Source organism: Gadus chalcogrammus, chromosome 8 (assembly GCF_026213295.1).
Source record: "Gadus chalcogrammus isolate NIFS_2021 chromosome 8, NIFS_Gcha_1.0, whole genome shotgun sequence".
Lineage (NCBI taxonomy): Eukaryota > Metazoa > Chordata > Actinopteri > Gadiformes > Gadidae > Gadus > Gadus chalcogrammus.
In genome coordinates this window covers 13,796,215-14,059,389 of record NC_079419.1, presented here as the reverse complement: position 1 = coordinate 14,059,389, position 263,175 = coordinate 13,796,215, and the positions used below count along the sequence as shown (strand labels likewise).

Here is a 263,175-nt window from a genome sequence, read left to right as displayed (position 1 = left end):
CAGGAAATAATATTGAGATGAAGTGTTGTGTCAAAATGTCATTGATCGGTTCTCAGGGGGAGTTGAAAGATTGTTTTGTGCTCAGCAGGTTTTTGCACAGCGAGCCTATGTTTCCTGTCACTGTGGGCTGCAGAGCACAGTAGTACAGAGCAGAGTCTGTCACTGCAACAGAGGAGATCTTCAGATCCACTCCAGTCTTCTCTTCAGTCAGTTCAGTGGAAAACCTTTTGTCTGAACCAAGAGACTCAGCTGTCCTGTTGTTACCAAACCCTGAGATGTACAGCAGGAACTGTGGAGGTTCTCCAGGATACTGACGGTACCAGAAGAAATAATCGCTCCCTGTAGCAGTTTTAGAGAGCGTGTAGGACAGAGAAACACTTGTACCGACTAATCTGTTCTCTTTCTGCTTGACAGGAGTGAGGTCCACACTGTAAACACCAGTAAAGATAAGGTTAATATGTAAACATGTTGCCATGGCTATACAAGTTCCCTTTAATCTTTAGAATTTCTGGTGGGCTGTGACTTGAAAAGAGGACTGACATAATTTCAAACACCATGGGAACCCTGGAGCTCACATGCTACCTCTGTATCTCTGTTGTAAAATACTGTTTATTCACTAGACTCCTGGTGTGTGAATTCACCTCTCCAGATGCGCCTCCCCTGAACCACAGTTTAAGGTAATGACAAATGCTCTTCAAGTTCCTTGTCAGGTTTTTGTACAGGGAGTCTGTGGTTTCCTGTCACTGTGGGCTGCACAGCACAGTAGTACAGAGCAGAGTCTGTCACGGCAGCAGCGGAGATCTCCAGATGGAACATTTTTTTATCACTGTCCTTTTTCAAGGTAAATCCAGATAGCTCCATGTAATCTTCGATAAGGAACTGGGGAGGTGAGCTGGGGTACTGCCGATACCAGAAGAAGGATGATGCTGAAGAGTAGTTGCAGGAGAGAGTCACGCCGTCTCCTTGTAGAGCCTGGACTGGACTGTCCTGGATTGAGTGGATGGATTGCTGATAACTGTCACCTGCATATGTTAAGAATGAAAGGTCAGTGACTACGACAGTGTTAAAGATCCTGGAAAGAGCAATGTGAATTAATTCATATGAAGTGCTACATATATTGAGGTCCATGTCTGAATTAGGACGGTGCTTTTAAAGCAGAACTCACCAGTAAACCCAGTGAATAAAACCACTAACATGAAGATCTGCATAGTTAATACTGGAACAAGCAGATGTTGTCAAGCAGCAACAATCAAGAGTTTAAAAGCTGTTGTTGACAGATTGTTTCTGATGTGCTGCCTGTCAAGCTCCACCTCCTGCTTGAGTGGCACCAAGGACTGAATGAGACAGGAGAAGACCTTCTACTATACTGGCTCTGTGGAGACTACGAGGACTCAGGAAGAGGAGCGACAGAAGCTCTGGCTCTCAAAAGTCAAGGAGAATCACTGTGGCGTCACCATCTCTACATGTACATGTATACAATGTTTAGATAAAAAAATAATTGTGTACTCAAAATATGAATGTTATATGTTTAATGAGTTAGACATTTTTTATTGCTGTAATTCCTTACCCAAAGGGTTCGGTAAATTCTCGTTCTCATGGAACTCTATAACTCTATATAAATATTAATAATATTTTTACAATTTAACGTCTACTCCCTCATTGACTGTCTTAAGCTATCAGCCCTGGAAAGATTCCACATAATGGACGTGTTAGATAAAATGTCATATGTGTGTAACATAGGCTTTTCCTAATAGCAGGCTTAAAGCGAAAGGCAAAACTATATGGCATTCAGCTCAAGTAAGGACTTATTCTCTTCATAGTAACAGCTGTTGAAGACACAATCACCAAACATTGATGAAATAGTTAAACACCTACTTGAAAGTACAAACCTGCAGAACAATTTTAAGATGTTCAGAGTATGGGCAAATTATCTAGAGAGGTTCTGATGAGGTAGGGTAGTGAGTAATGTCTGTGTACTAGATTTAGGGGAAGAGGGTGTGTTTTATGCTCAGCAGGTTTTTGTACAGGAAGTCTGTGTTTCCTGTGACTGAGGGCTGTAGAGCACAGTAGTACAGAGCAGAGTCAGACAGCTACAAACAAGTAGAAAGAATATAATCTCTGTTAACATACTGTGTCTTCAACAACAGTTGAAGACACAGTATGTTAACAGAGATTATATTGGAAAAAGTACACATAATGGATGTGTTAGATGAACATGGACCGTAAAAACGCAACAAAATAAGGTGTTAAAAACATTGAATAATTAATTATGATAGTAAAATGTCTGATAATTCAGTCATATATACCGTTTGGAACATGAGCCCTTCCTCTTACCAGATAGAAGTGCAGCACTAATAATCCACAGCCAGGTTTCCATCTCATCTGGTGTTCAGCTCAAGTATGAGACTTATTCTCTTCATGGTACCAGCTTTTAAAGACACAAGGACCAACATGTTGAAGAAATAATAAACACCTATTGATAATACTGACCTCTAGGGGTGGATGTAAGACCTCACCTTCAGAATCAAATTATTAATTTAATAAGACATAAATTTGACACAAATAAAATAAAACTATGGTGAACACTTTAAACAAGAAAATGTAAATGCAAAAATTGCATACAAATGTTGAGATATCGGGTTATGGTGAAAATGTATAATTAATTAGGAGTTCGCTGTTGTGATGAGTTATCGTGTTTAGTCAGTCATGTCTGTGTGCTGGTTTCAGGGGTAGAGGGAATTGTGTTTTATGCTCAGCAGGTTTTTGTACAGGGAGTCTGTGTTTCCTGTCACTGTGGGCCTCAGAGCACAGTAGTACAGAGCAGAGTCAGACAGCTGCAGGTTCTGGATCCTCAGAGGAACTGATGTGCTTTGTATTTGGGCATCAAATCGGTCTTTGTGGAACTCTGCAGCATTATCTCCTTCTCCAATTGTAAATCGTCGTAGCATGAACCTCGGGAAGTCATTGATTTTTTGTTTGTACCAGAACAAACTGGGACTAGTGTCAGTGGTCTCAAATGTACAGCGAAGACTAACTGTGAGTCCTTCAGTGGCAAAAACATCCTCTCCAGTCTGATTGACTCTGTCTTCTCCATTACACTCTGGGGAAGAACAGAAGATGGAGATTATTGAATGAGATCAATGATGAGAGGAGAGTCAACAAGAGTCTTTAAGGAGTTACCAAGCAAGAGAGTGAGAACCCGGATTATCCCACATAATTACCATGTTAGATTAACATGGACCATAAAGAACACAACAGAATAAAAGGTCTAAAACATCCATTAACCAATAATTACAAAGTTATTGATGATTCAGTTATGTACGGGTATGTAGTTTGAAACATGAGGTTTTGATCTAACCAGATAGAAGTGCAGCAATAATAATCCACAGCCAGGTTTCCATCTCAACAGCAGGTCTACAGCAACTGGTGTTCAGCTCAAGTATGAGACTTATTCTCTTCATGCTACCAGCTGTTAAAGACACGATGATTAAACATGTTGATTACATATTTCGACAAAATCTGGTTAATACTGACCTCTACTGGTGGATAAGAGATCTCACCTTCATAATCACTTAAAGGGACACAGTGTAAAAATTACTCCCATCTAGTGGTACAATTGTATATTGCATTCAAACTAATAGTGCTCGCTTGTTCAAAAACTACGCAGGGCATTATGTGCCAAGAAGCTGTGTCATGACATCCAATACTACTTCATCGAGTCATTCGAGTGATGATGAGGTTCGTTATTTCGAACAAATTTCAAACTGCATTGAATCATTAGTGTAAGCTAATGATGTATGAGTAATTATTCCTTGAGCAAGATAGTGAAGTATTTCAGTCTTCATTCACGCTGGCTCAGAGTGAAAACTTGTTTGCATTTCCTGTACCACGTAGTGCTAGGGTTAGTTTTGTCCCTGTCGGCAGTTCATAGACCGGAAGAACATGGAAGCCTCCATGAAGCTTACCCGTCCTATGTAGCTACATATTAATTATTCTTCGCTCAGGAGGATAAGTGAGATTTTTGGCAGAGATAATTTTACACCAATGAGGACTTATTTATGAATTAATACGTTGATTTGAGGTAATAAATGACAGAAAATATTACACAGTGTCCCTTTAAAGGAGACCTATTATGGTGATTTCCCAACAGGTAAACATAGTATATGAGTTCCAGAAAACATTTTGATGCTGTTTGCTGGAAATAGCTTTTAGGAAAAAAAATCGTGCATACCGCTATTCCCCTCTGTTTCAGTCCCTTCAGAATATGCTATGTCTGGCGTCTGTAGCTTTAATGCAAATGAGATGCTGCCCATTGACCAATGAGCTGTCAAAGCGAACCATATCATGGAGGAGAAGTGATTGTTACCGTTTGCAGACTCCCGGAGTTCTATATATAATATAATGTTATATAATATTAATAATAATACAATATATATCTATATTATATAATATATAATATCACGGCCAAAAGCTATGTGCGCCTCGGATGATATTATGAATCATAAAGACTGCGTCTGACATCTCTGGTACTTCCACAACAAGTAAAGACTCGTAGTGGGGGTTATTATCTCGGCCATGGTTGAAAGAATTGGGGGAAAGGAACTTTGGCATTGACTCTCTGAAGTCCAGAATGAACCGCGACATGGAGGAGAAAGGGATTGTACTCCCGGAGCTGAGCTGCTAGCTCCCCCCCCACCGGGGCTGCCGCCAGAGCTTCGGCGGCAGTCCGGCAGCTCCGGGGGGGGGGGGAGCTAGCAGCTCAGCTTCGGCAGCTCCGGTGGGGGAGCTATGCAGCAGTCCGGAAGCTCTGCCGGACACCCTGCCAGGCAGTCACATGGCAAACCGACAAATTAGACATCTATTTTTGTATGGAAACTCCCTGCTTCTGAAACGCGCAAACATCTCCGCCCAAAATCGTATCTATGCTCTGATCGGAGGTGGTGGGGAAGTGCGGTAATATTCAAAAGTGCCCCCTTTCTACGTAGGAGGGTGCGCTGAAACTGACTCGCTCGTTCGGCAACTGTAGGCATAGGTGTTTTGCTATTTCTTCAACATGTTTGGTCCTTTTGTCTTTCAGAAATGCATATCTCACTAAAAAATCATGTATGGACTTATTTTAAGGTTTGTATGCGTGTGGGAGCACCAGAGACCCAAAACATCACCCCAATTCTAAAGATTAAATTCCCTTTAATCTTTAGAATTTCTGGTGGGCCATGACCTACCTGTTAATTGACAAACTACAACTAGAAAGAGGAATGACATAATTTCAAACACCATGGGAACCCTGGAGCTCAAAATGCTACCTCTGTATCTCTGTGGTAACATACTGTTCTCACTAGACCCTGATAAATTCATCTCTCCAGATGTCCCTCCCCTGAACCAGAGTAGTACAGAGAAGAGTCTGCCACCACTGCAACAGAGGAGATCTCAAGATCTCTTTTTGGTTGGTCCTTTTTCAAAGTAAATCCAGTAAATCCGCGCTTTCCTGCGTTACCCAAGCCGTGTTTGCCTGTGTGTAAAGTTATTATCCGTCCACACGAAGCCGATTTCATGGCGAAACCGCAAAGGCTCTTACACGGTTCGGCCGAAGCAGAAGCAGAGCCCCTTATTGGCTTGGAATGTGTACTACAGCGTTTCTACAGATCTACCCGGTTTCGCCTGACTCCGTCTTTACGGAGATACTCCGAAACCGGATAGATCGAAATCGTAACTGTTTCACCCGTGTGGACGGGGCCTAAGTCGGCGTGTTTAAATGCAGAGTCGGGTAAATAGCCGGTGGCTCTGCTACTACTTGTTGAAAGGGCAACAGCGCCACTTAGCGTAGCGGTCGGAGTCAGCCATGCTTCGAGTACTTACGTGTGACGCCACGTTTCCATAGCAACCGATTTTCGGTTCTACACAAACCAAATTAACAAGGGGAAATCCTATGCCACGCAACCCTTTTATAGGTTCGTGTGGCATAGGATTCTTGCCTCGGCACGTTAGCCTATCATAGTGATCGATTTAACTTAAATCGATCACTATGGGCTTTTGGGATGACGGGAATTTTCTGTTTATTTAATTAATTGCATTTCTGTTTCCTTTTTATGGGCTTAAGTTCATTTGTTCATCAGGAGAGATGGAGTCTCCAGCTATCAGTCCTGGAATGGATGTGTTGGACATGGACCATAAAAAACAGAATAAGATGTTAAAAACATTGAATAATTCATTATTATAATAAAATGTCTGATAATTCAGTCATATATACAGTGTGTAACATGAGCTTTTCCTCTTACCAGATAGAAGATCAGCAATAATAAGCAACAGCCTGATTTTCATCTCAACAGCAGGTGTTCAGCAACAGGAGAGGCAATCTGGTGTTCAGCCCAAGTATGAGACTTATTCTCTTCGTTACCAGCTGTTAAAGACACAATGAACAAACCTGTTGATGAAATAGTTCGACGCCTACTTGATAATACTGGCCTCTAGTGGTGGACAAGAGATCTCATCTTCGCTCAGAAGAGTACACAAATTGGTAATAAGAAAATTAGCCTTGCTGATTAAAGCTCCACATATGAACCACACCATCAAAACCCAAATATTCTAAATAATATGGCTGGAGAATGAACTGCAGAATATGTCATATTTTTCAAAAAGGAGAATGGTAAACTTGTATCCTTATGCAGAATAAAAATCTTGAAAAGAGTTTATGTATTTTGTCAGCAATGTCTGTACTGGTCTCAGGGAGGCGGGAAGTGTTTTGTGCTTGAGAGGTTTTTGTACAGGGAGTCTGTGTTTCCTGTCACTGTGGGCCTCAGAGCACAGTAGTACAGAGCAGAGTCTGTCACTGCAGCAGAGGAGATCTTCAGATCCACTCCAGTCTTCTCTTTAGTCAGTTCAGTAGAAAACCTTTTGTCTGAACCAAGAGACTCAGCTGTCCTGTTGATACCAAGCCCTGAGATGGACAGCAGGAACTGTGGAGGTTCTCCAGGATACTGACGGTACCAGAAGAAATTATCATTAATTTCAGCCTTTTGAGAGAGCCTGTAGGACAGAGTAGCAGTCGTATCTTCTAAACTGTTCAGTTCCTTTTTGTCAGGAGGGAGGACCACACTATAAACACCTGTAAAATAGAAGGTTCATCCGTAAACATGTTGCCATGAACTGCTAAACCTGTATTGAGGTCCATATCCGAATTAGGACAGCGCTGCTAAAGCAGAACTCACCAGTAAACCCAGTGAATAAAACCACCAACATGAAGAGCTGCATACCTAATACTGGATCAAGCAGATGTTGTAAAGCAGCAACAATCAAGGGTCTAAAAGCTGTACTTGGACGGATTGTTTCTGATGTGCTGCCTGTCAAGCTCCACCTCCTGCTAGAGTGGCACCAAGGACTGAATGAGACAGGAGAAGACCGTCTACTTTACTGGCTCTGTGGAGACTACGAGGACTCAGGAAGAGGAGCGACAGGAGCTCTGGCTTTAAAAACTCAACGAGAACCGCTGTAGTCACTCCATCTCCTCATGTACATATATACAATGTTTAGATACAAATGAGTAATTTGCGTTCAAAATATGAATGTTACATGTTTATTGAGTTTAGGCATTTTATATTGCTGTAATTCCTTACCGAAAGGGGTGGGACAATTCTCGTTCTCATAGAAACCTAAAAATATTTTTTTATTATTTAACGTTTACTCCGTCATTGACTGTCTTAACATAGTGTGTTCGTGTTCAGTCGTACAGCTGATGGTTATCTTATTTAGATTCCCTACTCATGGGAGTCATGCTACAGTGGATCATTGGCAGGTGCAACCAAATTGTCTCTGATCAACCATGAAGATCCACCATCCATCTGATAAAAAGGTGTGGTGGGATTACCGCTTCCCTCCTCTTGAAGAATATAGAGATCATTGCCTTCAGGTTTATGTAAAGGCTCCTCCACACTTTATATCACTGTGTTCTCCAGAGCACAGTAGTAGAGAGCTGCGTCGGCAAGGGTTAGCTGTGTTATGGTGAGTTCAGTTGATGTTCTGGATGTCGTGGACTGATAACGAGTGTCAGGAATTTGTTCATTATTCTGTGATCTTGCTCCTTTCCAGAGTATAAACTGAGGAGCCTGGTTAGAACGATGTCTGTACCAGTAAAGGTAAACATTCTCAGAACTTGTTTTATAGGAGCATCTGAGTGTTACAGATGCTCTCTCTTTTCCACTGACTTTCGGTTCATCAGGAGAGATGGAGTCCCCAGCTATCAGTCCTGGAATGGATGTGTTAGATTAACATGGACCATAAAAAACAGAATAAGATGTTAAAAACATTGAATAATTCATTATTATAATTAAATGTCTGATAATTCAGTCATATATACAGTGTGTAACATGAGCTTTTCCTCTTACCAGATAGAAGTGCAGCAATAATAATCAACAGCCAGGTTTCCATCTCAACAGCAGGTCTACTGTGACAGGAGAAACTATCTGGTGTTCAGCCCAAGTATGAAGGTGCGGCCACACTGAACGCGTTACGCCCGTGAGATTACGCCCGTAACGCGCCTAACCTGACGCTTGATCAATGTGTGTCACAAAAATGGTTCAACACTCCTAACGCGCCTACGCAGCTAGATGAGCCCGCCCAGCGGAAGGGTCTTGCTTCGCAATAATGACCGGCGACGTTCTATACATTACCCCGCTTATTACAAGGCTACTTGCCAAAACGAAAAAATAACTTCACATGGTGTGTCTTTTTACAATTTATTCGTTACCAGCATTCGTCGTGTTGATTAATAGAGAAATTCGGGTCCGGCCGGGTCAGGTCGGGCTCAGGCTCGGGCAGGGAATCTAAACTCTAGTGCATGACATCCTCGGTGCTCACAGCTGGGTGAGTTTCACCACCTCCTCATCGTTTCAGCACATACTGAAACGATGCCTTGGTCGTCCAATGTTTTTTCTGCTTCTGAGCGTCCTCCGTCTCTCTGCCAGTGACATCGGGTCAAGCTCAACGCTGATTGGCTACCCCGGCTAAGCGTCACGTGTAGGCGTGTCAAAAGTTAAATTTTTTGAACTCTGTGCGTTAGTGCGTTGGGCGCGTTGGTGCGTTGGGCGCGTTATTTAGGTGAGTAAAACACGCCTAACGGGCTGCTATAGCGCGTGTAACGCATCTAAGCGCCTTAACCAATAGTTCCCTATGCAAAAACGCAGATTATCAACGCCTCTAACGCGCGTAACGCGTTCAGTGTGGCCGCACCTTGAGACTTATTCTCTTCATGGTACCAGCTGTTAAAGACACAATGACCAAACATGTTGATGAAATAGTTAAACACCTACTTGATAATACTGACCTCTAGGAGTGGATGTGAGACCTTACCTTCAGAATCGATGAGTTGTTAGTTTAATAAGTCATAAATTATAAATAAATAAAATAAACTATTTTAACGTGAATGTTTCAAACAAGATATTGTAAATAAAAAAAATGCAGACAAATGTTTAGATATCTGGATTATGGTGAACATGGATGATAATTAGGAGTTCATTGTTATGATTAATATCGTGCTAAGTCAGAAATGTCTGTGTACTGGTTTCAGGGGTAGAGGGAAGTGTTTTTTGTGTTCAGCAGGTTTTTGTACAGGGAGTCTGTGTTTCCTGTCACTGTGGGCTTCAGAGCACAGTAGTACAGAGCAGAGTCAGACAGCTGCAGGTTCTGGATGCTCAGAGGAACTGATGTGTTTTGGATTTTGGCATCAAATCTCTCTTTGTGGAACTCTTCAGCATTATCTCCTTCTCCAATTGTAAATCGTCGTAGCATGAGCCTTGGGAAGTCCTTGACTTGTTGTTTGTACCAGAACAAATACACATTTGTGCTCATGGTCACAAATGTACAGTTAAGACTAACTGTGAGTCCTTCAGTAGAAATGACATCCTCTCTGGGCTGGATCACTCTGTCTCCTCCTTTACACTCTGGGGAAGAATAGAAGATGTAGATTAATATATTAATCATTCAAGATCAATGATGAAAGACATTGCACAGGCTTTAAAGACAAGAGTCTTTAAAGAGTTAGCCAGTGAAAGAGTGAGAACTAGGATGAGTCCACAAAATTGATGTGAAAGATTAACATGAACCATAAAGAATACAACTGAATAAAATGTCTATAACATCTTTTGACCAATGATAATAATAATATAATTGATGATTCAGATATATTTGTAGTGTGGAAAATTAGGTTTTCATCTCACCAGATAGAAGTGCAGCCATAATAATCCACAGCCAGGTTTCCATCTCAACAGCAGGAGTACAGCAACGGGAGAAACTATCTGGTGTTCAGCTCAAGTATGAGACTTATCTCTTAGTGATTCCAGCTGTTAACACAATGACCAAACATGTTGATGAAATGGTTAGACACCTACTTGATAATACTGACCTCTAGGGGTGGATAGTGGCTCCCTCAGAATCAATTTAGGGAGAGTAAAAGCTGAAGAACTGATGGTTTTTAATTTAATGAGCCATGCTGATAAAAGCTACAAATATACCCCACAATTTAAACCAAATTATTCAAAATAATATGACAATAGTACTTACTGCAAAAATATTTTCATATTTTTAAATAAAAAATGGTAAACATGTATAATTAAAGGAAATAAATATTGTGATGAGTTCATGTGTTCTATCAGAAATATCTGTGTTCTGGTCTAAGGGAGATGGACGCGTGTTTGTGTTCAGCAGGTTTTTGTACAGGGAGTCTGTGTTTCCTGTCACTGTGGGCCTCAGAGCACAGTAGTACAGAGCAGAGTCTGTCACTGCAGCAGAGGAGATCTGTAGCTCCACAAGTCTCTGTTGTTTGATATGTGTGATGTTCATTCCTGGTATTGGATTAGTTATGATTCCAGAGTATTCCATGATTAGGAACTGTGGTGGTGAGCCGGGGTACTGGCGGTACCAGAGACTACCGACTACAGAGCTGTTGTAGCTGCATGAGAGCACCACAGCAGCACCCTCAACAGCACGTTGGACATCCTTCTGCTGACTGATACTGTCTTCAACACTTGGACCTGAAATAAAAAAGGGGATTCAGTCACTGCAACGAAAATCTAATCTACAATACATTCATGTTTCAGACAAAGATGATTTAATTGCACTAATTAGGAGTAATTTGTTGTTTTGACAAAAATCTTACCACATAAAATGAAACATATCATGAGGCAAAGAGCATGATGGAGTGGAGGCAGTGGAGAGGCAGAGCAGTTCCAGTATAGCAGGGAGCAAACATAAACACATTTTACTCCCCCAAACAGTCCCTTGTGTGGCTGGCTCCTCCCATCATCTCATCTCTCCAAGGCCTCTCCAATACCCAGGCAGACTGTTACCATTAGACCATAGGGGGCATCACAGCAAAAGCTGAGTTTTCGCTTATGGGTAAACTCATTTTGAATTCCTTTACTTTGCTAGCGTTTATGAAGCCACCACCAAAGGATTTCAGCTCACTGATGGGGGTCTTGCTATGTGCATTGTTGAGATTTAATTTATTTAAAGGAGAACCAAACCCCAGCACCACTTGTAGGTTGTTTTCCATTGTAGTGACTCCCTCTTTAGGTGACACATGCTATTACATTTGTAACTTGGTTACCTGGTCCCTTTGGATTAATAACGTGGTGACACGGCTGTTGGGAAATAGTTAAACCATTACTTGATAATACTGACCTCTAGTAAATTATACCAGTTACAATAATCCCAGTAAAGAATAACATATTCATTCATCATTCATCACCTAGTATCATAGCAGCATCGGAGTGTTACACTTCCTCCCATTTTTCCACTGACTTCCTGTTTATCAGGAGAGATGGAGTCCCAAGCTATCAGCCCTGGAAAGATTCCACATAATGGACGTGATAGATAAAATGTCATATGTGTGTAACATGAGCTTCCCACAGCAAGTTTAAAGCAACAGGAGAAACTGTATGGTGTTCAGCTAAAGTAAGGACTTATTCTCTAGATGGTAATATAATAATATAATAATACATTTAATTTAGGAGGCGCCTTTCAAGACATCCAAGGTCACCTTACAGAGCATATAGTCATCATACATTTTTAAAAAAACAAGACATTGTGGAAAAATAAATAAATAATAATAAATAAAACATAAGCATAAGAAATAAAATAAAACAAAAACAGACCAAACAACAACAAAACAGTGATCATTTAGACTGTTCGTGTGCGAGTTTGAACAGATGAGTTTTTGAGTTGTGACTTGAAGGTGTAATGGTGCTGACTGTTTTAATGTGTGGGGGGAGGGATTCCAGAGCCTGGGTGCTGAACAGCTGATGAACCGGGCACCCATTGAAGTGAGGTCGTGATGTGGGGAATACATAGTAGTCCAGCAGAGGTTGAGCGGAGGGAGCGGGAGGGAGTTGTATTCTTGGAGGAGGTCGCAGAGATAACTGGGGGCTAGGTTGTGGAGAGCTTTGTAAGTGGGAGTAGGGTTTTGTATTGGATGCGTTAGTGTACTGGGAGCCAGTGAAGTTGAATGAGGACAGGGGTGATGTGGTCAGATGATTATGTGATGTGGTACCAGCTGTTGAAGACACCAACATCAAACATATTGATGAAATACTTTGACACCTACTTGATATTACTGACCTGCAGAACAATTTTAAGATGTTAGAGTATGGGCAAATTATGAGGTTCTGATGAGTTAGGGTTAGTTAGTAATGTCTGTGCACTGGATTCAGGGGGAGAGGGAAGTGTGTTTTACGCTCGGCAGGTGTTTGTACAGGGAGTCTGTGTTTCCTGTCACTGTGGGCTGCAGAGGACAGTAGTACAGAGCAGAGTCTGTCACTGCAGCAGAGGATATCTTCAGATCCACTCCAGTCTTCTCTTCAGTCAGTTTAGTCGAAAACCTTTTGTCTGAACCAAGAGACTCAGCTGTCCTGATGATACCAAGCCATGAGATGTACAGCAGGAACTCTGGAGGTTCTCCGGAATGCTGATGGTACCAGAATAAATCATCGCCAGGAGTAGCATCTCTAGAGAGCCTGTAAGACAGAGTAACGGTCGTACCTTCTAAACCGTTCTCTTCCTTTTTGACAGGAGTGAGAACCTCACTATAAACACCTGTAAAACAGAAGGTTCATCCGTAAACATGTTGCCATGGAGATACAAATCTCTTTTTAATCTTCGCATTACAGAAATTCAGGTGGCCACAACTTACCTGTTAATTTATACAGCACAGTAGTACAGAGCAGAGTCTGTCACGGCAGCAGCGGAGATCTCGAGATGGAAATTTTTTGTTTTTCACTGTCCTTTTTCAAGGTAAATCCAGATAGCTCCATGTATTCTTTCATAAGGAACTGGGGAGGTGAGCTGGGGTACTGCCGATACCAGAAGAAGTATGTTGCTGACGAGTAGTTGCAGGAGAGAGTCACGCCGTCTCCTTGTAGAGCCTGGACTGGACTGTCCTGGATTGAGTGGATGGTTTGCTGATAACTGTCACCTGCATATGTTAAGAATGAAAGGTCAGTGACTACGACAGTGTTAAAGATCCTGGAAAAAGCAATATGAATTAATTCATATGAACTGCTAAACAAATATTGAGGTCCATATCTGAATTAGGACGGTGCTTCTAAAGCAGTACTCACCAATAAACCCGGTGAATAAAACCACTAACATGAAGAGCTGAATAGCTAATACTGGAACAAGCAGATGTTGTAATGCAGCAACAATCAAGAGTCTAAAAGCTGTTGTGTTGACAGATTGTTTCTGATGTGCTGCCTGTCAAGCTCCACCTCCTGCTAGAGTGGCACCAAGGACTGAATGAGACAGGAGAAGACCTTCTACTTTACTGGCTCTGTGGAGACTACGAGGACTCAGGAAGAGGAGCGGCAGGAGCTCTGACTTTCAAAAGTCAAGGAGAATCACTGTGGCGTCACCATCTCTACATGTACATTAATACAATGTTTAGATAAAAAAATAATTGTGTACTCAAAATATGATGTTATATGTTTAATGAGTTAGACATTTTTTATTGCTGTAATTCCTTAGACCGAATGGGTTGGGGTAAATTCTCGTTCTCATGGAACCTCAAAAAATATTAATAATATATTTTTACTAAATTTAACGTTTCCGGATCCCCATTGACTGTCTTAACATTGTGTGATTTGTGTTCAGTCATATCGAGCGTGATGGTTATTTTAATTGTTTTCCCCTCCTCATGGGAGTCATGCTACAGTGGATCATTAGCAGGTGCAACCACAGTGTCTCTGTATCAGCGATGAAGATCCACCATCCATGTGATAGAAAGGTGTGGTGGGATTACCACTTCCCTCCTCTTTGAAGAATAGAGAGATCATTGCCTTCAGGTTTATGTAAAGGCTCCTCCACACTTTATATCACTGTTTTCTCCAGAGCACAGTAGTAGAGAGCTGTGTCGGCAAGGGTTAGCTGTGTTATGGTGAGTTCAGTTGATGCTCTGGATGTCGTGGACTGATAACGAGTGTCAGGAATATGCTGACTGTCGCTCCCTTTTGCTCCTTTATAGAGTATAAACTGAGGAGCCTGGTTAGAACGTTGTCTGTACCAGTAAAGGTCAAACATTGGAATAGCTTGTTTCATAGGTGCATCTGATTGTGACAGATGCTCCCTCTTTCCCACTGACTTCCTGAGTTAGCAGGAGCGATGGAGTCCCCAGCTATCAGCCCTGGAAAAAGTCAACATAAGCGATTTGTTAGATTAACATGGACCATTAAAAACATAACAGAATAAGATCTTAACAACATTGAATTATCCAATTATTATTACGAAGTGTCTGATAATTCAGTCATATATACAGTGTGTAACATGAGCTTTTCCTCTTACCAGATAGAAGTGCAGCAATAATAATCAACAGCCAGGTTTCCATCTCTACAGCAGGTCTACAGCAACAGGAGAAACCATCTGGTGTTCACCTCAAGTATGAGACTTATTCTCTTCATGGTACCAGCTCTTAAAGATACAATGACCAACCATGTTGATGAAATAGTAAAGCACCTACTTGATAATACTGACCTCTAGGGGTGGATAAGAGAACTCACCTCATGTTCACTTTAAGAAGAGTAACTGTGGAAACCTAGATGGTTTTTAATTGAATGAGCCATGCGATAAAAGCTACAAATATAACACACAATTCAAACCGAATCATTTAAAAGAATAAACAAGTGAACTTACTGAAAAAATATAAAAATAAATACTAAAATTGAAAAATGGTAAACATGTATAGTTAATCAGGAAATAAATATTGAGATGAATCATGTGTTGTGTCAGAAATGTCATTGATCGGGTCTCAGGGGGAGTTGAAAGATTGTTTTGTGCTCAGCAGGTTTTGTACAGGGAGTCTGTGTTTCCTGTCACTGTGGGGCCTCAGAGCACAGTAGTACAGAGCAGGAGTCTGACAGCTGCAGGTTCTGGATCCTCAGAGGAACTGATTTGATTTGGATTTGGGCATCAAATCGGTCTTTGCGGAACTCTGGAGCATTATCTCCTTCTCCAAATGTAGAGCGTCGTAGCATGAACCTGGGGAAGTCATGGGTTTGTTGTTTGTACCAGAGCAACTGGGATTACTGTCAGTGGTCTCAAATGTACAGCGAAGACTAACTGTGAGTCCTTCAGTGGCAATGACATATTCTCCGGTCTGATTGACTCTGTCTTCTCCATTACACTCTGGGGAAGAACAGAAGATGGCGATTAATGAATGAGATCAATGATGAGAGGAGAGTCAACAAGAGTCTTTAAGGAGTTACCAAGCAAGAGATTGAGAACCCAGATTATCCCACATAATGACCAATGATAGATTAACCTGGACCATAGAGAACACAATAGAATACAAGGTCTAAAAAATCCATTAACAAATAATCATAAAGTTATTGATGATTCAGTTATGTACTGGTATGTCCGTTTGAAACTTAAGGTTTTGATCTTACCCGATAGAAGTGAAGCAATAATTATCCACAGCCAGGTTTCCATCTCAACAGCAGGTCTACAGCAACTGGTGTTCAGCTCAAGTATGAGTCTTATTTCTCTTCATGCTACCAGCTGTTAAAGGACACAATGATTAAACATGTTGATTACATAGACAAATTCTGGCTTATATTGACCTCTAGTGGTGGATAAGAGATCTCACCTTCATATTCACTTAAAAGGATACTTCACCGTTGGAGATATGAAGTTATATGAAGTAAATAATTCTATGTATTATAAATGTGCATTTTTTTTTTAACTATATATGAACTATTTACAAAAAAATAATAATACAAAAATAAAATGTGTAGGGTGAGTTTGCTAGAGTCAAAATAGTCACATCTGAGCATCTACTGTCTCCTGGTAGCCATGGTACTGCCCATCTTGTGCTGGGTAATTAGTGCTGATGGCCTGGACAACACATCCTGTCATTGCACAAAGTGCAACGAAATTGGGGTAGAGGCTCTCAAAATAAGTGTGTTTTTTTAAAAAAGATTTTTTAATAAACAAACAAAATGTGAGAAGTGTTATTTAAAAAATATATATATATAGAAGGCTAAGGAATTCAAAAGCAAATATAATTAAAAATGTCAGCCAATTTCAAAGTTCAGATTGGTATGATAATGCAATAATTATAATTCTGCATTATTTAGAGAAATTACAGCTCTGGGGTAGAAACTGTTTTTTTGCCTCTTTGTTTTTGATCTGATTGCCCCGTAGCGACTCCCAGAGGGCAACCGTTCAAACAGGTTTATGGCCTGGGTGGGATGAGTCTCTCAGGATGCTATGAGCTCTCCTGAGGCAGTGTCTATTGTAGACATCCTCAAGAGATAGAAGAGGGACATCCAATTACTTTTGACTACTGTGTGTTCACACCAAACACGAAATTTTTCGCTCCGTTCGCCTTGTCGCTGAAGTTTTGTCGTGCCACACATCATAATCTGTCGCTGTGCAAGTTTTGTCGAATTTGTCGCGCCACAACAAGATAACACCATTGCACAGTGTTTACCTTTTGTGGAAGAGGGAAAAACGCAGTATATTCATAATATTCCAATGACCATGGAAGAGGCAGTGAATGATGTATTGAATAGACAGAGATTTATTAGATAGGGCCTACCTAATAAACCGTTGGAACACACAAGACCGGAAACATAGCAACGCCGGTAAACAACCCCGAGAAGCCCAATCCCTATTAGAGCTCCCCGCGCTACGGCCATCCGGAGGCGCACAGAGCTTTTGGCCGTGATATTATGCATACAAATATTATATTATATATAGAGCTCCGGGAGTCGCAAACGGCAACATTCACTTTCTCCTCCATGCTGCAGTTCACCCCGGACTGCACTGCACTGACTTTAACGGTTGAACGCTGATTGGCTGTTACGTTACACATGTCACTCAGTGGCCACGCTGTTGAACGCTGATTGGCTGTCATCACGCGAAATTCGCCTAAAAGTTCAAATATTTCAACTCGAGCGATTTTTCGCCGCCACAAATCGCTGTGAACGCGCTCGCCTGTGCACGGCGAAAGTGTGGCATGATAAATCAAAACTTGTCGCCGGTTTTCTCTCGTGAAAAATTCGCCCGATACGTGTCTATACGTTCACTTTGTATGGGATCCTGTCGCCCTGTCGCGTTTGGTGTGAACACACAGTTAATGTGTGTTCACACCAAATGCGAAATTTTTCGCACATTCGCGTTGTCGCCGAAGTTTTGTCGCGCCACACATCATATCTGTCGCTTTGCAAGTTTTGTAGAATTTGTCGCGCCACAACAAGCTAACCACCATTGCATGTCTTTACCTTTTGTGGAAGAGGGAGAGACGATCGGAGGACCCAACGCAGTATATCATAATATTGTAATGACCACGGAAGAGGCAGTGAATGAAGTATTGATTAGACAGAGATTTATTAGATAGGCCTACCTAATAAACCGTTGGAACACACAAGACCACCATAGTTACGCCGGTAAACAAACACCGAGAAGCCCAATCCCTATGAGAGCTCCCCGCGCTACGGCCATCCGGAGGCGCACAGAGCTTTTGGGCCTTGATATTATGCATACAAATATTGCATTATATATAGAGCTCCGGGAGTCGCAAACGGCAACATTCACTTTCTCCTCCATGCTGCAGTTCATCCCGGACTGCACTGGCACTGAGTTTGACGGTTGAACGCTGATTGGCTGTTACGTTACACATGTGACTCAGTGGCCACGCTGTTGAACGCTGTTGGCTGTCATCACGTGAAATTCGGTTCACGAATTTCAACTCGAGCGAATTTGTCGCGCCACAAATCCTCGTGGACGCGCTCAGCCTGTGCAGGGCGAAAAGTGTGGCGCGATAAATCGAAACTTGTCGCCGGTTTTCTTTCGCGAAAAATTTGCCAGATACGCGTCTATACGTTCACTTTGTATGGGATCGATGTCGATTTTAAATGCTCTTACACACTTGATTACATTGCTACTTTATTCCGGTCACCAATTTTTACATTGCATGGTCTTGCTGTGCGTGCAATACAATGTAAAGTTGTGTTGTTTGTTTTCGGGGCTGTTTTGCTAAAGAGGCTAATGTAGCTAACAATAAACAACGGCTAGCAAATTTCATGCCACAATCACAAAGACAAACTGGAACGCTATGAATGCTCCGAGACCGGAAGTGATGTCAAACGTGCAACTCGGGAAGGCTGGCATCCGAGGATTCAGGAACACACCATTAGTGTCTATAGGCGAACAGAGCGAACCGGTGCGCTCCGGCTCCTCGTCCTCAGCAAGAGGCAAGGCTTGTTCAGCTGCAGCCGCAGCAGCCTCCCCCTCTATTGTGTAAATTCTTCCTGGCTGTATTCTGGCTCGTACAAACAACACTTGTACCTTCAAAAACTGTTCTCCTTCTGCTTGACAGGAGTGAGGTCCACACTATAAACACCTGTAAAGATAAGGTTAATCTGTAAACGTGTTGCCATGGAGATAAAAGTTCCCTTTAATCTTTAGAATTTCTGGTGGGCTGTGACTTACCTGTTAAATTAAAAACTACAAGTAGAAAGAGGACTGACATCATTTCAAACACCATGGGAGGCCTTGATGCTCAACATGCCACCTCTGTATCCTTGTTGTAACATACTGTTTCTTCACTAGACTCCTGGTGAATTTACCTCTCCAGTTGCCCCTCCCCTGAACCACAGTTGAATTCAATGACAAATGCTCTTCCAGTTCTTTGTCAGGGTTATGTACTGGGAGTCTGCGTTTCCTGTCACTGTGGGCTGCATAGCACAGTACAGAGCAGAGTCTGTACTCTGAAACAATGTTTTCTCACAATCAAATACCCACAATCCAGAAGTTATGGGCTTGTACATGATGTCTGTGTCAAGAAAATATGTGTTTGCTGTACGGTGTTTGCAGATGCATTGATTTAAAAGTACAACTTATTACCGCTGTATCAGCTGTTCTTTCCCAAATATTACCAAGAATGTGTGCTATAGGTAGATTGAGAGAAGCAAAGTGTATGCGCGAGGTGCACAAGCGACATTATGCATGCGCCCTTGAAATTAGCATCTGAACAACGCGCCACTGACTTTAAAACAGGTATTTCCTAGTTTGTGAAGCAAGTCAAGTGGTATTCCGATTAGAAAATCTAATTGGATCAGAAAATACTTCTCCCGTTTGTCGCGGCCCACCTGTGCACGTCCTCTAGTCCCACCAGTGGGGCGAGCCCCACACTTTGAGAATCGCTGGCGTAGCCTAAATACACTGGCACTGGGCGGAGTGTGGGGCTCCTACCACTAGGAGATGCCCCCGCACCACGGCCAAAAATACATTTCAAAGTGGGACCGGCCCACCGGGGAGAACCTCCCAATCTTCCCGATGGCCATCCGCCTCTGGTATATAGTTGATAACCTTGATAAGTCATTCATGTTGCTAACATTAAAATGTAGGGTATTAAAGGAGTAATCGGTAGGGGTAGGGGTAAGACAGTGTATACCGAAACATGTCATCAAGAAGCAGGTAGGGGTTGGACAGTGAATACAGAGACAGGTCATCAAGGGGGCAGGTAGGGGTAAGACAGTGTATACCGAAACATGTCATCAGGAAGCAGGTGTTGGACAGTGAATACAGAGACAGGTCATCAAGGAGCAGGTAGGCAAGGCCGCCTTAATGCACAGGCTTACCTGGGTTGAAGCCCAAGGGCCTACGACGATCAGGGGGCCTATCATGAGCTGCATCATTTTAAACTGGCTCATGATCCCGATCGGCGTAGGCCCAAGACAATGTGATTTTGGGTCCTTGCAGACCCTCCTTCGGTACACCGCAAGGGCCGCACGTGCGCCTCCCAAAAAACATAACCTTCTGTCGAGGCGACGCAGCAGCAACGGCTGTGATTGGCCGCTAACTAAAACCCGACGTGGAACCATAAACGTTCACGACTGTGTCGAAGTGGTCTGCAGGTTCATTGCGTTGCGGGAACGTGGGACCATGAAAAGGAATGGGAGTCATGCTACAGTGGATCATTAACAGGTGCAACCACAGTGTCTCTGATCAGCGATGAAGATCCACCATCCGTCTGATAGAAAGGTGCGGTGGGATTACCACTTCCCTCCTCTTTGAAGAATAGGGAGATCATTGCCTTCAGGTTTATGTAAAGGTTTCCTCCACACTTTCTATCACTGTGTCTCCAAAGAGCACAGTAGTAGAGAGCTGTGTCTGCCAGAGTTAGCTGGGTTATGGTGAGTTCAGTTGATGCTCTGGATGTCGTGGACTCATAACGAGTGTCAGGAATATGTTCATCACTCCATGATCTTGCTCCTTTCCAGAGTATAAACTGAGGAGCCTGGTTTGAATGATGTCTGTACCAGTAAAGGCGAACATAATTATAGCTTGTTTCATAGTTGCATCTGAGTGTTACAGACCCCCCCTCTTTTCCACTGACTTTCTGTACTCCATCAGGAGAGATGGAGTCCCCAGCTATCAGTCCTGGAAAAAGTTCACATAATAGACGTGTTAGATTACCATGGACCATAAAAAGCACAACAGAATTAGATGTTAAAAACATTGAATCATTCATTATTATTATAAAATGTCTGATAATTCAGTCATATATACAGTGTGTAACATGACAAGCTTTTCCTCTTACCAGATAAAAGTGCAGCAATAATAATCCACAGCCAGGTTTCCATCTCAACAGCAGGTCTACGGTAACAGGAGAAACAATCTGGTGTTCAGCTCGCTGTTAAAGATACAATGACCAAACTTGTTGAATAAATAGTTAAACACCTACTTGATAATACTGACATCCAGTGGTGGATATGAGACCACACCATCACCTTCAATGACGCATGCATTTAACACAAATAAAATAAACACATTTTATGTGAATATTTGAAACAAGATTATGCAAAGACTACAACTGCAGACAAATTTTGCTACATCTGTATTATGGTGAAAATGGATCATTAAATAGGAGTTCACTGTTGTGATGAGTTGATGTGTTTTATGCATAATGTTTGTGTACTGATCTCAGGGGGAGAGGGAAGTGTGTTTAGTGCTCAGCAGGTTTTTGTACAGGGAGTCTGTGTTTCCTGTCACTGTGGGCTTCAGAGCACAGTAGTACAGAGCAGAGTCAGACAGCTGCAGGTTCTGGATCCTCAGAGGAACTGATGTGTTTTGGATTTGGGCATCAAATCTTTCTTTGGGGAACTCTTCGGCTTCCTTTCCTCCCAATGTAGAGCGTTGTAGCACAAACCTGGGGAAGTCGTTTCTTTGTTGTTTATACCAGAACAAATATGGGGTATAGTCAGTCTCAAAGGTACATTGTAGACTAACTGTGTGTCCTTCAGTAGCAATGACTTCTTCACTGATCTGGTTCACTCTGTCTTCTCCTTTACACTCTGGGGGAGGACAGAAGATGTTGATTAATGAATGTATCAATCAAGTTCAATGATGAGAGGAGAGTCAACAAGTCTTTAAAGAGAAACCCTGCCAGAGTGTGAGAACCAGGATGAGTCCATATTATGGAAGTGATAGAATAACATGGTTGATAAGAACACAACAGAAAATTATGGCTAAAACATCCAATACCAATTAGATACAATTTTGACGATTCATGCATATTTTTAGTGTGAAGCATGCGGTTTTAATCTTACCAGATAGAAGTGCAGCAATAATAATCCACAGCCAGGTTTCCATCTCAACAGAAGGTCTACAGCAACAGGAGAAACCATCTGGTGTTCAGCTCAAGTGTGAGTCTTATTCTCTTCATGGTACCAGCTCTAAAAGATACAATGACCAAACATGTTGATGAAATAGTAAAACACCTACTTGATGATACTGACGTCTAGGGGTGGATAAGAGAACTCACCTTCATGTTCACTTTAAGAAGAGTAACTGTTGAAACATAGATGGTTTCTAATTGAATGAGCCATGTGGATAAAAGCTAGAAATATAACACACTATTCAAACCAAATCATTAAAAATAATAAAGCAAGTGAACTTACTGAAAAAAATATAAAAAAAAATAATAAAATTGAAAAATGGTAAACATGTATAATTAATCAGACTATAAATATTGCGATGAAATCATGTGTAAAGTCAGAAATGTCATTGATCGAGTCTCAGGGGGTGATGGAAGAGTGTTTTGTGCTCAGCAGGTTTTTGTACAGGGAGTGTGTGTTTCCTGTCACTGTGGGCCTCAGAGCACAGTAGTACAGAGCAGAGTCTGTCACTGCAACAGAGGAGATCTTCAGATCCACTCCAGTCTTCTCTTTAGTCAGTTCAGTAGAAAACCTTTTGTCTGAACCAAGAGACTCAGCTGTCCTGTTGTTACCAAACCCTGAGATGTACAGCAGGAACTGTGGAGGTTCTCCGGGATACTGACGGTACCAGAAGAAATTATCATTAATTTCAGCCTTTTGAGAGAGCCTGTAGGACAGAGAAGCAGTCGTATCTTCTAAACTGTTCAGTTCCTTCTTGTCAGGAGGGAGGACCACACTATAAACACCTGTAAAACAGAAGGTTAATCCGTAAACATGTTGCCATGAACTGCTAAACCTGTATTGAGGTCCATGTCCGAATTAGGACAGCGCTGCTAAAGCAGAACTCACCAGTAAACCCAGTGAATAAAACCACCAACATGAAGAGCTGCATACCTAATAGTGGACCAAGCAGATGTTGTAAAGCAGCAGCAATCAAGGGTGTAAAAGCTGTACTTGGACGGATTGTTTCTGATGTGCTGCCTGTCAAGCTCCACCTCCTGCTAGAGTGGCACCAAGGACTGAATGAGACAGGAGAATACCGTTTACTTTACTGGCTCTGTGGAGACTACGAGGACTCAGGAAGAAGAGCGACAGGAGCTCTGGCTTTAAAAACTCAACGAGAACCGCTGTAGTCACTCCATCTCCTCATGTACATATATACAATTTTTAGATACAAATGAGTAATTTGCGCTCAAAATATGAATGTTACATGTTTGTTGAGTTTAGGCATTTTATATCGCTGTAATTCCTTACCGAAAGGGGTGGGACAATTCTCGTTCTCATAGAAACCTAAAAATATTTTTTTATTATTTAACGTTTACTCCGTCATTGACTGTCTTAACATAGTGTGTTTGTGTTCAGTCATACAGCTGATGGTTGTTTTATTTAGATTACCTACTCATGGGAGTCATGCTACAGTGGATCATTAACAGGTGCAACCACAGTGTCTCTGATCAACCATGAAGATCCACCATCCATCTGATAGAAAGGTGTGGTGGGATTACCGCTTCCCTAGTCTTTGAAGAATATAGAGATCATTGCCTTCAGGTTTATGTAAAGGCTCCTCCACACTTTCTATCACTGTGTCTCCAAAGAGCACAGTAGTAGAGAGCTGTGTCTGCCAGATTTAGCTGGGTTATGGTGAGTTCAGTTGATGCTCTGGATGTCGTGGACTGATAACGAGTGTCAGGAATATGTTCATTATTCTCTGATCTTGCTCCTTTCCAGAGTATAAACTGAGGAGCCTGGTTAGAACGATGTCTGTACCAGTAAAGGTAAACATAATTATAGCTTGTTTCATAGGAGCATCTGAGTGTTACAGATGCTCCCTCTTTTCCACTGACTTTCGGTTCATCAGGAGAGATGGAGTCCCCAGCTATCAGTCCTGGAATGGATGTGTTAGATTAACATGGACCATAAAAATCAGAATAAGATGTTAAAAACATTGAATAATTCATTATTATAATTAAATGTCTGATAATTCAGTCATATATACAGTGTGTAACATGAGCTTTTCCTCTTACCAGATAGAAGTGCAGCAATAATAATCAACAGCCAGGTTTCCATCTCAACAGCAGGTCTACTGTGACAGGAGAAACTATCTGGTGTTCAGCCCAAGTATGAAGGTGCGGCCACACTGAACGCGTTACGCCCGTGAGATTACGCCCGTAACGCGCCTAACCTGACGCTTGATCAATGTGTGTCACAAAAATGGTTCAACACTCCTAACGCGCCTACGCAGCTAGATGAGCCCGCCCAGCAGAAGGGTCTTGCTTCGCGATAATGACCGGCGACGTTCTATACATTACCCCGCTTATTACAAGGCTACTTGCCAAAACGAAAAAATAACTTCACATAGTGTGTCTTTTTACAATTTATTCGTTACCAGCATTCGTCGTGTTGATTAATAGAGAAATTCGGGTCCGGCCGGGTCAGGTCGGGCTCAGGCTCGGGCAGGGAATCTAAACTCTAGTGCATGACATCCTCGGTGCTCACAGCTGGGTGAGTTTCACCACCTCCTCATCGTTTCAGCACATACTGAAACGATGCCTTGGTCGTCCATGTTTTTTCTGCTTCTGAGCGTCCTCCGTCTCTCTGCCAGTGACATCGGGTCAAGCTCAACGCTGATTGGCTACCCCGGCTAAGCATCACGTGTAGGCGCGTCAAAAGTTAAATTTTTTGAACTCTGTGCGTTAGTGCGTTGGGCGCGTTGGTGCGTTGGGCGCGTTATTTAGATGAGTAAAACACGCCTAACGGGCTGCTATAGCGCGTGTAACGCATCTAAGCGCCTTAACCAATAGTTCCCTATGCAAAAACGCAGATTATCAACGCCTCTAACGCGCGTAACGCGTTCAGTGTGGCCGCACCTTGAGACTTATTCTCTTCATGGTACCAGCTGTTAAAGACACAATGACCAAACATGTTGATGAAATAGTTAAACACCTACTTGATAATACTGGCCTCTAGGGGTGGATGTGAGACCTTACCTTCAGAATCGATGAGTTGTTAGTTTAATAAGTCATAAATTATAAATAAATAAAATAAACTATTTTAACGTGAATGTTTCAAACAAGATATTGTAAATAAAAAAAATGCAGACAAATGTTTAGATATCTGGATTATGGTGAACATGGATGAATAATTAGGAGTTCATTGTTATGATTAATATCGTGCTAAGTCAGAAATGTCTGTGTACTGGTTTCAGGGGTAGAGGGAAGTGTTTTTTGTGTTCAGCAGGTTTTTGTACAGGGAGTCTGTGTTTCCTGTCACTGTGGGCTTCAGAGCATAGTAGTACAGAGCAGAGTCAGACAGCTGCAGGTTCTGGATGCTCAGAGGAACTGATGTGTTTTGGATTTTGGCATCAAATCTCTCTTTGTGGAACTCTTCAGCATTATCTCCTTCTCCAATTGTAAATCGTCGTAGCAAGAGCCTTGGGAAGTCCTTGACTTGTTGTTTGTACCAGAACAAATACACATTTGTGCTCATGGTCACAAATGTACAGTTAAGACTAACTGTGAGTCCTTCAGTAGAAATGACATCCTCTCTGGGCTGGATCACTCTGTCTCCTCCTTTACACTCTGGGGAAGAATAGAAGATGTAGATTAATATATTAATCATTCAAGATCAATGATGAAAGACATTGCACAGGCTTTAAAGACAAGAGTCTTTAAAGAGTTAGCCAGTGAAAGAGTGAGAACTAGGATGAGTCCACAAAATTGATGAGAGATTAACATGAACCATAAAGAATACAACTGAATAAAATGTCTATAACATCTTTTGACCAATGATAATAATAATATAATTGATGATTCAGATATATTTGTAGTGTGGAAAATTAGGTTTTCATCTCACCAGATAGAAGTGCAGCCATAATAATCCACAGCCAGGTTTCCATCTCAACAGCAGGAGTACAGCAACGGGAGAAACTATCTGGTGTTCAGCTCAAGGATGAGACTTATCTCTTAGTGATTCCAGCTGTTAAAGACACAATGACCAAACATGTTGATGAAATGGTTAGACACCTACTTGATAATACTGACCTCTAGGGGTGGATAGTGGCTCCCTCAGAATCAATTTAGGGAGAATAAAAGCTGAAGAACTGATGGTTTTTAATTTAATGAGCCATGCTGATAAAAGCTACAAATATACCCCACAATTTAAACCAAATTATTCAAAATAATATGACAATAGTACCTGCTGCAAAAATATTTTCATATTTTTAAATAAAAAATGGTAAACATGTATAATTAAAGGAAATAAATATTGTGATGAGTTCATGTGTTCTGTCAGAAATATCTGTGTTCTGGTCTAAGGGAGATGGACGCGTGTTTGTGTTCAGCAGGTTTTTGTACAGGGAGTCTGTGTTTCCTGTCACTGTGGGCCTCAGAGCACAGTAGTACAGAGCAGAGTCTGTCACCGCAGCAGAGGAGATCTGTAGCTCCACAAGTCTCTGTTGTTTGATATGTGTGATGTTCATTCCTGGTATTGGATTAGTTATGATTCCAGAGTATTCCATGATAAGGAACTGTGGTGGTGAGCCGGGGTACTGGCGGTACCATAAGAGACTACTGACTGCAGAGCTGTTGTAGCTGCATGAGAGCACCACAGCAGCACCCTCAACAGCACGTTGGACATCCTTCTGCTGACTGATACTGTCTTCAACACTTGGACCTGAAATAAAAAATGGGATTCAGTCACTGCAACGAAAATCTAATCTACAATACATTCATGTTTCAGACAAAGATGATTTAATTGCACTAATTAGGAGTAATTTGTTGTTTTGAAAAAAATCTTACCACATAAAATGAAACATATCACGAGTGCAAAGAGCATGATGGAGTGAGGCAGTGGAGAGCAGAGCGAGTTCCAGTAAAGCAGGAGAGAGAAACATAAACACATTTTACTCAACAGTCCTTTTGTGGCTGGCTCCTCCCATCATCTCATCTCTCCAAGGCTCTCCAATACCCAGCAGACCTGTTACCATTCATGACCATCACAGCAAAAGCTGAGTTTCGCTTGATAGGTAAACTCATTTTGATTTTCCTTTACTTTGCTAGCGTTTATGAAGCCATCACCAAAGGATATCAGCTCACTGGATAGGGGTCTTGCTATGTGCATTGTTGAGATTTAATCTATTTAAAGGAGTACCAAACCCCAGCACCACTTGTAGGTTGTTTTCCATTGTAGTGACTCCCTCTTTAGGTGAACACATGCTATTACATTTGTAACTTGGTTACCTGGTCCCCTTTGGATTAATAACGTTGTGACACGGCTGTTGAGGAAATAGTTAAACCATTACTTGATAATACTGATCTCGACTAGTAAATTATGCCAGTTACAATAATCCTAGTAAAGAATAACATATTCATCACCTGTATCATAGCAGCATCGGAGTGTTACAGTTCCTCCCATTTTTCCACTGACTTCCTGTTTATCAGGAGAGATGGAGTCCCAAGATATCAGCCCTGGAAAGTCCCAACAGCAAGTTTAAAGCAACAGGAGAAACTGTATGGTGTTCAGCTCAAGTAGGGCCTTATTCTCTTCATGATACCAGCTGTCGAAGACTCAATGACCAAACACCTACTTGATAAAACTGACATCTATTGTTGGATATGAGACCTCAACATCACCTTCAATGATACATGCATTTAACACAAATAAAATAAACACATTTTACGTGTATATTCAAAACAAGATAATGCAAAGAAAAAACCTGCAGACAAATTTTACTACATCTGCATTGTGTTGATAAGGATCATTATTTAGGAGTTCACTGTTGTGATGAGTTGATGTGTTTTATGCATAATGCTTGTGTACTGATCTCAGGGGGAGAGGGAAGTGTGTTTAGTGCTCAGCAGGTTTTTGTACAGGGAGTCTGTGTTTCCTGTCACTGTGGGCTTCAGAGCACAGTAGTACAGAGCAGAGTCTGACAGCTGCAGGTTCTGGATGCTCAGAGGAACTGATGTGTTCTGGATTTGGGCATTAAATCTTTCTTTGGGGAACTCTTCGGCTTCCTTTCCTCCAAATTTAGAGCGTTGTAGCACAAACCTGGGGAGGTCGTTTCTTTGTTGTTTATACCAGAACAAATATGGGGTCGAGTCAGTCTCAAAGGTACATTGTAGACTGACTGTGTGTCCTTCAGTAGCAATGACTTCTTCACTGATCTGGTTCACACTGTCTTTTCCTTTACACTCTGGGGAAGAACAGAAGATGGTGGTTAATGAATGTATTAATCAAGTTCAATGATGATAGGAGTGTCAACAAGTCTTTAAAGAGAAACCCAGCCGGAGAGTGAGAACAAGGATGAGTCAATATTATGGAGGTGATAGATTAACATGGACGATAAGAACACAACAGAATAAAATGGCTGAAACATCCAACACCAATCAGATACAATTTTGACGATTCATGCATATTCTTAGTGTGAAGCATGCGGTTTTAATCTTACCAGATAGAAGTGCAACAATAATAATCCACAGACAGGTTTCCATCTCAACAGAAAGTCTACAGCAACAGGAGAAACCATCTGGTGTTCACCTCAAGTATGAGACTTATTCTCTTCATGGTACCAGCTCTTAAAGATACAATGACCAAACATGTTGAGGAAATAGTAAAACACCTATATTATACTGCCATAATACTGCCCTCTAGGGGTGGATAAGAGAACTCACCTTCATGTTCACTTTAAGGAGTGTAACTGTTGAAACATAGATGGTTTTTAATTGAATGAGCCATGCGGATAAAAGCTACAAATATAACACACTATTCAAACCAAATCATTAAAAATAATAAAGCAAGTTAACTTACTGAAAATGTTACAAATAATAATAAAATTGAAAAATGGTAAACATGTATAATTAATCAGGAAATAAATATGGCGATGAAGTCATGTGTTATGTCAGAAATGTCATTGATCGGGTCTCAGGGGGAGATGGAAGAGTGTTTTGTGCTCAGCAGGTTTTTGTACAGGGAGTCAGTGTTTCCTGTCACTGTGGGCTGCAGAGCACAGTAGTACAGAGCAGAGTCTGTCACTGCAACAGAGGAGATCTTCAGATCCACTCCAGTCTTCACTCCAGTCTTCTCTTCAGTCAGTTCAATAGAAAACCTTTTGTCTGAACCAAGAGACTCAGCTGTCCTGTTGATACCAAGCCCTGAGATGGACAGCAGGAACTGTGGAGGTTCTCCAGGATACTGACGGTACCAGAAGAAATAATCGCTCCTTGTGGCAGTTTTAGAGAGCGGGTAGGACAGAGTAACACTTGTACCTTCTAAACGGATCTCTCTCTGCTCGACAGGAGTGAGGTCCACACTGTAAACACCTGTAAAGATATGGTTAATCAGAAAACATGTTGCCATGGAGATACAAATTCCCTTTAATCTTTAGAATTTCCGGTAGGACATGACTCACCTGTTAATTTACAAACTACAAGTAGAAAAAGGACTGACATAATTTCAAACACCATTGGAACCCTGGAGCTCAACATGCTACCTCTGTATCCTTGTTGTAACATACTGTTTATTCACTAGACTCCTGGTGTGAATTCACCTCTCTAGATGCCCCTCCCCTTAACCACAGTTTAAGGTAATGACAAATGCTCTTCCAGTTCCTTGTCAGGTTTTTGTACTGGGAGTCTGTGTTTCCTGTCACCGTGGGCTGCAGAGCACAGTAGTACAGAGCAGAGTCTGTCACGGCAGCAGCGGAGATCTCCAGAGCAACCATTTGTCTTTTACTGTCCTTTTTCAAAGTAAATCCAGATAGCTCCATGTATTCTTTGATAAGGAATTGTGGAGGTGAGCTGGGGTACTGCCGATACCAGAAGAGGTTTGTTGCTGAGGAGTATTTACAGGAAAGAGTCACGCTGTCTCCTTGTAGAGCCTGGACACCGTCCTGGGTTGAGTTGATGGTTTGCTGATGACTTTCACCTACAGATATTAGGAACGAAGGGAATGAAGATCCTGGAAATAGCAATATGAGTTCATTCGAATGAACTGCTAAACCTGTATTGAGGTCCATGTCTGAATTAGGACAGTGCTTCTAAATAAGAACTCACCAGTAAACCCAGTGAATAAAACCACTAACATGAAGAGCTGCATAGCTAATACTGGAACAAGCAGATGTTGTAGAGCAGCAACGATCAAGAGTCTAGAAGCTGTTGTTTTGACAGATTGTTTCTGATGTGCTGCCTTTCAAGCTCCACCTCCTGCTAGAGTAGAACCAAGGACTGAATGAGACAGGAGAAGACCTTCTACTTCACTGGCTCTGTGGAGACCATGAGGACTCAGGAAGAGGAGCGACAGGAGCTCTGACTTTCAAAAGTCAAGGAGAATCACTGTGGTGACACCATCTCTACATGTACATGTATACAATGTTTAGATAGAAATAATAAATGTGTGCCCAAAATATAAATGTTGAGCCCAGGCAATTTTTTATTGCTGTAATTCCTTACCCGAAGGGGTGGGTCAATTCTCGTTCTCATAGAACTCTAAAATTATACATATATTTTTTTACAATTTAACGTTTACTCCCTCATTGACTGTCTTGCCATAGTGTGTTTGTGTTCAGTCATACAGCTGATGGTTAATTTATTTAGAGTCTCTACTCATGGGAGTCATGCTAGATGGGATCATTAGTAGGTCAAAAAGTTATAATTCAGTCAGATTCCTGATACAGTGGATCATTAGCAGGTGCAACCACAGTGTCTCTGATAAACCATGAAGATCCATCATCCATCTGATAGAAAGGTGTGGTGGGATCACCACTTCCCTCCTCATTTAAGGATAGGGAGATCATTATCTTCAAGTTAATGTAAAGGCTTCTCCGCACTTTCTGTCACTGTGTCTCCGAAGAGCACAGTAGTAGAGAGCTGTGTCGGCCAGGGTTAGGTGGTGAGTTCAGTTAATGTTCTGGATGTTGTGGACTGAAAACGACGGTCAAGAATATGTTAATCACTCCATGATGTGGCTCCTTTATAGAGCATAAACTGAGGAGCCTGGTTAAAATGATTTCGGTACCAGTAAAGGTGAACATTATTATAGCTTGTTTCATAGGTGCATCTGAGTGTTACATATTCCCCCTCTTTTCCACTGACTTTCTGTTCATCAGGAGAGATGGAGTCCCCAGCTATCAGTCCTGGTAAAAGTACACATAATGGATGTGTTAGATTAACATGGAAAATAAAAAACAGATTAAGATGTTAAAAACATTGAATAATTAATTATGATAGTTAAATGTCTGATAATTCAGTCATATACACAGGGTGTAGCATGAGCTTTTTGCTTTTACCAGATAGAAGTGCAGCATTAATAATCCACAGCCAGGTTTCCATCTGAACAGCAGGTGTACAGCAATAGGAGAGGCTCTCTGGTGTTCAGCTCAAGTATGAGACTTATTCTCTTCAAGGTTCCAGCTGGTAAAGACACAATGACCAAACATGTTGATTACAGATTTCGACACACTCTGGCTAATACTGACCTCTTGTGGTGGATAAGAGATCTCACCTTCATATTAACTTAAGGAAGAAGAAAATAAACTTCACAAATGAACCACCACACTATTAACACCAAATATTCCAATCCAAATAACATGGCTAGAGCATGAACTGCAGAATATGTAAATATTTTTTAATTGGTCTCTGTACTGGTCTCAGGGGAAGAGGGAGCTGTGTTTTGTGATTAACAGGTTTTTGTACAGGGAGTCTGAGATTTCTGTCACTGTGGACCTCAAAGCACAGTAGTACAGAGCAGAGTCTGTCACTGCAACAGAGGAGATCTTCAGATCCACACCAGTCTTCTAAGTGCCAGTCAGTTCAATAGAAAACCTTTTGTCTGAACCAAGAGACTCAGCTGTCTTGTTGATACCAAACCCTGAGATGGACAGCAGGAACTGTGGAGGTTCTCCAGGATACTGACGGTACCAGAAGAAATAATCGCTCCCTGTGGCAATTTTAGAGAGTGTGTAGGACAGGGAAACACTTGTACCTTCTAAAATGTTCTCTTTCTGCTTGACAGGAGTGAAGTTCACACTGTAAACACCTGTAAAGATAAGTTTAATCTGTAAACATGTTGCCATGGAGATACAAATTCCCTTTAATCTTTAGAATTTCTGGTAGGACATAATTCACCTGTTCATTTACAAACTACAAGTAGAAAAAGTACTGACATTTCAAACACCATGGGAACCCTGATGCTCAACATGCTACCTCTGTATCTCTGTCTCTTCACTAGATTCCTGGTGAATTCACCTCTCCAGATGCCCCTCCCCTAAACAGTTGAAAACAATGAAAACTGTGCTTCAAGTTCGTTCTAAGGTTTTTGTACAGGGAGTCTGTGTTTCCTGTCACTGTGGGCCTCACAGCACAGTAGTACAGAGCAGAGTCCGTCACTGCAACAGAGGAGATCTCCAGAGCAAACAATAGCCTATCATCGTACTTTTTTAAAGTAAATCGAGATTTCTCCATGTATTCCTTGATAAGGAACTGTGGAGGGGAGCTGGGGTACTGGAGATACCAGAAGAAGTAGTCTGCTGAGGTGTAGTTGCATGAGAGAGTCACGTTGTCTCCTTGTAGAGCCTGGACTCTGTCCTGGATTGAGTGGATTGTTTGCTGATAACTGTCACCTGCACATATTACGAATGAAAGGTCAGTAATTACCACAGTGTTAAAGACCCTGGAAATAGCAAAACGACATAATTCATATGAACTGCTAAGCATTTTTTGAGGTACATGTCCTAAAAAGGATAGTGCTTCTAAAGCAGAACTCACCAGGAAACCGAGAGAATAAAACCACTAACATGAAGAGCTGCATAGTTGATACTGGAGACCAATCAGATGCTGTAGAGCACCAACAATCAAGAGCCTGAAAGCTGTTATGTTGACAGATTGTTTCTGATGTGCTGCCTGTCAAGCTCCACCTCCTGCTAGAGTGACACCAAGGACTGAATGAGACAGGAGAAGACCTTCTACTTTATCGGCTCTGTGGAGACCATGAGGACCCAGGAAGAGGAGCGGCAGGTGGTCTGGGTTCCAGGGTCAAATGTCCACGAGAACTACTGTGGTGACACCATCTAAACATGTAAAAATGTCAAATGAAGAACATTTTGTGTTATTATAAATGTGATTATATTATGTCAAGTGATTTGATGAATTTAAATTGCTGTTAGTTTTGACCAGAGTTTGGTTGGTACATTGTTCTGGATTGAAATATGTTTTTTATTTGAAGGGGGCATATTATGCAAACAACACTTTTCCTGCGATTTGGGGTCTCTGGTGCTCCCACACGCATACCAATTTTGATTTTTTTAAGTGAGATATGCATTTCTGTAAGTACCCCGCCTACAGCTACCAACCGAGCGAGTCACTTTCGGCGACCCCTTCTACGTAGGAAGGGGGCACATTTGAATATTTCCTCCCACTTCCCCACCCTCCTCCAATCAGAGCATAGGTATGATTTTGTGGACCAGCGGACAAGCAGCTCCGGCAGCGGGGGCTCGGCGGCTGCCCTGCAGCTCAGCTCCGGGAGTACAATCCTTTTCTCCGTCGGAGCTGCCGGACTGCCGCCGAGCTCCCCCCACCGGACTTCGGCCGAAGCTTCGGCGGCTATCTGGCAGCTTCAACGGGGGAAGCTCGGCGGCAGTCCGGCAGCTCAGCTCCCGGAGTACAATCCCTTTCTCCTCCATGACGCGGTTCAATATGGACTTCAGAGAGTCAAGGCCAAAGTTCCTTTCCCCCAATTCTTCTCAACCATGGCCGAGATAATAACCCCCACTACGAGTCTTTTCTTGTTGTGGAAGTACCAGAGACGTCAGACGCAGTCTTTATGATTCATAATATCATCCGAGCTGACATACCTTTTGGCCGTGATATTAGATATAATATTAGATAAATACCTATAGATTATATAATCGTATTATTATATTATAGAGCTCCAGGAGTCCACAAACAGCAACAATCACTTCTCCTCCATTCTGTGGTTAACTCTGACAGCTCATTGGTCAATGGGCAGCAGCTCATTTGCATTAAAGCTACAGACATCAGAAACAGCGCATTCTGAAGGGACTGAAACAGAGGGGCATAGCGGCAGGCACGATTTTTTATTCCTAAAACCTATTTCCAGCAGACAGCTTCAAAAACATGTTTTCAGGAACTCATATACTATCTTTACTTGTTGGGAAAATACCATAATATGTTCCCTTTAACGTTGACTCCCTCAGTGACTGTTTTAATGTAGTGTGTTTTTGTTCAGTGGTACAGCTGATGGATATTTCACTCCGATGCACTATTTATGGGAGCAGTTTGACAGTGTTTCATTCACAAGTAAAACCAAAAATCAAAAATGGTACGTTGAGTAAAGTTGATGTTCTGGATGTTGTGGACTGAAAACAACGGTCTAGATTATTCTTTTCAGAACTCTCTGACCTTGCTCCTTTAATTAGTATAAACGGAGGAGCCTGGCTAGGCTGAAGTCTGTTCCAGAAGATACACATTTTCAGAGCCTGTTTCATAGGTGCATTTGAGTGTTACAGATGCTCCTTCTTTTCCACTGACGTTCTGCTCATCAGGACGGATGGAGTCAGAAGCAATCAACTCCAGAAGCAAAAAGTTCACATAATAGATGTATTAATAGATTACCATGGACCATAAAGAACACAACAGAATAAAACGTCAAAAACATCCAATAACCAATTATCATTAAGTGATGATTCAGTCATGCATGGAGTGTGGACCATGAGCTTTTCCTCTTACCAGATAGAAGTTCAGCAATAATAATCCACACCCAGGTTTCCATCTCAACAGCAGGTCTACAGAAACAGAAGAAATGATCTGGTACAAGCTGGAAAAGACTCAATGACCAAACATTTTGATGAAATAGATAAAGACCTACTTGATAATACTTACCTCTAGGGGTGGATAAGCGATCTCTCCCTTAGAAACAAAGTTAGAAGAGTAACAGTTGAAATATAGATGGTTATTAATTGAATGAGCCATAATGATAAAAGCTTCACAAATGTAAACCAAAATGCTCAAAATAATATGGCTACATATTGCACTGCAGTTATCTCTAAATAGTTGGTAATTGGATATAGTTACCTATTTAATAATTAGAAAATAAATATTGTGATGGGTTTACAAGTTTAGTCAGAAATGTCGGTGCACTGGACTCAGGGGAAGTGTGTTTAGTGCTCAGCAGGTTTTTGTACAGGGAGTCTGTGTTTCCTGTCACTGTGGGCCTCAGAGCACAGTAGTACAGAGCAGAGTCAGACAGCTGCAGGTTCTGGATCCTCAGAGGAACTGATTTGTTTTGGATTTCGGCATCAAATCTTTCTTTGGGGAACTCTTCAGCCTCCTTTCCTCCAAATGTATTGCGTTGTAGCACAAACCTGGGGAAGTCGTTGATTTGTTGTTTGTACCAGAACAAATATGGATTAGTGTCAGTAGTCTCAAATGTACAGTCAAGACTAACTGCGAGTCCTTCAGTGGCAATGAAATCTCCCATGGTCTGGGTCACTCCGTCTTCTCCTTTACACTCTGGGGAAGAACAGAATATGTGTATCAATGAATTAATCAATTGAGATCAATAATGAGAGGAGGACCAAAAAGAGTCTTTAAAGAGTTACCCAGCCAGAGAGTGAGAACCAGGATGATTGTCAGCCAGTGTTCCATGTTCACAGCGGGAGGGGAAGAGAGAGGAAGACCATTTATGCTCTGATGCAGAAGGACATTGACAGCAGTGGCCCCTCCTCTTCATCATTCATGCAAAATAATTCACTGGCACGATTCAATGGATCAAAAAGTTATAATTCAGTCAGATTCCTGCTACAGTGGATCATTAACAGGTGCAACCACAGTGTCTCTGATAAACCACGAAGATCCACCATCCATCTGATAGAAAGGTGAAGTCGGATTACAACTTCCCTCCTCTTTGAAGAATAGGGATATCATGGCCTTCAGGTTTGTGTAAAGGCTCCTCCACATTTTCTATCAATGTGATCTCAAGACATTTTATGAAAAAAAGAAGATAACGATAAAAAAAAAAACATCGGAATAAAATATCTAAAACATCCAATCATCATGATTCAGACATATGGGTGACACATGAGGTATCCATTCTACCAGATAGAAGTGTGGCCATATTAATACACTGCCATGTTTCCATCTCAACAGCAGGTCTACAGCAACAGAAGAAACGATCTGGTGTTCAGCTCAAGTATTAGACTTATTCTTTCCAGGGTACTAGCTGATAAAGACACAATGAACAAACATGTTTAATAAATAGTTCAACAACTACTTGATAATACTGACATCTAGTGGTGGATATGAAAACTCAACTTCACCTTCAATGAGGTACGGATTCGACGCAAATAAAATAAACAATTTGAACGTGAATATTTCAAACAAAGATAATGTAAAGACAAATAATTCACATTTTACACATTTTAGGGTATCTTGTGTTGAAAATTGACCTTTAATTAGGAGTCATTGTTATGATGAGCTTATGTGTTTTGTGTGCAATGTTGGTATACTGATCTCAGGGGGAGATGGAAGAGTGTTCTGTGCTCAGCAGGTTTTTCTACAGGGAGTCTGTGTTTCCTGTCACTGTGGGCTGCAGAGGACAGTAGTACAGAGCAGAGTCTGTCACTGCAACAGAGGAGATCTTCAGATCCACTCCAGTCTTCTCTTCAGTCATTTCAGTGGAAAACCTTTTGTCTGAACCAAGAGACTCAGCTGTCCTGTTGTTACCAAACCCTGAGATGTACAGCAGGAACTGTGGAGGTTCTACAGGATACTGACGGTACCAGAAGAAATAATCGCCCACTGCAGCATTTGTAGAGAGCGTGTAGGACAGAGTAACACTTGTACCTTCTAAACTGTTCTCTTTCTGCTTGACAGGAGTGGGGTCCACACTGTAAACACCTATAAAGATAATGTTAATCTGTAAACATGTTGCCATGGAGACACATGTTCCCTTTAATTTTTTGAGTTTCTGGTGGGCTGTGACTTACCTGTTAATTTACAAACTAGAAGTAGAAAGAGGACTGCCATCATTTCAAACCCCATGGGAGCCCTGAAGCTAAACATTCTACCTCTGTATCCTAGTTGTAACATACTGTTTCTTCACTAGACTCCTGGTGAATTCACCTCTCCAGTTGCCCCTCCCCTGAACCACAGTTGAAAGCAATGACAAATGCTCTTCCAGTTCCTTGTCAGGTTTTTGTACAGGGAGTCTGTGTTTCCTGTCACTGTGGGCTGCACAGCACAGTAGTACAGAGCAGAGTCTGTCACTGCAGCAGAGGAGATCTCGAGAGCAAACACTTTTCTTTCACTGTCCTTTTTCAAGGTAAATCCAGATAGCTCCATGTAATCTTTGATAAGTAACTGGGGAGGTGAGCTGGGGTACTGCCGATACCAGAAGAAGTATGTTGCTGAAGAGTAGTTGCAGGAGAGAGTCACGCCGTCTCCTTGTAGAGCCTGGACTGGACTGTCCTGGATTGAGAGGATTGTTTGCTGATGACTTTCACCTGCAGATAGTAGGAATGTAAAAGTCATTAGCCACCACAATGTTGAAGATCGCTAACACTATGAATTAATTCATATGAACTGCTAAACCTGTATTGCGGTCCATGTCTTAACACGACAGATGTTCTAAAGCAGAACTCACCAGTAAACCCAACAAATAAAACCACTAACATGACGAGCTGCATTGCTGATAGTGGAGCCCAATTAGATGTTGTAGAGCAGCATCAATCAAGAGTCTAAAATAAGTTGTGCTGATAGATTGTTTCTGATGTGCTGCCTGTCAAGCTCCACCTCCTGCTAGAGTTGCGCCAAGGACTGAATCAAAGCTGGAAGAGTAACAGTTGAAACACAGATGGTTATTAATTGAATGAGCCATAATAATAAAAGCTCCACAAATGTACCCCACTTTTTAAACCAAAATATTCAAAATAATACGGCCACAGTTTGCACAGCTGTTATGTCTAAATATTTGGTAATTGGAAAATACTGACCTGTATAATTAATTAGGAAATAAATATTTTGATGGGTTTAGTCAGAAATGTCTTTGCCCTGAACTCAGGGGAAGAGGGAAGTGTGTTTTCTGCTCAGCATGTTTTTGTACAGGGAGTCTGTGTTTCCTGTCACTGTGGGCTTCAGAGCACAGTAGTACAGAGCAGAGTCAGAGAGCTGCAGGTTCTGGATCCTCAGAGGAACTGATTTATTTTGGATTCGGGCATCAAATCTGTCTTTGTGGAACTCTGCAGCATTATCTCCTTCTCCAAATGTAAAGCGTCGTAGCATGAACCTGGGGAGGTCGTTGATTTGTTGTTTGTACCAGAACAAATACGCATTAGGGTCAGTGGTCTTAAATGTACAGTGAAGACTAACTGTGAGTCCTTCAGTAGCTATGACATCCTCTCTGGGCTGGATCACTCCGTCTTCTGATTTACACTCTGGGGAAGAACAGATGATGTGGATTAATGAATCAAATAAATCAAGATCAATGATGAGGCAGAGTCAAAAATAGTATTTAAGGAGTTACCCAGCCAGAGTGAGAACTAGGATGAGTCCACATAATAGATGGGATAAATTAACATGGGCCATAAAAAATACAACACAATAAAATGTCTAAAACATCCAATAACCAATAATAATAATCATTTATGATTCAGTTGTATATACTGTGAAGCATAAGGTTTTCATCTCACCAGATAGAAGTGCGGCAATAATAATCCACAGCCAGGTTTCCATCCCAACAGCAGGTCTACAGCAACAGGGGAAACGATCTGGTGTTCAGCTCAAGTGTCACATTTACTATTTTCATGGTACCAGCTGTTAAAGACCCAATGGCAAAACATCTTGATGAAAAAGTTAAACACCTACTTGATAATACTGACCTCTAGTGGTGGATAAGAGATCACCTTCAGTATAGATTCGTTACGTTAATGATTTATAAACCCAAATATGGTAAACTTTAATATTCCAACTATTATGGAAAGATAATGAACTGCAGAGTGTAACAGATATGTTGTCTTAATTCAATCATGTCTCGGTACAGGTCTCAGGTGAAGAGGGAAGTATGTTTTATGCTTTTTGTACAGGGAGTTTGTGATTCCGGTCACTGTGGTCTGCAGAGCTCAGTAGTACAGAGCAGAGTCATACTGCTGGAGATTCTGTACTGATGTAGCCTTGTCCTACCAGACTCTCGTACATTTCATTTGCACAGAGAGTCTGGCCTCTCTCCATTGACAAACGTTATCTCACTTGAAGGCGGGTGTCTGTTGGAGTTGAAAGCTATTGGATCTGCCCAGGGCCACTCTGGATCTGCCATAACCAATCTCTAACGTTTGACTACAAATTAGCCCACGATCTCAACGTCATTGTTCTCAGCGACTCCCTCTGTTCGCTGATTGGACCCGCAAAATGTGGCCGGAGAAAATCCGCAAATATACCGCAAAGCCAGGCGTAGTACTGAAGGGAAATGAAAATTGAGCGAAGGACGTCGGCAGGCGGAGCCAGGCTAGAACTGATGTTTTGCAATGCATGAACCCTGAGACATACAGCCGGAACTGTGGAGGTTCTCCAGGATACTGATGGTACCAGAAGAAATCATCGCTGCCAGAAGCAGCTCTAGACAGCCTGTAGGACAGAGTACCAGTTGTATCTTCTAAACCAGGGGTTCTCAAAGTTTTGACATCTGAGGGCCAATTTAGGAACCCAAAATTTGATTGAGGGCCGCCAAAGGAAAAAAATTCTGACGGGAAATGCCGTCAGCATCCCACTGGTGAAAAAGAACATTGCACCGTAGACCTCTGGGAGTGAGGTCAAGTGAGGTCTAAATCACGAAACTGAGGTTCATCCTTTCAAAGTAATGTACAGTTGGATTAAAACCAACAAATGTAACAGGATTTTATTGAAAGCTAGAGAGTCGACTTTTCTCTTTATATTTATTTATTTTTGTTTTAATTAATATTGATCTAATAATAAAAATAAAAAAAACTTTTTACTTACATCTGCATGTCATTGCGGACCGCCAGGAATGTTTCTGCGGGCTGCCATTGGCTCGCGGGCCGCACTTTGAGAACCAATGTTCTAAACTGATCTCTTCCTTCTTGACAGGACTGAGGTCCACACTATGATGGTTTAGGATTAACTATGAACATGTGACCATGGAGATACAAGTCTCTAAATTAATCTTCACAGAATTTTGCGTGTGCCACTTACCTAATCATTTATCAACTAAAAAGAAAGATGACATCTCAAACATGGGAACCCTGACGCTTAACAAACTACCTCTCTTTCTCCGTTTCAACATAATGTGTCTTCAGTAGAATCCTGGTAGTTTCCCCTCAGATGTCCCTTTTCTGAACTACAGTTGAAGCCAATGAAAAGTCCTCTGTTTTTATACAGGGAGTCTGTGTTTTCCGTCACTGTGGACCTCAGAGCACAGTAGTACAGAGCAGAGTCTGTCACTGCAACAGAGGAGATCTGTAGCTCCACAAGTCTCTACTGTTTGATATGTGTGATGATCATTCCTGGTATTGGATTAGTTATGTATCCAGAGTATTCCATGATTAGGAACCGTGGTGGTGAGCCGGGGTACTGGCGGTGCCATAAGAGACTACTGACTACAGAGCTAAACCAGCTGCATGAGAGCACCACAGCAGCACCCTCAACAGCACGGTGGACATCCGTCTGTGGACTGATACTGTCTTCAACACTTGGACCTGAAAAAAACCCCGGGAAAAAACACTTAAAATACAACATATCCAGAGAGCAAAGAGCATGATGTGGCGACGCAGTGGAGAGCAGAGCGAGGTCAAGTGGAACGGGCGAGAGAAACATAAATACATTTGACTCAACTGGAGGCGCGTGCTGGCCATATGGGCAGGTGGGGCAGTGAACTACTTGCAAAAGCATGCTTCCAACAAAATTGTTCAGTAAATCATTGCAGTCTTTTTTTAATAATGTGATCGTCACATTTACTCTCTAAACAGTAGTTTCTGTAGGCTTTCTGACTATTTTTGGTCTGTTAACATCAAATTTTGGATGATTCTGGCGATGCTAGTTGAGTTTAACGTGTCATTCAATGTTGGGGCAGGGCAGCTTGGTTTCAATAAGAATTACGAATCCGTGCTAAAAGACGCCTATATGGTCGTAGAGTAGTCTGCCTCATGTTCATATTGTAGAACTGTTATTGTTTTAATTCAAATTATTCACCAGTATCTTTCGTAGTTTCAATATCAGATGCAGACATGGTGAGTGGTGTTGCACCTGTGGTTAACAGTGTTGAATTTTCTTTCAACATTCGCTTGGTATCTCACTATCGGACACGCCCCTCGCGCTGTTCCCAGAAGCAATTTTACTCTACGCCAATCGTGACTGGCCAACAGACGTGACGTCTGCTTGCAGAGGGGGGACTCCCTCCAACAACATAAGTCCCGTCGTCACGTTATCTCTTCAGTCTTTAACCTCTTCGCTCTCCTAGAAGCACCTTTTTGTAGACGGCCTAGCAGACTGTTCTTAGAGCGAGCTAACCCCTCGGTCACCGAACGCTAGCCTACATCGCTACATCTGACCTCTGAGGGGATAAAGCTAGGCTTTCACCATACAGTAGCTGCTAGTACCCAAACTAGCTGCAACCCAATTGTTTTAGCTGGCATGTCACCAAAAAGCGGGTGTTCATAAGCGCAGAGCGGAGAACATGCAGTCAGAGTCTGAACCTACCCTAACCGAGGGCTCGGGGAAGCCTCCGACAAAGTCCTGCGTATACGGGAAGAAGATGTCAGGAGCGGATAGCCATTCCACTTGCATTCGCTGCCTTGGGCTGGAACACACCAAGGCTGCCTTTGTATTCCCGGCTACCTGCGAGCATTGCGCACATTTTTCACATAAAACCCGCAAACACCGACTGAATAAAGAGGCAAAGCTCTTCGCAGAAGATCCCGTAATGGGGGTAACCGACCCACCCTACCGGAACTAGCGGGGGGTTCCCGGGGGCTCGCCGGCCCACCGGGCACCAGCTGGGGATCGGAGGTGGACCTCACCGAAGCCTCCCAGCCACTGGAGTTGAATCAACCAGACGCTATCGAGGCTAGCCTGCTGGTAGGGCCTGACGAAGCCGTGGTCGGTTACTCTGAGTCGGGGGAGGAATCCATTTGCCTCGGCTCTGATGAAGACGAGGAGGATGATCCCTTTTCCGCCCGCACCGCGTAGCCTATGGTGGCAGGCGGCGTGCACACCAGCTCCCTGAACCCGGCCGTCAGCGTGGACCTCCACAAGGCCTGCAAAAGGGCAGCTGCGAGGCTGAACATCGAGTGGCCTGAGCCCCCGCTGGAGAATGCCACATCTTTATGAGGGAAAGGGCCATGGCTCTGATGGTCGCGCAAGAGAGAGCAAGGTGGCTGAACCTGTTAAGTCTCTCTGAAGGAAAAAACCCAACTCCTTGACGTGCCTGTGGACCTGAAGGGTTTGTTTGGCCCAGTGTACGGCATCATGCTGAAACACTAGGAGGAGAAAAAGAGGGAGGGTGAGGCGCTGCGACTGTGTCTCCCCAGAAGAGCGCCTTACCCCACCAAGGCACCCTGCTCCTCCGCCGGCTTACCGCATCCTGAAAAGACTATTAGGTCTGATGGCGTCTGCGCTGGTAGTAGTCCCACTTGGCCGCCTACATATGAGGCCGGTATACGAGGGCAGAACAATAATGGCACGTGGAGTTCACATATGCAGTTTGTTCATATTAACCCCCTGGAACTTCTGGCGGTGTCACTGGCGCTGAAACATTTTCTTCCCTTTCTGAGAGGGCAACACGTTCTAGTCAGGACGGACAACACCACGCATATAAACCGTCGGGGGGGGGGGCTACGCTCCCGTCAAATGCACACGTTGGCACACAGACTGACCATGTGGAGCAACGCTCACCTGTTGTCTCAGAGCAAGTCACGTGCCGAGCGTACGCAACTGGGGAGCAGATTTGATGTCCAGGGGCGACCCTCGCTACAAGGACTGGAAACTCCACAGTGTGGTCGTGAACCAGATATGGGAGAGATACGGTCGGGCGGAGTCGATCTCTTTGCATCGGAGGAGAACACTCCTCAGTGCCCTCTGTTCTGTTCCCTAACCGGTCGGAGCTCCCCGATGGGGCTGGATGCTTTGGCATACGAGTACCCGCGCGTCCTCCTGTACGCTTTTCCCCAATTAGAACTGATCATTCCTACTCTCGCCAGACTGCGAGAGAGGGGTCATGCACTGATAGCCCCCCGTTGGCCGGGGAAATATTGGTTGGCAGAAATAGTCCAGTTGCTGTGCAGCCAGCCTTGGCCTCTGCCTTTACGCAGGGATCTCCTGACGCAAGCGCACGGGGAAATCTTCCATCCTCATCTGGAGCGCATGGCTCTGAGGGCCTGGCCCGTGAAAGGATGAACCTAACGACTTCTGGACTCCCATGGAATGTCATTACGACTATCCAGGGCACCAGGGCTTCCTCTACACGTTACGCATATGACCGGAAATGGCGTACGTTCGAGGAGTGGTGTGTGAAAGCTGGGGAAATAGCTTTCCAGAAGCTATAAGCTTTAAGACGGCTTTGCTGCTTGAGTTGGCCTCGGCTAAACGCGTGCCATCCATCTAAACGAGTGACATCCATGCGCATACACGCCATTCCGGCGTGTATGCGGTTTTTGCGGGGGAACTCAAAAGTTGTATTAAAGCTGAATCCTGCGTTTGTTCCCAAGGTATTTGACTCTGCAATATCATACCGCCTTATTGAGCTGTGAACTTCCATAAACACCGGGCAAGTCTGCAACCCCAATCTCCGAGAAGGAATATACAACCGCTACATCGCCGTTTGTCTGTATGCATCTTTATTTCATTTGCAGCTTTGAATACTTTAGTGAAACATTAGCCACACAACCCAAAATGTATTGTATGCATGTGTATGTAATGCATAAAAACATTTTGTTTTTATGTATTACATAAAAACAAAAGCATGTCCTTGAGTTTGCCATTGACGGGCTTGTGTTTTTTCGATTTTGCAAAGCGATTTGGATATGCGGTTCTTTGGACAAGGCTCTGGGGAAAGTACTGTGTAAAGGTTGTAGTGATATGGAATACGAGTGTTTGACCCGTAATACGGCTGAAATATACTGAAATGTAGTGTTTCGGTGAAACAGCTGCTTCTATATGATGTCAAGATCTATTTCATTTGGATTTCCAATGACATTCCATCATCTCTGTAATGTTATTTCTTCTTCTTCGCTTTCTTCTGTAGTTGTCTTTCATAAGGCATTTAAAGGGAAAAAATGGTTGCATACATGTTACTGCTTCATCATAACCACTTTTTCCTTGCATCATGTCTGCGTGTTTTGCACCTATTGCAATCTTTACGGTTCCAAAAGGGAGGAATTTCTCTCCTGTGCTCCTTCTAATGGATTTTGTCCACACCATTTAGAGGTCTTGGGGTTACATGATTTAGTATAACGTGGGGCTGTGAAGTCCTTTGAGCCTAGCTATGATTAAGTGCTACTAAAATAGACTAAACATGATCAGAGATACTTGCACTAAATGATCTCTGCTCTCCAAGCCTGGTGCCCTGGATCATATTCTTCCAGCTGGTGAGACGCCCAGGCATGGTCCGTTTCTCTAAGGGCTCACTCATTCACTTCACAGTGCACTAATTGGGGTCGTCCAAATGTAGGGCTGTTCAAAATCTGAATGCACAGATCTGGTTCCTATATAATGCAAAACTTCATAACGATAATGCACTGCAAAGCAGTTCCACAGTATTTCCACACTTGCATCGTGATGCACCTGTGATGCATCGCGGTTTTCTCAGTCTGGAATGTAACACGTGTTATCTTGTTATTGCGACCCATAGATATAACCACGCCCGTAGATTTCCGACTTATAATAAGTGTTCCATTAAGTGAGTAAAGCGGAGGATAAGCGAGGACGCAAATATGTATCCTCACTTATAATAAGTGTCACATTAAGTGAGTAAAGCTGGAGATAATAATGCTTCATTCTTGTGAAAGATCAAGCCTGTTAGCTTCGACTCAAATGTTGGACCCTTAACGCGAGTGGTCTGGGGATCGCCTTGTCGAGTTCGGGCATCGATGGTCCAAGTTCTCCTGGAATCGCTACCGAATTCTATAGCAAAAGCGCACGTCTTTGGTAGGCAGTAGGATGCCGAGGCCTGCCCTGCTGTTGTCCAGCTGGGCCTTCTCCTGGCCCTGCGCCATCTCCAGGTCCAGGTACAGCAGCAGCAGACACAGGAACTGCTTGATCTCATTGATGGCGAAGAACCGGCCAGGGCACATGGAGGAGCCCGACCCGAACGGCATGCGGTAGTACTTGAGCCTCTGTCCGTGCTTGAAAAAGTCTGTCTTCTCTCGTCCTCCCTCGATGAAGCGGTCATACTTGTATGTCTGTTGCCATGGAGATGGAGAGAAGGTCAACATGTGGGTTATTTTCAAATGGGAACTTTTGGTTTTGCAGTTTGGAACTGCAGCACGCCACAGTCTTCGAGTTTGCCACTTTCTTGGTATCACTTAAAACTTATAATATATACTTAATCTATTTACAAATACAACTAATCCCATGTTAGACAATTGGCCACAGGTGCTACAACTCCTTCCCTTTTTACAGGCACACATTCCCATGCAAACACAACTACAGTTCCAGTAATAACAGGATCGTGTTTATCAGCCAAGCCCCCAAACACTACGTCGGTGAAAGCTGCACGAAAGCCTAACATCCTCAGTGCACAAATAGAATATGTTAACTTAATAGTTTGCTTAATAGTTTCCAATGTTTGGGTGACGAAGCGGGAATGAGGTCCTACCTCAGGGTCTGTGAAGATCTCGGGGTCCATGTGCATCGTCTGAGGGTAGAGGGCGATGACGTCCCCCTTCCTGACGGGCACCGAGCGCTCCTCGTCCAGCCGCAGAGAGAAGTCCTCCTGGGCCACGCGGATGTTCATGGACGCAGAGGAGAGACGGAGGCTCTCGTTGACGGCGCTGTCTGGAAGAGAGGACGCAGCACATTGTTATGCTAACATATAATTTACATTGATATGCTAATCTGTAATGGATTATTTACATTGCTAAATTGATATCGAATTGATTATTGACATTGGCATGCCAACATCAAATGTATTATTCACATTGCTATGCAAACATCTTATTGATTTTCTGAAGATATTAAAGTTAAGATATTGGGGGTCCTGGGGAGCTCCCAGTGTCCACCAAGACTTTGGTTGTACTTGACAGCTCTCAGTGCAAACCAGCAGAAGAATGTGGATGTGCTCAGCAGTTCCCAGTGTCCACCACTAACAGACTGTACTGGGGGCTCAATATTAAAGGTCCCATGGCATGCTACTTTATGGATGCTTTAATATAGATATCAGTGGGCCCCTAACACAGTATTTGAAGACGTTCCCGAAAATCAGCAGTGGTGCACAATTACAGCCACTACGAGCAAGTCGCACATTGAGATTTCCCTGAACGCGCCGTTTCGGTGACAGTAGCTTTAAAGGGGCCCTATTATTTAATTTTTTACTGTTTATTATTTAATTTGTTTGACCTCATAGAATTGATTTACCACAATGAAGGGTTGTCTAGCGCATTATTTTTCTCCTACTTTTATGAGTATTACAACTCCCATGTGAAACACCCTGTTGCTTAGAATTTTGAGGCATTTAGAATCTTGGTGCTGACGTCAATTCAGGCAATCTGTCACTCTGTCTACTATGACTTCGGTGCTACCTTACCAATTATATATTATAACTCACAGATATATTATAACTCACCAATTATATATTGTAACTCACCATACCAAAATTATATATATATATATATATATATAATTTATATATAATATATAAATAGTATTATGTCCTTCTGTCCATCTACTTCTCTACTCAAACTCTGTTTTGCAATCTGATCCATTCCCCCCGACCCCAGCGTATCCAGGAACGCAACAAAAGTTGATGACGCTCTCCCATAGACTCCCAGCAAAAGTACATGCTTACGTCACCATGTACCGGAAGTAAAAGAAAGCCGCGGAGAGAATCCCAACGAGCCGTTTCTATGCAGCTCGGTAACAGTGATTTGCGGTAGTCATTTACTCCCCCTTGTTGGGATTTTATGGTATTGTAACTTTGCCAACCATTTATGTACCCCAAAACGTATGTAAAGCGCAATAGGAGAAGGAAAAAACGGAAAAGCATAATAGGACCCCTTTAATGCAAATGAGGAAGAAAGAGGCGGGTCAAGGAAGAGGGTGGGGGTGTGGCCCTGAGCAGCTTGCAGCCATTGTACCATGCGCTCAGTTTACAGTGGATGTATCGCAATGGCGAAGCGCACACAACCTTTGGCCGTGTTCTGTAAACATTCTAGAACACTCCGGGTGCTCCGGCGGTTGTCCTGGAGCTCTATATCTAAGTAATATCATATAATACATAGATATATATCATATAATATATATTATCACAGCCAAAAGCTGTGTGCCCCTCCAGACGATATTATGAATCTCAAACGACTGAGTCGGGTTCTCCAACGTCTCTGGTACTTCTACGTCCACATCAATCTGAAGTAGACTGAACCACTACATGGAGGAGAAAGGGATTGTTGCCCGCGATTGTTGACCGCGAATTTCTCCCACCGGAGCCTCGCTGCCGAGGGACCACTTTCTCGACAGCGGGCAGCAGACAGCGCTTAGGCACCACCGCCTCCGGCAGCGGGCAGCGCCAAGAGGGTGGTCCCTCGGCAGCGGGAAGCGGGGCTCAAGGGGGAGACATTCGCGGTCAACAATTCCTTTCACCTCCATTTCGTGGTTCATGTACTTCAGGGAGTCAAAGCCAAAGTTCCTTTCCCCCCCAATTCCTTCTCAACCATGGCTGAGATAAACCCAACTACAGTCGTTGTGGAAATACCAGAGACGTGTTATTCGCCATAACACCAACAGCAGAACGCTTATCTAAATAACAAAGAAGTGTACAACACTTGCGTTACAGTGTGTGCAATCACACACACACAAACACATGCGGTGCTCGCAGGGTCGTAGTAGCCTGGTTCTACCAGACTCTCGTACTTCACTTTCGTTAACTCACTTGAAGGCGGGTGTCTGTTGAAGTTTAAAATGATTGGATCTGCCCAGTGCCACACTGAATCTGCCATAACCAATCGCTAACATTTGGTTGTGACGTATGTCATGCGCCGGGAATCACGCGCAGGTTGTACACAAACCAAACACCTTGCGTGTCTGCACGAAAATGTCCGTCAACGACAGCTGCAGGTTTTGTTAATCGAATTTAATTTATCAGGGAAAAATTGCACATTGTAAATCAATTTTATAGTAAGGCAAACTCAAACTGGCGCACAACTTTATCGTCATTGTTCTCAGACACGCCCTCTGTTCGCTGATTGGGCGCACGCTATGGCGGCGCCAGAAAACCAAATTACATACAGCAGATCCAGACCTAGTACTGAAGGGAAATTCAAATTGAGCGGAAGTACTTAGGCGGGCGGAGCCAGGCTAGGGTCGTAGCTCATTGGCGGGCCAAATTCTCTGGGCTGGCAACGCAGGGAAAGGGGAGGTGGCATCTCCCCTTATGACCACATACAGGGAAAATTCCAAAAGTTTTTTTCAAAGGCGGAGCAGAATGCCTAATGCTTGTTTGACACCCAACAAATGTCTAGCTACTGGGGGAGCATAGGTAGGCTAAGGGAACTCAAATTAGTGTTAGAAAACCTCAGAAAGTGAAATTTTTCATGCCATGGGATCTTTAATCTGAACTCACCCATGAGGAGGAGCTGATCCAGTTGCTCCTTGCTGACAATCACTTCAGGTTGTTGGGGGCCCTGGGCTTCAGGGAGCTTGAGGACTTGGTGAAGCTCATTGCGAACAGCCTGCAGCGCCTCCTGCTGGTTGATCAGGTAGTAGAGAGCCCAGAAGGTGGCCGGGACTGTGTTCCCCACAGAAGCCCACAGAATGGCGAAGTGGTGAGCTGCAGGCCAACACAAACAGGTCAAACACTTGTGTTCCCTATCTCTAGAACCTGCACACAGCACTTTCCCCGGAGCCTTGCCTAAAGGCTCATCCAAAATGCTTTGCATATTTCCAAAAACACATGCCCATTAATGGAAATCTCAAATGCAAAGCCACAACTGCAAACACCACAACACAACTGCAAAAGCCAGAACACAAATGCAAAGACACAACATAACTGCAATGCCACAACCCAAATTAAAACAAGACCACACAAATGCAAAGGCACAACACAAGTGTAAACGCCACAACAAAACTGCAAACGCCACAACACAATGGTAGTGAGAGTGGATGGATGATGACAATGAACCGGCTGACTATTTTTGCCTGCACATGTGGTTGAGGAATGTTCTTCCTCGTTAATACGTTTTATTACAGATTACAATGTAGGCCTATTGACCTTTTTGTGGAATCAACCTGAATTCTGCATATTGTGTAGCAAGAACATCTAATTCTAGTATGATGCCAGTAAGCCTGGCACAAGTGAAGATAACTTTTCAAAGATTACTTTACTTTTATTAGGCTGAGGCTATTCACATTATCTGTAAAGCCCTGGATCTAGACAAGCAGTCGACATACCTGCCTTATCGGTGTCACTGAGCGTGTCGTACTGCTCCAACACCTCCGCCCGCCGGGCAATGAACTGCGAGGTGTTGGACCAGCACATCATCCTCTGGGGCAGGAAGTAGCGGATCAGGGTCTCCCGGACGGCCTTGGTCCGGCCAAGCAGCCAGATGGGGATGCGCCCCACCAGCAGGGGGAACATGTCATCAAACTTGGTGAAGTGATGGCGCAGGGTGGCCATGTCGCTGTGCCGGCGGGCGGGGGCCGGCATGCCGTACAGGGTGAGGAAGGTGGCCTCGAACATGACGCTGTTGCAGAAGTCGTAGAGGCCGCCGGTAGACCAGCCCATCCCGACCACCCCGGCACCTCGCTCCCCCTCCCCACCAAGAAAGTCTTGACGGAGGACCAGGTTCAGGTTGGCCATCATGCACTCCGCCAGCAGCACCAGGTTTTCCCCCTGCAGGAGCCGGAACGACCGCTGGATCTGGTCGCCCATCTCCGGGAAGCGACCGCTGCCCACAGCTGGGTAGCCGAAGGTGGCCGGCGCCACCTGGTCGGCGAATTCGTGGAAGTCCAGCTGTCGGCCGTATTTCATGATGGAGGGGTACATCAGAGGGTTCATAATGAAAGTCATGTATTTACCTGGAGAGAGAAGGAGAACATATTGAGTTGAATTACTTAAGTGATGGACCTGATCTGCCGCTATACTGGAAGAATTGCAGAATTGATTTGAATTAAACCATTTTAAATACCAACCTGCTATATACACAGTGAACACGTCTCCATATTTTTCCTGATTATTTTTAAGAAATGCTTGTGAATCCAGTCTGAAGTCCAAAGCCTTGCCGAGATAGGGAATCCAGCCTTGGATCAGCGGGGGCTCGCCTTCTCTTCTGCCAAAGTACAGGAAAGTACTGTTCAGCTAATAGCACAGGCAGATCACTTTAGGTTAAACTAAATCATAATCAGTAGCCAGGGCACATTTTGTACATAGTGGTGTGGCTTGGTTCGGGGAAAACTGAAATACATTCAATAATTACACCAAGTTATGTCTAGTTATTAATCATTGCCATGAATTGCTGCGCCAGAAGTTTATTTACATTGGCTGCAAGCAGCCATGATAGCTTTCATGAGGGGCATCACTCCAGTGGCCCCATGAACTAAACGCCAAGCTTAATTAAAGTAAAAATCATTTGAAGTTCCAGCTGACTTCAGCTGACTTCCATCAAGTTCAGTATAGTTCAGAGATCAGTAGAGGAGACAACTTTACAGCACTGGCTTTTCAAAAAAGTGCTTCATATTGATATAATATTGCTACACGTCTGTTAATGTTTGATCTCATTGACCCATCAGCCCTAGGGATTTTCAGTCATCCCATCAAGGGACTCACAATCATTGAGAACTGACACTTTATTTCAACATTGAAGTTGACTTTGCAATTCAAGTTTATATATTCAGGTTTAGTTATATTGGTTTCATGAGCCCCAGAGGTTATAATTAGAAGGGCTGGGTATTGCCAGGTACCTCAAAATTCACTTCAATTCGATTCTTTAGGTCTTTATTCGATTCGATATCGATTCAATATTGATCCAATTGCTTCAATATCGATTCAATAATACGTGCAGATAACAAAAACACCTAAATATTATTTGCCGGGCGGAAACAACATTTGTTTCACTATGACTCCTTTCAGCTGCCCACCCCTCCTTCTCCAGCAAAAAATAATAACACAAAACGGCTAATAAAACGCTTGAGGTGGCGTTTTGGAAAGAGAAAACTTTTTAAGTACATGGCATAAAGATAATTATGAACCTTTGATTGATATCCAGTCATTTTTTGTGGAGACACATTCCTGTTCCCCACTTGTATTGGAGTGAACGGAGATATCTACTTCTGGGCCCATTGAATCTAGGGACCCGTCCACAGCCCGCTTGAACAGCTGCAATACCAGGCTTGGCCGGTGAGCACTGGTGGATTGTGGAAGTATGCACTGTTCCTGGGGGCTTGTCCCAAACAAACAGAGCCAGCTCGCCCTTCCCTTGCGTGTTTTGTGCATCCAATAAAAACTATCATGAACACAGCGCAAAACCCCACAACACCCACCCCTTGTCGATGATTGGTTGGAATACTATATATTTGGGTTTTGAGTGGTTGATGGTACCATTTGGTTTTGTGTACGATCTCGGATCATAGGCTGCCTACAGAGACAAGTTTTTTTGACGGCCTGCTTATTGGGCAGGCAGCTAGCGGAAAGTGAGGAAAGATCAGGCGAATGTGATCATTTATGTTTCGGCCTAGAATCGCTAAAACAACCTTTAGGGAAGGGGACCAAGGTTCTGGCGGCATAGTGAGCCGGGAAATAATCCTTCTTCTTTAATTAGTTTTGGCCAGAAATTTGGTCAAAAATACATGAATTAATTTATATTTTCTTCTAACTGTTTCCGGTCTGTTTCTGCCCGAGAGCCTTCTCGACCCAGGGTTCCTAGGTCGTTCCGGATCTCTGCGGGGTCACGTCCTGTTACCTCGACCTCAAGGAGGTGTTCAGCAAGGCTTGAGCCATTTCCCTGCCTTAACACACCGACCCTATGAACCTATGTCCCATGGATCTGCTCCCAGGAATTTCAGCTCCCAAAGGTCGTCTCTATTCAGTGCAGAGAAGGAGGCTATGAAAGATTATAAAGACTTTTCCGGCATCATTCGTCCGTCCAGACTCATGTCAAGCATGTCCACCAAGTTCTGCAGTGGCTACCCGACCACCGGCTTTCCGTAAAGGCTGAGAAGTGTGAATTCCACAACACCACTGTCCCTTTTCTGGGATTTATTGTCTCTGCTGATAACATTCAGATGGACTGGTAATGTTCAAGTACCGGACGGCTGTCCCCCGAACCGGCTGTTTGTTCCGGTTTCTCATGGTGCTTAGGTCATCCACTGGGCCCATACCTCCCTCCTCTCCTGACACCCTGAAATAAGGCGTACTCTGTTTATGTTCAGGTTAAGCAACGCTTCTGGTGGCCGTTCATGGAGAGGGAGGTAGGAGAATATGTTGCCGCCTGTCCTCTGTGCGCCCAGAGCAAGGTATCTCGTCACCCACCTCCTGGTCTCCTGTGTCCACTCCCGTTGCCTCATCTCCCCTGGTCGGATATCTCTTTGGATTTTGTCACAATGTTACAAGCCTCTTTTCCGAGTGATATTTACGGTTACCGGTTTTCCGATTCCTGCCCGTTTACTCCCGACTACGTCTTTACCTTCTCCCCATTGGAGAAAGAATGACTTTTGCATCATGGGTCGTGCTATTGACTCCCATTTCCCTGAGATTAAAGTCAGAACTCTGACTTAAACCTCAGAATTCTGACGTTAAACTCAGAACTCCAAATAAATTCACATGTGGCCATAATTCGCTTCCGTACATCAAATCCTGATGTTGACTGATATATTTCGAGGGAGGGGAAGGGAAGGAATGTTTCAAAATTTGCAATATGCTGGATCTCATCCTTCCTGACGAATCGCACCTATCAGGTCACATGGAATGGCTCCTTGTCCAAACCCTGCACTCTTGACACTGGTATCCCTCAAGGCTCTGTACTGGGACCCCTTCTGTTCTCCCTACATACCAGGGGTCTCATTTATAACCATTGCGTACGCACAAAACGGGGCTGAAATTGGCGTACGTGACTTTCCACGCCAAGGTTGTGATCTATAAAAAAAACTACCTGACGGGAAAATGTGCGCAGCCCTAAGCAAACTCTGACCCATGCGTATGCATGGTTTGGAGGAAAAGGAGAATTGGCAACACAGATGGTGTGGTGGTGAACTGAAGTCAGACAGAAGAATTGTAGAGTGAGAAGAACGATTATGTTTTATCATCGCCCTTCATAAATTTATTTTCAACCCGTATCATGCGTTAAATCTATGCAATCAGAATGATTTAAGTCAACTGCGTTATTTCTCAGTTATAACTCCAGAAACATCTCAGTAGAATAGAAATAAAAAAAAATTCTCTATATTTAATCCCGTCACTCCATACTCTCCACTGACGGCGCGACTGCATGGTATAAAGCATCTGTCCAACATGTGTCAATAGCATAATATTTTCATGCGACACTGTAAACACATAATCAAATATCAATTAAATCCCAAGTGTGGAAAACCAAGCCACACGCCTCATCACAATCGTTGTCCGTTACTCTTGATGCTTTCATGACAAATCAGGCATTAAAAAGGGGTTATGTTCAAGAACATTTTACTTGGGTGATTACAAACTGATTATCCAAGGTGTTCTCTGTCAGTCTTATTACCGTAACCCTATAAATACAGAGGTGAGCGCCGTGGTAATGCTGCACCATATGGCACTTCTGGCGGACCATGCAAATGGCAGGATTCGGAGGGATAGGGTCTTTACGGACCATAACGATTTATTGGTACATAAAAATATGTACCTTTATGTCAGACCACTTCTTTTTTAATTCTGGGACTGTGCGCTCCGTGCTACTGACAGAGTTCACTGCTGCAGCCACTCACTCTGCTTTTTGTTGTGGGCGATCCCAATCCCGTGACCCCCGAACAAAACTACTTTTCGGGCCTCCATCTCACCCACAAGTGTCTCCACTTCAACCTCCGTGCAATTTCGCTTTTTTGCTTTTCTCAGTACTTCTGCCATTGTTTCCGACTAGTCATAATACTTGCATCTGAGTCTGTTTTATATGCAGATCGCGTTCATGAGGTCATTTGCATTGACCATTTATGGTTAAAAAGGGGCGTGTACAGGGCGGAACGTGAAGCTGATTCAGCTGCGCACACTTGTACGCACTCTGTGATTTATAAAGCAAAGATTGCGTACGGTGTGCGTACGCAGGGTTTTATAAATCTGAATATTTTCTGGCGCACGCAAAACTTGGCTTTTGGGCGTACGTACACTTTTAGTAACGATCCCACACACAGTTTTATAAATGAGACCCCAGATCCCTTGGCTCTGTAATCACATCAGAACGTTTTTCATATCACTGCTACGCTGACGACACTCAGCTATTCCTCTCTTTCCCCCTCCTCTGACAAAACCCTGGTTGAGACATCTCAGAATGTCTGGCAGACGTCAGCACTTGGACGACTTCCCATCACCTGAAGCTTAACTTCAACAAGACTGAGATCCTCCTAATGCCAGGGAAAGATTGCCCTCACATGGACCTACTGGTCACTGTCTCAGAAAATTGGAATTCAGTAGATGTGATTTCCTGTATGCTGGTGCATTTTGGGGATGGCCCCTACCTAAAAATGTATTCAGATTCATAGCCTACATCCTAACTTGCAGGGCCTGGACAAGCTTAATACACGGCACATACAGACCTACTTTATGGTCATTCCACCAGTTATTGCTATTTGACCTATGCTTGTTATTCTGATATTGAGGCAGATCATGATCACTGTCCTATAGCGTTCATTTGTTGTGAGTCTCAAGGTCTATTTCAAATGCAGTTTGAAATCTGGGTCAGTTGCTTCATTTCGTTTAGATTAGTGCTGTCAGTTAAACGCGTTAACGCAAACCAATTTTAAAAGCGTTCATTTTTTTATCGCGCGAGTAACGCAATATATATATATATATATATTTTTTTTTTATTCTTTGGCTCACCTAAAAGTCACTCACCTATGGCAAGCCAATTTTACATAAATTCACTAGACTGGATATGGGTTGCAGATATCTGTAATTCAGTTTTGCCTAGTCAAAATTGACACTTCGGATATCCGCAACTACATTCTTCCTATCCACAATTGTCATTTCAGATATCCACTAAGAAATTCCTCCTAGGATAAATGACGTCACTTTTGCCATTCATGTCTATGGGGTTTCTCATTACAGATTTGAATTACGGATAACTACAACTGAATTGTAGATATCTGTAATTCCAGTTTGAGATATCTACAATTTGATTATGACTAGTCACAATTCCAGTTCAAGATATCTTTAATTCACCTCAATTCAAGATATCTACATGTACCTTTTCAGATATCTTAAATTAAGTTTTGACTAGGCGAAATGACGTTGTAGATATCTCTAACTGGAATTATGACAACATGACATTGTAGCACTCTCAAACTGGAGTTAGGGATAGTCATAATTTAATTGTAGATATCTATAATCAAGTAATAGATGTCTAGAAATTAATTTTGATAAGAGATATCTAAAATTTGAGATATCTGCAACTCTATGGTTGCCATTCATGTCTATGGGGTTTCTCATTACAGATATCTACAATTCAATTGCAGATATCCACTATGTGAATTACGGATATCTGCAACTGAATTGTAGATATCTAGATATCTACAACGTCATTTCACCTAGTCAAATCTTAATTTAAGATATCTGAAAAGGGATGTTGATACCTTGAATTGAGTCGCATTAAACTGGAATTACAGATATCTACAAATAAATTCCCTGTACTTATTTTACCCGGCTTTCGATAAAAGCGTCTGCCTAATGGCCTAAAGGTAAATGTTAATTAAAAATTCAGTTAGAATTATTTTCTCACAATTTCTTTATAACCTGGTTGTTTCAATATTGTTTATCCCATGATAACTAGGGGGCTACGTAATCTATTGTTGACAAATGTAATCTTTATGAATTTCAGATATGACAGAAGAACGGGTCAAACCACCGGGATCAATAATGATTGCCAAAATGGGTCAATGGCCCAGCAACAGCATGTTATCGAGTTGATTTAGGAAATCAATTGCAAATATATTTAATTAAATAAATCTTTCTGGGTACAATTAATATGCACCCTGAACTCATTAATATAGCCTATACAATGATAGACATTTACATTTAAAACCACTTTATTGTTCACTCTTTGCTTGCTAACGTGTCTCTCTTTGACTTGGATGTGCAGGAATCTGCAGTAGAACATTTTAAATGATATCATATTCAGACAGGAGACAATAAAACATATGTTTGTTATTTATTTAATATGCCGGTATATATTTTTTTCAATTGGAGTCAACAAAGATGACGCGTCTCTGGCTTTGGTGACAGACTGTCGCTCAAGCCAATCGATTGCCTTGTGGGAAAGACTTTTCGTTGTAGAGATAAATTGAGAGAACGAAATTCAAAACGCGTGAACTATCCCGAAACCACAACATCTGTAATCCACCATAGGAGTCTGGTCTGATTGTTGTTTTAATACTTTATACTGGTTTTCGAGTATCAACTAATAATTTGAAAGATTATTTTTTTTAAAAGATACTAAACACGCCTGAGATCAAACAGATCGGGTACTTCAACATCTCAGCAGTTGTTAAGCCGTTAACCGAAATTATTTAGGTGGCAGGTGAAGTTGTCCCACCACCGGAGAACACTTCCCAAAGGTAACCGTTCCAGCACGTTCCACACTTCCAGCAGATCTCTGCGGAGTTGTATCCCATTATGCGACCGCGCTTACTACTTTCCATGTTTTCTTTCCTTAACACTCACCTTCTCCGCCGTCCTAGCAGCCACGCGAGGGACAGGACGCCAACCAGCACCAGCAGCAGAATACACGACATGACAACTCTATCGGACGTCCGACAAACAATGCTCGAAGAAGTTGTGTGTTAACAGGATACCCGGGGTCAAGAAAAGCCCTCTGAAAGCGATCAACTGGGTTCCTCCCGAGATCGAGTTCTTCAGCAACACGGAAGTGATGTCAACAGATGACCCAACCGAAGACCCCCCACCGTTGTCAGCGTCTGGAATGATTTCGTATACAAGTTGACACCGCAGGGATATGGAAACTTATCATTAGGAATCTGCCTTTTCTTTTTGCCAAACCGGCCTTTTGGGGAACGTAATGTTGAATACTAATGTGACATAAATTGAACATGTCACCAAATATTTGGTTACCAGCAAATTAGTTCAAATGTGACTCAAAATATACAACAAGAACCCTCATCTCGGCAGATATTTAAGAGAAATCCATACACTTAATTATCTATTATTTAAAAAAGTAGGCAACAGGTCAGAAAGAGATCAGATCTAAAATGGGACACACACACACACACACACACACACACACACACACACACACACACACACACACACACACACACACACACACACACACACACACACACACACACACACACACACACACACACACACACACACACACACACACACACCTATATATGGACAAATTAAAAAAATCTGGAAGGTCCAGAAGTTATGTAGTGAAGAAAAGAGCAAAATACATAGGACCACAACCACTTTATCCTCTGATAAGCATTGAACACATGCATCCCGTTATATTTGCCTTGCCTTGAATTGTCAATATTTGCAGAATACTGTCATCTGTGATCAACACAAAAACCATTACAGCGTCACTGCACTCAGTTGGCACATCTCTTTATATATAATTGCACAATAAGGAGATATACCAGAGAGCTTTCGAAAACACAGTCAGATTCCTAAGGCATAGGGAGTCTGTTTGAGTCTTTTCTGGTTTTCGTGATAACAAATATTGATCTGTGTATGAATGATTGACTTCCTATTCCCCAGGGCTTTAGGGTGTATGAGAGGTTTCAAGACACACAAAAAATGTACCATATCAAGTGAGACAGTTACCATAGTTGTTGACCATTCACAACGAGGCTACATTTATTCAGCATTCACATTAGTTAACGCAATAATAAGCATTAACTAACAGTTACTTATTGGTGTGAAAATCATTGATGGGGTTAACCATAACCCAATACCTCCTTTGGTAATGCTATTTAATAATGCTTATTACTGAATTAAATAATCAATAGTTGACCAAAGTTTCATGAAACCTTATTGTAAAGTGTTACACGATCTTCCATATGATCATCAGTTCATCTTCTGACACCCTTTCGTCCCCCAGCAATTGAACCATTAAACTTGATAGACTATCTAACTTCATAATGGGACGTTGGTTTTATCTCATGCATGGTTGGAGTTGAGCCGGATCCTCAACCGACTAACGGCAAATAACCATGTGACCTTTTGCAATGAGACTTTATGATTGGGTGCTTTACTGTTCATTCACCTGCTAGGGTACAGGCTGTCCTGGACCGTATCAACATGATCCTTCAAGTCATTCAGTGTGCCACTAAGTACTTGGTGTAATACAACCCGTTCTGACGGCCAGTACTTCCTCCCTCAGGGTCTTACAGATTGTTTGCCAGTTAGTATTTATGTACTACAGCTTATACACGGCATGTTCAAGGTGATGCACTGCCACCCGATAATGCACGCGCCCACGGCAGACCAAACCCATCAGGGGGACATGTTTGTCACTCAGAATCCAAACACAGCAACCAGGTCCAAATACCACTTAACAAAGGCACAGCAGAGAGCTCCAGCTAACGTTATGTAGCACTGGAAAACCAACTATATCTCTTGGTCAACATATTTATCCATGACACCTTACGTTTTTGAAGCCTCATTCTGAGAAGTGAAATTTCCACATGCATCTCCAAAAAGATTTGGTCCTAAAAAAAGTAATGACAAGGACAATACAGTTTGGTGTGTAACAGAATACTGCTCCAATCTAGTGGGTCTGCTCCTTACAGAGATCCACACTGTTTTTCTGGAACGGCAGCCAGACAAAAACAGGCTTCAATTCATACTGTACATGAGGGATCTTGTCTGTGTGCATGACCAGCAGCATGGAATAATACGGGTGGTAACAAGTCTCCGTGGTAACAGTCAGGCTGGTCCGTCCAGTCTCAGGTTCTGGACCTGGGGCTGGCGAGGCCCCACTGGGTCACCAGTAGAAGGAACGAGACAGGAAGTTGGCAGCGGTGCCTAGCCAGGTAGCGCCATCCTGCCCGTTGCCCACCCGGGTCACTGCCTTGTCGGGCTCCTCGGCCTGGGCCTCCTCCTCGGGCAGATAGTCCGGCAGGTCCACGTTCTGCTCCACCTGTAGAGAGCCGTCCTCCGTGAAGGGGATCAAAATCTGAGCAAAATTTAACAAAGGGCGTAGTTGAGGGAATGCTTCAAGTCGAACATTGAGTTTAATGTCAACCATTAACAACTATAGGACTGTTTTACTAATTAAGAGTCTAGTTGCTGAACAACCTTTTTATTTCCGAAAGCACCGGGGTCGATGTAGGACATGCACATGTTCAAGAGTGGCACAACTGTGGGAGACACCAGTTGCAGAACTAACCTCTTGGCCATTCTCTCCCTTCACCACCTGCTGGGCTGTCAGAACTTCGGTAGAGGCAATGGCCGACGCCAGCGCCTAGAGGACACACCGCACAGATCATTTTTCTTCTAGATTATAGTGGTATACATTTACTCCTACTACTGTATACCAGCATTGTTCAACAAATTATATTGTACTGCTCCACTTGCTTCTTCGCCATGCTCACTGTATACAAGAACTTAACATCAAAGCCATCACACGAATCAGTCATGCAATATCACAGGACATTACTCACCCACTCCCCCGCTACTTTTCAGCTGAAGCCTAATCCCCTCAGCCATCCCATTGCTCAACAAAGCCAAACCCCACAGATAATGTATGCAACAATGTATGTTACATACTATGTTACAGAACTATAGCTTAAAGGTTGGGTATGGGATTTGCGAAATGCCAGCAGATTTTGAAAATACACAACTGAAATGGTCCTACCCCCTCTCCTTCAACGCTGACTCTGACTCCACCCATTCCAAGTACATGGACGCGCAATCATGCACGAGCGAACACAGATGCGCGAGAGCGAGTCATTAGCTAGCTAGCTAGCTCCAGTAGCTACCGCTGGATAGCAACAAACAGAAGCTTGCTCTGGGTCACGAGGTTTGAGTACGTGCACGAAGGGGTCACGCGGGGAGCGGGAGTGCAGTACGACCGTTTGATTGACGTACTTACTGTCCAATGCCACTCGGGGGGGGGGGGGGGGGTTAGCTGGAGTTTTTCGAGCCCTGCCCGTTCCACAGATGATCGACTTGTTTAATTTTCATGTCAGTACTTCTAACTCAATGGCTGTAAGTGGGTTATGATAAGGATTTCAAGTAATTTTGCAAAAATGGCCAAAAAAGAGAATTCCATACCCAACCTTTAAGCTTCTGTGGGGTAAGATTTGGAAGTCCCCTCTTGTGTGTGTCATTTTGTGAACATGGCTGCAAAATAAATTTCCCCTAGTGGGACAAAGAAATTGAAAAAAGCGCTGCCTTCTAATAGGGTATCAAATGATGCATATCCGAATTAGGGATGGGCTGCATGAGATGACCTGAAAGGAAGAGCCTCACCTCCGCCTTGAGGTCGGAGCGGATTCGAACGATGCACCTCTTGACAGCCATCTGAAAGGTGAAACTAATAACCCCGCGGATCTTCAGCAGGGCCTCTTCGCACAGAGTCCTGCGACTCTGTTGAGAGCATGAGGATGCTGTGAGAGGGACACTCTTATGAAAACAAACACGCCAACCTCCTTTATGTTTGCATGCTTTGTGGACATGCGTTGTTGTTTTGACTGTGGGCCCACTTACAGAGTCATCCAGCCCGTCTATATGCAATACCACTGTCTTGGCCCGCTTGTTGGTGGAGCCCAGAAAGAACTGGGCTTTCCTCCTACCAGACGGAGCTCCTTCAGCCCGGTCGGACTCTGGCCCGCTGGATGCCTGGAGCAGCTCGTATACCTCCGAGGCCAGAAGCTTCGTCTCCCCCGGGGTGGTGGATCTGTGACACAACACAACACATGGGATGAGTGCTCAGGTATTCTTGCAGTGACACATGGCACTGACCAGCTGAATACATGATGGGTAGACACGCCAACCGGGTTGGTACAGTCCACTGGGTAGGTTGATAAAGCCATTGTGGTGGGAATTTGCACCACGCCAATTGTTCTGTACAAACTGTTTAAGAATAAAGAGTCATCAAAAATGAAGAGTCATCCAAACAATAATTACATATAACATACAATAATCTGAGGCCTCAGATGTGTGTGTGTGTGTGTGATCGATCGAGGTCTCATGAATGCTGAGAACAGCTCTTCTTCCCAAAAAAACAATAGCATTGGTTAACCAGATGGTAGTAAACAATAGACGACTTCCCCATTATGTCATAAAGGGGAAGACGTAGCGATGCCTCATCAGTTGGAGCTGACCACACCAAGGGGGTCAGGGAAAGGCACACCCAACAAATGGCAGTGAGAGAAACAGAATTTGAAAATATAATTTTCCCATTACAGCCATTGTACATTTGGATGCGCCCACATGTGATGTCACCAGCGGGGGTTTATTTTGACATGGATTGTAATTCTCAAACCCTTACTTCTGTTTGACGTTCTGGAGGCTCAGCATCATGCCCAGCTCACCCTCCATCTTCTCTCTGTTGGCACGACATTCTGCCAAGTACCTCAGCGCCTGGTGGTGACAATGGAGCCAGCAACAGAGGCTGAAAGTTGCACCCAATCATAACAACAGAGGCTGAAAGTGGCATGTATGAACACACATCACTATGAAGTCACACTCACAAGCAGGGCAGAGTAAACGACTTGCGGGTTGGGATGGTCCAAGAACAGGATGAGTCCGGGCAAGCAGCCTTGGTCCTGGACGATTGCTCTCCGGTTCATGGGGTCTGCAGCCAGATCCCGCAGCTGGTTCACGACCAGCAGAGCCTCGGCTTCCCCGCTCATGGCTGCTGCTGCCTCTAAATATAAAACCACCTGGACACCACAGAAGAACACGACTGGGATAAATTCAACAAATTCAGAACAGAAACACACACACACACACACACACACACACACACACACACACACACACACACACACACACACACACACACACACACACACACACACACACACACAATAAGAAAATGTATTTCATTTGAAAAGCCAATGAAGCCCATATTCCTGTATACTTGCATCTGTTTGAAATAAGCCTAACTGAGCTTTTTTATTCCTTATATGCCACGGGTTTAGTTGATATGCATTTGATTGGCTGGAGGACATTCATTCTCAGACTTGACGTGCTGGTGGGTAGACTGCGCCTATATGCGTTTAAACTCATTTACGCTCATTTGGAGCTATAAAACGGACACGCTAACGCCACTGGCAAATGCCAATGACCACAGTGTAGTATTAACATCGGCTGCCAGCAACGTTGGCACTTACCACGAGCGTTTCGGGAGCGGCGACCACAAGGCGAGTGAGGATGGCTAGTTGGGTTATTCAATGAACTGTCACCAAGGATCACATGACAGCACAACGATAACATAACATGATACAATAACAAGTATTCTGTATCATAATCAAACGCATAGACCGCGAATAGACTGACACGTAAAGCTACATAATGAAAGGGTATGCGACTTGATTGTTGTTGGCTATGCTTCCTGGTCGGAGACGAAAAAAAGTGTCAGCTGTTAAAATGCGCGTCTGTGATTGGATATTGAGTGTTCAGCTGACCTCGCCGGCCATCCGTTCAGAATGTTGTAGGATTTAAAGAGCCAACGCCCTAGGAAAAGTTGATGGGCTTTCCGTCTTTTTTCATTGAGTCTGATAATTTGGCTCAGCTCACCGATAAGAGCCGGCTCTTCATATACCGTAGTTGAGCCTAGCTGAGCTATTCGAGACAACTCGTTCCCCGGCAACGACCCGTCACTACACATCCATCAGAAAACATACCTGATTTTTCGTCACTATATCAACCATTCTGAATACTCCAAGTGTATAGCTTCGAAGATAAATTAATGTGGTTAAAGATCACTAATGCATATACTTACATTTAGCATAAACCTTTGCATTGTGTTGAAATGGCTTGGATCACAGTGTAGTTAAGTATTATTTATGCCGCAAAAGAGTCAATTCATTTTATTATTGAAAATGTAATAACTGGCAAATATAGCAAAATATCAATATTTGGCAAGATTTTCACAAAATAGTTTGTCATGGAAGTTCCTTCACACAGGTGACTTGCATCAAAAAGTCTTGGCATTTTCAGAAAATACAAATTTCACTTTACTATGAAAAGCACCTGCGTCCTTCTACAACTTTGTGTTGTCTAAAGAAAACAAAGAAAAACCAACATGAAAGATGTCAAAAAGCCGAACGGTACACATGTGAATGATTTACTAAGACAAAAATCTGTTTGGTCACTTAAGAAATTAGTGCATAGTTTAACATCCACCTATCCATTCCCCAACTGCCTTTTAAACAAAAAACAAAGCATAACTTTTATGACAAAAAATGAAAAGGTCTGTTTGTGGTCTGGCTTCTTAAAAATTGTCAGAAATTGTGTATTGACTATCTACAGTTATGGCTGGTGCATTTGGGTTTCCCATCTGAAGTATGGGGAATTGTCAGCAACAGCATAGTTTAATGGAAGTTTCCACTTGGCAACCTAATCATGCTTGCAAGAACGGACTGACTTCCATGTTTTTACCCATCGTCATTAACTAATTCTCCTTCAATAGAACAGTACCGGTGAAAGCAGCCAGTACAGCAAATTGTGTTCCACAACTCCACTGAAGGAAGATTTGAGTTCACGACATCTTGATGAACGAACAATAGCCCCACCTAAGCAAAATGACTAACTTCTTAAAAGAAAAACTGAATGTAATGCAACAAGTGTTTCTTCCAAGAAATGACGGTTAAATACAAACATTTAGAAGCTAAAAACGTAACACTCTAATGTGACAGATACCGATTTAAAGAGTTGGATTTTTCACATGATGGTGTATCACATGACGTATATTACCATTATTTGGTAAATATTGTTATTTTTCACCCCCCCCAAACATGACAGATGTGCCCTTGAAAAAGGAAAACACAATTAAAAGAATAGTAATTCAAACTCAACAGTCATGTCCATTTTCACAGTGGAACGATCAACCAAAAACCCTTAAAAAAATACAAATAAAGAGGAAATCGTCTCGATCGAATGGCGTTTCTCGTCTACCTTAGCAAAAGAGCAAACATTTTATGCAAGTGGTAATTAATTCGACTGAATGTGCACCGTTTTGCCCCAGAACCAATAGCGAGTTAAGCCATTGGTTAAATTAAGTTAAATTAGCATGTAACAAAATGTCTGCCCGCCCTTGGCCCCATTCCAAACATCCACCGCGGGTCTCCGGAACAATCTTCATGTTCAATGTTTCTTCTTCGTCATTGGCTACATATTTGGGGTTTCCAATATTAAATTATAGCGCTACATAAAATAAATCTGTCTGAGCAATTTTCCCCCCGTTTCTGAACTCTTCAGGATAATGTGGGAACTTATCTTAAATCCTCAAAGTCCACGAAATGACCCAATAAATCCTGTGAAAGCTCCGGTTAGCGAAAGGAAACATTTTGATACCAGAGCTTGAATCACACAACAATAAATAATATGTCAGCAGAAACATCACAATATAGTAATACATCTATGCATTACTGTGGTACGTAGTAATCCATGGATTACCTTAAGTTTGAATACATTGTCGTAGTACTTTGGTAAGGTAGTAAATGATCGATGTAACTGTACTCCGGGAATACGTCCCAATGTAATAAATACGATTAAATGAAATAACAAAGTAGTCATTGGTTAGTTGGTGGCGTCGAAAAGGAAGCAGGATAAAGGCAGATAGAGAGCGAGAGAGATACAGGGAGACAGAGAATAAGAAGAAAGAATAAAAGTGTAAGAAGACGAAGGAGAGCGAGAGAAGGGAGAGACGCATTTCCACAAGCTTTCCTTTCCTGAGGTAAAAGCTTTGCAAGTGGTCTAGGAAGGTTCCTAGGTCTCTAGGAGGTGGTCCGGGTTACTATATCTGTAGGGAGGAGGTCTAGGAAGGGTCCTAGGTCTCTAGGAGGTGGTCTAGGTTACTATATCTGTAGGGAGTGGTCTAGGGAGGCTGGTAGGTCTCTACGGTGGAGGTGGTATGGGTTCCTATATCTCTAGGGAAGTGGTCTAGAGAGGTCTCTAGGGAAGTGGTCTAGAGAGGATCCTAGAAGGTGGTCTAGGTTCCAGGAGGTTCTCTAGGTACCCATGTCGCTAGCAGGGGGTTTAGGGAGGTCTCTAGGGAAGTGGTCACGGAGGTAGTCCAGGAAGGTGCCCATGTCTCTCAGAGGTGGTCTACGTTCCTTTGTCTTGGGAGGGGGTCTAGGAAGGCTGGTAGGACTCTAGGGGGGGGTCTCGGGGTGCTGGCTCGGGTCCGTCCAGCGGTCCAGGTTGGTCTGCAGGTGGGCCAGCATGCGATGGGACAGGCTGGTGCAGGAGAAGCGACACCACTCCCTGAACAGAGGCTCCACCACGTGGCGGATGAAACCTGATGGAGGACAGCACTGAAGCTCAGAGAGTGGAGGCGGTGAGCTGGTGTGTTTATGTAGACATAGAATGTGTGAGTTTAAGGTGTGCGTAAGGGTGTGTGTGTGTGCGTGTGCGTGTGTGCATACCAGCTTGAATGTGTGCCGTACTGTCGGAGAGTCGATCACAGAGGGGGCTGACTGCCATTCCGTGTTTTTTCTCCACGTCGCCTAGGAAACCATTCACAAATACAGCTTCAGACCCAACACACGCCTACTTCAAAACACACACCAATATCCCATCACATTCACACCTACCTTGGTGGAAGAACTCAGCTGTGACTCTGGAGCTCCACTGGGAGCTGAGCCTCCAGACTCGACACGGGTTACAGATGTCTGCACACTTCATGGTAATCTGACACACACACACACACACACACACACACACACACACACACACACACACACACACACACACACACACACACACACACACACACACACACACACACACACACACACACACACACACACACACACACACGTCATCAAGGAGCATGTTAGGATAGGCATGTTGTTCAGGGATTGTCCACTAACAGTGTGTGAGGAGGAGGGGACGGGGAAGACCGAATTAGAGCGAGCGAGCGAACAAGAGAAAGAGAGTGCAAGAGAGAGAGATAGAGAGCGAGAGAGAGACAGAGCTAGAGCCAGAATGAGTGGGTGAGGAGTGAAAGATATACCTGCAGGACCAGGTGACGGTGGCTGGGGTCAGCCATGCTCAGGTCTTCTCGGTCAAGGTGCTCCCTGAAGCGGGCCAGGTAGCGGTTCTGCTGGCTGATGTCTGTGGCCAGGATCAGAGAACCCAGTCGCTCCTCCAAGTTGAGCCTGCATCGACAATGGAATCAAAAATACAAATCTACCCTATGGGACTACCAAATCCATCTAGCAGAACTACAAGTTCACCCACTAGAACAACGAAATATTCTAGAAGGACTACAACATAGATTAGGCCAAACTACAAAAATCAACCCTGAATCGCCTACAATAACGGTCTGGAAGAACTACTATACCCATGGTATTAGCATGAGTGTGACTGACCGGTCAGTGATGGGCAGGTGGTCCAGGAGCCCAGACTCCCTCAGCAGGCTCACAGCACACCTCCAGTGGTGGCTCTCCAGAACAGAGGAGTTCTGCAACATCAAGCCCAAACACACATCTTCATCACACTATTAATTTCCCAGTGCGTGTGTGCGTCTCAGAGTGTTCATGCTTGCGTACGTGCGTGCGAGACTCTTGTTTCTGTATGCCTGTCCTTGTTTGTGTGTATGCATGTGTGTGCGTGCGCAAGCGTGTGCGAGTGCGTGTGCCTCTCTCCACAGGTTCCCTACCTTGTACAGTGCAGCCAGGTGGTGTCCGGTCCGGACCAGGAAGCCCTGGTTGACCCCGGGGTGATCCAGGTCGTGGGTGACCGCCGCAACTAACGCCAGCAGCATATCACAGGAGCTCAGCGTTGTGGCAAGCTGCAAAACAAGGATACACAATGTATTACACCTTACATCATATTCAACGTACAACCCTATCGTTTCTCTCCTGAGTGTGCGGTGGGTGGTCCCGCCGTGAACAAACTGAAACTGAAACTGTCCTTCGGGTCCTCAGATGATAACATCTGCACTAGTCGGTCGGTCAGGCATAAACTTGTCCAAGTGTCCCCTTTAGTCATACTGGGTGGGTGCTTGACCACGTTTGAAGTGACCCGCTAGGACCCAGTGCCGAGGCCGGGTCCAGGGTGGGCTCACCTTGGGCTGCCTCAGGAAGCAGTACATGGCCTGCGTGACGTCAGTCGCGTGGAGAGAGTTGTGGTAGGGATTCCGCTGGTGGTAGTCTGCCTGCACCATGACTACATTACAACAACAACAACAGCGAATTACAGAAGAAGCGCTCATCCAGTGGCGTGTGCGGGCAGACTGGGAGAGCACTAGTGGTTGGGTTTTCCTCATCTGTCATGGTAGGCTCGACAAGTTTACACAGGAGCCTGTTCTAAATTAGCACCCTGTTGTAGTTTAAATGACAGAGTAGACGAGTGGGGTGTGTGCCAAATGCAAGCTTAAACTTTGTGTACTGGAAGTATTATTAGACTTTTAATTGGTTTAAACACAGTGTCCATGAGAGGGATGTCCCACATGTACAGCTGTGTCCCCAACCATCGCATAATCTCAGTTTAATTCCAGATTATACTCACACTTTTTACATTAAAGATGTAAATAGAAGCGAAACTAAATTCAAGGGAATTGCACGGACACATCTACATCGGCCACTGGGCTCCCCAGCAGGGGGCAGCACTAAGACGACCTAGGTACCTAGGAAACTACGCAGTTTGATGGGGTCCAGACGAAAGAGCCGGGTCAGTCCCAGCTGGAGGAAGAGGTGAAAGGTCAATGTCACCAGGCCGTTTCCTGTAAAAGAGAAGCTCCTTAGCATAGACCACTACCACGGATAGGTCCTTCAAGAGAAGCATTAAGTGACGGAAAACTAATAAACACTTGAAATACAAGTGAAACTCAAAATAATAGAATATCGTTCAAAAGTTCATTGATTTCAGTAATTCAACTTAAAGGTGAAACTGATATATTATATAGATTCATTACATACAAAGTGAGATATTTTCAAGACAATATTTGTTATAATTTTGATGACAATTTGAATATTGTCAAAAGGTTCAATATTGTAGGATCAAAGTGTCACACTCTAATCAGCTGTTTAATCCAAAACACACAAGACATTTTAGAGCACTTCATGCTTCCTTCGGCATACAAGCTTTATGGAGATGCTGATTTCATTTTCCAGCAGGACTTGGCCCTATACCCACACTGCCAAAACCTGGTTCAATGACCATGGGATTCACTGTTCTTGATTGACAGGCCAACTCGAATCTATGGGGCTTTGCCAAGAGAAGATGAGACTGAACAATGCAGAAGAGCTGAAGGCCGCTATTGAAGCATCCTGGTCTTCCATAGGACCTCAGCAGGGCCACAGGCTGGTAGCATCCATGCCACGCCGAATTGAGGTAGTAATTCACGCAAAAGGGGCCCAAACCAAGTACTCAGTACATATGCATGATACGAGTACTTTACCATACCATACTTTTTAAAGGGCCAACATCGCTGTATTTAAACTCCTTTATTGATTTCATGTAATATCCTAATTTGGGGTTTTCATAAGCCATATCCATCAAAATTATAACGAATGAAAGGCTTGAAATATCTCACTTTCCATGCAATGAGTCTATATAATATATTAGTTTCACCTTTTAAGTTGAATAACTGAAATAAAATAAACTTTTGCACGATATTTATATATTTTCGAGTTTCAGCCGTATACATCAGTCGAAGCCTCTAAAGTTAATTAGGGAAAACGCTTAATCTACTCTTGTTCATTTCGTAACAGGGTCTTTGTAGGCTGATGCAATCACACAGAGCAACCAGCAGGTGGGGCCAACAGACAGACAGATTAAGAGCTCAATGGTGACGCTTACCATTTGTAGCTCTGTCAAACATGAAGATGTCGAAGTCCCAGCTGTCCACCTTGTCAAGCATGCACTGAAAGAAAGCAGCGGGAGTGAAGCATGAGCAGCCTTGGTAAAACTGCACTGACAACACACACACACACACACACACACACACACACACACACACACACACACACACACACACACACACACACACACACACACACACACACACACACACACACACACACACACACACACACCTTGACCTGGCAGTTGTACACCTGGTCGAGGAGGTGCTGCGGGCCCGAGGGCCGCTGGAGGAGGTGGCGGCTCTTGAGACCCCTCTGGAAGCTGAGCCGTCTGCGGTGGCTCTTGAGGCCCCTGGCACCTGGCCGTACGGGACCCTGGTGACCTGGGCATACAACACCGACACGTGAGGCTGGGGCTACCAGGCTGCTAGCAATCAGCTAACCCTACCGTATTCTTTACCATTTTACACATTGCCATTAACTATTATAATTCAGCAGATACTTTTCCCTAAAGCGACCGACAGTGAATACAGGTACTGGGAAGCCGTACAAACTTTCTCTAATATGCATCCATAAATTGTGGACATTTGGAATGGCCTGCTCTAAAAACCCTTCAAGGCCCGGACACACAAAACCAACGTCCCACCTCGCCTGTGCCTTGGCCAAAAGATGCACTTTAACACAACGCAAAGACTACAGCTAACGAGGGTTAGGGTTATGAGATGAAGTGGAAGAATGAGACGATCATTTTGTGTAAGTAACTTGTAGTAATTTGCTGCTTTGCCCACTTCCATTTCTCTTTTCGTGCATCGATTCACTTAAGGTGAACAGCCAATCCAAGTGCCCACGGTACGCGAGACACCGCAGATACTGAACGACAGCCCGACACTGTCCGTTGGTCAGCCAGGTGTGTCAGGGGCTTCAGTCCAAGTCACCGCACCATTTAAAAGTAGAACTAGAATTAAGTTTGATACCTGGCAACCACATATTAATGCTGAATGCAACAGACAGAATACACAAAGGGAGGTTATAATTCATGTTTGAGTGCATTGGGCTTGAAGACATAAGGGGTTATTTGTTTTTGTTAATAACAGTTGTGCTTGTTAGCTGCTAGCTATCGCATTAAGTTCTGTAGCTAGGCTGTTATTTAGGCTATGTCTGTCCAGTGGTTGCGTTTTATATGTAGACCATGTCAATATTATGTGAAATAAATAATTTCAAGCATTAATCAAGGACCACTCCCATCCTTGGCCAACCAGCAAATAAACGAAAACCACAAAGTACCATTGGGGTAACCATCACATTGGGGTAACCATCGCATGTCTACTCACAGTGAAACCTCTGATAGTCGACCTTGACGTGGGAGTGAGGGGCCCCACGCACTGGTTCCGACGGCCCCGGGCCCCGTTGTTTCACATCACCTGGAAGGGGGAGAGTGGGATGGGTGAGAGGAGAGGATAGCGAGAGTGGCTATGTACTTTATAAAAAAACTTTATTTATGTACATGTTTATCTTCAATGCCAATAAAGTGGTTTTCAACGTAATTATTTACCATATCAGTGTAAGTGTGCAGATGAGTGTGGTGTTGGACAATTGTGGTCAAATGAAGATAGTCCTTTCCTTTGTGGGCTAGCCACTGTAAAAAATCTTAACACAGGAAGGAACAAAACCAGGTGCTTGTGTGTGCTCCCTCTGCGCCTACGGCGGAGGTGAGAGGGGGTGGAGCGGCACTTACCGAGCAGGTGGAGGTAGAGAACCGCCTGATCAGCGCTGTTGTAGGACACCCCTCCTCGCCTCTGAAACAAACAGCAGGTCATTACTGCTAAACCAACCGTCTTCGACCACGGCCTGAGAAACACACAGCCCTAGGTCCCATCAGTTGTTTAACGTAGTCGGCCGAGCAAACACTATAATGTGATGCAACTAGATGCACGTGAGCTCCAAGCAGGTAGGGGTTAGGCTATCTTGCTCAAGGATGCTTCAATGTAGACTGAGGACATTTGGGTTTGAGTGTGTGTGTGCAGGGATTTGTTTAGAAAAGAGAGAACACAATTTGAAGTGTGTCAGACAGACATGGCTGCAACCCCTGCTGTGGTGGCCAACCCAAGGGGCCACAGCCAACAGCTCCCCCGGTGGCAAGCTAGAGGTATTGTCATGACAGACACACTACTGCAATACTTACTGTAATGCAGTACTGCTTACTGTATTACTCTACTGCTGCATAGCAAAAGCAGGAAACAAGGCAATAAAAAAAACAACAGTTAAACAGAAAAAACAAACCGTTTTATTTCAAGACCAGTTTAATAACTGGTCTACACAGCCAGTTTACAAAAAATAATAACTATTTAATAAAATAACCAGGTCAATCATGAAATAAAAAAGAAAACCTTTCAATTACGCAACAAGCAGTGTGAATCAACTGTTAAAATAAATGTGATTTTAATGACAGACCGACCGGTTTCATCAAACACGGGACGCTTCAGGACAAGAGGACAGCAGGACTAACAGTCGTGATGGTGCTATCATGGAATACCGCTGCAGGCTGACCCACATCCCCCCCACTGGGTGGTCGCACACGGGGCCTCCACACGCTCTGTGTATGACTGTCTCGTCAGTCTGTGTGTGTGTCCTCAACAACACAAACAATCCATCTCCAGTTATTAAATCCATGTCTGCATCATCAGATAAATCAGAATGTATTTGAGGAGGAGAGAGGGACGGACGGTGGGGTACAGCACAGAACGCAGTAAGCGCTCTCTCGCTCTCCTTTACTGCAGTGGTGGTCCGTAATGTGATCTGTGGGCGTACAGTATGTAGTTCTGTAAACCGTTCGATGATAGTGCTGGGAAGTCTATGCGATGTTCGGTCCACTCCGAAGTTGTGGCCATTTAATTTGTGCGGAGCAGTGGTGGTATTGAGGGGTAAACATCCTTGCACAGGTTTCTAAGGATTTGCTGTGTTTGCAGCAGTTCTGTGTTACATCAGTTAGCAGCCCAATCATCATGGGTTCAGTCACAACCAGGGCAAGGCGTGTTGGGCACCTGATCATCCCTTGTGTTCCCTGAACCATGGCTGTTTGATTGAAAGGTTTGTGACAGGACAGACAGAAAGTGTTTGGCTAGCAACTGGTTGGATGATACATTTTGGTGTATCAGTGTTTGGATGCTAGTGTTTGGGATTTGACTGTCAAATGCCCCCCAAAGCATGACTTATTCCTGTACGTTTTATCATAAATGGGCAACCAAGTGACGACGACAATAGAAGGATGCTTTTCTAGCATTTCACAAAAAAAACTGATTAAAGGATTCAGACAGTTTTCCGGGACGCCAGGTTAATATTGAAGTTTTTTATGTCAAGATGTGTTCCACTCACCCACTCTCATGGTCTACTCCCGTACCATAATTTGGCAGTTGGTGAGCCATCTGGAATAGAAAGTGCCTAGCCAGGGCAGCTCTTATGCGCTTACTTGTGTTTGACAAAACAAAGACATCTATGGGAGCTCCTCATCACTTGTTTGGATAGAATGGATGCCAAATTTTGAAACACTTGTACAGCTCGAGAAAGGACGAGTTGCAATCAAATCATGGCTTATTTACATCTCATCTCATAGAACTTGTCAACAATCAATGTGGGGTCTTAGTCAACCATCGAGATCCAAGATCGGGCCCATCTAGCTTCCACAGTACACTATTGACCAAACTCAGGCAGAGCCTCCCCACTCATTCAAATACCATGCAAAACATGTTTTCATGCAAATTAGTGGCTCTTCTGGTTTATCTGAACAGCCACGAGGTGGTTGACGATTAGCGTATTGTTTTTCTAGTTTTAGTTCCCCAACAGAGTTCCTTCCTCTTAACATGGACTTTCAAAGCTTTTCATCTGCCAGATCCTAGTACTAAGGGTTTTGGGAAGATCAAGACACACTCTCAAGGGTGTCCACTAGCATGTGTGTGGTCCAGGTAGACATTTATCTGGTGCTTGAGTCCATGGTTCTGCAAAAATTATCTTACTCTTTCAGTCAGTGACATATGTGGTCAACTTCATAAAGGGAACCGGATGTGTAATAAAGCGCTTTACTGTGATAAAGGGTTAGTCGAACTCACTAGCAAGACCGAGAGTGAACACACACCCAATGGAAGTAGCCCAGATATTACAGCGATGTTGCCAGAGGTCCTTATATGTTAAACGAGGCACTTCTCCGTGTATACAGCGAGTGTGCTTTGTGTACACAGTATACACAGTACGACCCCCGGGGACGAACACCGGAAGTCGGTCCTCGTTACAACAACAATTTGCATGTGTGAAGGCAGAGTTCACAGTCGTAATATGAACATGTCATAGTAGGAACCTAAAACCAAAACATTCACAATTTCGTTGTCGCCTCATCATCATCTACGAAAGTCTTGATTATTAGAGGTAGGTGTGTGTGTGTGTGTGTGTGTGTGTGTGTGTGTGTGTGTGTGTGTGTGTGTGTGTGTGTGTGTGTGTGTGTGTGTGTGTGTGTGTGTGTGTGCGCGCGCGCGTCACTCACCTTGCAAAGCTGCCTCGGAGAAGGACCTCCGAACAGAGCAGAGCTGGTGCCGAGGCTGATGGCTCCTCTGCGCCTCAGCACATGCTGGGGAACCGGCCTGTCTAGAGGCAACACCGGCAGCTGGGAACATACTTCCATTGAACAGTCAACGCCGGGTTAAAATCCGATCGAGATGTAACCGATGCACCATGAACTCAGGCAGAAGTTTTCGCAGAGAAAGCGCAGGATTTCGAGTTCGTTCAAGGCGATATTGACACGGATGTTTCTTCGATCATTTTGTGTTTCCCACGGGCCATAGCTTTTACATATTTGGTCCAAAATGTGTGGCAATTATCTTTTAAGATTTCGATAGCATCACAGAGGGAACTCGACCAATTGCTTCCTCATATTGCAGAAAGCCGTCAAACATATAGGCCTGACGTTACCTCTGCTCCAGAAACAGTCGTGACTTTACTAATCACAATGAAATACGGTTGCAATACAATTCAAAATATTCCTAAACGGTTCGGATTTTGGAATCGTAGAAGCCAAAGATAAGAGCATGGACCCAGTCCGTTGACATCTCATCGCTCGGATGAACAGCGGCAAAGCCTGGAACAGAAAAACGTCGCAGTTGTAACATGATTTTCCATTGAGCTTGAACGCACGGTATTAGTTGAACCATTCACCGAAGAAAACAAGGTCGAACTACGATCATAGCGTTCATAACTCAGTCCCTTCCTTATCTCTCACCGACTGTTAGCTGTCTTCCCCAAACATTTCAACGATGGCGCGATGACGGACCTCTCGCTCCTTCAAACTCCAATCATTTTAGACCGAACCGTAAAAGGTTTCCTATGATTGGTTAATCAAGGGTTGTGCATTTAAAACGCCTACATCTATTGGACGAGGGCTTCACTGGGCATCTTCTCCAATGCGTTTTCATGTTTTTTTATTTCAATATTCATCAATTAGCCTATAATTAAACCAAACTCCATACGGTTTTCACAGATTTCGGCCCCAATGCCGGAAATAGATAAAAATAATTATTACAATAACAATAATAAAGTGAACCAATTGCTTCACGTGTCGGAGCTGGAGCTTTCAACCCTGTTGGCTGAATGGGATTAGGGTTATTATTAGTAAGGGCATGATACACTTTCTTAGAGAGACACATTTTGATGCCAATATTCTAAAACCTATTACATATTCATATTAAACGAGCACTTAGCCTGTAACTTGCTCGCTCGAGCCTCCTCTAGGAAGAATGTATCGAAGTCAGACATGTGAATTTGGTGACATCCTCAGGTCGTCAGTTGAAACAGCTTTTTTTAATACCGTTTTAGAGACCCATACTTGCGCCGCTTTCCTAATGTGGATGGTTTAACTCGTTCCATCTAAAAGATAAGTAAGAAAACCTTCTGCTTGCCTCTGGTTCTTTTGGCTAGTGTAAAATATTAGGATTTTGTAAATATTAAAAATTAAGTACCTTGCAATAACTTTTGGCATAAATACTGTATCCTTTACTGGTATTACGACTTTACTATGTCGATTTTATGTATCCAATTGTATCATAAATATAAAAAATATATACAGCCTACATGTCCTTGATTGACAGGTCATGGGCGGGGACTCAGCCCCCATCTCCAACTTGCCCCGCTCCACAGGTTGCTATGGGAATCGCCTGCCCGACCAGCTCGTCTGAAACCCGATCAAGCCTTGCCGATACGAGGCGACCCGCGTGCCCATTGGTTGCCGAGGATACCTGAAGCAGCCTGCCGATGAATCTTTGATGCTGGACAGAGCTTCTCCATTACTCATTACTTCGACTGACCCGTCTGTCTGGACCCACCGAAGGACCAACAAACACTTCTTGGCCCGGAAACGTTCAGGAGCAGCGGCAGGTATGTACCATATTTTTCCATAAAGAGTTGAGTTTGTTATTTATGGTATGTATTGTTACTCCCTCCCCCCCCCACCCTCCTGTGACCTCAAGCAGCAGGTAATGGTGTCAGGATGTCCGAGAGCCGGCAGCGAACACTGTCCACCTCCGGGGAGTCCCTGTACCTCGTCCTTGGTCTGGAGAAGAGCTGTAGCCATGAAGAAATCAAGAAGTCTTACAGGTAGGCCTGTTTAAACCGAGGGTTGAGAGAAGGACTGTCTGCCGGTGTCCCTCTAACACTCCAACATCAGGGGTTATTGTATGAACTGTGTCTGGTGCTAACACCCACAGACATCATGCAAGTACTGTGGTACGGCAGAGGGAGCGAGAAGTAACATAGAGACTGACGGAATGATGGAGGGATGAGAAGAGACAGAAAGAGGCAGAATGGTGGAGGGAGAAAAGGGGACTGAAGTCCAAGTACATTTGATTTGTTTAGTCCTTAATCACTGCTAGGTCTCAAATGGCTTCACAGGAGACCTTTGGCGACCCAACCCTAAGCCATCTAAAGGGCAAAAAAAGGAACCCTGGAACCCTGTTTGGTATCACAAAGAAGCACACACACACACACACACACACACAGTGTTGTTTGGATCTTCAGGAAGCTAGCCCTGCGGTACCACCCGGACAAGAACCCGGACAACCCAGAGGCGGCAGATAAGTTCAAGGAGCTGAACGGAGCCCACTCAGTGCTGTCGGACCTCACCAAGAGGAACATTTACGACAGCTATGGCTCCCTGGGCCTCTACGTCGCCCAGCAATTTGGGGAGGAGAACGTCAACACCTACTTCATGCTCTCCACCTGGTGGGCCAAGGTGTGTGTGCAGCTCCCAGTGTCGATCAGTAGAGCAGTATTTCTTGAACTCCGGGTCGGGAGGTACCTAAAATGGGTCGCGATCCAGAGTTGTGTCCAGCCTGATAATGCACACGCTCTGAGCACATGAGAGTGATTAGTGAACTCTTAGTGTTCTGTGTGTGCGGGGGTTGACACACTGAAATTGCGTTTTTTGGGTCCTGACTCCTCTGTCTCTCCAGGGTCTGTTTGCTGTGTGTGGGGTGCTGACCGGCTTCTACTGCTGCTGCTGTCTGTGCTGCTGCTGTAACTGCTGCTGTGGCAGACTGAAGCCCACGCCGCCCGGGGAGGGGGCGGAGTCAGACGCATACGTCTCCCCAGACGACCTGGAGGAGGAGGTTGGCCATGACAACGGTGAGCAGAACCAGGAAATGGGTTTTCAGAGGGCCGCTTCACCAGGAAGTATTTCCTCCTGTGGTAAACCATACTTCCTGTGGTTGTAGAAGGCGGAGATGCTCCGGTGGTGCAGCAGCCCAGCAGCGGAGCCAGCGAGAAGACTCAGCTGATTGGCGATGGAAACCGCAGGTATGCGGACACCTACACCTGAGGACCCGCCCCGACCCCATGGGAGATTAACCTCTGACCTCTACTCTCAGGCTACCAACAATTTCAACTCCTTTTCCTACAAACAGACTCTCATGATGTATGTGGTGTTTGACTTGTTTTGGGAAACTTCTAGAGAGCAACACAATTGGCACATACGACTCGATTTTGTGTGTGCAGAACCAGGGCAGGAACATTTTGATTGGAGAGGGTGTTACGTTAGAGTTAGAGTGGGCTTTGCGTTTATTTTTTATTATAAATAATTGAAATCCAATTTTTACCAATATCAATGGCTGCAGTTATGAGAATGATATGTCCGGACAAAAGCCCTTGGTCATAGTAAATTAAAGTCTTTATTCTATAGACCCGTGAAACAACCGGATGTTTAACACAAAGAACTGTAAATGTATTCAGTTGTTGTGACGGATGTGATGGAAAAATAAGTATGTTGGTCACATGATTAAATAATAAATAGTCACAACAAAACCAATCATCAATCTATGAATATAAACTTATCACATGCATTATCTTTTGATGGAGAGAATGTCTTCGTTCTAAATGATGTAAGCTTACTAAATTCATCTTCAGTTACTTTCAGATACATATAACATTAGTGATTTGGTTGCATGTTCGGACGTGTGTTTTATTTTAATATGCGTTTTAATGAATGTATCTTATTTTTTTGTATTGCATAAACATAACATTATCTTGCACCATTCCGTCAACTGCAAAATGTCAAGATATAGACATATATTATAAATAAAGGATTATTAAAAAATGAATGATGTGTCAATAAACTGACGCTACTTTTAGTCCAACATGATAGGCCTGCTGCCTAGCTTGCCTGGACCGAGGACACACATACAAACGTGCGCACTCACACACACACACACACACACACACACACACACACACACACACACACACACACACACACACACACACACACACACACACACACACACACACACACACACACACAGGCCTGCTTACACTTTCATATATGGGCATGTAAGCATGGCAACGCTTGACGTGGCCTTTACTAAAAACAGCTCGTGACATTCAATGGGCGAGACGCCGCGTGAAGCAACTTGGAGGACACAGTTTGCGAAACGCCCGACACTTCTAATTGCAACAGTTCTTGGGGGATTTGGCCCCTGAGTTGACCCGAAGAACGCGACAACGGGTCCACTCTTTGAACGGATTTTATTAGCTAATCTCTGGGGATTTGACGTTCCGCTCAACTTTATAACAAGATGGACAGCTTGGAGAAGCAGCTCGTCTGTCCGATATGCCTGGAGATGTTCACAAAGCCGGTGGTGATTTTGCCGTGCCAACACAACTTGTGCCGAAAATGCGCCAACGATATTTTTCAGGTATGTAGGGAGTATCGCCCCAGAACGAGAAGATATTGTGTTGTCAATCTCGTATCCCGATAATGGCCTCTTTATACCAACTTGGTTTGAAGTTGGCCAACCGTACAGGAGCGAAATAGCACATGAAAATGTACAAACACTGACACTTAAGAGATTCTTCAGTAGCGGTTAACGAGTATAATGTAACACAGTCACACCATTATAATGCTATAACGCAGGCCCTGCGATTGGGCCTACAAAGGACCAGTTAATCAGGACCACAATTTAGTTCTATAGCAATCAACTGTTTTGGCATATATGTCAGCATCATTCTGTAGGCAAAGAAAAAACGGTAGCCTTTCTCACCACGACAAAGGAAACTTCTTTAGAAAGGATATTTTTGGTTTCAAAATAAATACCTTCATGGATGTTATAGGCATCCAACCCATACATGTCGACGAGAACCGGTTCTACAGTTTCGTCCGGAGGGCGGTTCCGCTGCCCGTCCTGCAGACACGAAGTGGTTCTGGACCGACATGGAGTCTACGGACTGCAGCGCAACCTTCTGGTGGAGAACATCATCGACATGTACAAACAGGGCTCCACCAGGTGAGGGATTATGGGCTACCAGGTGAGATATGATAGGCTACCAGGTGAGATATGTTTGGCTGCTATGGGAGATGGGCGACCAGTTCAGAGATGATAGGCTACCAGGTGAGATATGATAGGCTACCAGGTGAGATATGTTTGGCTGCTAGGGGAGATGGGCGACCAGTTGAGAGATGATAGGCTACCAGGTGAGATATTATTGGCTGTTAGGTGAGAGATATGCGACCAGTTGAGAGATGATGGGCGACCAGTTGAGAGGTGATGGGCGACCAGGTGCACACCAACGTGTAGACTATCTTACCAGTCCACACAACCTCCAGATGGTAGTTGGTTACCTGAAGACTAGACCAACTTAACAAACACTTCTATCAGATACAACTAGATGTTTACACTGTAAAAGGACGTCAAGATGATTGTTGGTTACCTGTAATGTGGACTGACTCACCAGACAGACACCAGATTAAACTGTACGTGTAGAACAGAATAGGACCTCCAGATGATGGTTGGTTACAGTTAACAATAGTTGAATTTACCAACCCTTTACCATGGCTGATCTTCATTGTTAATTGATCACGTTTCGGGCTAACCCACCAGCTACACCACGAGAGTGGTGCCTCGTAGTGCCCAGGCCTGTTGGTGTTATCTCCGCGGCCTGCTGCATAGCCAGACCCCTATGGGGCTATTTATATCTTTAGGGCAGTGGGGCAGCCAACCGCCAGGGCCTATTTTTATTGTGGGACATGAGGAGTGACTTCACTAGACCATCCATGCTGTCAGCTGCTTCAAAACACACACACACACACACACACACACACACACACACACACACACACACACACACACACACACACACACACACACACACACACACACACACACACACACAAATGTTTCTTTAAACCTGCAGTCTATAACACCATGGTATAGTTCTACTGGTGGACTCTGGGAGCCACCCAGTACAACCACAGTCTTCTACTGGTGGGACACTAGGAGCTGCCTAGTACAACCACAGTCCTCTGGCAGATACTGGGAGGAACCTGGGTCTGCTGGGTCTCTACCTCCTCTCCTCATGTCTCTCCTCTCCTGCAGCCCCAAGGAGGCTCCTCCGGCCCAGCCAGAGCAGCCCTCCTGCGAGGAGCACCCAGAGGAGAAGATAAATATCTACTGTGTGACCTGCGGCACCCCCACCTGCTCCCTCTGTAAGGTGTTTGGCAGCCACAAGGACTGTGAGGTGGCTCCTCTACACAGCATCTTCCAGGAACAAAAGGTCTCGCCCACACCTTTGGCCCCCTCTAGTTAACAGTTATTACTATAGCTTGGTTGTTTATTACACTAGTGTGTGTGTGTGTGTGTGTGTGTGTGTGTGTGTGTGTGTGTGTGTGTGTGTGTGTGTGTGTGTGTGTGTGTGTGTGTGTGTGTGTGTGTGTGTGTGTGTGTGTGTGTGTGTGTGTGTGTGTGTGTGTGTGTGTGTGTGTGTGTGTGTGTGTGCAGGCTGAGCTGACAGACTGTATCTCCATGCTGGTTGGGAACAATGAGAGGATCCAGGCCGTCATCTCTCAACTGGAGGGGACCTGCACAACTGTAGATGTAGGTGTAGACGCACCGACACACACACGCACGCACGCACACACACATACACACAACCACCCACACATAAATACACAGACATACGCGCATGCATTTACATATCAAGCACATGGTATAATGCATGCATGTGAAATAAACAACACCACGTACTTGCAAGCCACAAGGAGGGTATATAAATGCAACAACCCATGCATGCTTTTCACCTAGGCAAACTAAGCCGGTTGTATGACTTATTTGTTAAGGAATTTGAGTCAAAGTAACGATACTGAAAGAGGACTCGGCATAGGCGAGTGAAAAGTCGAATGTGTTTTTAAATACAGTAAAGTTAAAGCAAAAAGCCCCTCGAATGTATCTCTGAGGTAAAAAAACACACAACACTAATGTGGTGTGTGATGTGACGTCACTCCAACGCTGCAGGAGAATGGCCGCAGGCAAAAGTCAAAGGTGTGCGAGACCTTTGACCACCTTTACGCCATCTTGGAGGAGCGGAAGGGAGAGATGAGCATGCAGATTACTTCTGAGCAGGAGGAGAAACTGGACTACATCCGCTCCCTCCAGAGGAAGTACACAGAACATCTGGACAACATGGCCAAGGTCCTGGAGACCGGGATCAACATAATGGACGAGTCTGAGATGGCCATCTTCCTGCAGGTGAGGATGTCTGTCTGCCTGCCTGTCTGTCGGTCTGCCCCTCGATCTATCTGTCTGTCTATCTTTAAATGTATCTTTCTATCTATTCGTCTGCCTCTGTACCTGGCATGTAGTGGCCAGCGTGTCTGTCTGCCTGCTTGCCTTTCTATCTGTCAAAATAATAATCCTTACATACAGCACAGGATCAAAGTACTCCACAGGGATGTAACTCAGGGTCTGTCTTCTCTCCTCAGGCTGCTAAACCACTTTTACAGAAGTAAGTCAATTTAAACCTCTCTAACAGCATGCTGAATTAGTTGATCAGTTTGATTCAGTGAATCAGATTGAGGTTAAATCAGCCTGCAGTGAATCAGTGAAAAGTGAAAATGATTGTTTGCGGCATGAGAACAGAGGCCCACACAGAGGCTGTTTCCCAATGTGAAGGCTGCAGCCTTGCTAGGACGCGTCCTTGCTAGTCGCGTCCTATGGAGATGAGACTAGAGTGCTAGCTCGAGTGCTTCCTAGCGTTTGTAACGTTTGGACTTTGGAACGACTTGCTGGTGTGGAATCGTTCCGCTTCCGTTTTTTAATACTGCATTTGCGCTTGTAAACACATGTGCGCTTATGGATAAAACATGGTAGCAATCAAGCTGCTCGATATTTATTCGACTTTTGTCTGTTATGAATGCGGTCATGTCTCTTTCGCATGGAGCCTCTTTGAGGAAGTCACAAAAGCTTTGTTGCGGTTGATCGAATCGTCTTTATAAAAAAAAAAATCCAATCAATTTTTATAAAACTAAGTGAAATTGTCTGAGAACTTAATTCATGCATCACATTTACAGTATGGTTGATTGCTATTATGCAGGGGAAAAAAGACAAAGAAAGTGATGATAAACCTGTATTTATTTGGATATATTATTTAACTGATCTGATTCATTCATTCATATATACCTACCTACCAGTGCTTTGAACACATAAGTATATTATATAAAATACAATTATATACGTTCATTACAAATTACAAACATTGCAAATGATCGGTGTTGCATTTATTTGACAACATTGGATCCCGCAAGAGCTTCTCACCGATAGTGGCAGTATCCCTTCCACCGGTAAACGATTGTTTGTGCGCCACCCTAAGATGCACAAAAAGCCTCAGTTTGCTGGGCTGACCCTAAAAAAAAGATTAAACACAAACATAAATAGGTATACATAAATAATGTAATCTTGTGAGCGAGTAAATTGACATTGGTGACAGTGGTGTTTAACACCAGCTACGTCCATGCAAAATATAACAACGTATAATTAAGTTGCAAAAACGTTTGAAAAGTGGCACAGGTCTTTAGGCTTGATTATTTGCATTAACATGATGAATCTATAAAAACCAATACTGCACAAAATATTTCTGAAAACTTCACTTACATTTGAACGTGCACTGCTTTCCCTCTGCCATTTTTAATATCCCGTGCAGCGTGTGAACGCAGAGGATTGTGGGTAGCTTTGGCTCGTCTAGGATCCAGCAAGGCATCCGTGAAAAATCTCGGAATGCTCAAAAACAAAGGACGCGAAAATGGCGCGAACCTCAACATTGGAACAGTGATTGTCGGCGTTCTATGAACGTAGCGTCCTTAAAAAGGCGGCCGTTGAGCATGCTTCCTTGACATTGGGAAACAGCTAGAGCAAGGACACTCGAAGGGTCAGGGGTCGTGGCCATATAAGACTGATTAAATATTGACGCGATGACAGCAGTTGAGTGAGTTTGTGATGTCATGAGCGGTAACGAGGTCATGGCGGTGATGAATGTTTACAGGATCGTAGAGGGCACCAACACCTCCCACCTGGACAAGGTGGAGCGCGGCTACGAGAACATGTCTCACTTCACCGCTCACCTGGAGAGAGAGAGGCGGGCCCTGCAGACCATTGACTTCCTCAAACGTGAGGAGACACGCTGTCCAGTCATCTCACACTCACACACATGTCATCACGTTATCTCGGATGTTTCCATGACACTCTTCGTTTCGTATTAATTTACCGAAAAAATTTATACATTTTCCTTCTGTCAGTAGATGAAGGAGAGGATGATGATGAGGCTGATGCAGCGGCGGGGAGGAGAGGACGGACAGCTGGGGGCGGTAGTGAGACCTCCCAGACAGCAGGGGGCGGTAGTGAGACCTCCCAGACAGCAGGGGGCACCACGGCTCCACCACCCTCACTCGCTAAGCAGCCAACACGACCGCCAGCGCACACACCCCCTGCCCCGGTCCCTGGCCCGCTCCCCCCCGCGCCTCGCCTGGAGGCCCCCGACACCAGCCTCCTCCGGGCCCCCAGCCCCAAGAACCCCGGGCCCAACCCCCCTGCCCTGCCCACGCCACTGGGAACGCCCCATGCCATGCCTCTGCCGACAGGGAGTTCTGCTCAGGTGAGAGGAGACACAGCCACCCTGCCAGGCTGCTGGATTCGCGAAATCACGATCACTATCATGCGAGAGTCCGTCTTGCAGGGATAGTTAAGCGCTTGGTGCCGAAACCACTGTGGTTCGGACCAATCATCGTCGAGGTGGAACTACTTGAACTACGTGTAATGTAATCGATGGTGATAAGACAGCCGGTTCATCCAAACCCCCTGCCAGAGATTTATTGATAGTGCCTGCCCTTCTCCATTTTTTTTATGTTGACATCTTTATCAACATACCCGCCAGGGTAGAGATGGACACCAACAGATATCTGTGTGATTTTTTGGGCATATCAACCAGTTCTAACCTCTAGAGTAAAACATTCTCGTGAGTTTTATCTCTTGGGTATGAGTTATGATGACAGTCAAGCCATTGTTAGATGGCCAATATAAGCAGAATGATACATACGTTGTACATTTACACAGATAATTTTTCCAGAAGATCAGAAGGGTAACGCATGTGATGCATACATTTGAATGATTATGGCGTAATGGCTTCATATATGGCATGAATCTGATCTGTGCTCCAATGGGCCGGGCTAAGCGGCCCTAACCGTTGTCCTCCAGTAGGGGGAAGCACATGCACTCAGATGTTTATTATTTTAACATAAAATAATGAACGGATCCTCCGTCCGTCAATATAGTTAGGATAAATAATTATTAATACTTCTAATGGCGAGTAGTAGTGTTTGTGCTTTATTTAAGTACTCTTAGTTAACATTTTAACATAGCATTAGCCGTTGACACACGACTTAACCAATGTCTCTTTTCTCCAGGCTCCTTCTGACGCTGGCGCTCAGAACGCCGACACGGAGGACGGGCCGCGCCACGTCTTCTCCTTCTCGTGGCTCAATCAGAAATAAAACCATTCTTCCCTCCAACTCGGCTCAATGGACACACCGAGACTTATCTCGTGCTTATGTCCGTTGAAATCCAACACTGTAGCCTTCATCACGTCTGTGAATCTATTTCCATAATTGTACAAGGGGAGATAGGTGCGTAATTGAACGCGTCCGTGCGTAAAGATTGCGTAAATGACTGGTAGAATACACTGGCTTTCAATAACCGAGGCGACACGTGAATCAGCAATGAACATTGAGAAATATTTTATTACAAATAAGATATATAGCCTGAGCTTCTTTAACATTTTAGATGGATGCTCCCATAATATTGTCTAACAAAACTTGTTAGCATGTGTTTTAGAAGGAAATATTTATTTCGATGGAACAAAATGACCATAACAAATGCATTATGCGTGATTCAAAGGCAGAATTAAGGCTTTTAAAATAGTTGCAATAGTTAGGAAGCCACCAGGGACAAGATCCTATAACACATTTTTTACAAACCCGACAAATGAAAGGACCAGTTAGTTGTGGTATGCATCAAAACAAAAACAATACAATAATTTAACACGTGTCTTACGAAAAGAAAAAAAATGGGTTGGTTCTTCCAAAGCTCATTTGCCAAATATGTCCATCATTTTGCGGTTATCATTGGCCTGCTGGGCGAGCTGTTCCGCCCGAGCCATCTCCAGAACTTCTCGGAGCAGGTGGAAAGTCAGGTCCAGGGAAATGGGTGGATCGTCGGAGCGCTTTTCTTTCTCCGCGGAATCTTCCTCCTGCTGCCCTTCGGAGCTAGCGACCTTTCGCTGGGTGAGCTGCAGCTGCAGGGCGCGGTTGACTGTTGCGGCTGGGGACGGGCCGTGTGACCACAGGTCCGACCTGACCGGAGAGGGGTCTTGTTTGGAATTGTCCAGCTGGATGGAGTACTGCTCACCGAGCCGGAGGAGGATGGGCAGCGGCAGGTGCTGAAGCCTGTCCGACAGGCGGGATCCGGTCCGGCTCTCTATGGCTCTGCACTCATAAGCGGGCTGGCAAGCTCCCAAAAGAGCCACGGCACAAACCATCATGAGATTCATCTCTGCAGACGGAGACGGAGTTTGGAAGTTACCAACCACGAGAGAAATAGGCCTACACGTTTGAATATGCCTTGTGGATTTGGATTGCCAAAAGTGTATTTTTTATGTTTTATATTTAAAAAATAAATTGCGCAATGCATCAATTAGAGAATGCAACTAATGGTCTGGTATCTTGAAATTGAAGGCTACTGTGCAAAATAAAGATAGCCTATCTGATTATTTAGATAAAAAATACGAATCGATCCATCCATTCATACACAGAAGTTTGGTTACCTAAGGTGAACTGCACACCGCTTCCTTCTAATATTGAGGTGGAGTATTTAATACAACCGGTCGCTTTTGTTTATTTATATAGACTTCGGTTCCGTCTCATCAACAACGAGGGTGCCTACGCAAGTGCTAACGTAGACCTTGCAGGACCTGAATTCAAATGTCCAATGTATGGATTCCTTCTATTATTAGCCAATTTTCAGTGTCAGTTCATGGGCTGTTCTGGTATTGTCCAATATACACATAGAATATCTAATTGAAACTATAATATCCAATTATCGGCCCAGTAATAACGACAATAGTCCTGCACCGAATAAACAATAACTTCTCAGATGGAAAATGGTAGCTGTTATTTAAATATAACATTTGGAAATATATTCAATCTATTCCAAGTGATATGCTTTTTAAACACCATTATCATCCCTATTTTTTTTTAAAGTATTATATTTATATTATCCTTTTTATTTCATACTTTTTTTTCAACTAGTATTTTTTTGGAGGACAGCGAGTTTGTGAAGACAGCGTTTCTAAACATGAGCTGAAACCTCCGAAGAACAGTGACCTTCTAAAGCCAAACCAACACAGAATCCATGACATTTCATCTGGAGAACAAATAACACTCAAATAAACATTTCAACAACACACAAACAGATACACCAACAATGAGGAACTAAAATCAAGAATACAATATGGCTCCTATACGACCGACTGGGAAGCTCTCAGTGTCCACCAGCAGAATATTGGTTGTACTTTGTAGGTCTAGTTTCCACTGGTAGTATACTATGGTTAAACTGGGCAGCTCCGTCCACCAGTAGAAAACTGGTTGAACAGGGCAGCTCCTAGTGTCCAAGAGTATTACACTACGGTCACACTGGGCAACATTCACTGCCCACCAGCAGAAGACTATGTTTGTCCAGGGCAACTCCCAATGACAACCAGTGAAGGACTGTGGTTGTACTGGGCAGCTCCCAGTTTCCAACAATAGTCAACTATGGTAACGCAGAGAGGCTCCCAATCTTTCCAGAACAGAACACCAGTTGAATCAGATAAAAGCTGGCGTCTCAAAAGTAACAAGACAAATAGTTTGGTGCTTGTTGTGCTGGCTGCTCCGTCATCCACGTCTCTCTCTGACCTTTAATCATTGACTGATGATGACAGCATGTCCATACGGCTCTCCCATTGGCTGGTTGCATTCAATTAGAATGGATGTCACACAGGAACTAGTCGTCCTCTGTTTCCCCTAATGAGCAAATAGAATAAACTAAAGACACAGGAATGAGCCAGTTTAAAAAACAATAGCAATTGCAAATATGTATGAGTGTTTACATAATGTTCAATAGTGTGTGTACACAATAATATAGTCATTTGTATATTCCAGTGTATGGTTATTGCTGCATGAGTCACTGGTTATGACTCATGCAGCAAGGACAGACGTTGCTGCCAGACAGGAACTCTATACTGGGAAACTAATAGACTGTAGATGCTTCCTAATTATTCCAAGTTCACTCAGAAAGTTCAAGTGGCAAGGCTCTGTTCTGCCATGGATAGGCCACTCAAATTATCATGGCGAGCTAGACAAGCTATAGGGACAGCTCACTGAGATGCCAATTAGTGGACAATAGTAATCAGCTAGTGGGACATACTGAGATCCAAACCTTTTTCACATTTGGAAAAGTTGTCACAGGGTTGTTTAGCTGATGAGGACCTCAGAATAGAAGGAGTGTAACGATGGAACTCTACGCCGTTGTGTATCCCAAGAGCATTATGGTGACACTGTGGAGATGACGTCATGGAGGGGACATCATGAAGGTGACACCATGTTGGGGACATCATGGAGGTGCTATCGGGAATGTGACATCAAGGAGGTGACATCATGAAGGTGAGCCCATGGAGGTGACTTCATGGAGGTGACTCTACTGAAGTGACATCACAGAAATTATGTCACTTAATTTCCTTGATGTCAGGGATTCACAGGGATTACTTTTTGGATACAGGTCAAGGAGCAGGTAGGGTTTAGGCATCTTGCTCAAGGACGTCAAATAGACTGGGGATCGTTGGGGATCAAACCCAGTACCTTTTGGCTCAGACTGGAACACCCCAGCCACTGCATTTTCATCCACATCAGCAGGAAGTTTGCTCCCCAAAGCGACGGCTGGTGTGTGTTTGTGTGTTGAGGGGTCACCGGAAGGAGAGGGCTAGCCCGGTCTCCAGATGACCATGGCGACAAGATCACCTCTGCATCATCAAGACGACAGCGCAACCTTTACCAGACCCGAAGCCAGTAGCTGCATTCGGAATCCAATGCAAAGGGCAAAGATCAAGTTAGATCTGATTCAGGAGAGAGAGAGAGAGAGAGAGAGAGAGAGAGAGAGAGAGAGAGAGAGAGAGAGAGAGAGAGAGAGAGAGAGAGAGAGAGAGAGAGAGAGAGAGAGAGAGAGAGAGAGAGAGAGAGGAAAACCTTTGGTGGTAAGGTCATTGTCTTAAAAAAAGAAGCTTCAGTCACCCGCAGAATTTGCAATAGCAGTTGACAGTATACAATTCAAACACAGAACCTAACCCATTGCCCCGGTATTTAATCAAAATTATTTTTTCAAAAGTATAAAAAATAATCCGTTCATCTTTATCTTAAACCAATAAATGTAAAAAAACAACAACAAAAGACGCTGTGTGTGAGTGTGTGCGCGTGCGTGCTGAGAGGAGGGTCTTTACTCCTGGCCGTCTAGCGTGAACTCTACCCCACATGTTCCGTGCTGTTGGTGGGAGGAGGGAACCAAAGACGTAGAACCGCAGCGCCGTACCGAAGTTAAAGATCGCCGAAACCGCAGGAAAACATATCCCAATCCTTCGACCCTCGACAGCAATGGCAGGACGTGACAGAATAGCCCACCTCCTTCGACAGCTCGAGAAAGCTGCGTAAGTGAACGTTTTTTGTATTTCAAACAAAAAGTAAAGAATGCAGAGGTTCGCGTTCCGTAGTACTACTTGTAGGCTGAAACTTGCATGTTTACGAAAGTGTAGCTCCAAATTTGACCTTTAAAACGTTCTTATTTTTTCCATAGGTGCAGGTGTCCTGCACATTCCAACACATATCACCAAGGTACGAGAAATAGAGCCTGCTTTCATTCCCAGTATACCTTAAATTTCGTAGTCGTCCGTTGTTCATAGTGGAATATTTATCGATGTGTGTTCTGGGGTTAGGTGCTGGAGCTGCGGCGTGCACGGTCAGAAAAACCGACTATGCATTTGAGGTAAAGGAGATCACACGCGTTCACAGTGCACTCTTGCGTGTCCTACTGGAATTATAATGGTTGGTAAATAAACACCCGAGCACATTCTTACATATTTAATTAATGTTAATGTTTTCTTATTGTCAGATGGCCAGCTCCAACATCAGATATGGAGAAGGGGTCACCCGGGAGATCGGAATGGTAACATGACATCATCACTCATTTACTAATTTCCACACACACGCGCGCGCACACACACACACACACACACACACACACGCACACACACACACACACACACACACACACACACACACACACACACACACACACACACACACACACACACACACACACACACACACACACACACACACACACACACACACACACACACACACAGGAAAATGCAATCTCGCAAACGTGTGTGCTGTAACATTCCCGCCGGTCGTTGTGTAGGACCTTCAGAACATGGGGGCTCGTAACGTGTGTCTGATGACGGATAAGAACCTGTCCGTTCTGCCGCCGGTGAAAGCAGTCCTGGAGTCGATGGCACAGAACGGAGTGAACTACAAGGTGTATGACCAGGTCCGAGTGGAGCCCACGGACACCAGGTAGCGACGTTAACCAGCAGAGGGAGACAACACATCGTTTTACAAATCGTTTCGCTGTGTAAAATCTCTCAATGAATTATGAGGCAGGTTTAACCATCGATAGTTGAAGGGTATCTTATGCTCCAGAGGGAAATGCCAAAGGCAACTAAACCCATTTGTTTACATCGGTCAGGCATTTAAGCAGAACTGACACTAATAAAAACAGCTGCTACCTGTATTAACCATGCTGTTAAAAGATACAGTATTGCCAAAGCTCAGGACTAATCATGTAGTGACGGCTTTAATTACACAAGCACAATTTGTTCCAAGTTAAGAGACAGGACCAATTTGTACACTATCTGCATGATCATAATCATTATCAATTTATGAAATCTAGGTTGCTGGTTAATGTTTGTCTTACTTCCTCAAGCCTTTACGACTGAGAATGCTAAAGGATGACTGTGATTTTTAAATGGATCTCTCTCAGCTTTAAGCAAGCCATCGCCTTCGCCAAGAATGACTCCTTCGACGTCTATGTCGCGGTGGGCGGGGGCTCGGTGATAGACACCTGCAAAGCAGCCAATCTGTACGCCAGCCACCCTGAGGCAGAGTTTCTGGACTTTGTCAACGCTCCCATCGGGAAAGGGAAGCCTGTTACGGGCGTCCTCAAGCCTCTGATTGCAGGTACCAAGAAATGGCAGCTTGCTTCAGCGGCGTCCCCACAGACCTCAGATTAAGGCCAATAGCACAATTAGTTGAGCCACTGGATTAGGTGGCAGACAGGTGCCAAGCTCAGTGTAGAGTGACCACAACGATGAACCCGTTGAGGGACATTGAGGAACGAGTTTGAGTTCTGATTGGCCTTGGTCACTGGTATAAACACACAGCCTTATCATGTTTCTGATAGTATAGTTTGTTTCATAATAGTACTGCGACCACATTATACCACAATTCTTTGAGATGTGCACTCGCCCCCATCCATCGTTCATAACGTCATGTGATGTAACAAATAGTGGCCTCTAATAATCTCGTAATCAATTCTCAGCCATCAGAAATACACTAATTACAATTACAAGTAGGGCATTTAGCAGACGCTTTTAGCCAAAGCGACTTACATCGGTTAATACACATATTGACACACCGACGGCAGAGTCAACCATGCAAGGCAATAGCCAGCTCGTCAGGAGCAGTTAGGGTTAAGTGTCTTGCTTAGGGAAACATCTACACTCAGCTCGGAGGAGCTGGGGATCGAACTAGCAAACTTTCGGTTGTAAGATAACTCCTCTACCTCCTGAGCTAAGCCGACCCCATATTGAGTGAGACAACCATTGAAAAGGAGGGGCTCATAACATAACTTGAGTCAACAAATGAGCTTGATCAACAAATGACCTAAATTGACTAAATGAAAAAAAGTTTAAAAAAAACACAATTTCCCCTTCCTCTCTTTAGTTCCCACAACAGCCGGAACCGGCAGTGAAACCACGGGAGTGGCCATTTTTGATTTTGAAGAACTGAAGGCCAAAACTGGTGAGTTTTAGTGAAACGGTTAAGCTCTGCTCCTAGACCTGTGGTTATGGGTGAATGTGAATATGCTGTCTGCGGTCTGGTGTCCAGGAATAGCCAGCAGGGCCCTCAAGCCAACCCTGGGGATGGTGGACCCGCTCCATACACTGCACATGCCTGAGAGGGTCGCCGCCAACAGTGGCTTTGACGTGCTCTGGTGAGAACACTCTAGCAACAAGCAACTCTTGGTGCTTCCTCCTTCCTTCGAGGTGCCAGAGGTCTTTAGTTCTGATGAAGGTGTGCTGAATGAGGATGACTTGTTGTAGCACTTTCGATAAGGGGCCACGTTGTGGTTTTGTCCACTGGTCAGGTGGACTCTTGACTCTGGAGGGCCTGTCTTTTAGGGTATTTTCGTAGATACTTATCCTACATGTTAGCACTGGCCTTGAAGGTTTTATGGTGTCTGGGGTAAGCCAGCATCAACTGTCACTAACACACCTTCAGGAGAGCAGAGGTCAGCGTCCCAGAGTTAGTAAACCTTCTTTCCTAATCAGATGGTCTGAAGGCTCTCTCTGACTCTAGTGTGAATGCTGAATCAAAACATACCACATACATTTGAGTTGTTATATGTACTAAACTGTGTGTCCCTTGATAAAGACAATGAGACTCTCTTGTAGGTCCTTTATTCACTGATAATAGAAAAATGAAAAAACCTAACCCTAACCCTATCTAGCATATAGGACTGGACAATAACCAACCATAAACTTAACCATCACCTTATGAGGGTAAAGGTAATGGGGGGTGGTCTGTTGTTGTAAACGTTGTTCTTGTCTTAACCCCCCCCCCCCCCCCACTAGCCATTCCCTGGAGTCTTACACCGCCCTGCCCTACAACATGCGAAAGCCCTGTCCCCCAAACCCCATCAACCGCCCCGCCTACCAGGGCAGCAACCCTATCAGCGATGTCTGGTCAAGGCACGCCCTCAACGTGGTGGCCAAATACATGAAACGGTAGGACCAATCAGGAAAACCTAACCATCGGAATACATTATGTGTTTTATACTTACGGAGAAAAGTTTCACACTTTTTTTTGTTAGAAGAATGTTGTTGTTTTTCTTCAACATGACGGAAAATGGCGAAAGATGCATTTTTTCTGAAAATGCTTACAGAATAACGATTTATAACCTATACAGATTCAATATAAGAACTGTCCAATAAAAACCAGCAACTGTATACTGATAATGAAATAGCGTTTTGAGATTGTAGATGGAGTAGCACTCACACTCAGTTGAAAGGCCAGGTCCAGGTCCCAATTCTTTCAGAGCCATCCCACTTCAGGTGCTGTTCTGTTCAGAGTTCTGCTCTGCCCACATATTCAAGGGCTGTTCGAGATCCAGAGGACCTCGAGGCGCGTTCCAGCATGCATCTGGCCAGTGTGTTTGCAGGGATCGGATTTGGAAATGCAGGAGTTCATTTGTGGTGAGTCTAGTGCTGCAGACGACCCTTCCAGCCTTCGCACTACATTGAGTTCAGTGCAGGGCCGCTCAGCTATACTGCTGAGCTGTAACTGGCCAGGTGGTCCGGGTTGGGGAGGGGTATGGCTACACTTGTAGCTCTGCCTCCAACCACCAGTAGCGGGATGTTATGAAGAATAGGGGAGTTCACCACAGACGAAAGGTAGTGAGTTCAAACCCCCTGTGTTCCCATAGGCAGGTTTTCATCCCAAATGTACCTATAAGCATGTCATTACCCCTACCTGCTCAATTCCAACGTATTCACTGCAAACCACTTTGGAACAAATAGTAAGTAATAGCCCCTCCCCCTTCAACTTCTTAGTACTCTGAGTACTTTTATTTCTCAAGGGTTACAGTATTTTACCATCTAAAAGGACTCCATTTATTCTCTTTTACTACTAGTCTAGTGCTGTCTTATACCGTGTTTATCTTATTTGAAGTGGATAAAGTCCCTGAATGGCTCTCTGTTTGCTCTGTTTAGCCATGGGATGTCATATCCGATTGCTGGCAATGTCAAGACCTACAGGGCTAAAGGCTACAATGTGGACCACCCAGTAGTGGTAAGATGTACTTATTACGAAATTGTACTACCAACAGTAAATGTCCTTTATTAAGAACCCTAAGTGTCTCCTTAAATACATACTTATTAAACCCCTTTATCATCTGCTTTATTACAACCTTTTAATGTATCCTTAAAAAGTTGAGTTGAAAGATTTAACTGTGTGTCTTCGTGCTCCTATAGCCCCATGGACTTTCTGTGGTCCTCACATCTCCAGCAGTATTCAACTTCACTGCCCCCATGTGTCCAGAGCGCCACCTAGAGGCTGCTGAGATCCTAGGTAAATGGAAACAACTATAAATTGCGAAATATTATCTAAAGTAGGATTTCACTTCCATCCTGAATTTCATTATGTTCTTATGATCACCACTGTACACCGATCACAGCTGCTCTGGTCATTAGGGTGCAGCATAGGCTTGTGTTTGGGGCAATCGAATCGAAGCCGAAAGGTATCGGGTTTGGACGTATCTGAATAATCCATTGTAAATCACTTTTGAAGTGTCTTAAGTGTGCTAAATTAAAAATAGTAAGTGTGTGTGTGTGTGTGTGTGTGTGTGTGTGTGTGTGTGTGTGTGTGTGTGTGTGTGTGTGTGTGTGTACTAGGTGCGGACATCAGCAGGGTGAAGCGGGAGGATGCCGGCCCACTGTTGGCTGACACACTGCGCCAGTTTCTGTACGACCTGCAGGTGGAGGACGGGCTGAGTGCCGTTGGTTACACCAAGGACGACGTGCCCGACCTGGTCAAGGGAACCATACCTCAGGTACCAAGCAATGCCTGGAGCCTCCAGGATGGTTCATACGGCTGCATACGTATTTAAAATGGGTTTGTCGCTTATTAAAATGAAGAGAGCTCTGGTCATGTTTTCAAACCATCTACCGTCAAGTGTATCAGGTGAACAATGTAACTTGGTTATGCGTATTCCACTTAAATGGCATTGTGAACACATTTGTCAAGGGCTGAGAGTGTGACACCACTTCCTGTCCTGTTCCCACAGGAGCGGGTCACCAAGTTGTCTCCCAGAGAACACACTGAAGAAGACCTGACTCATCTGTTTGAGGCCTCTCTTAAGCTCTACTGAGTCTGGGTCCTAACCCAACTCTTGACGAGACGGATGAACACACGCACTCCACCACCTCCCGATCCAGTCTTTCTAGGCTTTTTGTTTTAATTATTATTGAATTAATTAAATGAAACACTGAAACACACTCAATCTTCTACATTGAGGAAAATGCCTACCTCCTTGTCTTAAATGTTTTTATGTTTATTGAAATAATTGCAAAGGTCCTTTTAACATGTCCTCTTGATTCAGGAATATCTTTGGTTATAAAATAGTATTTGCGATCCATTCTCACTAAGATCCTATCTTGGCCTGGCGTGGGATTGGCTGGGTAAAACTAATAAGCTAAATGCTGGACCAATCAGAATTGTTTTGTGGTGTGGTTTATCTGACTTTTATACAATGCCAAATAAAGCTTGAATAGTCCCCGTTCTCCCCTCACTCGCCACTCTCACTGATCACAGCAGCCATAAGTTGAGCCATCCCCGCCTGTAACGGACCAGCTTGATGTAGACTGACGATTTACTACTTTACTACTCCTTGATATTTAGGAATGGAATCCTGGACCCTACTAGATCATTAACTCATTAATCTCCACAGAATATGAGGATAAGAGTGTGTCCCCATCCAGAGGGTTCAGCCAGACGGATGCCATAACCCTTCCATTGACCTAGTGGCACGTCCATACTCAATAAGTAGGGGTGGCCAAGGACTGGCAAAGAACCAGTGCACAACAAAGAGCATACCTGTACAGAGGATGTAACCATGACGATATTAACTTCATTAATTTATTTGCCTGATTTAGTACGGGTATCTCAGGATTGCCAATCATATGTTGTGCCATCCCAGGCACGCAGCTGGTCAGACTGGGGCATAGCCCATGGGGGGGGGGGGTTGGTTCTGGCTGGTTTTATCGTGAAGGACTGAACGAATTTGCTTGGCACATCTCGTCTTGCATGCCTTACAGAAGTGAAGCTAAGTAGTCTAAACCAGTGTCCAGATTAGGCGGCGGGGCTAAGAATGTCTCTCATCGTGATGCCTTTAAGTGGTTTAACCTATGGGAGCAGAGAGTTGCCCCTCTGAGCAGTGGGACTCCTGGAAGGGACTGGGAGCCAAGAGTAGCGGTAGAGTGATATAGCACACCGGTTTCATGCCAATGCTTGTAATCCAGTCCATCATAGTCATTATGGACGGGACTCTTAATTAATCAGAACTATTCCTTTTGTTAGTTGCCCATGACGTGGGTTATGATTCCCCATAGTCCCACAGACCCCACTACCAGGAATTAAGCCAAAAATATATATTTTATGGGGATTTGAACTAGCAACCTACAGGTCATTAATGTGTTTCTAGAGTTGGTGGATCTCCGCTGTTTGCTTTCTGCTACACGCCTGTTTTTCGGAGTGAGTTTGTAAATAAATAAATGCACGTGCATGGAACCCATCCAGGATTAGCGACAGCTGACTATTTAAAGGAGGCACAGCGGCAGTGTTTGGACCGCAGTCTCAAGAGACCAATGCAGCACTGCAGCATGCAGCAAATATACATGCAGAGTGATGAGCAGTTTGAGGTCTTTACCACAGTGTTCTCTCCCAAAGGTGAGTTAGACCACACACACACAAACACACATCAACGCACACGCATATACCCGCACACAACGGTTGTATCCATCCTGTAGTTTGACCCATTATGATGACTAGAGCCTTCCAAGTCTGGTTTAACATTGACAGTGTTGTTTGTACGGTTCAATCTAAACATATGTAGATCTGAACAAATGTCCACGTTCAAATGCTCATGAGTATGAGCATTTGATCATAGAAATCTGTTTAATTTACATTTGTGGTGTCAAATGTTCTAGTAGTGGTTCTATTCTATTTGTGTGGCACGGCTTAGCAATTTCTTTCCCCCAGTTGGCAGATCAAGGGTGAGACTCCGACCTGCAGATGAAGATAAGGCGAGTTCAGTAGGTATCCGCTTGAAAACAAAAGTATAGTGATGTACAGAGTGCTGAGTAAGACCGCATTTTTGGTTGTGGTGTTTATTCAGAAACAGGCGCTACGTTACGTTTGTTATGTTTCCTTTAAAAGTGAAGAATTTCCATCCATCCAAGATGGATGGAAATTCCTAAAATGGATTGAAATCTGGTTCTGGACACTGAAGTTAAAGCAGCTAATGGTCAAGTCCAGGTCCTAAACCTCAAGAGTGGACTGGACAGTGGGTAGGACAAGATAGTGGGGAGGACAGACTATAGGACGAGGTGGCAAAGTATAACACAGATTTAACCAGCAAGAGAGTCAGGTATTTAACTAGTGAAACCAAGTCTTTAGGTCCAACCTCCACTCTAATAGGAGTCAAGACACAGAGTAAGTAACAGATCTATATAAGGGTAATCCATCTTTAATCCTTCAGTGTACTTCTCACTAGTGTTGTCCTGATTAACTGATTGGCTTCTCTCCTTTATTGAGTCATGCCATAACAACTGATTAATGTTATGCTCTCGCACAATTTAACCTAAATTGCAATTGTTACGTATTTTAAGCACATAAGCTGCCCCCACATAGCCACTAGGAAGCAGGATCGAACACACAAGCTGCATTACCCTCACATAGCCACTAGGAAGCAGGATCGAACACACAAGCTGCAATAACTACTCAAGCCACAGATGGCAGCCCCTTTAGACAGGCGAGGAGGGCGGAGCCAATACGTCACATAGACCACGCCTACTTAACTCAGGCCACGCCTACTTGATACTAACCAGCGCGGGAGTCGGATTTGAGGGCAGAAACATAGGCAGACCCGTTGAGAGCCTCGGGTCTAAGCCCCGGGGCTTGAAGTAGCTCTACGGTATTTTTCTCCACGTGTGTTAGATACAATTACCCCCCTTTTGCTTCATAGTTACCATACCGAAATACTTTAACAAATAAAGTGAGTTAAAAGCGACCCGGATTGAACTACTTTCTTCAAAAACGCGACAATTAATAGAGAAATGGTGCGATAATCTTCTGGTACACAAGTTAAGATAATAACTGACCTATTTGGCAACCAATTAAAGAGTGTCTATTTTACATCTGACTGGACATGCACACAATGTCTGATGTGACTTTAAGGTATAATCTGTAGTGCCTTCTAATCAACATCACACCTGTTGGTAAAATATGTGCCCTTTAATTTGCTATTCAGGTGGTGGTGACCATTCACAATAGGGCCCAAGGTCCAGAAGAACTGGACCTGAGCCAAGGTGATGTCATCCAGGTTTTGGTCAAAGAGGACAAAACGTGGTGGTTTGGACGTCTACCCAACGGAAACGAGGGCTACTTCCCATCAGCCTGTGTCGCCACATGTGGGCCTGTACGTGTCGTTCTGTTTCTGAGTCAACCGGTACAGTACGACCACTAGTTGAGTGTCTCTAGCTTGGAGTAGTGGTTTCTTCACTGCTCTTCTAGCACAGATCAGATGACGAGCTGCCTTTTTCCTGGACATGAAAACGAGGGTGACTCATTACAGATTCAAGGGCTTTTAGATTATCTTGTGAAATGATCGTTCTGTAAATAAATCGAATTGAGGATCTGTAATTATGGTAGATGTCAGTTCTCTTAAAAGTGTTTCGAAGTAGACACTAAAAGTATCTGGTTTCTTGGTTCAGAATAGTGTTCCTGAATGTACAGCCCACTGTTGAATGTTATAGTATAAAAAGCCACATGTCCCCGTTTACATGTTTATGGGGACACATGCCACCTACAGGAGAAGGAGTCGCATATCGGAGTGTTGAGTTACAAGTGGGGCTAACTTAACATGAACTGGTTGAGGTTTGGTTTAAAAACACAAATCACTCACTCAAGGTGTAATGATTGAACTTGTTTCAGCAGGACGGGGAATCAGGGGAAGCCACGCCCACCCTCTTGAGGAGAGCCTCTGTGCCTGTTGTTATGGCAACTCCGGCCTCCTGTAACCCTCCAGGGTAACTACACCTGCCCTTTCAGCATCATCGTTGAATCCACAAGAGCGATAAAATACCATTACAGTCACTGTGGAAGAAGTGATCAGTTTACACTATTTATATGAGGAAGTCCAAGATATTAAAGGGCAATGTGTTTATAGCGAAGGAAGGTTAGAAACTAGGATTCTTTTACTGGGTGTATAGGAAGACAAATATTGACCAAGGTATTCAGAGCATAATCTCTTTCTCTCTGGGTTTTAGTGAGAGCAATGGGCTTGGAACACCGAAGCTGTCCAGGAAGAACAGCATTCGGCGTGCCCTGGCACTTGACAGCCCTTCCAAGAAGGGAGGTGGTGTTCTTCAGGGATCCCCCAGCCTCATCCACCGTGTCCTGGCTAAATCCAGGAGGAAGAGCTGCCCTCACCTCCCACCAGTCTCCGCAAAGCCGGGCTCCATCAACTCAGCTTACCTGCCTGAATAGGATGCCTTCAGAGAAGCAGTTAGACTCAAGCATTAAGACTCTGAAGCCTCAAGCCCATTTGACGTTTCATGAGGACTTGGAATTTTTGTCCAAAATTGACTCGCGTCCTATTTGAAGCGAACGAAAAAATATAGGCACGCTGCATTACATTCGCTTTCCTTTAACAAATATCAGTGTTTCCCCTTTAATTGTGTTTATAACACAATTAAAGTGAGAACCCCTGCCAGGCCAAAAAACAATATGTGTAAAATGTAATACATGTCCTAAATCTCAACGAGTACTAGTGCATTCAATTAGTAGGTCTGCGAAAGTATCCATCAATGTACACATATGGAAAGTCAGTTTTATCTAGGGATGCACCAGTACCCGATGCTGTGCTCATGTACTCGTAAAACCTCTCTGATACAACCACCCGATGCCAATTTACGCAACGTGAAGTAACGTTGAAGAGCCAGTGAACCAAAAACGTTTTTTTTCGTGCACATTTTTCCTATATGATCATCAACATAGTAATCTATGCCATCTTATTACAGGTAGCGAAGTAAGTCCTCAATTTAGTGAAACAAGGTGCACTGGAGGACTCGGTTTGTGTGGACGTGTGGAGCTCTGTTTGAGAGAAAGTTTCGCTTTTTCTGAAACTCATTGTGTACCAAGACAGTATGTTGATAGTCGAGCTCCGTCTGAGCAGTGATTTATTTAATACCAGCGCCCTAGGGTTAGGATTCCCGTACAACTATAATGTTATCGCTAGAGTGTGTAGCGCATTTCATATACAACATCGTTGGATATGGAAAAACGTTATAACGCTTACACACGACGATGATGCAAAAAGAAAAATCATAAAGTTGCCGTTGGGCGTAACCATGGTGATAACACGCCATGCGTGCAACTGTAATGGTATTATTAAGTACTCACGCAGGTATTTGGTATTGGCGAGTACTCAAATGTAAGTGGAATCAGTGCATCCCTAGTTGTATCTGGATTATATACAGTCTGTCAAGTCCGTTGAACCTGTGTAATATACAGTCTATGTGCAATACATCCACACTAGAGCTCTACGAGCCATGCAGTTCTTTACCTGCTTTTAACTGTTGTAGAGCTAGTGGGATACACTTCTAAACACTAGAAGTTCTGAACACTAGAAGTTCCATGTTCCATTGGGAACATTTTGAAACGTTAGACATCTCCTGGGCAGGTATACACTGCTCAACACAGACTCATTCCGGTGATCCAGTCTTGAGTTCAATGTGTCACATATCACTGCAATTCAGAGCGTGAATATCTGTTGAAAATGGAATATCTTTCCAACGAAAAAAACGTTTAATCCCCCAGTCAGTTACCACTAGTAGAATATAATTATGTGGGAAACACTAACATTATCTACAGCTGTATAGGTAGTCGACTCACCTATATTCTAAAGTTAATGTGATGTTACATGGGGATTCTAGTTTGATATTCAACTTTTTTACCCTTTGCAAAACACAAAAGCGCCTTGAAAGGAGGGCTGAATTCCTAAAGATTGGTATGTTTTAAAGACTGGAGATTAGCCAATATGTAACACTCTTAGTTCGCTGAGTATCACAAACCATTTTGATGATATTAAAAATTAACGGTTTTGAAGGTCAAGCTGTGAGGCGCTTTTCCTTCGGATGCTTAAAAGTTAAAAAGCGCATTCAGCGTCAGTATGTGTTAAATTTCAATGTCATTTAAATAAAAGGATGTTTTTTTTTTAAACAGTTTTATTGTGATAAGAAGCACTCTCATGCCTCACAAACAATGGGCGTCATTTTGGATTCAATAACGCAGATACGCACAATAAACTCCTGATCTGATCGTTTCTGTATTCGATTTTCAATAACTGACATTCATTCTGTCACATTCGTCGTTAAGTCCATATCACCTTTATATTGGATTTTTCAATTTCATTACAATGTAATGCCATAACGCGACTAAACGTAATGTGAATGTAACCTTAAACCTTAAACAACACTTGTCGGTGTACATGATTTCTGCCTGAGTAAAGTAAAAAAGATTTACAAAAATGTGAAGGCTTGTATAAAAAAAATTTGAGCAATTATTTTCTTTTATTTATATAAATTTAGATTGATATTGGGACGGCCGTTGCAAAGAATACGAAGGGAGTGGTTATTCGTATCCAAAGAATTAATGTCCTAAACGTTTTCAAGTCACAAATTTGAAGCACTTTTGGTTGATTGTCTTCAGCTGAGAAATGCAGAGTTGTAGATTTGTAAACAACCACTGCATTTAAATGTGGGGCAGAGCATGTTCCATTTACCATACCAGGAATGTACTAGACTAATACATTTGGTAACAATATAATGTTCCAAACTATTCGCATAGCTGGTCAATAGTGTGAAATAGTTTGTAACCATTTGTCCTCAGTAGGCTACTCTGGAGGCAAGATAACCATTTAGTTCAGTTCAAATAAATACAGTAGCATGATAAAATATTTGAATTGTGAGGGTGACATTTGTATTTATATCTCTTTCTAAGAACAAATTGTTTGCGTTGTCAATATTCTGTCAGTGTCGTCTTTTGATTCAGTTTTTTACCTCTGATATTTCAATGTGATATTTGTTTATTGCAAAACCTATTTCATTCATAAAATAGACAAATCCTGCCTCTCATCTGCCTGCAACATAGCTTTTATTTGACTGAACCACCGAGCATAGAGCACTGAGCAATGTGTCACCGTGTTGAGCCAGATTCACATCCATACATATGATCTTTAATGTAATAATATTTATTTAGCATTCAAACATAACCCATAATACACCATACAGTATTGTATAATTTATGTAAATTACGATGAATCATTGACAAGTCATTTATTCCATATGACAAAATATTTGACCATGACATGTACAGTAGCAATATATACTTGAACAGTTAACTTATATTATAATTGTTTTTACGCAAAAAATAAACCCAAACTTTATGGCAACATGTTCAACATTCTATCAAAAATAAGATCTAAAATCCATTTAAAAAGTGTATTCACAAGCAAAGGCTTCATTGAGTAAAAGACTGTTGTTTGTTTTTCATTGTTAATGGTTAAAATCCTGTAAATGATTTGGAATAAAAAAGATCAAGACATTTGTTTCAAATGAGAACTAAATAACTATTAAAATTTGTATATAGTGTATATATATATATATATATATATATATATATATATATATACATAAAATACTGTCACATACATACTGGGATCAAAGCCCTTTAGATGTTTTACTGACTTAAAGGTCTCCCTTTTGATAAGGGTTTTATTCTCCATCTATTCATATGTCCAGAAACCAAGACAGACAGACCAAGGCATCGTCTTCTCCCTTTAGGTCAAACTGTGCTACAAATTACTTTTGCACACCTGACATTCCATAAAAACACTGGAGATGAGGAAATTGGAAGTTAAAAATTCTGTATAGACGTAAAAACACTAAGAAGTGTCCAGGACCTAATCTAACATTGAATTCAGACTCAAAGTAGAAACGATTTTAAAAAACATTTGTCTAAAACCGACTGGAGACAGAACTAAACATGTCTCCAGTCGGAGACTGACATTGTGGCCATGTTGCTAACCCCACTCAATCTACATTACCGAAGATGAATGAATAACTATACCTGCATCATATTGTCCAGAATCCAATAAATGTTTCAGTTATTAACAGTTAAAATGTGCTTCAAAATGTCCTTGCAATCTGAGCTTGTGGGACAGTTCTGTCCCAGCCCCACAGTGTGTATTAGGAGCTACTCCTCACCTGCCACTGAAGCCTATTGTCACTCTAATCGCTCGCTTAGTTAGCCAAATGCTGACTATACCTCCAACAAAACGGAAATACAAAAAGTGTGACCTCTAGGTTCAAATATACTCTTTCTGCTCTACAGAGCATATTTCCTGTGTCTGTGCCCTCTGAAAGAAACCTTGCCAGCATCTTGGTTCAAACCAAACATATAGTGGATTATCATAGTGGATTATGGATTGCGTAATGTGGCACGATGTGAGGACTGCTGACTTTAATCAATACTGTTCAGGAGGTAGAGCTGGATGCAACACAGAAGAAATACAATGGTCTAGAGTCACTGCTGTCGATTTATGGTGGCCGTATGTAAGCTGGAGTCACTGTTGGTCTATGGTGAAGCAGTATTATGGGGTCAGACTTCGTGTGTGTTATGCTCAGTCAAGCTCAACACCACCATCTCTTCTTCACCAGTCGGCCTACAAATGGGTCATTCTCTAAACTTCAGGCACCACGATGGCACTACCTTAGCTTCATGCCCTGGTTATCGTATATTTGAAAAACTAGGAACCTTGTGTAAGGATGGCCAGCTCCCAGAACACTGAAGCCCTTCATATATTCCTACCTCCAACAAGCTGAGTTGAGGTGCCTCTGGGGAATGTAGGGGCTGGGGAAATTGGGCAGTTCCAACCTGCTATGATTGTGCTGATCTTGATTGGATAGGTAGGTGATCTCCAGGGCTTTCATCTTCTGGGGAGCAGCCTAGCTCCTGACATCCCAGCAGAGAGCTGTTCAGGTGGGAACGACTGAGCAGGCTTTCTCCCTGGATCTAGAAGACAGATAGACACAAGGTTTTTATCAGACTGAACCAGCTAGTGAATGGAAGGCTATGTCTAGGCCCAGCTAGAGGTAGTTAGACTAATCTTGGTACAGCATAAAGGAAATCCCAGCAAGATGACACAATATAGGCTATCACGCAGCTACCAGAACGAGAACTACGGCTACCTGAGTGCTTTGGAAATGTTCTTGGGCGCGGAATAGACCAGTTGGGCTGTCTTCACTCCAGGCCTCCAGAACCAAACTCTTCCTTTCGGACCTCCAGCAAGCAGGGATCTGAAACAGTGGGAGATGGCAAAAGTTTTAAAAGGCAGTGGCAAGAAAGTGGTCACTAGGCTGTTGAGAGTGTTTTTACAGCTGCCATCCTAGGGCCCTATGAAATCCGCGATAACGAAAACGCGGACGGAATCACGGAATTGGACAATAAAAACGGAATCAACTGATAATTTTTTTTTATTATTATTTTATTAAGCAGAAAAGTATTAAAAGTAACAAAGTTACAATTTAAAACGGGCCTGTCTTAGTAAAATAACTGATTTCCAGCAGGTTCCTGTTCTTCAGCACATATAACATGCAACAGGGACAAGGCACATCAGACGTCACATTTACAATATGCAGCTGAATGCAGCGGAATTCGCCATTATTTTGGTGGAATTCAGTTTCGAGGGAAAAGGGAAACAATACAGGTGACATTAACGTCACTGAATGTTTAGCAGTCACTCGCACAACAATGTTAAAAAAAAATCCCCGGTCCACCACGCAAACAATAGGTCCCGCTCCTAACAAGAAGCCGAAGAAGAAGTTGAAGCGCCCGTAATTCGGTTCTAACCCCAAATTCAGAGCCGAACAATATCCAAAACACTTCCATCACTCAGGTGTTTTGTAGAATATGTCAACATACTATCGATTGGAAACGCAAAGATACGTGCGATGACCACTTGAAGTCCAAAATCCATATGAAAAACAATGAACGCTGTAGCCAGGGCACGCCCCTTCAAACAACAATTTGAGTTTATAAAAAAAGAGTTTATAAGCACTTTAATATTTATGTCATGTTTTTATTTGAAGCACTAAAAACAGTGCAATGTTGTGATGTTTTAATAAATGTAGTCTTCTATCTGATTAAATTGTATTCGTTCGCACTTATTTGACACTCGTTCTGATGATTTTAAGTGTAAAAACGGAATTAATGAAAATTAAAACGGAAAAAACGGAATTTGGAAAAAAATAAAACGGAATTTGGAAAAAAATAAAACGGATTTCATATGGCCCTACCATCCTAATCAACGAAATGCAAGCATCCCATTGCATATTTCCACTGGTTCTAGATATTTTGTGTGTCACTTTGGTTAGTTACTTCCTGAGGTAGGATATCTTCTGACCTCAGAGTAAAGATGAGACAGGGAGCCTCCGTTGTGCATGAAGACACCAGTCTCAACTAGCAACGGTATGTTGATGTCCTCCACACACTACAGTACGAACACACACACACACACACACACACACACACACACACACACACACACACACACACACACACACACACACACACACACACACACACACACACACACACACACACACACACACACACACACAACCTCACTCTCTTTATAAACTGCAGTGAGTTTAGGATACATCCAATGTCTTGTTGACATTAAAGTCATGCACTAAAAGTGAATGGTGGGAAACATCACAGCTGGTGGGAAAATAGGGTCCCTTTTAGTATAGGGGATAAATACTTTTTTGAGCAATACCTGAGGGCACTCAAGCGCCAGTTGGCCCTCCTGGCTGCTGTGGATGGACTTGAAGGGCGTTGGTGTTTGAGGAGTAGGCAGCAGAAGGTCCTTGATGTCCTTAGGAGTCCTAAAGCATTTCAAAACATAGCAGACTGGTTCACTTACGCAAATTATCTTCATGAATACTGATCACCTCCACATAACCTTGCGTACCCTTTTATTAAGACACTAAACACCAGATAGACACCGGATAGACATTACGCTAAAATAAAAACCCTTTCATAAAATGAGGTCAGAACCATTGCAGATCTCAGCCCAGTAGGGATGGAGATTAAAAAACAATAACGATAGCATTGAATTCATTATAATGTTATTAATGAATTTTCTCATCAAATATTCATATTCTCATTAGAATATATAGCCAACAGGGGACCCAATGCCGCTAGCAAAGTAAATCAAACACACCTGGGCTCCAGGGAACAAGTAGTGAAATAGCACTTGGGGTTGTGTTTGGTGCTGCAGTGGATGGCTAGTTCTCCGTTGGGCTGAGGGCTGCTGGTAACACTGGGATGCTTCTTAGCACTAACTGGCGTGGAGGTCAGTGTTGAATCCTCACCTGGGCCCTTGTTTAGGAACTGGCAGGAGACAAACCATCTCAAATGCCACAGTAGCATACCATAGAACGAATATCCTCCTAGCTTGTCTAACTGAATCTGCTGATTAAAATATAACTAGTATACTCTAAGCTTGTCTATCTTCATCTATTCTTCATCATAGAATTAGTATCCTCTTAGCTCTTCTAACCTAATCTACTGTTGAACACAGAACTAGTATCATATAAGCTCGTCTATCTTCATCAAGTTCAAGTTCAAGTTTATTATAGCCATTTCAACAGTATACAAAATACAGTTGATAGGAATTTGTTTTGGTGTGCTCACATGTATTACACAGCAACATAACAACACAACATTACAAGACAGAAAGCCAAAACGGCACATTAATAACAAGGAGTACAACACACATGAAAAACACACAACGCATGGTTCGCGGGGAATGACAGCAGTAAAGTACAGTACAGTGGTGCAAAAACTGCAAGTGAGGTAGACCATGAAGATCTTAAAGACCTTAAAGTGCTTAGTGCTTGTTCAAGTGGCGTATAGCTTGTAGATAGGTACTATCCCTAAAGCGTGTTGTTTTACTTGTGATGCTTCTGTACCTCCTCCCTGATGTAAGAGTGTGAATAAGTGGTGTGCTGGATGAGAGGGGTCAGAGATGATCTTCCTAGTTTTCCTGGAAATTCTGGTGTCATAGTGCGAGCTTATGGTAGGCAGACTACAGCCAATGATTTTAGAGGCCCTGCGTACTACCCTCTCAAGCTGTCGTTTGTCCTGGCTGGTAGCACTACCATACCAGACCAGGAGGGAGAAGGTGAGCACGCTTTCGATGTCTGCACGATAAAAATGGGTCATGCCAGCCTGACTTACCCCAAACTTCCTCAGCTGACGGAGGAAGTATAACCTCTGATGGGATTTGGAAATAATAAGACTAATGTTGAGTTCCATGATAGGGACTGGTGGATAGTGGTGCCTAAGAAGCGGAAGGAGGAGACCCACTCCACAACATGGCCATTAATGGAGATGGGAAGGAGCTGGCCTGCCTTGAACATATAACTAATATCCTGTTAGCCCATCTAGCTTTATCTTGGTTGAGGACCAAGATGGCCACTTGAAGTGAGAGTCCATGCTGACCTCTGAAGGAGAGAATCCCAGGGTCCTGACAGGGGTGCTGCCATTGGAGCAGGAGTCGTTAGGCTCCTGCTCTGCTTTGAGACACGTTTCTCCATCCTGGAAACCACAAGAATCACAGTTCAAAGGTCCTGTTCACCACAAACCAGGTGTGAGGCTGATGAGGTAGGACAAAAAGTAATTCAATAAACTGGGTGATAATTAAAAAAAAAAACATCATTTTTCTCAACCAAAGCAATAAGTGGAGTCGTTTGTTCTTCTTTTAGGGAGTATACTGTCCATGAAATGTAATACTGTCTCGGTAGCAGAATACACAGACTACATTCTACATCAGCGGCAGCCATCTTTGTTGTTGTTCAAATGCATCTACGGCGCTGCTATCATCGTATTTATCCAGCCTCAAATGATATGGATGGGATTGGTCGGTCTATCTCATACATACCAAAGTCAGACCTCATCTAGAGAGCAAAAATGAGCTTGCAAGATTCGTATGGTTTCATGGCTAGTAAACTGCTATCTATTTATCAATCGGACTACCTTTAGATTTTAGGACCAGTGTCGACTAACTATAAAGAGATGCTTGCATAATGATACAAGTTGAGGTGTGAGGGAGGTGTATGTGGAGGAGAAAGGGCAAAGAGACCGTGAACATTTCGGTGTTGTCAAGGTCCAGAGAGATCAGGTCCACAGTGCCCCTGCTGAGCTCTGTGAAGGAACTGGAGGGTGGAGATGACTGCTGTTCAAGTGTCAGGGGTGATGGGATCATTAGCTGTAGGCTATAGCTGGCCCAGTCCCCCCAGGCCATTGGGTCCTGTGGGGTCAGATTACATTTAGGATATGAACAGGGTCAGTTCAGAAACCAACACAGCATCACTCGCAAAGTACCTGAATGATCTGCATGGACTCCAACAGGCCTGGGCGAGGGTGCAGGGGTGTAGAGCTGCCCGGAGGTTGTTGGGTAATGAGAAGCATACATTGTGGAGGAGGGGGTTGCTCACTGTCAATGACTGGTTCCTCCAGGGTGCTCAGATTAAAGCTGGTCATGGGCTGATCCTTGACCACACTGATGCTATGGTTGCACAACACCTCCCCCTGCTGGTGAGGAGAATGAGCGGATGTGAAAAGATTAGTCTCATATATATAGGGGGTAATTGGAGCACGTTCCCAGGTAAGACTAATGCATTGCTAGTAGTTGGGGTTGACCTTAGTGGAAGTGCTGTAGCAGTGACATTGTCTGTCCCCGAGTCCACTATTGGACTTCAAGGAGCTGTGGGTGGAGATGATGGAGTAGGAGGTGTCAGAGGAAGCAACGGAGGAGGTGTCGGAAGAGTTTTCTGTGAAGGTGAGGGAGAAGGAGCGGTTGAAGGGCAGGAGGTAGCCCTCATTCTCCACTTTCCTCTTCAGGGTGGAGTTCCAGTGGTTCTTAATAGAATTGTCTGTCCTTGAAACAAAACATTTAGTAGTTAATGTCCACGCCCTCCTTTTCTGTGCCCTGTTCACATGCTATTAAAGACCTAGTTGGTACTCTATTCTGTCCCCTAATTTGAGCCTACCTGCCAGGCAGTAGTTTGGAGATATGTGCCCAGCGGTTCCCCATGATTTTGTGGGCCTGGAAAATCATGCGATCCTCTTCCAGGGTCCACAAGCTCTTCTTGACGGCCGGGTTGAGGTGGTTATGCCAGCGCTCTCTGCACTGCTTCCCAATGCGGCTGTGAAGGTGCTTGGCGATGACTGACCAGCGTTTAGGACCATACTTGTGCACCAGCTGGATAACCTGCATGCAGAGAATAGAGGTCAGTAGATTGGTCAGGTGGCTTAACACCCTAACAACCTCTGGGAATTTTGGAGGAAAACGAAAACCAAACCTTTTATCGATGTGGACGTCTTACTTTATGTTGATCCATAACTGTACTTTATTAACTGATTGATCACAGCAACTAGTCACTAACATCACGATGCTCAATTGTTTTTCTACAGTTTCTCTGCTAGACAACATAAGGGTCAACAGGCCAGTCCCTCTTTACCCTCTCGTCTTCTTCCTTAGTCCAGGGGCCTTTCACCAGCTCTGGACTGAGGACATTCTGCCACCGCCGCTGACACTGAAGGTCTGACCTTTGACACTGAGAGGAAGCAGGAAGCGACTGAGTAAGCGTGTTAATCTGCTGTTGCTGTCGTAATGTGTGAGATTGAGCCCGACCCAGTAAGTAGGCGGGAGACTTTCAAAATGATAAAAACTCAATAACCGTTTTCTGTCCACATTAACTGGATGGTCTAGTGTGTGACGTGACCTAACGTAGATCGATTGGCTGGGTGGCGTGAGTGGGAGGGGTTTTGGGATGGTCCATAGTAATATTATGGTAAACAAAGAGAGGTAGATGCTGGCCAGCATTATTGAAGTTGTAGAATATATCAGTAATTGGATGTGATTTTATTGATCACATTTTTTTTTATAAGCATAAGCTAAGAGCTAGTTGAAATGTCACCCATTTCGACTTTAATATCTAACCTGTAACCTAGAGCTCGAACTCTAGAGAATATAGAATATTCTTTATATAGAAAAGTCCTGCATACTGTTGACCACAATGCCATCCTTTCAAATACTTACCTTGAAATGATAAGATATCAAAGACCAGTTGTTGGAGCCATGCTCCTCCACCAGCATCTGCAGCTTTTCATCCTCAAGTCACCAAAGAGGAACAAAAGTCAAGTTAGGCAACTGTTTCCATACCTGGGGGTCGGGTCCCAACTGAAGTTCGTCTGATATGCTTATTGGGTCCTGGGAGATCGCTGACTTATAAGATAAAGAATATGATGATGGAATCGTTATTAAAAGAAGTGAAAGGTCTCCTGTATATACAGAAACAAACTGCCTAATGATTATGAATAAGGATCAATGGATCACAAATTACTTATTGTATATTGTAACGTGATGCACATATGTCCACTGGGACAAAGATTGGGTAAAAAGAGTATGGGTCGCAAAGATATTCCAGACCTAAAAATGGGGTCATGATCAAAAGCGGTTGTGGTTTACCAACAGTAGAACAGATGAAAATCCCAACCATGCATCTGAAATAAAACTCTTACAGCTGTTCACATTACCTCGTCTTTAGACCATTTGGTCCTTGGTAAAATCTTGCTGGAGTTGCTCCCCTCCAAACCATCAGATCTCAAACTAGCAGAACGCTCCCTCACGCTTACAAAAAAAGGTTGACAGTTATCTAGTGGTTAATTACCTTACACACGTACATACGGGTCAATCTTAAACTTTCAATCATTAAGCATATAATGTTAATCACTCGATAATGTTGGTTTATTCTTAATTTCTACTCGTTGTATTTTTATTTAAATTAATAAAGTAGTTTTAGCTAACCTAGTAATTTTAGCTAACCTTAAGTAAATGCCGTCTAAATGCTAACTATTGTGGAATCAAGTCAGAGGCAGACAGATAGGTCAAAGATGATTAAATGAAATAGCCTCTGAAACTTTAATTCGTGTTTCGGCCATCAGATTTAATCAAAATTAATGAATCCCTTATCTTTTATGTTTTCATGCGATTGATTGCTACTGGTAGCGTCTTTCTAAAACGGGCTAGATGTAACGTTACCTACCAAGATCTGCGAGGTTTGCAGGAGTAACTCATCTTCTGCCGAAAGTCTGTTAACTAGCTAGTAACTTTGCTGTTAACTAGCAGGCGTTACTTACTTAGGGAAGGAAAAAATATATATTTCATATACCTACACGTTTATATAATATACCATACAAGAAAACATTTATCTGTAACTTTACCGTAGTAGCGTAACTTCTGTTTGACCAAGCCTACTTATTTATTGCGTTGTTAGCTCCATTAACAGGAACCGACAAATAGTGTTAACTAATAAATACAAAAAAAAAAGTATTTCGCTTATATGAATATCGGTCATTTACCTTAAAAAACGGTGTCGAAACGTAATAACCCATTTTCTGCCATTAACGGCTGTTTAGTCGGTAAAATGTTTGATAACGGTTGATAGGGAACGCTCGAGACAACCGGCCCCTCGAGCTCTATCCAGGGCAAGAGTTGATGTCTCCAGGTTTCCAATGATTGGCCAGCTGTAGTTGGTAACAAAAATATTATTAAATAAAACAATAAAATAAAACATGTGCTTTGCAAAATATTGTCATTAAACAATGTCAACCAAGCTGTGGAACAATTTATTGAATAATATTATATTATTAATAAATAATTAGCTAATTATCTAGAATTGCAAAATTGATTGCTGTTTGAAGATAGAGATGTCGGAAGAAAACCGAATTTCTTGGCAGTCTGGAAAAATCTATTGACGTATCCAACTGGAACAATTTGTTTTTGTGTTCATTAAACAACATGTAAGCTTTTAGGTTCAGGCCTATTTGAAAAGGTATGACTTATCATTGTAGCCTACATATAACCTTCTGTACTCATATTCCCAGCAGGTATACAGACTAGTTACACATTAGTGACCACAATATACCAAGCAGGTGAAGGAAGGCCTTTTATTGTTCGATTAATAATTTATCAGACATGCAAACAGCAATGTTAAAGCATTGGGATATTGGATATTTTAGTAGCAAACAAAAGGAGGAGCTGGAGTGTTTCTGTACATGTCGATATATACTACAATATGGACTCCTATGAGACAGTGAGATACTTAATTACAATGTTGTTTGTCAGCACAGTAGCCCAAGGGGAACAATAATTAGTGTTGGTGGTATAGATTCCTCTTGTCTCCTGATGTATTTGTTTAACAAGTTGGCTCTTAACTGAGGGACACTAAAATAGTTTTGGATAGAATAGTTCTTCCAAAACAAAATCAAGCTTATAAAAGGGAGTAAATGGCCGCCGTCTGTGACAGGTAGGAACAACCTCTCTTCTCGACTGGAGCAGGGGAGACCCGCCACTAATACGCAGCTAAAGGTATCCAGTGGCAAATTCATTTTTAAGGCCATACAATGTATGGTGGTGTTTATTTTGACAATACTGGGTCTTTTTAAGTGCACGGTGAAGGTTAGAATAACTATTTGGCAGCAAAAAAAAGAGAAAATGAAAAACCTGGCTGGACTTCCAACACATTAGTTAAGATTTGACTGAACCTTCCTCCATTCCTTTGTGTTTTCAGCAAACCAAATACTGGACGAATATAGATCTACTGCAGCCACCATCAATGACCAGTCTACACAGACACCGTTGTAAGATGCAGGTGAAAAATATTATTTGTTATAATATAGTTTTATTTTGTTATTTTAAGAAGGTAGCGAGAGTTTATATGTTGAACTGTTGTTTCACAGATATTCAGGCCGAGGTCATTTGATCTCTCATGTAGAGCAGTCCATGCGGAGACATTCTTCCTTCTTCGTGAGGGAAGGAGGGGCAGGGGTTGGTGTTATCGATTTTGAAAGCGCAGTGGAGCGTTTGCATAGGAGGAGGAAAATAAACAATGAAATGCCCAATCAAGGTTTTCCAATTGTAACTTGTAATTTTCATTCTTTGGCCATATCTCATTGTAGGTTGTAGACGAAATTTTACACAACACAAAACTTTAACCAAAGAGCCATTTTATGGCACAAATAATAATAACCATAATTATTATAATAATAATAACTTGGGGAAGTTAAACTCAAACATCCGTGGTTTATAACTACACGGTTGAACAGCCTTAGCATTATCATGTATTGCATTTTTAGCAACATTTAGAATTACATTTGCCAAACCAATCGAATATCAGAGGGAAATATTGGTACTATTGTTAGACTGTAATGGTAATCGGGACGAGGATTGTAGGGCAACCTTTTGATAGAAAGGAAACGAGAGGAAATTAAAGGTCAGGCGATAAAACCCCTGACCCCTGGTGCCTGACGTTGGGCCCCCCCTCTGAAAGCGAGGAGGCTAATGGGCCCTCAAGGACCCCCATGGGGGAGATCCAGTCTGAACTGACGCCAGCTCCAACTCAACCTTATACTTAAAGACTAAAAAAAGATTCCTCTATCTACAGGAATGCAGTCCCCGCTCCGGCCGATCCGGAGCGCGTTGGGCCGGCCTGGGGGGGGTCAGTGCGTGTTTCTGTTCAGCGATAAGATGAGACAGTCTACGGAGAGTTTCGGAACAGGCAACCCGCTCTAGTCATGCAGTAAAGACGAGAGGAAGAACACAACGTGGACCCGGGGGGCTGGCCGGCGAGACCCAGGGCCGGCCAGGCACGGGGGCGTCCCCAGATCAGGAGTGATCCATGGGCTCTGCGTCTTGGTTATCCTGGGAGCCCCCCGACGTCCCTCCGTCCGGTTGGTCGGGCGGCGTGCCGCTCTGGGGCCCCCCGCCCGACACGTCCATCGTCGCCGACGGCTCGGGGTCGCTCCCTGGCCCCGCCGCCCGGGCCCCACCTGTCCGCTCGCCTGGCCCCGCGGCGGGCGTGGCGGCCAGGCTCTGCTGCTCCTTGAGGTGGCGCTCCATGGAGGCCTGGATGGAGGACACCATCTCCTGCAGCTTCCTCCGCTGCTGCTCCATGGCGCCGGGCTCTAGCGGCCCGCCCTCCCGCATGGTGACAAAGCCCGGCGCCATGCGCACCAGCTCCTTGCCCGCGTCCTCGCTGATGTCCGACAGCGCGGGGGGGTCTCGGGACACGCTAGCGCTCAGGTCCACGCCGCTGCTGTGCTGCCGCGTGATTGGCCGCTGCGGCGGGGAGGCGTCCTCCACGCTGCCCAGGGAGTGGCCCTTCCCCTGGAAGGCGGCGACGGTCTGCTCCTTCCTGCGGACCACGCCGCCGCTGCCCAGCCGGAGCAGGCCGTGGGAGGGGCTCCCCTCGCGGCTGCCCCCCCCCCGGGGGGACCCCTCGGACCGCAGCTGCAGAAGGGCCTCCTTGGCCAGGTCCTCCACGTCCGGGCCCACGGCAAAGTGGCCCGCCGCGTCCACGCACAGCTCCAGCCGGTCCTCGGCCGCGTTGTACACAAACGTCTTCCCCGCCAGGTGAGGTAGGGTGCAGTGCTTCCCGTCCATCAGGCCTGGCAACACAGGAGGAACCAGTTCATCCACTACTGCGTCGGATCATTGGCTGATTACAAAATGCATACATATATTATTCTATATTATACACCAGTATATTCTTTAATAGCAGATGCTTTTATCTAAGGTGACTTAGCATATTTTACATTAAGGAGCAGGTAAGGCTTAGTCATCTTGCCCAAAGAGGCCTACATAAATAAATGAAGAATACTATAATGGCTAACGTCCGCTACAGTCCACTGGGTAGGCTGGTAGACTGATCTATCCAGCACACATCTAGGTGGACACGCCCACTTGTGATGTCATAAGGGGCCGATTTCCAAAACAGCTTGTAACTGCTATCACACCACACCTGGTGGCATGTCACTGGACCTTTAAGGTCCATAATAACTAACAATCTTTTCTTAGTAAACTGATACAAAGGCCCCGTATTAGCCAACTGTATTTCTGCAGGATGAACAGGACTCATCTTACCCATATCCTTCCGGACGATGTTATAGAAAACTCCACCATGCTGGAAGAGGTGAGGGAGCTTCCTGGCGTAAGACCACACGTCTTCACCTTGAAACAAACCACATAAAACTGATCACACTCTGTCTCCTATGGTTACTCTAATGTACCGATTGTAATCTTCCATCCTCCTTTCAATAATTGTCATCACAAATAAAATAAAAACATTCAGGAAGCTTGCTTAACCAGATCAAAACATTTGTTAAATAACTAAAATCAAAGTTTGTACTAGAATGGGATTAATATATTTTCATACAGGCCTCCGGTTGGACTTGGTTAGTCATTATGTAAATGCTCAACGGCTGTTGGTAAAAACAAGCTAGCACCTGCATAATTAGACATACATTTACAGATTATTGGAATTTCTCACTCAAAAAACGGGATTCCATAAAAGGAGTACACTAAGATTCTGGAGACGGTTGCACCCTTTCCGTCAGACTCAATGGGTTACCTCACACTGCGTGCTGCTCGCACAGTTTACCTCACCACCCGCCATGTCCCAGTCCGGCAGACACTTCCCCCATCCCGCTAGCGAGGGAAGAACCTCAGAACCTTCCTGCTAGCCCCTCGCTCCCATAGTCACCTGAGAGTTTGACACAAGCTACGGTGACACTATTCAGAAGTTACTTTATCAAGCAGAGAACAGCTAGGCTGTTTATCACCAAAGCTCTCTTCAGTGCCTAGAAAAGCCCAGCGGCAAATGCTTTTGGTGCCGGCTGCCCCAACTAACCAGCCAGTTAAAGAACAGAAGGCACATATACTGGTGTGCTGAACAGATTGTGATTGGTCAGCTGTTGACCCCCTGTCTGACCAATCACCTGCCACTGCAAGCCTTGAACTCTGTGTCCATTCATGCGTCATATTGACTCCCAGTGATAAGGAGAAAGGGGAAAGTTGACCCAGATAACAATGGCAATTTTGATGTGAAGGATACGGTTATTGGTACATGAATAAAGATAAATAATTTCTATACTGATACATTGCATACATAGGTCATAGACATGAAAATGTCGCAGACTCGCAGAGCATTATGTAAAACCGTGTGCTATGGAAAGAAGCCAATTAATTAACTCATATTTTAACGTTAACTCATGTTTCAATGGCTTACTCGCTCATCAGGAGTTCATTGTTGAGTACTGCAATATTGATACCTTTTGTATTTCTGGGTGACTGACTGACACATGTGAGGCTTGACCAGTTGAGAAACCACTGTTCAAGTCTACAAAGAAATACAGCAGGAAAGCTGAAACTAATATTTCACAGACCACATAAAAGGTGTCCATCATCCATACAGAGAAGTCTTACCCATCAGGGTTGCCAGGAGACAGAGGGAGGACATCTCGAGGTCGATGTTGTCCTGGAGCTCCCCGTCGTTCATCCTGCCGCTCGCCGCAGCGTCGCTCTTCACGGCGTGGACGCTGGAATGAGAGCCGGAGAACCGGGAGACGGGGCCCTGCTTCTGCTCAGGGGCCCTCAGTATCTCCACCACCACCCGGTCCCCGTGCTGCAGGGCCACGGCCTGGGTCTCCTCGCCGCTCTTCGGAGGGGTGAGCTCTTTGGGCGGGAAGCCGTGGCGGATGCACTGCTGCGACGTGGGCAGGGAGAACTCCTTGGCGATGCTCCTCTGCAGCTCGTGGAAGGTGGTGTGTGCCTGCAGAGTGAGCATGGCCTGCCGGCCGTCGCTGGTGGTCACGCGGATCTTCTTTTCCTTAATAGAGGCGGGAGAGGAGGTGGCTTTGGTGGGCGTGGCGGGCGCGGAGGACGAGGAGATCGCCGGCGTCGCGGCGGGGGAGGACGGACGCCCGTGGTTCTGCTCTTGCTTCAGCCGGTCGGTCCTCCTCTTCTGATGGCTGGAGGCGTTCTCGCTGATGCTCTGCTGGAGGGCGCGCTCCGCCCGGCTCATGGTCAGCTCCTCCTTGTGTATCGTCTTGGCCTTCTGGCCCGTCAGGATGATCTTGGTCGGGGGCTGGGTGTCCATGGGCTGCTGGCCCTCCGCCACCTCGTCCAGCCTCCGGTCGTGAGCCCCGTCGATGGACACGGGGTTGTACTCGTCGGGGTTCTTCTTGGCCGTGTGGTGCAGGATGGTGTTCACCACTTTCTGCACCAGGAGCTCGCTGCCGAACTCCCCCGGGAAGTGCTTGGTGACCAGCTTCATGGCCACGTCGTAAACGTTACTGTTCAGCGCCACGTCCATCTCGTACTGGAACCAGTGGACGGTCTCTCGGACCACGCAGCCCCCCCACTCCAGGGTGATGGGGAAGGCCTCGGGGAGGCAGTCGTACTCCTTCCCCTCCCAGAAGTGCTTGAAGCCACAGCCACACTTCCCCCCCTGGGAGCGAGTGTTGGTCCGGTCCCCGTCCAGGTACACCACGGAGCCGTCGCCGTGGATGCGGCGCACCGAGGTTCCGTGGCACCAGTTGCAGGTGCCCAGGGAGCTCAGCTTGTAGTCCGGCACCAGGAGGTCCCGCTGCGGCTCGTAGGAGCACACCACGTTGTTGAGCGGGAAGCTGTAGTTCTTGTCGGGTCGGAGCTGCCCGTGGGTGGTTTTGGCCAGGTTGTAGAGCTTCCCTCCGGGGGCCAGCCATTCGCCCGGCACGTGGAGCTCAGAGAGGGCGCCGCAGATCAGGCAGCGGTGGAGACGGTTCTCCTGGACCGATCGCTTCGCCGCTTCCGTCACCTCCTCCGGCTGCACGCCGATGACCCCGGTGCGCCGGTAGATGTACTGGTGCACGTCGGCTACCAAGGAGGGATGGATGCCGTGCTTCTCCATGAAGACCTCCTCCATGGCGTTGACCAGCCTCATCAGGTACTTGTCCTGCAGGCTGCGGTCGCCTCCTATCACACAGCTGCCGTCTGCCTCCAGTTGGATGTAGGTCCGGATCAGGTCCTGGGGGACGCCCCAGGCCTTGGGGAGGAGCCGGGCTGGGAGCTTGGGGAGCACCGTGTCTTTAATGCCCACCAGGGGGAGGTAGTGGTTCCGGCCCGAGCTGCTCCAGGCGATGCAGATCGGCTTGTTGTGCTTCCCGTCCTTGCCCTTGCACTGCTCCTCCGGTACCAGGCCTGGGAGGAATGTGGCGGAGTAGTCCCCCGAGCTCCTCATACCGCTCAGGGAGTCCAGCAGGACGATGGGCCGGTGCAGGACATTGGCCAGGCCGAATATGTGGATGTTCCTCAGGCCCAGAGGAACGCCCTCGGGCGGAATAAACAGAGGGTCGCACTCATTGATGATGTCCTCCCATTCAGCCGCATCGATAAAGTCCTGGAAGAGGGCCTTGTAGCGGTCCAGGTTCTGTTTGAAGTTCTGCTTGAGGTTCTCACGCAGGGCGTGCCAGAACAGTTCCCTGCCCACCAGGGCCCTGGACACGGCGTGGACCAGGCAGTGTCCGTCTCCGTCCACGTGCACAGGGATGAGACATTCTCTGTTACCGTTGGCTTTCTTGACCTCCTCCAATGTGTCATGGAGATATAGTACACTACCTGATCGGTCCTTGCCATAACCAACAGTTGACACATGTTCTGGTTCGATGAGAAAAGCTCTGTCGCCGAGGAGTGAACAGTCAAACATGTCACCTTGACTCATGTCTTTGAGGAGCTTGGCTTTGCCGGTTTGTTTATCCATACCATATCTGGTCAAGACGGGGGAGAGAAGCTTGCAGTGATAATTGGACAGCCCCATTACCTTCACCAACTCCGTGCCTTTCTTCGGGGCCCCAGTCACGCCGAGCAAGGCGTTTCTGAGAAGATTGTGTAGAACCACATCTGGATCGGTTACCTCTTCGACATTTAAGAGGCTCTTCTGCTCGTGGCGCTGGCCACATTCTGTGCATTCAATACTAATCGAACCATAAGCAGGGAAGAATAGCCTCGCCTGGCATTTGGGGTCTGGACAGGTACCAGATAAAATTCGTCTGTCCTTCTTCTTTGAGCTTTGTAGCAGCGACATTTCGGATGATTAAGATAAGCTGTATAACGAGCTTATTAAAGCATGATATTCATCCCACGAAGTACTGTCAAATGCAATCTGAGTCACGTAAAGCTAGTTGTTTGCTAAAACAACACAGGAACAACACGGAAGCGGTTGGTCTTTTCCTCTGTTGACTGTCTGTTGCACAACGTAACCATACGTAATGACGTTGTTCGGTGGTACATGTAGTCCTACTATTGCGATCTATATGGATTAATATCAGTAAGACACATTAAGAAGTAAAATACTTGCAAAATAAATTCTTAAATAATTAGCTTTTTAATTAAAAAGGAAGTATTTATCAATATTGTATTGTATGGTTTTAGAAATAAGGGCCATTTGGTCTTTTTAACTACGACTCCCAGAAGGCAACGCGGTATGACAATGTTTGAGGAAGTTTAGTAGTGACACATTTTTTATTCTCATTATTGACAATTTGCCCTGTATTCTAAATCATAAAAAAATAGCTGTTCTTATTGTAATTGTGTGATCTGTGTAGTTTAGAGAACTGCAAAATGAACAGCCATACCGGTTAATGCATGTTTTCATATTTCAACCAATCCGCTTTAGTTGTTGTGTGACGAAGGAATTCTAAGTTTTTATTGATTGTTTTAATAAGAGCTCGTATTAAAGACGAGCACTTATGAATAGTTACAGCCGGCCTACATTTTAACCGCAAAAGACCAACCGCTAGGCCTACTAATATTGATGGTGCTGCTATCAATAAGATAAGGAAAACGCTCTTCATGTGGATGAAAACGGCTGTATTTATATTCTTATTTAAATCCACTTTACCCAGATTCAATATGCGTAGGCTTACATAGAAATGGAAGCATATATGACACTATTCAATACTTTCAAATCGATTTCGATTGTCAGATCATTATTACGGACTAAGCTATTTGATTAGCAAAATGGGAAAACATACCCCACTACGTTTCAAAACAAAAGGCAAACACATTGATTAGATAACAAAAATAAAATGTCAAAACACATTTGTTGACCAACACATGTGTTAGGCTCTGGGCAATGACGATATGCTCTCTGTCCGCCATGCGGCGCCAGGCCTCTACCGACAGGCAGGCGATCATATTGCCTCTGCTTGGGACACACACACACTCTCTCACACACACACACACACACACACACACACACACACACACACACACACACACACACACACACACACACACACACACACACACACACACACACACACACACACACACACACACACACACACACACACACACACACACACACACATTATAAGATTAGTTTCATTCCATAAGGTTGGTGCATTTGCTGATGATAACACAACTCCACTTTAACAGACAGGTCAGGATAGAACAACAGTTAGCTAAAATAAAAGCACAAAAATATGATAAAAAAATGCTTACTTTACTGTAAATTTAAATGAATAATATTAATTCTAACTGAGTTTGGCCAAATTCCCACATGGAATAATGTTTTCTTCCCCAACTTCAGAAACACAGACTCCTCAAATGAATCTTTGAACACACATATGATATGGGGTAACTATGGTTCTACATTAACAAACATCGTTTCTTACCAGGATTGAATTTATATCGTCTTGCGTTCCTATTATAATATGCATGTGTCCCCCCGTTAAAGGTTGGGTACGGAATTTGCTTTTTTGGCCATTTTTGCAAAATTACTTGAAATCCTTATCATAACCCGCTTACAGCCACTGAGTTAGAAGTACTGACATGAAAATTAAACAAGTCAATCATCTGTGGAACGGGCAGGGCTCGAAAAACTCCAGCCAATCATTTGGATTGCCACCTCGTTGCATTGGACAGTAAGTACGTCAATCAACGGTCGTACTGCACTCCCCCTCCCCCGCGCCCCGCGCGCGACCCCTTCGTGCAGTACTCGTGACCCAGAGCTCGTGACCCAGAGCAAGCTCCTGTTTGTTGTTATCCTGCGGTAGCTACTGGAACTAGTTAATCCACATTTGGACCTAGCAGTAGAAGACAATTTCCATGGCAGACAAGACGCCACCATCCCCACCACCACCACCTCCACCAGCAAAGAGAAGGAAAACTCTTTTTCAGAGAGTAATTGATAATAAAAACGCTGAAAGAGAAAAACTGAAATCAAGAATAATCCTAGGCGCTGCTTTCGAACGTTGGCGGCCACTGAAGGACGAGAAGGGTCTAAAAACCGATGCTTGTGTGGCGGTTGACCTAGTTTCAAAGTTTATACCGTTTATACTCGGTAATACCGGTGTTGAGACGAGTGTATTACTCGTTGTGAAAATGTCCACACCGCAGCAACCCTAGTGAAAACCAGGACTTCCAATACAATTATATGAAACAAACATACATTTTCTAAAAATAGTAATGATTTATGTGACCGTTTAATGTTTATAATATCTGGTGCAACCATAGCCGCGAGAACGTATTCTCAGCAGGGGGTGCTGGAAAAAAACAACTCAGCCTGCACTAGACTCGCAACTCGTCACATTGATAAAAAAGATATATAGCAGCGCAGCTCAATTACACCAGTGCATGCGCGCACAGTTGAAAATCGATCGTTGTGTTCACTTCCTTCACACCATGGTTCACATCCAGCTGCTCACAGAACAAGTTTAGCGCACCACCGCTACCCTCACACTTTTTCATATAACCTTTTTTCAGCACTAGGTCATATGAGCATTAAATAAATGCTGCGTCTCAAAATGCCTTGGACAGCATCGAGGATGACTCGCTTTGCCACGGGCCGAAACAGTTCGGAGCGACCACAGCCAGAGCGAACACAGCGGGGCAGAGGAGTGTCAGGAATAGTCTTTGGTGTACACATCAGTACGGCCTATTTTCACTACTGTTTAGTGGCAATGCAGTGTTTTATTCTATGTCTTTTTATTTTCGTATATTATTTCAATGAATACAATTTATTTATTCATAAAAACAAGATCTGGTCTTCAAATCTTTTTTCCAAACATAGGTCGTCTTACAATGGGGTTTGTGTTTATATTCGGACCAATACGGTACAGCGGGCGCTCACATGACGTTAAGCATTTCCTGGTGCATAATGTGACGCTTCAGAACCTAAAATCCCGTTTCTCCCCGTTGACACGACAACACATAACCGGCGTTTTCAGAAATCTCCACTTTGGCCGGAGTTTTTAGAAATGATCGTTTTCTGTGATAAGACAGGGCCTCGGACAGGGGGTGTTGCAGCAACCCCAGCACCCCTACTTCCCGCGGTACTGGGTGCAACTTACAGCTGAATGTAGTGCCATGTTGTTAAACGAAAACCTACGCTAGCCTGGCTCGCTCTCGCGCATCTCTGTTCGCGCTCGTGCATGATTGCGCGTCCAGGTACTTGGAATGGGTGGAGTCAGAGTCAGCGTTGAAGGAGAGGGGGTAGGACCATTTGAGTTGTGTATTTTCAAAATCTGCTGGCGTTTCGCAAATCGCGTACCCAACCTTTAATATACATTGCCATTGACTGTATTATGCATTATGTGTTTAGTTTGCGTGTGTTTAAACAGATGGACGCACACGCGCACGCCCGTTTTCATTAATTATTTTACACATGCACACACGCGCGCCCGCATTCATTCATTCTTTTTAACACTCACTCGCGGTAAAACAATGTTTTCCCACGATCAAATAGGCCTACTCATCATCCTGAAAGTTATGGGCTTGTACACGATGTCTGTGTCAAGAAAATATGTGTTTGCTGTACGGTGTTTTCAGATGCATTTTATTAAAAGTACAACTTATTACCGCTGTATCGGCTGTTCTTTCCCAAATAATTTACCAAGAATGTGTGGCTAGGTAGATGAGAGAAGCAAAAGTGCATGCGCGAGGTGCAAAAGCAACATTATGCATGCGCCCTTAAAATAGCCATCTGAACAACGCGCCACTGACTTTAAACCAGGTATTTCCTGGTTTGTGGCGCAATTGTTTTCTGAAACTGCAAAGTAGCACCAGGGAACGTTTGCGCCAGAACACGCCTCCTCCTTTCGCCGAACCGCCCCTTGGGGGCAAGATCATTCCATAATTTACAGGAGCGTGGCGGTGGAGGGAAAAGAACGCTCTGCGCCAGTTGCAAACTAGCAACGACTCATGCGTCAGTGTGTAGACAGTCAATTGCGCCGGATGCAAGATAGGGCCCTTAGGGTTAATAAAAAGAATAATTATAACAAAATAATAGAATTATCAAAATTAACTATAACTATAATAAGGTCATATTATTAACTATAATTATCATTATTATTAATAATGTTATTATATTGTTTGAGGCAGCAGAGGAGACGGCAATGCCGCTGTTTTGATTGACAGCTCCTCATCAGTGCTGGTGAACAGGATGTGGTGCTCTGAGATGTTTGTGGTCTGTAGCCGGTGGAGGCAGAGCTGATGGAGGAAACAGATGCAGGTCTGCACTAATACAGAGAACCTGAGCTCATCTGATTTCCCAGAATCATCTCAGACCAACACCTACACAACAGCAACATCTCACACACACAGCCACAACTTCTCTGTCTCTCTCACTCTCTCTCACGCACACACACAGACACACACACACACACACACGCGCACGCACGCACGCACGCACACAGACACACACACACACACACACACACACACACACACACACACACACACACACACACACACACACACACATTACACACAAGCACACTCCAGCAACATCTCCACTGCTGCTGGGGAGGGTTATCAGAATCTGAATAGACTTTATTGCAAGTCCGTTGAACGTGAGCAAGGAATGTGGTGTTGGTGCATCACAATAGTAATAAACATGAACATAAATATCAAATAGAAAGAAAGACAGAAAGTAAAACTCATGTACTATAGGTCAAGAAACATCAATATAAGATAGAAACATTTACCATGAGATCCTTATAAAAGTGCTGTGCGGTGCAATTCGCAAGAAATATATTCCAGAGAACTGTGTTAATGTTACACATTAAGGCCGGCGTTGAGACTTAACCCTATGCTGGTGTGTATAGTGTCTATGAGGTCGGGGGTACGAGTCCTTGTCGGGGGTCCCGTGCCATGTTGAGAAGGCCAGCAGCAGAAGGAAGAAACTGTTCTTGTGGCGTGAGGTTTCGGTGCTGATCGGCCGCAGCCAGAGGGGTGCGACCGGGTCAGGGGCTCAGCCAAAATCTCTCCTGCTCCCCTCCGCCACTCCCCTCCTCTACGGAGCGAGTCCTTGGCAGTGCCACCAGCGCAGCAGAGGGCGATGGAGTAGGTGAGGACGGACCCGATGAATGAGATGCAGACGGGCACCATCCTTGATGTTCAGCTCCCACTTCGAGTCCTTGGAAATGATGGGAACCAGGCAGCGTAGGGACTCCACAGTGTTGCCTCAGGAGTCACACAGGGTGATGGTGAGTGGGGCTGCGTTCTTCCTGGGGTCCACAACCATCCCCACTGTCTTTACAGCATTGTGTCCGAGCTGTTCAGTCCGCACCAGGTCACCAGATGATCAATCTCCACCAGAGATGAGCCCAATGAGGGAGGTGTCCTCGCTGTACTTCAGGAGCTCGACAGACTGTTGCCTAGAGGTGCAGCTGCTGGTCTACAGGGTGAAGATCAGAGGGGAACAATGCAGCCTTGAGGAGAGCCGGTGCTGATGGTCCGGGATTGAGAGACTTGTTTTCCCAGCTTCAAGTGCAGCCTCTTATCAGGTTGGGAGTCTGTGATCCTCCTGCAGGAAGAGGCCCTCTCAGCCCGCCCCCCCCCCCCCCCCCCGTGGAGCTGCTCTATCATCTAGGGGATTGATGAGAACAGCGAGGTTTATGATGCAGGTCGTTCTGAAGGACTTTATTGTAGTTCTAATTCTGGATGGGTTTAATGTAGTTCTGTATATTTGTATTGTAGTTTCGGAGGAGCAGCATATTGTTATTCTGAATTAGTTTATTTTAGTTCTGAGGAGAAACTCATGGACTTTTTTTGTGGTTGTGAAGGAATAATTTGTAGTTTGGGTTTGCTGTGGTTAACTGTAGTTTATTTATGTTATTTATGGTAATTAAAAGAGAATCAAAACACGATAAAGTAAGTGTTTCTTTATTATTAACACATTAGTGTGATTCAGAAAAAGGCTGCTCATCATACTTATGCAACCGACCTGTCACGTATAATGTGTATGATTTATTATGAATCATATTAAATATGTGGATTTAACAAATAAAACTCTTTAAATGATTTATTTTTTCAATTTATGTAAGATAAGACTACATTGATTGCTAACTGGGGACATTTGAGTGTGTATATAACAACTAGTCTACTTTGTTTTTAACTTTTAATATAGTGACCCAATCTCCTCTTGGAGATAATACAAATTCGTAAGTGTTCGTGTCTAAAGTTATCTTTCTGTTTCTCATAATTAGAGTCAATATTTTAAACATTTCCAATAAAACATACTGATTCATCTATTTATATTCCAAACATTTTGGGGAATTGGAAAAAAAGGAAATATTTATCTGAAATGTATGTAAAATACCTATTTAATGATTTCAATCAAAAGTATGGGCATAAATAACATGTATTCTGTCTTTTGTCTAATTGGATTTCTGGAATACTTGCCCATTTTTGATTACTTGCTGCTGTTTTGATTGACAGCCCCTCATCAGTGCTGGGGGACAGGTGGTGCTCTGAGATGCTTGTGGTCTGTAGGTGGTTGAGGTGGAGCTGGAGGTGGAGATGGAGCTGGTGGAGGAAACAGATGCAGATCTGTACTAATACAGAGAACCTTAGCCACCCACACACACACACACACACACACACACACACACACACACACACACACACACACACACACACACACACACACACACACTCACAGACACAAACACACACACACACACACACACAAAACACACACACACACAAACACACACAACCACACACACAACCACACACACACACACACACACACACACACACACACACACACACACAAAACACACACACACACACACACACGCACACACACACACACACACACACACACACACACACACACACACACACACACACACACACACACACACACACACACACACACACACACACACACACACACACACACACACAAGCACCATCTCCATTGCTAGAGGAATGAATAAACGGCAGATATGTGGTTATATTTAACTTCAGCTACAGGTTATACACATTAATCTGAAACATGCCTTTTTGACATTTACTCACATGTTTATCCTAACTCAGCACAGAATAATGTGACACACAGAAGCCAAAAGCTATTGGTTCCACTGAGCTGTCACTCAAAAGCAGTCCGCCCAGTTGACTCCAGGGGGCTGCGTTGAGGACCTATTTGAGGCCACCCTGGTTCACCCTGGTCTCAGTGGCAGCCCCTCTCCTCAGCTTCTCCTACAGACCAGATGCTTCTACTCTCTAGGGCTGCCTGGAGCTCACTGTGTTTAGGTGACATTTTCCCACCAATCACAACTCACCATACATCGGGTTTCGTCCACCCCAGAACACGGATGCTCATCCATGTGCTCTTGTCCCTACAGCGGTGGTTGCCATGGCAGCAGAGCTGACTCAGGACCTGGTGTCGTGGACCAGGAGAGAAGGGGAATCAGAATCAGAATCAGAATTCTTTTAATGGCCAAGTATATTCACACATACAGGAAATTGACTTGGTGTGGTTGGTACATAAGACATGAGACATAACATAACAACAAAAAAACATAAACAAGAACAAAGGACAAATGTTTTTTAAGATAATAATAAATAATTATAAATAATTGGGCATAGGAAGGCGTCTCCTTCAGATGCACAAACACTGAACAGTGTGGCACCTATATCTTCTTGTACCAGAAGAAAGAGAGCGAAACATTCACCCTGATTCTTAGCATTGACAAGAGTAATGGTAACTTTTACAAAGGATACAACCATCCTCAGAAGGAGGATTTCTCATCAGTCCTCAAAGAGAACAGCTGTGAGTTGTCGCTTCAGGAGGTGAAAGCGTCCCATTCTGCCACCTACTACTGTTCCTGTTGGATTAGTGGTGTCACACAGTGAGACGTTCTCCTTCCTCCCCTTACAAAAACTCTGGTGATCACATGACCCGGCAGGTCATGTCTCATTGGCTGTTCAATCTACAGCCAGGCGCTAATTTGAAGTGGACATGAACAGTAAGATCTGGATCAATCCCTGTTAGATCAGAGCCATGGACCTTACTGTCTGTAGTTTAGGCTTCAATCCAAGCCTTGATCTCTCCTTGCTGTGCTGAGTTAATATCATCACTGAACTGGTTGTTGGCAGGATCAAACTAAAGAGAAACAGACAGACATCTGGAGGCTCTAATAGAAGTGGACGACTTTATGCTCACACCTCTAGAGACAAGAATCAAGTAAAATACTGAGCTCTTAGGTAATGGAGCACTCTCTGGATGAATTTACATTGTTGTCTTGCATGAGAAGGAATGAGTCTTCAGTTGTTATTAAAGCCTACGATGACGAGAGAAGAAGACCTTGGAGTAATTTCTACTGAGCACAAGTAGTGACATCAAGTCTCCTGATTTACTCTGCAGCCTCTTACAAAGCCCTCCTCTCAGGACAAGAACATTCATCCCCACGCCTCCCTTGTAGTGGTTCAGTTCATCTATAGTGGATCAATGTTATCAGCAAGTTATTGATCAGCGCTGACAGCATCACAGACAGTGAGCAGAGGTTTAAGATACAGGATATTTCACTGTGGGCGTCTATATCTTTGGTTGCGGCACCACCCTGGTTGTTACCGGTAAGATACCTTCCTCATGGTTTCTATGACTTTGTGTTTCATTTTATGTTTAGGAGAATATGAGTGTCAGAATATTTTCAGTTGGTTGTTTGACCTGTTTGAGTTGTGCTGGAGATGTCAGTGTTTTCTGGAGATTGATGTTGTCTGTAAAGCTAAAAATATCGCTAATGCTATTAATAAACTAGTATAATATGTCAGTGTATTATGTAATAAATGATGAAGGTTTATAAACACATTGTATACAAATCGGCTCTGACAAATATTGTTCCACAAAGAAGATATAATAAAATGTAATAATAATAATAGTGATTGATGTAGCATTTTAAAGCCTGAATTTTTGTATAATTACCCGTTACATGTTTTAAATAATTTAAATATTTTATATTATTATAATAATGATAACTATAGGAACTGTAGGATACATGAAGGGATTGCAATGAATTCATGTTTTTATAATTATTTTAAATCTTCACATATGTTATTGTGGTGCAATATATTTTTATGTATGTTTTTTACGGAAAATGCAGATGGCATGTATATTAGGCTGGATATGTTAATCATATATATTGTATGTATAACATTATATATGTTAATTTGTATTATCATATTGTCAGAGTATTGTTCTATCTAATGTAGTTTTTCTGACTAATTAAAAATCTGGGGGGGGAGCAGCTGGAGCTCAGAGCACCGACATACGCTGCCAGCATCCTGGTTATTGATCAGGGAGAAACCCTCATGAATCCATACATCTGTAGAGTTGAGCATGAGAGCGGTCTGCAGGAGGTGGAGGTCCCAGCAGGTAATGAAGAACTACAACCCCTAAACATCAGCTTGTTGTCTATCACTAACCCCACTGTCTATCACCTGGGACATGTAGTCTATTAATAACCCACAAACGCTGACCCACCTCCAACAGATATAACCTTGACGTCAGAAGGCCCCGGAATGATAGAAACTACCTTGACTTCAGAAGGCCCCGGAAAGACAGAGGTTACCGTAGTGACGGCAGTTACTACGGACACCCGGCGTCCAGGGAGACCCAGAGAAGGTCCTTCAGATGAAACACACCGTAAGATCAGCTGCTCTCACTCTGAACTGCTGTAGGAATCTCAAGTGGCCTCTGGATTATCAGTGTGGTATCTCATCAAGAATACATTAATATATGTATACACCATGGAGTGAAAACCAGTACAAACTATTATAAACCATTACAACCACTTTATAACAGTATGGAGTGTACAAGCCATTATGAACCAGTATAAACCAGTATGGCACGTATAAACCAGTGTAGACCTCTATGGTGCGTGTAAACCCGTAAAAAAATGTTTTTAAAACTGCAAAAACTAGTATAGACAACAATGGTGGGTACATATAACTATAGGCCAGTATAAACCATTACAGTGCATATTAACCAGTATTGCGTCACCAGTATAGACCATTATGATGCATAAGGACCAGTATAAACCAGCATGGTCCTCTATGGTGCATATGGCCCAGTATAAACCAGCATAGGCCTCTATGGTGCATATGGACCAGTATAAACCAGTATGGTCCTCTATGGTGCATATGGACCAGTATAAACCAGTATGGTCCTCTATGGTGCATATGGACCAGTATAAACCAGCATAGGCCTCTATGGTGCACATGGACCAGTATAACCCAGCATAGGCCTCTATGGTGCACATGGACCAGTATAACCCAGCATAGGCCTCTATAGTGCATATGGACCAGTATAAACCAGTATGGGCTGTGTGTTGGTGGGGTCCCAGAGTCCCTCCAGGTGCTGTCCAGAGCCAGGCTGGTGTCTGTGCTCTACACAGTGATGGTGGTGAAGAGTGTGCTCTGCTGCTGTGGCCTGGCTCTCCTGCTCCTCCACACCAACAAGACCAGCAGGACGCCCAGAACCAGCACCACCACAGCCCTGGACTGACGCTGCTGTCCCCCAGAACCAGCACCACCACAGCCCTGGACTGACGCTGCTGTCCCCCAGAACCAGCACCACCACAGCCCTGGACTGACGCTGCTGTCCCCCAGAACCAGCACCACCACAGCCCTGGACTGACGCTGCTGTCCCCCAGAACCAGCACCACCACAGCCCTGGACTGACGCTGCTGTCCCCCAGAACCAGCACCACCACAGCCCTGGACTGACGCTCCTGTCCCCCAGAACCAGCAGACCCACCTTGTACAACCATATGATCATGTCAACATGTCAAAAAAATAATAATTTTGTTCCGATTTTCTTTTCCCTCCACTGGTCGAACCAGAGAGCTGCATTTATTTTGCTTATTGTTCTTACTGCCGATTATGTAAAAACTATTTATAAAAATTAAAAATCTAAATTGTTACATTTGCTGGTTGTCTATTAATGAAGGTGTTGAATTCGTGGTGAATTATTATGTTAAATGAATAAAAGAAAGTTTTCTTACTCTTTGAATCAGTCCGCGATGCGCTCAGGTGGTGTGATTTTAAAATCCCAAAACACGCATGAAACATTTACATATTCATATATCATAAATCATGATCTAACAAATCAGAAAACTGCACTTGGTACACAAAGACCATTACTCTTGTACTGTTTCACCACTCCTCAGTTTATTGAAAAGTTTGAAGGTAGGCTTCAATTAACTAAATAATTACTTTTAATTAACATTGTCGTGCTTGACCAAACATGTGAAACCTGCTGGTTAACAAACCAATCCTGTATGTATGAAAATTATTCTAAAAAAATCAGAAAAAGCTAACGTAGAGTCATGTACAAATAGAAGGGTTGACAAACATGTAGATGAATCAGGATAGCCAATTGTTTTATTTAAATGTCAATATAAGTCGTACTATCAAATACAGCGATGATGAATTTATCTTTTAATGATATCAATCATAATATGTAAAATATATGTATAATAATAAAACATGTTATCATTGCTCATTTTATTCTGAATGCTAAAATATTTCTTAACTTTTAATCAAACTATTTGAACCCCTTAGCCATCTACTTTATCTATGTTTTTGCTCCAGGTTTCTTTTGTCTACTGTGAGTATTGAGTTCAGTACTTCATCAGGAAGGACACATTATATAAACAATGAAAAGTATTACAAACATGAAAGCAATGAAAGTAAACTTAAAAAACGTGAAGAGTAGAACTGATTAACATGATGACATGATGACCTCTTAAGGTTGTACGAGGTGGGTCTGCTGGTGCTGGGGGACAGCAGCGTCAGTCCAGGGCTGTGGTGGTGCTGGTTCTGGGGGACAGCAGCGTCAGTCCAGGGCTGTGGTGGTGCTGGTTCTGGGGGACAGCAGCGTCAGTCCAGGGCTGTGGTGGTGCTGGTTCTGGGGGACAGCAGCGTCAGTCCAGGGCTGTGGTGGTGCTGGTTCTGGGGGACAGCAGCGTCAGTCCAGGGCTGTGGTGGTGCTGGTTCTGGGCGTCCTGCTGGTCTTGTTGGTGTGGAGGAGCAGGAGAGCCAGGCCACAGCAGCAGAGCACACTCTTCACCACCATCACTGTGTAGAGCACAGACGCCAGCCTGGCTCTGGACAGCACCTGGAGGGACTCTGGGACCCCACCAACACACAGCCCATACTGGTTTATACTGGTCCATGTGCACCATAGAGGCCTATGCTGGTTTATGCTGGTCCATATGCAACCCAGTGGTTTATACTGGTCTATACGGACTATAGTGGTCTATACTGGTTTATACAAGTTAATTTTCCCCATAAGGGTCTATACTGTTTTATACTGCTTTATATGCATCACATTGCTTTAAACTGCTTTATACTCCTTCATATGCAACCTGGGGTCTTTACTGGTTAATTTGCACCATTGTGGTCAAGACTGGTTTATATGTACCAAATAGACCACAGTGGTCTACAGTGGTCCATATGAAGGTAATTGAAATTCCAGGTTCCAGGTAGTGGGGTTAGTTTAAGACTACATATCCCAGGTGATATAGTGGGGTTAGTGATAGACAACAAGCTGATTGTTATAGGGTTGTAGTTCTTCATTACCTGCTGGGATCTCCTCCTTCAGATCGCTCTCATGCTCAACACTGCAGATGTATTGATCTGTGAGGGTTTCTCCCTGATCAATAACCAGGATGCTGGCAGCGTATGTCGGTCCTCTGAGCTCCAGCTGCTCCCCCCCCTCCCCCCCCTCCCCCCCCCCTCCGCCCCCCCCTCTCCTCCTCCAGGACACCCGGACCTCCTCAGGGAACATGTCTCTGGCTACACACAGCAGGGAGCGCCGGCCCTTTAAATCAGCTCTCGTCGCTGGGTAGACGCTCACTTTGGGCCGCTCCACTGACCTGTCTGAGTTTAACAGAAGAACCAATCGAGAGACAGAACACAAGTCACATGGTGTCAAAACTGTGGAAATATTAGCAGAATTATTATATTACATATTACAACATATGTTAAGAATTAAATAACTCTGAAAACAATATGAAGGGAGGCAATCACTTCATAATTTGTGTAAAATTATTATATTTTGTAATTGTAATATTATTTTATTTTTATAAGTACTATAATTAAAATTACTAAGATTTTAAACATGATAATTAAAATCATTTAAAGTAGTCAAAGAAACTACATTAGCGATCTAAAAAAATGGAATAATAAATATTTACATATATAACTATGTTATACATATAATATATCTGATTTATGTATCAAGCCCAATACACATACCATGTGCATTTTCCATAATAAACATTATATAGATACAATATCATTAATATTTTTACATTATTATTTCTACTTTGTGAAATAATAATTGTTTTGAAGATTAGTAATGTACATAATAGAATAGAATAGAAACAGATCCTACCTAAAAGGAGGCTTTAATTAATATTGGCAAACTGTTGACATTAATGTTGGCTTTTAATAGCATAATATTACAGTTTTAATATTGGTTTGAAAATTGTCATGTGCTGATTTTTGTCCCCATAATGATAATTCATAATAATATTATACTGATGCATAGTTTATTAATAGCATTAGTGATATTTTAAGCTGTACAGACGGAACATGAATCTTCAGACAACATTGACTTCTCTAGCACAACTCAAAGAGGTCAAAACACAACCAACTGGAAATATTAATGCACTCATATTCTCCCCAACATAAAATGAAACACAAAGACAGAGAAACCATGAAGCAGTGATCTTACCTGTAACAACCAGGGTGGTACCGCGACCAAAGATATCCACAGTGAAATATCCTGTATCATAAACCTCTGCTCACCGCCTGTGATGCCGTCAACGCTGATCAATAACTTGTTGATCACATCGATCACCTACAGATGATCAGCACCACTACAAGGGAAGCGTGGGGATGAATGTTCTTATCCTGAGAGGAGGGCTTTGTAAGAGGCTGCAGAGTAAATCAGCAGAGTTTATATCATTCCTCAGTAGAAATGTCTCCAAGGTCTTCTTCTCTTTTCATCGTTGGCTTTAATAACCACCTCGTTCCGACTCGTTCCTTCTCAAGGAAGACGACGATGTAATAACTTCAAGAGAGTGCTTCACTACCACAGAGCTCAGTATTTAACTAGATTCTTGTTTCTTCAGGTGTGAGCATGAAGTCTTTAATTTCCGTCCGAGCCTCCAGATGTCTGTCTTTTACTCTTTAGTTTGATCCACCTCACCGTAACCAACAACAAGTTCAGTGATGATATTAACTCTGCACAGTATAGGAGAGGCTTGGATTGAAGCCTAGAATACAGACAGTAAGGTCCAGGCTGTGATCTAACTGTGAAACAGAGATTGATTCAGATCTTCTCACTCAAGTCCAGTTTACATTAGCGCCTGAATGTAGATTGAACAGCCAATGAGACATGACCTGCTGGGTCATGTGATCACCAGAGTTTTTGTACGGGCAGGAAGGAGAACGTCTCACTGTGTGACACCACTAATCCAACAGGAACAGTAGTAGGTGGCAGAATGGGACGCTTTCACCTCCTGAAGCAACAACTCCCAGCTGTTCTCTTTGAGGACTGATGAGAAATCATCCTTCTGAGGATGGTTGTATCTTTTATCAAGATCACCATTACTCTTGTCAATGTCGAGAATCAGGGTGAAGGTTTCGCTCTCTTTCTTCTGGTACCAGTAGATATAATTACTACCACACTGTTCAGTGTTTGTACATCTGAAGGAGACGGCTTTCCCTTTGCTCCTGGTCCACGACACCTGGTCCTGAGTCAGCTCTGCTGCCATGGCAACCACCGCTGTAGGGACAAGAGCACATGGATGAGCATCCGTGTTCTGGGGTGGACGAAACCCGATGTGTGGTGAGTTGTGATTGGTGGGAAACTGTCACCTAAACACAGGGAGCTCCAGGCAGCCCTAGAGAGTAGAAGCATCTGGTCTGTAGGAGATGCTGAGGAGAGGGGCTGCCACTGAGACCAGGGTGAACCAGGGTGGCCTCAAATAGGTCCTCAACACCAGCCCACCTCTCCCTGGGCTGGAGTGGGAGGGCTGCTTTTGAGTGACAGCTCAGTGGAACCAATGGCGTGGTGTCTGTGTGTCACATGATTCTGAGCCAGAGGACCAATGGCAGCACAGAGTCAGGATTGACATGTGAGTAAATGGAGAAGAGCCATATTTCAGATGAATGTGTTTGAACCTGTAGCTGAAGTTAAATATAACCACATATCTGCTGTTGAATCATTCCTTCAGCTGCAGTGAAGTTGGTGTGTGCGTGCGTGCGTGTGTGCGATTGTGTCTTTGTTGGGGATCAGATGAGCTCAGGTTCTCTGCATTAGTGCAGACCTGAATCTGTTTCCTCCATCAGCTCCACCTCCACCGGCTACAGACCACAAACATCTCAGAGAACCACATCCTGTTCACCAGCACTGATGAGGAGCTGTCAATCAAAAGAGCAGCATGGTCATATCCTTGACGACCGAGGTATCTGTGGAAATGGAAAGAAGAGCATGCTTGATCACATACTGCAAACTAAAACCATACTGATTATTGTAGAGTTAACATAGTTACTTAATAATCTACTCAGAAGTATTCTAAACACATATATTAGCAACAAGAAAAAGAAAATCCATAAATCAGATTCCAAAAAAGCCAGAATATATGTTATTTATGCCCAAAATATTTACAATATTTAGACATTTTAAATATAGAAATTCTTAAATATGTATCCTACAAAGAAATCAGCTAAATATGGTCTTTTATTCAAATTCATCCAAATAAATAGCATATATATATACTTTAAATGTTTGTATGCTGCCTTCTTGGCCAGGACTCTCTTGAAATTTTTTTTTTTAATCTCAATGAGAATATTCCTGGAAAAATAAATAAATAAAATAAATAAATAAATTAAATAAATATAGATATATCAATTTAAAAAAATTGGAAATAATAATAATAATAATAATAATAAATTCAATTTATATAGCGCCTTTCAAGGTACCCAAGGTCGCTTTACAAGAGGTGTACACAGGGGGGGGGGGCAGGTTAAAGGCCATAGGCCTCTAAGAAATGTGTTAAATGTGTTAATTGACTAGATAGAAATGTATACTTAACAATTAGCTACACACCATGAAATGTATTCCGAATTGGAAACTGTTTTACACTAACATTTTAAAAATATAAGTCTTTATTCAATTACTTTATATTCCAAATTAAACCAAAATAATAGACCAAGAGATCAACAACAAAGCTAAGATTAAGATTCCCCATCCCTCTACTAAGCAAGGTAATACAATTATTTCTACTGCACAATATTTGTTGATCTTTTCAGATGTATTTGCATGCTCCGTGATAGAGTGAGATAGACAGGAAGGTTAGGGAGAGAGAGCGGGGGACATGCAGCAAAGGACCGCTGGTAGGAATGGACCCGGGGTGCTGCGGTGAGGACTGGCCCCTAAATGCTACGCGCTCTAACCGGTGAGCTCCACTGCGCAGTTTTACACATCATTTTCTCTTTTCTCTAATATTTATCTTTTATATTTTCACTTACTGGAACATTGGGAGAATTGAACACATTTCTGCCACTTTCTTTGCAATATTTAGTCCATAAATAGATAAGGGCTGTGATATTTGTTTGTATAAGATCAGGTTTCAGACTCAAAAGGAGACTCAAACTCAGGATGAGAAGGTTAAACCAAAATTATCTTAATCTCTGCAGATTATCAAAAATAATGATCGCCATTAAACAGAAGTTTAATCATTCACTAGGAGACTTAGTAGACTTGCTTAGCTACAGGACAGGACCTTCAGACAAACGGATAACAAACGGAGGGCTTGAATACAAATGAGGACACAATTAACCAATCAACAAATCAACACAGTTGGAAGAAAATCAACGATAAGGATGGGAAGGAAAAGAATAACTGAGGACATCTGGAGGAAGAAACTAAAACTACACAAAGACAAACAACCGTTGAGACTGTGACAGGTTGGTTTCATAATTATCATGGCCAGCCATTTCCTGAATAACCCTGGTGTTAATAATAAAGAAACACTCGTCAATAAGGTGCTCCTTCAGAACTACAATAAAAGGTTTCAGAATAACAATAAACTACTTCTGATTCACAATAAACTCATTCTGAATCACAAAATGGTGCTCCTTCAGAACTACAATAAAAATATTTAATACTACAGTAAACCTACCTGACTCTTTCAGAACTACACAGGGAATCCATCAGTTGATATGGTGCAAGGCTTTTTCTCCATGTTTTCTGCCGATTTGAGCTTTTCAAGCATTGAGGGGGTTTATTAAGAAAGGAAATGTGTTTCTCACCTATGAAGACGTCCAATTTTGGGGGATATCAAATTTCATCGCACCTTGAACTTAAACACCCTGAGCGTACACTAGACTTATAAACATCTAGAAAGTAAGTAGCAGATAACATTCTAGTTCAAAGTTAACTTCACATTAGAGCAAAGTTAAAATCGATTCCCATTGTGTCTTGAAGCATACTTAGTGGAGTTAGTTCATTGTCTTAGTTCATCTAAAGGTTCTGTTCAGAATCGTTGTTACGAAAGATTTAGAAAATACGCTTCTTTAAAATAACATAATTCATCTTATGAATACAACTCCATTGATAGACAACCAGCTAATGTAACATTTGAGATTTTTATTATTTTAAATGCATGTTCATACCTAATAATAATAATAATACATTCAGCTCATATTGCGCTTTTCTAAATACTCAAAGTCGCTGAACAGAGTAAACAGAAAAAAAACAATTAATAATAACGTATATAAGTAAAAAGATAAAATAGGAGGAAAATAGGTATCTAAAAAACTGAAATAGGTATAAAAGACTAAGAATAGTTAAAAGGAGGGAGGGTAGAGAAGAGAAGGAGGTTATGTGTTGAAAGCGATCTTGAAAAGGTGGGTTTTGAGGGCCTGTTTAAATGAAGGGAGTGTGTTAGATGATACATGTGCAACAGTACACACTAAGAAACCAGCAACAGAAAACTGTGAAAAGCTCATGCAGTTTTCTGGTCCGAACACTGGAGGGAAAAGAGCAGAAGAACGTGGAGAGTAGAAATGAATTACAACATTACATGATGACATGATGACATGATGACATGATGACCTCATATGGTTGTACGAGGTGTGTCTGCTGGTTCTGGGGGACAGCAGCGTCAGTCCAGGGCTGTGGTGGTGCTGGTTCTGGGGGACAGGAGCGTCAGTCCAGGGCTGTGGTGGTGCTGGTTCTGGGCGTCCTGCTGGTCTTGTTGGTGTGGAGGAGCAGGAGAGCCAGGCCACAGCAGCAGAGCACACTCTTCACCACCATCACTGTGTAGAGCACAGACGCCAGCCTGGCTCTGGACAGCACCTGGAGGGACTCTGGGACCCCACCAACACACAGCCCATACTGGTTTATACTGGTCCATATGCACCATAGAGGCCTATGCTGGTTTATACTGGTCCATATGCACCATAGAGGCCTATACTGGTTTGTACTGGTCCATATGCACCATAGAGGCCTATGCTGTTTTATACTGGTCCATATGCATCATAGTTGTCTATACTGGTGACGCTATACTGGTTAATACGCACCGTAATGGTTTATACTTGCCTATACTGGTTTTCACAGTTTAAAAAAGTATTTTTTACTGGTTTTAACACACCATAGTGATCTACACTTTTCTATACAGGTTTATACGCACCATAGAGGTCTACAATGGTCCATTCATGCCATACTGGTTTATAATGGCTTGTACACTCCATACTGTTATAAAGTGGTTGTAATGGTTTATAATAGTTTGTACTGGTTTTCACTCCATGGTGTATACATATATTAATGTATTCTTGATGAGATACCACCCTGCTAATCCAGAGGCCACTTGAGGTTCCTACAGCAGTTCAGAGTGAGGGCAGCTGATCTTACGGTGTGTTTCATCTGAAGGACCTTCTCTGGGTCTCCCTGGACGCCGGGGGTCCGTAGTTACTGCCGTCGCTAAGGTAACATCTGTCTTTCCGGGGCCTTCTGAAGTCAAGGTCATTTCTGTCATCCCGTGGCCTTCTGACGTCAAGGTTATATCTGTTGGAGGTGAGTCAGCATTAGTGGGTTAGTGATAGACACCATTTTTCAGGTGATAGCCAGTGGGGTTAGCTTAAGACTAGATGTCCCAGGTGATAGACAGTGTGAGATAGTGATAGACAACAAGCTGATGTGTAGGGGTTGTAGTTCTTCATTACCTGGGAACTCCACCTCCTGCAGACCACTCTCATGCTGAACACTACAGATGTATGGATCCATGAGGGTTTCTCCCTGATCAATAACCAGGATGCTGGCAGGGTATGTCGGTCCTCTGGGCTCCAGCTGCTCCCCGTCCTTCCCCCCCCCTCCGCCCCCCCCTCTCCTCCTCCAGGAGAACTGGACCTCCTCAGGGAACATGTCTCTGGCTACACACAGCAGGGAGCGCCGGCCCTTTAAATCAGCTCCTGTCGCTGGGTAGACGCTCACTTTGGGCCGCTCCACTGAACTGTCTGAGTTTAACAGAAGAACCAATCAAGAGACAGAACACGTGTCACATGGTGTCAAAACTGTGGAAATATTAGCAGAATAATTATATTACATATTACAACATTATGTTAAGAATTAAATAACTGAAAACAATATGAAGGGAGGCAATCACTTCATAATTTTTGTAATATTATTATATTTTGTAATTGTAATATTCTTTTATTTTAAGTATTATAATTAATATTACTAAGATTTTAAACATGATAATTAAAATCATTTTAAGTAGTCAAAGAAACTACATTAGCGATCTAAAAAAAAAAATAATAATTAATATTTACATAAATATAACTATGTTATACATACAATATATCTGATTTATGTATCAAGCCCAATATACATACCATGTGCACTTTCCATAATAAACATATATTGATACAGCATCATTAATATTTTTACATTATTATTTCTACTTTGTGAAATAATTGTTTTGAATATTAGAAATGTACATAATAGAATAGAATAGAGACAGATCCTACTTAAAAGGAGGCTTTAATTTATACTGGCAAACTGTTGACGTTAATGTTGGCTTTTATTAGCATAATATCACAGTTTAAATATTGATGATTCTTTATCATTATGGGGATGATTTTTGTCCCCATAATGATAATTCACAATAATATTATACTGAGGCATAGTTTACTAATAGCATTAGTGATATTTTAAGCTGTACAGACAGAACATGAATCTTCAGACAACACTGACATCTCCAGCACAACTCAAAGAGGTCAAAAAACAACCAACTGGAAATATTAATACACTCATATTCTCCCCACCATAAAATGAAACACAAAGACAGAGAAACCATGAAGCAGTGATCTTACCTGTAACAACCAGGGTGGTGCCACGACCAAAGGTTAGGATATCCACAGTGAAATATCCTGTATCATAAACCTCTGCTCACCGCCTGTGATGCCGTCAAGGCTGATCAATAACTTGTTGATCACATCGATCACCTACAGATGATCAGCACCACTACAAGGGAGGCGTGGGGATGAATGTTCTCATCCTGAGAGGAGGGCTTTGTAAATGCCAGCAGAGTAAATCAGCAGAGTTTATATCATTCCTCAGTAGAAATGTCTCCAAGGTCTTCTTCTCTTTTCATCGTAGGCTTTAATAACCACCGGAGACTCGTTCCTTCTGAAGGAAGACGACGATGTAAGAACTTCAAGAGAGTGCTTCACTACCACAGAGCTCAGTATTTAACTAGAATCTTGTTTCTTGAGGTGTGAGCATGAAGTCTTTAATTTCCGCCCGAGCCTCCAGATGTCTGTCTGTTACTCTTTAGTTTGATCCACCTCACCGTAACCAACAACCAGTTCAGTGATGATATTAACTCTGCACAGTATAGGAGAGGCTTGGATTGAAGCCTAGAATACAGACAGTAAGGTCCAGGCTGTGATCGAACTGTGAAACAGAGATTGATTCAGATCTTCTCACTCATGCCTAGTTTACATTAGCGCCTGAATGTAGATTGAACAGCCAATGAGACATGACCTGCTGGGTCATGTGATCACCAGAGTTTTTGTACGGGCAGGAAGGAGAACGTCTCACTGTGTGACACCACTAGTCCAACAGGAACAGTAGTAGGTGGCAGAATGGGACGCTTTCACCGCCTGAAGCGACAACTCACAGCTGTTCTCTTTGAGGACTGATGAGAAATCATCCTTCTGAGGATGGTTGTATTCTTTGTAAATGTTACCATTACTCTTGTCAATTCGAAGAATCACGGTGAATGTTTTCGTCTCTTTCTTCTGGTACCAGTAGATATAGTTAACACACTGGTCACTGTTACATCTGAAGGAGACGCCTTCCCTTTCAATCCTGGTCACCGACACCTGGTCCTGCAGCTCTGCTGCCATGGCAACCACCGCTATAGGGACAAGAGCACATGGATGAGCATCCGTGTTCTGGGGTGGACGAAACCCGATGTGTGGTGAGTTGTGATTGGTGGGAAACTGTCACCTAAACACAGTGAGCTCCAGGCAGCCCTAGAGAGTAGAAGCATCTGGTCTGTAGGAGAAGCTGAGGAGAGGGGCTGCCACTGAGACCAGGGTGAACCAGGTTGGCCTCAAATAGGTCCTCAACGCCAGCCCACCGTCCCCTGGGGTGGAGTGGGAGGGCTGCTTTTGAGTGACAGCTCAGTGGAACCAATGGCGTGGTGTCTGTGTGTCACATGATTCTGAGCCAGAGGACCAATGGCAGCACAGAGTCAGGATTGACTTGTGAGTAAATGTAGAAGAGGCATATTTCAGATGAATGTGTTTGAACCTGTAGCTGAAGTTGAATATAACCACATATCTGCCGTTGATTCATTCCTCCAGCAGCAGTGAAGTTGGTGTGTGTGTGCGTGTGTGTGATTGTGTCTTTGTTGGGGATCAGATGAGCTCAGGTTCTCTGTATTAGCGGAGACCTGAATCTGTTTCCTCCATCAGCTCCACCTCCACCGGCTGCAGACCACAAACATCTCAGAGCACCACATCCTGTTCCCCATCACTGATGAGGAGCTGTCAATCAAAACAGCAGCATGGTCGTCTCCTTGACAACGAGGTATCGGTGGAAATGGAAAGACTCTGATCTGTGGTGAGAGAACAGCATGCTTGACTGTGTACTGCAAATTAAAACCACACCGATTATTGTAGAGTTTCAATAAAGTTATTTAATAATCTACTCAGAAGTATCCTAAACAAGTATATTAGCAACAAGAAAAATAAAATCCATAAATCAGATTCCAAAAAAGCCAGAATATATGTTATTTATGCCCAAAATATTTACAATATTTAGATAATTTTAATATAGAAATCCTTAAATATGCAACCTACAAAGAAATCAGCTAAATATTGGCTTTTTTTTTCAAATTCATCCAAATAAGTAGAATATAGATATATGAATAAAAAAAAATGGAAATGTGTATGTGTTAAATGACTAAATCTAGAGTAATTGAACGATAGAAATGTATACTTAACAATTAGCTACACACCATGAAATGTATTCCGAATTGGAATCTGTTTTCAAGATCAAGATTCAATACTTTATTGCCATACAACTCTGTACAAGTTGCCAGGGATTTGTGTCAGTGTGCTCATGACAGTACATGACAGTACAAGACCCACACAAAAGACACATAAAACATAGAACATAATTTCATCCATGCAATATCCTTCCAAGGATCCCACACATAAGACATATAGCCCACTTCCACCTGGTTAACCGGCCAGGGTAAGTGCTGTATGTTTGATTAAAGTGACAAGTGCATATAGGTGCAAGTGATGTGCAAAATGGAGCAAGTCATGTGCAAATCTGCATAAGGTCCAATAAATAAGTACATAGTTAAGAAAACTCACATTATATAAAAACAGAGTAGAAATTAGCGCGTATTATACTATACAGGGCCACTGGGGGAGTCTGCATTCCTGATATACTGGTGTAGGGATGTAGAGTTGTTAAGAGATGTAATGGACCTGCAGTATGTGCTGTTGAGGAAGCGGGAGGTTTTAGTTTTGATGGCCCTCAACCTTCTACCTGATGGGAGTGGATTGAAAAGGGAGTTGGCAGGGTGTCATTTATCCTGAAGAGTTTTCAGGCCTCTTCTGTGGATAGGGGCCTCGTAGATGTCTGAGATGGGAGGGAGACTGCAGCCAACTATCTTGGAGGCCGTATGGACAATCCTGTCTAGTCGCATCCTCTGCTGGACAGTAGGGTTGCCATCCCAGACTGTGATTGAGAACGTAAGGATGCTCTCAACGGTGGCTTGGTAGAACTGCTGCATCCCCTTGCAGGCCACCCCAAACTTCCTTAGTTGGCGGAGGAAAAAGAGCCTCTGGTGGGCTTTTTTAATAATAGTAGTGATGTTATCTACCCATTTCAGAGAGGAGGAGATTATTGTGCCCAGAAATTTGAAGCTGTCTACCCGTTCCACCACCGCCGCATTGATGGACAGAGGTTGGGTCTCCTTCCTCTGTCTTCGGAAGTCCACCTCTAGGTTGTGGTGGGAACACCATTCAGTTAGGGAAAGGATCTCATTTCTGTAGGCACTGTCATCATCCCCTGAAATCAACCCTATCAAGGTTGTATCATCAGCGAATTTAAGCATTTTCACTGATTCACTGAGTGATATGCAGTCATTAGTGTACTCAGAATATGACAGAGGTGATAATACACACCCCTGGGGGGCACCAGTGCTAATGTGTTTGGCCTGTGACAACTTGTTATTGATTTTGACAACTTGTGTTCTTTGCTGTAGGAAATCTAAAATCCAGTGACATAAGGAGTTCTGGACACCCATGTTTTGGAGTTTATAGAAAAGTTTTCTGGGTAGAATCGTATTAAAAGCAGAGCTGCAGTCTATAAAAAGTACCTTTGCATAGTTGCCTGGGGACTCAAGATGTTGTAGAATAGAGTGGATACCAAGTGACACAGCAGCCTCAACAGACCTATTAGTCCTATATGCAAACTGAAAGGGGTCTAGACAGACAGCTTTGGACAGATGATCACATATGATTTTTTCAAACACTTCCACTAACACATTGAATTATAAGTGAAATATAAATATAAGTCTTTATTCAATTACATTACATTCCAAATGAAACCAAAATAATAGACCAAGAGATCAACAACAAAGCAAAGATTAAGATTCCCATCCATCTACTAATGTAGCAAGATAATACAATTATTTCTACTACACAATAATTGTTGATCTTTTCAGATTTATTTGTATGCTCCGTGATAGAGTGAGATAGACAGGAAGGTTAGGGAGAGAGAGCGGGGGACATGCAGCAAAGGACCGCTGGTAGGAATGGACCCGGGGCGCTGTGGTGAGGACTGGCCCCTAAATGCTACACGCTCTAACCAGTGAGCCCCACTGCGCAGTTTTACACATCATTTTCTCTTTTCTCTAATAATTATCGTGAATATTTTCATTTACTGGAACATTTCTGCCACTGTCTTCGCAATATTTATTCCATGAATAAATATGGGCTGTGATATTTGTTGTCTGTATAAGATCAGGTTTCAGACTCAAATGGAGACTCAAACTCAGGCTGAGAAGGTTAAACCAAAATGATCTTAATCTCTGCAGATCTATCAGAAATAATGATTGCCAGCAAACACAATTTTAATCATTAACTAGGACACTTACTAGACTTGCTTAGCTACAGGACAGGACCTTCAGACAAACGGATAACAAACGGAGGGCTTAACAACACATGAGGACACAATCAACAAATCAACAAATCAAACCAGGAGGAAGTAAATCTAGATAACGATGGGAAGGAAAAGAATAACTGAGGACATCTGGAGGAAGAAACTAAAACGACACAAAGACAAACAACCGTTGAAACTGTGACAGGTTGGTTGTATAATTATCATGGGCAGCCATTTCCTGAATAACCCTGGTGTTAATAAAAAAGAAACACCTACTATCATCAATAGGCCAAGGTGCTCCTTCAGAACTACAATAAAATATTTCAGAATTACGATAAACTACTTCTGATTCACAATAAACTCATTCAAAATCACAAAATGTTGTTCCTTCAGAACTACAATAAAAATATTTAGAACTACAGTAAACCTACCTAACTCTCTCAGAACTACAAAGGCAATCAATCAGTTGATATGGTGCAAAGCTTTTCCTTATTTTTGTCTGCAGATTTGAGCTTTTCAGGGATTTAGGGGGTTTATTAGGAAAGGAAATGTGTTTTGCTCGCCTATGAAGACGTCCAATTTTGGGGGAAATCCAATTTGATCGCACCTTGAACTTACACTGAGCGTACACTAGACTTACAAAACATCTAGAAAGTAGCAGGATACATACTAGTTCAAAGTTAACTTTACAATAGAGCAAATATAAAATTGACTTCCATTGTGGCTTGAAGCATGCTTAGTGGAGTTGATGTTCATCTAAAGGTTTGGTTCAGAATCGTTGTCTTTATGCTAAACCAAATGAATGGAGCCGACCATACATACTCAATCTATTGTTATAGTTCAACTATCCTTCAGTCCTATAACGTCCCTTCAATACCTGTTCAACCACACATGTTCCAACAGAGGGCCATGAACCATCAAAGACTCAAAGATTAAGAAGATACGCTCCCATAAAGTATTCACAACATAATTCACCTTATGAGTCCAACTCCATTGATGAACAACCAGCTAATGTTACCTTTGAGATTTTTATTATTTTAAATGCATATTCTTACATAATAATAATCATAATAATAATAATAAATTCAGCTTATATAGCGCTTTTCTAAATACTCAAAGTCGCTTAACAGAGTGAACACAGAATAAAAACATTTAATAATATCATATATAAGTAAGAAGATAAAATAGGGTGAAAATAGTTATCTAAAAAACTGAAATAGGTATAAAAGACTCGTTAAAAGGAGGGAGGGTAGAGAAGGGAAAGAGGTTATGTGTTGAAAGCGATCATGAAAAGGTGGGTTTTGAGGGCCTGTTTAAATGAAGGGAGTGTGTTAGATGTTACATGGGTGACAGTACACACTTAGAAACAGGAAACAGAAAAACGTGAAAAGCTCATTCAGTTTTCTGGTCCGAACAGTGGAGGGAAAAGAGCAGAAGAACCTGGAGACTAGAAATGAATAACAACATTACATTATGACATGATGATCTGATGACATGGTGACATGATGACATGGTGACCTCTTATGGTTGTACGAGGTGGGTCTGCTGGTTCTGGGGGACAGCAGCGTCAGTCCAGGGCTGTGGTGGTGCTGGTTCTGGGGGACAGCAGCGTCAGTCCAGGGCTGTGGTGGTGCTGGTTCTGGGGGACAGCAGCGTCAGTCCAGGGCTGTGGTGGTGCTGGTTCTGGGCGTCCTGCTGGTCTTGTTGGTGTGGAGGAGCAGGAGAGCCAGGCCACAGCAGCAGAGCACACTCTTCACCACCATCACTGTGTAGAGCACAGATGCCAGCCTGGCTCTGGACAGCACCTGGAGGGACTCTGGGACCCCACCAACACACAGCCCATACTGGTTTATACTGGTCCATTGGCACCATAGAGGCCTATGCTGGTTTATACTGGTCCATATGCACCATAGAGGCCTATGCTGGTTTATACTGGTCCATATGCATCATAGAGGCCTATGCTGGTTTATACTGGTCCATATGCATCATAGAGGCCTATGTGGTTTATACTGGTCCATGTGCACCATAGAGGCCTATGTGGTTCATACTGGGCCATATGCACCATAGAGGCCTATGTGGTTTATACTGGTCCATATGCACCATAGAGGACTATGCTGGTTTATACTGGGCCATATGCAACCCAGTGCTTTATACTGGTCCATATGCACCATAGAGGCCTATGTGGTTCATACGTGCCATACTGGTTTATACTGGTTTATAATGGCTTGTACACTCCATACTGTTATAAACTGGTTGTAATGGTTTATAATAGTTTGTACTGGTTTACACTCCATGGTGTATACATATATTAATGTATTCTTGATGAGATACCGCACTGCTAATCCAGAGGCCACTTGAGGTTCCTACAACAGTTCAGAGTGAGAGCAGCTGATCTTACGGTGTGTTTCATCTGAAGGACCTTCTCTGGGTCTCCCTGGACGCCGGGGGTCCGTAGTAACTGCCGTCGCTAAGGTAACATCTGTCTTTCCGGGGCCTTCTGAAGTCAAGGTCATTTCTGTCATCCCGTGGCCTTCTGACGTCAAGGTTATATCTGTTGGAGGTGAATCAGCTTTAGTGGGTTAGTGATAGACACCATGTTTCAGGTGATAGCCAGTGGGGTTAGTTTAAGACTACATGTCCCAGGTGATAGACAGTGGGGTTAGTGATAGACAACAAGCTGATGTGTAGGGGTTGTAGTTCTTCATTACCTGGGAACTCCACCTCCTGCAGACCGCTCTCATGCTCAACTCTACAGATGTATGGATCTCTGAGGGTTTCTCCCTGATCAATAACCAGGATGCTGGCAGGGTATGTCGGTCCTCTGGGCTCCAGCTGCTCCCCGTCCTTCCCCCCCCCTCCGCCCCCCCCTCTCCTCCTCCAGGACACCCGGACCTCCTCAGGGACCATGTCTCTGGCCACACACAGCAGGGAGCGCCGGCCCTTTAAATCAGCCACCGAGGCTGGGTAGACGCTCACTTTGGGCCGCACCACTGACCCGTCTGAGTTTAACAGAAGAACCAATCGAGAGACAGAACACAAGTCACATGGTGTCAAAACCGTGGAAATATTAGCAGAATTATTATATTACATCTTACAAAATATGTTTAGGAATAAATAATTATAAAAAAAATATGACGTGAGGCAATCACTTAATATTTGTACAATTATTGTTATAAATACTATAATTATTATTATAATGATTTAAAAATTGATAATTAAAATATTTTTAATTAGTCAAAAAAACGACATTAGATAGAACGATACTCTGACAATATGATAATACAAAATAACATATATAACTATGTTATACATACAATATACCGGTATATGACCAACATATCCAACCTAATATACATGCCTTCTGCATTTTCCATAAAAAAAATACATAAAGATATATTGCACCACAATAATATATGTGAAGATTTAAAATAATTATAAAAACATTAATTCATTGCAATCCCTTCATGAATCCTACAATTCCTATAGTTATCATTACTATAATAATATAAAATATTTCATTATTTAAAACATGTAATTATACAAAAATTCAGGATTTAAAATGCTACATCAATCACTATTATTATTATTATTATTATTATAATTACATTATTATTATATCTTCTTTGTGGAATAATATTTGTCAGAGCCGATTTGTATATAATGTGTTTATGAACCTTCATCATTTATTACAGAGTACACTGACATATTATGCTAGTTTATTAATAGCATTAGCGATATTTTAAGCTTTACAGACAACATGAATCTCCAGACATCACTGACTTCTCCAGCACAACTCAAACAGGTCAAACAATCAACTGAAAATATTCTGACACTCCCCAACATAAAATGAAACACAAAGCCAGAGAAACCATGAGGAAGGTATCTTACCTGTAACAACCAGGGTGGTGCCGCGACCAAAGATATAGACGCCCACAGTGAAATATCCTGTATCATAAACCTCTGCTCACCGCCTGTGATGCTGTCAGCGCTGATCAATAACTTGCTGATAAAAAAACACCTACAGATGATCAGCACCACTACAAGGGATGCGTGGGGATGAATGTTCTTGTCCTTAGAGGAGGGCTTTGTAAAAGGCTGCAGAGTAAATCAGGAGAGTAGATGTCACTACTTGTGTTCAGTAGAAATTACTCCAAGGTCTTCCTCCCTCTTCATCGTAGGCTTAAATAACAACTGAAGACTCGTTCCTTTCCAACAATGTAAGATATTCCAAGAGTGCTTCACTACCACAGAGCTCAGTATTTTACTAAATTCTTGTCTCTAGAGGTGTGAGCATGAAGTCGTCCACTTCCATTTGAGCCTCCAGATGTCTGTCTGTTACTCTTTAGTTTGATCCATCTCACCCTAACCAACAACCAGTTCAGTGATTGTATTACCTAAGCACAGTAGCAAGGGGAGATCAAGGCTTGGATTGAAGCCTAAACAACAGACAGTATGGTCCAGGCTCTGATCTAACAGGGATTGATCCGGATCTTACTGTTCATGTCCAGTTCAAATTAGTGCCTAGCTGTAGATTGAACAGCCAATGAGACATGACCTGCTGGGTCATGTGATCACCAGAGTTTTTGTACGGGCAGGAAGGAGAACGTCTCACTGTGTGACACCACTAATCATACAGGAACAGTAGTAGGTGGCAGAATGGGACGCTTTCACCACCTGAAGCGACAACTCACAGCTGTTCTCTTTGACGTTTGATGAGAAATCATCCTTCTGAGGATGGTTGTATCCTTTGTAAATGTTACCATTACTCTTTTCAATTTCAAGAATCACGGTGAATGTTTTCGTCTCTTTCTTCTGGTACCAGTAGATATAGGTACCACACTGGTCAGTGTTTGTACATCTGAAGGAGACGGCTTTCCCTTTGCTCCTGGTCCACGACACCTGGTCCTGAGTCAGCTCTGCTGCCATGGCAACCACCGCTGTAGGGACAAGAGCACATGGATGAGCATCCGTGTTCTGGGGTGGACGAAACCCGATGTGTGGTGAGTTGTGATTGGTGGGAAACTGTCACCTAAACACAGTGAGCTCCAGGCAGCCCTAGAGAGTAGAAGCATCTGGTCTGTAGGAGAAGCTGAGGAGAGGGGCTGCCACTGAGACCAGGGTGAACCAGGGCGGCCTCAAATAGGTCCTCAACGCCAACCCACCGTCCCCTGGGGTGGAGTGGGAGGGCTGCTTTTGAGTGACAGCTCAGTGGAACCAATGGCGTCGTGTCTGTGTGTCACATGATTCTGAGCCAGAGGACCAATGGCAGCACAGAGTCAGGATTGACATGTGAGTAAATGTAGAAGAGGCATATTTCAGATGAATGTGTTTGAACCTGTAGCTGAAGTTAAATATAACCACATATCTGCCGTTGATTCATTCCTCCAGCAGCAGTGAAGTTGGTGTGTGCGTGCGTGTGTGTGATTGTGTCTTTATTGGGGATCAGATGAGCTCAGGTTCTCTGTATTAGCGGAGACCTGAATCTGTTTCCTCCATCAGCTCCACCTCCACCGGCTACAGACCACAAACTTCTCAGAGAACCACGTCCTGTTCACCAGCACTGATGAGGAGCTGTCAATCAAAACAGCAGCATGGTCGTCTCCTTGACGACCGAGGTATCGGTGGAAATGGAAAGACTCTGATCTGTGGTGAGAGAAGAGCATGCTTGATCACATACTGCAAACTAAAACCACACCGATTATTGTAGAGTTAACATAGTTACTTAATAATCTACTCAGAAGTATCAACAAGAAAAAGAAAATCCATAAATCTAATTCCAAAAATGCCAGAATATATGTTATTTATGCCCAAATTATTTACAATGTTTAGAAAATAAAAATATAGAAATCCTTAATATGTATCCTACATAGAAATCAGCTAAATATTGGCTCTTATTCAAATTCACCCAAATAAATAGAATATACATATATGAATAAAAAAATATAGTAATGTTTTAATTGACTAAATCTTGAGAACCGGAAAGACAGATTTATACGTAACAATAAGGTACACGCCATGAAATGTATTCTGAATTGGAAACTGTTTTCCACTCTTAAATATTAAAAAAGTCAATAATTAAAATCGCTGGTTCTCCAGGGTGAACCAGGGTGGCCTCAAATAGGTCCTCAACAAAGCCCACCGTCCCCTAGGTTGGAGTGGGAGGGCTGCTTTTGAGTGACAGTTCAGAGGAACCAATGGCGTGGTGTCTGTGTGTCGCATGATTCTGACCCAGAGGACCAATGGCAGCAGAGAGTCAGGATTGACATGTGAGTAAATGTAGAAGAGGCATATTTCAGATGAATGTGTTTGAACCTGTAGCTGAAGTTAAATATAACCACACATCTGCCGTTGATTCATTCCTCCAGCAGCAGTGAAGTTGGTGTGTGTGTGCGTGTGTGTGATTGTGTCTTTGTTGGGGATCAGATGAGCTCAGGTTCTCTGTATTAGCGGAGACCTGAATCTTCCTCCTCCATCAGCTCCACCTCCACCGGCTACAGACCACAAACATCTCAGAGCACCACATCCTGTTCCCCATCACTGATGAGGAGCTGTCAATCAAAACAGCAGCATGGTCGTCTCCTTGACGACGAGGTATCGGTGGAAATGGAAAGACTCTGATCTGTGGTGAGAGAGCAGCATGCTTGACTGTGTACTGCAAATTAAAACCACACCGATTATTGTAGAGTTTAAATAAAGTTATTTAGTAATCTACTCAGAAGTATCCTAAACACATATATTAGCAGCAAGAAAAATAAAATCCATAAATCAGATTCCAAAAAAGCCAGAATATATGTTATTTATGCCCAAAATATTTACAATATTTAGATAATTTAAATATAGAAATCCTTAAATATGCAACCTACAAAGAAATCAGCTAAATATTGGCTTTTATTCAAATTCATCCAAATAAGTAGAATATAGATATATGAATTAAAAAAAATGGAAATGTGTATGTGTTAAATGACTAAATCTAGAGTAATTGAAAGATAGAAATTTACACTTAACAATTAGCTACACACCATGAAATGTATTCCGAATTGGAATCTGTTTTCAAGATCAAGATTCAATACTTTATTGCCATACAACTCTGTACAAGTTGCCAGGGATTTGTTTCAGTGTGCTCATGACAGTACATGACAGTACAAGACCCACACAAAAGACACATAAAACATAGAACATAATTTCATCCATGCAATATCCCACACATAAGACATATCGCCCACTTCCACCTGGTTAATAGGCCAGGGTAAGTGCTGTATGTTTGATTAAAGTGACAGGTGCATATAGGTGCAAGTGATGTGCAAAATGGAGCAAGTCATGTGCAAATCTGCATAAGGTCCAATAAATAAGTACATAGTTAAGAAAACTCACATTATATAAAAACAGAGTAGAAATTAGTGCGTATTATACTATACAGGGCCACTGGGGGAGTCTGCATTCCTGATATACTGGTGTAGGGATATAGAGTTGTTAAGAGATGTAATGGACCTGCAGTATTTGCTGTTGAGGAAGCGGGAGGTTTTAGTTTTGATGGCCCTCAACCTTCTACCTGATGGGAGTGGATTGAAGAGGGAGTTGGCAGGGTGTCATTTATCCTGAAGAGTTTTCAGGCCTCTTCTGTGGATACGGGCCTCGTAGATGTCTGAGATGGGAGGGAGACTGCAGCCAACTATCTTGGAGGCCGTATGGACAATCCTGTCTAGTCGCATCCTCTGCTGGACAGTAGGGTTGCCATCCCAGACTGTGATTGAGAACCTAAGGACGCTCTCAATGGTGGCTTGGTAGAATTGCTGCATCCCCTTGCAGGCCACCCCAAACTTCTTTAGTTGGCGGAGGAAAAAGAGCCTCTGGTGGGCTTTTTGAATAATAGTAGTGATGTTATCTACCCATTTCAGAGAGGAGGAGATTATTGTGCCCAGAAATTTGAAGCTGTCTACCCCTTCCACCACCGCCGCATTGATGGACAGAGGTGGGGTCTCCTTCCTCTGTCTTCGGAAGTCCACCTCTAGGTTGTGGTGGGAACACCATTCAGTTAAAGAAAGGATCTCATTTCTGTAGGCACTGTCATCATCCCCTGAAATCAACCCTATCAAGGTTGTATCATCAGCGAATTTAAGCATTTTCACTGATTCACTGAGTGATATGCAGTCATTAGTGTACTCAGAATATGACAGAGGTGATAATACAAACCCCTGGGGGGCACCAGTGCTAATGTGTTTGGCCTGTGACAACTTGTTATTGATTTTGACAACTTGTGTTCTTTGCTGTAGGAAATCTAAAATCCAGTGACATAAGGAGTTCTGGACACCCATGTTTTGGAGTTTATAGAAAAGTTTTCTGGGTAGAATCGTATTAAAAGCAGAGCTGCAGTCTATAAAAAGTACCTTTGCATAGTTGCCTGGGGACTCAAGATGTTGTAGAATAGAGTGGATACCAAGTGACACAGCATCCTCAACAGACCTATTAGTCCTATATGCAAACTGAAAGGGGTCTAGACAGACAGCTTTGGACAGATGATCACATATGATTTTTTCAAACACTTCCACTAACAAATTGAATTATAAGTGAAATATAAATATAAGTCTTTATTCAATTACATTACATTCCAAATTAAACCAAAATAATAGACCAAGAGATGAACAACAAAGCAAAGATTAAGATTCCCCATCCATCTACTAAAGTAGCAAGATAATACAATTATTTCTACTGCACAATATTTGTTGATCTTTTAAGATTTATTTTGTATGCTCCGTGATAGAGTGAGATAGACAGGAAGGTTAGGGAGAGAGAGCGGGGGACATGCAGCAAAGGACCGCGGGTAGGAATGGACCCGGGGTGCTGCGGTGAGGACTGGCCCCTAAATGTTACACGCTCTAACCGGTGAGCCCCACTGCGCAGTTTTACACATCATTTTCTCTTTTCTCTAATATTTATCGTGAATATTTTCATTTACTGGAACATTTCTGCCACTGTCTTCGCAATATTTATTCCATGAATAGATAAGGGCTGTGATATTTGTTGTCTGTAGATCAGGTTTCAGACTCAAATGGAGACTCAAACTCAGGCTGAGAAGGTTAAACCAAAATGATCTTAATCTCTGCAGATCTATCAGAAATAATGATTGCCAGCAAACAAAATTTTAATCATTAACTAAGACACTTACTAGACTTGCTTAGCTACAGGACAGGACCTTCAGACAAACGGATAACAAACAGAGGGCTTAACAACACATGAGGACACAATTAACAAATCAACAAATCAAACCAGGAGGAAGTAAATCTAGATAAGGATGGGAAGGAAAAGAATAACTGAGGACATCTGGAGGAAGAAAATAAAACGACACAAAGACAAAGAACCGTTTAAACTGTGACAGGTTGGTTGCATAATTATCATGGGCAGCCATTTCCTGAATAACCCTGGTGTTAATAAAAAAGAAACACCTACTATCATCAATAGGCCAAGGTGCTCCTTCAGAACTACAATAAAATATTTCAGAATTACAATAAACTACTTCTGATTCACAATAAACTCATTCAAAATCACAAAATGTTGCTCCTTCAGAACTACAATAAAAATATTTAGAACTACAGTAAACCTACCTAACTCTTTCAGAACTACAAAGGCAATCAATCAGTTGACATGCATGGTGCAAAGCTTTTTCCTTATGTTTGTCTGCAGATTTGAGCTTTTCAGGGATTTAGGGGGTTTATTAGGAAAGGAAATGTGTTTTGCTCGCCTTTGAAGATGTCCAATTTTGGGGGAAATCCAATTTGATCGCACCTTGAACTTACACTGAGCGTACACTAGACTTACAAAACATCTAGAAAGTAGCAGGATACATACTAGTTCAAAGTTAACTTTACACTAGAGCAAATATAAAATCGACTTCCATTGTGGCTTGAAGCATGCTTAGTGGAGTTGATGTTCATCTAAAGGTTTGGTTCAGAATCGTTGTCTTTATGCTAAACCAAATGAATGGAGCCGACCATACATACTCAATCTATTGTTATAGTTCAACTATCCTTCAGTCCTATAACGTCCCTTCAATACCTGTTCAACCACACATGTTCCAACAGAGGGCCATGAACCATCAAAGCCTCAAAGATTAAGAAGATACGCTCCCATAAAGTATTCACAACATAATTCACCTTATGAGTCCAACTCCATTGATGGACAACCAGCTAATGTTACCTTTGAGATTTTTATTATTTTAAATGCATATTCTTACATAATAATAATCATAATAATAATAATAAATTCAGCTTATATAGCGCTTTTCTAAATACTCAAAGTCGCTTAACAGAGTGAACACAGAATAAAAACATTTAATAACATCATATATAAGTAAGAAGATAAAATAGGGTGAAAATAGTTATCTAAAAAACTGAAATAGGTATAAAAGACTCGTTAAAAGGAGAGAGGGTAGAGAAGGTAAGGAGGTTATGTGTTGAAAGCGATCTTGAAAAGGTGGGTATTGAGGGCCTGTTTAAATGAAGGGAGTGTGTTAGATGATACATGGGCGACAGTACACACTTAGAAACAGGAAACAGAAAAACGTGAAACACCACTGCACTATTCTGGTCCAAACAGTGGAGGGAAAAGAGCAGAAGAATGTGGAGAGTAGAAATGAATAACATGATGACATGATGACATGATGACCTCTTAAGGTTCTACAAGGTGGGTCTGCTGGTTCTGGGGGACAGCAGCGTCAGTCCAGGGCTGTGGTGGTGCTGGTTCTGGGGGACAGGAGCGTCAGTCCAGGGCTGTGGTGGTGCTGGTTCTGGGCGTCCTGCTGGTCTTGTTGGTGTGGAGGAGCAGGAGAGCCAGGCCACAGCAGCAGAGCACACTCTTCACCACCATCACTGTGTAGAGCACAGACGCCAGCCTGGCTCTGGACAGCACCTGGAGGGACTCTGGGACCCCTACCAACACACAGCCCATACTGGTTTATACTGGTCCATATGCACCATAGAGGCCTATGCTGGTTTATACTGGTCCATATGCAACCCAGTGGTTTATACTGGTCCATAGTGGTCTATACTAGTTTATACATAAGGGTCTATACTGTTTTATACTGCTTTATATGCACCCTGGGGTCTTTACTGGTTAATTTGCACCATTGTGGCCAAGACTGGTTTATATGTACCAAATAGCCCACAGTGGTCTACAGTGGTTCATACGAAGGTAATTGAAATACCAGGTTTAAGGTAGTGGGGTTAGTTTAAGACTACATATCCCAGGTGATATAGTGGATTTAGTGATAGACAACAAGCTGATTGTTATAGGGTTGTAGTTCTTCATTACCTGCTGGGATCTCCTCCTTCAAATCGCTTTCATGCTCAACACTACAGATGTATTGATCTGTGAGGGTTTCTTCCTGATCAATAACCAGGATGCTGGCAGCGTAGGTCGGTCCTCTGAGCTCCAGCTGCTCCCCCCCCTCCCCCCCCTCCCCCCCCCCTCCGCCCCCCCCTCTCCTCCTCCAGGAGAACCGGACCTCCTCAGGGACCATGTCTCTGGCTACACACAGCAGGGAGCGCCGGCCCTTTAAATCAGCTCCCGTCGCTGGGTAGACGCTCACTTTGGGCCGCACCACTGACCTGTCTGAGTTTAACAGAAGAACCAATCGAGAGACAGAACACAAGTCACATGGTGTCAAAACCGTGGAAATATTAGCAGAATTATTATATTACATGTTACAACGTATGTTAAGAATTAAATAACTCTGAAAACAATATGAAGGGAGGCAATCACTTCATCATTTGTGTAAAATTATCATATTTTGTAATTGTAATATTATTTTATTTTTGTAAGTACTATAATTAATATTAATAAGATTTTAAACATGATAATTAAAATAATTGTAAGTAGTCAAAGAAACTACATTAGCGATCTAAAAAAAATGTAATGATAAATATTTACATATATAACTATGTTATACATACAATATATCTGAAATATGTATCAAGCCCAATATACATACCATGTGCATTTTCCATAATAAACATATATAGATACAGTATCATTAATATTTTTACATTATTATTTCTACTTTGTGAAATAATAATTGTTTTGAAGATTAGAAATGTACATAATAGAATAGAATAGAAACAGATCCTACTTAAAAGGAGGCTTTAATTTATATTGGCAAACTGTTGACGTTAATGTTGGCTTTTATTAGCATAATATTACAATTTTAATATTGGTTTGAAAATTGTCATGTGCTGATTTTTGTCCCCATAATGATAATTCATAATAATATTATACTGAGGCATAGTTTATTAATAGCATTAGTGATATTTTAAGCTGTACAGACAGAACATGAATCTTCAGACAACGCTGACTTCTCTAGCACAACTCAAAGAGGTCAAAACACAACCAAAAAACTGGAAACATTAATGCACTCATATTCTCCCCAACATAAAATGAAACACAAAGTCATAGAAACCATGAAGCAGTGATCTTACCTGTAACAACCAGGGTGGTGCCACGACCAAAGGTTGGGATATCCACAGTGAAATATCCTGTATCATAAACCTCTACTCACTGCCTGTGATGCCGCCAACGCTGATCAATAACTTGTTGATCACATCGATCACCTACAGATGATCAGCACCTCTACAAGGGAGGCGTGGGGATGAATGTTCTTATCCTGAGAGGAGGGCTTTGTAAATGCCAGCAGAGTAAATCAGCAGAGTTTATATCATTCCTCAGTAGAAATGTCTCCACGGTCTTTTTCTCTTTTCATCGTAGGCTTTAATAACCACCGGAGACTCGTTCCTTCTCAAGGAAGACGACGATGTAAGAACTTCAAGTGAGTGCTTCACTACCACAGAGCTCAGTATTTAACTAGATTCTTGTTTCTTGAGGCGTGAGCATGAAGTCTTTAATTTCCGTCCGAGCCTCCAGATGTCTGTCTGTTACTCTTTAGTTTGATCCACCTCACACTAACCAACAACCAGTTCAGTGATGATATTAACTCTGCACAGTATAGGAGAGGCTTGGATTGAAGCCTAGAATACAGACAGTAAGGTCCAGGCTGTGATCTAACTGTGAAACAGAGATTGATTCAGATCTTCTCACTCATGTCCAGTTTACATTAGCGCCTGAATGTAGATTGAACAGCCAATGAGACATGACCTGCTGGGTCATGTGATCACCAGAGTTTTTGTACGGGCAGGATGGAGAACGTCTCACTGTGTGACACCACTAGTCCAACAGGAACAGTAGTAGGTGGCAGAATGGGACGCTTTCACCACCTGAAGCGACAACTCACAGCTGTTCTCTTTGAGTACTGATGAGAAATCATCCCTCTGAGGATGGTTGTATCCTTTGTAAATGTTACCATTACTCTTTTGAATTAGAAGAATCCGGGTGAATGTTTTCCCCTCTTTCTTCTGGTACCAGAAGATATAGGAATCACACTGGTCAGTGTTTGTACATCTGAAGGAGACGTCGTCCCTTTCTCTCCTGGTCCACGACACCTGGTCCTGAGTCAGCTCTGCTGCCATGGCAACCACCGCTGTAGGGACAAGAGCACATGGATGAGCATCCGTGTTCTGGGGTGGACCAAACCCGATGTGTGGTGAGTTGTGATTGGTGGGAAACTGTCACCTAAACACAGAGAGCTCCAGGCAGCCCTAGAGAGTAGAAGCATCTGGTCTGTAGGAGAAGCTGAGGAGAGGGGCTGCCACTGAGACCAGGGTGAACCAGGGTGGCCTCAAATAGGTCCTCAATGCCTGCCCACCGTCCCCTGGGGTGGAGTGGGAGGGCTGCTTTTGAGTGACAGCTCAGTGGAACCAATGGCGTGGTGTCTGTATGTCACATGATTCTGATCCAGTGGACCAATGGCAGCACAGAGTCAGGATTGACATGTGAGTAAAGTAGAAGAGGTATATTTCAGATGAATGTGTTTGAACCTGTAGCTGAAGTTAAATATAACCACATATCTGCCGTTGATTCATTCCTCCAGCAGCAGTGAAGTTGGTGCCTGCGTGCGTGTGTGTGATTGTGTCTTTGTTGGTGATCAGATGAGCTCAGGTTCTCTGTATTAGCGAAGACCTGAATCTGTTTCCTCCATCAGCTCCACCTCCACCGGCTACAGACCACAAACATCTCAGAGCACCACATCCTGTTCCACAGCACTGATGAGGAGCTGTCAATCAAAAGAGCAGCATGGTCGTCTCCTTGACGACGAGGTATCGGTGGAAATGGAAAGAAGAGCATGCTTGATCACATACTGCAAACTAAAACCATACTGATTATTGTAGAGTTAACATAGTTACTTCATAATCTACTCAGAAGTATCCTAAACACATATATTAGCAACAAGAAAAAGAAAATCCATAAATCAGATTCCAAAAAAGCCAGAATATATGTTATTTATGCCCAAAATATTTACAATATTTAGACATTTTAAATATAGAAATTCTTAAATATGTATCCTACAAAGAAATCAGCTAAATATGGGCTTTTATTCAAATCCATCCAAATAAATAGCATATAGATATATCAATTAAAAAAAATTGGAAATGTGTTAATTGACTAAATCTAGAGAAATTGAAAGATAGAAATGTATACTTAACAATTAGCTACACACCATGAAATGTATTCCGAATTGGAAACTGTTTTCCACTAACATTTTAAAAATATAAGTCTTTATTCAATTACTTTATATTCCAAATTAAACCAAAATAATAGACCAAGAGATCAACAACAAAGCTAAGATTAAGATTCCCCATCCATCTACTAAAGTAGCAAGGTAATACAATTATTTCTACTGCACAATATTTGTTGATATTTTCAGATTTATTTGTATGCTCCGTGATAGAGTGAGATAGACAGGAAGGTTAGGGCGAGAGAGGGGAGGACATGCAGCAAAGGACCGCGGGCAGGAATGGACCCGGGGAGCTGCGGTGAGGACTGGCTCCTAAATGTTACGCGCTCTAACCGGTGAGCCCCACTGCGCAGTTTTACACATCATTTTCTCTTTTCTCTAATATTTATCTTTTATATTTTCACTTACTGGAACATTGGGAGAACTGAACACATTTCTGCCACTTTCTTTGCAATATTTAGTCCATAAATAGATAAGGGCTGTGATATTTGTTGTATAAGATCAGGTTTCAGACTCAAATGGAGACTCAAACTCAGGTTGAGGAGGTTAAACCAAAATTATCTTAATCTCTGCAGATTATCAAAAACAATGATCGCCATTAAACAGAAGTTTAATCATTCACTAGGAGACTTAGTAGACTTGCTTAGCTACAGGACAGGACCTTCAGACAAACGGATAACAAACGGAGGGCTTGAATACAAATGAGGACACAATTAACAAATCAACAAATCAACACAGTTGGAAGAAAATCAACGATAAGGATGGGAAGGAAAAGAATAACTGAGGACATCTGGAGGAAGAAACTAAAACTACACAAAGACAAACAACCGTTGAAACTGTGACAGGTTGGTTTCATAATTATCATGGCCAGCCATTTCCTGAATAACCCTGGTGTTAATAATAAAGAAACACTCGTCAATAAGGTGCTCCTTCAGAACTACAATAAAAGGTTTCAGAATAACAATAAACTACTTCTGATTCACAATAAACTCATTCTGAATCACAAAATGGTGCTCCTTCAGAACTACAATAAAAATATTTAATACTACAGTAAACCTACCTGACTCTTTCAGAACTACACAGGGAATCCATCAGTTGATATGGTGCAAGGCTTTTTCTCCATGTTTTCTGCCGATTTGAGCTTTTCAAGCATTGAGGGGGTTTATTAAGAAAGGAAATGTGTTTCTCACCTATGAAGACGTCCCATTTTGGGGGATATCAAATTTCATCGCACCTTGAACTTAAACACCCTGAGCGTACACTAGACTTATAAACATCTAGAAAGTAAGTAGCAGATAACATTCTAGTTCAAAGTTAACTTCACATTAGAGCAAAGTTAAAATCGATTTCCATTGTGTCTTGAAGCATACTTAGTGGAGTTGGTTCATTGTCTTAGTTCATCTAAAGGTTTTGTTCAGAATCGTTGTTACGAAAGATTTAGAAAATACGCTTCTTTAAAATAACATAAATCATCTTATGAATACAACTCCATTGTTAGACAACCAGCTAATGTAACATTTGAGATTTTTATTATTTTAAATGCATGTTCATACCTAATAATAATAATAATACATTCAGCTCATATTGCGCTTTTCTAAATACTCAAAGTCGCTTAACAGAGTAAACAGAAAAAAAACATTTAATAATAACGTATACAAGTAAAAAGATAAAATAGGAGGAAAATAGATATCTAAAAAACTGGAATAGGTATAAAAGACTAAGAATAGTTAAAAGGAGGGGGGGTGGAGAAGGAAAGGAGGTTATGTATTGAAAGCGATCATGAAAAGGTGGGTTTTGAGGGCCTGTTTAAACGAAGGGAGTGTGTGGTCCGTGGGTCATTTGGTACCGGTCCGCAGAGAAAGATTATTTATTTATTTAAATTATTATTTATTTTTTTCACTTCGCAATACTGTCACTCTTTTACATGCCATACGTCTATATGCAGTTGTTAGATTGCATATAACATGTTTGCATTTTTGGCAACCTCTGCGCAACATAACCCAACCCCCCCCCCCCCCCCCCCCCCCCGGTCCGTGAAACTTTTCGGAGAATCATACCGGTCCTTGATGCTGAAAAGGTTGGGGACCGCTGTGTTAGATGATACATGGGTGACAGAACACACTAAGAAACCAGCAACAGAAAACTGTGAAAAGCTCATGCAGTTTTCTGGTCCGAACACTGGAGGGAAAAGAGCAGAAGAACGTGGAGAGTAGAAATGAATAACAACATTACATTATGACATGATGATCTGATGACATGGTGCCATGGTGACATGGTGACATGGTGACATGATGACATGATGATCTGATGACATGGTGCCATGGTGCCATGGTGCCATGGTGCCATGATGCCATGATGACATGATGACATGATGACCTCTTATGGTTGTACGAGGTGGGTCTGCTGGTTCTGGGGGACAGCAGCGTCAGTCCAGGGCTGTGGTGGTGCTGGTTCTGGGGGACAGGAGCGTCATTCCAGCGCTGTGGTGGTGCTGGTTCTGGGCGTCCTGCTGGTCTTGTTGGTGTGGAGGAGCAGGAGAGCCAGGCCACAGCAGCAGAGCACACTCTTCACCACCATCACTGTGTAGAGCACAGACGCCAGCCTGGCTCTGGACAGCACCTGGAGGGACTCTGGGACCCCACCAACACACAGCCCATACTGGTTTATACTGGTCCATATGCACTATAGAGGCCTATGCTGGTTTATACTGGTCCATATGCACCATAGAGGCCTATTCTGGTTTATACTGGTCCATATGCACCATAGAGGCCTATACTGGTTTGTACTGGTCCATATGCACCATAGAGGCCTATGCTGTTTTATACTGGTCCATATGCATCATAGTTGTCTATACTGGTGACGCTATACTGGTTAATATGCACCGTAATGGTTTATACTTGCCTATACTGGTTTTCACAGTTTAAAAAAGTATTTTTTACTGGTTTTAACACACCATAGTGATCTACACTTTTCTATACAGGTTTATACGCACCATAGAGGTCTACAATGGTCCATTCATGCCATACTGGTTTATAATGGCTTGTACACTCCATTCTGTTATAAAGTGGTTGTAATGGTTTATAATAGTTTGTACTGGTTTACACTCCATGGCGTATACATATATTAATGTATTCTTGATGAGATACCACACTGCTAATCCAGAGGCCACTTGAGTTTCCTACAGCAGTTCAGAGTGAGAGCAGCTGATCTTACGGTGTGTTTCATCTGAAGGACCTTCTCTGGGTCTCCCTGGACGCCGGGGGTCCGTAGTTACTGCCGTCGCTAAGGTAACATCTGTCTTTCCGGGGCCTTCTGAAGTCAAGGTCATTTCTGTCATCCCGTGGCCTTCTGACGTCAAGGTTATATCTGTTGGAGGTGAGTCAGCATTAGTGGGTTAGTGATAGACACCATTTTTCAGGTGATAGCCAGTGGGGTTAGTTTAAGACTACATGTCCCAGGTGATAGACAGTGTGAGATAGTGATAGACAACAAGCTGATGTGTAGGGGTTGTAGTTCTTCATTACCTGGGAACTCCACCTCCTGCAGACCGCTCTCATGCTGAACACTACAGATGTATGGATCCATGAGGGTTTCTCCCTGATCAATAACCAGGATGCTGGCAGGGTATGTCGGTCCTCTGGGCTCCAGCTGCTCCCCGTCCTCCCCCCCCCCTCCGCCCCCCCCTCTCCTCCTCCAGGAGAACTGGACCTCCTCAGGGACCATGTCTCTGGCCACACACAGCAGGGAGCGCCGGCCCTTTAAATCAGCTCTCGTCGCTGGGTAGACGCTCACTTTGGGCCGCTCCACTGACCTGTCTGAGTTTAACAGAAGAACCAATCGAGAGACAGAACACAAGTCACATGGTGTCAAAACTGTGGAAATATTAGCAGAATTATTATATTACATATTACAACATATGTTAAGAATTAAATAACTCTGAAAACAATATGAAGGGAAGCAATCACTTCATAATTTTTGTAAAATTATTATATAAGTACTATAATTAATATTAATACGATTTTAAACATGATAATTAAAATCATTTTAAGTAGTCAAAGAAACTACATTAGCGATCTAAAAAAAATGTAATGATAAATATTTACATATATAACTATGTTATACATACAATATATCTGAAATATGTATCAAGCCCAATATACATACCATGTGCATTTTCCATAATAAACATATATAGATACAGTATCATTAATATTTTTACATTATTATTTCTACTTTGTGAAATAATAATTGTTTTGAAGATTAGAAATGTACATAATAGAATAGAATAGAAACAGATCCTACTTAAAAGGAGGCTTTAATTTATATTGGCAAACTGTTGACGTTAATGTTGGCTTTTATTAGCATAATATTACAATTTTAATATTGGTTTGAAAATTGTCATGTGCTGATTTTTGTCCCCATAATGATAATTCATAATAATATTATACTGAGGCATAGTTTATTAATAGCATTAGTGATATTTTAAGCTGTACAGACAGAACATGAATCTTCAGACAACGCTGACTTCTCTAGCACAACTCAAAGAGGTCAAAACACAACCAAAAAACTGGAAACATTAATGCACTCATATTCTCCCCAACATAAAATGAAACACAAAGTCATCGAAACCATGAAGCAGTGATCTTACCTGTAACAACCAGGGTGGTGCCACGACCAAAGGTTGGGATATCCACAGTGAAATATCCTGTATCATAAACCTCTACTCACTGCCTGTGATGCCGCCAACGCTGATCAATAACTTGTTGATCACATCGATCACCTACAGATGATCAGCACCACTACAAGGGAGGCGTGGGGATGAATGTTCTTATCCTGAGAGGAGGGCTTTGTAAATGCCAGCAGAGTAAATCGGCAGAGTTTATATCATTCCTCCGTAGAAATGTCTCCAAGGTCTTCTTCCCTTTTCATCGTAGGCTTTAATAACCACCGGGGACTCATTCCTTCTCAAGGAAGACGACGATGTAAGAACTTCAAGAGAGTGCTTCACTACCACAGAGCTCAGTATTTAACTAGAATCTTGTTTCTTGAGGTGTGAGCATGAAGCCTTTAATTTCCGTCCGAGCCTCCAGATGTCTGTCTGTTACTCTTTAGTTTGATCCACCTCACCGTAACCAACAACAAGTTCAGTGATGATATTAACTCTGCACAGTATAGGAGAGGCTTGGATTGAAGCTTAGAATACAGACAGTAAGGTCCAGGCTGTGATCGAACTGTGAAACAGAGATTGATTCAGATCTTCTCACTCATGTCCAGTTTACATTAGCGCCTGAATGTAGATTGAACAGCCAATGAGAGATGACCTGCTGGGTCATGTGATCACCAGAGTTTTTGTACGGGCAGGAAGGAGAACGTCTCACTGTGTGACACCACTAGTCCGACAGGAACAGTAGTAGGTGGCAGAATGCGACGCTTTCACCTTCTGAAGCGACAACTCCCAGCTGTTCTCTTTGAGGTCTGATGAGAAATCATCTTCCTGAGGATGGTTGTATCTTTTATCAAGCGCACCATCACGCCTGTCAATGTCAAGAATCAGGGTGAATGTTTCCCCCTCTTTCTTCTGGTACCAGTAGATATAATTAGTAAAACACTGGTCTGTGTTTGTACATCTGAAGGAGACGGCTTTCCCTTTGCTCCTGGTCCACGACACCTGGTCCTGAGTCAGCTCTGCTGCCATGGCAACCACCGCTGTAGGGACAAGAGCACATGGATGAGCATCCGTGTTCTGGGGTGGACGAAACCCGATGTGTGGTGAGTTGTGATTGGTGGGAAACTGTCACCTAAACACAGAGAGCTCCAGGCAGCCCTAGAGAGTAGAAGCATCTGGTCTGTAGGAGAAGCTGAGGAGAGGGGCTGCCACTGAGACCAGGGTGAACCAGGGTGGCCTCAAATAGGTCCTCAACGCCAGCCCACCGTCCCCTGGGGTGGAGTGGGAGGGCTGCTTTTGAGTGACAGCTCAGTGGAACCAATGGCGTGGTGTCTGTGTGTCACATGATTCTGAGCCAGAGGACCAATGGCAGCACAGAGTCAGGATTGACATGTGAGTAAATGTAGAAGAGGCATATTTCAGATGAATGTGTTTGAACCTGTAGCTGAAGTTAAATATAACCACATATCTGCCGTTGATTCATTCCTCCAGCAGCAGTGAAGTTGGTGTGTGTGTGCGTGTGTGTGATTGTGTCTTTGTTGGGGATCAGATGAGCTCAGGTTCTCTGTATTAGCGGAGACCTGAATCTGTTTCCTCCATCAGCTCCACCTCCACCGGCTACAGACCACAAACATCTCAGAGCACCACATCCTGTTCCACAGCACTGATGAGGAGCTGTCAATCAAAACAGTCGCATTGTCGTCTCCTTGACGACCGAGGTATGGTGGAAATGGAAAGACTCTGATCTCTGGTGAGAGAAGAGCATGCTTGACTGTGTACTGCAAATTAAAACCACACCAATTATTGTAGAGTTTAAATAAAGTTATTTAATAATCTATTCAGAAGTATCCTAAACACATATTAGCAACAGGAAAGGGGCTATAAATCCAAAAATCGAATTCCAAAATATATACTTTATGCCCAAAATATTTACAATATTTAGAGAAATAAAAGGATAGAAATCATTACATTTGTTTCATAGGAATCAGCTAAATATTGGCTTTTAGTTTTCATATTAAAATTCACCCGAAATTTGAAATTGAATATACATGTATGAATAATTTTTTATTGGAAATGTTATTGAATAAATCTATAAATATGAAGACAAATTCATACATAACAATTAGATACACACCATGAAATGTATTCTGAATTGGAATCTGTATCCACTAATACTTTACTTTTTAAATAAGTGTATTCAATTACATACAATTCCATATTAAACCAAAATAATAGACTAATAACAACAGCAAAGCGATGCTTAAGATTTCCATCCATCTACTTATGTACCAAGATAATGAAAAACAATTAACTGCGCATTTATTGAGTTTTTTTTACGATTTATTTGTATGCTTCATGATAATGTGAGATAGACAGGAAGGTAAGAGAGAGAGAGCGGGGGACATGCAGCATAGGACCACTGCAGGAATCAAACCCGCGTCACCGCGGTAAGGGCTGAGTCTTATATGCTACGCGCTCTACCCGGTGAGCCACCGGGGCCCCCACTGCACTGCTTTACACATCTTTTTGTCAATTTTCTTGCAATATTTAGTAGCCTACATAAATACACATGGTATGTGATATTTGTTGGCAGTGTAACTTAAAGATCAGGTTTTAAACTCAAAAGGAGACTCACCTCAGGTTGAGAAGTTTAAACCAAAATTATATTAATCTCTGCAGAAACTGCAGATTTATCAAAAATAATGATTGATATCAAACAAAAGTATAATAATTCACTAGGACACTTATTAGACTGGTTTAGCTACAGGACAGGACCTTGAGACAAATGCATAAAAAACAGAGGGCTTAAATCCACATGAGGACACTATTAACAAATCAACACAGGTGGAAGAAAACGATGACTGGGAAGGAAAAGAATAGCTGAGGACATCAGGAGAAAGAAACCAAAACTACACAAAGATAAACAACCGTTGAAACTACGACAGGTTGGTAGTATAAATATCATGGGCAGTCATTTCCTGCATCCCCTGGTATTAATAATAAAGAAACACTAACTTTATCATGTTTTGATACTCTTTTAATTACCTTAAATTACCTTAATTTGAATAAATTACACCCGAACTACAAAGAATTCCTTCACAACCACAATAAAGTCAATAAGGAGCTCCTTCAGATCTAAAATTAAATAATCCATAATTACAATAAACGACTTCACAATAAACTCATTCAGAATCACAAAATGGTGCTCCTTCAGAACTAAACAAATATTTAGAACCACAGTAAACCTACCTTAATCTTTCAGAACTACTAAGACAATCAATCATTTGATAGGGTGCAAAGCATTTTCATTATGTCTGCAGATTTGAGCTTTTCAAGCATTGAGGGGGTTTAATAAGGAATGAAATGTGTGTTGCTCGCCAATGAAGACGTCCAATTTTGGGGGTAATCCAATTTTATCGCACCTTGAATTTGAACACCCTGAGCGTACATTAGACTTATAAATGTCTAGAAACTAGCCGGTTAAATTCTAGTTCAAAGTTAACCTTACACTCGAGCAAAGTTAAAATCAATTTCCATTGTGGCTTGAAGCATAGTTGATGTTCATCTAAAGGTTTTATTCAGAATCGTTGTCATGTTCATTTATTCTTATAGTTAAACTATCCTACAATTCTTCGTATAATGTTCCTTCAACCTGTTCAACCACACATGTTCCAACAGAGGACCATGAGTCATCCAGACTGACTCAAAGATTAAGCAAACACGGTTCTATAAAATAACATCACCTTATGAATACAACTCCATTAATAGACAACCAGCTAATGTTACATTTGAGAGTTTTATTATTTTAAGAGAATGTTCTTACATAATAATAATAATAATAATAATAATACATTCAGCTCAGATTGCGCTTTTCTAAATGCTCAAAGTCGCTTAACAGAGTGAACACAGAATAAAAACATTTAATAATAACATATATTAGTAAGAAGATAAAATTGGGTAAAAATAGATATCTAAAAAACTGAAATAGGTAGAAAAGAGAGGAATAGTTAAAAGGAGGGAGGGTAGAGAAGGGAAGGAGGTTATGTGTTGAAAGCGATCATAAAAAGGTGGGTTTTGAGGGCCTGTTTAAATGAAGGGAGTGTGTTAGATGATACATGGGTGACAGTACACACTAAGAAACAGGAAACAGAAAACCGTGAAACACTCATTCAGTTTTCTGGTCTGAACATTGGAGGGAATAGAGCAGAAGAACGTGGAGAGTAGAAATGAATAACATGATGACATGATGACATGACGACATGATGACCTCTTATGGTTGTACGAGGTGGGTCTGCTGGTTCTGGGGGACAGCAGCGTCAGTCCAGGGCTGTGGTGGTGCTGGTTCTGGGGGACAGGAGCGTCAGTCCAGGGCTGTGGTGGTGCTGGTTCTGGGGGACAGCAGCGTCAGTCCAGGGCTGTGGTGGTGCTGGTTCTGGGGGACAGCAGCGTCAGTCCAGGGCTGTGGTGGTGCTGGTTCTGGGCGTCCTGCTGGTCTTGTTGGTGTGGAGGAGCAGGAGAGCCAGGCAACAGCAGCAGAGCACACTCTTCACCACCATCACTGTGTAGAGCACAGACGCCAGCCTGGCTCTGGACAGCACATGGAGGGACTCTGGGACCCCTACCAACACACAGCCCATACTGGTTTATACTGGTCCATATGCACTATAGAGGCCTATGCTGGTTTATACTGGTCCATATGCACCATAGAGGCCTATGCTGGTTTATACTGGTCCATATGCACCATAGAGGCCTATGCTGGTTTATACTGGTCCATATGCACCATAGAGGCCTATGTGGTTTATACGGGCCATACTGGTTTATACTGGTTTATAATGGCTTGTACACTCCATACTGTTATAAAGTGGTTGTAATGGTTTATAATAGTTTGTACTGGTTTACACTCCATGGTGTATACATATATTAATGTATTCTTGATGAAATACCACACTGCTAATCCAGAGGCCACTTGAGGTTCCTACAGCAGTTCAGAGTGAGAGCAGCTGATCTTACGGTGTGTTTCATCTGAAGGACCTTCTCTGGGTCTCCCTGGACGCCGGGGGTCCGTAGTTACTGCCGTCGCTAAGGTAACATCTGTCTTTCCGGGGCCTTCTGACGTCAAGGTCATTTCTATCATTCCGGGGCCTTCTGACGTCATGGTCAGTTCTGTTGGAGGTGAATCAGCTTTAGTGGGTTATTGATAGACTTCATGTCCAAGGTGATAGCCAGTGGGGTTAGAGATAGACAACAAGCTGATGTGTAGGGGTTGTAGTTCTTCATTACCTGCTGGGACCTCCACCTCCTGCAGACCGCTCTCATGCTCAACCGTACAGTTGTATTGATCTGTGAGGGTTTCTCCCTGATCAATAACCAGGATGCTGGCAGCGTATGTCGGTGCTCTGAGCTCCAGCTGCTCCCCCCCCTCCCCCCCCCCTCCGCCCCCCCCTCTCCTCCTCCAGGACACCCGGACCTCCTCAGGGACCATGTCTCTGGCTACACACAGCAGGGAGCGCCGGCCCTTTAAATCAGCTCCCGTCGCTGGGTAGACGCTCACTTTGGGCTGCACCACTGACCTGATTACTGAACCAATCAAGAGACAGTTCACATGTCAACACAAGTCACATGGTGTCAAAACTGTGGAAATATTGGCAGAATTATTATATTACATGTTACAACATATGTTAAGAATTAAATAACTCTGAAAACAATATGAAGGGAGGCAATCACTTCATAATTTTTGTAAAATTATTATATTTTGTAATTGTAATATTATTTTATTTTATTTTAAGTACTATGATTAATATTACTAAGATTTTAAACATGATGATTAAAATCATTTTAAGTAGTCAAAGAAACTACATTAGCGATCTAAAGAAAATGTAATAATAAATATTTACATATATAACTATGTTATACATACAATATATCTGATTTATGTATCAAGCCCAATATACATACCATGTGCATTTTCCATAATAAACATATATAGATACAGTAAAATTAATATTTTTACATTATTATTTCTACTTTGTGAAATAATAATTGTTTTGAAGATTAGAAATGTAAATAATAGAATAGAATAGAAACAGATCCTACTTAAAAGGAGGCTTTAATTTATATTGGCAAACTGTTGACGTTAATGTTGGCTTTTATTAGCATAATATTACAATTTTAATATTGGTTTGAAAATTGTCATGTGCTGATTTTTGTCCCCATAATGATAATTCATAATAATATTATACTGAGGCATAGTTTATTAATAGCATTAGTGATATTTTAAGCTGTACAGACAGAACATGAATCTTCAGACAACGCTGACTTCTCTAGCACAACTCAAAGAGGTCAAAAAACAACCAAAAAACTGGAAACATTAATGCACTCATATTCTCCCCAACATAAAATGAAACACAAAGTCATAGAAACCATGAAGCAGTGATCTTACCTTTAACAACCAGGGTGGTGCCGCGACCAAAGGTTAGGATATCCACAGTGAAATATCCTGCATCATAAACCTCTGCTCACCGCCTGTGATGCCGTCAACGCTGATCAATAACTTGTTGATCACATCGATCACCTACAGATGATCAGCACCACTACAAGGGAGGCGTGGGGATGAATGTTCTTATCCTGAGAGGAGGGCTTTGTAAATGCCAGCAGAGTAAATGAGCAGAGTTTATATCATTCCTCAGTAGAAATGTCTCCAAGGTCTTCTTCTCTTTTCATCGTAGGCTTTAATAACCACCGGAGACTCGTTCCTTCTCAAGGAAGACGACGATGTAAGAACTTCAAGAGAGTGCTTCACTACCACAGAGCTCAGTATTTAACTAGATTCTTGTTTCTTGAGGTGTGAGCATGAAGTCTTTAATTTCCGTTCGAGTCACCAGATGTCTGTCTGTTACTCTTTAGTTTGATCCACCTCACCGTAACCAACGACAAGTTCAGTGATGATATTAACTCTGCACAGTATAGGAGAGGCTTGGATTGAAGCCTAGAATACAGACAGTAAGGTCCAGGCTGTGATCTAACTGTGAAACAGAGATTGATTCAGATCTTCTCACTCAAGTCCAGTTTACATTAGCGCCTGAATGTAGATTGAACAGCCAATGAGACATGACCTGCTGGGTCATGTGATCAGCAGAGTTTTTGTACGGGCAGGAAGGAGAACGTCTCACTGTGTGACACCACTAGTCTGACAGGAACAGTAGTAGGTGGCAGAATGGGACGCTTTCACCACCTGAAGCGACAACTCCCAGCTGTTCTCTTTGAGGACTGATGAGAAATCATCCTTTTGAGGATGCTTATATCTCTTATCAAGAGCACCATTACCCTTGTTAATGTCAAGAATCAGGCTGAATGTTTCCCCCTCTTTCTTCTGGTACCAGTAGATATAGGTACCACACTGGTCAGTGTTTGTACATCTGAAGGAGACGGCGTCCCATTCTCTCCTGGTCCACGACACCTGGTCCTGAGTCAGCTCTGCTGCCATGGCAACCACCGCTGTAGGGACAAGAGCACATGGATGAGCATCCGTGTTCTGGGGTGGACGAAACCCGATGTGTGGTGAGTTGTGATTGGTGGGAAACTGTCACCTAAACACAGAGAGCTCCAGGCAGCCCTAGAGAGTAGAAGCATCTGGTCTGTAGGAGAAGCTGAGGAGAGGGGCTGCCACTGAGACCAGGGTGAACCAGGGTGGCCTCAAATAGGTCCTCAACGCCAGCCCACCGTCCCCTGGGGTGGAGTGGGAGGGCTGCTTTTGAGTGACAGCTCAGTGGAACCAATGGCGTGGTGTCTGTGTGTCACATGATTCTGAGCCAGAGGACCAATGGCAGCACAGAGTCAGGATTGACATGTGAGTAAATGTAGAAGAGGCATATTTCAGATGAATGTGTTTGAACCTGTAGCTGAAGTTAAATATAACCACATATCTGCCGTTGATTCATTCCTCCAGCAGCAGTGAAGTTGGTGTGTGTGTGCGTGTGTGTGATTGTGTCTTTGTTGGGGATCAGATGAGCTCAGGTTCTCTGTATTAGTGAAGACCTGAATCTGTTTCCTCCATCAGCTCCACTTCCACCGGCTACAGACCACAAACATCTCTGAGCACCACATCCTGTTCCACAGCACTGATGAGGAGCTGTCAATCAAAACAGCAGCATTCTCGTCTCCTTGACGACCGAGGTATGGTGGAAATGGAAAGACTCTGATCTCTGGTGAGAGAAGAGCATGCTTGACTGTGTACTGCAAATTAAAACCACACCGATTATTGTGTAGAGTTTAAATAAAGTTATTTAATAATCTATTCAGAAGTATCCTAAACACATATTAGCAACAGGAAAGGGGCTATAAATCCAAAAATCGAATTCCAAAATATATACATTATGCCCAAAATATTTACAATATTTAGAGAAATAAAAGGATAGAAATCATTACATTTGTTTCATAGGAATCAGCTAAATATTGGTTTTTAGTTTTCATATTAAAATTCACCCGAAATTTGAAATTGAATATACATGTATGAATAATTTTTTATTGGAAATGTTATTGAATAAATCTATAAATATGAAGACAAATTCATACATAACAATTAGATACACACCATGAAATGAATTCTGAATTGGAATCTGTATCCACTAATACTTTACTTTTTAAATAAGTGTATTCAATTACATACAATTCCATATTATGCCAAAATAATAGACTAATTACAACAGCAAAGCGAAGCTTAAGATTTCCATCCATCTACTTATGTACCAAGATAATGAAAATTAACTGCGCATTTATTGAGGTTTTCTTTTTAATTAATTTGTATGCTTTATGATAAAGTGAGATAGACAGGAAGGTAAGGGAGAGAGAGCGGGGGACATGCAGCATAGGACCACTGCAGGAATCAAACCCGCGTCACTGCGGTAAGGGCTGAGTCTTATATGCTACGCGCTCTACCCGGTGAGCCGCCGGGGCGCCCCACTGCACTGCTTTACACATCTTTTTGTCCATTTTCTTGCAATATTTAGTAGCCTACATAAATAAATATGGTATGTGATATTTGTTGGCAGTGTAACTTAAAGATCAGGTTTTAAACTCAAAAGGAGACTCAAACTCAGGTTGAGAAGGTTAAACCAAAATCATGTTAATCTCTGCAGAAACTGCAGATTTATCAAAAATAATGATTGAAATCAAACAAAAGTATAATAATTCACTAGGACACTTATTAGACTGGTTTTCATTATGTCTGTCTGCAGATTTGAGCTTTTCAAGCATTGAGGGGGTTTAATAAGGAATTAAATGTGTTTTGCTCGCCAATGAAGACGTCCAATTTTGGGGGTAATCCAATTTTATCGCATCTTGAATTTTAACACCCTGAGCGTACACTAGACTTATAAATGTCTAGAAACTAGCCGGTTAAATTCTAGTTCAAAGTTAACCTTACACTCGAGCAAAGTTAAAATCAATTTCCATTGTGGCTTGAAGCATAGTTGATTCAGAATCGTTGTCATGTTGATTTATTCTTATAGCTAAACCATCCTACAGTTCTACGTATAATGTTCCTTCAACCTGTTCAAACACACATGTTCCAACAGAGGGCCATGAGCCATCCAGACTGACTCAAAGATTAAGAAAATACGCTTCTATAAAATAACATAATTCACCTTATGAATACAACTCCATTAATAGACAACCAGCTAATGTTACATTTGAGAGTTTTATTATTTTAAAAGCATGTTCTTACATAATAATAATAATAATAATAATAATAATAATAATAATAATAATAATAATAATAATAATAATAATAATAATAATAATAATAATAATAATACATTCAGCTCACATTGCGCTTTTCTAAATACTCAAAGTCGCTTAACAGAGTGAACACAGAATAAAAACATTTAATTATAACGTATATAAGTAAGAAGATAAAATTGGGAAAAAATAGATATCTAAAAAATGTAAATAGGTATAAAAGACTAAGAATAGTTAAAAGGAGGGAGGGTAGAGAAGGGAAGGAGGTTATGTGTTGAAAGCGATCATGAAAAGGTGGGTTTTGAGGGCCTGTTTAAATGAAGGGAGTGTGTTAGATGATACATGGGTGACAGTACACACTTAGAAACAGGAAACAGAAAAACGTGAAAAGCTCATGCAGTTTTCTGGTCCGAACAGTGGAGGGAAAAGAGCAGAAGAACGTGGAGACTAGAAATGAATAACAACATTAAATTATGACATGATGATCTGATGACATGATGACATGGTGACATGGTCACCTCTTAAGGTTGTACGAGGTGGGTCTGCTGGTTCTGGGGGACAGCAGCGTCAGTCCAGGGCTGTGGTGGTGCTGGTTCTGGTTCTGGGGGACAGCAGCGTCAGTCCAGGGCTGTGGTGGTGCTGGTTCTGGGGGACAGCAGCGTCAGTCCAGGGCTGTGGTGGTGTTGGTTCTGGGCGTCCTGCTGGTCTTGTTGGTGTGGAGGAGCAGGAGAGCCAGGCCACAGCAGCAGAGCACACTCTTCACCACCATCACTGTGTAGAGCACAGACGCCAGCCTGGCTCTGGACAGCACCTGGAGGGACTCTGGGACCCCACCAACACACAGCCCATACTGGTTTATACTGGTCCATATGCACCATAGAGGCCTATGCTGGTTTATACTGGTCCATATGCACCATAGAGGCCTATGCTGGTTTATATGCATCATAGTGGTCTATACTGGTGACGCTATACTGGTTAATATGCACTGTAATGGTTTATACTGGCCTATAGTTATATGTACCAACCATTGTGGTCTATACTAGTTTTTGCAGTTTAAAAAACAATTTTTTTACGGGTTTACACGCACCATAGAGGTCTACACTGGTTTATACGTGCCATACTGGTTTATACTGGTTTATAATGGCTTGTACACTCCATACTGTTATAAACTGGTTGTAATGGTTTATAATAGTTTGTAATGGTTTACACTCCATGGTGTATACATATATTAATGTATTCTTGATGAAATACCACACAGCTAATCCAGAGGCCACTTGAGATTCCTACAGCAGTTCAGAGTGAGAGCAGCTGATCTTACGGTGTGTTTCATCTGAAGGACCTTCTCTGGGTCTCCCTGGACGCCGGGGGTCCGTAGTAACTGCCGTCGCTAAGGTAACATCTGTCTTTCCGGGGCCTTCTGAAGTCAAGGTAGTTTCTATCATTCCGGGGCCTTCTGACGTCAAGGTTATATCTGTTGGAGGTGGGTCAGTGTTTGTGGGTTATTAATAGACTACATGTCCCAGGTGATAGACAGTGGGGTTAGTGATGGACAACAAGCTGATGTGTAGGGGTTGTAGTTCTTCATTACCTCGGACCTCCACCTCCTGCAGACCGCTCTCATGCTCAACTCTACAGATGTATTGATCTGTGAGGGTTTCTCCCTGATCAATAACCAGGATGCTGGCAGCGTATGTCGGTGCTCTGAGCTCCAGCTGCTCCCCGTCCTCCCCCCCCCCTCCGCCCCCCCCTCTCCTCCTCCAGGACACCCGGACCTCCTCAGGGACCATGTCTCTGGCTACACACAGCAGGGAGCGCCGGCCCTTTAAATCAGCTCCCGTCGCTGGGTAGACGCTCACTTTGGGCCGCACCACTGGCCGCACCACTGACCTGTCTGAGTTTAACAGAGGAACCAATCGAGAGACAGAACACAAGTCACATGGTGTCAAAACTGTGGAAATATTAGCAGAATTATTATATTACATATTACAACATACGTTAAGAATTAAATAACTCTGAAAACAATATGAAGGGAGGCAATCACTTCATAATTTTTGTAAAATTATTATATTTTGTAATTGTAATATTATTTTATTTTAAGTACTATAATTAATATGAATAAGATTTTAAACATGATAATTAAAATAATTGTAAGTAGTCAAAGAAACTACATTAGCGATCTAAAAAAAATGTAATGATAAATATTTACATATATAACTATGTTATACATACAATATATCTGATTTATGTATCAAGCCCAATACACATACCATGTGCATTTTCCATAATAAACATATATAGATACAGTATCATTAATATTTTTACATTATTATTTCTACTTTGTGAAATAATAATTGTTTTGAAGATTAGAAATGTACATAATAGAATACAATAGAAACAGATCCTACTTAAAAGGAGGCTTTAATTTATGTTGGCAAACTGTTGACGTTAATGTTGGCTTTTATTAGCATAATATTACAATTTTAATATTGGTTTGAAAATTGTCATGTGCTGATTTTTGTCCCCATAATGATAATTCATAATATTATTATACTGAGGCATAGTTTATTAATAGCATTAGTGATATTTTAAGCTGTACAGACAGAACATGAATATTCAGACAACGCTGACTTCTCTAGCACAACTCAAAGAGGTCAAAAAACAACCAAAAAACTGGAAACATTAATGCACTCATATTCTCCCCAACATAAAATGAAACACAAAGACAGAGAAACCATGAAGCAGTGATCTTACCTGTAACAACCAGGGTGGTGCCGCGATCAAAGATATCCACAGTGAAATATCCTGTATCATAAACCTCTGCTCACCGCCTGTGATGCCGTCAACGCTGATCAATAACTTGTTGATCACATCGATTAACTACAGATGATCAGTACCACTACAAGGGAGGCGTGGGGATGAATGTTCTTATCCTGAGAGGAGGGCTTTGTAAATGCCAGCAGAGTAAATCAGCAGAGTTTATATCATTCCTCAGTAGAAATGTCTCCAAGGTCTTCTTCTCTTTTCATTGTAGGCTTTAATAACCACCGGAGACTCGTTCCTTCTCAAGGAAGACGACGATGTAAGAACTTCAAGAGAGTGCTTCACTACCACAGAGCTCAGTATTTAACTAGATTCTTGTTTCTTGAGGTGTGAGCATGAAGTCTTTAATTTCCGTCCGAGCCTCCAGATGTCTGTCTGTTACTCTTTAGTTTGATCCACCTCACCGTAACCAACAACCAGTTCAGTGATGATATTAACTCTGCACAGTATAGGAGAGGCTTGGATTGAAGCTTAGAATACAGACAGTAAGGTCCAGGCTGTGATCTAACTGTGAAACAGAGATTGATTCAGATCTTCTCACTCATGTCCAGTTTCCATTAGCGCCTGAATTTAGATTGAACAGCCAATGAGACATGACCTGCTAGGTCATGTGATCACCAGAGTTTTTGTACGGGCAGGAAGGAGAACGTCTCACTGTGTGACACCACTAGCCCAACAGGAACAGTAGTAGGTGGCAGAATGGGACGCTTTCACCACCTGAAGCAACAACTCCCAGCTGTTCTCTTTGAGGACTGATGAGAAATCATCCTCCTGAGTACTCTTGGACATGTCAAGAATCACCCTGAATGTTTCGCTCTCTTTCTTCTGGTACCAGCAGATATCGGTACCACCACACTGGTCAGTGTTTGTACATCTGAAGGTGACATTTTCCCCATCTCTCCTGGTCCACGACACCTGGTCCTGAGTCAGCTCTGCTGCCATGGCAACCACCACTGTAGGGACAAGAGCACATGGATGAGCATGCGTGTTCTGGGGTGGACGAAACCCGATGTGTGGTGAGTTGTGATTGGTGGGAAACTGTCACCTAAACACAGTGAGCTCCAGGCAGCCCTAGAGAGTAGAAGCATCTGGTCTGTAGGAGAAGCTGAGGAGAGGGGCTGCCACTGAGACCAGGGTGAACCAGGGTGGCCTCAAATAGGTCCTCAACGCAGCCCACTGTGCCCTAGGTTGGAGTGGGAGGGCTGCTTTTGAGTGACAGTTCAGAGGAACCAATGGCGTGGTGTTTGTGTGTCGCATGATTCTGACCCAGAGGACCAATGGCTGCACAGTGTCAGGATTGACATGTGAGTAAATGTAGAAGAGGCATATTTCAGATGAATGTGTTTGAACCTGTAGCTGAAGTTAAATATAACCACACATCTGCCGTTGATTCATTCCTCCAGCAGCAGTGAAGTTGGTGTGTGCTTGCGTGTGTGTGATTGTGTCTTTGTTGGGGATCAGATTAGCTCAGGTTCTCTGTATTAGCGGAGACCTGAATCTTCCTCCTCCATCAGCTCCACCTCCACCGGCTACAGACCACAAACTTCTCAGAGCACCACATCCTGTTCCCCATCACTGATGAGGAGCTGTCAATCAAAACAGCAGCATGGTCGTCTCCTTGACGACGAGGTATCGGTGGAAATGGAAAGACTCTGATCTGTGGTGAGAGAACAGCATGCTTGACTGTGTACTGCAAATTAAAACCACACCGATTATTGTAGAGTTAACATAGTTACTTAATAATCTACTCAGAAGTATCCTAAACACATATATTAGCAACAAGAAAAAGAAAATCCATAAATCAGATTCCAAAAAAGCCAGAATATATGTTATTAATGCCCAAAATATTTACAATATTTAGACATTTTAAATATAGAAATTCTTAAATATGTATCCAACAAAGAAATCAGCTAAATATGGTCTTTTATTCAAATTTATCCAAATAAATAGCATATAGATATATCAATTAAAAAAAATTGGAAATGTGTTAATTGACTAAATCTAGAGAAATTGAAAGATAGAAATGTATACTTAACAATTAGCTACACACCATGAAATGTATTCCGAATTGGAAACTGTTTTCCACTAACATTTTAAAAATATAAGTCTTTATTCAATTACTTTATATTCCAAATTAAACCAAAATAATAGACCAACCAAGAGATCAACAACAAAGCTAAGATTAAGATTCCCCATCCATCTACTAAAGTAGCAAGGTAGGCCTAATACAATTATTTCTACTGCACAATATTTGTTGATATTTTCAGATTTATTTGTATGCTCCGTGATAGAGTGAGATAGACAGGAAGGTTAGGGAGAGAGAGCGGGGGACATGCAGCAAAGGACCGCTGGTAGGAATGGACCCGGGGTGCTGCGGTGAGGACTGGCTCCTAAATGCTACGCGCTCTAACCGGTGAGCCCCACTGCGCAGTTTTACACATCATTTTCTCTTTTCTCTAATATTTATCTTTTATATTTTCACTTACTGGAACATTGGGAGAATTGAACACATTTCTGCCACTTTCTTTGCAATATTTAGTCCATAAATAGATAAGGGCTGTGATATTTGTTGTCTGTATAAGATCAGGTTTCAGACTCAAAAGGAGACTCAAACTCAGGCTGAGAAGGTTAAACCAAAATTATCTTAATCTCTGCAGATTATCAAAGATAATGATCGCCATTAAACAGAAGTTTAATCATTCACTAGGAGACTTAGTAGACTTGCTTAGCTACAGGACAGGACCTTCAGACAAACGGATAACAAACGGAGGGCTTGAATACAAATGAGGACACAATTAACAAATCAACAAATCAACACAGTTGGAAGAAAATCAACGATAAGGATGGGAAGGAAAAGAATAACTGAGGACATCTGGAGGAAGAAGCTAAAACTACACAAAGACAAACAACCGTTGAAACTGTGACAGGTTGGTTTCATAACTATCATGGCCAGCCATTTCCTGAATAACCCTGGTGTTAATAATAAAGAAACACTCGTCAATAAAGTGCTCCTTCAGAACTACAATAAAAGGTTTCAGAATAAACTACTTCTGATTCACAATAAACTCATTCTGAATCACAAAATGGTGCTCCTTCAGAACTACAATAAAAATATTTAATACTACAGTAAACCTACCTGACTCTTTCAGAACTACAAAGACAATCAATCAGTTGACATGGTGCAAGGCTTTTTCTTCATGTTTTCTGCCGATTTGAGCTTTTCAAGCATTGAGGGGGTTTATTAAGAAAGGAAATGTGTTTCTCACCTATGAAGACGTCCAATTTTGGGGGATATCAAATTTCATCGCACCTTGAACTTAAACACCCTGAGCGTACACTAGACTTATAAACATCTAGAAAGTAGCAGATAACATTCTAGTTCAAAGTTAACTTCACATTAGAGCAAAGTTAAAATCGATTTCCATTGTGTCTTGAAGCATACTTAGTGGAGTTGGTTCATTGTCTTAGTTCATCTAACGGTTTTGTTCAGAATCGTTGTTACGAAAGATTTAGAAAATAAGCTTCTTTAAAATAACATAATTCATCTTATGAATACAACTCCATTGATAGACAACCAGCTAATGTAACATTTGAGATTTTTATTATTTTAAATGCATGTTCATACCTAATAATAATAATAATAATAATAATAATAATAATACATTCAGCTCATATTGCGCTTTTCTAAATACTCAAAGTCGCTTAACAGAGTAAACAGAAAAAAAACAATTAATAATAACGTATATAAGTAAAAAGATAAAATAGGAGGAAAATAGGTATCTAAAAAACTGGCATAAAAGACTAAGAATAGTTAAAAGGAGGGAGGGTGGAGAAGGGAAGGAGGTTATGTGTTGAAAGCGATCATGAAAAGGTGGGTTTTGAGGGCCTGTTTAAACGAAGGGAGTGTGTGGTCCGTGGGTCATTTGGTACCGGTCCGCAAAGAAAGATTATTTATTTATTTAAAAAATATATATTTTTATTTTTTTATTCACTTCGCAATACTGTCACTCTTTTACATGCCATAAGTCTATATGCAGTTGTTAGATTGCATATAACATGTTTGCATTTTTGGCAACCTCTGCGCAACATAATCCAACCACCCCCCCCCCCCCCCCCCCCCCCCGGTCCGTGAAACTTTTCGGAGAATCATACCGGTCCTTGATGCTGAAAAGGTTGGGGACCGCTGTGTTAGATGATACATGGGTGACAGAACACACTAAGAAACCAGCAACAGAAAACTGTGAAAAGCTCATGCAGTTTTCTGGTCCGAACACTGGAGGGAAAAGAGCAGAAGAACGTGGAGAGTAGAAATGAATAACAACATTACATTATGACATGATGATCTGATGACATGGTGACATGGTGACATGGTGACATGATGACATGATGACATGATGACATGATGACCTCTTATGGTTGTACGAGGTGGGTCTGCTGGTTCTGGGGGACAGCAGCGTCAGTCCAGGGCTGTGGTGGTGCTGGTTCTGGGCGTCCTGCTGGTCTTGTTGGTGTGGAGGAGCAGGAGAGCCAGGCCACAGCAGCAGAGCACACTCTTCACCACCATCACTGTGTAGAGCACAGACGCCAGCCTGGCTCTGGACAGCACCTGGAGGGACCCTGGGACCCCACCAACACACAGCCCATACTGGTTTATACTGGTCCATATGCACCATAGAGGCCTATGTTGTTTATACTGGTCCATATGCACCATAGAGGAACATACTGGTTTATACTGGTCCATATGCAACCCAGTTCTTTATACTGGTCCATATGGACCATAGTGGTCTATACTGGTTTAACAGGTTTGTTTTCCCCATAAGGGTCTATACTGTTGTACTGTATACTGCTTCATATGCACCCTGGGGTCTTTACTGGTTAATTTGCACTGTTGTGGCCAAGACTAGTTTATATGTACCAAATAGACCACAGTGGTCTAGAGTTGCTCATATAAAAGTAATTGAAATGTTCCAGGTGATAGTGGGGTTAGTATAAGACTACATGTCCCAGGTGATAGCCAGTGGGGTTAGTGATAGACAACAAGCTGATGTGTAGGGGTTGTAGTTCTTCATTACCTGGGACCTCCACCTCCTGCAGACCGCTCTCATGCTCAACTCTACAGATGTATTGATCTGTGAGGGTTTCTCCCGGATCCATAACCAGGATGCTGGCAGCGTATGTCGGTCCTCTGGGCTCCAGCTGCTCCCCGTCCTTCCCCCCCCCTCCGCCCCCCCCTCTCCTCCTCCAGGACACCCGGACCTCCTCAGGGACCATGTCTCTGGCCACACACAGCAGGGAGCGCCGGCCCTTTAAATCAGCTCCCGTCGCTGGGTAGACGCTCACTTTGGGCCGCTCCACTGACCTGTCTGAGTTTAACAGAAGAACCAATCAAGAGACAGAACACGTGTCACATGGTGTCAGAACTGTGGAAATATTAGCAGAATTATTATATTACATGTTACAACATATGTTAAGAATTAAATAACTCTGAAAACAATATGAAGGGAGGCAATCACTTCATAATTTTTGTAAAATTATTATATTTTGTAATTGTAATATTATTTTATTTTAATAAGTATTATAATTAATATTACTAAGATTTTAAACATGATCATTAAAATCATTTTAAGTAGTCAAAGAAACGAAATTAGCGATCTAAAAAAATATTAAATAATTAATATTTACATATATAACTATGTTATACATATAATATATCTGATTTAAGTATCAAGCCCAATACACATACCATGTGCACTTTCCATAATAAACATATATAGATACAGTATCATTAATATTTTTACATTATTATTTCTACTTTGTGAAATAATTGTTTTGAATATTAGAAATGTACATAATAGAATAGAATAGAGACAGATCCTACTTAAAAGGAGGCTTTAATTTATACCGGCAAACTGTTGACGTTAATGTTGGCTTTTATTAGCATAATATCACAGTTTAAATATTGGTTTGAAAATTGTCATGTGCTGATTTTTGTCCCCATAATGATAATTCATAATAATATTATACTGAGGCATAGTTTACTAATAGCATTAGTGATATTTTAAGCTGTACAGACAGAACATGAATCTTCAGACAACACTGACATCTCCAGCACAACTCAAAGAGGTCAAAAAACAACCAACTGGAATTATTAATACACTCATATTCTCCCCACCATAAAATGAAACACAAAGACAGAGAAACCATGAAGCAGTGATCTTACCTGTAACAACCAGGGTGGTGCCACGACCAAAGGTTAGGATATCCACAGTGAAATATCCTGTATCATAAACCTCTGCTCACCGCCTGTGATGCCGTCAGCGCTGATCAATAACTTGTTGATCACATCGATCACCTACAGATGATCAGCACCACTACAAGGGAGGCGTGGGGATGAACGTTCTTATCCTGAGAGGAGGGTTCTGTAAATGCCAGCAGAGTAAATCAGCAGAGTTTTTATCATTCCTCAGTAGAAATGTCTCCACGGTCTTCTTCTCTTTTCAACGTAGGCTTTAATAACCACTGGAGACTCGTTCCTTCTCAAGGAAGACGACGATGTAAGAACTTCAAGAGAGTGCTTCACTACCACAGAGCTCAGTATTGAACTAGAATCTTGTTTCTTGAGGGGTGAGAATGAAGTCTTTAATTTCCGTCCGAGCCTCCAGATGTCTGTCTGTTACTCTTTAGTTTGATCCACCTCACCGTAACCAACAACCAGTTCAGTGATGATATTAACTCTGCACAGTATAGGAGAGGCTTGGATTGAAGCCTAAAATACAGACAGTAAGGTCCAGGCTGTGATCTAACTGTGAAACAGAGATTGATTCAGATCTTCTCACTCATGTCCAGTTTACATTAGCGCCTGAATGTAGATTGAACACCCAATGAGACATGACCTGCTGGGTCATGTGATCACCAGAGTTTTTGTACGGGCAGGAAGGAGAACGTCTCACTGTGTGACACCACTAATCCAACAGGAACAGTAGTAGGTGGCAGAATGGGACGCTTTCACCTCCTGAAGCGACAACTCCCAGCTGTTCTCTTTGAAGACTGTTGAGAAATCATCCTTCTGGGGATGTTTGAATCCTTTATCAAGACCACCATTACTGTCGTCAATTAGAAGAATCAGGGTGAATGTTTCGCTCTCTTTCTTCTGGTACCAGAAAATATAATTATTAGCACACTGTTCAGTGTTTGTACATCTGAAGGAGACGGCTTTCCTTTCTCTCCTGGTCCACGACACCTGGTCCTGAGTCAGCTCTGCTGCCATGGCAACCACCGCTGTAGGGACAAGAGCACATGGATGAGCATCCGTGTTCTGGGGTGGACGAAACCCGATGTGTGGTGAGTTGTGATTGGTGGGAAACTATCACCTAAACACAGTGAGCTCCAGGCAGCCCTAGAGAGTAGAAGCATCTGGTCTGTAGGAGAAGCTGAGGAGAGGGGCTGCCACTGAGAACAGGGTGAGCCAGGGTGGCCTCAAATAGGTCCTCAACGCCTGCCCACCGTCCCCTGGGGTGGAGTGGGAGGGCTGCTTTTGAGTGACAGCTCAGTGGAACCAATGGCGTGTTGTCTGTGTGTCACATGATTCTGAGCCAGAGGACCAATAGCAGCACCGAGTCAGGATTGACATGTGAGTAAATGGAGAAGAGGCATATTTCAGATGAATGTGTTTGAACCTGTAGCTGACGTCAAATATAACCACATATCTGCCGTTGATTCATTCCTCCAGCAGCAGTGAAGTTGGTGTGTGTGTGCATGTGTGTGATTGTGTCTTTGTCGGGGATCAGATGAGCTCAGGTTCTCTGTATTAGCGGAGACCTGAATCTGTTTCCTCCATCAGCTCCACCTCCACCGGCTACAGACCACAAACATCTCAGAGAACCACGTCCTGTTCACCAGCACTGATGAGGAGCTGTCAATCAAAACAGCAGCATGGTCGTCTCCTTGACGACCGAGGTATCGGTGGAAATGGAAAGACTCTGATCTGTGGTGAGAGAAGAGCATGCTTGATCACATACTGCAAACTAAAACCACACCGATTATTGTAGAGTTAACATAGTTACTTAATAATCTACTCAGAAGTATCAACAAGAAAAAGAAAATCCATAAATCTAATTCCAAAAATGCACAGAATATATGTTATTTATGCCCAAATTATTTACAATGTTTAGAAAATAAAAATATAGAAATCCTTAATATGTATCCTACATAGAAATCAGCTAAATATTGGCTCTTATTCAGATTCACCCAAATAAATAGAATATACATATATGAATAAAAAAATATAGTAATGTTTTAATTGACTAAATCTAGAGAAATGGAAAGACAGATTTATACGTAACAATAAGGTACACGCCATGAAATGTATTCTGAATTGGAAACTGTTTTCCACTTTGAAATATTAAATAAGTCTTTATTCAATTTATTATATTCCAAATTAAACCAAAATAATAGACCAAGGGGTCAACTAAAAAGCAAAAATTAAGATTCCCATCCATCTACTAATGTAGCAAGATAATACAATTATCCTCTACTGCACAATATTTGTTTATCTTATAAGATTTATTTATATACACTAGACTCATAAACGTCTAAAAAGTAGCAGATTACATTCTAGTTCAAAGTTAACTTTACACTAGACCAAAGTTAAAATCGATTTCCATTGTGGCTTGAAGCATACATAGTAGAGTTCTTTCATGGGTCTTCGTTCATCTAAAGGTTTTGTTCAGAATTGTAGTTACGAAAGATCTAGAAAATACGCTTCTTTCAAATAACATGATTCACCTTTTGAATACAACTCCATTGATAGAGAACCAGCTAATGTTACATTTGTGATTTTAATTATTTGAAATGCATGTTCTTTCATAATAATAATAATACATTCAGCTCATATTACGCTTTTCTAAATACCCAAAGTCGCTCAACAGAGTAAACACAGAATAAAAACATTTAATAATAACGTATATAAGTCAAAAGATAAAATAGGGGGAAAATAGGTATCTAAAAAACTGAAATAAGTATAAAAGGGAGGAATAATTAAGAGGAGGGAGGGTAGAAAATGGAAGGAAAGCAAATGTGAAAATGTGTTGAAAGCGATCTTGAAAAGGTGGGTTTTGAGGGCCTGTTTAAATTAAAGGAGTGTGTTAGATGATACATGGGCGACAGTACACACTAAGAGACAAGCCGTGAAAAGCTCATGCAGTTTTCTGGTCCGAACAGTGGAGAGAAAAAAGCAGAAGAATGTGGAGAGTAGAAGTGAAGAACATGATGACATGATGACATGAAGATATGATGACATAGTGACATAGTGACATGATGACATGAAGATATGATGACATGATGACATGATGACATGAAGATATGATACTTAAACTAGAGACACCTAAACTACAGACAGTAAGGTCCAGGCTCTGATCTAACAGGGATTGATACACAGATCTTACTGTTCACGTCCAGTTCAAATTAGCGCCTGGCTGTAGATTGAACAGCCAATGAGACAGGATTATGTGATCACCAGAGTTTTTGTACGGACAGGAAGGAGAACGTCTCACTGTGTGACACCACTAGTCCAACAGTAACAGTAGTAGGTGGCAGAATGGGACGCTTTCACCACCTGAAGCGACAACTCACAGCTGTTCTCTTTGAGGACTGAGGAGAAATCATCCTTCTGAGGATGGTTGTAACTTTTATCAAGCGCACCAGTACTCTTGGAGATGTCAAGAATCACCCTGAATGTTTCGCTCTCTTTCTTCTGGTACCAGAAGATATAGGAACCAGTACACTGGTCCGTGTTTGTACATCTGAAGGTGACATTTTCCCCTTCTCTCCTGGTCCACGACACCTGGTCCTGAGTCAGCTCTGCGGCCATGGCAACCACCGCTGTAGGGACAAGAGCACATGGATGAACATCCGTGTTCTGGGGTGGACGAAACCCGATGTGTGGTGAGTTGTGATTGGTGGGAAACTGTCACCTAAACACAGTGAGCTCCAGGCAGCCCTAGAGAGTAGAAGCATCTGGTCTGTAGGAGAAGCTGAGGAGAGGGGCTGCCACTGAGACCAGGGTGAACCAGGGTGGCCTCAAATAGGTCCTCAACAAAGCCCACCGTCCCCTAGGTTGGAGTGGGAGGGCTGCTTTTGAGTGACAGTTCAGAGGAACCAATGGCGTGGTGTCTGTGTGTCGCATGATTCTGACCCAGAGGACCAATGGCAGCAGAGAGTCAGGATTGACATGTGAGTAAATGTAGAAGAGGCATATTTCAGATGAATGTGTTTGAACCTGTAGCTGAAGTTAAATATAACCACACATCTGCCGTTGATTCATTCCTCCAGCAGCAGTGAAGTTGGTGTGTGTGTGCGTGTGTGTGATTGTGTCTTTGTTGGGGATCAGATGAGCTCAGGTTCTCTGTATTAGCGGAGACCTGAATCTTCCTCCTCCATCAGCTCCACCTCCACCGGCTACAGACCACAAACATCTCAGAGCACCACATCCTGTTCCCCATCACTGATGAGGAGCTGTCAATCAAAACAGCAGCATGGTCGTCTCCTTGACGACGAGGTATCGGTGGAAATGGAAAGACTCTGATCTGTGGTGAGAGAACAGCATGCTTGACTGTGTACTGCAAATTAAAACCACACCGATTATTGTAGAGTTTAAATAAAGTTATTTAGTAATCTACTCAGAAGTATCCTAAACACATATATTAGCAACAAGAAAAATAAAATCCATAAATCAGATTCCAAAAAAGCCAGAATATATGTTATTTATGCCCAAAATATTTACAATATTTAGATAATTTAAATATAGAAATCCTTAAATATGCAACCTACAAAGAAATCAGCTAAATATTGGCTTTTATTCAAATTCATCCAAATAAGTAGAATATAGATATATGAATAAAAAAAAATGGAAATGTGTATGTGTTAAATGACTAAATCTAGAGTAATTGAAAGATAGACATTTATACTTAACAATTAGCTACACACCATGAAATGTATTCCGAATTGGAATCTGTTTTCAAGATCAAGATTCATACTTTATTGCCATACAACTCTGTACAAGTTGCCAGGGATTTGTTTCAGTGTGCTCATGACAGTACATGACCCACACAAAAGACACATAAAACATAGAACATAATTTCATCCATGCAATATCCTTCCAAGGATCCCACACATAAGACATATCGCCCACTTCCACCTGGTTAACAGGCCAGGGTAAGTGCTGTATGTTTGATTAAGTGACAGGTGCATATAGGTGCAAGTGATGTGCAAAATGGAGCAAGTCATGTGCAAATCTGCATAAGGTCCAATAAATTAGTACATAGTTAAGAAAACTCACATTATATAAAAACAGAGTAGAAATTAGTGCATATTATACTATACAGGGCCACTGGGGGAGTCTGCATTCCTGATATACTGGTGTAGGGATGTAGAGTTGTTAAGAGATGTAATGGACCTGCAGTATGTGCTGTTGAGGAAGCGGGAGGTTTTAGTTTTGATGGCCCTCAACCTTCTACCTGATGGGAGTGGATTGAAGAGGGAGTTAGCAGGGTGTCATTTATCCTGAAGAGTTTTCAGGCCTCTTCTGTGGATACGGGCCTCGTAGATGTCTGAGATGGGAGGGAGACTGCAGCCAACTATCTTGGAGGCCGTATGGACAATCCTGTCTAGTCGCATCCTCTGCTGGACAGTAGGGTTGCCATACCAGACTGTGATTGAGAACGTAAGGACGCTCTCAATGGTGGCTTGGTAGAACTGCTGCATCCCCTTGCAGGCCACCCCAAACTTCCTTAGTTGGCGGAGGAAAAAGAGCCTCTGGTGGGCCTTTTTACTAATAGTAGTGATGTTATCTACCCATTTCAGAGAGGAGGAGATTATTGTGCCCAGAAATTTGAAGCTGTCTACCCGTTCCACCACCGCCGCATTGATGGACAGAGGTGGGGTCTCCTTCCTCTGTCTTCGGAAGTCCACCTCTAGGTTGTGGTGGGAACACCATTCAGTTAAAGAAAGGATCTCATTTCTGTAGGCACTGTCATCATCCCCTGAAATCAGCCCTATCAAGGTTGTATCATCAGCGAATTTAAGCATTTTCCCTGATTCACTGTGTGATATGCAGTCATTAGTGTACTCAGAATATGCCAGAGGTGATAATACACACCCCTGGGGGGCACCAGTGCTAATGTGTTTGGCCTGTGACAACTTGTTATTGATTTTGACAACTTGTGTTCTTTGCTGTAGGAAATCTAAAATCCAGTGACATAAGGAGTTCTGGACACCCATGTTTTGGAGTTTATAGAAAAGTTTGCTGGGTAGAATCGTATTAAAAGCAGAGCTGCAGTCTATAAAAAGTACCTTTGCATAGTTGCCTGGGGACTCAAGATGTTGTAGAATAGAGTGGATACCAAGTGACACAGCATCCTCAACAGACCTATTAGTCCTATATGCAAACTGAAAGGGGTCTAGACAGACAGCTTTGGACAGATGATCACATATGATTTGTTCAAACACTTCCACTAACAAATTGAATTATAAGTGAAATATAAATATAAGTCTTTATTCAATTACATTACATTCCAAATTAAACCAAAATAATAGACCAAGAGATGAACAACAAAGCAAAGATTAAGATTCCCATCCATCTACTAAAGTAGCAAGATAATACAATTATTTCTACTGCACAATATTTGTTGATCTTTTAAGATTTATTTTGGTGCTCTATGATAGAGTGAGATAGACAGGAAGGTTAGGGAGAGAGAGCGGGGGACAGGCAGCAAAGGACCGCGGGTAGGAATGGACCCGGGGCGCTGCGGTGAGGACTGGCCCCTAAATGTTACGCGCTCTAACCGGTGAGCCCCACTGTGCAGTTTTACACATCATTTTCTCGTTTCTCTAATATTTATCGTGAATATTTTCATTTACTGGAACATTTCTGCCACTGTCTTCGCAATATTTATTCCATGAATAGATAAGGGCTGTGATATTTGTTGTCTGTAGATCAGGTTTCAGACTCAAATGGAGACTCAAACTCAGGCTGAGAAGGTTAAACCAAAATGATCTTAATCTCTGCAGATCTATCAGAAATAATGATTGCCAGCAAACAAAATTTTAATCATTAACTAAGACACTTACTAGACTTGCTTAGCTACAGGACAGGACCTTCAGACAAACGGATAACAAACAGAGGGCTTAACAACACATGAGGACACAATTAACAAATCAACAAATCAAACCAGGAGGAAGTAAATCTAGATAAGGATGGGAAGGAAAAGAATAACTGAGGACATCTGGAGGAAGAAACTAAAACGACACAAAGACCCGTTGAAACTGTGACAGGTTGGTTGTATAATTATCATGGGCAGCCATTTCCTGAATAACCCTGGTGTTAATAAAAAAGAAACACCTATTATCATCAATAGGCCAAGGTGCTCCTTCAGAACTACAATAAAATATTTCAGAATTACAATAAACTACTTCTGATTCACAGTAAACTCATTCAAAATCACAAAATGTTGTTCCTTCAGAACTACAATAAAAATATTTAGAACTACAGTAAACCTACCTAACTCTTTCAGAACTACAAAGGCAATCAATCAGTTGACATGCATGGTGCAAAGCTTTTTCCTTATGTTTGTCTGCAGATTTGAGCTTTTCAGGGATTTAGGGGGTTTATTAGGAAAGGAAATGTGTTTTGCTCGCCTATGAAGATGTCCAATTTTGGGGGAAATCCAATTTGATCGCACCTTGAACTTACACTGAGCGTACACTAGACTTACAAAACATCTAGAAAGTAGCAGGATACATACTAGTTCAAAGTTAACTTTACACTAGAGCAAATATAAAATCGACTTCCATTGTGGCTTGAAGCATGCTTAGTGGAGTTGATGTTCATCTAAAGGTTTGGTTCAGAATCGTTGTCTTCATGCTAAACCAAATGAATGGAGCCGTCCATACATACTCAATCTATTGTTATAGTTCAACTATCCTTCAGTCCTATAACGTCCCTTCAATACCTGTTCAACCACACATGTTCCAACAGAGGGCCATGAACCATCGCAGACTGACTCAAAGATTAAGAAGATACGCTCCCATGAAGTATTCACAACATAATTCACCTTATGAGTCCAACTCCATTGATGGACAACCAGCTAATGTTACCTTTGAGATTTTTATTATTTTAAATGCATATTCTTACATAATAATAATCATAATAATAATAATAAATTCAGCTTATATAGCGCTTTTCTAAATACTCAAAGTCGCTTAACAGAGTGAACACAGAATAAAAACATTTGATAATATCATATATAAGTAAGAAGATAAAATCGGGTGAAAATAGGTGTCGAAAAAACTGAAATAGGTATCAAAGACTTGTTAAAAGGAGGGAGGGTAGAGAAAGGAAAGAGGTTATGTGTTGAAAGCGATCTTGAAAAGGTGGGTTTTGAGGGCCTGTTTAAATGAAGGGAGTGTGTTAGATGATACATGGGTGACAGTACACACTTAGAAACAGGAAACAGAAAACCGTGAAACACTACTGCAGTATTCTGGTCCAAACAGTGGAGGGAAAAGAGCAGAAAAATGTGGAGAGTAGAAATGAATAACATGATGACATGGTGACATGATGACATGATGACCTCTTAAGGTTGTACGAGGTGGGTCTGCTGGTTCTGGGGGACAGCAGCGTCAGTCCAGGGCTGTGGTGGTGCTGGTTCTGGGGGACAGCAGCGTCAGTCCAGGGCTGTGGTGGTGCTGGTTCTGGGGGACAGCAGCGTCAGTCCAGGGCTGTGGTGGTGCTGGTTCTGGGGGACAGCAGCGTCAGTCCAGGGCTGTGGTGGTGCTGGTTCTGGGGGACAGCAGCGTCAGTCCAGGGCTGTGGTGGTGCTGGTTCTGGGGGACAGCAGCGTCAGTCCAGGGCTGTGGTGGTGCTGGTTCTGGGCGTCCTGCTGGTCTTGTTGGTGTGGAGGAGCAGGAGAGCCAGGCCACAGCAGCAGAGCACACTCTTCACCACCATCACTGTGTAGAGCACAGACGCCAGCCTGGCTCTGGACAGCACCTGGAGGGACTCTGGGACCCCACCAACACACAGCCCATACTGGTTTATACTGGTCCATGTGCACCATAGAGGCCTATGCTGGTTTATACTGGTCCATATGCACCATAGAGGCCTATGTGGTTTATACTGGGCCATATGCACTATAGAGGACCATACTGGTTTATACTGGTCCATATGCACCATAGAGGCCTATGTGGTTTATACGGGCCATACTGGTTTATACTGGTTTATAATGGCTTGTACACTCCATACTGTTATAAACTGGTTGTAATGGTTTATAATAGTTTGTACTGGTTTACACTCCATGGTGTATGCATATATTAATGTATTCTTGATGAGATACCACACTGCTAATCCAGAGGCCACTTGAGATTCCTACAGCAGTTCAGAGTGAGAGCAGCTGATCTTACGGTGGGTTTCATCTGAAGGACCTTCTCTGGGTCTCCCTGGACGCCGGGGGTCCGTAGTAACTGCCGTCGCTAAGGTAACATCTGTCTTTCCAGGGCCTTCTGACGTCATGGTAATTTCTGTTGGAGGTGAGTCAGCTTTAGTGGGTTATTAATAGACTACATGTCCCAGGTGATAGCCAGTGGGGTTAGTGATAGACAACAAGCTGATGTGTAGGGGTTGTAGTTCTTCATTACCTGCTGGGACCTCCACCTTCTGCAGACCGCTCTCATGCTCAACTCTACAGATGTATTGATCTGTGAGGGTTTCTCCCTGATCAATAACCAGGATGCTGGCAGCGTATGTCGGTGCTCTGAGCTCCAGCTGCTCCCCGTCCTTCCCCCCCCCCCCGCCCCCCCCTCTCCTCCTCCAGGACACCCGGACCTCCTCAGGGACCATGTCTCTGGCTACACACAGCAGGGAGCGCCGGCCCTTTAAATCAGCCACCGAGGCTGGGTAGACGCTCACTTTGGGCCGCACCACTGGCCGCACCACTGACCTGTCTGAGTTTAACAGAAGAACCAATCAAGAGACAGAACACAAGTCACATGGTGTCAAAACTGTGGATATATTAGCAGAATTATTATATTACATATTACAACATATGTTAAGAATTAAATAACTCTGAAAACAATATGAAGGGAGGCAATCACTTCATAATTTTTGTAAAATTATTATATTTTGTAATTGTAATATTATTTTATTTTCATAAGTACTATAATTAATATTAATAAGATTTTAAACATGATAATTAAAATCATTTTAAGTAGTCAAAGAAACTACATCAGCGATCTAAAAAAAATGTAATGATAAATATTTACATATATAACTATGTTATACATACAATATATCTGATTTATGTATCAAGCCCAATATACATACCATCTGCATTTTCCATAATAAACATATATAGACACAGTATCATTAATATTTTTACATTATTATTTCTACTTTGTGAAATAATAATTGTTTTGAAGATTAGATATGTACATAATAGAATACAATAGAAACAGATCCTACTTAAAAGGAGGCTTTAATTTATATTGGCAAACTGTTGACGTTAATGTTGGCTTTTATTAGCATAATATTACAATTTTAATATTGGTTTGAAAATTGTCATGTGCTGATTTTTGTCCCCATAATGATAATTCATAATAATATTATACTGAGGCATAGTTTATTGATAGCATTAGTGATATTCTAAGCTGTACAGACAGAACATGAATCTTCAGACAACACTTACTTCTCTAGCACAACTCAAAGAGGTCAAAAAACAATCAAAAAACTGGAAATATTAATACACTCATATTCTCCCCAACATAAAATGAAACACAAAGACAGAGAAACCATGAAGCAGTGATCTTACCTGTAACAACCAGGGTGGTGCCACGACCAAAGGTTGGGATATCCACAGTGAAATATCCTGTATCATAAACCCCTGCTCACCGCCTGTGATGCCGTCAACGCTGATCAATAACTTGTTGATCACATCGATCACCTACAGATGATCAGCACCACTACAAGGGAGGCGTGGGGATGAATGTTCTTATCCTGAGAGGAGGGCTTTGTAAATGCCAGCAGAGTAAATCGGCAGAGTTTATATCATTCCTCAGTAGAAATGTCTCCAAGGTCTTCTTCTCTTTTCATCGTAGGCTTTAATAACCACCGGGGACTCATTCCTTCTCAAGGAAGACGACGATGTAAGAACTTCAAGAGAGTGCTTCACTACCACAGAGCTCAGTATTTAACTAGATTCTTGTTTCTTGAGGTGTGAGCATGAAGCCTTTAATTTCCGTCCGAGCCTCCAGATGTCTGTCTGTTACTCTTTAGTTTGATCCACCTCACACTAACCAACAACCAGTTCAGTGATGATATTAACTCTGCACAGTATAGGAGAGGCTTGGATTGAAGCCTAGAATACAGTAAGGTCCAGGCTGTGATCTAACTGTGAAACAGAGATTGATTCAGATCTTCTCACTCATGTCCAGTTTACATTAGCGCCTGAATGTAGATTGAACAGCCAATGAGAGATGACCTGCTGTGTCATGTGATCACCAGAGTTTTTGTACGGGCAGGAAGGAGAACGTCTCACTGTGTGACACCACTAGTCCAACAGGAACAGTAGTAGGTGGCAGAATGCGACGCTTTCACCTTCTGAAGCGACAACTCCCAGCTGTTCTCTTTGAGTTCTGATGAGAAATCATCTTCCTGAGGATGGTTGTATCCTTTGGCAACGTTACCATTACTCTTGTCAATTCGTATAGTCAGGGTGAATGTTTCGCCCTCTTTCTTCTGGTACCAGTAGATATAATTGTAACCACACTGTCCAGTGTTTGTACATCTGAAGGAGACGGCGTCCCCTTCTCTCCTGGTCCACGACACCTGGTCCACGACACCTGGCAGCTCTGCTGCCATGGCAACCACCGCTGTAGGGACAAGAGCACATGGATGAGCATCCGTGTTCTGGGGTGGACGAAACCCGATGTGTGGTGAGTTGTGATTGGTGGGAAACTGTCACCTAAACACAGTGAGCTCCAGGCAGCCCTAGAGAGTAGAAGCATCTGGTCTGTAGGAGAAGCTGAGGAGAGGGGCTGCCACTGAGACCAGGGTGAACCAGGGTGGCCTCAAATAGGTCCTCAACGCCTGCCCACCGTCCCCTGGGGTGGAGTGGGAGGGCTGCTTTTGAGTGACAGCTCAGTGGAACCAATGGCGTGGTGTCTGTATGTCACATGATTCTGATCCAGTGGACCAATGGCAGCACAGAGTCAGGATTGACATGTGAGTAAAGTAGAAGAGGTATATTTCAGATGAATGTGTTTGAACCTGTAGCTGAAGTTAAATATAACCACATATCTGCCGTTGATTCATTCCTCCAGCAGCAGTGAAGTTGGTGCCTGCGTGCGTGTGTGTGATTGTGTCTTTGTTGGGGATCAGATGAGCTCAGGTTCTCTGTATTAGCGAAGACCTGAATCTGTTTCCTCCATCAGCTCCACCTCCACCGGCTACAGACCACAAACATCTCAGGGCACCACATCCTGTTCCACAGCACTGATGAGGAGCTGTCAATCAAAAGAGCAGCATGGTCATCTCCTTGACGACGAGGTATCGGTGGAAATGGAAAGAAGAGCATGCTTGATCACATACTGCAAACTAAAACCATACTGATTATTGTAGAGTTAACATAGTTACTTCATAATCTACTCAGAAGTATCCTAAACACATATATTAGCAACAAGAAAAAGAAAATCCATAAATCAGATTCCAAAAAAGCCAGAATATATGTTATTTATGCCCAAAATATTTACAATATTTAGACATTTTAAATATAGAAATTCTTAAATATGTATCCTACAAAGAAATCAGCTAAATATGGGCTTTTATTCAAATCCATCCAAATAAATAGCATATAGATATATCAATTAAAAAAAATTGGAAATGTGTTAATTGACTAAATCTAGAGAAATTGAAAGATAGAAATGTATACTTAACAATTAGCTACACACCATGAAATGTATTCCGAATTGGAAACTGTTTTCCACTAACATTTTAAAAATATAAGTCTTTATTCAATTACTTTATATTCCAAATTAAACCAAAATAATAGACCAAGAGATCAACAACAAAGCTAAGATTAAGATTCCCCATCCATCTACTAAAGTAGCAAGGTAATACAATTATTTCTACTGCACAATATTTGTTGATATTTTCAGATTTATTTGTATGCTCCGTGATAGAGTGAGATAGACAGGAAGGTTAGGGCGAGAGAGGGGAGGACATGCAGCAAAGGACCGAGGGCAGGAATGGACCCGGGGAGCTGCGGTGAGGACTGGCTCCTAAATGTTACGCGCTCTAACCGGTGAGCCCCACTGCGCAGTTTTACACATCATTTTCTCTTTTCTCTAATATTTATCTTTTATATTTTCACTTACTGGAACATTGGGAGAACTGAACACATTTCTGCCACTTTCTTTGCAATATTTAGTCCATAAATAGATAAGGGCTGTGATATTTGTTGTATAAGATCAGGTTTCAGACTCAAATGGAGACTCAAACTCAGGTTGAGGAGGTTAAACCAAAATTATCTTAATCTCTGCAGATTATCAAAAACAATGATCGCCATTAAAACAGAAGTTTAATCATTCACTAGGAGACTTAGTAGACTTGCTTAGCTACAGGACAGGACCTTCAGACAAACGGATAACAAACGGAGGGCTTGAATACAAATGAGGACACAATTAACAAATCAACAAATCAACACAGTTGGAAGAAAATCAACGATAAGGATGGGAAGGAAAAGAATAACTGAGGACATCTGGAGGAAGAAACTAAAACTACACAAAGACAAACAACCGTTGAAACTGTGACAGGTTGGTTTCATAATTATCATGGCCAGCCATTTCCTGAATAACCCTGGTGTTAATAATAAAGAAACACTCGTCAATAAGGTGCTCCTTCAGAACTACAATAAAAGGTTTCAGAATTACAATAAACTACTTCTGATTCACAATAAACTCATTCTGAATCACAAAATGGTGCTCCTTCAGAACTACAATAAAAATATTTAATACTACAGTAAACCTACCTGACTCTTTCAGAACTACAAAGGGAATCCATCAGTTGATATGGTGCAAGGCTTTTTCTCCATGTTTTCTGCCGATTTGAGCTTTTCAAGCATTGAGGGGGTTTAATAAGAAAGGAAATGTGTTGCTCACCTATGAAGACGTCCAATTTTAGGGGATATCAAATTTTATCGCACCTTGAACTTAAACACCCTGAGCGTACACTAGACTTATAAACATCTAGAAAGTAGCAGATAACATTCTAGTTCAAAGTTAACTTCACATTAGAGCAAAGTTAAAATCGATTTCCATTGTGTCTTGAAGCATACTTAGTGGAGTTGGTTCATTGTCTTAGTTCATCTAAAGGTTTTGTTCAGAATCGTTGTTACGAAAGATTTAGAAAATATGCTTCTTTAAAATAACATAATTCATCTTATGAATACAACTCCATTGATAGACAACCAGCTAATGTAACTTTTGAGATTTTTATTATTTTTATCAGCATGTTCATACTTAATAATAATAATAATAATAATAATAATAATAATAATACATTCAGCTCACATTGCGCTTTTCTAAATACTCAAAGTCGCTTAACAGAGTAAACAGAAAAAAAACATTTCATAATAACGTATATAAGTAAAAAGATAAAATAGGAGGAAAATAGATATCTAAAAAACTGGAATAGGTATAAAAGACTAAGAATAGTTAAAAGGAGGGAGGGTAGAGAAGGGAAGGAGGTTATGTGTTGAAAGCGATCTTGAAAAGGTGGGTTTTGAGGGCCTGTTTAAATGAAGGGAGTGTGTTAGATGATACATGGGTGACAGTACACACTTAGAAACAAGAAACAGAAAACTGTGAAAAGCTCATGCAGTTTTCTGGTCCGAACACTGGAGGGAAAAGAGCAGAAGAACGTGGAGAGTAGAAATTAATAACAACATTACATTATGACATGATGATCTGATGACATGATGACATGATGACATGATGACATGATGACATGATGACATGGTGACATGATGACATGATGACATGATGACATGATGACCTCTTAAGGTTGTACAAGGTGGGTCTGCTGGTTCTGGGGGACAGCAGCGTCAGTCCAGGGCTGTGGTGGTGCTGGTTCTGGGGGACAGGAGCGTCAGTCCAGGGCTGTGGTGGTGCTGGTTCTGGGGGACAGCAGCGTCAGTCCAGGGCTGTGGTGGTGCTGGTTCTGGGGGACAGTAGCGTCAGTCCAGGGCAGTGGTGGTGCTGGTTCTGGGCGTCCTGCTGGTCTTGTTGGTGTGGAGGAGCAGGAGAGCCAGGCCACAGCAGCAGAGCACACTCTTCACCACCATCACTGTGTAGAGCACAGACGCCAGCCTGGCTCTGGACAGCACCTGGAGGGACACTGGGACCCCACCAACACACAGCCCATACTGGTTTATACTGGTCCATATGCACCATAGAGGCCTATGCTGGTTTATACTGGGCCATATGCACCATAGAGGCCTATGCTGGTTTATACTGGGCCATATGCACCATAGAGGCCTATGCTGGGTTATACTGGTCCATATGCACCATAGAGGCCTATGCTGGTTTATACTGGTCCATATGCTTCATAGTTGTCTATACTGGTGACGCTATACTGGTTAATATGCACCGTCATGGTTTATACTTGCCTATAGTTATATGTAGACAAAATTGTGGTCTATACTGGTTTTCACAGTTTTAAAAAATATTTTTTACTGGTTTTAACACACCATAGTGATCTACACTTTTCCATACCGGTTTATACGCACCATAGAGGTCTACAATGGTCCGTTCATGCCATACTGGTTTATAATGGCTTGTACACTCCATACTGTTATAAGCTGGTTGTAATGGTTTATAATAGTTTGTACTGGTTTACACTCCATGGTGTATACATATATTAATGTATTCCTGATGAAATACCACACTGCTAATCCAGAGGCCACTTGAGGTTCCTACAGCAGTTCAGAGTGAGAGCAGCTGATCTTACGGTGTGTTTCATCTGAAGGACCGTCTCTAGGTCTCCCTGGACGCCGGGGGTCCGTAGTTACTGCCGTCGCTAAGGTAACATCTGTCTTTCCGGGGCCTTCTGAAGTCAGGGTAGTTTCAGTCAGAGGTGAAAGTCAGTGTTTGTGGGTTATTAATAGACTTCATGTCCCAGGTGATAGACAGTGGGGTTAGTGATAGACAACAAGCTGATGTGTAGGGGTTGTAGTTCTTCATTACCTCGGACCTCCACCTCCTGCAGACCGCTCTCATGCTCAACTCTACAGATGTATTGATCTGTGAGGGTTTCTCCCTGATCAATAACCAGGATGCTGGCAGCGTATGTCGGTGCTCTGAGCTCCAGCTGCTCCCCGTCCTTCCCCCCCCCTCCGCCCCCCCCTCTCCTCCTCCAGGACACCCGGACCTCCTCAGGGACCATGTCTCTGGCTACACACAGCAGGGAGTGCCGGCCCTTTAAATCAGCTCCCGTCGCTGGGTAGACGCTCACTTTGGGCCGCTCCACTGACCTGTCTGAGTTTAACAGAAGAACCAATCGAGAGACAGAACACGTGTCACATGGTGTCAAAACCGTGGAAATATTAGCAGAATTATTATATTACATATTACAACATATGTTAAGAATTAAATAACTGAAATCAATATGAAGGGAGGCAATCATTTCATAATTTGTGTTCAATTATTACAATTATCATTAGTATAATTACTGTTATTAATATTATAACGATTTGAACAATAATAATTATTATTTATAATTTTTGTAATTATTCAAAGTAACTTCATCAGCGATCTAAAAAAATAGAAAAATACATATTAACATTTATAACTTAGTAATATATACAATATAGCTGAATTAAATATCAAGTCTAAATAACATATGTAGATACAAATTGATTTTTCAATTACTATTATTATTATTACAATATTATTTCTACTGTGTGAAATAATAGTTGTATTTAAGCAGGAAAATTATACATTCACATAATAAAATAGAATAGAAACTGAAAAGGAGGCTTTAATTTATGTTGGCCAACTGCTGACTAAATGAATGTTACAAAATGAATATTGGTGGTTTGAAAATTGTCAGAGCCGATTTTAATCCCCATCATTATAATTCATAATATGTTTATAAATATTAATCATTAATTACCTAATATTCTGACATATCATACTGATTTATAGTTTATTAATGGCATTAGCGATATTTTAAGCTTTACAGACATACATCTCCAGACAGCACTGACTTCTCCAGCACAACTCAAACAGGTGAAACAACCAACTGGAAATATTATTACACTCACATATTCTCCCCAACGTGACATGAAACACAAAGTCATAGAAACCATGAGGAAGGTATCTTACCTGTAACAACCAGGGTGGTGCCGCGTCCAAAGATATAGACGCCCACAGTGAAATATCCTGTATCATAAACCTCGGCTCACTCCCTGTGATGCTGTCAGCGCTGATCAATAACTTGCTGATCACATCGATCCCCTATAGACGATCAGCACCACTACAAGGGAGGCGTGGGGATGAATGTTCTTATCCTGAGAGGAGGGCTTTGTAAGAGGCTGCAGAGTAAATCAGGAGAGTAGATGTCACTACTTGTGTTCAGTAGAAATGACTCCCAGGTCTTCATACCTCTTCATTGAAGGCTTTGTAACAACTGAAGACTCTTTCCTTCCCATGGAAGGCAACAATGTAAGACCTTTCAGAGAGTGCTTCATTACCACAGAGCTCAGTATTATACTAGATTGTTGTATTTTTAGCAAGGAGAGATCAAGGCTTGGATTTAAGCCTAAACTACAGACATTAAGGTCCAGGCTGTGATCTAACGGAGAGAACAGTGACTGACCCAGATCTCCCTGCTCATGTCTATTAGCATCAACGTCATGCTGTAGATTGAACAGCCAATGAGACATGACCTGTGAGGTCATGTGATCACCAGAGTTCTTGTAGGGGCAGGAAGGAGAACGTCTCACTGTGTGCGACCACTTGTCAAACAGGAACAGTAGTAGGTGGCAGAATGGGACGCTTTCACCTTCTGAAGCGACAACTCCCAGCTGTTGTCTTTGAAGACTGATGAGAAGTCATCTTCCTGAGGATGGTTGAATCCTTTTTGTACTTGACCCAAACTTTTTTCAAAAGAAAGAATCACGGCTAACGTTTCCACCTCTTTCTTCTGGTACCAGTAGATAAGACCACACTGTTCAGTGTCTGTACATCTGAAGGAGACGTTTTCCCCTTCTCTCCTGGTCCACGACACCTGGTCCTGAGTCAGCTCTGCTGCCATGGCAACCACCGCTGTAGGGACAAGAGCACATGGATGAGCATCCGTGTTCTGGGGTGGACGAAACCCGATGTGTGGTGAGTTGTGATTGGTGGGAAACTGTCACCTAAACACAGAGAGCTCCAGGCAGCCCTAGAGAGAAGAAGCATCTGGTCTGTAGGAGAAGCTGAGGAGAGGGGCTGCCACTGAGACCAAGGTGAACCAGGGTGGCCTCAAATAGGTCCTCAACGCCAGCCGACCGCCCCAAGGGGCCGACTTCGAGGGCTGCTTTTGAGTGACATGCCAGTTTAACCAATGGCGTGGTGCCTGTGTGTCACGTGAATCAGAACGACATATCTGGTGGTTTCCTTCCCCAGCAGCAGTGGAGTTGGTGTGTGTGTGTGTGTGTGTGTGTGTGTGTGTGTGTGTGTGTGTGTGTGTGTGTGTGTGTGTGTGTGTGTGTGTGTGTGTGTGTGTGTGTGTGTGTGTGTGTGTGTGTGCGTGCGTGTGATTGTGTCTTTGCTCGGAGATCAGATGAGCTCAGGTTCTCTGTATTAGCTGAGACCTGCATCTGTTTCCTCCATCAGCTCCACCTCCACCGGCTGCAGACCACAAACATCTCAGAGCACCACATCCTGTTACCCAGCACTGATGAGGAGCTGTCAATCAAAACAGCAGCATGGTCGTCCCCCTGACGACCGAGGTATGGTGGAAAATGGAGAGACTCTGATCTGTGGTGAGAGAAGAGAAGGCCTGAACGCGTATATCAAATAAAACATTATTATAGAGTTCACATCCATCAATCAAAAAACGACTTCAGTGATATAGAAACTATTATGCACAATATGTTAGGACAACTTTACATTGAAATGTTTGTTGAGACAAAGGAATTCTAGAACATAACTTCAAACGTCTAGCCTAAATAAGAACATAGACATTAAATAAAAAATACAATATATGAAAGTAAATAAATAATTGCACAAATCCGATCCGACAACCACTACGACAAAGGCAAGGGTAATAGCCAACCCGGTATCACGCGATTGCGTGCTCCTGCGCACGAACGTTAATCTATTGAAGCGTGTTCCAGAGCACGATAGTCCGACTTTTTGCGTGTTACACAGAACGAAATTTAAACCAATGCATTCTGAATGGGAGTGTTCTAAGACAATTAACGTGCTCCACAAAACGGTACGAGAGAGAGAGAAAGAGAGAGAGAGAGAGAGAGAGAGAGCGAGAGAAAGGGTGTGCGCAGATAGTACAGTGCACCCTAGTTATGTTTATGCCAAAACCACAAATGCTATATGTATATATATATATATTGCCTGATTATATATATTGCCTATATATATGTATAGGCTATATATATAATTAGGCTATAATTATATAATTTAGCGTGTAATGAGACAATCTATAGCCAAATTGTCGAAGATGCCCGAGAATCTTCGGGGATATCAGCATGGGAAATCGGCGAATGAGACCCATGAACCTATAAAGAAAGACGTCATCTCAAGCGGGAGAGAACGTTTGCGGTGCTGGTTTTTGTCACGTAAGTACAGGGCTCTGTCATGTCTCATGCATTCGGCGTGAGATACACGCAATTCAACCTATGCACACGCTCGAACCTGTGCCGTGTTCCAATACCCGTACTGTCCGTACTTACTAGCCAAAATTTGAGTAAGATCCGGCGAAAAGAAGTATACTTCAAGGACCCGGATGCCGTCCTCAAAACGGGCTAACCCTGAAGTGTGGATCGAAGGACACTCCCCGTACTCAACGGCAGCCATCTTAGCTACGTAGCGGAAGAGGCGGAGCCAGGCTGAGCCAAAGTCGGCGCATTTTCCACATAGCCTGCATTAATAGTCATTTTGCAGTTTTTATAGTTTTTATAGCTGCTAGACGTAAAGAGTTCACCGTTCAAAGCGGGATGATTATTGCGGGGGAGTAGCCACGGCGGCAGTCGTGATCGTAATTTCCGGTTAGTGCACCACAGAGTACCTACTCGATTTGGAACAGCACTCACATCTGAAAAAATAACGTAGTAGATAGTGCGGATAGTATACTTCCTTTAAGTATACTCATGGAAGAACGGGTATGGGCTCACGAAAATACGTGACACTGTCACGTTATTTAATCCATTGAAACGTGATCAGGGACACGTAGGCCTATTTTCTAAATGTTGTATTTCAATTGGAAGTAGTCTATTTGTCGTGTCACTAAGCATGACTTCCAAACTAAGGTTCTGTCCGGGAGCGTTCTCCCTAATGCCCCTTATGGAGCTCCGTACAGATCATTCATTGTTGAAAATTGTCTGTGATAACTAACAAATGACAGCTTTTGGCCACCCGTTTCTACTTAAAATTGTCTGTGATAACTAACAATATGAGTAGCTAGCCCTAAAGGAAGTGATGCAATAGGTGACTGAGGGTAAACATTTGAGAACCCCTTTTATCAAAGGGGGTCTCAAAGGACTCATACGCTTCAACAGCGGCTGCAGCAGAAGTGTTGAGACGAAAGATGATAAAGACATTTATAGAATATTCCCATTCACATGATTCTTCGCACGACCTGCAGGTTGGAGAGACTGAAATAACCCCCAAAATGAGTAATAATGTAAAAGCAGCCAAGTCCCACAAATTGCTTGAACTATATTTCATTCAATTGTTTCGTTGATATGCATTATTGAAAAGTTTCAAGCATACAGATTTAATGCAATATCCACAAACAGTTCAAAATGGTACCATGAAATGTCTTGTTTATTGTATTAACCAGTTCATTTCTCTTGTGAAAGTCACCAAAAGTCGAAAAAAGTTAGACGCAAGGTCACAGGCTAACAGTGGAGCTGTGTTGGGAACCAGCAGCCAAGAGCTTCCATGGAAACTTTCTACCCATGTTAAATAGATTTAGTTGGCAGTTCCTTTTCTGCCCATTCTTTTTTAAACTTGTGGAAGCACTTTGCAGTACTGGGAGACACCATTTCTAACGGCAATGGAGCTAGATTCTAAAAATATCAAAAGATGCCCAAAGCAAATACCTTTAACCCTAGTTGTGTTTTATCAAATTAAAAAATGTCAGAGTTTCATTGACCACAAATTGAGCAGAAATATTTTGCATACAAATCTTTAAATAGTTTAACCACATTAAGAAAAATACATTTGTTAATTTTTTTTATTAGTGAAGCCACAAGTTTTGCACATTATCCAAACAGAATACCTGAAATGTTGATATATTGTCCCTGGTCAGGTAGACTAAATAAAAGTGTATTCCCAATTGCTCCAGGACATTCGTGTAATTTACTTGTGAGCTCTCCCTCAAGCCTAGAGACATCAGTGTTGAACCACCAACTGAAAGAGGGTATTTGCCATTAGTATGAGTGACAACATTTCATTGCTATTAATTTAGTTCACTATATTTAGCTGATTTGAATAGACTTTTCTAGCAGGTGAGGCTGTCAAACTAAATATGGAGCAACTACAAAACGTAAATTTGCAGCATGACCAAATTATACAAAAAGTATAGGAACTGTTCTATATGGTGCTCTCAGATATGTTTTAGAAGTCTCTTTTGATAGGCAGTGAATAATTGTCTTTGTCACCCTGTAGTCATGCCATCAAATCTGTTGGGCAAAGTACCGCTACTGATTAATCCAGTAGACTCACCAGTCAAGTCCCCCTAGTTAGAAAATGGAAGAAACCCAGTTAGTCATGTTAATTATTCTGTTACAAATGAAGACTAATACTTTCCACATATTGCGATCCAAGTTACTGGCTGTAGTCTTGGATTTTATAGTTCTATATGAATAGATTCAATTTACTAAACTATTAATCATGCTTCAGAATAATTAACCTTTCTTGGATGGCAGATCTACCACAAGCCTCCATTGCCACAACCTCCAGATGGCTTACGACCTACGGCAACTCCTCGACTACTGCAAGCCTACAAATTGGCTCTTGCACACCAGACACGCATTTTGCTTTATTTTAGGTTTTCAAGCATCTTAAAATACCCAAATCATCGCTCCAATACACAAGTCAGCTAATGGCCTACAAGGAAATGCTGAAGCTAGTGTTAGTGATGGCGATAGAAATGGACAAGCTTGCGTGTACAAATATGCAACTAGAATTGCAAGGTTCACAGCCCAGTTGCATAAGTGGTCACAACCGTTGGATTGCGAGGGTAAAAAAAAAAAGGGGAAAGGGTAAAAAAAAAAAAAAAAAAAAAAAAAAAAACTTCCCACAAACTAGTCAACATGGTCAATTGAAAGCCTGTACAAAACGACCCTGGAATAGTCAAATGCAGCTTTACTGCGGATGAATTAAGCCAAATTGCATAAAAATCCAATGGTAAACAGTATACAAATGCAATCAAGGTTGCACTCACACTAGGCCATCTGGCCGTGGCCGTCGCAACTGTGGCCTGGCCACGGTAGGCTCTTGTACATGCGCCATCACGTCGCTAGCATCCAAACAATTCTACCAAACCTTAACCAACTAGTGAAAAATTGAACAAAACTTTAGCACACACCCAGTAACTAATCACCTTGTCCAGGGGTGTTCCAACGTGGTTTACCAGAGGGCCTTGTGGACTTAAAGTAACCCACACATTTGACAGACAGCACGGAATGACGTTAAACTAAGCTAATCTACAGGTTACTACAGGTGCTAGTGCAATTACATGAGCATTTTGCACAATATTTGTACTCCAATGCTACGTAAAGCAGGCTTCTTCAGAAACCCATAGCCTGCTACATTGAAGGAGAACTAACAAATCCTGACCAAGACCGAAAGATGGCTCTGGAAGCCACTACGGCCCACGCAGCAGATTACTGCGTGGACCGTGGTGGCTTCCAGATCAACCCTTCGGTGGACCATTCATACACATGTATTCCGAGGATGTTTTGAAGACACTGGAGTCCCATGGCACTAGATTTTTGAAGACTAAGTTGGTATGGGGGGGCCCAAAGGGGCCCCCCCCATAGATCTTGTCAGTCATCTAACACCTGTTAAGAAAAACACACACATCACAAGATACAAAGCAGCAAAGCTAGGTTAACAAACAGCGGCAACATGCATGTCAAGGTGCAAAGAGCAGGGTTACTGATGGCTTGTGTCCGAGGAGACAGCCCAAAAACTTCAACATTTAATAAAGGAAAATTACTTTTACTCACTGCGGTGGTCTGTTTCGAAGTGCCATGCTGGTAGCAATATTGGTCTGGGCTGCTCAGTCAAATGCCCACAAAAACAAACACGCAACAACGCTTGCTTCCACTTTGTATAAAGTGACAATAGTGATCTGCAATCTAGATCGAAAACTTTCAACACTCCCTAAACTCAACCTCGATTGACACAGGCCGATGCAAAGTAAACCAAACCCATTGTGTTCAACTTTAATAAAGGGTGCGTGACAGGTGATCTCAATAAGAGCTAATCAGAAAGAACACACTGTGATCGGCCATGAGTGAGACGTTCAAAACGAGAACGAGGATTTAACACCAGACGGAATTGTTACCATTCAAATTCAAATTTCTTTAATATTGGATAGGTTATGATATCAATGATTTGGGCTTTGAGTAGGCCTATATTTCTTAAATATATTTCTTCAATTTTTTCAGCCCTTCACCTTTTGATATGAAATCTATAATCTCAGTTTCTCTATAATTTGCCCAACACATATTTTATTCTTTATTTTGCCATTCATATTGAATCTTTACTGTGTTTTATTGTACAACACAATCATCGAATAATTATTGATAATACTCTCCCATTGTGTTGATATCCATCTCCTTGGCTGCATTAAGACGAGGCTCGGGTCAGAGCAAAGATCGGGATCCACACATGATAAGGGATAAAGTTATTTATTAGAATAAAGTAAGTATCATGAAATCTGTAAAGGGATTAGTGTAGCGTATGGAAGATTAGAAAATGTGCGATTATATGGTTTGGACAGAAAACCAGTACCAAAATCACAAGGACCGACCGAGCCAGAACGGAGGAAACTTACCCAGACAGACAAAACAAATACTGGGAACAACAAACCATCTTTACCATGTTGGAAATACCCAAACAAAATGCAACAAACCAAACCTGAACAGCAAACCAACATATGTGACCAACCAACTGAACTACTGACCAAACACACAATTCTTTCGACTAGCCTATGTATATGGGCAGTCTAAAGTGTGCTGTGGGGATGTTGAATAGTGTTAACATAAAACAAAACATGGAACCAATCCAAAGGTCCAAAACCTTAAGGAACCACCCTAAACAGAACCCAAGCCCACCTGCCTCTGTGGAAAGAGAGAGAGACTGGCTAAAGCCTGCGTGGCAGACCTACACGTGCACCTCATCAGCTGACAAGCCTCTCAGCCCCGCCCACTGACTACCTGTTGCAGGTAGGCAAACACAGAGGACCAAGCAGACGAAGGAGAGAGAGAGCAGTCACAGCTGTCACATCTGCTGCCTGAAGATTCTTTGTTTGTCTCCAACAAAACCTTCCAAACAGATGAATCATTGGCTCATCCCAGAAGTGTCAAATTACTTTTGTGTGTCAAAACGGGCAGGGTGGTCGTGGACTCCTGAAAAATACTATGGTTGTTTTGTATGTAGAATAAAATGCCATTGTACATTTAAAAAAAAAAGGGAAGACTTTCACAATGCAGGATTCTGGGAATGCAGTGATGGAATCCTGATAACACCTGTTCCCTAATAAATGGGCTCAAGATTCTGAGTCTGCCTTCAAGAGATTGTGTGTGTGTGTGTGTGTGTGTGTGTGTGTGTGTGTGTGTGTGTGTGTGTGTGTGTGTGTGTGTGTGTGTGTGTGTGTGTGTGTGTGTGCGCGATTGCGTGCTCCTGCGGACGAACGTTAATCTATTGAAGCGTGTACCAGAGCACGATAGTCCGACTTTTTGCGTGTTACACAGAACGAAATGTAAACCAATGCATTCTGAATGGGAGTGTTCTAAGACAATTATATCTGTACGGAGCTCCATAAGGGACATTAGGGAGAACGCTCCCGGACAGAATAGTTTGGAAGTCATGCTTAGTGACACGACAAATAGCCTACTTCCAATTGAAATACAAAATTTAGAAAATAGGCCTACGTGGGGGGGGGGGGGGCAAGAATGAATATAATACCGGGTGTTTAAAGAACAGAAGAGTGTAGCAGGGTTTCAACCAATATACCATTTATTACATAACTGAGTCCTAAATCAACACAGAAAGAACCAATAACAATATCCCTCCACTGAGGGAGCAACAAACAACACTATCCCTCCACTAAGGGAGCAATGCCACGACGAAGAGCCCACGTAGCTCCGACTCGCGACCGACAGCGAGCGACCGACAGCGACCGACAGCGACCGACAGCGACCGACAGCGACCGACAGCGACCCCACTCTGTTCGCCCATCTGGCCCACTGGCCACGTCTGCTCTCGTCCCTGCAGCTTTATAGCAATCCACTTGATTGCTGAGGGGCTGCAGGTGTGTCTGATCAGTCCGATGGGGAGGGTGGTACCTGGAACAGCACACCAAACAGTAGGGGGAAAACACACACACGTAGCAGTTACGTTTTTAGCATAATTATTCTTTAATTAATTAGCCTAAAACCAGTGTCTATTACTGTTTTGATATTATTTGAAACGCTTTTTCACCTTTAATTGTAGGCTACTATTACAAATAGGCTATAGCCTATTGATATGCCTCTTAACCTATTTTAACCGCCAGCGCCTCGATCTCTTTCCTAAAAAAACAACTCTGCGACTCCTCCCCCTATCAAATTCCTTCTCATAATAACAGCTGCTAATCGGGTTATATGATCCAATTACGATTCTTTTTTTCTGGCGATGCGTTATCCACAAATGCATTCCTTCGCTTGCTCTTGAATATAGTTTGTGCTGCAGTGCAATTTCATTGAAACTTTGCGCAATGTACAAAACCATTTTTATTATTTTAATGTTAAAAGGACTGTCTTCATTGAAACTTATTTTGGTCAAGTTTCCAAACAGAGCGCTCACACCGGCGCCGCCATAGAGACACGCTTTAACTTCCAGCATTGCTCAAAACCCCGCTCCATGCCTCGTCTGGCTTTACGTCAAAGCTCTGCCGATAGGGTCGGAAGACTCGGAATCGGACCGAGAGTGGATCCCAGCCTGTCTTCCTCCACACAGCACTAACGTGAAATTGCAGTTTGCCTTTCTGAGTCGTTGTTCCAATAAAAATAAGTGTTCTAGCTATTAACCAATTAGTTTTACAAATGAAATGTGTGCTTCGCAACAACCATATTGTAACAGGTTACAGGGAGAAACAGATAGGTCTAAGAAAAGATAACCTCGCGTCCACATGATGGCCGCAGTCTTGAGCCCACTGGGGCCATCTGGACAACACGAACTTGATTCACTTTTTTCTTTCTTGAATATCGTCTTATGTTGTATTTATTGTAATGTTTTTATTGTCTATATACGTGTATGTTAATGATGTTTAGAACTTCATCACCTGTTCTTATGAAACGTCACCACCTGTCTTGAACTGACCTGTGAGGGGACAAATTGCATATTTGGAATGATTGTTTACAATTCTTCAGCATGATTTTTACGATTTTTAAAATCAATAAATACCCTAATTATTAATTGAACATTCTTCATGGTCATCTCTGTTGTGCATCACTCGTGTTTCAAACGTGTTTTTTTTGAAGATCTACCACATGCGTTTGCCTTTTCAGGTTTTAAACTGACTTACCTGAACTCAGAACCTTCTTCAGAACTACATTCAACTCATTCAGAGCATTTGGTTCGTTCTACCCCGCAGGGATTCCCCATGAAGCATCGTGATGGCTTACTGTACACAGCAAAAGAAGGCCAAGATATATGAGGCAAACATGGTGTTTCAGTCAGACATAAGTCATTTTTAACAGACATTGAAACATCATCGTCATTCAAAGAACTCAACAATAACTTCAAAACAATTTTTAAAAATAACAATATTTGGTGTAGCCTACAATGAACAGATATTATGCATTTGACAAAATATTTATGAAAACCCCTGCGATAGCCTATAGCCTACTCTCAGTAGTTTATGCCCACACGATAGTATGTCAGTGGTTGAGGTGCTTTAGGCCTACGTCATGCTACAACTAGCACACGAGAAGGCCCTAACTTTAACAGGATGGTCAAGCCAACGTAACTGTACATGTGAAAAGATAAACCCTAAATTCAGTCATCCATACTGTATGGACGCTGGTCCCAATCAGATAATCAGATGTTTCCCCAATAATGTTCATGGGGAAACAATGCTGAGCAGAACAAACCAAATGCGCACGGATTGGGAAATCCGTGCGCACTGTTTCGGAATCCGATTGAACGGTTTACAAAACGGATTAAAACAAAAATGTAGGCCTACACACTTACTATGTGAGTGACACCAGAGGGGCTCCGTAGCCTATATATCTGTTCATAGTAAACCAAATATTGTTATGTTAAAACATTGTTTTTCTTCTATTTTGTTGAGTAGCCTACTTTGAATGATGATATTTGAATGTTTGTTCAAAATAATAATAATAATAATAATAATAATAATAATAATAATAATAATAATAAAGCATGTTTGGCTTCATCTTAAATATATCATATCTAGCCATATCTACTCATGCATTAAGCCTGTGTCACAAAGCCGTCAAAACGCTTCATGGGGAACTTCTGCTGCGTAGAACGAAACAGATTCATGCGCACGGATTGGGAATCCGAGGGAACGGTGTGACCCCTGAGGGGCTCCGTAGATTTATAACTAGCCATGTATAAACCTAATTATTCAGCATATTTGAATCTGCATGCAGCTCTCCCATGGGAGAGCCCGTGGGACCTATGAGATCGAAAAATATGAATGGGTTTCCATGGAGGGAAAGCAATTCTTTCCTGGTCCCAGTCTTTATATGTCCTGGATTTCACATAGGCCTATGTTGTTTGTGGATTTAAATGATAGTTTTTCATGTCAAGAGTTTGACCGTTTGTGCAATTGTTCAGTTAAAGGCTGTAGAGAAAACGAAAGAAATACACTTCTCGTATCTGACGTCACGCTCCCTGCGATTGGGGTGGGCAAGACCGACAATCTCTCCAAAAACATAATCCGGGCCATATAAATGCTGGGACCAGAAGATAATTACTTTCTCTCAATTGAAACCCATTCAAATTTTTCGATCTCATAGGTCCCATGGGCTCTACCAGAAGGGGCGGACTTCGCCACTCTATTGATGGTTGACATAGGCCTACACAAGTCGATTTAAACTAACCAAGGCTAAAAGCTAGTCATAGTGACTGTCAGCAATAAACTACCAATTCACAAAACATTCAACAAAAATCGATATAATATATTATTCAAAGTTTTAAAAGAACATTTCGTTAGAGCAAACTTAACCGACTGATGGCGTCTCGATATCAGCTGTAGGATGGACCGCCCTCTGGTGGACAGAGCACCCATCGGCGGGGCCAATATATAGCCTACAATAGGCGAGTTTCAGATCGTCTGCATTGGACCGCATTTATCAACGAAACGTGAGAAGATCAGGCGGAACTCGTTATAATCACATCAAGTTCAGGTGAACCCCTCGTCAACAAGGAGGAAGCCATTCCAAGTGGCGCTTGCGTTCTTCGTAGTCCAATTCGACGCAATGGATGTCCCCTTATTGATGCAGGCTGAGGAGCAAAGGTGCTGAATTTTCTGAAACCAATGGATTTTGGTCGCCAATTGTAGTTTCATATTAAACAATCTCTAGCCCCTCATTCAAAATAAAAAATACATGATGGGTGTTGAAGTGAAAATTCACAAAAGCGTCTCTTTTTAATATGCATTTGGCAGAGGGCACCAGGCACGAGGGGAGTGTCTTATGTCCGCAATTATTCGAGAGCAAACTGAGAGCAAATGCCCAGAAAAGCAGGCGGAAGTTGTTTTCCTGAAACTACTGCGAGTTTTGAAAGCCAGGGGCCTCTACGAATAGTCAAATCTCCTAAAATGTATGCCTCCTTTCCTTGAGGAAAACGTCATCGGGTCAAGGAGAGGTGAAAGGTGCTTCCTTTCGAACATAGGAAAAGACAGCACTGTTTAAAATGAATTCGACCAGAGAATGTCTAATATGAGACGGGCTCTGATCATGGACATAAGGCTCTGATTCGACTCCACTCTTCCTATCCGACGTCATTGCTCGACGGCGGGTAATGCGGACCTCTAGCGTCTCTAGTGTGAAACTACAATTTTCCGAAGATTGACTAAAACAAGCGCTCTTTGGTCCATGCGTTCTTGTCGTATTGATTTCTATCAGGTAATCGCCAACAGTGAGAATCAATTAGGTCGGACTTGGCCTGAGCCTTTAAATGGTCTGTCTGTTCAGTAGAATTCACAATCACGTTTAAGACTGCTGACCTGTCAAGTGATTATAATTTTTAATCACTGGATAAACTATCCAAATAGAAGCCCATGGGATGATTTCATCCACAAAACATCTTCATATAATATATAATCATATAACAAAGTAGCCAGAAAGGAATGAGGAAAGAGAATTCAACAGTGAAAAATTTAAAACTTTATTTGGCATACATAAATCAAAAACGGGCAAAACAGATTCATAAAAAAACACTATTAAAATACAATACTTAAGGTAACATTAAAAGCTTACGGATAGAAATTGTACTTTAATAGCCGTAACTGTTGGCTTTTTGGTTGTATCCAACAGTCAATAATTCCAGTGACAATGAACAAGAATACATAGCAATCTTTCTTCATTCGGTCAGTCCCGGTTTACACATTAGTTAAGAGAATAATCAAATTAAATTGTACCAATTTCGACCATGTTATGCCCTTTCCTTATTTTTCATCACCTTCCTCTTCCTTTAAAAAAAATATTTTAGATTTATCTGATTTGATAGCATCAAGTCCACAAGGGCAAGGCATCCCATTCCAACCAATAAAAACAGTTGCTAGGAGAATAGGAGAGAATCACATAATGATTCACGTGTCCGTTGGTCCCACCCTATAGGCATGTTTTACTTTGAAATCTGTCACATTACAGAAGCTCTATAATGAAGCACTCAAAAGTTTTCCGTCTTCAAGTCCAGTATACAACCAGAACCTGGGTCAATATTCAACAAACTATTCAACATGACTCCAAATACACTGGCCAATTTTTCTTTTCGTAAATATGGTGGGTGGTGCCTTACTTCTTCAAACCTCATGAAGTGTTTTTCGAGTTTCGACTCCAGGGTAATTGGTTATCAAAGAGGTAGTCAAGAGAAACCGAAGTTACTAAAACAAAACGACAAATGGCCCCAGAGCTGTACACCCCTTCCTGATAGAGAAACCGATTCCCATCGGTGGAAAAAAAGATGCGCATATGATTTTAGCTATTAAAGCGAAATTTTGCGAACTGGCAAAAACTTCCCCTTGACTGTACTCCCCATGCCTGACGACAATACAGCCCTACCCCCATTTCCTAGTTAAAGTTAAAGACGGAGCCTGTTGGTTGGTAGTTGAGTTCCAAGCCTAAACCCGTTGTTGGCAAGGAATTGTATCGATTACAATTTTAGAGGAACAATTGGCGGAAAGGGATAATAGTAATGAAAAAAGGGTAAGAATATAAAACGCGTCCACATGTTCACTATAAAATGGAATGTAAAAATCATGACCGTGCGCTCGGCTTGTGGCCGCAACATTTTCTGTTCGGTCCACTATGGCCCTGCAGTTTGATGATGTCATACCTTTTTGGATGTAGCTCAAGAAACAAACAGTCATGCGACTGGGTTGAAAAGTACCATGCAACCAAAGGCAAATTGTTTCGGCATTGATGGGATTGGCAAATTCATTTTTTTAGTAGTCATAGCGGGCCGAGAAAGACAGAAAAATTCCTAACCGACAAATCTAATATTTTACATCATATTTAGCACAGCAATGTAGGCCCCCAAACGTTGTCATGCAAGGATTTAGCAGGTTAGCTAGCCGGCCAGCTAGCTATGTCTGAGCAGCGTTCAGTCAAAATAAGCAGAGGGATTGTCAAACCGCAAGCAAACGGGATGCAGAGAGTTACGATATTACGAGTACTACTACAAACAAAATACTCTCACCATCCCGATCCTGTGAAATGCATTGGAACATTAAAAAAACGAAATAAAAACAAAGAAATATTTTAAGAAGGGCTGGGCGATAATCAATGCTATCGTTTATCGTCTTTCAATGGGATGATGACATCACAGGATTTAACATATGCGTATTTGCTTTGTATCATAACACAAATATAATAATACGAGTAATAACACTAAATTACTAGAGTTATGGAATGAGGCCATCAGGTTCATCATACTGAACTTCGAGGCATGGATATGTATCCATTTCAAAGTTCAGCATAAATATTACGATACAAAAGTCTTCTTCACCGCCCAGCCCGACCGTAGATATGATGAAAAGAAAGCTCCTGAAATGAGGAGTCGTCAGAGACTCTTCTTGGGTCGCTTCGTCAATTAGCCTGCAGCATGTTTCTGATCTGCTTCGAGGTCGTGTCATCGTTGAGATGTTTGGTGGTATATCTGGGGAGGAGAAGGGCAGTTAGGATAAACCACACCGTGTCCCCCCAAGCGTGGGTAAGCTCCCTCCGTTTCTCCTCGTCCACATTACAACCCCCATCGTATGTTATTCTCTACCAACGGGACCCCGCCGGGATTTATCCCGCATCTACTAGAGATTTATTACCTTCAGCTATAAAAAGGTATTGGTTATTTTATCGACTCATCAGCTGAAATTGTAATGTTCTTTTGGGGTGCTTTCTTACATATTGATTTGCGTGTTCAAGGAAACTGGTAGATAGTTCTACTGGAGTGCCAGGTTTGGATTTGTAGCGCATTGACATGGTACTGTTAAAAGGCAGTAGTTTACCCTTATTGAAAGATAACGCACACTTTTAACCTCATTGACCAATCATGATAAAGTATTCAGGAATGCCGCATTATAATCATAAATAACATATTTGGGTCAAAGATACACAATGAAATTGGATCCAAGATTCTGTTTCAACATTTGAGACAAACTGCAGTGACATCGTCAACAGGACAAAGGATCTGTTGGCATTGAACAATTCATAGACAAGGTTGCAGGTGGGGGTGTGGCCCGTGGGGGTGTGGCAGGTGGGGGTGTGGCTGGAGGGGGTGTGGCAGGTGAGGGTGTGGCAGGTGAGGGTGTGGCAGGTGAGGGTGTTGCAGACAAAGGTATACAGGTGAAGTAGGTCCTGACCTGAGGGCGTTAAGGAGGCCCTCTACACTGCTTGGAGGCTGATCCTTCAGGACTCTGATGCAGCCCTTCATCTGGAAAACAAACCTACGGTCATATCATCTGGACGATAAATTCATATTCATGTCTGCATTGAGCAGACATGGATATGTTTCACTTGTTTCACTTCCTCCATCTTGAAGTGAAACAAAGACAAAAGGAAATCCTTCCAGACATTAGCCTGGTTCCACAAACGGGGAACAACCGACATTCTCTTAAAATCGGTAAACACTTCAAGATAACAACAATATTGACTTGACTACACATAATGCATCAGTTGTAAATTACCAAAGATACAAGTCTTACAGAGATCAGTATTGTTAATGTTTTAAAGTAATGAACTTTTTTTTTCTTTTTTAATCTATAATTTATTCGATGCAAAACCACGTTCATCGCTGGCTGCATTTTTGGGGGGTAAAGAAGTAAGACAAGAGCCGAAAGCAGAAGTATCTGGGGGTGCACTTACGTCTATCCCGGAGGTCTTCACGAAGGCTCCAGCAGGGTGGACGTAGTCGTACAGGATGATCACTCCGACCATGACGCGCAGACAGAACAGTATCGTCTCGTCACTCGCAAAGCGACTACGGTACTCCCTGGATACGCACAAGCAGTGACACACACACACACACACACAAACACACACGTAATTCCATAGTTTATCTTGAGTGCAGGTCTGTAAAGTTAGACAAGCCTAGCCCAAAACCTGTAAAGTAAGCCTTCACTCTCTCTTCCCCTACAGACGGAGGCAGGACTCACGGCGTCTCCAGCATGACTTTGCACACGCAGGCCATCGTACTCAGACAGTCCGTGGTGTTCTCGATCGGCACTTCCGGATTCTGCACAACCAACCAATCAAAAACGGCCTCATGAGCCTTCTTTGCAATGTTTTGTTACAAAAAGTATGTCGACTTCCTCATAGCAGAGTCGGGCGGCCTCTACTTACATCCGAGACAAACTTTGTTGTGCCGTCGCTCAGGGTCTTCAGCATGGGCGTGGCGTTGGCGTAGAACAGAGACATTCGATTGGCCAGCTCGTTGTTGACCTCATTCCCCTCATCCGCCTGCTGTATCAAAGCGTTTATTTATAGAGACCAACAGGCATCCAGATTCCACCGAACAAGAGGTTATACGTTTGTGCAAAAAGGGCAATACAAAATGCTGAACAAGGGACACACAACAAGACCAGATTGACCATTATAAATGACAACAAAAAAATAAAAATAGAATGTGTTTGTCCATCAATAGTGTTTCGACTTTGGGCGCGTGCGTCTGCGTGCGTTGGCTCACCGACAGGTTGTTGATCCTCATGCGGCTGATGGTCCTCCGGTAGTAGCTGAAGTCGTTCTGGATCGCCGGGTTGGTCATCTGGAGGAGAGCATGCAACGTGAGCAGGGGGCCAGGAGGGGGATCAGGGCCGGAGCTGAGCAGCCGGGTACACGCGCCGGCCGCGGAGCCGAGAGTCGGCTGGTGTGTGAGTGTGCGTGCATGTAGAGGTGAGGAGCAGGAGGAGCAGGTAGAGGAGAGGAAGACGAGGAAGAGGAGCAGCAGAGGAGGATGATGATGTGAGGATGAAGAGGAGAAGGATGATGAGGAGATGGCGAAGAGAAGAGGATGAAGACGAGGAAGAGGAGCAGCAGAGGAGGATGATGATGTGAGGATGAAGAGGAGAAGGATGATGAGGAGATGGGAAGAGAAGAGGATGAAGACGAGGAAGAGGAGCAGCAGAGGAGGATGATGAAGTGAGGATGAAGAGGAGAAGGATGATGAGGAGATGGGGAAGTGAAGAGGATGAGGAGGAGGAAGAACAGAGGAGGATGATGTGAGGGTGAAGAGGGGAAGGATGATGAGGAGATGGGGAAGTGAAGAGGATGAGGAGGAGGAAGAACAGAGGAGGATGATGTGAGGGTGAAGAGGGGAAGGATGATGAGGAGATGGGGAAGAGAAGCGGAGAGGATGAAGACGAGGAAGAGGAGCAGCAGAGGAGGACGATGTGAGGATGAACAGGAGAGAGGAAGACCTTGAGTTCGTCGAAGCGCAGTGTGAAGTGGAGGATCTGGGCGAACTGCCGGGCCAGGGCCTGCTCCTGCTCCAGGTGCTGCGTGGGGGAGCTGCCCGACCGGGTGAGCGCCACCAGGAGGGACCGCAGGGAACACTCTGACACACACACACACACACAGGAAACATCGCCTTAGCCCCCCAGAAACCACCTCACAGCTAAGGCCACATCCACATGGATTTCTCTCTGGTCAAAGTCTTCTTGGACAGGCATCTACTCTAATACTGTAATTGAAAGCAGCGGTTTCCCCTGGCGGTCGTTTCTTGCCTTGTCAGTCAATCCTGCTGAGGAGGATTGGGGGTGGGGGGGGAACTCACCGAGCTTCAGGGAGAACTGGTAGAACTTCTTCAGTTTGCCCACCAGGGGTACCACCGCCGCCCAGGCCTGCTCCTGCACTCGCTCCTCCCCCGGCCGCTGGATGGCCTACACACACACACACACACACACACACACACACACACACACACACACACACACACACACACACACACACACACACACACACACACACACACACACACACACACACACACACACACACACACACTCTCTTTAGGTCCCCGGGCCTGACGGCGTCAGACGGACCCTGGTAACGCTCGTGATGCTCCAAGTTCTAGCCCCTGTCTGACCTGTCTGATCTCCTCCCCTGCCCCGCTGTAGGCCTGCAGCTCCGTCAGCACCACCAGCGCCTCCGTCAGCACCTCGTTCACCTCCTCCCAAACCTGCCGCTCCGCAGGGGAGGGCTGCGCATCTGGAGGAGCACCAGGGTTTAAAGACATGGTCGACCTAGAGCTGGGCTACATAGAACCGCTCTGCACAGATCAGGTCTACATAGAACCGCTCTACACAGATCAGGTCTACATAGAACCGCTCTACACAGATCAGGTCTACATAGAACCGCTCTACACAGATCAGGTCTACATAGAACCGCTCTACACAGATCAGGTCTACATAGAACCGCTCTACACAGATCAGGTCTAAGTAGAACCGCTCTACACAGATCAGGTCTAAATAGAGCCGGTCTACATAGAGTCAGTGATACAAATATAAATATAACATAATATAAGATCGTCAACACAGAGCTGGCCTATATAGAACAGGAATCAGTAGATCAGCACCATTTTGGTTCACAAACATTGTAGATCTATTGTTTTAGATGGAGCTCAACCAAGCGGTGGTGGGGTGTGTGTGTTTGTGTGCATGTGCAAGCCCATTTCTGTGCGTGCATATGTATGCGTGTAGGAGTCAATGTCTGCATGAGTGTGTCTTACTCTCAAAGTCCAGGAAGAAGTTTCCACCATTGTTGTCGATGTCTCGGCTCAGCACCTTAATCAGGTTCCCCATGCTGCGCACACACACACACACACACACACACACACACACACACACACACACACACACACACACACACACACACACACACACACACACACACACACACACACACACACACACACACACACACAGTTTACTATACTGGTACATCCCACAACATAAAGCATTATTATAGTACGTCTCCTCCCAATATCAACCCATTCTCATAAATGACTAATGCTACCCTCTGCTGGGTGGAGAGTGAATTGCAGGATGACTGGATCCCTCAATTAACCTAGGACACTACAGTGACTGATCGACTGGGCCAACTGGTAGGCAGATTTATCCTTACAAATAACAGGATGCATTTAAAGACAATAGAAAGAGAAATATTGATGGCAATATTGGGGCCTCCTTCAAGTACTGATTGTTTCCCAGAGTCAGTTCCAATGCGAGAAGCATCTCAATATTATTGACTGACACGTTTAATTTGACAATAAAATTACTACCCTGTAATAATCTTTCTAGTAAATATAAATCTTGCCTTTTTTTATTTTTATCTAGGACATTTTATCTTCTAGTATATCATGCCCTTAATAAGTATCGGTACTTGTCAATGCCTAGTCTGACTGTGTTGTTCTGTGCATCTACAATGAAAGACTTTAAGAAAAATAATAATAATTGGCGTGAATTCACAGCCAAATATGGACACATCTTAATCCTACATCCTTCACAACATTACACCCGAGGGGCGCCCTGGTCCCTTCAGTGACGCAGTAAGGGACGAGGCGCGGGCAGCGGCTTCAGCAGGGCAGCATCCAGTCCCTCCCAGCAGCTCACTCCTACTGAGAACGAGCTGCCTGCGGCTCACACCACAACAGGTAGTGAAACCGACACTGTCTACAGGGAAACGACCCGCCATGACTGTGGCGGGAGCAGCTTTAGACCACAACACAGTTTGGTCAACACGGCAGGAGTCCACCGCTAGACTAACACCATGGTCTTTCAACGCAATCTCTGAGAGTTAATAACCTGTCTGATGGAACACACCGACAAGCCTCCAGAGGGCGATAGCACTCAAGAAATTCCAAGCACTGACATGAACAAGATTTGACATGTTCAGTAAAGACACACACCCGAGATTCAGATGTCCATCAGATATCGTTCAACACCACCAGTATGGTCAATAAAAAGTCCCATAACTGAAAAATGATATCCGATTTGTGTTGATTGTCATGTTATTCACACACACACACACACACACACACACACACACACACACACACACACACACACACACACACACACACACACACACACACACACACACACACACACACACACACACGATGTTTGTGAATGTCTGAAGACATCCTCATATCATAACAGTAAACATAATTTAAGGTGTTGGCATAAACACCCACTGAAGCAGTCACAAGAAAACCAACCATGGCAGGACGACCCAGCACACAGGAAGTGGTAAGCACTTCCTGTAGCATCGAGTCTAGAGTGGATTCCAAATTTAAACCACAATGAATCAAACATATCGTTACATTGTTTTGGGCTGCATTATTACCTTACAACACATGGAAAAACTCAAAACAATGTTTTTTTATTTTCCTCCTTAAGGTGAGAACGAAACCAAAATAATCATATTCCGAAATCTTCATCTACATAGTTTGCTGTGCATGGGCCACAATGGACCCCCAGATGCATGTCATCACCGGGTGAGACCACCAGACACTGGAGGTCTATCCAATGCACGACACCTGGTCAGAACAGGATTCAGCACTCGAATCCAAACAAGAACCCAGAGAGGTCTGGTGCTCGTCATCATACAGGCTCACGGTCAAGATGGGGACAGGAGGGGGCTGTGGTGGTTTAGGGGCGTTCAAACCCCAATGTCCACAGAAGACCCATAGGCATCCTGGAGAACCATGCCCTATCCCCAACCTGCGTATAACAATCTAGCCACTAGTCGCTTTGGATAAAAGCAGTTGCTATGATCTGAAGCAACAATAAATGTTTAGTGTTGCTTGGTGTAAACAGTATTGAATTACCTCCGTTAAAAAAACGAACAGAAAATCCAAACCGATCATGAGGCGAGTGAACAGAGGACTTAAGCATCAACAACGGACCGCGGCACCTGAGCCCTGGCAGCGGGTTCGAGAGAGAGGGGAACCCATATCCTGACCCCTGATAGTGAACAACATGGTGGTTTGTCGCTTTCTGTGTTCACAGAACTGCGTGAATCTGGTCTCCATGGAGAAGCTGTAGGACAGACATGCAAACCAAAAAAAACTAAAAGAAACGAGCATTTGAATGTTCGTCTGTTGAGGTTAACAGCCTGAGGGAACTTTGACACAGTACCTGTGTGGGCGAGGGAGATGGGTGGAGTAGTGACTTGCAGGTAGATTGGGGCTGCTCTGACATCCAACTCCAACAACATACAAGGTCTTTAATTCCATAAAATGTCAAGAGATTCAGATGTCCATCACATGTCGTTCAGCACCACGACCAGTATGGTCGTTAAAGTACCATACATGATATCTGATTTGTGTTGCCAAAATATGAGTTTGCTATTAATCACACACACACACACACACACACACACACACACACACACACACACACACACACACACACACACACTTCTGTTTTTCAGAGTTAAACAAGTGGCCATGTCATCCTTAACACAAAACCTTCCTCCACTTTTTGCATTTTAGCTACTCAACAAACCCTGCAATGAATTGACGCCCAGGAGGCCAGACTCTGTGATTATGTGTACGCATGCGTACTGGCACATAATTACAAGCCTGTCGTTCTCCAGTCAAACTTCAGCCCCAATGCGGGGTTTTTTAAATGAGGAAGTGTCAAATTTGTTTATGAAAGTTGGGCCTATATGCGCTAAGAGGAAGCGTACAAAGGCGGCAGGCGTTCGGCCACTTTCCTCCTACTTCGTGGTTCGGTTATTAGTTCGGTTCAAGTGGACACAAGTTGTCCAAGAGCTCTTTACTGTTTGGGTAAATGTCCATCCAGTAACATAAAGTACATGCTTACCCTTCGCTTTCCAACCGTAAACGCAAACTCGTTTCTTGGTCAAATCCGTACGAAGTGAAAACGGAGAGAATGAGCGATGGTCTCCCGCGGTACCTGAAGGCAGCCAGCCCACCTGCACGGCCCCCCACTTACCTGCATCAGTCGGAGTGCCGTTAAAGTTTACCCCCTAAACCAAACCACCCAAACGAAAACTGTGCACCGAAAAGATGGGATGAGTGATTGCTCACCTTTAATAGATTCACAAAATCCTTTCGGATCAACGTCGTAAGTCTCCGTTATCACCAGTCAACCAGGTGTGTCGTACCGTTGGTTCTATACATGTTGGTTCAACCCGGAAAATACAGAAACGCGTCAAGCCAAAACATATCTGCAATATGTATCCTGGCTTCCGGCACGCAGATATCTATTATCTTCACAATAAAGGCCCTTGTGTTTAAACTTTATTAAGGTTTTAGGTATGGTCTATCTTTTTTAGGACAGTTAAATCAATAGTAAGACAATTACATAATAGACAATATTGTGGTTCCTTCTCTGACGCCACATATTATGTCGAGTACAAACATTGAAGATCAAATAATTGTATGTAAATACACATTTATTTTCTTAGGCCTTATACGTTGTCGACCTGCCCACTGCAGCATGCAGGCTTTTTTGGTTAAAACATGTAAGGCGTTTACAATATCTATAGTGTGAATGAATGTATAACCATGAAAAATGGTTGGTATGGATTTGCTTAATGACATAGCACGTAACAGCGTCTGTTTGCATATATGTATGACATACTTATAAAATCACTTTTATGCTGTACTAGAATCCTGAATTACTGTATGCAACCGATGCAAAAAGAACGGATTCTACCAACCACAACAAAATAGACTCCAAATAGACCTTTATTGTTGGAGACTAAATTCCACCGGATGCTGCCTTGGCTCTAACGCACACGCGCTTCACAGTGCTCTATGAGCGTGAGTTGGAGAACGGGGAGAGGCAGCCCGTAACTATAAAAGGAATTGATTTCTTGAGGAGGAAGTGACACTTATTGACAAACGAGCTGGCCTTAACCAAAGCAACAGTGCATTAGGAGTTTATATTTGACCCTTTTAGCCGCCGAATAGCGCAAAGACGGTCTCTAAGCAGCCCTTGCTGCCGGAGTAGTTCGTACTCTCTGTGATTGCCTCGAAGTCGGAGCCGTGCTCTCAACGCTACACATTTATGTAGCCCCAAGGCTCAGTTCTCGTTCAGCTTGGCACTGTCTTACTGCTCCTGTGCGGTGTCTACCGCTGACTGCACAAACATTTAGTTACATTTATAGTTGCAGAACACTGATTCATGTCAATTAGATGCACTAATCATGTAATTAAATAGCATGTTAATTAATCTGTAAATTAATTCAAGACGATAGTGTTATTAAGCTAGCACATTTATGCACGTTTGTTCCGATGTAATGCAGCTGATTGCATCCCTATTTTTTTGCATACAGACGAAGCAATTGCTGTCCCAAAAAATCACCACTCCCATCCCGCCTTCCACGATCTGTCTCTGGGTGTCGCCTCCCGAGGGACAGAGGGTAACCACATCACAGCTGGTTTTGAACTGCACAATGAGAGACGTAACAGACGATGTGTCATTCGTTCTTTTTATTGATCAGATCTGATATAACATTTAAACAGGAACAGTTATCACAGTATTATGAAGAATATCGGCTTCCTATGCGTCTGCAATAACGGGAAGGGGGGGCTGAACTCCAAGGAAGCGACTCTTTCGCGTCGTTACACTCTGCCAGCGGCAGGGGGCGCCAGAAGCCGTCCCCCATCCAGTCTTTCCAGTGATGTGCTTTGCGTTTTTCGTTTGGTCCTCGTTCTCCAGCCCGTCTCCATGGCGACGTTGCTGCGATGCGTGTCTTTCGTCGAAGCAGCGGAGGGCATGCACGGAATGACTTAAGAAACCGTTTAAAGAGCGGTAACTGCCCCCAGTAGATCCTTCTTTAGCTGCTTGCTATTCTAATGAGGTGTCTTTGGACCACCCCAGCCAGGCACAGCCGAAACCAACCTGGTGGTGTGGGATCGGAACCAAATGGGTTCATGGATACAGTCTTGTCTAGTAATCTACTTCTGATCGGGTTTGGGTCTGAACTGACTGCCATTTGTCTTGAGCCTCGATAAACTTTGATCTGACCCCTGGGGCCCGAAAGCGGTTTGAGGTTTTTTTTCCTTCAACTTTAATAAATTATTTTTGACTATCGTTATTATAATTATTATAAATTATTTTATGTCTAAAAACATTCAAGGTAATCCAATAAAGATTATAGCACAAACAAATGATTGGTAACGAGATTCGATGGTGAGTCAAACAGCACATGCTGTGTGTCTTTTCATCAGTTAGTTATATAACTGCTTTTTCTGGATGGAGGTCGCTTGGAGCTCCTTCAGACTCTGCTGCGGTCTTGGGCCTTATATAAGACAGTGCCTGGTCCCTTTGGGCTTGGTTCTTGTACAGCATCTTCGGACCTCTACTTGGTACACAAGTATTAGAAACCCTTATTTCAACCTGGAGATGAAACCATTCCACACACGACCCGTAGACCCGTAGGGCCATTCAAATATTCCGTTCTGTGATATCACCGTAGATATATAGTGAAGTGGTTCTCAATACAATGTAACAGATTATATCTTCAAGTCATGATCCTTCCTAGAGAGATGAGGTCACATCCACTCTGCACCAATGAAATAGTCTCTTCCTGGTCACATGACCAGCTTCGTCAGCCACAGCGGTCACTGCTCATTCAAACTATACACAACAACACCACATTTCTTTAGCAAACACAACCACAACAGCAACCAAAGACGATGTGATGTTGGGTGTCCTGATTGGTCGATTTCTACGTCATTTCAAAGAGGGTCACATTGTTTATTGGTCACTACTGGTTAAAGGGGGTGGGACTTAGGTCTGACATGGGGTAGGGGGGGTGCAGCAACACCATTCTTCTAGAATAACCCTGCACTTCTAAAAAACACAGACACTAACCCTACAATAACCCTAACTTAACCCTATGGACCACCCACTACCCCGACCTCTGCCCCAGCCCCCAATGTCTTCCAAGTCATTGAGGAAACACTTTTATGCAGCGTGCCTTAAGTGGATCGCTACCAAGTCAAGCACCAAGTAACACATAGGACCGAGCCCATAGGTAGCACTGATTCTGCCATCCAAGACCCCCTTCACAGGGGTGACAGAGACGGGTCACTAAGGAGCAGGTAGGGGTGAGACAGTACAGAGACGGGTCACTAAGGAGCAGGTAGGGGTTAGACAGTACAGAGACGGGTCATTATGGAGCAGGTAGGGGTTAGACAGTACAGGGACAGGTCATTAAGGAACAGGTAGGGGTTAGACAGTACAGGGACAGGTCATTAAGGAGCAGGTAGGGGTTAGACAGTACAGGGACAGGTCATTAAGGAACAGGTAGGGGTTAGACAGTGAATACAGATACAGGTCATTAAGGAGCAGGTAGGGGTTAGACAGTGAATATACAGAGATCGGTCATTAAGGAGCATCTAGATGCTGGACAGTACGGAAACATGTCATTAAGGAGCAGGAAGGGCGTAGAAAGCTTGCTCAAGGGGATTGAACAAAGAACCTTTCAGCTTGGATTCCAATAAACATATTGACGTTAAACACACCATACATCATACTACATATTAACTTAATGAAATCTACAGGAGTTATCGAGCATTGCCGTGACAACGGATTGTGTGCAGCGTTGCAGGGGACAGAATTTCCTCACAATGTTCTGTTATTCAAGATATAATACTGTCAGGCTACCCCCTCGTATTATGGGATGTGTAGAAGCAGAAGTCTGCTAGGAAGTACTATTGTGTTGGTAAAGACCAGTGAAATCCAGTCAATTCCCTCTCACTCCTGCAGCGTAAACTCCAGCCCCATACTTGATTCATTTACTGCGGAACATGGAATAAATATCTTCCAGAAGCTACTCCAGGAAATCCTCCGGGGGGAGGGGGGTGTAGTGAGACATAGACATATATAATACTGTGGAGATCTAGATGGGTTCAACATACACACACACACACACACACACACACACACACACACACACACACACACACCCACACGCAGACACACACACACACACACACACACACACACACACACACACACACACACACACACACACACACACACACACACACACACACACACACACACACACACACACACACACACACACACTCTCTCTCCTTGCTATGTAAACAAGGCTGTACATGTACAGGTGGGGTATACGTCTGAACAGATAAGAGATGTCTTGGTAGCTATACATTAGCTATACAGTTACAGAGCCTCCCAGCCAGTGCGAGCATGCTGGGTTACTATGGGAACACACTGGCAGCCGGCTTCTTTTTTGCTACAGCAGCTATTTACACAGAACCGGGCCGGAACCGCCCAGGGCGGGGGGGGGGGGGGGGGGGGGCGTCGGGGGCGGGGCTTGTGCTTTGGGGAGGCGACCACCGAGCTGGCTGTCAGTCTGACAGGATGTGGACGAAGGACAGGGGGAAGACGCCGCGGCGTTCCGGGTAGCCCTCGACGTGCCCGATCTGGAAGAGATTATTCCCATGATGCATTGCTTACACCTCGGCCCCCACCGATGTATAAGCCTGACTTTAACCACATCCTCAACTTCCCCTCTCACCTGAACATAAACACAAACATAAGCTTAATCTAGAAGAATATAATAGACATCATTATTGACAACATTACTTTACGCTTTACAATCCATGGAACTGTACACTCAAGTTTTCTAAATTCACACTCACTCAATAACTCTCGCACACACACTCACACACGGCGTGCGCATGCAAACACACATCAACACACGCTGTACCAAAGATATAATAACAAACATGTGCACCACCTTTAACAAGTTTGTCTGTGTGTGTGCATTCTTTCATCCGTGTGTGTTCCTTCGTCCGTGTGTGTGTGTGTGTGTGTGTGTGTGTGTGTGTGTGTGTGTGTGTGTGTGTGTGTGTGTGTGTGTGTGTGTGTGTGTGTGTGTGTGTGTGTGTGTGTGTGTGTGTGTGTGTGTGTGTGCGTCCTGGTACCTACCCACCACTCCTGGTCCTCCTCCCCTGTCACCACGATCACCTCCCCCTCGGCGAAGGTCAGCTCGTCGTCGTTGTCCGCCTGGCAGTCGTAGATGGTCTTCACGCGGCGCGTCTTGGCCTTGCCCTGCAGGGGGGGGGGGCACCGTCACGTTACTATACTCCACGATAAATCCTCCCACAAGTTAAAGCTTCTGTATTAACGAGCAAATTACAAAAAAGACACTGACCTTGTATTAAGTTAAAGGGTACAATATGCGCCTTTTGTGATTTCAAGATAGCTCCATTGTAAATTTTGGGGAAAGAACTTCTCCTACTTACCCCTCAATCTCCCTACTCCCTCCTCACCCCTCCATCTCCTAACTCCCTCCTCCTCACCCCTCCATCTCCTAACTCCCTCCTCCTCACCCCTCAATCTCCCTACTCTCTCCTCCTCACCCCTCTATCTCCCTACACTCTCCTCCTCACCCCTCCATCTCCCTACTCTCTCCTCCTCACCCCTCCATCTCCCTCCTCTCTCCTCCTCACCCTACTCTCTCCTCCTCACCCCTCTATCTCCCTACTCTCTCCTCACCCTCCATCTCCCTACTCTCTCCTCCTCACCCCTCTATCTCCCTACACTCTCCTCACCCCTCCATCTCCCTACTCTCTCCTCCTCACCCCTCCATCTCCCTACTCTCTCCTCCTCACCCCTCCATCTCCCTACTCTCTCCTCCTCACCCTACCCTCTCCTCCTCACCCCTCCATCTCCCTACACTCTCCTCACCCCTCCATCTCCCTACACTCTCCTCACCCCTCCATCTCCCTACACTCTCCTCACCCCTCCATCTCCCTACTCTCTCCTCCTCACCCCTCCATCTCCCTACTCCCTCCTCACCCCTCCATCTCCCTACTCTCTCCTCACCCCTCCATCTCCCTACTCTCTCCTCCTCACCCCTCCATCTCCCTACTCTCTCCTCACCCCTCCATCTCCCTACTCTCTCCTCCTCACCCCTCCATCTCCTTACTCTCTCGAAAGCCCTCCCGCTCCCTAATCTCTCTAATCCCCTCCCTCTCTCCAAGCCCCGCCCACCCTCTAGAAGCGAGGCCAACTAAACAAAATGTCCCATGAGATTTCTCTACGCTGCTGTAGAATCTGAGCAATTAGCCTGGATCGCTGTAGCCTTGAAGGGAGCATCTACCAGACACAGTGTGTAAGAGCCAAGTAGCACAGTGTACCTTTGATATTGTCCCATATTAAGATTAATTTCCGCTGTATTAAGTGAATGCATTCAGCAGCCCAAAATATCTGTGGCCTTAACGGTATCCATGATAACAAGCGGCTCCATCTCACCGTGTTGAGTTTGCGTGGCAGAGGGATGGGCGTCTCCACGGCGTCCGACGTGGTTCCGTTGGTCTCCTGCTCCTCCGGCTCCCCCTGCTGGACAGACTTGCTGTCATTCCCGCCGGAGCTCGCCGTCTCAGTGGTAACGGCGGCGTGAGGGGGCGGGCCGGAGAGCCGGGGTCGCTGGGCCAGCTGGGGCTTGGGGGGCAGGTCCTTCAGTTGGGGTTTGGGCGGCAGGTCGGCCAGCGAGGGCTTCTCGGCCAATGGGAGTCTCTGCTGGGTTGAGTCGACGGGCGTGGGGGGGGGCTTCGGGGAGGCGTCGATGAAGGGCGGGGACTTCTGGGCGGGGTCGGAGGGCGAGGGGGAGGGCCTCTGGGTGGGCTGCGAGGACTTGTCCAACGAGGGGAGGTGGACTGTGTCGATCTTCCTTAGAGCCACTGGTACACCAGAGAGAGACGGAGAGAAAGAGAGAGAGAGAGAGAGAGAGAGAGAGAGAGAGAGAGAGAGAGAGAGAGAGAGAGAGAGAGATGGATTAACATTATGTAGTATATTGAGGAGTGAAAGAGAATGACAGATTAAGAGATAATGATACTTAGAGAGATTACCTTTCTGAGGTAGTTTGGGAAGAACCCGTGGTCCCAGAGTGGACTTTGTGTTGCTAGTGTTGGTGCTGTGACAGACAAAAGGTTAAAGGTCAAGTTTACATCACAGGCCTTAAAACAGTCTACCTCAAAGTCTCCTATTTCTCTGTTTAAAACTCTATACGTACGTTCTGTGTGTGTGTGTGCATGCGTGCTTGTGTGTGTTTGTGTGTGTACCTTTGCTGCTGCTGGTGTCCCTCAAACTTGTTACCAGGTGAGCTTCTGCTTCCTGTCTGGGAGAAGTCACTTCCTGTTGAGGGAGTGAAGTCACATCCTGTGGAGGGACGAGAGACAACGTTAGTCACATATGGGGTCAAAGGTCAGAGGCTGTTTCTGTGTGTGTCTGTGTGTGAGTGTGAGCTCATCTTAAAAAAAGAAAGATCTTTTGAAGCTGCACACACACACACACACACACACACACACACACACACACACACACACACACACACACACACACACACACACACACACACACACACACACACACACACACACACACACACCCTTGCTGTGGTGACCTTGCATCACAGGGCTGGGGGGGTCGGACATAGTGCGCTTGTGTTCGGGTGGGGGTGGTGGAGGTCTCTTCTTGAGGGTGGAGCTTCCACCTGCTGTTCCACAGGGGGCGGAGTTAAGAGGCAGCGAGGTGGGCGGGTCAGCCGGGATACCTGGAGGGGGCGGGGCCATTTATTACAAATCCTATCTGTAACATATTTGCACATTATGATTAACATTTATGCTACTCTCATTCACGCAACTTTTAAACGTATCATTACTCTTTTGTACATTTATAACTTTCTTATCTTTATTTCTTAGTAAATGTTGTATTATCATCCTTTTTGTTATTGTACTTTGAACGTTGTGTTATAAATGTATTCTAACCATTTTGTTTTGAGGTATTATGACCATAGTGCCTTTACATGTATTATAACCATTGTTATTTCATTATACTGGTGTGGTCCCCTGCTCATACCTTTCCCCAGGTTCCTGACGGGGGCCGGGGTCCCTGAGTCGGGCCCGGGGGAGGGAGGGTTGTCGGTGGAGCTGCTGAACACAGGGTTAGCGAAGGCGCCGTACGACAGCCGCTGCTTGTCCCGGTGGGGGGCAAAGCCTCCTGGGAGACCGAGTTTATCCTGTGAGGACCCGCTGGAGGAGAAGCTCTGACAGAAGCTCTGAGGGCGGGGGGAGCGGTCCTTCTTCACTGGACTACACTGAGGAATGATACACACCCCTTTAATACATAGACTCACACTCCACCTTTAATACATAGACTCACACTCTACCTTTAATACATACACTATATTACATAAACCATCTCTACACTGGACTACACTGAGGAATGATACACACCCCTTTAATACATAGACTCACACTCCACCTTTAATACATATACTATATTACATAAACCATCTCTTCACTGGACTACACTGAGGAATGATACGTAGGAATAATACACACACACCCTTTAATACATAGACCTACACTCCATCTATAATCTATGTACCTTCATGAATTTTTTATACATACACCATCTATAATACATTGACTAAATTACATAAACTATCTCTTCTTCATCAATCTGTCCCTCCCTCTACCTTGTCGTCCAGCTCGTCATCGCTGTCGTCCAGCTCCTCCATGCGGAGGTTCCAGTCAAACTCCACGTGGACGTGAGGATTAAACCTGCCAGAAGCAGCCTCCAGCAGCTAGAGAGACATGGGGGGAGAGAGAGAGACATAGGGGCAGAGAGAGAGAGAGAGAGAGAGAGAGAGAGAGAGAGAGAGAGAGAGAGAGAGAGAGAGAGAGAGAGAGAGAGAGAGAGAGAGAGAGACATAGAGCAGAGATTGACATAGGTCAGAAAGAGAGACATGTAGATAAAGATAAGTGGTGACACAGCTGATTAGGGTGAGACGCTGATGGTTCGTTTGGGTGGGTACATACCGGTTCCTCACACTGGCCATTCCTCAGTCTCCTGGCAATGTCCAGAGCCGTCTCACCACTCTGATTGGCTGTTAGGGGAAAGGGGCAGTGAGTCCTCAATTCATTGTGACCATGTAATCATTCCAGTTCATTTGTAGATAAATACCATCGCTCCTGAAATCCATACCACTCAGACACGACTTGGACTAGTTTAAAACAGTCAAGCATAGCATGTTCTGACATAGCCTAGGGTAACATAGCAAAGCATAGCCTGGCCTAGCATATCATAGCCTAGCGTAGCATATCCTACCGATGTCAATGGCAGGTTTGCCCCTCAGTAGCAGCTTGACACACTGGTGTTTCTCGTACAGACAGCAGTAGTGGAGCGCCGTGTTCCCGCTCTCCGTCTGGCGGTCCAGATTACCACTAGGGGGCGACACACAGAGACACAGCATCACAGCCCCGCATCACAGGAACCGACAGGACACGTCTGTGTGTCCTCCATAGGTAGGGGTGTTTAGAGGCCACAGCCTCCAACAGCCTTTTTGTTTTAAAAAATAATTGAGGTCCTTCCATCGGAACAGACGCTTATTAAGAACCAGTAACTACCTGTTCTGGACCAGGAAGTCAACCAGGTGGAGGGAAGTGTGGTCCGAGGTCCTCACGCAGTAGTGAAGAACGGTCTCTCCAGACTCCTGAAACACACACAAAACACACACGGTGGAGGCCTCATCAAAACATGCTAGCTAGCGTCATCAAAACATGCTAGCAGCTTCTAACTGAATATGCTAACACAACATGCTAACTGAATATGCTAACACAACATGCTCACTGAATATGCTAACACAACAGGGTCACTGAATCTGCTTACTGTTAAACCAAAACAATAAACAATAAACAATACAAGATGTACTCCCTCCTCACAGACCTGAAGGCCACGCCATTAAAAACGACAATCAGTTTGCAGTTTTTGTTTATCATTATTTGTAAGGACCCACTCGAAAATGAGATGGTACATCTATGCATGAAATAAAGAATAATGAAACCTAGTGATTAAATGGAACATGCTAACACAGCGTTAGCTACACCAGCCACACCTTCTCAGCGTCGGGCAGTGGCTCCAATAGCTCCGCCCCCTCTGCGTACAGCTTGATGAGTGACAGCAGGTCTCGAGAGCGCACCGCATCGTACACCTCCGCCACCCGGCCCGTCGCCATGGCAGTGGTCCGCCTGGTGAACTTGTGGTCGATGTATTTGGCGTTGATGTACTCCCTCCTCACAGACCTGGGAAGGCCACGCCATTAAAAACGACAATCAGTTTGCAGTTTTTGTAGGAGGATCTGCGTTCTGAATATCTTGATAAGAACCTTCAACCAGAATGTTTTCATTTTAAATTAACGTTAAATGTTGGTGGATAAGGGCTTTGTTTATGTTGTCTATGTATTTGCTATGTCATTGTTATCGTCACGTAAGTCGGTTCCGGGGGGCATGTGTGAAAAGATGGATTTTGTGTTGTGTATTTGCTAAAAAAGTGAAGACCAGCAATAGTGGCAACATTAATAACGATGCTGTTCAAAGTGATCTAATATTAGTTCAAGGGTTTGGATAAAGGGGTCCTTGAGCTGCTGTTCCGGGGCTGTACCGGGGCTGTGGGTTTAGGGGTTAGGACCCCTGAACGCCCAGCGAAAGGTTCTCAGGTTAACCCTAATGTGTTCAAGTGTCAGATTCTACACGGTTAAGAATGGGAGGAAAACGTTTACCTTAGTTGTTGTTTTTTTAAACTGAATTCATTAACTAGGTTATTTCAGAGGTTACTCTGTTGTTCAATGCTTTGCTATTTGAAATTAATTAAAAACTAGCGCAGCCCTTTTCCTTTTTTCCTCATGTATTCGTTGGTTATTGGTTACTAACTTCCTGGTTTCTCTTCCTATATTTGTTGCTTATAGGTTACTAACTTGCTGGTTTCTCCTCCAATATTTGTTTCTTATAGGCTACTAACTTCCTGGTTTCTCCTGTACTTGTTGCTGATTGGTTACTAACTTGCTGGTTTCCCCTCCTTTACTTGTTGCTGATTGGTTACTCACATGTCGCTGGACGGGCTGGGCTTAGCGGATGCCGAGGGAAGGTTTCCTTCCAGGATCTCATTAAAACTACTGTTCCCAACATTCTTAGCAACCTGAAGATGATTTAGAAAGAAGAAAACATTATTATAGATTAATAAAGTGATTTTCCTGCATCAACCCTTTGTTGAATTTGACATTCAAAACATTGTAAACAATTTGGTAACGACATTGAGATACAGTCTGACAGACACAGACAGGCCGAGGGCGACAGACAGAGAAACACAGGTTAATATAGAGACACACAAACAGTGTGAAACACAGACAGACAAACAATAGAGACATGCATGCAGACAGACAAAGAAACAAAGAAACAAACAGACGGATAGACAGACAAACAGAATCGATATGTGAACAGAAAGAGAGAGAGAGACAGATGACAGACGGACGAGGACACAGACAGGTGAACGGGTCTGTCAGACAGGGAGACAGACGGACGAGGACACAGACAGGTGAACAGGCAGACAGACGGACGAGGACACAGACAGGTGAACGGGCAGACGCCCCGTCTGTCAGACAGGGAGACAGACGGACGTACCAGCAGCTCAGAGGTGCCCAGCTTGTCCAGCTCCAGGGACTGGATCCGGGACACGTGGACGCCCATCTCCCTGTGGATGCCCGAGCACTCGATGCAGGTAACCACCCCCAGGTTGGTGGAGATCCAGCGGGGCTCTGCAACAACAGGGGGAAGAAGCTCACCCATCGCTCACACTCCCGCTCCCCGCCGGCGGTCAGTCCCTTCCCGGCGTTGACCATTCGGTCTTCTTCACGGTAAAACACGGCTCATGGTGTCCTGGTGCGGTCCTACCTGCCGCTCCACAGTCACAGCAGGAGTCGTTGCCGGGCATCCTGAGCACCTCCTCGATGACACTCCGGGTCAGCTCCTCCATGGAGCTGTCCCCCGCCGTGCTCTGAGCGCCTCCCCCCTGGAACGCCACGTTCAGCGCCTCCTCCTTACTGTTGGTCAGCACCGAGATCCAACTGGAGAGGGGGGAGGGAGGGAGGGAGGGAGAGAGGGAGGGCGGAGGGAGGGAGGGCGGAGGGAGGGAGGGAGAGAGGGAGGGCGGAGGGAGGGAGGGAGAGAGGGAGGGAGAGAGGGAGGGCGGAGGGAGGGAGGGAGGGCGGAGGGAGGGAGAGAGGGAGGGCGGAGGGAGGGAGAGAGGGAGGGAGAGGGAGAATATGGGAGAAACGGAAGGAGGAAGGGAGGGAGGGAGGAAAAGACGGGGGGAGGGAAATACGGAAGGAGGGACAGAGAGAGGGGGGAGGGAGGGAAAGATTGAGGGTTGGAGGGACAGAGGGAGGGAGGGAGGAAGACAGACAAACAGACAGACAGAAAGACAGACAGACAGACAGACAGACAGACAGACAGACAGACAGACAGACAGACAGACAGACAGACAGACAGACAGACAGACAGACAGGCAGACAGACAGGACGACACAGAGAGACAGAGATTGACGGACAAAGAGACAGACGGAGAGACATAGCGACACACAGAGAGACATAGCAGGGAGTAGTGATTAGATTTGTGTTGAATGTCACTGTGTTCCATCCACATGACAAATCCCGAGTAGGACTGTGAGCGAGGACACGTCTTACATGACAAACTCCTGCTCATCCTCCGCCTGGAAGTGGTACGTTCTGTTATCTGGAACAACGGGAACAAAACATTATAGCTCCGTCGTTTATAGACAGTATTATTTAACTAATCGCTCAACTATTGGGAGGCATTGGGGAGTTAACAGATGATTAGTATTCAGTTAGCTAGCTAAAACCTAATTTATAGTCGCCTTGAATGAACAGCAAAAAGCCGTGGCTGGCAGTGGCTGTGTTTTGGACCATAGACTGCAGTTGAGATTATAAATCTCCCTTAAAGCTACGGGTATCACAATAGCAATCATTTAATTAAATGTTCTAAAATAATACAAATAAATATCAGCTATCTGTGGATGTCCCAGGCCTTGTAATAACCCCGGCCAATCCGTTTTTTCGGCCGCAATGAAATAATTGGATGGCCTATCTGTCTGTCTACCTAGCTACCTGGCTACCTGCGTGCACTCTGCCCGTGCACTTGTTGCACATGACCGGAGCTGACTCTGGTTGGTTTCCTACTCCAGCTTAAAGGAAGGCTGGTTTCCTACTATTGCCTACCCTAGCTTTAAGGAATGCAGATTTCCTACTATATTGCCTACCCTAGCTTTAAGGAAGGCTGGTTTCCCACTCTATTTCCTACCCTAGCTTTAAGGAAGGAAGGAATGCACGCAGCCTACTCACAGGAAATGAGGTCAAAGCATTTTTTGTCATCCCCGCCTGGTTTCACCTGACAGGTCAACAGGTTCAGTCTTACAGGCTGCCTGTTAGACTGAAGGACAGAGACAGAGAGATAGACACAGACACACACACACACACACGCATACATAAGAATCCCCACCAGTTACTGTCTGCAGCAAGAGTATTATGCAAAAAGGACAACAAATCGTTATAGTCTTGAAAGCAAGAGCGTTGCATTGTGGGCGATGTAGTTCTTACTGTTGCGTGGGAGATGGTAAGGATCCCACTCTTGACGGAGCACTTCCTCCTCTGCCAGACCTTTCTTATCCTAGGGTGGGGAAACAAGCTATGAGTCATATTGTGTGTGTGTGTGTGTGTGTGTGTGTGTGTGTGTGTGTGTGTGTGTGTGTGTGTGTGTGTGTGTGTGTGTGTGTGTGTGTGTGTGTGTGTGTGTGTGTGTGTGTGTGTGTGTGTGTGTGTGTGTGTGTGTGTATACAGGCCTACCCATCACTTTTCTTTAAGAGGTAGCCTTTCTTCTCACAGCCAAACTCCTTGTTCCCCTGAAGCTGGTGCATGCTGTACCCAGCCTGTCTGCTCTGGGAGTCCTACACACACACACGCATAAGCACGCACACACCAACACACACACAGCCAAAGAAACGAGCATGCACATACACACAAGCACGCAAACACACACAAGAACACACACAAACCAACACACTATATTGTAGCCACAAAATAATTGTTTTTTTTAGGAAACGTGAATGAAAAGTATGCTTCAAATGCAGTGCTGTGCTATGGGAACTCATCATATGGAATACATGATAAAATAATGCATTGATTAGTATTATCTGAAGGGCACAGTACCGTAGAAGCAGAGAGAGCAGCGACGACAAACTGTCACAGAGGCAAGGCGATACGTAACCATGACAACCACATGCTCAACCAATCACACGGCACAGCCATGCACAGTAGCAGGGTAATTTAAAACACCTTAACACCTTACATTCAAAGTAGTGACAAACAGTATATTGGCATTACTTCAGCAAGAATATATTATAATATGAATGTGTGTTCACTATTGCAACAAACATGTACATAAATAACACATACACACGCACACACACACACAAAGCATGCTATAAGCATCAGCACTGTGTGTCAAATGACGTGTACAACGGCAACATAAACACACGCAGCATTCATTTAAGTGTTGTTTTTACCAAATGCAGGTTGACCTCAAGCTAGTTTTTTAACAAATAATTTCTGTCAAAGCAAACAGGAGGACTTTTAGCTCAAAAAGTAAGTAATTAACAGTCCTGTTCAACAACAATCCCTCTGCAGGTGTGCTCATTTGACAACACATTTAGTGCATTTACATCTTCAACACATCCACCAGCGGGAAGCGGCGAGCTCCATGCAACATACAACACCAACGGTCACCAACAGGCTAACAACAAGCTGATGAAGTCCGTCCTTAAAGACTTACTCTCCTCGACTACAGTCCCAGACAGCAGAGAGAGAGAGACAGACAGACAGACAGACAGACAGACAGACAGACAGAGAGACAGACAGACAGAGAGAGAGACAGACAGACAGAGAGAGAGACAGACAGAGAGACAGACAGACAGAGAGGCAGACATGCAGGCATAATGTCAGCCATAGAGAATGCATCACTTCCACTGCCGTTTCCACTGTAAGCACCTTCCTTCTCATGGATGGCCGCTGTGTATCCAGTTCTGATAACACATCCACCCCCCTTCCCACACACACACACGTCTTGGGGTAATTTGAGGTATCTTGGGTTATCCCAGGTTATCTTGAGTATCCTAGGGTACACTGTTTTATTTTGGGGTATCCTGGAATACACCCGGGTATTTGGGGTATCCTAGTGTGTCCTGGGGTACACCTGGGTATTTGGAGGTATCCGGGGGTCCACCTGGGTATTTGGGGGTGTCCGGGGGTACACCTGGGTTTTTGGAGGTATCCGGGGGTACACCTGGGTATTTGGGGGAGTCCGGGGATGTCCTACCTCCTTCTGCTCCAGCTGCAGGGAGTCCTTGATGAGTTCCCTGAGTGCGGTCAGCTGCTTCTTCTCCTCGTCTTGACTCTGCTTGATCTGGGGATGGAGCGGATCAGACATGAAGCTACACCTTGCTACTCCACCTTCTCCTCCAGCTCTACCTTCTGTTAGGACACACTTTCTCCTCCACCTTCTGTTAGGACACACTTTCTCCTCCACCTTCTTTTAAGACACACCTTCTCCTCGACCTCTACCTTCTGTTGAGACACATCTTCTCTTGCACTACCATTCTGTTGATATACAAACCTTACTTCGTAATCCCTTATTGTTATCGCTTATTGCAAAAGTTTACCCATTTTTTGGTTTTCCTCTTTAAAACAGTTACATTCAAAACCTGATATGCAAAAAGAAGGAATGAAATACAAGGTTTATATAAAGGTAAACCGTAGCAGTATTCAGACTAAATATTTTGCAGCAAATTTGACTCGCAACAAAATCCTGTTGTTGTTTAAAGTAGATGAGTGGACTCTTTATGGATTTCTTCCCACTGTTAGTCTAGCAAGGCAAATGGAAACGGAATCCATAAATAATACCAACATTCCAGGAAGTCACCCATCACTTCCAAGCCATTCCCAAGATAGATGGGTGTTCCTTCTCAAAGATTTCACCTTTTTCAATATTTTTTTCCCAATCTTATCATACCAAACGTTGGCCATGAAGCCATTTCAAAATATCTGACAGTGATGAAAACAAAAAGTTGTGTAGAAATGTTTCAATTTGGCAGAGTTTGATTTGGTATCGTTATTAGTTCGGTTCAACTCCTCTCCAGCTATCATGTGTCAGGGACATCGCGTCCCAAGACCACTGAGTCCCCGGCTTTATGCCAGCGCAGCAGGCCTGCACCACAGACAGACATGCAGACAGACAGACAGACAGAGACAGACAGCAGGCCTGCCCCAGAAAGACAGGCATGCAGACAGACAGACAGACAGACAGACAGACAGACAGACAGACAGACAGACAGACAGACAGACAGACAGACAGACAGACAGACAGACAGACAGACAGACAGACAGACAGACAGATGCAGCAGGCCTGCATTAGGGGGAATGTCCTACACCAGTGGTTCCCAGACATTTTTGCAGGGATGAGCCTCTAAACAACTGTCAAGGTCAACTGAGTACCCGCAGTGATATGGGAACAACTAATGCTAACCCGAATATACAGTATTTAATAACAGAACTGCATTTAAAAATATAAGAACCAGGGATTTAAATTGACTGTTTGCAACAAGAGATTGACGCTTACGTTGGACAGATCGGTTGCCAGTTTCTCAATGTACTGCTTCAACTTATCAGCCGTCTTCAGACCATCCTGGAAAAAACTATATAGACAAGAAGACAAGAATGAGATGCAGAATAGAACAATATAGAGCATAGAATATCACATATGACATATATAAGTTACGTGAATCTAGATACTTTTCTTTATTTTCAATCCAGATGAACATTGCAATTTGTTTACATTCACATCTTCTGCCGTCGAGGAGCTCGTATCTCATATCTCAACATGTTTAGATCCCTTGTGTGCTTGGACATGAAATAAGACTAATCGTCCAAAATATTAAATGAGCGGTTAGCCATCGGAGGTCCGCAGAGCTTACTATGTCTTAGTTGCATTATGGAAATAACTACTTTCTGAAACCCAGACTATTTTCGAATACATGCAAGGACTACTTTTGAACTTGAAAATCGAGAATAAGATTCCTCTACATATTGATGACAAATTAAGGCTGATGTGTTTTCAAGTTAGGCTCTTTAAAGCTAGGCAAGGGAATTTTGAGAAACCAGCAATAGTAAGCTTGATTTATCAGTATCAGTAAGTATCCAACTGAAAGAATCCCACCCCTCCCTTCAGGCATACCTCCAAAGCACTCCCCCAAAACACATGACTAGCTTGCTGGCTTCAGCATTGGTCTACCTAGCCTTGTGGAAGACTCCGGTCATGCCTAATGAGCACACGGGCAGAGCATGCGCAGAAAGCAGAGCCGGTAGTGAGACAGACTGGGGCAGAATGAAAGGATTGGACTGACTTAATACAAGCCTGCGACAACCACAGAGAATCTTTCTTATTTTTTTCAGAGCATTTGATGAACTGATTGCTTTCAGGATGTAAAGATAATTTAACAAATATAATAAAAAATGCCTCCTAAATAAAATGCATAGACCAGCAGTGGCCGTAAAGCAGCTCCAACGGCTGGAAGTGTTTCGGATTGGTGCTAGATGTGGTTCTTACTTGCACTGAGCGTGGTAATACTTGATGAGGTTCTGCAGCAGGTCCACCCCCTTTTTGGTTTTGATCTCATTCACCTTGATGAGGTACTGTTAGACGGAGAAACAAGTACAGGTCTCACTACACACACCAGCTAGCATCATGTAGCTAAGCTAGGGCTAACCCCCTGCAGCTACCATCATGTAGCTGACATACACCTTAATATAATTCGGCTAAGATACAGGTAAATATCATAAATCCAACATCATGTAGCTAAGGTGCAGTTAAATATCATATAGTTCAGATCATGTAGTTAATATACAGCTACATATCAGATCGCTCAAATCCTGCAGCCAAAATACAGCTCATATCATATACCAGTAGCTAACAGCTATAACTTCAAAATGACAGACATATATACGGTCAGACAGACAGACATACAGACAGACATGAAGACAGACACAAAGACAAAGACAGGCATAGACACACAGAAACACAGAAAGAAAGAAAGACAAACAGACACAGACATATTGACAGAAAGACAGGCAGACAGACCTCACACATCTGCAGTTGGAACAGTCTCCTCTCCTTCTCCATCTCCTCAGCGATCTCGGCTCCGGTGATCTCTGTACGGATCATACCATGCTGCTTAGCATGTTCCCTCTTCTCCTTCTCTATCTTAGAGCTGAGGGACAGACAGACAGACAGACAGACAGACAGACAGACAGACAGACAGACAGACAGACAGACAGACAGACAGACAGACAGACAGACAGACAGACCAGCAGGTACACAGACAGACAGACAGACCAGCAGGTACACAGACAGATGGGAAGACCAATCAGCAGACAGACAGACAGGGAGACAGAGAGAGAGAGGCGGGGGACAGAGGGACAGACAGTCAGTCAGACAGACAGTCAGTCAGACAGACAGACAGACAGACAGACAGACAGACAGACAGACAGACAGACAGACAGACAGACAGACAGACAGACAGACAGACAGACACAGACAGACAGACAGATAAAAATATGTTACATTAGCACATGGTCACCGCTCAACCAGAAATAACAAAGCTGCTTCACAAACAAAAAGTAAACAGACAACGTACAACTTGGTCTCATAGTCCTTCCAGGCCTTGTCAAAGGGTTTCTTGATGTCCTGGAGACCAGAAAGTAAAATGTTACTGTCTGCGTTCCACTTGTGTTGACAAAAGTGGATTGAATACACCTTATTGGACATTATCTTACTTTAATTTAATAATCAAATCTAAAATAATCTATCCCCACAACTCCACATTTTACAGTAAAGGCTTTGCAGAGCAACATTTAAGAGATGAGTAACAGTTGTACCTAGTCCGACATAATCTAACGTGAGATAATGTAATCTAATGTGATACAATCGAATGCGATATAATCTAATGGGATATCCTCTAATATGATATCATCTAATGTGATATAATCCAGGATGCTCTTACCCCTTTCACACCCTTCAGGTCTCCCTTCAACAGAGAATCCAAGGAGAAGACGACATTATGACTGAGACTCTGCAGCTACAGGGGAGAGGGGAGGAGGGCATAAGAGAGGAGGAGAGGAGAGGGGAGGAGGGGAGAGGAGGGGAGAGGAGAGAGAAGGGGTGGTAGAGAGTGGGGAGGAGAGGAGAGGGGAGGAGGACATAAGAGAGGAGGAGAGGAGAGGAGAGGAGGACATAAGAGAGGAGGAGAGGAGAGGGGAGGAGGGGAGAGGAGGGGAGAGGAGAGGAGGAGAGGAGAGGGGAGGAGGACATAAGAGAGGAGGAGAGGAGAGGGGAGGAGGGGAGAGGAGAGGAGGAGAGGAGAGGGGAGGAGGGGAGAGGAGAGGAGGAGAGGAGGAGGGGAGAGGAGAGGAGGAGAGGAGAGGGGAGGAGGACATAAGAGAGGAGGAGAGGAGAGGGGAGGAGGGGAGAGGAGAGGAGGAGAGGAGAGGAGAGGAGAGGAGAGGAGAGGAGAGGAGGACATAAGAGAGGAGGAGAGGAGAGGGGAGGAGGACATAAGAGAGGAGGAGAGGAGAGGGGAGGAGGGGAGAGGAGAGGAGGAGAGGAGAGGGGAGGAGGGGAGAGGAGGAGAGGAGAGGGGAGGAGGGGAGAGGAGGAGAGGAGAGGGGAGGAGGGGAGAGGAGAGCAGAGGAGAGGAGAGGGGAGGAGGACATAAGAGAGGAGGAGAGGAGAGGGGAGGAGGGGAGAGGAGAGCAGAGGAGAGAGAAGGGGTGGTAGAGAGTGGGGAGGAGAGGAGAGGGGATGGTAGGCAGAGAAGATGGGAGGAGAGAACGGGATATAATAGGAGAGAAGAGATAGGAGAAGATAAAAGACCATTTATAAATTATTAATAAACAAGTGACTTTTTAGCTTTTGTGAAAAACAGGCCTAATGGCAGAGATGGACTAAAAGATAGATTTTACACTATATTAAATACATTAGTCCAACTACAATCAATACATTTAATGGTGAGGAAAAGCACTATCTGCACAGGATGCAGGAGCTGGGGCACTCAGGTGTAGGATAAGGTCAATGCTGCAATCTTTCACAAAGCATATATAATACATATAATGGCATTTTTAATATAGGGGAGAGTGGTGTCAGATGAGCCAGTGGGTAAGTTGACCCAGCCCCTGTATTTAGGCAACTGTACACATTTGTTGTCATTGACCATCAATTCAGGAAGCACACATAATTTATATCTGGCTGTGATAGAATCTGTGATAGATGGTACATGGCAAAGTTGCAAGTACGTTTTTTTCACAATGCTTGTCGAAGTAGGTTTTTAACATATTAGGTATAATGACTGCTATGCCAAAGCAAATGTATCCACACGTAAAAATATATGTCATACATGTTGGTGATTTTGCCAAGATATAAAACCATGGGAATTATTTAGCCAGAATTTTTAATCTAGGCAGCTGTTACATGAAACAAATAAATACGACTATTTGGAGATGGAAAATGCATTCAACTTGAAAGAATAAATTGATCCATTTACCATAATTTCACAGACCTATGTAATAGATGCATTGTTATCATTTTAATTGACAGGGGACATTCTGAATTAAAGGTAGATATCTTCATTTGACTTCTGTCTTATTTTTCCTTGCCTAGAGGACAACATGAGTAGAAATTGGCTCATCTTACCCCACACGCCCTATAGGGTAATTCAGAACTAATTTGAGAGCAGGATTCAGGCTTGATTCCCATCCCGTGCGTGTGTGCGCGTGTGTGTGCGGGTTTGATTAAGCATACGTATGTGTGCAAAACCGGGAAGGAAACATGTTCTTGACACTTGGTTTATATGATGTCATATTACATAAGTCATTATGCGATCTTTGTTCCATCTTGGGGCTAAACGCTATCTGGGCGTTACCCCATCCCGCTAACGTTTAGAACCAAGATGGCCGCTTAGAACCAGAGGAGGGGGACACACCAGGTTTTTGAGGAGCACTGACAGCTCCTTGATGAGGCCTGAGAAGGTGATGAAGGCGGTCCCCAGGTCAACATTGTCCCGGCTCATGAAGTTCCCGCCGAACTTATCCAGAGCCTGGCTGTAGTTCTCCTCGTTCTGGATGTGGTCTGCGTGGAAACAACACGCAAACAAGAGACATTAGCCCCTATGTTAGGAGAAAGAAAGACACTGGAATTGGACAAGGCATGTTAGTGCTACCGGTGAAGAAAAACATGTTGACGGCATCCTAGCTCCAACACTTAGAAGACAAATGTAGATTGCACTGACACATACAACAAATGTATCTCACAATACTGAAGCAATAGGGAATGATGAGTAGTACCTTGGCCAGAGTTGTAGACAGCTTTCACTGACTTCTTGACCTTCTGTAGGGCAGTGCGGTCCTGGTCTAAAGCCTAACGCAAGGAGAGAGACAGAGAGAGAGACAGAGAGATTCCAGTCCGGTTTAGGGTTCAAACCCAAACAACTGATAGATAATATGCATATTGTTGTTGTAATGTCACAGTTAGTCTCAAAGCCCTTTATCACAGTTAGTCTCAAAGCCCTATATCACAGTTAGTCTTAAAGCCCTATATCACAGTTAGTCTCAAAGCCCTTTATCACAGTTAGTCTAAAAGCCCTTTATCACAGTTAGTCTCAAAGCCCTATATCACAGTTAGTCTTAAAGCCCTATATCACAGTTAGTCTCAAAGCCCTTTATCACAGTTAGTCTCAAAGCCCTATACTGTATCACAATTAGTCTTAAAGCCCTATGTCACAGTTAGTCTCAGATATCTTTATCACAGTTAGTCCCAAAGCCCTTTGTCAAAGTTAGAGTCTCAAAGCCATTTATCACAGTTACAGCCTCAAAGACCTTTACCACAGTTAGTAGCATGTCCTTCATCAGAGCAATAGTCTCAAATACCTGTATCACAATAAGTAGGACTTTATACCAGTTATAGTCTGTAAAACTCCCAAACACACAGCAAGAAAAGGAAGACAACTTTAGATGATAATATCAGAGGGGCTTTCTAGAATGACTAGACTTGTAAGATGGAAATAATGTGAAAGTTTAACAAGCAAAGGAGACGGCAATGAGACAGAACAGCAGGAAGAAGGGAGAAACCAGGACAAGGCAGGAGGACCCAGATAGACATTTATAGCATCTGTCTTCGAGCCACAGTGGTTTTGGGCCAGACGCGGTCTGTATAGCTTGGACTGCAGTAATTAAGATGTTACTGGGCAGGAAAAAACACCAGAATAAACTCAACAACAATGCGTCCTTGAGCCTCGTAAACAGATCAATGCCACACACCGATCATCACTTGAGTTGTTCTCACCCAACCAACTGACTTTGGCTCCATTCAGGTCAGTCTTCCCAAATAGAAACACAAAATAGGAATTTCACTGTGATAGCATCAGGTGGCGTTTCAGGATTCTAATAATGTTCAGAAAATAGGACACCTGCGGACATCAGGTGAAAGACGCTTCCACTTAGCACCAGATAGCTTACTGGTGACCCTCAAAGGCAAAGCAACACCTTTATCTTTTCCCGTCATGCATCTGCAGCTCCTATAAAGTCAGATGTCTGACCGATCTGAGATGTGGCTCTCAAGACCAAAGCAATAAAGACCCCGAACTCTACAGGTCTCCGTATCAAACCAAATGTGTGACTGACACCCCCGAAACCCACAAGCAAAACCGCCGAGAATTTGCCCACAATTAAGACTTATTAGACTTATTTAAACCTCATACCTGATTAGTTATAAACAGAGACTATAGTTCCAGCTTATGTGAAGCTGTAGTCAATAACTATAATTTATATTGTACACCGAGGCGAACTGAACATAGATCAAATCATCTTGTACGGACATGAGGAAGAGCGGCCTGCAGAGCAGCATCCCAGCCTCAGCCTCCCAGCACAACAATAGACCAACGGACTGGAACTAGCCCGTATCTCCAATGCCTCTTCGTGGAAAGATGCGATGTGCAGTCTGAGATCGATAGGCCCAGGGACCTTTACCGCAGACCGCTATCACACCACAGGGAGAGGTCATAGAAACATCCTCTCAATGTCGAGGAACAGCTAGTAATTCAATTTAACCTGTTTTTTTTTGTGGTCTTTCGTCGGCGCCGGTGACTAAAAACAAGACAGGCGGGCCTCACCTCCTCCAACACGGTGACGGTGTTTCTGCAGCTCTGCAGGCGTGTGGTGAAGCTGGACGTGGTGGGGGAATTGTAGTCCTCTGTGGTCTCCGACAGGAACTCGCATACCGAGATCTGATCCGGCATCCTTCAACGGCGGAGTTGGTCCCGGGCGGGAGGAGAGAAAACCGGTGGAAGATACAAGTAGCGGTCGGGGAGATAGCGGATTGCATATATCACATGAAACTGAGAAAAAAGCGGAGATCCGCTGGGCCAGAGGTGTGTGTTTCGGGGCAAAAGGCGGCCAGTGACAGCAGTCAAAATAGCTGAATTCCTGCGAGCCCGCCCTTCTCTGTGCGCTAATTACGCTCTCAGCTGTAAAAACAACGGTTCGGTTGTCTCCAAACGGTGCGGACCGGAGATAAATGTCCTCATCGCGTCGCCAGGGCGGACGTGCAATTATCTAAGGCTCGACGGGTGAAACGGTACAAAACCAGGCGAAGTGTTTTTGTAAGTGATGATTCAGCCGCTGTGCCGCCTTCCCTCTCTGCCTATCCCCCTAGTGTCTTCTTCTCCTCCGGCTGTCTGCTGCTCGCACACACACACACGCACGCACGCTCTTCTTTGCGCAGACGAGGGGAGAAATAAGGCCGTGCGCATGCGTCCGTCCCCCCGTCCCCCCTCCTCTCTGGTGAATCCATAAAGGATATGCTGCAGCCCATCCATTCCGTTATTCCGTCAATAGAAAGTGTAGAGGATTTAAAGGAATCTGCGTCCGCTTTGTGTTTGTTTGGCTCAACGACAAAAAGCTGTATTTTTTTAATGTAATTAGAACCCGTATGCAATTTGCTATGATATCTGAGCTATTTAAATATTCTAACGTCATTAATGAAAAGAAAGAGAATGCATTAATTAATGTGAAACAGGTTACCGATGACGTCACGTTTCGATTACATTAACGGTGATATCGCCTATACGTTACAACAGCGTGGCCTACTGGTGGTGTTTGGTATTGTATTCCGAACCCTTTTTATCTTAGGGGAAGGTTATAAGTGGGACGTACATGGTTTGCCTATTTAAGTGTTGGGTATGTAACATACAGTTTAATCATCTGTGTGTATCAATAGTGAGAGGTTTGTGGAATTAAAATGCCTTAACGGCGTTATTAACTTACCGGCTCAAGAGGGAGTCCCGGGAGGGGAAGCTGGAGAGTCGGGAAGAAGAAGCTCTCATCTCGGCATATTGGCTCACTTTCAGTCCCTGAAATGTCCAGTAGGGGGGAAATCTTCAAACACCACATAATTGGGTAACAAATTATAATCAAAAGAGGAGTTTATTGTGACAATAGGAGTCGACTCAATGATAAAACATATCACTATACCTATACCAAGGTTATTACATCCGTTAGGTCTAGATGGCAAATCTGTCCGAGTCCAGACCCAAAGGAATAAAACAGCAGCGATTTACCACAGGGAAAGTTGTGTGGAAAAGGCAAGCCACGCCCAACTCACCAAATAAAGCGCGTTGCTGCAACTGGACCGCTACTTTTTAGACTTTAAACCTTAACTGAGCTGAAGTCGTTTTAGACCAGGTGTCCTTGACTTTTTGTATCCGAAACTCCTGCATCTTCAGAGTCGTTAAGACCTACATTGCGGCAGCGACTGCCAGTCTTGTTGGCAGTGTGGGCCTTTCATACAAGGCTGTATAGGTACAATCTGACCGCGAGAATGGGGGAGGCTGTTCTGGATCTGAGCAGCACGATTCGTCTCAGGGTGGACAGGAAACGGCCAGTGGCCATGTGGGGTGGTGGTTGTGGTGGGGTCGTGTGGGAGGGAATCTCTGAAACGGTGTCCACTTTAACAGGAGGCTCACCGGTTCTGATCATGTCCTCGGACCTCTCGCACTTGTCCTCTCACGTGGGCTCAGACAGTGGTTTAGGTTGTAGTCAATATAGTCCATTAAAGCTCAGGAAAGTTTTGATGAGCTGTTCATCAAAACACATCATTTGGGAGTGCAGATTTGGTTGATGGAATGGACCTTGATATGATCATATGTGATACAAAAAAGTTCCACATATACTTAGACCATATTATGAAGGTTAGTTGACTTATTTTCATATTTACATAATATCTCATATTTTTAATGAAATTGTATCGATAATATGTGCATCAAAATGCACAAATAAAAAAAATCACGCTGAATACAATATTATTTTGAGAACCATTTCAGTGATAAACTCATGATCAGATCTCAAGTGTATCCCCTATGACTGAGGTCCAGTTTGGACGGCCTGTATGTGGAGCATGAATCCACGATGAAGAGACGTTGCTCCCTTTAATCCTGAAAAAAAAACGCCATGTGTCCGTGACAGGTCCATACGAAAGAGGCTGGACCTTTTTACAGTCATTCCCACGAGTTTGGCCCAAACAGTGAGAAGCGATTAGTGGCTTTGGAGTAAAGCAAAAAGAGCGAAAACTACTTTTCCCAGCAGCGCATTAAACCGGTGAGACGTCCGGTCCGACCACCAACCCGGAAGTGTGAACTGCGAAGTGGAAGCCAGAAATATTTTGCCAGCTGGCTAACGTCAACTACAATGTGGTTTCTAACACTAACAGTAAGATTGTTTGATCATTTATTTGTTTCGAAAAACCAGTAAGAATCGGATGGTTTCGCATCACGACACCGACGAGTATAGTAGATGAGGGATTATTTCTGCGATGGTGAAGCAACACCAGCAGTCGGACTGGAGTCGAACTCGCTAACCAGGTTGTTGAAACTGGTCCAAACTACGCGATATACAAACCTTTTCGTCCAGTCAACACGTGTTTTTATTGACGCTTTTTAGTGGGCAGATATGTTTTGTACATTGATATAGAAGTGACGATTGCCTTCTCGTGTGCAAGCAGAATTTATAAAGAGACAATATGTTTCTATGTTAAGTGTCGCGTCAGCTCAAAGCTTTACTTAAATAACAAGAGGAGCATTGACCCTACAGGTTAGAATAATGGACGCTATCCGTCTTGGATGGGAAACCAAACACACCAACCATTTGGCGTATTAACTACCGAACAAGACCTTCTATTATGATGAGTAACCTCAGTTTACTTCCCCGTTAAAATGATGCATCTTGTGTCATCGTGTGTTTTTATGAGTCATCAGTTACAGGTGCATCGCCGGCTCTACCAAACTCCTCCTGAGACCATTATATCTGTCGGGCAAAACATCCCTCGTGTGTATGTTTTAATGTCTTATTTTTTATTACAAGGATCTCATACTTTTAACACGATTGCAGATTTTTTCTGAAGTACAGCGGTTTGTAAATTTGACTACCAGCTTACCTGCTGGACTGTAGAATGATAACGCCTGACGCCAGCCAAACTGATTACCGTCGTCTTCATTCTTGTTCTACCAGTACCCGTCTGTCCAATTTGACAGATGGAGACGTTTTGGTTCTGATAGTGATGCAATTGTTTGACAAATGGTGATGTTCTGACGATTAAGTCATGGTTCTGATGGTGATGGCATGGTTCTGATGGTGATGTCGTGATTGTGACGGTGATGTCGTGTTTTTGTTGGTGATGTCGTAATGGCGGTAATGATCTGGTTGTGATGCTGATGCTCTTGAAGTTGTGTCTGTGATGCCGGTGTTGACATGATGGTGTTGATGCTGGTGGGGATATGGTGGTGTTGCTGTAGATGCTGATGGTGAAATGATGGTGTTGCAGTGGATGCTGGTGGGGATATGGTGGTGGTGATATGTATGTTTGTGTGCCTGCTGGTAGTGATATGCGTTGGTGGGGACATGAAGGTGTTGGCTGTGTTATGAGAGTGATATGATGGTGTCGGTGGTGTTATGATGGTGTTGGTGGTGACATGCTGGTGCTGGGGGTGATATGATGATGGTGGTGATATGATGGGTTTGGTGGTGATATTATGGTGTTATTATGGTGATATGATGGTGTTGGTTGTGATATGATGGTGGGGGTGATATGATTTTGTTGGTGGTGATATGATGATGGTGTTGGTGGTGGTGATATGATGTTGGAGACATGATGGTGATATGATGATGGAGACATGATGGTGATATGATGTTGGAGACATGATGGTGATATGATGGTGTCGTACCCTGCAGCTGCTGAGCCCTGCGTCGCCTTAGTGCCAGAGCCCGCGACCCCGGGGGCCCGCCGTCATGGCGCTCATCGAGGGGGTGGGAGATGAGGTCACCCTGCTGTTTGGGCTCCTGCTGGTCCTGATGGTGCTGGTCCTGGCCTGGGCCTCCACCCACACCGCTGAAACCGCAGAGAGCATCTTCAGCCCCCCCACCGCTGCCAGCGCCAGCTCCTCTCTGGAACAGCACGCCACCCTCGCCGCCACCACCACCACCACCACCACCGTCTCCTCCGACGCCGGCTCACAGACTCTGGCCCCGCCTCCCGGAGAGGAGGGCAAGACGGAGGGCGTGGAGGGGGAGAGGAGTGCGGGAGGGGGAAATGGTGGAGAAGGAGGAGCAGCAGATGCCGCCGGAGAGGGGGAGGAGGCGGGGGAGGACGGAGGAGAAAGGAGCGTGTTGGGAGACGGGCTGAGGCGCAGAGAGGCGGTCGCCCCACAAGAAACAGGCGGGGAGGGCCAAGGGCAGAGGAACATGGTGGTCCGCCTGAAGTTCCTCAACGACACGGAGAGGCTGGCCCAAGTTGAGCCCCAGGACACCATCGGATACATCAAACGGTAGCGCAAATACTCTACATGCTGTACCCTGCTCTACTCGCACTACTAAACTCTCTAATGCAAAACTATACGCTGTAAAAAAAATAGTGTTCATTCACTGCAGTATTCAGTTGCTCTCTAATGCAATTCTAGAACCTGCAGTACTCACACCGCTATTCTCTAATGCAAAGCTATTCCCGGCAGTACTCACAATAATATACTCTCTAATGCAATACCAGACCCTGCAGTACTCTCACCACTATTCTCTCCAATACAATACTGTAACCTGCAGTACACACACTACTATGCTCTCTATTACAATACTATACAGTACTGCTATACATTACTATACTCTAATACGGTACTATACTATTTAATACAATATAGAATACTATATACTACATCATGTTTTATACTAGTATATAAGACAATTCTATACCCTGCAATACTCTAACTATGACTAAAATATTATACCATCTACATTACACTATAATCTGTAGTACTCACACTACTGTACTATCTAATACAATGCTATGTTCTGCAGAACTCTGATTTCAAATAATGTAGTCTGTGATCCTCTCACTTCAAATAGTCTACCCTCCAATCTTCTCCCCTCATTTAAAGTCTCCTCTGCTATCCTCTCTGTGGCCAGACTCTGTTCTCCTCCCCTTGTCTTCTCCTTCAGGCTCCCTCTTGTTTACCTCCCCTTTAACTTCCCTAGTTTCCCAGCAACAAGGAAATTCCCAGGCAGAGAGGATAAGCAAAGATTGTTGCCAACTAGATAACTCCAGTTTGTGATTAGGGTCTTTAGAGATACAACTTTGTTTTTATTATAACATTTAGTCACTTAGCAGAAGCTGTTATCTAGAGCAACGCCAAGTGATTGACAATCGAATTTGGACTAAACCCTTGTCACAGAGGTGTCGCGTGAGGACAAACACCGGTGTCACTCCCAGGTAGTAAACTAGACTCGTGAGGATGGCACACATTGACCATGGACCACATAGGCATATATACAGTTGTCGTCACTAGTTTAGACAACTACATGTGCCCTGGTACATACCAGGGCACAGGAGCCACACCTGTGTTTCTCTTAACGTGACGCCTCTGTGATAAAGGGTCTCTTGACCGAGGATCGACCTGACCGCCATCCCCCCCCTCCCTCCCCCACCAGGACGTACTTCGCGGGCCAGGAGCACCAGGTGCGGCTCATCTACCAGGGCCAGCTGCTGCAGAACGACGCCCAGACGCTGGCCTCCCTCAACCTGGCCCACAACTGCGTGCTCCACTGCCACATCTCCCAGCATGCAGCGCGCAGCACGCCGGTGGGAGCCCCTCCCACCCACCAGGTTCAGGTGGCGCTCAACGTGGGCAGCCTGATGGTGCCCCTGTTCCTGCTCATGCTGTCGGTGCTGTGGTACTGCCAGATCCAGTACCGGCACTTCTTCACCGCGCCCGCCACCGCCTCCCTGGTGGGCGTCACCATCTTCTTCAGCCTGGTGGCGTTCAGCGTCTACCGCCGCTGAAGGCCACACCCCCTCCCTCCCTAAAAGACACGCCCATCCCCATGAGGTCACATGCCTTCTCCTTCCCTCCTCAAGCCTCGCCCCCTCCCTCAAGCCCCACCCACATAACAGGCTCCTCCACATCAAGCTACACCCCTGGCTCCATAAAGCCACGCCCCCTACCTGCTCTCAACCAATGCCTCCCGCAATTCTCTCGCGCTAGCTAGCTAGGCTGCTTTCTACTTTGCTATAACTGCATCTTTGCCTGTTTGCCGTAATGCAGAAGAACGCACGCAGGAGCGGCTGCGCTATGACCCAAACCAACTTCCTGTATCCTGACCTTAGCCCCGCCTCCGCAGCCCCACACCTCTAACCTTGTGGGCCTCTGGGCTCCAGTGAGAAAGACTGCTCCGGCTTGCCGTTAAGAGTCTGTTGGCCCCCCCCCTTCATTTGCTACGCTGGACGGTACTCGAGGGGAGACGTCGCCGTGACGACCGAGCTGGAGAGATTAGCGTTTTTGTTTGGTTTATTTCGATGATTACAGTTGACTCATGGTGCCTGGTGTCGCTGCCTGTGTCGTCCAGCCCAGACCGGGCTGGCATGGAGCACAGGAGCATTTCTGTCTGTCTTTCTGTCCGTCAGTCTGCTCACTAATTGACGAACACCCACGAACACCCCTCTCCACAACTCCCCTGTCTGTCTCTCTCTCTATCATTGATACTAGGATAATCTACAGAGGGACTGTTTGTCTGCCATTATGGAAGTGTAAAATCTTTAGTGTAAAATAACACTTTTGAGGAAAAATTAGTTATATTAAATATTTCTTTTATTTATACTTGTTGTCTTTGCTTTTTTGCCATGTAACCGCCAAACATTGGACATTTTCCAAATACAAACATATAATCGAAGAGTGTTCGATTATATTGTGGTTGACTGGGACCGGTTGTGCCTACTCTCCCAGAATCCCATGGGGCGGGAGGTCATCGTTTAGTGACATCACACATATAGATAGATAGATAAGTCTACCCAGTGGACTGTACTAAAAGCATCGAGGGGAACACTCCCACTGGTGATATCACTTTGGGGCAGAGGTCAGCTGTAGGTAGCTGTAGTATATCAGACAATAATAGTTTGTTTCATCAATAGCATAATGAGGTTTAGAGTTACAAATTAAAAGTCTGTACATCCCTGATAGTGGATTCTCCCGGTTGGAAGGTCATTTTGGGTCTTCTTCCCAATTGTCAACAGACCAACGCCTACGGGTGCTCCTACTAAACACACGTTATACGGGCAAAGTCTAGTCGACATTTTACCTTTAGCAGACGCTTTTAACCAAAGTGACTTACATGGAGTGCGAAAGTCTTTCCGTGCTGGTGCAGCCAATCTATAATCAAGCAGAAAATAATAGACCATTAAAAACATTCATAATTTGGAGAAAAAAACGTTTGAGATTTTTCGCCCAGATTCCTTATTTTTTTAACGTTCCTTGTAGAAATATAATACTGGCTAGTAAAGCTCGAGGTATTGCAACTAAACTGCTTGTAGAACCTGCAAGCAGTTTGTTTGCGAACCTGCCCGTTGTGAGGTAGAAGTAGGTCCTACTGTGGTATTTCTGGTCGCCACAGGGTGGCAGTGCAATCCAAACTGTCTAATAGTTGACGGGTTATTATCCTAGATCCATAAAGGGCACAGTTTGGCTGGTAAAGTCAGAGCATGTGCGTGTCTGGCTGTGTGTTTTTTAACACGTTTAATTTGTTGAAAAGTGTATGACTTAAATGTGAAAGGAAAACTTATTTTCACAACACCTGTGAGACCGCAGGTGTTATGGACCAGAGTGTAAAAATAACAATAAACTCACACTTATAGCTTCTGGTTTCTGAGAATTCAAACGGTAGCTAAAACACATTATGTTCCCATGGGGCCTGTTCTTGGGGGGGCCTCAAAATGACTGGAAACAGGATATGTGTTTTGTTTTGCTGTGTGTGTGTGTGTGTGTGTGTGTGTTTCGTTTAGCTGTGTGTGTGTTTGTGTGTGTGTGTGGGTGAAGGTGTGTGCGTGTGTGTGTTGTAAACAATCAGATTGCTGCAACAGGAAGTGGATCACTGTGTGGTTTCATCTCCTCCAGTTCTGAGTACACCGCGCCACCACACAGCTCAGCAGACACGCCACCCGCCGCAACAAGGGGATCGAATCTCCTTCCAGTTAACCCTGTGTTGTCATAGAGACCTTGAACCTAGACCACAGTCTGGACTGTAGAGCTGTGGAGGTAGGCCTCCCCCCTAGACCCCGGTCTGGACCATAGCCCTCCCCCTAGACCCGGTCTGGACCATAGGCCTCCCCCTAGACCCAGGTCTGGACCGCAGAGCTCCAGACCTGCCTCAAGGTCAGTTCCACCTTGGAATAAGGATGAATAAACACGGTAGTACCATTGAAGAATATGGAATCGTGTCACCTTTTAAAAAAATATTTTATTCTCAGATCATCAAACATATTTGAACAAAAAAGGTTTGGCTTTGTACAAGTGGCAGCATTCAGATATTATGGGATACGTCTTGACACATCATTCATATGTACATTCAAATTTTGGAATCTAGAAGACCCTTTTAAATAATACATAAACCCTTTCATGTTTTTAGATCTCCAGCAATATATACATAATGAACCTAAAATACTAGAGACTCTGAGAACCAAGACAAGGTCACAACTAAACAGAGCGGGAACCAGAGTTTCCTCTATTCGTCTGTCCCCAGTTGACCATGTCCACAGTCACACAAACAACAGTGTCAGTGTTAACCTGCAACAGAGAAGCCAGCCCTGTCGCTGAATGGACTCTGTTGGCCTGGGGGTCAAGAGAGAAGGGGACTGTCCTGAAAGGGTTTAAAGCGACAGAGTGTGGGTGTTGTCCGGGTCCGATAGCATGGAGGCCCGCGACAGAGGGGCTTTATTGCTGAGGTGTGGACGCTTGGACGGCCAACACCGGTACGCCTGGAGAACCCTCACCATGTCCTTCTGGAACCGCACCCCCACAAAGGCGTAGAGGAAGGGATTGATGCACGCATGCACATAGGCCAGGCTCTTCAGCAACTGCCCCGCGATGTCAAGGCGCTTGATCTGGTCGCAGTTGGCCATGGTCACGTTGTTGGCCAGTGTGGCCTCCAGCATCAGGCTGCAGTTGTACGGCAGCTTGGAGAGGACAAACACCGCCACCACCACAAGGATGACGCGCATGGCCTTGTGCTTGCCAAAGTTGCGGGCCTTCAGAAGAGTGTAGACGATCATGGAGTAACAGAACACCATGATGAGGAAGGGCAGGCAGAAACCCATAATAATCTGAATAGCCAGTACCAGGACCTTGGTTCTGTTCCCATTCCCTCCAGGGAACACCATCCTGCAGTACTTTGTCTCCTCATAATCCTTGATGTTGGAGAAGATAAACTCTGGGAGGGCCAGGACCAGAGCCAGCAGCCACACAGCACCGCAAACCAGCTTGCTGTAGCAGAGCCGCTGGCTTTTGGAGTTCTGTGCGCTGGTGGTCTTCACGATCACCACATAGCGGTCTGCGCTGATGCAGGTGAGCAGCATTGTGCTGCTGAACAGGTTGATCTTGTACAGGGCCGAGTTGACCCTGCAGAGGCCCAGACCGAAATTCCAACCCTGGGCAGCCTCTGTCGCCCAGAGGGGCAGCGTGCCCAGGAAGAGCAGGTCGGCCACAGCCAGATTCAGTAGGTACACGTCCGTCATGGTCTTCAGACGCTGGCGGAGGTGAAGGAAGGTCCACACCACCATCAGGTTGCCAAGCCCACCCACCACGGCGATGGTCCAGTAGAGGGGGGGTTCATACTGGGCTCTAAAGGCTCTGGCGGCGAAGCGGTCACAGTAAAACTCTGAGTAATCATAGTCGTCGTCTGTTGGGGTGATGGAGCCATAGTCCATGGTTGATGTCACCATGGACGTATAGTCCAGAGTAGAGGAATCCTGAGGAAACAGGAATAACAGAGACTGCTGTTTAAAATCATCCAGACAAAGATATAATCAGATGGCAAGAGGGGAGACACTGGGACAGGTTAGTGTAGTGGCTAGTTACTTCTAGGAACAAAAAAAAAGGTACTGGGTTAGATTCCCAAGGCTTGCAATCTATCAGTAATCATCTAGAGCCTAACCCCTTCATGTAAATTTAAAAAGTGACCCCTCTTAGCAAGCATTTACTAAGGGGTATCAATAAGAAATCATATGGTTTCCTACCTGGATCGCCCAATCGGTGCTCATTTCAGCAGTTGATGTCATCTTTGAAGAAAGACGTGAATAAGCTCGGAGTGAGGGGGGATATCCAAAGATATTTTGATATTTCCACTTTGCAAAACAAATGCAATTAAGTCACAAAGTGCATCCTCTTAACAATGTCCTTGATTAGGCTTTCATGCAGAGTGTGAGCGAATAAGCACATGAATAATGACAGTAAAGTTGGACCAAAACATTACTATTGCACCAGTAATATATATTGTTTTTATATATTATATGATATATATTAAATATAAATGTGTACAGATAAAGGGTACACTTACGTTTGAGCTGAGCAGGCATATGTCAGAAGTAGGGTTTGCGGTGTGTGATACTCGTGCCGCTGATTTAGAGAAGTCTGATAGTAGACTGGGAGGGAACAGTGGTGACGTTGTGGGTGGAAGACAAAAGTAGAAGTATCTCACGCTACCTGCCCCCCTCCAGACTCTGACGTATCCCGACTGTGATTTAGTAATTTTGTCATAGTAGCAGTTTGACCCTATAGGGGCCTCACAGGGTCTGTAAGCAGCATGAAAAATCAAGATAAAGCATTGTTAGTGATCCTGAATCTACAGGATGCACAGCATTGAACTTTGCCTGGAGGGGGCTAGGCATCCTGCCTGTTAGGTAGAAGGGTGATTGGGGTTTGAACCCAGACCTTTTTTTGACCATTTTCCTCTAGAGCATCTTCTTATGCTATTCTCCTATTTATTTTTTTGCCTATTCTCTTCATCGTCTTAAATCATATTATTTATCTTTGACATATTCTATATATTCTATCTTTCGCATGCTTCAATGATCTATGATCGTGATTAACTTATTTGTCATTTGATCTATCTTCAACATATTCTGTATCTTCAACGAATTACTTTAACTATTTTCAGCATATTATATTATGTATCTTCATCACATTATATTATCTTCAGTGTATCATTTTTTGCATCTTCAGTATATTATATTTTGTATCTTCAACATTGAAAGTGTGTCAACAGTAGCTGTGTTGGAGATCGTTCCCTATTCACTCACTCACTATTCCCTATAGTGTTTATGATATAGTGCACTATATAGGGAACTAACAAAGGAGAATTCAAACCAGCTCCACAGGTGCTCTGAGTGAAACTAGGAGGCGTCATCGTGACCTGGGGTGAAGATAAGCTTGTCGATTTCGATAACTTCTCTATATTCTGAGATGAAGGGAACAGTACCTCTCTATTATGTTTCTTTGTTTCCCTATTTAAATAACTTCGTGACTGTGTAGGCATATATCATCTAGACGTCACTCTTGCCTGGGCGGTTGCCATGGTGATAAGGGGGACGGTTGACTGGTGGGTTACTATGACGCACCTTCACACTGACACCAAAAAAAGGGAAGACTTTGGTCTGCGAGCAGTGCAGTGTGGGTTTACTCATGGGCAGTGTGTGGCCCTATGAACGTGCGTCTCTGTTGGCAAACAATGTCCCTTTTCAAACACTTCCTGTAGGTAGGGACCAGTGGCGATTTCTCTAAGACTGCAAGGGAAGCTCAGCTTCCCCTAAAATTTCGAACATTAAATTGTCAAATATGTATTGTTGTGTTAACATTTCATTGACTACAAATTCGTTAAAATACGTTCATGACGAAGACGAGTTCGATAAGAATCTTATCCAAGACTGACTCGATTTTGTTAACTTCTCATACATTCCCGTAATGTCAATGCATTAGACCGTAGAAGCCGAGCGTCCATTCACTTCAATGAGACTGCATGGAACAGTTTTTTTCATTGCCTCGAAACTCGACGGTCATTGGATAAATGCCCAGATTTGTCCCGCCCCCGGACGCTCAGCGTCTCTGGGGGTGGATGGAGCAGTGGGCTGGCCTGGGCTAGCCTGGACGCTGGGCTTCCGCGTTATGATTGGAGGATCAGTCGAAAGTCTGAATCACTTTTTGATTGACAGCTATTTTGAGATATACACAGTCACTTCACTATCTGAGTTCAGTGACAGTCCCATCGCGGATTTTGCAAGTGAAGTCTCATGACAAACTGCAACACATTTCTTGGTATTTGCTTGGCGAAATTGCTTCCATTATTAATTTAACAGGGTCACAGACCATTTTCTTGAAAAGGAACGGAGGGCCGAATTGAGGTATAAATAAATTGACAACTATTTTGATGTAGGCCAAAAATGAGCTTCCCCTCTTTAAAAGACCAGCAGCCGCCACTGGGGGACCACACATGCGAAGCGTGATCCCAGTCAGATGTTTGGCTGTCATCGGGCAGCCCATCATCTGAGAGCATCGTTCGGGCCGGGGTGTTGATTAGCGCTTCAAATATTGTTCATATCTTAGTTGTGTCCGAGTATTTTCTATTTTCAACTTATTCTGTTATTTATAACAGCCTCTAAATAACGCTATCCTTATTAGGAAGCATTTGGTACGATCATCTTGTAAATATAACATTTAATTTTGTCAAGCGTCTTTGAGTCTTAGAAAAGCCCTATATACGTCTTATGTATTATTATAATTATAATTATTATAAATAATATTATACATTATTAATAATAACAATAATAATAATGAATAACTAACATTTTTAACTACGAAAACTTGTCAAACGCATAGTTGTTTATCATTCTTCAACTTCCGCTTTCAACTGTCGTTAGGCTGAGTTCACGGATGCCGTGACTAGACGACTAATGTGGTGGGGAAATACACATGTCAGTTTCACAGAGACAGCCTCACGCAACACCTCGTGACTGCATGCAAAAATACATTTATCAGATGTTTTTCACACGTTTTCACCCTTGAGAAACTTTTGTTTTTAAGACCAGCTACTGGATGAGTGCGTCAACCCTTTGTAGACACTTGGGTAGGCTACGTGCTACTGTGCTAAAGCACACACGCACACACACACACACACACACACACACACACACACACACACACACACACACACACACACACACACACACACACACACACACTGAAATGAAATCTTTATACATATTATGCATACACTCATATATAGATACATACATGCATAGAGATACATGCATAAATATGTGTGTATACCCATCTCTCAGTCTCCATGTGGTGCTGGTGGAGGTACAGAAGGCTGGTATGAAAGAGGCTCTTGGTTCTTCTGCGTCATGGAGCCTTCCTGACAGAGCCTCAGTGCTGAGGCAGCTCTCCCAAAACACAAAGCCCCCTGCAGCCGCTAGAAGGCCCAGCCCGGCCACCCCGCTCACAAACACCCCTGCAGAACAAAGAGCTGCCGCTTTCCAGAAGGCCTGGTGACCATAAAGGGCCCGGAGCCGCAGCTCTCTGGCTGTTTACAACACAGGTCGTTGCAGCTTCTTCATCACACCTCCAGCCTCACCACACCATGCCTCTTCCTCGACGCCGATCCTCCTTCCTGGGGCAGCCCTCCTCCCCCAGCGCCCCGACCGCCAACGCCGCCGCCAACGCCGCCGCCGGCAGGATGGGCTTCGCGGCGGGCGGCACCACGGCCCCCCGGGGGGTATTTGTGGGCAGCGCGCCCCACATGGGCGTGGCGTCCTCCGGCCTGGGGACGCGGGTGTCGCGCCGCGCCCTGGGCATCAGCAGCGTGTTCCTGCAGGGCATGCGGAGCAGCGCCGTGGCGGTGGTGCCGCGCGCCGGCGAGCGCGCCCACGCCGGGGCCTCACAGGGCCTCAACGGCTGCCTGATGGAGTACCGGGACAAGGTGCGGGCCCTGGAGCTGCTGAACCAGCAGCTTGAGGAGCAGATCCGCCTGGGCCTGGACCGCAAGGCCTCCAGCGCAGGGTCCTGGGGGGCCCTGAGGAGGGACTGGGAGGACGTCTACAGACAGGTAGGGGAGAGAGACGGGTAGGTGAAGGAACAGAGGGAGCAGAGAGACAGGTAGGGGAGAGAGACGGGTAGGGGAGAGAGACGGGTAGGGGAGAGAGACGGGTAGGTGAAGGAACAGAGGGAGCAGAGAGACAGGTGGGAGAGAGAGACGGGTAGGTGAAGGAACAGACAGGGAGCAGAGAGACAGGTAGGGGAGAGAGACGGGTAGGGGAGAGAGACGGGTAGGTGAAGGAACAGAGGGAGCAGAGAGACAGGTGGGAGAGAGAGACGGGTAGGTGAAGGAACAGACAGGGAGCAGAGAGACAGGTAGGGGAGAGAGACGAGTAGGTGAAGGAACAGACAGGGAGCAGAGACGGGTAGGTGAATGAACAGAAAGGGAGCAGAGAGACAGGTAGGAGAGAGACACAGGTAGATAGAGGAAGAGACAGGGAGCAGAGAGACAGGTAGGTGAATGAACAGACAGGCAGCAGAGAGACAGGTAGATAGATGAACAGAAAGGGAGCAGAGAGACAGATAGTGGTAGATGAACAAACAGGGGGCAGAGACAGGTAGGAGAGACACAGGTAGATACATGAACAGACAGGGAGTAGAGAGAAGATAGGTAGATGTGCAAACAGGAGCAGAGAGACAGGTAGGATACAGAGACAAGACAAGAGAGGGAGACATGCTGGAGACAGGTTGATTTTTAACAGAGAGACAGACCTGTAGGAGAAAGGATGGAAAGAGAAAGAGAGGGACAGGTAGAAAGGACTTCATGTGTATAAAACATTCCCTTAAAGCTGTCTCTGTAGTGACCTCCGGACTGGAGACAGGTGCTTAGCAGTCTCTCTGTCTCCTTAGGTGAGTGAGGCCTTTCTGGACAACGCCAGGCTGATGCTGCAGACGGAGAACGTCCAAGCCAGCGCTGAGGACTTCAAGGACAGGTGAGATGAGCGTCTCATGGCACCGCTCCACTGTGGACTCGTACCGAACTTGAACCCACTATTCCACTGCCAACAGCTTTAAGCTATGGGTCCCTCCCAGCACTTCAACCTGACCTCAAGTCTGGTCATCTGAAACAGGCTACGTGTCTCAATCCCATCAGTCAGCTGTAAAGTCAGTGATGTTGTGATCACGGTTGTCCTTTTCCGAGCAACAAGATGTTGTGCAAGAGGAAACTAAGTCTCTAACCTGATTGTGTTGTGCAACGTCTCAAAAAGGAAGCATGACTTAACTATTGTACAGTAGTACAAAATAGATTTGATCACAAAAAAAACAAAAACTCCTTGGGTGCCTTTTTCTTTGGACCAAACTTTATTTTCATGTTGTAGTCTAATCTTTGTAATTTCTATCTGTGCACGCGTGCATGTGTGTGCATGCACGTATGCCTGTATGCATGCCTGTGTGGATGTGCATTCGTGTGTGCCCGTGTGTATGCGTGTGTGCCCGTGTGGGTGTATGCGTGCCCGTGTGGGTGTATGTGTGCCCGTGTGTGCATGCGTGCCCGTGTGTGCATGCATGTTTCCAGGTATGACAACGAGCAACCCTTCCGGAAGGCTGTGGAGGAGGAGATCAGCTCTCTCTACAAGGTGATGGAGGACGCCCGCGAGACCCAGGCTGACCTGGAGCAGCAGATGGAGAACATGAGAGCCGAGATCCAGGACCTAGAGCAGAACCACGAGGAGGTGCGTCCACAACCTCCGGGGAGGCGGGACGGTGGACGTCATCGACCCGGGGTTGTATGCTGCGAGTCATGTCCTTGGTCTGAGGATTTGACGAATTGATGTTGCAGTACCAGAAGATTTTTTCCATACATGTGTATGAGGCGCTGATCTCTCATAGTAACCAACACCTTGTTAGTTAATTAACTACAGTAGGTGTTGGTTGGAAGCAACTGACAAATGAATGTCAGTTCAATGTAACTGCAAGAATAACAACCACTATATCATAATAATGCATATAATATGTATAGCATAGCCATACAAACAGGATCTTAAAGGAGAAGTGTAGTCCAGTGGTTAGGGGGTTTGAATCCCAGCTGAAATGTTCAGGAAGTCAATGAGGCTCCTCGTGCCATGTGTCAGTCTGGATGACCCCACATGCTCCCTGATCCAGTCCTCTGATCCCGTGTCTGCAGGACGTCAGGGTTCTGTACCACCAGATGGCCGGCCTTGATGTGGACGAGTCAGAGGCTCCGATCCAGACCAACCTGGACCAGATCCTGGCCTACATCAGGTCCCACTGGGAGAAGGTCATCGAGAGGAACCGCGCCGAGACCGACAACTACCTGGAGTACAAGGTATAGACTGCTTCCTAGATTACAGGATACAGATTATTCCCTGGAAAACAAGGTACAGACTCCTCCCTAAAATACAGGACACATACTATTACCTGGAATACAAGGTAGAGACTACTCCCTAGAATAAGGAAACATTACAGACTACTACCTAGAATACAAACAGACTACTACCTCCAATACAGGATACAGACTACTACCTAGAATACATACAGACCACAACATAGAATACAGACTAGTTATTTACAAGATACAGATTACTAACTAGTATTTAGGGTACAGACTACTAATACAGTATATAATCTAGTCACTATTATACTATAACAGAAGAGTAGCTAGTCGACCATAATATAATGTTTGTGTTCAGCAGGAAGGCGGTCTGGGCGGTAAGATGAGTCGCGGGCAGGAAGAGATGGAGGGCCTGAAGACCCAGTGTTCAGAGTCGGGCTGCAAGATCCAGTCTCTCCAGGCCGAGACAGAGTCCATCAGAGCCCTGGTGAGTCCAGCACACCCGGACACACTCTGCGAGGCCTAGAAACATACATTTAATCAACAAACCGTAAACGAGGGCTACCCATGCCACCATGACCCAACTGTGGATGTCTGGGATACAACTGATGTTTTTGGTTTACGGTGTAAAAAATAGATGATATGAATTATTAACGTGAAAAGGATGGGTTCTTGGCTCTGCCTGGTGGAGGGGTCCCTGAGCGAAAGACTCAATATATCAGTTCATGCATTGAGGTATTGAACTGACTAAACACATAACATGGTGTATGTCACTCTAGCCAACAAGTGCAATGTATTTGGTTTAAAATAATGTTTATAATTTTAAAGAAAAACATGTAACCTACATTTAGGCCAAGGCATCGTTCAGCAAGATGCTCTTCATGCAATACCTTGTTGTAAGTCTGTTTGGATAAAAGCGACAGCTAAATGAATGCAATGTAATGACATTAGTTTCGAGCTCAAAAAGTCTGAATCGTTGTTTTCTACAGAAACGAGGACTGGAGAACTCGCTGAGCGACGCCAGGCACTGGCACGACATCGAGCTGCAGAACCTGGGCTCCGTGGTCGGCAAGCTGGAGGCGGAGCTGAGCGAGGTGCGCGGCGACATCGACCAGCAGCGCCGCGACTACGATACGCTGATGAGCAACAAGACTCGCCTGGAGCAGGAGATCGGCGCCTATCACGGCATCCTTGACTGGGAGGAGAGACGCTACCAGCCCTGCCACGCCACGTGAGACACGCAGTTAGCTAGAAAGGTGGTTAGCTTGACTGACGGTAAGCTGGCCCTACAGAACTTAGCTAGAGTGACTGTTCTGTAAAATAAAGTTTGCACATTCTATTTCTTATATCAGTTATTCTGTAATCTTGTACCGTAGCCTAAAACCACAGATGGGGCACAGGTGTTGGTCTCTTTGTGACAAAACTGGATTTTATATTTTGAAAAAAAGTGGGAATGAAGTTGGTAGCTTCATTATTTTTTTTGTTATTATTGGAAGATATAAGCCTGGTACAGAGAATCTGTAATGAATGACAAAAACCTCCCGACAGGACCTCAGCCACTCCCTGTGAGACCAAAGGCGCCACAAAAACAACCCAAATCTCCAATGCCAGCCCAGCACAATAAAGACCCCCCAGACATCTAGACGAGGACCACCACCTGGTTTACAAGTTCTGCTGTGAATCCAGAAACCTGAAGCACTAGCATCTTGATTAAATAGTGAACCGTTATCCGACAGAATATCCCAGGATAGTTCTGGGTGGGGGGCGTGTGGACCTCGTGTTTAATGGCATGTAGGCCTACTCAAATCTAAAATGTACTAGCTATATTCAAAACATTTACAGGTTTACCGTTTCATTTTTACCTTGTGACCTTGAACTTCGAAATACATGGTTGTTGATATATTTTCCTCTGATGGAATAATAACCGAATGCACTGTTCCTTTCCTTATGATTAGGTTAAGAATGAAAAAAAAAATGTAATGCATTGAAAAAATAAAAATAAAGTTCCAAATACCAAATTGTACTTGAATGTTGGGTCGTCTGAAATGACTGAATGGAATTATTATTGGATGTCAGAAAAAATGCTGAAATTAAAGTTATATAACTTTAGACTTCTACTTAGCCCTTACAATTGCAATTTTTTCAAAGCAGTGAACTATTTTCAGATACATAAACTGATGGCTTATTTCTCAAGCAGGGGATGGCCGTAAACAGTTTAAATATTGTAACTTTTATGCACAGTTTAAAAAACGTGAGGAAGATGACAGGAAGGAGCTCAGCAGTCCCACTGTCCTATTGGACAACAGCAGTGCAGCGGGCGTTTCTCAAAACACAGCTCAACAGTTGTGTGATCGGCCCCATAGTTCTGTGATGAAATGTGTGTAGATAAAATAAATAGATTCAGAGGCAGGTTTCCCATAAGGACGTGACGGTTTAAAAACAGATTCAAAGCAGTTCACCCTATTCAAGTCTCATTTCAATTCTTTTTCCAAAAAACAGTCTCTTGCTATTCCGGTCAATACAGTCAAATGTAAAATCCATAATTACAGTCAAATCATATGCAGAACACCAACTAGTCCCACAAAAGGCCACTAAAGATTTTACGAAGAATCCCACAGTTCTACCCAACTGCTTCCTAACCAGGAATGTCTCTGAAGGGCTGCCGTCGGGCCGCGTCGACCTCCCAGCGAGTACCTACTCAGATCGCCATGGAGACATTACATGTGTGTGAATCGACAGTTTGTACACGTCTCCGCCGGCTGTCCGTGTGCCAGTGGCTGAGATGATGAGTGTGTGTGGGGGGGGGGGGGGGGGGCAGGGGGGGA

The 263,175-nt window shown here is 43.6% G+C and overlaps 23 protein-coding genes and 2 gene segments (V, D, J or C); 6 read left to right on the top strand and 19 right to left on the bottom strand.

Annotated features, from left to right (window-relative positions):
• Positions 1-22,640: 22,640 nt before the first annotated feature.
• Positions 22,641-33,235, bottom strand: LOC130387869 (uncharacterized; the record flags this gene model as incomplete). Its single annotated transcript, XM_056597167.1, has 4 exons — positions 32,441-33,235; positions 32,063-32,196; positions 23,049-23,200; positions 22,641-22,945 (listed from the first exon to the last, which is right to left on the bottom strand). Coding segments are annotated over exons 1-4 (1,059 nt in total), but the record flags the coding sequence as incomplete, so codon positions are not given.
• A 3,917-nt stretch (positions 33,236-37,152) lies between these two features.
• Positions 37,153-38,253, bottom strand: LOC130388319 (T cell receptor alpha variable 40-like). The segment is given in 2 exon segments: positions 37,153-37,713; positions 37,854-38,253. Coding segments are annotated over 2 exon segments (444 nt in total).
• Positions 38,254-43,903: 5,650 nt separating this feature from the next.
• LOC130388274 (cytochrome P450 7B1) lies at positions 43,904-57,644 on the bottom strand. The gene is made up of 6 exons (XM_056597704.1): positions 57,264-57,644; positions 50,558-50,694; positions 49,817-50,443; positions 48,990-49,196; positions 46,032-46,210; positions 43,904-45,615 (listed from the first exon to the last, which is right to left on the bottom strand). Exons 1-6 carry the CDS (start codon positions 57,332-57,334, stop codon positions 45,328-45,330), a joined length of 1,509 nt encoding a protein of 502 aa, XP_056453679.1. The 5' UTR covers positions 57,335-57,644; the 3' UTR covers positions 43,904-45,327.
• Positions 57,645-58,530: 886 nt separating this feature from the next.
• LOC130388278 (armadillo repeat-containing protein 1-like) lies at positions 58,531-63,156 on the bottom strand. Of its 2 annotated transcripts, XM_056597708.1 has the most exons (7): positions 62,912-63,156; positions 62,267-62,458; positions 62,065-62,156; positions 61,281-61,470; positions 61,044-61,160; positions 59,959-60,033; positions 58,531-59,745 (listed from the first exon to the last, which is right to left on the bottom strand). In XM_056597708.1, the coding sequence occupies exons 2-7, from the start codon at positions 62,426-62,428 to the stop codon at positions 59,554-59,556; spliced, it is 828 nt and encodes a 275-aa protein (XP_056453683.1). In that variant the 5' UTR covers positions 62,429-62,458; positions 62,912-63,156; the 3' UTR covers positions 58,531-59,553. The 2 variants fall into 2 exon arrangements, with proteins under 2 accessions (XP_056453683.1, XP_056453684.1); XM_056597709.1 differs by lacking the exon at positions 61,044-61,160 and having other exon boundaries at positions 61,367-61,470; positions 62,912-63,147.
• A 1,083-nt stretch (positions 63,157-64,239) lies between these two features.
• Positions 64,240-75,249, bottom strand: LOC130388275 (high affinity cAMP-specific 3',5'-cyclic phosphodiesterase 7A-like). Its single transcript, XM_056597705.1, has 14 exons — positions 74,820-75,249; positions 74,088-74,678; positions 71,292-71,352; positions 70,888-70,977; positions 69,788-69,939; positions 69,552-69,615; positions 68,377-68,472; positions 67,816-67,916; positions 67,408-67,539; positions 67,118-67,209; positions 66,760-66,904; positions 66,338-66,434; positions 66,170-66,250; positions 64,240-66,042 (listed from the first exon to the last, which is right to left on the bottom strand). Exons 2-14 carry the CDS (start codon positions 74,223-74,225, stop codon positions 65,897-65,899), a joined length of 1,395 nt encoding a protein of 464 aa, XP_056453680.1. The 5' UTR covers positions 74,226-74,678; positions 74,820-75,249; the 3' UTR covers positions 64,240-65,896.
• Positions 73,845-78,163, top strand: LOC130388279 (dnaJ homolog subfamily C member 5-like). Of its 4 annotated transcripts, none has more exons than XM_056597711.1 (6): positions 73,845-73,972; positions 75,734-75,970; positions 76,063-76,189; positions 76,592-76,823; positions 77,044-77,215; positions 77,305-78,163. In XM_056597711.1, the coding sequence occupies exons 2-6, from the start codon at positions 75,859-75,861 to the stop codon at positions 77,406-77,408; spliced, it is 747 nt and encodes a 248-aa protein (XP_056453686.1). In that variant the 5' UTR covers positions 73,845-73,972; positions 75,734-75,858; the 3' UTR covers positions 77,409-78,163. The 4 variants fall into 4 exon arrangements, with proteins under 4 accessions (XP_056453686.1, XP_056453688.1, XP_056453689.1 ...); XM_056597713.1 differs by having other exon boundaries at positions 75,685-75,970; positions 76,066-76,189; XM_056597714.1 differs by having other exon boundaries at positions 75,685-75,970; positions 76,610-76,823.
• A 279-nt stretch (positions 78,164-78,442) lies between these two features.
• On the top strand, positions 78,443-86,104 carry LOC130388276 (E3 ubiquitin-protein ligase TRIM63-like). 2 transcript variants are annotated; one of them, XM_056597706.1, is made up of 9 exons: positions 78,443-78,780; positions 79,196-79,368; positions 80,458-80,635; positions 80,860-80,955; positions 81,373-81,606; positions 81,840-81,862; positions 83,396-83,520; positions 83,649-84,004; positions 84,813-86,104. In XM_056597706.1, exons 1-9 carry the CDS (start codon positions 78,661-78,663, stop codon positions 84,897-84,899), a joined length of 1,392 nt encoding a protein of 463 aa, XP_056453681.1. In that variant the 5' UTR covers positions 78,443-78,660; the 3' UTR covers positions 84,900-86,104. The 2 variants fall into 2 exon arrangements, with proteins under 2 accessions (XP_056453681.1, XP_056453682.1); XM_056597707.1 differs by having other exon boundaries at positions 83,652-84,004; positions 84,813-86,103.
• On the bottom strand, positions 85,353-86,019 carry LOC130388280 (corticoliberin-1-like). The gene has a single exon (XM_056597715.1). The coding sequence runs from the start codon at positions 85,952-85,954 to the stop codon at positions 85,493-85,495; it is 462 nt and encodes a 153-aa protein (XP_056453690.1). The 5' UTR covers positions 85,955-86,019; the 3' UTR covers positions 85,353-85,492.
• A 2,850-nt stretch (positions 86,105-88,954) lies between the features above and the next one.
• On the top strand, positions 88,955-95,138 carry adhfe1 (alcohol dehydrogenase iron containing 1). The gene is made up of 14 exons (XM_056597593.1): positions 88,955-89,137; positions 89,284-89,321; positions 89,423-89,472; positions 89,599-89,652; positions 89,911-90,065; positions 90,532-90,728; positions 91,494-91,571; positions 91,659-91,764; positions 92,405-92,557; positions 92,927-93,025; positions 93,542-93,620; positions 93,803-93,899; positions 94,223-94,380; positions 94,615-95,138. The coding sequence occupies exons 1-14, from the start codon at positions 89,085-89,087 to the stop codon at positions 94,696-94,698; spliced, it is 1,401 nt and encodes a 466-aa protein (XP_056453568.1). The 5' UTR covers positions 88,955-89,084; the 3' UTR covers positions 94,699-95,138.
• A 433-nt stretch (positions 95,139-95,571) lies between these two features.
• si:dkey-97a13.12 (SH3 domain-containing protein 21) lies at positions 95,572-100,976 on the top strand. Its single transcript, XM_056597319.1, has 5 exons — positions 95,572-96,275; positions 96,588-96,640; positions 97,858-98,025; positions 98,544-98,635; positions 98,876-100,976. Exons 1-5 carry the CDS (start codon positions 96,101-96,103, stop codon positions 99,093-99,095), a joined length of 708 nt encoding a protein of 235 aa, XP_056453294.1. The 5' UTR covers positions 95,572-96,100; the 3' UTR covers positions 99,096-100,976.
• A 1,313-nt stretch (positions 100,977-102,289) lies between these two features.
• On the bottom strand, positions 102,290-111,549 carry LOC130387732 (myb-related protein A-like). Of its 4 annotated transcripts, none has more exons than XM_056596960.1 (15): positions 111,102-111,549; positions 110,786-110,878; positions 110,277-110,370; positions 109,780-109,851; positions 109,199-109,294; positions 108,728-108,948; positions 108,378-108,615; positions 108,060-108,269; positions 107,818-107,985; positions 107,178-107,273; positions 105,895-106,064; positions 105,448-105,556; positions 105,073-105,159; positions 103,859-103,966; positions 102,290-103,682 (listed from the first exon to the last, which is right to left on the bottom strand). In XM_056596960.1, exons 2-15 carry the CDS (start codon positions 110,815-110,817, stop codon positions 103,548-103,550), a joined length of 1,836 nt encoding a protein of 611 aa, XP_056452935.1. In that variant the 5' UTR covers positions 110,818-110,878; positions 111,102-111,549; the 3' UTR covers positions 102,290-103,547. The 4 variants fall into 4 exon arrangements, with proteins under 4 accessions (XP_056452935.1, XP_056452934.1, XP_056452936.1 ...); XM_056596959.1 differs by lacking the exon at positions 111,102-111,549 and adding an exon at positions 110,964-111,015; XM_056596961.1 differs by lacking the exon at positions 111,102-111,549 and having other exon boundaries at positions 108,060-108,266; positions 110,786-111,015.
• Positions 111,550-111,661: 112 nt separating this feature from the next.
• On the bottom strand, positions 111,662-118,826 carry vcpip1 (valosin containing protein (p97)/p47 complex interacting protein 1). The gene is made up of 3 exons (XM_056596958.1): positions 116,005-118,826; positions 114,664-114,750; positions 111,662-114,188 (listed from the first exon to the last, which is right to left on the bottom strand). Exons 1-3 carry the CDS (start codon positions 118,640-118,642, stop codon positions 113,407-113,409), a joined length of 3,507 nt encoding a protein of 1,168 aa, XP_056452933.1. The 5' UTR covers positions 118,643-118,826; the 3' UTR covers positions 111,662-113,406.
• Positions 118,827-130,474: 11,648 nt separating this feature from the next.
• Positions 130,475-133,821, bottom strand: LOC130387322 (uncharacterized). Its single transcript, XM_056596347.1, has 6 exons — positions 133,743-133,821; positions 133,333-133,650; positions 132,595-132,645; positions 131,436-131,735; positions 130,834-130,982; positions 130,475-130,480 (listed from the first exon to the last, which is right to left on the bottom strand). Exons 1-6 carry the CDS (start codon positions 133,783-133,785, stop codon positions 130,475-130,477), a joined length of 867 nt encoding a protein of 288 aa, XP_056452322.1. The 5' UTR covers positions 133,786-133,821.
• Positions 133,822-137,037: 3,216 nt separating this feature from the next.
• On the bottom strand, positions 137,038-142,513 carry LOC130387318 (uncharacterized). The gene is made up of 7 exons (XM_056596344.1): positions 142,064-142,513; positions 140,834-140,870; positions 139,985-140,293; positions 139,245-139,301; positions 138,096-138,386; positions 137,785-137,937; positions 137,038-137,240 (listed from the first exon to the last, which is right to left on the bottom strand). Exons 1-7 carry the CDS (start codon positions 142,511-142,513, stop codon positions 137,080-137,082), a joined length of 1,458 nt encoding a protein of 485 aa, XP_056452319.1. The 3' UTR covers positions 137,038-137,079.
• Positions 142,514-145,098: 2,585 nt separating this feature from the next.
• On the bottom strand, positions 145,099-148,685 carry LOC130387317 (uncharacterized). The gene is made up of 6 exons (XM_056596343.1): positions 148,592-148,685; positions 148,185-148,499; positions 147,451-147,525; positions 146,271-146,561; positions 145,961-146,113; positions 145,099-145,378 (listed from the first exon to the last, which is right to left on the bottom strand). Exons 1-6 carry the CDS (start codon positions 148,632-148,634, stop codon positions 145,218-145,220), a joined length of 1,038 nt encoding a protein of 345 aa, XP_056452318.1. The 5' UTR covers positions 148,635-148,685; the 3' UTR covers positions 145,099-145,217.
• An 11,963-nt stretch (positions 148,686-160,648) lies between these two features.
• Positions 160,649-163,447, bottom strand: LOC130387316 (uncharacterized). The gene is made up of 6 exons (XM_056596341.1): positions 163,444-163,447; positions 162,828-162,884; positions 161,857-161,994; positions 161,704-161,826; positions 161,393-161,545; positions 160,649-160,809 (listed from the first exon to the last, which is right to left on the bottom strand). Exons 1-6 carry the CDS (start codon positions 163,445-163,447, stop codon positions 160,649-160,651), a joined length of 636 nt encoding a protein of 211 aa, XP_056452316.1.
• Positions 163,161-164,025, bottom strand: LOC130387743 (Ig kappa chain V-VI region NQ2-6.1-like). The segment is given in 2 exon segments: positions 163,161-163,885; positions 163,978-164,025. Coding segments are annotated over 2 exon segments (375 nt in total).
• Positions 164,026-179,810: 15,785 nt separating this feature from the next.
• LOC130387315 (uncharacterized) lies at positions 179,811-182,836 on the bottom strand. The gene is made up of 4 exons (XM_056596340.1): positions 182,771-182,836; positions 182,351-182,678; positions 180,473-180,759; positions 179,811-180,017 (listed from the first exon to the last, which is right to left on the bottom strand). Exons 1-4 carry the CDS (start codon positions 182,811-182,813, stop codon positions 179,857-179,859), a joined length of 819 nt encoding a protein of 272 aa, XP_056452315.1. The 5' UTR covers positions 182,814-182,836; the 3' UTR covers positions 179,811-179,856.
• A 13,845-nt stretch (positions 182,837-196,681) lies between these two features.
• LOC130387314 (uncharacterized) lies at positions 196,682-199,761 on the bottom strand. The gene is made up of 4 exons (XM_056596339.1): positions 199,692-199,761; positions 197,691-197,981; positions 197,455-197,553; positions 196,682-196,842 (listed from the first exon to the last, which is right to left on the bottom strand). The coding sequence occupies exons 1-4, from the start codon at positions 199,759-199,761 to the stop codon at positions 196,682-196,684; spliced, it is 621 nt and encodes a 206-aa protein (XP_056452314.1).
• Positions 199,762-211,281: 11,520 nt separating this feature from the next.
• Positions 211,282-220,819, bottom strand: LOC130387862 (CYFIP-related Rac1 interactor B-like). Its single transcript, XM_056597158.1, has 11 exons — positions 220,689-220,819; positions 217,359-217,432; positions 216,717-216,838; positions 216,405-216,510; positions 216,049-216,185; positions 215,319-215,396; positions 214,976-215,095; positions 214,789-214,868; positions 214,499-214,625; positions 213,997-214,067; positions 211,282-213,296 (listed from the first exon to the last, which is right to left on the bottom strand). Exons 2-11 carry the CDS (start codon positions 217,429-217,431, stop codon positions 213,227-213,229), a joined length of 984 nt encoding a protein of 327 aa, XP_056453133.1. The 5' UTR covers position 217,432; positions 220,689-220,819; the 3' UTR covers positions 211,282-213,226.
• Positions 220,820-227,634: 6,815 nt separating this feature from the next.
• On the bottom strand, positions 227,635-245,512 carry LOC130388097 (arf-GAP with SH3 domain, ANK repeat and PH domain-containing protein 1-like). The gene is made up of 26 exons (XM_056597433.1): positions 245,265-245,512; positions 244,928-245,013; positions 243,775-243,901; positions 241,952-242,024; positions 241,591-241,736; positions 239,617-239,691; positions 239,251-239,300; positions 238,695-238,824; positions 238,164-238,249; positions 237,177-237,252; positions 235,878-235,964; positions 234,350-234,450; positions 234,104-234,173; positions 233,849-233,936; positions 233,174-233,222; positions 232,383-232,555; positions 232,113-232,246; positions 231,539-231,630; positions 230,552-230,738; positions 230,064-230,149; positions 229,765-229,880; positions 229,476-229,543; positions 229,133-229,240; positions 228,511-228,748; positions 228,041-228,205; positions 227,635-227,811 (listed from the first exon to the last, which is right to left on the bottom strand). The coding sequence occupies exons 2-26, from the start codon at positions 244,984-244,986 to the stop codon at positions 227,648-227,650; spliced, it is 2,748 nt and encodes a 915-aa protein (XP_056453408.1). The 5' UTR covers positions 244,987-245,013; positions 245,265-245,512; the 3' UTR covers positions 227,635-227,647.
• A 731-nt stretch (positions 245,513-246,243) lies between these two features.
• LOC130388045 (transmembrane and ubiquitin-like domain-containing protein 1) lies at positions 246,244-252,527 on the top strand. 4 transcript variants are annotated; one of them, XM_056597363.1, is made up of 4 exons: positions 246,244-246,367; positions 246,749-246,986; positions 247,886-248,478; positions 249,632-252,527. In XM_056597363.1, exons 3-4 carry the CDS (start codon positions 247,943-247,945, stop codon positions 249,981-249,983), a joined length of 888 nt encoding a protein of 295 aa, XP_056453338.1. In that variant the 5' UTR covers positions 246,244-246,367; positions 246,749-246,986; positions 247,886-247,942; the 3' UTR covers positions 249,984-252,527. The 4 variants fall into 4 exon arrangements, with proteins under 4 accessions (XP_056453338.1, XP_056453335.1, XP_056453334.1 ...); XM_056597360.1 differs by lacking the exon at positions 246,749-246,986 and having other exon boundaries at positions 246,244-246,519; XM_056597359.1 differs by having other exon boundaries at positions 246,244-246,986.
• LOC130388044 (C-C chemokine receptor type 9-like) lies at positions 252,293-254,624 on the bottom strand. 2 transcript variants are annotated; one of them, XM_056597356.1, is made up of 3 exons: positions 254,525-254,624; positions 254,205-254,312; positions 252,293-253,937 (listed from the first exon to the last, which is right to left on the bottom strand). In XM_056597356.1, the coding sequence occupies exons 2-3, from the start codon at positions 254,244-254,246 to the stop codon at positions 252,840-252,842; spliced, it is 1,140 nt and encodes a 379-aa protein (XP_056453331.1). In that variant the 5' UTR covers positions 254,247-254,312; positions 254,525-254,624; the 3' UTR covers positions 252,293-252,839. The 2 variants fall into 2 exon arrangements, with proteins under 2 accessions (XP_056453331.1, XP_056453332.1); XM_056597357.1 differs by having other exon boundaries at positions 254,205-254,246; positions 254,525-254,589.
• A 2,180-nt stretch (positions 254,625-256,804) lies between these two features.
• LOC130387868 (phakinin-like) lies at positions 256,805-262,348 on the top strand. Of its 2 annotated transcripts, none has more exons than XM_056597165.1 (8): positions 256,805-257,086; positions 257,301-258,067; positions 258,907-258,989; positions 259,574-259,730; positions 260,183-260,344; positions 260,709-260,837; positions 261,340-261,581; positions 261,899-262,348. In XM_056597165.1, exons 2-8 carry the CDS (start codon positions 257,603-257,605, stop codon positions 261,972-261,974), a joined length of 1,314 nt encoding a protein of 437 aa, XP_056453140.1. In that variant the 5' UTR covers positions 256,805-257,086; positions 257,301-257,602; the 3' UTR covers positions 261,975-262,348. The 2 variants fall into 2 exon arrangements, with proteins under 2 accessions (XP_056453140.1, XP_056453141.1); XM_056597166.1 differs by having other exon boundaries at positions 261,340-261,625; positions 261,899-261,987.
• A 31-nt stretch (positions 262,349-262,379) lies between these two features.
• Positions 262,380-263,175, bottom strand: part of LOC130387867 (kelch-like protein 18) — a 7,522-nt gene continuing 6,726 nt past the window's right edge. The window contains exon 10 of the mRNA XM_056597164.1: positions 262,380-263,175. This exon is cut by the window's right edge and continues 454 nt beyond it. The gene's annotated coding sequence lies outside the window, so the exon portion shown is untranslated.

What these genes read in the sequence shown, in the direction of transcription:
- LOC130387318 (XM_056596344.1), bottom strand. Translation starts at nt 142,513, where the DNA reads ATGCTTAAATTCGCTGATGATACAACCTTGATAGGGTTGATTTCAGGG. An exon ending in TCCATACGGCCTCCAAGATA is followed by an intron (nt 140,871 to 142,063) that starts GTTGGCTGCAGT and finishes TGTGGTCTGCAG; the next exon opens with CCGGTGGAGGTGGAGCTGAT. An exon ending in GCAGGAGGTGGAGTTCCCAG is followed by an intron (nt 137,938 to 138,095) that starts GTAATGAAGAAC and finishes CACCTCCAACAG; the next exon opens with ATATAACCTTGACGTCAGAA.
- LOC130388280 (XM_056597715.1), bottom strand. Translation starts at nt 85,954, where the DNA reads ATGAATCTCATGATGGTTTGTGCCGTGGCTCTTTTGGGAGCTTGCCAG.
- LOC130387868 (XM_056597165.1), top strand. Translation starts at nt 257,603, where the DNA reads ATGCCTCTTCCTCGACGCCGATCCTCCTTCCTGGGGCAGCCCTCCTCC. An exon ending in ACAACTACCTGGAGTACAAG is followed by an intron (nt 260,345 to 260,708) that starts GTATAGACTGCT and finishes GTTTGTGTTCAG; the next exon opens with CAGGAAGGCGGTCTGGGCGG. An exon ending in CAGAGTCCATCAGAGCCCTG is followed by an intron (nt 260,838 to 261,339) that starts GTGAGTCCAGCA and finishes TGTTTTCTACAG; the next exon opens with AAACGAGGACTGGAGAACTC.
- LOC130388275 (XM_056597705.1), bottom strand. Translation starts at nt 74,225, where the DNA reads ATGGAAGTATGTTCCCAGCTGCCGGTGTTGCCTCTAGACAGGCCGGTT. An exon ending in ACCTGGCTGCACTGTACAAG is followed by an intron (nt 67,210 to 67,407) that starts GTAGGGAACCTG and finishes TTGATGTTGCAG; the next exon opens with AACTCCTCTGTTCTGGAGAG. An exon ending in ACCGTCACCTGGTCCTGCAG is followed by an intron (nt 66,435 to 66,759) that starts GTATATCTTTCA and finishes TGTGTGTGTCAG; the next exon opens with ATTACCATGAAGTGTGCAGA.
- si:dkey-97a13.12 (XM_056597319.1), top strand. Translation starts at nt 96,101, where the DNA reads ATGCACGTGCATGGAACCCATCCAGGATTAGCGACAGCTGACTATTTA. An exon ending in GTGTCGCCACATGTGGGCCT is followed by an intron (nt 98,026 to 98,543) that starts GTACGTGTCGTT and finishes TTGTTTCAGCAG; the next exon opens with GACGGGGAATCAGGGGAAGC. An exon ending in GCCTCCTGTAACCCTCCAGG is followed by an intron (nt 98,636 to 98,875) that starts GTAACTACACCT and finishes TCTGGGTTTTAG; the next exon opens with TGAGAGCAATGGGCTTGGAA.
- LOC130387317 (XM_056596343.1), bottom strand. Translation starts at nt 148,634, where the DNA reads ATGCTTCTACTCTCTAGGGCTGCCTGGAGCTCACTGTGTTTAG. An exon ending in CTGGAGCTCACTGTGTTTAG is followed by an intron (nt 148,500 to 148,591) that starts GTGACAGTTTCC and finishes TTGTCCCTACAG; the next exon opens with CGGTGGTTGCCATGGCAGCA. An exon ending in TCCTTCAGATGAAACACACC is followed by an intron (nt 145,379 to 145,960) that starts GTAAGATCAGCT and finishes GTGGGGTCCCAG; the next exon opens with AGTCCCTCCAGGTGCTGTCC.
- LOC130388044 (XM_056597356.1), bottom strand. Translation starts at nt 254,246, where the DNA reads ATGACATCAACTGCTGAAATGAGCACCGATTGGGCGATCCAG. An exon ending in GCACCGATTGGGCGATCCAG is followed by an intron (nt 253,938 to 254,204) that starts GTAGGAAACCAT and finishes CTGTTTCCTCAG; the next exon opens with GATTCCTCTACTCTGGACTA.
- vcpip1 (XM_056596958.1), bottom strand. Translation starts at nt 118,642, where the DNA reads ATGTCGCTGCTACAAAGCTCAAAGAAGAAGGACAGACGAATTTTATCT. An exon ending in TCTCCTGGCAACCCTGATGG is followed by an intron (nt 114,751 to 116,004) that starts GTAAGACTTCTC and finishes GTTTGTTTCAAG; the next exon opens with GTGAAGACGTGTGGTCTTAC. An exon ending in CATCGTCCGGAAGGATATGG is followed by an intron (nt 114,189 to 114,663) that starts GTAAGATGAGTC and finishes CTGTGTTGCCAG; the next exon opens with GCCTGATGGACGGGAAGCAC.
- LOC130388274 (XM_056597704.1), bottom strand. Translation starts at nt 57,334, where the DNA reads ATGTCGTGTATTCTGCTGCTGGTGCTGGTTGGCGTCCTGTCCCTCGCG. An exon ending in GTTCACTGTGTATATAGCAG is followed by an intron (nt 50,444 to 50,557) that starts GTTGGTATTTAA and finishes TTCTCTCTCCAG; the next exon opens with GTAAATACATGACTTTCATT. An exon ending in GGATCAGCTCCTCCTCATGG is followed by an intron (nt 46,211 to 48,989) that starts GTGAGTTCAGAT and finishes CCTCTCTTCCAG; the next exon opens with ACAGCGCCGTCAACGAGAGC.
- LOC130387322 (XM_056596347.1), bottom strand. Translation starts at nt 133,785, where the DNA reads ATGCTTCTACTCTCTAGGGCTGCCTGGAGCTCCCTGTGTTTAG. An exon ending in CTGGAGCTCCCTGTGTTTAG is followed by an intron (nt 133,651 to 133,742) that starts GTGACAGTTTCC and finishes TTGTCCCTACAG; the next exon opens with CGGTGGTTGCCATGGCAGCA. An exon ending in CTGTTCCTGTTGGATTAGTG is followed by an intron (nt 132,646 to 133,332) that starts GTGTCACACAGT and finishes TTTATGATACAG; the next exon opens with GATATTTCACTGTGGATATC.
- LOC130388279 (XM_056597711.1), top strand. Translation starts at nt 75,859, where the DNA reads ATGCTGGACAGAGCTTCTCCATTACTCATTACTTCGACTGACCCGTCT. An exon ending in ACGTTCAGGAGCAGCGGCAG is followed by an intron (nt 75,971 to 76,062) that starts GTATGTACCATA and finishes TGTGACCTCAAG; the next exon opens with CAGCAGGTAATGGTGTCAGG. An exon ending in GGAGGTTGGCCATGACAACG is followed by an intron (nt 77,216 to 77,304) that starts GTGAGCAGAACC and finishes CTGTGGTTGTAG; the next exon opens with AAGGCGGAGATGCTCCGGTG.
- LOC130388045 (XM_056597363.1), top strand. Translation starts at nt 247,943, where the DNA reads ATGGCGCTCATCGAGGGGGTGGGAGATGAGGTCACCCTGCTGTTTGGG. An exon ending in ACCATCGGATACATCAAACG is followed by an intron (nt 248,479 to 249,631) that starts GTAGCGCAAATA and finishes CTCCCCCACCAG; the next exon opens with GACGTACTTCGCGGGCCAGG.
- LOC130388097 (XM_056597433.1), bottom strand. Translation starts at nt 244,986, where the DNA reads ATGAGAGCTTCTTCTTCCCGACTCTCCAGCTTCCCCTCCCGGGACTCC. An exon ending in CACTGCCCGACGCTGAGAAG is followed by an intron (nt 230,150 to 230,551) that starts GTGTGGCTGGTG and finishes TGTGTGTTTCAG; the next exon opens with GAGTCTGGAGAGACCGTTCT. An exon ending in CGTCAGGAACCTGGGGAAAG is followed by an intron (nt 228,206 to 228,510) that starts GTATGAGCAGGG and finishes CGCCCCCTCCAG; the next exon opens with GTATCCCGGCTGACCCGCCC.
- LOC130387732 (XM_056596960.1), bottom strand. Translation starts at nt 110,817, where the DNA reads ATGAGTTACTCCTGCAAACCTCGCAGATCTTG. An exon ending in TGCAAACCTCGCAGATCTTG is followed by an intron (nt 110,371 to 110,785) that starts GTAGGTAACGTT and finishes TTTTTTTGTAAG; the next exon opens with CGTGAGGGAGCGTTCTGCTA. An exon ending in CCAAATGGTCTAAAGACGAG is followed by an intron (nt 109,852 to 110,276) that starts GTAATGTGAACA and finishes TGGTGACTTGAG; the next exon opens with GATGAAAAGCTGCAGATGCT.
- LOC130387316 (XM_056596341.1), bottom strand. An exon ending in CTGGAGGAGGAGAGGGGGGG is followed by an intron (nt 161,827 to 161,856) that starts GCGGAGGGGGGG and finishes ACGGGGAGCAGC; the next exon opens with TGGAGCCCAGAGGACCGACA. An exon ending in TCCTTCAGATGAAACACACC is followed by an intron (nt 160,810 to 161,392) that starts GTAAGATCAGCT and finishes GTGGGGTCCCAG; the next exon opens with AGTCCCTCCAGGTGCTGTCC.
- LOC130388276 (XM_056597706.1), top strand. Translation starts at nt 78,661, where the DNA reads ATGGACAGCTTGGAGAAGCAGCTCGTCTGTCCGATATGCCTGGAGATG. An exon ending in GCTAAACCACTTTTACAGAA is followed by an intron (nt 81,863 to 83,395) that starts GTAAGTCAATTT and finishes GAATGTTTACAG; the next exon opens with GATCGTAGAGGGCACCAACA. An exon ending in GACCATTGACTTCCTCAAAC is followed by an intron (nt 83,521 to 83,648) that starts GTGAGGAGACAC and finishes TCCTTCTGTCAG; the next exon opens with TAGATGAAGGAGAGGATGAT.
- LOC130387314 (XM_056596339.1), bottom strand. Translation starts at nt 199,761, where the DNA reads ATGGCAGCAGAGCTGACTCAGGACCAGGTGTCGTGGACCAGGAGAGAA. An exon ending in GGAAAACGTCTCCTTCAGAT is followed by an intron (nt 197,982 to 199,691) that starts GTACAGACACTG and finishes TGTTAAACTCAG; the next exon opens with ACAGGTCAGTGGAGCGGCCC. An exon ending in GCAGGAGGTGGAGGTCCGAG is followed by an intron (nt 197,554 to 197,690) that starts GTAATGAAGAAC and finishes CCCTGACTTCAG; the next exon opens with AAGGCCCCGGAAAGACAGAT.
- LOC130387315 (XM_056596340.1), bottom strand. Translation starts at nt 182,813, where the DNA reads ATGCTTCTACTCTCTAGGGCTGCCTGGAGCTCACTGTGTTTAG. An exon ending in TGGATTAGTGGTGTCACACA is followed by an intron (nt 180,760 to 182,350) that starts GTGAGACGTTCT and finishes AAACTCAGACAG; the next exon opens with GTCAGTGGAGCGGCCCAAAG. An exon ending in GCAGGAGGTGGAGGTCCCAG is followed by an intron (nt 180,018 to 180,472) that starts GTAATGAAGAAC and finishes GTGGGGTCCCAG; the next exon opens with GGTCCCTCCAGGTGCTGTCC.
- adhfe1 (XM_056597593.1), top strand. Translation starts at nt 89,085, where the DNA reads ATGGCAGGACGTGACAGAATAGCCCACCTCCTTCGACAGCTCGAGAAA. An exon ending in AGTGGCTTTGACGTGCTCTG is followed by an intron (nt 91,765 to 92,404) that starts GTGAGAACACTC and finishes CCCCCCCACTAG; the next exon opens with CCATTCCCTGGAGTCTTACA. An exon ending in AATGCAGGAGTTCATTTGTG is followed by an intron (nt 93,026 to 93,541) that starts GTGAGTCTAGTG and finishes TGCTCTGTTTAG; the next exon opens with CCATGGGATGTCATATCCGA.
- LOC130387862 (XM_056597158.1), bottom strand. Translation starts at nt 217,431, where the DNA reads ATGGGGAACCTGATTAAGGTGCTGAGCCGAGACATCGACAACAATGGT. An exon ending in AAAGTCATGCTGGAGACGCC is followed by an intron (nt 214,626 to 214,788) that starts GTGAGTCCTGCC and finishes GTGCGTATCCAG; the next exon opens with GGAGTACCGTAGTCGCTTTG. An exon ending in GGCCTCCTTAACGCCCTCAG is followed by an intron (nt 213,297 to 213,996) that starts GTCAGGACCTAC and finishes TCTCCTCCCCAG; the next exon opens with ATATACCACCAAACATCTCA.
- LOC130388278 (XM_056597708.1), bottom strand. Translation starts at nt 62,428, where the DNA reads ATGAGCGGGGAAGCCGAGGCTCTGCTGGTCGTGAACCAGCTGCGGGAT. An exon ending in TCGTTTACTCTGCCCTGCTT is followed by an intron (nt 62,157 to 62,266) that starts GTGAGTGTGACT and finishes TGTCACCACCAG; the next exon opens with GCGCTGAGGTACTTGGCAGA. An exon ending in AGGGAGAGAATGGCCAAGAG is followed by an intron (nt 59,746 to 59,958) that starts GTTAGTTCTGCA and finishes AATTTTGCTCAG; the next exon opens with ATTTTGATCCCCTTCACGGA.